This window comes from Palaemon carinicauda, chromosome 42, assembly GCF_036898095.1.
Source record: "Palaemon carinicauda isolate YSFRI2023 chromosome 42, ASM3689809v2, whole genome shotgun sequence".
Classification (NCBI taxonomy): Eukaryota; Metazoa; Arthropoda; class Malacostraca; order Decapoda; family Palaemonidae; genus Palaemon; species Palaemon carinicauda.
In genome coordinates, this window is record NC_090766.1 from 42,638,763 (window position 1) to 42,927,120 (window position 288,358).

At 40.4% G+C, this 288,358-nt stretch overlaps 3 protein-coding genes, 1 long non-coding RNA gene and 1 pseudogene across 8 annotated transcripts in view; 1 reads left to right on the forward strand and 4 right to left on the reverse strand.

Moving 5' to 3' along the window:
- Positions 1 to 19,486: 19,486 nt before the first annotated feature.
- LOC137633315 (uncharacterized) lies at positions 19,487 to 59,177 on the reverse strand. Its single transcript, XR_011042171.1, has 4 exons — positions 59,040 to 59,177; positions 44,731 to 44,835; positions 34,608 to 34,878; positions 19,487 to 20,269 (listed from the first exon to the last, which is right to left on the reverse strand). It is a non-coding gene; the product is annotated as an uncharacterized lncRNA (long non-coding RNA).
- Positions 59,178 to 66,658: 7,481 nt separating this feature from the next.
- LOC137633314 (cytoplasmic 60S subunit biogenesis factor ZNF622) lies at positions 66,659 to 129,304 on the reverse strand. 2 transcript variants are annotated; one of them, XM_068365544.1, is made up of 10 exons: positions 129,016 to 129,304; positions 115,529 to 115,658; positions 109,732 to 109,802; positions 104,081 to 104,201; positions 103,875 to 103,966; positions 96,266 to 96,436; positions 83,779 to 83,953; positions 77,738 to 77,855; positions 72,344 to 72,466; positions 66,659 to 67,042 (listed from the first exon to the last, which is right to left on the reverse strand). In XM_068365544.1, the coding sequence occupies exons 1-10, from the start codon at positions 129,199 to 129,201 to the stop codon at positions 66,931 to 66,933; spliced, it is 1,299 nt and encodes a 432-aa protein (XP_068221645.1). In that variant the 5' UTR covers positions 129,202 to 129,304; the 3' UTR covers positions 66,659 to 66,930. The 2 variants fall into 2 exon arrangements, with proteins under 2 accessions (XP_068221645.1, XP_068221646.1); XM_068365545.1 differs by having other exon boundaries at positions 129,022 to 129,303.
- A 5,113-nt stretch (positions 129,305 to 134,417) lies between these two features.
- Positions 134,418 to 186,241, forward strand: eIF5 (eukaryotic translation initiation factor 5). 4 transcript variants are annotated; one of them, XM_068365064.1, is made up of 15 exons: positions 134,418 to 134,526; positions 134,790 to 134,949; positions 169,932 to 170,037; positions 170,584 to 170,699; positions 171,664 to 171,859; positions 173,196 to 173,366; positions 173,551 to 173,704; positions 174,643 to 174,824; positions 175,608 to 175,710; positions 175,920 to 176,077; positions 177,668 to 177,814; positions 180,007 to 180,156; positions 180,885 to 181,022; positions 182,298 to 182,483; positions 184,249 to 186,241. In XM_068365064.1, exons 7-15 carry the CDS (start codon positions 173,551 to 173,553, stop codon positions 184,402 to 184,404), a joined length of 1,374 nt encoding a protein of 457 aa, XP_068221165.1. In that variant the 5' UTR covers positions 134,418 to 134,526; positions 134,790 to 134,949; positions 169,932 to 170,037; positions 170,584 to 170,699; positions 171,664 to 171,859; positions 173,196 to 173,366; the 3' UTR covers positions 184,405 to 186,241. The 4 variants fall into 4 exon arrangements, with proteins under 4 accessions (XP_068221165.1, XP_068221166.1, XP_068221168.1 ...); XM_068365065.1 differs by lacking the exons at positions 134,418 to 134,526; positions 134,790 to 134,949 and adding an exon at positions 135,034 to 135,068; XM_068365067.1 differs by lacking the exons at positions 134,418 to 134,526; positions 134,790 to 134,949 and adding an exon at positions 135,282 to 135,300.
- Positions 137,657 to 139,301, reverse strand: LOC137633205 (uncharacterized; annotated as a pseudogene).
- Positions 186,242 to 211,784: 25,543 nt separating the features above from the next.
- Positions 211,785 to 288,358, reverse strand: part of LOC137632800 (zinc finger protein 64-like) — a 102,916-nt gene continuing 26,342 nt past the window's right edge. Inside the window, exons 4-16 of the mRNA XM_068364896.1 lie at positions 282,234 to 282,588; positions 281,293 to 281,438; positions 277,461 to 277,592; positions 271,669 to 271,780; positions 270,669 to 270,858; positions 269,218 to 269,285; positions 258,928 to 259,068; positions 242,585 to 242,704; positions 237,856 to 237,987; positions 227,251 to 227,449; positions 217,352 to 217,439; positions 214,846 to 214,974; positions 211,785 to 213,078 (exon numbers count right to left, since the gene is read on the reverse strand). Coding sequence (XP_068220997.1) covers positions 212,542 to 213,078; positions 214,846 to 214,974; positions 217,352 to 217,439; positions 227,251 to 227,449; positions 237,856 to 237,987; positions 242,585 to 242,704; positions 258,928 to 259,068; positions 269,218 to 269,285; positions 270,669 to 270,858; positions 271,669 to 271,780; positions 277,461 to 277,592; positions 281,293 to 281,438; positions 282,234 to 282,588 — 2,349 coding nt within the window. The 3' untranslated portion in view covers positions 211,785 to 212,541. The remainder of the gene's footprint in view (positions 213,079 to 214,845; positions 214,975 to 217,351; positions 217,440 to 227,250; positions 227,450 to 237,855; positions 237,988 to 242,584; positions 242,705 to 258,927; positions 259,069 to 269,217; positions 269,286 to 270,668; positions 270,859 to 271,668; positions 271,781 to 277,460; positions 277,593 to 281,292; positions 281,439 to 282,233; positions 282,589 to 288,358) is intronic.

Genomic DNA, 288,358 nt, shown 5'->3' on the forward strand with positions numbered 1-288,358 from the left:
GCTGTCAAAAGACATCAAAGTCCATCTCAATTACTAGCAAACTGCACTTATATACAAAGTGATAAAAGATTTCAAAATCCAAAGCAATAGCAAATGACAGTTGTACACTAAGTACAGCAGAAATGCTGATGTAAATTCCTTGAACAAATAGAGTACTAGTAAAAATAAGAGTGACCAGGATACTGAAAATAGCTAGTGACACCAACAATCAAAGGACTGGACAGTGCTACACTGATTTAGATCAACAAAAGGGCAGATCTAATGATATCCACAGTAAGCAATATGAAGTAGAGGATAAAAGACAATGAGCCAAACAAATAATTAACAGCCTCCTTGTGCACAAAAGTCAGCTACAACCAGAGCTATGGAACTCAAAAGAGAAATATGGATCAACACTCACTGTATCAATAGCAGTTCATAAAAACATTGATACAGGTATAATAATTCCATAAAAGCACTATGGAACTGAATTCCCTCCTTAAAATGATTGCACAAGGGAAATGTTGCAAACCAAACGATGAAAATGACTACTGCCTCTTACTGATAGCTGAAGATGAAGTCCACATATCTCAGGACAAGCTAATAAAATAAAATGCTGAAAGTACAGTAATCAATTGCCTTTGTGCTATGTTGCATTCTGAGTTGCACTGAAAGCAGTATTCTTTTCATCAAGATACTGAACAAAACAGAATAGATAATTTCTTTGGCTTCTTTAATGGAGAAACTTCCTCCCAAGGGAATATGAAAATAATTACAAAAAGAGCAATAATAAAGAACTGTTTTTCACCAAGTCTTTAAAACAGTAAGATCTCAGGAAAAACTGTAAGGTCTCCTTACTATAACAAAAGTGGCCAATATTTAGGCATACAGCTCCAGAGAGTAGTACTCAAAACAAATACTGACAGAAAGAAAAGTATGTCACAACCAGCTATCGAATCCATCATCCAAACAAAGATCAATGAGAAACAATTGACTCAAAGCATTTGAAATGAACAATTAAAGAAGATCTTCCAAATACCATGATACCTAGACCAAGCATCATACAGAAGCTGTTTTTATTAAAGAGCAAACAGGATGCATTTAGCTTCTTCCTTATATCCTTCTTGGGAAAACTGAATCTTTTAGATCCTCAGGAAAAGATACTCAAATCAGACTTAAAATTGCAACGAGTATACATATTCCTTAGGGAAGATAGAATGAAATCTATAATAGATTTATCAAAAGCAAGCGTCAAACCACCCTTTGGAACAGGGAAAAGTTAATCTACAAGTTTTTTGTGCAAATGAAGCTAAAATTTGGCTGTATTCAAATCCATCATCAACATATCACACAAGACCTGAGTGGAATAGATTTTGGACAAGCACTAATTAAATTCTTCGAGTCAGGGAGAAAGTAATCTCGAAACATCCACAGACTACGAAAAAATCTAGAATGAATTCAATGCTTGAGTATAACATTGGAAAAGGATTGACAATGACAAGTAATTTTCATATCTTTCATCCAAAAAGAAAAAAACAGAATATTTCTGGATCACCAAAGACAATATGGCTTCAAATGAGCTTCTGAACAGTTAAATTGATAAATAAGAATTTCCATGGCAGAACTCAGATTCAATGTGAAAATCTAAACTATACAATATTTCCCAAAGCAGTTATCTAAAAGATCTCAATGGACAAATAAACTTATCAGTCTACAACTAGAGACTTTCAGACAATAATATAACTCTAAAATATGTACAGTAACTTCTCCAATGTCATTCAGTACTGAGCTTTCAATGTCTCTCAGCTTAACTGAAACCTTGGATGCACTGACATCCTTTACCATTAAGCTATAGCCAATATGAAAAAGCTTCATCCGGAAAAGTCTAGTAGACTAAAATCAAAACTCAACAAAATTCCTTACATTTCAAAAAGAAAATTGTCTCAAGATCTGATAATTTTTAAAAGGAACAGCCAAATTATTCAGTACTCTTCCCTAGTGCAAATTATCTCCTGATATGTATTGTACATTAGTTCAAGTACTGTATAACACACCTAAAATCTCTCATACAAAGTAGAAATCTTAAACTGCTCGATCAAAGACTTTTGAACAGCTTATGATGGAGATGGAATCTGTCGTCAAAACAAGATATTACTGTAGTTTTTGTAACAAAGATGACAGATGACTTCTGCAAGTTTAAAGATTGCTCATAAATGGCAGAGGCAAGGGACAATAACAGTGCCCTTGAGACTGACAACATATACATATGGTCATCAGCCAAGGCCCCTCTCCACCCAAGCTAAGACCAGTGAGGGCTACCTAATTGCTGCTGACGACTCAGTGAGTAGACCTATAGGCTTCCTCCAAGATTCAGCGAGTCTCAAACCTTAGTCCGAACATTTACGACTCCCGAATATTGATACAGTATTTCTATTTCATAAAAATATTCCAGTGACTTTTTTTGTAATAATATGTTCATCAAAATTGAATATCATTTTAAAATGCAATAGTTTTCAAACATGAAAATCCAGGTAAAACCTATTACTGTAAGTGAGCATCCCAGGATAACAAGAAGGTAATGAATATCCATCATCAAGTTTCATGCAATATTCCTAAATAAAAACTTTCAGCATCAAGCTTTCAGTTTTGACAAACTCTCTGTACAGTACATTCTTTTTTTCATAAAACAATAAGATTTTATGATTTTTATGTACATAATTTTTTATATAAAATATGGGAAAGTAAGAAAATTAAACTAATCTTTGTTTGACACATATTAGCACTTATGAAAGTCTGTTAACCATCAACTTTCTTAGCTTAGAAACCAGCTGAAATGTGTAAAAGCAATTACTAAGATTTCCACTAAAATAGTGTAAGAAACAATGAGATTATCTAACATGCTTCATGATAACAGTTTGAACAGTTTTCGTTCAAAAATCTTGACCTTTCAGAACTCCAAAAGTCTAACTATCTACCATGTCACTTCAACCCAATTTAGAAGGTAGCCGACACAAAATAGAAACAAAAGAGGATTTTTTTCTCATCATTCCTCTTTGCCCGACGAGGCACTCAGCCGAGTTTGGTTGGTACTGCTAGGGTGCCACAGCCCACCCTCTCCTGTTTTCCACCACAAATGAAGCTTCATTTGCTGGCTCACCTACTGCCACTACCTCAGTGGTCACCAAGAGGACCCAAGGTAGCACAACAAAGGAACAGTAGATTCTCCAAAAACACCAGTGCTTAATCAAGAAAAGCAATTGTCAATCTTAATAGATTGGGTGTAACAAAATCTACATAAAATGATAGCTTTACAGATCTAAGCTTCAAATATAAGTGTGCGCTTTGACCAATACTGAAGTAGAGCCAAACAGGACTACCTAAAGCCAAAGAATATGGAAGACCAAAATAAAAAAGAAGCTATGCCTTCTGCCTGTGATTCAAGCCTAAAATTACGAATGAGAGACACATCCAAATCAAGTCCTGTTAACAAAATAGCTCAATACAGTATGTATTAATGACCACAGCATATCAAGTATGCATGACATAGTTGGCAATATATTAGGGCAATGTTCAACTCTCTAGAACACAACTAAACTTGTTCTACTAAATACCATCACTTTGGCACAAGAATCTGACAAGGCCATTAGCTCTACCTTTTGGTACAGGAAATAACAAAATATGTAAAAATTATTTAAATAATGATAGGTTACCGCACCAAATTTGGGCAAAAAATGACGCAGCAATGTGCATGTTGCACTTCTCCTCGGTCAATGAAGCCTTTGAGGAACATAACACGCATCTAATCTTGGAACATGTAAAAGGTGATGCCGGTCCCCTCTCTAAAAAGCTATTAGCATCGCAAATATAAAGAAAAATACTGAAACTCTTCCAAGTCCATCATGGGACAAGTTACAAACGTAAACTTAAAAAGCCCTACAATTAATGACTGCATTCACATTCAGTGACATTTAATGATTATTAAGATGAAAAGATTTAATTACAATTTACTTTACTACTAATCTCACAAAAAAAATCTAACATTCCCGGCTTCTAAAGAATAATTCAGTTTACACTAAATTGTTCTTCTTCAAATCAAATCAATAAAGAGATACATTTCAAGATATAGAGATATATTCCCATATAATCTAAGATGTAATCATAAATACAGGGACAGACGATTACCAGATACAGTAATGTCATATTTAAAATTAATGAAATTTTGGCAAATTAAGCATCTAACACAGCAGAAAGTATTCTGTTTAACAAATTTTGAGCTTTCAAAGCCTGTGGAAGATCTACGACTTTCTTAAGCTTTCTGAGGATTCTATTTTTATAAAATTGACTTATCAAGTAACACAGTTACTATAAGAATTACATTACACAAAACTGAATTGCCTGTAAAAAAAATATCTGATGAAGACAAAACTTTTCACATCCAGGGTAAAATCATCTAAACACTGCACTCATGTTTGGAACAATACTCCAGGTACAGTAATCTTTTCCATCAGCTATAATGGAATTAGGAATCTTTTTGAATGGCAAATCTATGTTCAACTGTAGTGTCCAAAGACATCTCAGGTCACTTTAAGAACTCAAAAACTTTAAATTCATTTGTTCTTTAGTCATGATTCTAAAATAAACTGAATGGAACTTTAAAAATCTGATTATTCATTAAGCTACAATGAATCAGTATTTTCCTCAAGAACTCTAGTGACAGGTTATTTTTGGTTCTGTGGCATTGAGTAACTCCCTTAATAAGATGAAAAAATAACAGCAGTTTCATATTTCTAGACTAAAATATCAAATGTTCAAGATACCTATTTAGTAAACATTAACCGATTGGAAGATAGTAACCCAGTGACACACTGCTTCCATTAAACAAGAAGTTATCACATAATTTCAAGCCTCACCATTGAGAATCCTACGTCACCAAACTCATCACAGGAGACAGAGACTGTTGTAGCTTCTATATACGGCTTCTGGTGGCAAGGAAGCAGTGCCAGCAAACTTCTATCTTCTGTGAAATCAGCCCCTGATGATGGGCCTAAAGGCCTTTATTTTTTTCGGAATAGTACTACAGGTATCTACATCTGGAAGAGATTAAAGAATACAGTATTGTCACAAGGTTACAGAATACACTCATGTTTCAACGTTACAAGACGAACTTCGTTTTGACATAGGTCTGGACATATGAGGAATCCTATTTATAATTCTTAACCCAACACAAAAATAATAAGGAAAAAATACAATAATTTAGCTATTAATATATTGTTCTCTTGCCTAAATTTCAGGACAGTTATCAAGCTACAAAACTTTTAAAACTAGGATTAAATATTGTTATACTGTAATGCCTTCTTAATTACATAACCTGCTTTATTATCTCCTCAACTAGATACTGTCAATCTATCTAAGGTTTGACTCACTATACAGTATCTACTTAGAAAACAAAGTTCAATTTCTTTTGATCTCATTACCTGCATCTCACTAAAAGAAATGGGCTTAAAATCCCTTATAAACTCTCAAAAATAGATTTACCTATAATCACTTCTAACTTACAAATTATTTTGTTCATTTCTAACCACCATAATATCAATGGCTGTAAATATTTGCTCGGGAATTTCAAACTTATGTGCAACCAGGCTACCTGAATAAATCCCAAAATTATTAACCTAATGCATTACAAATGCACTTAAACTTTTAAAAATAAGAATAAAAATACTTATTCTGCAAGTATTAACAACTCAACCCTGCCCTTGATCTCAACTAACACAGCAATGGTACTTCCTCAACTGTATTCAGAAATCCATTTGAAGCTGGAATATCATATCCAGACTTATGTCAAAAGAAGTTTTACAAAACTTTTCAAAAATATAGAAGTTCTCTTTAACAGTTCTTAAAATCACAGTTAGTACACGATTTAACCTCTAACATGAACTAAGTTGTATCATACTGCAGTAGTGGCCAAGGCTATCTAATTCAAAAATATGAATTACAATTATACAGAAAATATATTCACGCTTTACAAAATAAGTGTTATCTATTAAACATTCTCATGAAGTCCTAAGATTATTCTTGTGTATATACAAAAGACTGTTAAGGTCATTAAAATCTAAACTTAACATTTGGAACAAGACTGAAAAATTTCCTTAAACTGTTACGATACAAATCTATCAAATAAAATAAGAGATTAAACTCCTTTCTGTCCAAAGATAATACAAAAGTTAATTACTGTATATAATCAAAGTTAAAAAACAAAAGTGATCTATTTTATAAAATGATATAGCATTTCATAAATACAAACCAACTTTAAATTGATACTTTATCACTGGGTTAGACAGAAACTAAATTTGCTATTGTGTGGTACAGCAATTAGCCGACACCAAATCTCCCTGAAGAAAGGAAAGCGTACTTTCGAAGATAATTCATTTTTATGGAGTAAAACCTTGAAAAGAATGGCATTTTTAAGCATAAGTCCTTTCAGTGATGACATTTTTAAAATTTAAGTAGCCCTTCTAGGCAAATTATCCAAAGGGAATAATGTTCCCCTTTAGAAGTTGAATCTTAAAGGGAGCACACTTAAGTCGAAACCAAAATCATAATACTTTATCAGGCCAACTGGCAAACTGATTAGAGTATATAAGAACTTTGTTCAAAACAGCACTACAGAAACAATCCCATTGTTCAACGCACTACTGCATACAAGGGAACATCATATTTTGAAATTACAAATCCAATGATGAAGAATTTTGTACAGTACCTATAGATGTAGAAATCCCTCCCTTAAGATAACCCTTTATATCCTACTTAAGGCAATATGCAAGAATACATCATTCTAGGAAGACATACTTGGAACCACCTACACAGAAAACTCTTTTTGAATTTTAAAGGATTTCTGATACTGTCCTACATAGACTCTCCATCCATGTTTCCATTGAGCCACTGCTGATGATCTATTTAATATTATTGCAGCCTTTCCACTATGAACTAATTGTCAAAGACCTAAATAGACCTCTGAATTCTGACTATCCTTTCCATTCAGATCTTCCCGGACAGTACCATCCGGCTCATAATACTAGGTATGCAGCTAATTCTAAAAATCAGGCCTTCTCTCATGAGGCTCAATACTTCACAATATTTTAAGTTTTATTCCAGCAGTGACCAAGTTGTGGAATGATCTTCCTAATTGGGTATTTGAATCGGTAGAACTTGTAGCCAATGTTTTTATGCTAAACAGGCTGACATGTCTCTTTTTATAGTTTATTTACGAACGATCTATTTTAATACTGTTACTGTTCTTAAAATATGTTATTCTAATTGTTCATCACTTCACTTGTAGTTTGTTTATCTCCTTTCCTTACTGGGCTATTTGTCCCTGATAGAGCCCTTGGGCTTATTGCATCCTGCTTTTCCAACTACGTTTGTAGCTTAGCAATAATAATCATAATAATATCAACTCTACAACAGCATGAGTAAAAAGTGTCAAAGTCTATACAACAGTGAGGATCTTGTCGCCTCCAGAAAGAGACTTAGCGCTGAATGTGGGAGACTGCGGCAGGGTTTTCTGCACTTTCCCTTTACCAGTAACTCCTAAGCCCAAACTTCCTTGAATACTGCTAACAGGTCCAGATAGTTTATGTGAATGACACTCCTTATCTGACCACATCCTGAACTGGTATGACATTGGCAATTTGTGAGGTCAGATTAAAAACCAGAGAAAAAAACATTGTAACATCAATGTAAAAAAAAACTCTGGAAAACTGTACTCACAAATTGCCAATGTCACACAAGTCCTGAGATGCATTTAAAGGTACGGAATGCAAATACCTTTATGTGTAACATATATAAATGTTATAGTAATCTATTCAAAGTTCTATAGAATTTGTCTTCTTTGATAACTTATTCTCTGGTTACACATTGTTCCTTTGCCTATATGTACATCAAATAGCCTGGCCTATTCTTTATACATTTTCCTTTCCTCATACAACTGCCAACACTAAGATAATCTAAAAATTCTTCACTGAATGGATTACATACTGCACTGTAATTGTTCAATGGCTACTTTCCTCTTGGTAAGGGTAGAAGAGCTATGGTAGGAGGCTCTTCTAAGAGGACACTCCAAAATTAAACGCTTGTTCTCTAGTCTTGGGTAATGCCACAGTCATGGGTTTGAGTTCTTTTGCTTGAGGGTACACTCAGGCACAATATTCTATCGGATTTCTTATTTCCTTTCCTCATGCTTATTTTCCCTGTTGGAGCCCTTGGACTTATAGCATCCTACTTTTCCAACTAGGGTTGTAGCTTAACAAGTAATAATAATAATAATATGTTATTTTCATTAGTAAAATAAATTTTTGAATATACTTACCCGGTGATCATATAGCTGTCAGCTCTGCTGCCCGACAGAAAAACCTACGGGCGGAATACGCCAGCGATCGCTATACAGGTGGGGGTGTACATCAACAGCGCCATCTGTCGAGCAGGTACTCAAGTACTCGATGTCAACACAGAACCAATTTTCTCCTCGGTCCACTGGGTCTCTATTGGGGAGGAAGGGTGGGTCCTTTAATTTATGATCACCGGGTAAGTATATTCAAAAATTTATTTTACTAATGAAAATAACATTTTTCAATATTAAACTTACCCGGTGATCATATAGCTGATTCACACCCAGGGGGGTGGGTAGAGACCAGCATATATGTTAACATTAAGAGCTAAGTATTCCGTATTTCATTTTAGCAGTTATTCAAAATAACAAACATAAAATTAATAAGTACCTGGTAAGGAAGTCGACTTGAACAATTACTCTGCCTTTTTAAGTACGTCTTCCTTACTGAGCCTCGCGATCCTCACAGGATGCTGAGCGACTCCTAGGAGCTGAAGTATGAAGGGTTGCAACCTATACTAAAGGACCTCATCAAAACCTCTAATCTAGGCGCTTCTCAAGAAAGAATTTGACCACCCGCCAAATCAACCAGGATGCGAAAGGCTTCTTAGCCTTCCGGACAACCCAAAAACAACAATAAAAAGCATTTCAAGAGAAAGATTAAAAAGGTTATGGGATTAGGGGAATGTAGTGGTTGAGCCCTCACCCACTACTGCACTCGCTGCTACGAATGGTCCCAGGGTGTAGCAGTTCTCGTAAAGAGACTGGACATCTTTAAGGTAAAATGATGCGAACACTGACTTGCTTCTCCAATAGGTTGCATCCATTACACTCTGCAGAGATCTGTTTTGTTTGAAGACCACTGAAGTTGCGACAGCTCTAACTTCATGTGTCCTTACCTTCAGCAAAGCATGGTCCTCCTCATTCAGATGGGAATGAGCTTCTCGAATTAAAAGTCTGATATAATAAGAAACTGCATTCTTCGACATTGGTAAAGAAGGTTTCTTAATAGCGCACCATAAAGCTTCTGATTGTCCACGTAATGGCTTAGTCCGTTTCAAATAGTACTTAAGAGCTCTTACCGGGCATAGTACTCTTTCTTGTTCATTTCCAACCAAATTAGCAAGGCTTGGAATATCGAACGATTTGGGCCAAGGACGAGAAGGAAGTTCGTTTTTGGCTAAAAAACCAAGCTGTAAGGAACATGTAGCCGTTTCAGATGTAAATCCAATGTTCCTGCTGAAGGCGTGTATCTCACTGACTCTTTTAGCTGTTGCTAAGCAGACGAGGAAAAGAGTTTTCAAAGTGAGATCTTTTAAAGAGGCTGATTGAAGTGGTTCGAACCTTGCTGACATAAGGAACCTTAGTACCACGTCTAAGTTCCAACCTGGTGTGGCCAACCGACGCTCCTTCGAGGTCTCAAAAGACTTAAGGAGGTCCTGTAGATCTTTGTTGTTGGAAAGATCTAAGCCTCTGTGACGGAAGACTGCTGCCAACATGCTCCTGTAACCCTTGATCGTGGGAGCTGAAAGGGATCTTTCCTTCCTTAGATATAAAAGGAAGTCAGCTATCTGAGTTACAGAGGTACTGGTTGAGGATACTGATTTAGACTTGCACCAGCTTCGGAAGACTTCCCACTTCGACTGGTAGACTTTGAGAGTGGATGTCCTCCTAGCTCTAGCAATCGCTCTGGCTGCCTCCTTCGAAAAGCCTCTAGCTCTCGAGAGTCTTTTGATAGTCTGAAGGCAGTCAGACGAAGAGCGTGGAGGCTTGGGTGTACCTTCTTTACATGTGGCTGACGCAGAAGGTCCACTCTTAGAGGAAGTGTTCTGGGAACGTCTACTAGCCATTGCAGTACCTCGGTGAACCATTCTCTCGCGGGCCAGAGGGGAGCAACCAACGTCAACCTTGTCCCTTCGTGAGAGGCGAACTTCTGCAGTACTCTGTTGACAATCTTGAACGGGGGGAACGCATAAAGGTCTAGATGGGACCAATCCAGAAGAAAGGCATCTATGTGAACTGCTGCTGGGTCCGGAATCGGTGAACAATAAATTGGGAGCCTCTTGGTCATCGAGGTTGCGAACAGATCTATGGTGGGCTGGCCCCACAATGCCCATAGTCTGTTGCATACATTCTTGTGAAGGGTCCACTCTGTTGGGATGATTTGACCCTTCCGGCTGAGGCGGTCTGCCATGACATTCATGTCGCCTTGAATGAACCTCGTTACTAGGGATATGTTTCGATCTCTTGACCAGGTGAGGAGGTCCCTTGCGATCTCGTACAACGTCATCGAATGAGTCCCTCCTTGCTTGGAGATGTACGCCAGGGCTGTGGTGTTGTCGGAGTTCACCTCCACCACCTTGCCTAGAAGGAGGGACTTGAAGCTTTTCAAGGCCAGATGAACTGCCAGTAGCTCCTTGCAGTTGATGTGCAACACGCTTTGAACCGCATTCCACGTGCCCGAGCATTCCCGACCGTCCAATGTCGCACCCCAGCCCGTGTCCGATGCGTCCGAGAAGAGAAGGTGGTCGGGGGTCTGAACAGCCAGTGGCAGACCCTCCCTGAGGAGAATGTTGTTCTTCCACCAAGTCAGTGACGACTTCATCTTCTCGGAAATAGGAACCGAGACCGCTTCTAGCGTCTTGTCCTTTCTCCAGTGATCAGCTAAGTGAAATTGAAGGGGGCGGAGGTGGAGTCTCCCTAACGCGATGAACTGGTCCAGTGATGAAAGCGTCCCTATCAGACTCATCCACTGTCTGACTGAACATCGGTCCTTCTTCAGCATGGACTGGATGCATTCTTGGGCTTGACTGATTCTGGGGGCCGACGGAAAAGCCCGAAAAGCTTGACTCTGAATCTCCATTCCTAGGTATACTATACTTTGGGATGGGACGAGTTGGGACTTTTCTATATTGACCAGGAGACCCAATTCCTTGGTCAGATCTAGAGTCCACTGTAGATTCTCCAGACAGCGACGACTTGACGCAGCTCTTAAAAGCCAGTCGTCCAAATAGAGGGAGGCTCTGATGTTTGCTAAATGCAGGAATTTGGCAATATTCCTCATCAGTTTGGTAAAAACTAGAGGTGCCGTGCTTAGGCCAAAGCACAGGGCTTGGAACTGGTATACAACCTTCCCGAAAACGAACCTTAGAAAAGGTTGGGAATCTGGGTGGATGGGGACGTGAAAGTAAGCGTCCTTTAGGTCTAACGAGACCATCCAGTCTTCCTTCCTGACCGATGCTAGAACCGACTTTGTCGTCTCCATGGTGAACGTCTGCTTTGTGACAAAGACATTCAGAGAACTGACGTCTAGCACCGGTCTCCACCCTCCTGTCTTCTTCTGCACTAAGAAGAGGCGGTTGTAGAAGCCCGGGGATTGATGGTCCCGGACTATGACTACCGCTCCCTTTTGTAGTAAGAGAGACACCTCTTGCTGTAAAGCTAGTCTCTTGTCCTCCTCTCTGTACCTGGGAGAGAGGTCGATGGGAGTTGTTGCTAGAGGGGGCTTGCGCAAGAATGGAATCTTGTACCCCTCCCTGAGTAACTTCACAGACTGTGCGTCTGCGCCCCTGTTCTCCCAGGCCTGCCAGTAGTTCTTGAGCCTGGCTCCCACTGCTGTCTGAAGAAGGTGGTAGTCAGACTCTGCCTCTAGAGGACTTGGAACCCTTCTTCTTGCTCCCACGTTGACTTCCGGCACGAGCACCTCCTCTGCTGGAGGCTCTGCCACGAAAGGGCGGAATGAACCTTGACGCTGGAGTGTTCATCCTGGGTCTAGGTACGGAGGGCAAAGGGGTGGCTTTGCGTGCGGATGACGCCACCAGGTCATGGGTGTCTTTCTGGATCAAGGAGGCAGCAATCTCCTTGATCAACTCTACAGGGAAGAGACACTTCGAGAGTGGAGCAAACATAAGCTCCGACTTTTGACATGGGGTGACTCCAGCTGACAAGAAGGAGCAAAGGTGATCTCGCTTCTTGAGAACCCCAGACACGAAAGAAGCCGCAAGCTCACTAGAACCATCCCGTATGGCTTTGTCCATGCAGGACATGATGAGCATGGAAGTTTCCTTATCAGAAGGGGAGGTCTTCCTGCTCAACGCTCCCAAACACCAGTCCAAGAAGTTAAAGACTTCGAATGCGCGGAAAACTCCCTTCATAAGATGGTCCATATCCGAAGGAGTCCAGCAAATCTTGGAGCGTCTCATAGCCAGCCTGCGGGGAGAGTCTACCAGACTTGAGAAGTCGCCCTGGGCAGAGGCAGGAACTCCCAAGCCGAGAACTTCTCCCGTGGCATACCAGACGCTAGATCTGGAAGCAAGCTTGACCGGGGGAAACATGAAGGATGTCTTCCCAAGTTGCTTCTTGGACTGCAACCACTCTCCCAGTACCCTTAAAGCTCTCTTGGACGAGCGAGCGAGTACGAGCTTCGTAAAGGCAGGTGCTGCTGACTGCATGCCTAAAGCGAACTCAGAGGGAGGCGAGCGTGGTGCTGCAGACACAAACTGATCCGGATATAAATCCTTGAACAGCGCAAGCACTTTCCTAAAGTCTAAGGAGGGAGGCGTGGTCTTGGGTTCTTCGATGTCCGAGTGTTGGTCGTCAAGATGTGCAGCTTCGTCATCATCAGAGATACCATCGTCTGAATGTTGAGGAGGAAGAGGCAACGGAGTGGGCTGGACGGCTGAGTCCGGCAGCACGGGTGCATGCGTGGCTGCACTGGACCCAACATCATGCCACTGTTGGTCAGTCTGAGAACTGGCAACAACCAAAGCTGAGTGGGTGCGCAAAGCGTCTACTCCCGACTGTGGAAGGATAGCGGAGACCACCGTGGGTTGCGGAGGCTGACGCACCGCGTCAAAACACGGCAGCCTAACTCCACCCTCCTGTTGTTGTGGTAGCTCACGCACGGCAACGGAGGGTTCCGTGCGTCTGTGAACGTCAGCATGCGTCTGGCAGGGTCGACTGCGCATGGGTGGAGGAGCTCTCACAGCTGGAGTGTGGGAGCAGGCAGCCTCAGCGTCTGCTGGGCGCACAACCGTGGCAGGTTGTAGGCTAACGGGTGCAGCGGCAACCTTCTCCGCACGAAACTCCTGCATAACAGCAGCTAACTGAGTCTGCATAGACTGCAGCAAAGACCACTTAGGGTCTACAAAAGCGGCAACAGACGGAGTTACTGTCCGTTGTGACTGAGGGTCTAAAACAGCGGGTGCGGCAACAGACGGAGTTACTGCCTGTTGCGGTACCACTTTGCCTCTCTTAGGAGGTGTGCAGTCGTCGGAGGACTGCAGCGAGTCCGAACTGACCCAGTGGCTACACCTGGGCCGTTGGACTAGCTCGGAAGGGACCTTACGTTTAAGAGGCCGTAAGACCTTGGTCCATCGTTTCTGTCGAGAAACCTCTTCCGCAGACGAGGAATGAACGGGCTCACTCGTCTTCTTGTGGGTGGGACGATCTAGGTAAGATACGTCCGAAACCACGGAGGGTACGTCTGTCCGCTGATTAAAGCCTGTCGAACCCTTTGGTCGTACGACATTGCTTCTCCCCTGAGCTTGGGAGCTTGCAAGAGGTCCCGGACTGGGAGGACGACAGGCACGAACAGACGCACCCTCATGCGTAACACTGACACTTTTCACTGCACTGACACTCACTTCACTTCCCACTGCACTTTTACCTTTCAACTCTCTGACGTCAGCCATGAGTTGATTGCGGTCATTCGCCAATAACTCGACTCTCTCACCTAGAGCCTGGATGGCACGCATCATATCTGCCATTGAAGGTTGATGAGAGCTAGCAGGGGGGTCGGGTGCAACCACTACAGGGGAAGGAATAGGTTGAGGGGCATGGGGAGAGGAAAAATCAATTGAGCGAGACGAACTCCTCCTGATCCTATCCTTCTCTAGCCTACGTGCATATTTCAGGAATTCTTGAAACCCGAATTCCGAAAGCCCAGCGCATTCCTCACATCGATCTTCCAATTGACAGGCTTTACCCCTACAATTGGAACAAACGGTGTGCGGATCGATAGAGGCCTTCGGAAGACGCCTTGAACAGTCCCTAGCGCTACATTTCCTGTACTTGGGGACTTGAGAAGGGTCAGACATCTTGAATTAGTCAAAGGGGGGAATTCAAAATCTATCCAAGTCGTCAACAAATAATCCAAAATCCAAAAAAGAATGCAAGGAAGTATTGAAGATAACTTCTGCACAGCGATAGCTAATAACCAGAAATGAATACTTCACCAAATAACGTGAAAATCAATCCAGAAAACAAGAGCGTATTCAGTAGGTCTTGCCGGTGGCACGACAGAGAGAAAATTGGTTCTGTGTTGACATCGAGTACTTGAGTACCTGCTCGACAGATGGCGCTGTTGATGTACACCCCCACCTGTATAGCGATCGCTGGCGTATTCCGCCCGTAGGTTTTTCTGTCGGGCAGCAGAGCTGACAGCTATATGATCACCGGGTAAGTTTAATATTGAAAAAATAATCCACAGATAAAGGTTTGTTTTTCATAAGAACACATATATATACTCCTTACAGGAGCCACATCCACAATGAAAACTACAAGGACTCTTACGAATGAAAGAGATCTTGGCCACTGCTGCAGCAGTACAATATCAAACCCTACAGTAACTGTTAACAGGCAGGATACATTTACAGGATCTTAGCATACTAGGACAAGTCCTTTTCCTATCACATATGAAAAATAGAATAAGCGGCACTCAAAATAATTGGAGAATTATTAGAAAAATAGTGACCTATTCTGCTACAATTATTCTCGAGTGAAATACAAACCAGATCATTTGTCTTTGGATTAAATTTATCATGAGATAAAATTGCTTTGACTATCAAATTATTCTTTCTCAGTTAAAAATCTTTTGCTGTGACTAAAATGCAATAATGAAAACAGAAGCTTTCTACAATATATCAACTGAAATTTGTTTTTAAACATGACAAATTCGTAGATAATTTGTATTTTTCCTAACTATACAAACCTTAGCTATTTAATATGGGTTATTACTTCGGCGTAGCTGAAATGACGAGCCATTAGAATTTTAACGAGGGTTTACTACCCCACCACTAGTTAGCAGGGGTAGGGAGGGGTAGCTTGCTACCCCCCCCCCCCCTCACACACACCTGTGAATACTTCACTTTGCTTAGAGGTAGGACTTCACAGGGGACAGGGCTGGCAGGCAAGTTTGATTAAATAGCTAAGGCTTGTATAGTTAGGAAAAATACAAATTATCTACGAATTTGTCATTTGTTCCGTAACTGAAATACAAACCAGGCTATTTAATATGGTGACTCACCCCTTAAGAAGGGTGGTAAGTCCTTGCCATACTGGCTTTGGCTTTGCCCGGGTACTCAATATTTGAGTGTGTAAGTACTCAAGAAATAAGGAGTCCCTGCGCCTTGCTAGCATTGCTGTGTAACTGCTGCGGCCTACACAAGCTGTGTGTGAAGGTGAGAAGTGTGACTCATCCTAGGAAGTTGACCTGGAGTTCTTCAGATGGAATTCATAGCTAGGACTCTCCCAATACCAACTCGTCAGGGTATGGGGATGTGACAGTATTAACCTTAATACTAGGAACACAAGGAAGCATGGTTTACCTGCAGTGGTTTGAGGTCAGCTGTGCAGAGAACCCTGGATGCTGCTTTCTCCAAGGGAGGAGAGGATGAAGAAAAGAATAAGGGCCAGACAAACCTTTTCATTCATGCAGACTAAAACTGGGTAACAATGCCCTCAACTTTCTGCTACTTGTCCATTAAGGAGCCTAAGGTTAGACCAGCTGTTGTGCAGCCACCACAGGGCAGATAGAGAACGTATCAAGTCTCCTGTGTGTCACGTCTTGCAGGTAGTGGGCTGTGAAGGTCGTCTAACGCTTCCACACCCCAGCTTGCAGGACCTGCGTCACTGAATAGTTCTTCTTGAAGGCCAGGGACGTAGCTATGCCCCTAACATCATGTGCTCTAGGGCGATGTGACGGAGGGGGGGGTCAGGATTCAAGGCTAGGTGTATTACCTTGCGAATCCAGGCCGAGATGGAATTCCTAGTGACCCTCCTCTTCGTTTTCCCAGTGCTCACAAACAAGGCTTACACCTGGGGACGAACTGCAGCTGTTCTTTTAACATACAACCTCAGACTCCTTACTGGGCACAGTAGGAGATGGTCTGGGTCATCTGTTACAGAATGAAGACTCGAAACCTGGAAAGAGTCGAACTGAGGGTCCGGCACTTCCGGATTCTGAGTCTTGGCAACAAACTCAGGGACGAACCTGAACGTTACCTCCCCCCATCCCCTTGAATGGGCGATGTCGTATGAGAGACCATGAAATTCGCTGACTCGTTTGGCCGAAGCCAAAGCTAGCAGAAACACCGTCTTCCAAAAAAGGTGGCGATCTGAAGCCTGGCGCAATGGTTCGTAGGGAGGTCTCTTCAGAGACCTGAGAACTCGAACCACGTTCCATGGAGGAGGTCTCACTTCCGACTGAGGGCAGGTAAGTTCATAACTCCGTATGAGTAGAGAAAGTTCCAGTGAGGAAGAAATGTCCACTCCTTTGAGCCTGAAGGCTAGACTTAAGGCTGAGCGATAGCCTTTCACTGCCGAGACTGAAAGGCGCATTTCTTCCCGCAAATACACGAAGAACTCCGCTATTGCTGGAATAGTGGCATCGGGTGGAGAGATACCCCTTCCACGACACCAACCACAGAAAACTCGCCACTTCGCCTGGTAGACCCCTGCGGATGACCTGCGCAGGTGTCCAGACATCCTATTCGCAACTTGCTGCGAAAATCCTCTCTCAGCGAGGAGGTGCTGGATAGTCTCCAGGCGTGAAGTTGAAGCGAAGCTACGGTGTTGTGGAAGACGTTGGCGTGTGGTTGTTTGAGTAGCTCGTGACGTGCAGGGAGTTCTCTCGGGAGCTCCGTAAGGAGTTGCAGAAGGTCCGGAAACCATTCTGCGTGATGCCATAGCGGAGCTATCAGGGTCATCGATAGATTGACCGATATTCTGGTCTTGTTGAGCACCCTCCTCATCAGACAGAACGGGGGAAAGGCATAAACGTCGATGTTGTCCCACTGTTCTTGGAAGGCATCTTGCCAGCGAGCCTTGGGGTCCGGGACTGGGGAACAGTACAGCGGGAGCTTGAAGTTCAGCGCTGTAGCGAACAGATCCACAGTCGGGGAACCCCACAAAGTCAGGACTTTGTTGGCTACTTGACGATCCAGACCATTCGGTACTCACTATCTGCGTCGCTCTGCTCAGACTGTCGGCGAGCACATTCCTCTTGCCTGGAATGAAGCGAGCCAATAGTGTAACCGAGTGGACTTCGGACCATCTCAGTATCTCTACTGCAAGATGGGATAGCTGTTGTGAAAAGGTACCTCCCTGCTTGTTGATATAAGCCACCACTGTGGTGTTGTCGCTCATCAACACCACAGAGTGGCCCGCCAGGACTTCGTCGACTTCTGAAGTGCCAGGAACACGGCCTTCATTTCTGGCAGGTTTATGTGAAGGTACTTTCCTGATTCTGACCACAGGCCTGAGGTCCTGTGGTTCAGAACGTGGGGCCCCCACCCTTTCTTTGATGCGTCCGAAAACAACATCAAATCCGGGGGAAGGACGAGAAGATCCACTCCCTTTCGTAGGATCTCGTCTGCCACCCACCACTGAAGGTCCGTCTGTTCCGTAGGACCCATAGGGATCAGAGTGTCCGGGGAATCGTGTCCTTGATTCCACCGAGACTTGAGTCGCCACTGGAGAGATCTCATTCTGAGGCAACCATTGGGAACCAGATGGGTCAGGGAAGAGAGATGGCCGAGGAGACGTAACCACGCTTGGGCTGGAAGCTCTTCTCGTTTGAGGAAAGGCCTTGCGACCTTCCTCAGCCTTGCTATCCTGTCATCTGATGGGAAGACTTTGTTGAGATTGGTGTCTATGACCATGCCTAGATATACCAGTTTCTGAGAGGGCTGCAGAGAGGACTTCTCGAGATTTACCATGATCCCTAGATCCTAGCAAAGTTCGAGAAGCTTGTCTCGGTGGCAAAGAAGGGTTGCCTCCGAGTCTACTAGGATCAGCCAGTCGTCCAGGTAACGGAAGAGACGGATACCGATCCAGTGAGCCCAAGATGATATCGGGGTGAACACTTAAGGAGCTGTGGAGAGACCGAAGCACAGCACCTTGAACTGGTAGATCTTGTTGTCTAGGCAAAATCTTAAGTACTTCCTTGAAGACGGGTGGACTGGGATCTGGAAGTACGCGTCCTTCAGGTCCAGTGTACACATGAAGTCTTGTGGTCTTACTGCAAATCTGACCGTGTCTGCCGTCTCCATGCTGAACGGTGTCTGTTTGACAAGCCCGTTCAGGGTAGAGAGGTCGATGACTGGTCTCCAGCCTCCAGACGCTTTCTTTACAAGAAAGAATCGACTGTAGAAGCCTGGGGACCCGTCTGCCACCTCTTGGAGAGCGTCCTTCTTCAACATGGTCTCGACTTCTGCCCGGAGGGCCTGCCCCCTTACCGATCCCATGGTAAGGGAGCTCAATGACACTGGCTTCGCTGTCAGGGGAGGTAGAGATGTTGTGAACGGGACGCGATATCCCTGGCCGATCACGGAAATCGTCCAGGTATCTGCCCCGAGTTGCTGCCACCTTGTCGCGCAACTTTGTAGGCATCCCCCCACTGGTGGACATGCAGGGGGACTACCAATCCTAGCGCTTACGGCCTTGGCCGCTCCCTCTAGAATTTTTACCTCCCCTGGAGGACTTCCTGCCCTTCCTGTCCTTGACAGGAAAGAGCTAGACACCTTTGGCTTTGCTGCTGTCGTCTTCTTCGCATTCTTAGCTGGACGGGGCTGTTGGGTTGCTGGAGGTTTGTAGGGCCTCGATGTCAGAGCCCTATGGAGGAGGGAATCCTGGTTGGACTTCCTCCACCTCTCAGCAGCAAGCTCCACGTCCTTAGGCTCAAACAAACTCTTACCGAGTACAGAAGAATGTCTGAGCCTGCTCACGTCGGAAGTATTCACAGGTGTGTGTGTGTGTGGGGGGGGGGGGTAGCAAGCTACTCCTCCCTTCCCCCCGCTAACTAGCGGTGGGGTAGTAAACCCTCGTTAAAATTCTAATGGCTCGTCATTTCAGCTACGCCGAATAGCGTGGTTTGTATTTTAGTTACGGAACAAATTAAAGTTTCCCTAAAATGTAAATGTGTCCTGCCTATTAACAATATTATCAAAACACAGATGGTCCTCAACTTACAAACCTTTGGATATACGAACACAAATCCAACTGAAGTCATAAATCTGAGATATTGTATAAAAAGTTCGTAATGAAATTCAGTAATAAATATTATACAATTTGATAGAGTACGCAAAACGACACTTGCAACATGAAACGGGACTAATTGTGGAGACTTTTGCAGCTTAAAATTGTAGGCGTGTGAGTTGAGTGAAATTATAACGAAATTCGACTTATAAACAGCTACTTAGCACCTATTCAGTTTATAAGTTGAGGACTCATAAAATAGTATAATACCGTATGAAGAACATAATGCCAAATAATTTCTAATACAAAGAGCAAAAAATAAGGTAAATCACATTGAACTTTAGATGCTCTTTGTTAACTAAACAGTTAAACACCTAATAGTTTTTAAACTATACGACCTATTAGACTTTATGAACTAACACAATAATACTTTTTTACCACTACACTATTTTAGTTCTCTTAAGACCAATAACACAATGTTAAATGAAAGAGGTAAGTACAGTACATAAATTTTAAAAAACACAAATTGGTCCACTGGTTCAACTGGGCCACTCAGATGTGTTGTCTGAGTAAATCTAACTTCGTTGGAGTCTTCAGCGACAAGAGGGAGACAGTCCGTACGTGGGAATCGACATCCTGAACGAAGGACTTCTGTAAAGGAAAATAAGGTTCTTTAGAAATGTTATTAGCTGTCAGCAAGTTCAGTACAGTCAACAACACACACTCAAATAGCTAATCACTTTATCATAATAAAAACTATACTTTAATAAAATGAAGCATAATGATTTAAAAAAAAAATTGCACTGAAGATCCTAATTAAAATGTTTCATTATAACCAGTTTCACTGTTACTTGGAGAATGCATTATTATATACTTACAGGTGAAATATATTATTTCATAATTTTATAATACTGTACATTTTTCATCAAAAACAAAATTATTCAAGTTAGCTTATTTTGAGGAGGCAAAAACCTCTAATCACTGTATCATATTCATAGTATCACAGTAGTACAAACTTGAACTACAATCTATAAACTACTGTATTCGCCTAATAGGGTATAAATCATATAAGAAATAAATTTAACGATTTAAATAGAAGTAGTTATTAGTTAAGTATATTCCGTAAAACACACACACGAGAAAGAGAGAGAGAGAGAGAGAGAGAGAGAGAGAGAGAGAGAGAGAGAGAGAGAGAGAGAGAGAGAGAGAGAGAGAGAGAGAGAGAGAGAGAGAGAGAGAGAGTCCCCTTAAAAACAAATCAAGAAAACAAAATAAGATGAAAATGGTACTAAAGCTGATTAGATGAAATTTCAATCTTTTCAAATTTTGTGATACAAGAAATCAAAGAATTTTTAATCAGACAACAATTACGGTATTATAATTACACAGAAAATTTGGCTTTAAGAGGAATCCGACGCAAAATTTAATTTGCGAAAGTGTATTTGCGGCAACGTCATTGCGACACTTTTTCAACTTTAGCATAATTGCGTTAAATGTCGATGAAATGGCCGTTAAGTCATCAATGCAATACACAATGGCAAAACTGGTGACGGATGTACCCAGGACTGAGTGTGACTTATTTTGAGGACTTAAGGTTGAAATCATCTTGCTTGAATTGTGTATCAAGTATTGTGCAGGGGAAAATTCATAATTTCTATCGTATATCAAAATCAATTAGGGAAGATAAACTACAAATCTCAAAAATATAATTTGTATTTTTCCTAGCTATACAAACATGAGTCATTTTAAAAGGGAGTCTTCCTTAGGTGGGAGGAAGTCCCAATGGCAGGAAAAGACTGTCTGTTTGACCCTCGGCCCAGAGCCTGGCCCTGATACGAGGTAGGGGCATACCTAAATACTCAAGTTACGTTATCCCTGCTCAGCAAAGAAAGTAATATGCTTTGAAACAGACAATCACATGTATTATAAAATCGTAGCTATATTCTATAAGGTTCGATTCAAAGAAATGTCCTCACCTGCTTGAGTGTCTACCAGTGCTAATACTCCCAAGCCCACAAGAGTTAGGATGGGGCAAAAGGTTACTTACATTTGGCATTAAGTACTAATAAGTAACAGATGAGTTCACACAAGGATAATTGTGCTGCAGAAGCATAGTTTCTACATTGACTACTGGACAGCCACTACAGGGCCTATAGTAGAGGTGTCCTGGGTCTTGTAGGTGCCTGGTGGTTCTTGTGGAAAGCAATGTTTGTGACATGACCACGGATGTCATGAGCCCTGGAAGACGCTTCTCCCAAAGGGGTTTATAAACCTCACAATAGTCTCTAGCAGTCAAAGAGAAATGGTACTTTCTGTTACTCTTTTCTCCTTTCATCAAATCTTGACAAATAGATTAGAGACACCGGAAACACAAAGTATAGATTTTATCAAACAGAGAATCACTGCCCCCACAGGGCATAGTAGTTAATCCACTACATCATCAGTTTCCTCCTCGAGCGATGAAAGATAGAGTCAAATCACTTGTCACAAAAACGTGGATTTTAGGTTTTACAGGAAGCTATGGTTGTGGCTAGCCCATGAATATTGTGAGCCGTTGGAGTTGCCACAGTAATCATGTCTCCAAAGGATTTGAAAGCTCTATTAATAGCCTCTCTATCAGTGTCTACCGAGTGGTTATTGCAAAATGCTAAGGTTGTGGCAACAACACGAAAGTTATGGGCTTTGGTAGGGGCCCCATACGATGCTTCTTAAGATATAAGCCCTCGTAACCACTTCTCAAAACCAGAAAGGGATTGTGATCTCAGACCCTCCCTTCTTGTTTGACTTGTGCTAACAAACATGATATGGAAGGTCAGGCAGTAAAAAAAAACAGTCCTCTTAAGGTATAAGCAAACTACCCTAACGGGACAAAGTAGTGAACATGATATTTTGATTATAAAATAAATTTTTGAATATACTTACCCGGTGAATATATAATAGCTGACGTCTCCGGCGGCTCGACAGAAAAACACAAAAACTCGCGAGCGATCGCTATGAAGGTTGCGGGTGTGCCCACCAGCGCCAACTATCGGCCAGATACCGCATATACATGTAAACAGCTCCAGTTCTTCTCATCCCGCTGGGTCTCTATCGGGGAGGAAGGGGGGGCCTTTAATTTATATATTCACCGGGTAAGTATATTCAAAAATTTATTTTATAATCAAAATATCATTTTTAAATATCTAACTTAGCCGGTGAATATATAATAGCTGATTCACACCCATGGTGGTGGGTAGAGACCAGTATTAATACAGTTTACAGCATATATGCTTAGAGTTTTTGACAGTTATATCATAACAAAACCCAAATATATATAGGTACCTGGTAAGGAAGTTGACTTAGACGATTACTCTGCCTTGTTAGTCTGTCTTCCTCACGAAGCCCAGCCATCCTCTTAGGATGCTGAAAGACTCCCAGGAGCTGAAGTATCAAGGGCGGCAACCCATACAACAGGACCTCATCAAACCCCTAATCTGGGCGCTCTCAAGAAATGACATTTGACCACCCGCCAAATCAACCAGGATGCGAAAGGCTTCTTAGCCTTCCGTACAACCCAAAAACAAGATTAAAAACATTTCAAGAGACAGATTAAAAGGATATTGGAATTAAGGGAATGTAGTGGTAGAACCCTCACCCACTACTGCACTCGCTGCAACGAATGGACCCAGTGTGTAGCAGTCCTCAATAAAGAGTCTGGACATCTTTTAAGTAAAATGACGCGAATACCGACTTGCTTCTCCAAAAGGTCGCGTCCATAATACTTCGCAGAGATCTATTTTGCTTAAAGGCCACGGAATTTGCTATAGCTCTTACTTCGTGCGTCTTAACTTTAAGCAAGCATCGGTCTTTTTCATTCAAGTGAGAATGAGCCTCTCAGATTAAAAATCTGATAAAATATGACAAAGCATTCTTTGACATAGGTAATGATGGTTTCTTAACTGAGCACCATAAGGCCTCAGATCCACCTCGTAAGGACTTAGTACGAGCTAAGTAGAACTTAAGAGCTCTAACTGGACACAGTACTCTTTCAAGTTCGTTGCCTACTATCTCTGACAGGCAAGGTATATCAAAAGACTTAGGCCAAGGACGAGAAGGCAGTTCATTTTTGGCTAGGAAACCAAGTTGAAGTGAACATGTGGCTTTCTCTGTGGAAAAGCCGATGTTCTTACTGAAGGCATGAATTTCACTGACCCTTTTAGCCGAAGCCAAGCACACTAGGAAAAGCGTCTTGAGGGTGAGATCCTTCAGGGAGGCTGAATGTAATGGCTCAAACCTGTCTGACATCAGGAACCTTAGGACCACGTCTAAGTTCCATCCAGGAGTTGCCATACGACGTTCCTTAGAGGTCTCGAAAGACTTAAGGAGATCTTGGAGATCTTTATTGTTGGAAAGACTCTCGGAGTCTGTGTTACGCTTTTGTTAGGCGGCGAGCAGTTATCCGATGACTGCATAGGGTCAGAGCTGTCCTAATGGCTGTAACCAGGACGCTGGACCTGTCCTGAAAGGACTGACTTTCGCTTAAGGGCTTCGAAACCTTGTGACAGGTTTCTTATGCGAAAAGCCTTCGGATGACGAGGAGAAACAACGTCTCTCTCGTCTTATGGTAGGGGAGATCTTGGTAAGATACACCCGATACCATAGAGGGATAAATGTCTGTTCGTTGATCAAGGCCTCTCGAACCCATAAGTCGTTTGACATTACTTCTCCCCTGGGCTTGGGAGCATGCAAGAGGTCCCGGACTAGGTGAACGACAGGCACGAACAGACGAACCCTCGGACGCAACACTGTAACACTTTGCGCATATCACTTTATCACTTCGATTTTCTGTTTTGCACTTATTTCACTGAAATCGAAACTTTTACTGATTTCTACCTGAAACACGCAATTCTACCCTTCATTAAAAGGTAGTAATTGCGAAATCAGTCGTATAATGCAAGCTCATTAATACCAGCAAAAAACAGAAAACATATTTTAAGATAAAAAAAATCAGTGGCTGGGAAAGAGACTAAACACTAGTTCATATAAACTACGTTTTCAATCTCTCACCGCACATAGCCTGGGGACGAGAATAAAAAAACTAAAAACGTTTTATCGTTCCTCCCCGTACAGAGACTAGGGACGAGAGTAACTCGAGAACAACGTTACCCGCTTGAACGGAACGTTTTCTCTCCTCTCTCTCCCTCCGTCTCTATCTCTCTCTCTCTTTCTCTCTTGATTTCGCACCTAAGAGAAGAGCCCAATTATATTTCGTCAAAAAAACATGTTATTTGACTAAAGGAAACAACTGAAAGGTTTTTCAAATAAAAAGTTCCTTTAAAATAGAATTTAAAACATTTAAGCTAAGAAAGAATGAACAAAACGTCAGAATCGATTTACTCTTACTGCAAAGTGAAACCGTGATACACTCTCTCTCTATCGTAACGATAGAGCGCATGTTGAACGTCCTGAACGTCAACAACTGCGTAGCATAAATAAACTAAACGTTAGTTCATCTTTGAAAACAGTACGAAGACTATCAAAGAAATTCTTTCATAAAATATTACATTTAAAAAGTTTTAAATCCTTAGCTCTTTAAAAGCTAATTACGATATAAAGGGCTCAACGTTGATTAACTTCGGTTTCCAAGTTAGGACCGCCTACTCTCAGGAAAGGTCGCATATAAACAAAACATTAAAATTTATTTTTATATGTTTATAATAAATGGAAAGTTAATCGAAGAGGCCTAATAAAGGCGGAGAGATATAAAATATATAGAGGAAAATCTATAAATAATTTATAACGTGATAAGATAATTACTAAAAGCCTAAACACACTTCCGTCTAAGGGAAGGGTCGGCCATTTAAAAGTGAAAGAGAGTCCATACTCTCTTTGTCACCATAATTAAATCTATCCAAAATGAGTTCAAGATTTAAGATGAAGATAAAACACCTGCATTGCGAAAGCTCAAAACTAGAATATAGTACTTCACCAAATAGATGTGAAGAACTCCAGTTTAGCAACAGCGAGTAAAGTACGTCTTGTCGACACGTCGACAGAGAGAAAATTGAGTCTTTGTTTACATGAGAGCTGGGTATCTGGTCGACAGATGGCGCTGTTGGGCACACCCGCAACCTGTGTAGCGATCGCTGGCGAGTTTTTCCGTAGAGTTGTCTGTCGAGCAACAGAGTTGCAGCTATATAATCACCGGCTAAGTTAAATATTGAAAAATGTTATTTTCCTTAGTAAAATAAATTTTTGAATATACTTACCCGATGATCATATAGCTGCAACTCTGTTGCCCGACAGAAAATCCTACGGTCGGGATACGCCAGCGATCGCTATACAGGTGGGGGTGTACATCAACAGCGCCATCTGTCAAGTAGGTACTCAAGTACTCGATGTCAACAAAGAACCAATTTTCTCCTCTGTCCACTGGGTCCCTATTGGGGAGGAAGGGTGGGTCCTTTAATTTATGATCATCGGGTAAGTATATTCAAAAATTTATTTTACTAAGGAAAATAACATTTTTCAATATTAAACTTACCCGATGATCATATAGCTGATTCACACCCAGGGGGGTGGGTAGAGACCAGCATTACATGTTGACATTATTATGAGCTAAGTATTCCGTATTTCATTTTAGCAGTTATTCAAAATAACAAGCATAAAATAAATAAGTACCTGGTAAGGAAGACGACTTGAACAATTACTCTGCCTTTTTAAGTACGTCTTCCTTACTGAGCCTCGTGATCCTCATAGGATGCTGAGCGACTCCTAGGAGCTGAAGTATGAAGGGTTGCAACCCATACTAAAGGTCCTCATCAAAACCTCTAATCTAGGCGCTTCTCAAGAAATGATTTTGACCACCCGCCAAATCAAGTAGGATGCGAAAGGCTTCTTAGCCTTCCGGACAACCCAAAAATATTTCAAGAGAAAGATTAAAAAGGTTCTGGAATTAGGGAATTGTAGTGGTGGAGCCCCCACCACTACTGCACTCGTTGCTACGAATGGTCCCAGAGTGTAGCAGTTCTCGTAAAGAGACTGGACATTCTTAAGATAAAAGACGCGAACACTGATTTGCTTTTCCAATAGGTTGCGTCGAATATACTTTGCAGAGATCTATTTTGTTTAAAGGCCACGGAAGTTGTGACAGCTCTAACTTCGTGTGTCCTTACCTTCAGCCAAGCTTGGTCTTCCTCATTCAGAAGGGAATGAGCTTCTCGTATTAACAGTCTGATAAAATAGGATAAAGAATTCTCTGACATAGGCAAAGATGGATTCTTAACTGAACACCATAAAGCTTCAGACGGGCCTCGTAAAGGTTTTTAAAATAGAACTTAAGAGCTCTTACAGGACATAATACTCTTTCTAGTTCATTTCCAACCATACGATAAGTTTGGAATATCGAACGATATTGGTCAAGGCCGAGAAGGCAGCTCGTGTCTGGCTAGAAAACCAAGTTGTAGAACATGTAGCCGTTTCGGATGAGAATCCGATGTTCTTGCTGAAGGCATGAATCTCACTGACTCTTTTAGCTGTGGTTAAGCATATCAGGAAAAGAGTCTTAAAGGTGAGATCTTTCAGGGAGGCTGATTGAAGTGGTTCGAACCTGTCTGACATAAGGAATCTTAGAACCACGTCTAAATTCCAACCAGGTGTAACCAAACGACGCTCCTTCGTGGTCTCAAAAGACTTAAGGAGGTCCTGTAGATCTTTATTGTTGGAAAGATCTAAGCCTCTGTGACGGAGGACTGATGCCAACATGCTTCTGTAACCCTTGATAGTGGGAGCTGAAAGAGATCGTTCTTTCCTCAGATATAAGAGGAAGTCAGCTATTTGAGTTACAGAGGTACTGGTCGAGGATACGGATACTGACTTGCACCAGTTTCGGAAGATTTCCCACTTCGATTGGTAGACTCTAAGGGTGGATGTTCTCCTTGCTCTAGCAATCGCTCTGGTTGCCTCCTTCGAAAAACCTCTAGTTCTCGAGAGTCTTTCGATATTCTGAAGGCAGTCAGACGAAGAGCGTGGAGGCCTTGGAGTACCTTCTTTACGCGTGGCAGACGTAGCAGGTCCACCCTTAGGGGAAGTGTTCTGGGAACGTCTACTAGCCATCGAAGTACCTCGGTTAGTTATTCTCTCGCGGGCCAGAGGGAAGCAACTAGCGTCAACTTTGTCCCTTCGTGAGAGGCGAACTTCTGCAGTACCTTGTTGACAATCTAGAACGGAGGGAATGCATATAGATCTAGATGTGACCAATCTAGTAGAAAGGCATCTATATGAACTACTGCTGGGTCCGGGATAGGTGAGCAAAGTATTGGGAGCCTCTTGGTCATCGAGGTTGCGAAGAGATCTATGGTTGGCTGGCCCCAGGTGGCCCAAAGTCTCTTGCATACATCCTTGTGGAGGGTCCAAGATGTTGGAATTATTTGTCCCTTCCTACTGAGACAATCTGCTATGACATTCAAGTTGCCTTGGATGAACCTCGTTACTAGTGAAAAGTCAAGACCTGTTGAAAAGGAGAGGAGGTCTCTTGCGAACTCGTACCATGTCAGAGAGTAGGTCCCTCCTTGCTTGGAGATGTACGTCAAAGCAGGGTGTTGACCGTGTTCACCTCCACCACTTTGCCTTGAAGGAGAGACCTGAAGCTTTTCCAGGTCAGACGTACTGCCAGAAGCTTCTTGCAGTTGAAATGCATTGTCCTTTGACTCGAGTTCCATAATCCCGAGCATTCCCTACCGCCTAATGTCGCACCCCAGCCTACGTCCGATGCGTCCGAGAAGAGAACGTGGTTGGGAGTCTGAACAGTCAGGGGAAGACCCTTTCAAAGGTTGATAAAGTCCTTTCACCAAGTCAGACCAGACTTTATCTTTCCGGAAACCGGGATCGAGACCGCTTCTAGCGTCTTGTCCTTTTCCTGTGAAAAGCTAGATGATATAGAAGAGGACGGAGGTGTAGTCTTCCAAGTGACACAAATTGAACCACGGATGACAGTGTCCTAACCAGACTCATCCACAGCCTGACAGGGCAGTGTTCCTTCTTCAGCATCTCCTGGATGGATAGCAGGGCTGGGGGTTGATCGTCTTGTTCAGCAATGTCCTCATCAGAGGGTTCCTCATCCGAAACTGATGAGGAAACGGCAACGGAGTGGGCAACGTCTGACTCGCTGAATCCGGTCGCACTGGTGGATGCGTGACGGAGCCGGACACAAGATCATGGTACTGCTGCACAGTCTGTGAACTGTCAACCATGGGGACGCGAGGAAGTACAGCGTCAACCCGAAACTGTCTAGACTGTCTGGGTTGTGCAGTCAACCCCCTACAGGGTTGCTGAGGTTGCCGCACTGCGTCACAACAAGTCACCTCTGCTGGTTGTTGAACGTCTTCCTAGTGACACTGAACGTCCACAACCACCTCCGAGAGTCGCTTAACGTCAACGTGCGACTGGCAACCCACACTGGGTCGCACCGGTGGAGGAACCATCTCAACTGGCGGACGTGAGTAGGATACCTCAGCGTCAACAGGGCGTACAACCAACCGGTAGGAAGGTTGTTGGCTAGAAGGTTCTTCTCCGTAAAAAATCCTCTAACAAGGACACAAGCTTGGACTGCATGTCTTGCAACAAAGCCCATTAGGGTCTATGGGAGCAGGTGTGGCAACAGACGGGGTTAGCGACTGAAGCGGAACCATTTACCATCCCTGGAAGCCTTGTTATGCTTTAATTAAAGTCCATAGGAGGCTAAGCAGCTTAAGGCTCCTCTCCAAATGACAGAGTCCTCAAAGGAATATCAGAAGGAGGGAGAACAGCACTTTGTCATCTACAGGAACCATGTCCGAGAAAAGCTAGGTTATCTCAGTGAGGGTCTCACTGGTGCAAAAGCAGCAGACCAGAAGGCAACGTTATGTAACTGCTTGACAGTCTGTGAACTGTCAAAAACTGAACTGTCAACCACAACAGGTGCGTGAGGACATACAGCACTGGTGCATTAGTAGCAGACCAGAAGGCAACGTCATGTAACTGCTTGACAGTCTGTGAGCTGGCAACAACCAAAGCTGTGTGGGGAAGCCTCAACTCCTGACTGACTAGTCTGCTGCGGGCGAGTGGCGGTAACCACAGTGGGTTGCGGAGGCTGACACACCGTGTCAAAACACGGCAGCTTGTGGTAGCTCACGCACGGCAACGGAGTGCTCCGTGTGTCTGTGGGAGTCAGCATGCGTCTGGCAGGGTCGACTGCGCATGGGTGGAGGAGCTCTCACAACAAGAGTGTGGGAGCAGGCAGCCATGCTGGGCGCACAACCGTGGCAGGTTGTAGGCAAACGGGTGCATCGTCAACCTTCTCCGCAGTCGGAGTGTGGGAGCAGGCAACAACCAAAGCGGAGTGGTGGTGCGTGGTGGGGACTGCCGTGGGTTGCGGAAACTAACGCATCGCGTCAAAACACGGCAGCTTGACTCCACCTTCCCACTGCTGATGCGGTAGCTCACGCATGTTAACGGAGGGTGCCGCACGTCGGCTAACGTTAACATGCGTCTGGCAGGGTCGATTGCGCATCGGAGGTGGAGCTCTCCGCAGCCGGAGTGTGGGAGCAGGCAGCCTCAGCGTGAGCTGGGCGCACAACCGTGGCAGGTTGTAGGCTAACGAGAGCAGTGTCAACCTTCTCCGCACGAAACTCCTGCATAACCGCAGCTAACTGAGTCTGCATAGACTGCAGTAAAGACCACTTAGGGTCTACAAAAAACGGCAACAGACGGAGCTACTGTCCGTTGTGACTGAGGGTCTAAAACAGCTGGTGCGGCAACAGACGGAGTTACTGCCTGTTGCGGTACCACCTTGCCTCTCTTGGGAGGTGTGCAGTCGTCGGATGACTGCAGCGAGTCTGAACTGACCCAGTGGCTACACCTAGGCCGTTGGACTTGCGCGAAAGGGACCGACTTGCACTTAAAAAGCTGCAAGATGTGGTCCATGGTTTCTTACGAGAAACCTCTTCCGCAGACGAGGAATAAATGGGCTCTCTCGTCTTTGTGTGGGTGGGGCGATCTCACGTCGGCTAACGTGGGTAGATACGCCCGAAACCATGGAGGGAAAAACGTCTGTTCGTCGATCAAGGCCTGTGGAACCCATAAGTCGTTCGACATTACTTCTCCCCTGGGCTTGGGAGCTTGTAAGAGGTCCCGGACTAGGTGAACAACTGGCACGAACAGACGAACCCTCGCACGCAACACTGTAACACTTTGCGCATATCACTTTATCACTTTAGATTTTCTGTTTGCACTTATTTCACTGAAATCGAAACTTTAACTGATTTCTACCTGAAACACGCAATCCTATCCTTCATTAAAAGGTAGTAATTGCGAAAACAGTTTTACAATGCAACAGAAAAACATAAAAAAAAAAGATAAAGAATTCAGTGGCTGGAAAAGAGACTAAACACTAGATCAAATAAACTACGTTTACAATCTCTCACCGCATAAAGCCTGGGAACAAGAATAAAACCCTAGAAACGTTTTACCTTCTTCCCCTACAGCGACTAGGGAGAAGAGTAAAAAACGAGAACAACGTTACCCGCTTGAACGAAACGTTTATTCTCCTCTCTCTCCCTCCGTCTCTATCTCTCTCTCTCTTCTCTCTTGATTTAGCACCTGAGAGAAGAGCCCAATTATATATCGTTAAAACATGTTATTTGCTAAAGGAAAAAACTGAAAGGTTTCCCAAATAAAAAGTTCCTTTATTTAGAATTTAAACCATTTAAGCTAAGAAAGAATGAACGAAACGCTAGAATCGGTTTACTCTTACTGCAACGTGAAACCGTGATAAACTCTCTCTCTATCGTAACGATAGAGCGCAAGTTGAACGTTCTGAACGTCAACAACTGCGGAGACTAAAAAAAAACTAAACGTTAGTTCATCTTTGAAAACAGTACGAGACTATCAAAGAAATTCTTTCATAAAACATTAAAATAAAAAAAAAGTATTAAATTCTTAAAAGGTTAAATACGATATAACGGGCTCAATGTTAATTAACTTCGGTTCCAAGTAAGGACCGCCTACTATTAGGAAAGGTCGCATATAAACAAACATAAAAATTAATTTTTTATAAGTTTATAATAAATGGAAAGTTAATCGAAGAGGCCTATAAAGGCGGAGAGATATAAAATAAATAGATCTATAACTTGTTAAGCAAAATTACCAAAAACCTAAACACACTTCCGTCTAAGGGAAGGGTCGGCCATTTAAAAGTGAAAGAGAGTCCATACTCTCTTCGTCACCATAATTAAATCTATCCAAAACGAGTTCAAGTTTTGAAATGAAGATAAAACCCCTGCATAGCGAAAGCTCAAAACTGGAATAGTGTACTTCACCAAATCGTTGTGAAAACAAATCCAGTTAGGGACGGCGTATTTAGTAGGTTTTGCCATTGGCACGACAGAGAGAAAATTGGTTCTTGTTGACATCGAGTACTTGAGTACCTACTTGACAGATGGCGCTGTGGATGTACACCCCCACCTGTATAGCGATCGCTGGCGTATTCCGCCCGTAGGTTTTTTCTGTCGGGCAGCGGAGCTGACAGCTATATGATCATCGGGTAAGTTTGATATTGAAAAATATTAAGTTGTCTTTTCCTACTGAGAATACAGACTCCAACCCCCAGTCACAGATGCAAAGCCACCATAATAGACCCCCACCCCCAACAAAGCATAAATTATCACCCGTTTTTATTATTCATAATGCGTTCATGATATGAAATTATTCAGACAATCTATAACCAAGCAGGTCTGTCAATCCCTAGATTGTTCAGGTATGGATGGAAAATCAACTGTTGAATAAGAAAACGAATAAATTTTTGAACACACTAATACATTTGCCTCCGGTGCAAGTACTGTAGATCGGCGTCAAATACATGCCTGAACCCTAAGCCAAGAAGATTAAGGCAAATGCAGTAGTTTTAAGGCAATGCAGACACTAAGAATAGACACTGGTGCACTGTGGTAATTATTAAGGAAAGATCAAGGCCCTATGTAGAAGGCTGTGGATCGTCAACAGAGGATTCGACTGTTGTTGTTGTTATTGTTGTTGTTTGATATGCACTTTAATAAGAAACTGGTCAAGAGTTCGTTGAACAGTGTTCTTTTTTCAAGGTTTATGCGATAGGGAGCAAAATCATATCAACAATACTCTGTTTACTACATGTGAGTATTATCGTGATACTGACGAGACCTTGAAAACAGCTGACAAAAAAAAAGCAAAATAAAAACAATCTGTAATTGATGTTATTATACATCTTGAATTGTTAATAGAAAAGTACGAAAAATTATTAAACGAAGTTCAGATAACATAGAAAACCATGATTATTTAGACATCTTTCAGTTCATATATGTTAGGCTCTTGGCTAAAGCTACGGATCAGCTGACGAAATTGAATGACGTCTTAATCCCTGACTACAATCGAACATAGATTTAAGCAAATAAAAGTTTATGTTGTGTAGTGTTTATCTGATACTTTCTAAAGAAACACAGATTTCTGTTAAATCGGTTCTATGTGTGTATAGTAAAGTACCTTTGAGATAGAGAGAGAGAGAGAGAGAGAGAGAGAGAGAGAGAGAGAGAGAGAGAGAGAGAGAGAGAGAGAGAGAGAGAGAGAGAATGTAGTGATATACCTAATAATAACAACTTTAAAAGAAAGGTATGAAAACCATATAAAGTTAATTGTAAATAAATAAGCATGACATTAAAAGGAAAAAATGTAACGATCTGCTATCTAACTACCAAAATGAAAGAAAAATAAATTGCTATTATGTTTGATACGTGTAGTAGCATTGTGCGTTCCTACATACTAGAAAGTACATGTACTGTTCATTGTTTTTTTTTCAAGTTGAATAAGAACTTGTTGATATAACATTAATTGTAAATAAATGATTATTAGATTAAAAGGAAAAATATGTAACGATCTGTTATTTATTTACCGAAAGGAAAGAAAAATAAATCGCTAATGTGTTTGAGATACATACGTTGTAGCATTGTGCGTTCGTACAAACAATAGTTTTGTTTATTGTGTTTTTAACTTAAAAATGTACTTAATGATATAAAATTCATTGTAAGTAAATAATCATGAGATTAAAATAAAAAATTATATGAGAGAGAGAGCCTTACCTTACCTTATTCTATGTTTGGGTTCCCCCAGGTCCCTCAGTGTGAGGCACCTCGTATATCCACCAGAGAGTTGCTAATGCATCTTCCGGTGTATTTTGCATCTTCCAGTCTTGGATGGTCTGGGATGCATCTTAGGTATATATCGAGCTTATTCTTAAACACATCTACGCTCAGAGAGAGAGAGAGAGAGAGAGAGAGAGAGAGAGAGAGAGAGAGAGAGAGGGGGGGGGGAGGCGACAGCTGACAGTGGTGAGGAGAGTGATGCATCATATTGTGAATGTAGATGGATAATAACTTATTTTAGCATAAAATAAATACAAGTAGAGTTAGAATGCGTGTTTTTGTTGTTTCTGTGATCTGCAAACACATCAATGTGTTTGTTTTGAGTTTCATAGTAACAAAATCCCAAAATAGACAGACTCCCAATGTCCAGGAATGTAACATCCCCTATTACCATTATTTCTTTTGGAGAAATTATGTTCAGTTAACACATCTCCATGAACATAACCTTCGTGTTAACGGGGAGTTAACTGTATCTATTCATTGTTAAAATTTGGTGAAAATCCAATGTGCCAATTTCTTTTGACATAATCTTTAAAATTGTGAAAAAATGCAAATTCGGATCTAAAATCTTGATCTGGTACTGCATCATCTCTAATAGTTAATGGAATTGTCAATGTGGTGAAAATTCTGTCAAAATCCATTGAGTAGTTTTGACGTAGTCCTGTCCACTGACACACAGTCAAATAAATAAATAAATAAACTGACTTGATTTTATAACCTCCTCAAATGACAAGGGTTTGTCAGTATTTGCGTAGGAACAAACTGATAACAATATTATGATTCCAGTTATATCAATGCCTTACCGTCACATGCTCAGTACTGTATCCAGATGACAAAGACTTGGGTACATGCTAACGTCGCCTATGCCTCATTCTTTGTTTCCTTCTACTCTTAGAGTATTTGCATCTTGTCAATTTTTCATATAGAAAATCACAGCCAGCAGATCACAAGTGCAAGGGAAGGAATAAGGGGCAGCCCAACCCCAGATCTACGAGGTCCAAAATTCAGGTCTCAAGTTGGAGCCAGAAGTAATTCTATTTCTATCCTTCCTACATTCAATTTCAGCTGATCAGCCTGGAATAAAATATCAGATTAGGGGTATTTCAATCTCTTGCCAACTCAAAGGGTAATACAATAGTCTTACATCTACAAAATCTATTACCTGTTCTATTTAATGGTCTACAAAATATCTGCTGCTGTGCTGCACTTCAAGATGAATGTAGGTAAAGTAATTTTTCTCTAAAATTCAAATCATATTACAAAAAATAATTTGATGACATCCCTCAATAAGTTCTACTTGAGACTAACACATCTGTATTATCTAAATCCCTTAAATATCTGATTGATTTTTACATGCGGGTTGTCTCAAGATTTTTTGATATATAAATACTTTAACCCTACAATTGGATACAACTTGTGCCAGGCAATGGTTGCTGATGATTCAGTAGGTAGACCTATAGGCTCCCTAAATCTCCAATCCTTAGCTCACAAGGATGGTGAAGTTGCAGACACTACAAGAAACTATTGAGCTTGAGCGTGTCTCGAACCCCAGTCCAACAGATAGTCAGGCAGCGATGTATCCAGTAAACTACTTCAATCTAAAATGCTACCTTTAGAATCCTCATAAGAAAACAATTAAAATTGAAATGGTATGTCAAGGGGGAAGGCAAAAGAGATGAGAAGTAACTGCTATTATTCTGAGACTGTTATATAGATCATAATCTAACACAAGCGTGAGAGCCTTCGATTAAAAGTTCATCTTTGCGAATATGGCGCTGATTACTTTCTTGAATAATGTTATTTTTATTAGTAAAATAAATTTTTGAATATACTTACCCGATAATCATGTAGCTGTCAACTCCGTTGCCCGACAGAATTCTATGGAGGGATACGCCAGCTATCACAATACTAGAAGGGGGTGTACTTACCAGCGCCACCTGTGGCCAGGTACTAAAGTACTTCTTGTTGACACCTCCTCAATTATTCCTCGGTCCACTGGTTCTCTATGGGGAGGAAGGGAGGGTCGATTAAATCATGATTATCGGGTAAGTATATTCAAAAATTTATTTTACTAATAAAAATAACATTTTTCAATATTAAACTTACCCGATAATCATGTAGCTGATTCACACCCAGGGGGGTGGGTGAAAACCAGTGTACAAGATTAAAGGATAGCTAAGTATCCCATATTTCATATAACAGTTATCTCAAATAACAATGAAATAATAAGTACCTGGTAAGGAAGTCGAATTGAACCGTTACTCTGCCTCTTTTTTAAGTTCGTCTTCCTTACTGAGCGCAGCGTTCCTCTTGGAGGCTGAATCAACCCAAAGGTGCTAAAGTATATAGGGTTGCAACCCCTACTAAAGGACCTCTACAAAACCTCTAACCCAGGCGCTTCTCAAGAATGAATAGACCACCCGCCAAATCAAAAGGATGCGGAAGGCTTCTTAGCCTACCGTAACAACCATAAAAACAACAATAAAAGCATTCAAGAGAAAGGTTAAAAAAGGTTATGGGATTAAGGGAATGTAGTGGCTGAGCCCTCACCTACTACTGCACTCGCTGCTACGAATGGTCCCAGGGTGTAGCAGTTCTCGTAAAGAGACTGGACATCTTTAAGATAAAATGATGCAAACACTGACTTGCTCCTCCAATAGGTTGCATCCATTATGCTCTGCAGAGAACGGTTTTTATTAAAGGCCATCGAAGTAGCTACGGCTCTTACTTCGTGGGTCCTTACCTTCAGCAATGCAAGGTCTTCCTCCTTTAAGTGAGAATGGGCTTCTCTAATCAGAAGCCTTATATAATACGAAACCCCGTTCTTGGACATGGGCCTCGAAGGTTTCTTGATGGCACACCATAAGGCTTCTGACTGTCCTCGAATAGGTTTAGACCTCTTAAGATAATATTTGAGAGCTCTGACAGGGCAAAGAACTCTCTCTAGTTCGTTACCTACCATGTTGGAGAGGCTAGGTATTTCAAACGATCTAGGCCAAGGACGTGAAGGAAGTTCGTTCTTTGCTAGGAATCCGAGCTGAAAAGAACATGTTGCAGATTCGGTCGTGAAACCAATGTTCTTGCTGAAGGCATGAACCTCACTGACTCTCTTAGCTGTTGCAAGGCAGACGAGAAAAAGAGTCTTGAGGGTAAGGTCCTTGAAGGAAGCTGACTGGAGAGGTTCGAACCTAGGTGACATAAGGAACCTTAAGACTACGTCTAGGTTCCAGCCTGGAGTGGAAAGACGACGCTCTTTAGACGTCTCAAAAGACTTAAGAATGTCTTGAAGGTCCTTGTTGGAAGAAAGGTCCAAACCTCTGTGGCGGAGAACTGAAGCCAACATACTCCTATACCCTTTAATCGTAGGGGCTGAAAGGGATCTCTCATTCCTAAGATGTAGAAGGAAGTCAGCTATTTGGGTCACAGAGGTATTGGTAGAGGATATTGAATTGGCTCTACACCAGCTTCGGAAGACTTCCCACTTAGATTGGTAGACTCTACGAGTGGAAACCCTTCTTGCTCTGGCAATCGCACTGGCTGCCTCCTTCGAAAAGCCTCTAGCTCTAGCGAATCTTTCGACAGTCTGAAGGCAGTCAGCCGAAGAGCGTGGAGGTTTGGGTGCAACCTGTCTACGTGAGGTTGACGTAGAAGGTCCACTCTTAGAGGTAGAGTCCTGGGGATGTCGACTAGCCATTGAAGTACCTCTGTGAACCATTCTCTTGCAGGCCAAAGGGGAGCAACCAGCGTCAGCCGTGTCCCTTCGTGCGAGATGAATTTCTGCAGAACTTTGTTTATTATCTTGAACGGTGGGAATGCGTAAAGGTCGAGATGGGACCAGTTCAGTAGAAAAGCATCCACATGAACTGCTGCAGGGTCTGGAACAGGGGAACAGTACAGCGGAAGTCTCTTGGTTATGGAGGTGGCAAACAGATCTATGGTAGGTTGACCCCACAAGGTCCAAAGTCTGTTGCACACACTCTTGTGGAGGGTCCATTCCGTGGGAATGACCTGATTCCTTCTGCTTAGGCGATCTGCTGAGACGTTCATATTGCCCTGAATGAACCTCGTGACCAGAGTGAGGTTTAGACCTCTTGACCAAATGAGGAGGTCCCTTGCGATCTCGTATAGGCTCCTCGAATGGGTCCCTCCTTGCTTGGAGATGTAAGCCAAGGCTGTGGTGTTGTCTGAGTTCACCTCCACCACTTTGCCTAGCAGGAGGGACTTGAAGTTCAACAGGGCTAAATGAACTGCTAGAAGCTCCTTGCAGTTGATGTGGAGTAATCCCTGTTCCTCGTTCCACGTTCCCGAGCATTCCCGTCCGTTCAAGGTCGCACCCCAGCCCGAGTCCGATGCATCTGAGAAGAGATGAAGATTGGGGGTCTGAATAGCCAACGATAGGCCCTCCCTGAGAAGGAGATTGTTCTTCCACCACAGGAGAGTGGTCTTCATCTCTTGGGTGATTGGGATAGAGACTGCTTCGAGAGTCGAACCCTTGTCCCAATGAGCTGCAAGATGGAATTGAAGAGGGCGGAGGTGGAGTCTCCCTAGCTCGACGAACAGGGCCAGTGATGAAAGGGTCCCTGTGAGACTCATCCACTGTCTCACCGAGCAACTGCTCCTCTCCAGCATGCTCATGATGCACTCTAGGGCTTGGCTTATCCTGGGGGCCGATGGAAAAGCCCGAAAATCCTGACTCCGAATCTCCATTCCCAGGTACACAATGGATTGGGAGGGAATGAGCTGAGACTTTTCTATGTTGACTAACAGACCCAGTTCTCTGATTAAGTCCAAAGTCCAGTTGAGATTCTCCAGACAGCGACGACTCGTGGAGGCTCTCAACAGCCAGTCGTCTAAGTAGAGGGAGGCTCTGATGTCCGATAAGTGTAGGAATCTTGCTATATTCCTCATCAGATGAGTGAACACCATAGGAGCTGTGCTTAGGCCAAAACACAGGGCTTGGAATTGGTAGACAACCTTTCCAAAAACGAATCTCAGGAAAGGTTGGGAGTCTGGATGAATAGGAACGTGAAAGTAGGCATCTTTCAAGTCCAACGAGACCATCCAGTCCTCCTGCCTGACCGCTGCTAGGACCGACTTCGTCGTCTCCATCGTGAACGTCTGCTTGGTGACATACGCGTTGAGCGCGCTGACGTCCAGCACCGGTCTCCAACCTCCTGTCTTCTTGGCCACAAGAAAGAGACGGTTGTAGAAGCCCGGGGATTGATGGTCCCGGACTATAACCACTGCCTTCTTCTGCACAAGTAGCGACACCTCCTGGTGCAATGCTAGCCTCTTGTCCTCTTCTTTGTAGTTGGGAGAGAGGTTGATGGGAGATGTGGTCAGAGGTGGTTTGAGGCAGAATGGAATCCTGTAACCGTCCCTCAGCCAACTGACAGACTGGGCGTCTGCACCTCTCTTCTCCCATGCTCGCCAGAAGATCTTGAGTCTGGCTCCTACTGCTGTCTGGAGATGCGGAGAGTCAGTTTTTTCCTTTAGATGTCTTGGAGCCTTTCCTAGACTTGCTCCTGTAAGAGTCTGGACGGGAGCTTCCTCGGCTGGGGGCTCTACCACGAAAGGGCGGTATGAACCTCGTAGCAGGGGTATCAGCCACTGGGGAGCGATAAGTCTTGGGGACTGAGGTAGCAACCTTAGACTTACGAGCCGATGAGGCTACAAGATCGTGTGTGTCCTTTTGTATCAGGGCAGCAGACAAGTCCTTAACCAGCTCTTCGGGGAAGAGGAACTTCGAGAGCGGAGCAAAAAGGAGTTGTGACCTTTGACAAGGTGTAATGCTGGAGGAAAGGAAGGTACACAGCTGTTCCCTTTTCTTCAAAACCCCTGATACAAACATCGACGCAAGCTCACCAGATCCATCCCTAATGGCCTTATCCATGCAGGACATTAATAGCATGGCAGAATCCTTGTCCGCAGGAGAGGTCTTCTTGCTGAGGGCCCCCAGGCACCAGTCTAGAAAGTTGAACATCTCAAATGCTCTAAATACTCCCTTCAGTAAGTGATCAAGGTCTGAGAAGGTCCAGCAAACCTTAGAGCGCCTCATTGCAGTTCTCCGAGGCGAGTCTACCAGACTTGAGAAGTCAGCCTGGGCAGAGGCAGGTACTCCCAAGCCTGGTGCTTCTCCTGTGGCATACCAAACGCTCGCTTTCGAAGTGAGCTTAGTCGGAGGGAACATGAAAGAAGTTTTGCCAAGGTGTTGCTTAGTCTGCAGCCACTCCCCTAAGATCCTTAACGCTCTCTTAGAGGACCTTGCTAGGACTAGCTTAGTATAGGTGGACTTAGCTTGCTGTATGCCCAGCGAAAACTCAGATGGCGGAGAGCGGGGAATAGCAGAGACAAAGTGGTCTGGGTAAACCTCCCTAAGCAGAGCCAAGACCTTACGAAAGTCAATAGACTGTGGAGAAGGCTTGGATTCATCCACGTCTGACGAGGGATCCAGGTGTGCCGCCTCATCATCAGACGCCTCATCACCAGAGTGTAGCGAAGAGATCGGACAAGAATGCTGAACAGCAGAGTCAGAACGAGTAGGAACAATATTAGTGGTTTCCTCTTCAAGTAACTGTTGAGGGAAAACCTGAGGCTCAGACTGCAAAGGCTGAATAAAAGACGAAGCAGAAGGAAGGCGCATGGGTGGAGGAGGCTGACTCCTAGCATGAGTGGTTGAACCCAAGGGTTGCGCTTGCTGAGCGGTTGGCGGAAGCGGAGTAGCAAGTTCCTGTTCCTGTGGTGTGAGCGGAGCGCGATGAGGTAGAGGCTGCGCAGAACAAGGTAAATGTCTCGCAAGCTGAGGCTCCTGAGGCGCAAGGCTAAGTTGTAGTGGTGCTTGCCTTGTGGAGGGTTGAGCTCGCTGCAGCGAGAGCTGAGGAGACTGACTCATGGACGGGAGAGGTTGTTGTACCTCAACCGAGTGTTGCACCACTGGTGGAGCAGCAAGTGGAGGCGGAGGAAGAGAGGTATAATCCTCCTGATCCCATTGTAAAGGTTGCCTTAAAGAAGGCGGAGGCTGAACACCACTGGGAACAGCAAACTCAGAACGTGGCTCAACATCGTACGCCTGGCAGGTGGTACTGCGATCAGGCGGAGCGAGCGCAGGCGGAGCGAGCGCAGGCGGAGCGAGCGCAGGCGGAGGGAGTGTAGGCGGAGGCGGAGGCGCAACACTCTCAGCCCGACACTCACGCATCAAGTCCGAAAGCTGTGCTTGCATAGACTGTAGTAGAGTCCACTTGGGGTCGGCAGAAACTACAGTAGGCTGAGGTAAAGCCTTAACAGTCGAGCTCTGTTGTGGCAGAACCTTACTCCTCTTGGGCGGAGTGCAGTCGACAGATGACTGCGGCGAGTCAGAGCTGAGCCAATGACTGCAACCTGGCTGAGCACTCGCGGACTGGACTCTGCGTTTAAGTGGTCTCGAGACCTGAGACCAACGTTTCTTCCCTGACAGTTGATCAGCGGACGAGAAAAAGACGGGCTCAATCGTCTGCAGGTGGGAGTGACGGTCTTTGGAAGACACGCCCGCAACCACCGAGGATACTTCTGTGCGCCTAACAAGGCCTGCCGAACCCTTATGCCCTTCGACATTGCTTCTCCCCTGGGCTTGGGAGCTTGCAAGAGGTCCCGGACTGGGAGGACGACTGGCTCGCACAGAAGTATCCTCACGCACCACACTGGCACTGACACTAGCACTTGGCACTGCACTGACACTAGCACTCGTCACAGCACTGGCACTAATTCCACCCACTGCACTCTTGACCTTAAGTTCCTTGACTTCGGCCATCAGAGACTTATGATCACTTACCACTGACTCTACTTTATCACCTAAGGCCTGAATAGCACGCAAAACAACAGACATATCAGGCGGAGGGCAAACAGTAGGTTCGGGGGTAGCCACTACAGGGGTAGGAAAAGGTAGGGGATCATGAGGTGAGGAAAAAAGTGAAGAGTGAGAAGAACTCCTCCTAACTCTACCTCTCTCTAACTTAGTTGAATATTTCAAAAGACGGACAAATTCCAGTTCCGAAAGTCCGGCGCATTCCTCACATCGATTTTCTAACTGACAGGGCCTGTCCCTACAGTCAGAACAAGCGGTGTGAGGATCTACCGAGGCCTTCGGAATACGCCTATTGCAAGACCTACATCGTCTATGGGAGGGGGCTTGCGAAATGTCAGACATCTTGAATCCAAAGAGTTAGCCAAAGGGGGTTCCAAAATCAAGCAAAAGATCGTTAACCGTTAATCAGGACTATATAAAAGCTATCTAGCTAATATAAGAAGGTTTCCAGTAAAGCGACAGCCGAAATCTGAGAGAATACTTCACCAATTAGCCGTGAAAATACTCGAAGATCATAAGCGTATCCCAGAACGTCTTGCCGGAAGCACGACAGAGGAATAATTGAGGAGGTGTCAACAAGAAGTACTTTAGTACCTGGCCACAGGTGGCGCTGGTAAGTACACCCCCTTCTAGTATTGTGATAGCTGGCGTATCCCTCCATAGAATTCTGTCGGGCAACGGAGTTGACAGCTACATGATTATCGGGTAAGTTTAATATTGAAAATTCACTATTATTATTACTATTATTATCATCACTTGCTAAACTACAATACTAGTTAGAAACTCAGGGTGTTATAAGGCCAAGGGGTCCACGGTGAAAATAGCCCAGTAAGGAAACAAAGACACAGATAGAATAGTGTCCCTGAGTGTACCCTAAGACAGAGAACTCTCACCCCAGACAGAGGAACACCATGGTACAGAGGCTATGGCACTACCCAAGAGTAGGGAACATTATTTTGATTTTGGAATGTCCTTCTCCTAGAATAGCTGCTTACCATAGCAAAAGAGTCTCTTCTACCCTTACCATGAGGAAATTGGTCAATGAACAATTACAGTGCAGAAGTTAACCCCTTGAGTGAAGAACCTTTCAGCTATCATAGTGTTGTCAGGTGTATGAGGAAAGAGGAAAATGCGTAAAGAATAGGCCAGACTATTCGGTGTATGTGTAGGCAAAGAAAAAATGAGCCATAATTAGAAAGGAATACAGGGAAAGTACCCTATAACTCTCTGGAGGTAGTATCTCACCAAACCGTTTTTTAGCATTGTTGGAATTTTCTCATTCTTGAATTGGTGAAATCACTTGAGCAAACTTTCCCAAAGAATATATCTTTCCTGATTACGTTATGTCATCAAGTGTAATAAACTAAACTAAGATCAAAGTCCACCTTAAGACTTTAGAGATATTTCACTCATTCACCTAATAAAGTAAAATTATTACATAATTTTGGAGTAAAAGAACTTTGGGAGTTCTGCAGCGAATGTTTTTATGTTGAACAGACTGATATAGGTCTCTCATAGTTTATGTATGACAGATCTATTTTAGCATTGATGCTGACCATAAGGTATTTTATATTGATTGTTGATTATTTCTCATGTAGTTTATTCATTTCCTTTCCTCACTTGGCGATTTATTCCTGTAGGAGCCATTGGGCTTGTAGCACCCTGCTTTTCCAACTAGGGTTTTAGCTTAACTAATCAGAATAACAATAATAATCATATTTCAAACAATCTCTGAAGACAAATTAGCAAACATGATAAAGGCAGTAGAAATATTATCAATATTTCCAGATTCCAAAGATGAAACTTAACAGCCTTTAAGTACAAACTTCTCCCTTGTGATAAAATATATATGTATCCATTAACATTGCCTTCCACATTTAATGCAGACTTTTACCTTTGTTTCCTTTGCCAGGGTGGTAATAAAATAACCTGCATTTATTCAGCTGTTTGTCTGTCTGTTAGCAGGTATACGGCAAAACTACTTTCGGGATCCTCACCAACTTTAACAACGGATAAGTATTAAGCTCCAGGAGAACCCATTAGATTATGGAGGTGATCCAGATCAAGATAGCAACTCTTGTTATTATTGTTAATAATATATGTTAAAATCATTCATGGTCAACATGCTAACAAGGGAAAGCTCGGTCCGTAGACTCGAGTCAAATTGACACTCTTCATTAATGGAGGTCTGAAATGACTGACTGCTCTTTCTACTACTTCTTCCAAATGCATTTAGAATGTTTGTCATCTAAAACTTTACAGCAAAGTTTAACCATAACACCTAACACAACTAACCAGTTGGGAAACAAAATACTAGGCTTAAAATATAGGTCTCTCAACTTACAAACTAAATTGGTTTCAAGAAGCTGTTTGTTAGTTGAATTTTGTTACATTTTGGCCTAGGGTAGGCTTAACCTGAACCCTATGACCATAATTTCCAGCTACAAAAGTCAACAAATATTCAGGTTTTACATGAAATAAATATCATGTTATTATAAATGCCAATTTGCTTACTGTATTCAATGATATAGTATTGATTTATTACTGTATTTTTTCATCTTATCTTTGTTATTTTCAATTGGATTTGTGCTTTTATCTCCGAATGTTTGTGAGTTGAGGACCTTCTGTACCGCACTTCAAAAGATCACTAGACCGCTCTACGGTGTCCCACACATCTTACAATGCATAATCAGTGTACGATGAAACAATGGTTTTAAGGCATCACATTGTACATTATCTCATCAATTAACCCTTTTACCCCCAGGCTATTTGGAAATTTCCAACCCTTAACCCCCAGGGGGTTATTTTTTTCCCAGCACATTTTGCAGTATATTTTTTTTAAATTGCTCTAACAGCCTTAATTTTTGTCCTAGCGAGGTCAGGTTGGTCTCATTCTCTTGAAAAATGCCTGAATTTTCTCAAAAAAATGATCAAAAATAGCATTTTTTTGCAAGGACGTACCAGTACGTCCATGGGGGTAAAGGGATGGCTTTTGTGAAACGTACCAGTACGTCCTTTGGGGGTAAAAGGGTTAAAACCTTTTTTTTTTTCAAAGTAAAATAATTCTAGTTAGTTCAATGACTTACCTTTACATGCTCCAAATGCATGGTAACCAGACTCAAGTCACTACCGATGGATGGCATGATGCACTGTACTGTATCTCGATCAATTTGTGTTCAACGTTGATCCTCCTGAAACGGCATAAAAATATCAGAGGAAAAGTTCAATTGTTTGACTTCTCAAAAGGAAATATCAGAATAATACCTATACCTCTGAATAGGGTAATAAAAATCCTATTACTTTTCAATAAACGTCTAAAGACCTTGAGCAAAATTTTTCAGAGTACAACAAGGTACAGTATTACTTTCAGAATACAATCATTGCCTGATTAACACATTTGAAGCCCAATGTCAATTCAATAAAAAATATTTATACTATAAAGCTTTAATTAAATATGACAAATTTGGAAGTAATTTGTATTTTTCCTAGCAATGCAACCCTGGAGCTCTTTACTATGGAGTATTATTTTGGCGAAGCTGAAACCAGCCGATAAGATTTTTTGTCAGCGTGTAACTACCCACCACTACATAGCGGGGACAGGGAGCAGGGTAGGTTAACCCTCCCGCTCACACCAGCACTAGCGACTAACCGTCACTTTTGTAATTTCGGCAGGGCTTTCAGGGTGTTGTTGCTGGCAGGTCAGTATGTGTAAAGAGTTCTAGGTTTGTATTGCTTGGAAATATGTTATTTTTATTAGTAAAATAAATTTTTGAATATACTTACCCGATAATCATGTAGCTGTCAACTCCGTTGCCCGACAGAATTCTATGGAGGGATACGCCAGCTATCACAATACTAGAAGGGGGTGTACTTACCAGCGCCACCTGTGGCCAGGTACTCAAGTACTTCTTGTTGACACCTCCTCAATTATTCCTCGGTCCACTGGTTCTCTATGGGGAGGAAGGGAGGGTCGATTAAATCATGATTATCGGGTAAGTATATTCAAAAATTTATTTTACTAATAAAAATAACATTTTTCAATATTAAACTTACCCGATAATCATGTAGCTGATTCACACCCAGGGGGGTGGGTGAAAACCAGTGTACAAGATTAAAGGATAGCTAAGTATCCCGTATTTCATATAATCAGTTATCCACAATAACAATGAAATAATAAGTACCTGGTAAGGAAGTCGACTTGAACCGTTACTCTGCCTTTAATAAGATCGTCTTCCTTACTGAGCGCAGCGTTCCTCTTGGGAGGCTGAATCAACTCAAAGGTGCTAAAGTATACAGGGCTGCAACCCATACTAAAGGACCTCATCACAACCTTTAACCTCGGCGCTTCTCAAGAAAGAATTGACCACCCGCCAAATCAACAAGGATGTGGAAGGCTTCTTAGCCGACCGTACAACCCATAAAAAGTATTCAAGAGAAAGGTTAAAAGGTTATGGGATTATGGGAATGTAGTGGCTGAGCCCTCGCCTACTACTGCATTCGTTGCTACGAATGGTCCCAGGGTGTAGCAGTACTCGTAAAGAGACTGGACATCTTTGAGATAGAATGATGCGAACACTGACTTGCTTCTCCAATAGGTTGCATCCATAACACTCTGCAGAGAATGGCTCTGTTTGAAGGCCACTGAAGTAGCCACAGCTCCCACTTCATGTGTCCTTACCTTCAGCAAAGCAAGGTCTTCTTCCTTCAGATGAGAATGTGTTTCTCTAATCAGAAGCCTGAATAGTAAGAAACTGAGTTCTTAGAACTTGGAAAAGAAGGTTTCTTGATAGCACACTATAAGGCTTCTGATTGTCCTTGTAAAGGTTAAGACCTTTTTAGATCGTACCTAAGAGCTCTAACTGGGCAAAGTACTCTCTTCAGATCATTCCCCACCAAGTTGGACAGGCTTGGGATCTCGAACGACTTAGGCCAAGGACGTGAAGGAAGCTCGTTTAGCAAAAACCGAGCTGCAAGGAACATGTAGCCGTTTCAGATGTGAAAACAATGATCCTGCTGAAGGCGTGGATCTCACTTACTCTTTTAGCTGTTGTCAAGCACACGAGGAAAAGAGTTTTTAATGTGAGGTCCTAAAAAGAGGCTGATTGGAGAGGTTCAAATCTTGATGACATAAGGAACCTTAGGACCACGTCTAGATTCCAGCCTGGAGTGGACAACCGACGTTCCTTTGAGGTCTCAAAAGACCTAGGGAGGTCCTGTAGATCTTTGTTGGTGGAAAGATCCAAGCCTCTGTGGCGGAAAACCGCTGCCAACATACTTCTGTAACCCTTGATCGTAGGAGCTGAAAGGGATCTTACTTTCCTTAGATATAACAGGAAGTCAGCAATCTGGGTTACAGTGGTACTGGTTGAGGAAACTGCATTGGTCTTGTACCAGCTACGGAAGACTTCCCCTTGAGACTGATAGATTCTGAGAGTGGATGTTCTCCTTGCTTTGGCAATCGCTCTGGCTGCCTCCTTCGAAAAGCCCCTAGCTCTTGAGAGTCTTTCGAAAGTCTGAAGGCAGTCAGACGAAGAGCGTGGAGGATTGGGTGTACCTTCTTTACGTGAGGTAGACTTAGAAGGTTCACTCCTAGAGGAAGAGTCCTGGGAATGTCGACCAGCCATTGCAGTACCTCTAAGAACCATTCTCTCGCAGGCCAGAGCGGAGCCAACCAACGTCAGCCGTGTCCCTTTGTGAGAGGAGAACTTCTGAAGTACCCTGTTGACAATCTTGAACGGCGGGAATGCATACAGGTCGAGATGGAACCAATCCAGCAGAAAAGCATCCACGTGAACTGCTGCTGGGTCTGGAATCGGAGAACAATACAACAGGAGTCTCTAGGTTATCGAGGTAGTGAACAGATCTATGGTTGGCTGACCCCACAGGGCCCAAAGTCTGCTGCAAACATTCTTGAGAAGGGTCCACTCTGTGGGGATGACCTGACCCTTCCGGCTGAGGTGATCTGCCATGACATTCATACCGCCCTGAATGAACCTCGTTACCAGTTAGCTTTCGATCTTTAGACCAGATGAGTAGGTCCCTTGCGATCTAGAACAACTTCCACGAAAGAGTCCCTCCCTGCTTGAAGATGTAAGCCAGGGCTGTGGTGTTGTCAGAGTCCACCTCCACCACTTTGTTAAGCTGGAGGGACTTGAAGTTTATCAAGGCCAGAATAACCGCCAACAACTCCTTGCAATTGATGTGAAGTGTCCTTTGCTCCTGATTCCATGTTCCCGAGCATTCTTGTCCGTCCAAAGTCGCACCCCAGCCCGTGTCTGATGCGTCCGAGAGGAGACGGCGGTCGTGTTTCTGAACAGCCAAAGGTAGACTTCCTTGAGAAGAAAGCTGTTCTTACACCACGCGAGAGAAGACCTCCTCTCTTCGGAAACAGGAACTGAGACCGTCTGTAGCGTCATGTCCTTTATCCAGTGAGCAGCTAGATGATACTGAAGGGGGGGGAGGTGGAGTCTCCCTAACACGATGAACAGGGCCAGCGATGAAAGTGTCCCTGTTAGACTCATCCACTACCTGACTGAGCATCGGTTCCTTCTCAGCATGCTCTGGATGCATTCTAGGGCTTGGAAGATCCTTGGGGCCGACGGAAAAGTCCGAAAAGCTCGACTCTGAAGATCCATACCCAAGGAGACAATGGTCTGGGATGGGACGAGCTGAGACTCCTCAAAATTGACCAGGAGGCCCAGTTCCTTGGTCAGATCCATAGTCCATTTGAAAATCTCCAGACAGCGACGACTTGTGGGAGCTCTTAAAAGCCAGTCGTCTGACGGAGCCGGACACAAGATCATGGTACTGCTGCACAGTCTGTGAACTGTCAATCATGGGCAAGCGAGGAAGTACAGTGACAACCCGAATCTGTCTAGACTGTCTGGGTCGTACAGACAAACTCCTTATCGGGTTGCTGAGGTTGCCGCACTGCGTCACAACAAGTCACTTCTGTTGGTTGTTGAACGTCTTCCCCGTGACACATTGACTCCGTAAACAAAAAATCCTCTAACAAGGACTAAGCTTGGACTGCATGTCTTGTAACACAGCTCAAGGTCTATGGGAGCAGGTGTGGTAACAGACGGGATTAGCGACTGAAGTGGAACCATTACCTTCCCTGGAAGCATGTTATGCTTAAATAAAAGTCCATAGGAGGCTATGCAGCTAAAGGCTCCCTCCAAATGACAGAGTCCTCAAGGGAATATCAGAAGGAGGGAGAAAAGAACTTTCTCATCTACAGGGACCATATCCTAGAAAAGCTAAGTTCTCTCAGTGAGGGTTCACTGGTGCAAAAGCAGCAGACTAGAAGGCAACGTTATGAAACTGCTTGACAGTCTAGTGAGTTGGCAACAACCAAAGATGTGTGACTGAGAAGCATGCGGTAAGGTATGCAGAGCATGTTGTATGCAGAGTATGCTGTATGCAGAGCATGCTGTATGTAGAGCATGTTGTATGCAGAGCATGCTGAATGCAGAGCATGCTGTATGCAGAGCATGTTGTATGCAGAGCATGCTGAATGCAGAGCATGCTGTATGCAGAGCATGTTGTATGCAGAGCATGCTGTATGCAGAGCATGCTGTATGTAGAGCATGTTGTATGCAGAGCATGCTGAATGCAGAGCATGCTGTATGCAGAGCATGTAGTATGCAGAGCATGCTGTAAGCAGAGCATGTAAGGTAAGCAGAGCGTGTGCATGGCGTTTAACATTTCTCAGAAATTCCATGACCAGTGCTAGAGTGCTTTATGCATGCTTGCATGGGGTTTTAATATCAACATAATATATACCTTACATTCATAACTCATGATTCATATTTTTGCCATATTTTGCGATATTGTTAAAAATATATTGCCAGGAATACAAATATATTTTTATAAGTAATACAAATAACCTCCATTATCATAAGGTTTGAAAATGGAGGTAAGGTATGCTGAACAGCAGAGTCAGAACGAGCTGGAACAACAATAGTTGTGGTTTCCTCTTCAAGACTCTGTTGAGGGAACACCTGAGGCTCAGTCTGCAAAGGCTGATCAAAGGAAGTAGCAGAAGGTAGGCGCATGGGTGGAGGAGGCTGACTCCTGGCATGAGTGGCTGAACTCAAGGGTTGCGCTTGCTGAGTGGTTGGCGGATGCGCAGTAGCAAGTTCCTGAGGAACGAGTTGAGGTTCCTGCGGTGTGAGCTGAGAGCGAAAAGGTAGTGGCTGCGCAGAACGCAGTAAAAATCTCGCAAGTTGAGGCTCCTGAGGCGCAAGGCTAAGGTGTTGAGGTGCTTGCCTTGAGGAGGGTTGAGCTCGCTGCAGCGAGAGCTGAGGAGACTGACTCATGGACGGGAGAGGTTGTTGTACCTCAACCGAGTGTTGCATCACTGGTGGAGCAGCAAGTGGAGGCGGAGGAAGAGAGGTATAATCCTCCTGATCCCATTGTAAAGGTTGCCTTAAGGAAGGCGGAGGCTGAACACCACTGGGAACAGCAAACTCAGAACGTGGCTCAACATCGTACGCCTGGCAGGTGGTACTGCGATCAGGCGGAGCGAGCGCAGGCGGAGGGAGTGTAGGCGGAGGCGCAACACTCTCAGCCCGACACTCACGCATCAAGTCCGAAAGCTGTGCTTGCATGGACTGTAGTAGAGTCCACTTGGGGTCGGCAGAAACTACAGTAGGCTGAGGTAAAGCCTTAACAGTCGAGCTCTGTTGTGGCAGAACCTTACTCCTCTTAGGCGGAGTGCATTCAACTGATGACTGAGGAGAGTCAGAGCTAACCCAATGACTGCATCCGGGTTGTTGAACTCTAACTTCGTACGTCTGGCATAGGTCTGGACTTTACGTTTAAGAGGTCTTGAGACCTGAGACCAGCGTTTTCTCCCCTAAATTTCTTCTGCAGACGAGCAAAATAAGGGCTCAATCGTCTGCGGGTGGGAGTGACGGTCTCGGTAAGACACGCCCACAACCACCGAGGATACTTCTGTGCGCCGATCAAGGCCTGCTGAACCCTTCTGCCCTTCGACATTGCTTCTCCCCTGGGCTTGGGAGCTTGCAAGAGGTCCCGGACTGGGAGGACGACTGGCGCGCACAGAAGTACCCTCACGCACAACACTGACACACTTTGCGCTAATCACTTATCACTTTGATTTTCTGTTTGCACTTATTTCACTGAACTCGAAACTTTAAGTGGTTTGTACCTGAAACACGCAATTCTATCCTTTCTCAAAAGTTAGTAATTGCGAAAACAGAATTACAATGTAACAGAAAAATCTAATGAAAGATAAATAATTCAGTGGCTGGAAAGAGACTAAACACTAGATCACTCTAGAAACGTTTACCTTCTTCCCCTAAAGAGACTAGGGAGAAGAGCAAAAACGATAACAACGTTACTCGCTTGAATGAAACGTTTATCCTCCTCTTTCTCCCTCCGTCTCTATCTCTCTCTCTCTCTCTCTCTCTTGACTTAGAACCTGAGAGAAGAGCCCAATCATATATATCGTTAAAACATATTATTGTTAAAGGAAAAAACTGAAATATTTCCCAAAATGAAAAGTTCCTTTATTAGGATTAAAACCATTAAGTTAAGAAAGAATGAACAAAACGCTAGACACGGTTACTCTTACTGCAACGTGAAACCGTGAAAATTCTTTCTCTATCGTAACGATAGAGCGCAAGTTGAACGTTCTGAACGTCAACAACTGCAGAGACAAAACAAAACGTTAGTTCAACTTTGAAAACAGTACGAGACTATCAAAGAAATTCTTTCAAAGACATTAAAATAGCATAATATGTTAACAGGTAAAACAAAATGACGGGCTCAATGTTAATTAACTTCGGTACCAAGAAAAGACCGCCTACTATTAGGAAGGTCGAATATAAACAAATATAAAAATTAATTTTAATAAGTTTATAATAAAAGGAAGTTAATCGAAGAGGCCTATAAGAGGCGGAGAGATATAAAATAAATCTATAACTTTTGTTAAGCAAAATTAAGAAAGAAAGTCTATACTCTCTTAGACACCAACACTTCCGTCTAAGGGAAGGGTCGGCCATTTAAAGGTGAAAGAGAGTTCATACTCTCTTCGTCACCATAATTAATCAAATTAATTCCAAAAGCTAACTAAGCTAATATAAAAGTTTCCAGTAAAGCGACAGCCGAAATCAAAGAGAAATACTTCACCAAAGTCGTGAAAATACTCCAAGAACATAAGCGTATCCCAGAACGTCTTGCCGGAAGCACGACAGAGGAATAATTGAGGAGGTGTCAACAAGAAGTACTTGAGTACCTGGCCACAGGTGGCGCTGGTAAGTACACCCCCTTCTAGTATTGTGATAGCTGGCGTATCCCTCCATAGAATTCTGTCGGGCAACGGAGTTGACAGCTACATGATTATCGGGTAAGTTTAATATTGAAAAAATACAAATTACTTCCAAATTTGTCCTTTATTCCTGTGCAAAATACAAACCTTCCACTCATTACTCTGGAGACTCAGCTTTAGGTGGAAGTCCAAAACCAACTGGCTGGCAACTGTCCCGGGATGGCCTCTGTATAGTTGAGGGATTCTGCACCACGTTATCCTCGTAGGAGAACGGCCTGGGCAATCATTGCTGGAGAGTAAGGAATTAACCTCTTGGAACATACATCGTAGCTATTCAAGCCGTGCCCTCTACTAATATGTATTTCTTTCCACCTCCCCCTGACAGGAGGACAAGGACATAACAAATATATACTGTAAATGTATATGCGGTTGTCCAAAGAGCATGAAACTCACCCACAGAAGAACAAGGTCAGTTGTGCAGAGTTCCCCAAATGCTGCACCCCAAGAGAGGGAAAGATGAAGTAGGAAGTGGCCAGTCACTGCCACATTCATCCTCGACTTACTTCACGGGTAATCCTCCGCCCTCGAACCACTGGTACTTTTCCCGCAAGGAATTTTTAATGTTTAGATCACGTTATGAGCAGCCACCACAGGACCTATTGAGAATGTGTCTAGGCTCCTCTCCATTATGTCTTGCAGGTAGCAGAAGGTGAATGTTGTTTGATGTTTCCACCTACCTGCTTGTAGTACCAGCTGAACAGAAAATTTATTTCGGAATGCCAGGGAAGTACTTACTCCCCTGACATCATGGGCAGGGGGACGTCTACCTGACGTTGAGGTATTTGAGGCCAGTGCCCTTTTCTATTACTCGCCTGATCCAAGAGGAGATTGAGTTCTTCATGATTCTCCTCTTGGTCTTCCCCATGCTGATGAACAGCTTGTTGATCTGGGGTCGAGCTCTTCTCATCCTTTTGAGATATAACCTCATCTTTCTTATGGGGCATAGTTACAGTTGATCAGTATCGTCTGTTACTGTTCAGAGACTCCCAATCCGGAAGGGCCCAAATCTAGGATTCGCTAAGGACAGATTTTTAGTCTTTGCAACAAACTCAGGGACAAAACCGAGTGTGACCTACCAACCATCCCCTGGAATGGGTGATGACTTAAAAAAGACAATGTAGCTCGCTGACTCTACCTGCATAAGTCAGAGCAAAAAGAAAACCATCTTTGAGGTCAAGTCCTTATCCAATGCTTGACGCAGAGGGTCATAAGGAGCTCCTTTCTGTGAATGTAAGACCCTGACAATGTTCCAAGGAGGTGGTCTAACTTTCGAATGAGGGCAGGAATGCTGGAAGTTCTGTATGAGGAGTGACAATTCCGTCGAGGAAGAAATGTTAACTTGACACAGTTCAAAGACAATGTTAAAGGCTGAACAAAAGCCTTTCACCACCGACACTGAGTGAGTTCCCACCCCCAGCACTGAGTGGAGAGCTACCTCATCAATAACCTCCACCACAAAAGATAGACCACTTTGCCTGATACACCATACACGACGACTCCTGGAGGTATCTTGCCATGTGCATAGCAACCGGCTTCAAAAACCCTCTCTTGCGAATAGTTGCTGGATAGCCTCAAGGTGTGAAGACCTAACCATGGTATCGCTTGGTGGAAAATCTTCACGTGAGGTAGTCTGAGTAGCTCAAAAAGTAGAGGGAACTCTCTTGGTACCTGTGAACAGATATAGAGGGTCCGGAAACCATTCTCTATGTTGTCACAGCAGATCCCATGGTCTTTGCTAGATTTTGCGATGCCCTTACCCTGTTCAATACCCTCCTTACTAGGCAGAAGGAGGGGAATGCATACAAGGGTGTTGAAAAGCATCCAGCTTAAACGCTTATGGTTCCGGTACTGGTAAGTGGTACACCTAAAGTTCCCGACATCACGGATCCAACTATCTGAGTCCTCTTGTTCAGATTGTTCGCAAGTACATTCTTCTTGCCCCAGATAAAGTGGGCTGTTGAGGCTACCAAATTTTCTTCCATCCACCTTAGGATTTTCACAGCTAGCAGATATAGATATTGAGTAAAGGTCTCTCCTTGTTTGTTTGAGTGGGACACTACTGTAGTGTTGACATTCATCAGCATTACATAATGCCCTGAAAGGAGCTGATGAAAGTACCTGAGGGTCAGGTAGGCTGCCCTTATTTCCAGGAGGTTTTGTGGCACTGCCTTTCGGATTTGGACAAAGTCTGGATGATGTCCGGTGTAACAGACAAGTCCCCCTTCTTTTAATGTGTCTGTGAAGAGCAACAGATCTAGGGGAGGAGAGAGAGGATCTGCTCCTCTGAGGAGTTTGGTGTCTGATATCCACCAACTCAGGTCTCTCTTCTGTCCGGGGCCCACTGGAACTAGGGTACTCGGTGGGTCTCTGTGTAAAGACCAGAAGATCATCAGCTGTCACTATAGGGACCGTATGTGGAGACGGCCATGGGGAACTAACTTCTCGAGAGATGTTACATGTCCCAGCCATTTTGCCACTGGTGCTAGCAATTGGCCTTTCGATAGAAAGCTCCGCCAGTACTTGATCCCCTAACAGAAAGACCTTCCTTACTGTGGTCTCGAACAAAGGTGGAACAGTCTGAAGATGGTCAGTCTGTGAAGGGGAAGCTATATGCCATACCTCTTTGCAAGGGTGAGCTTTGGCAAGGCGAATGCTGGTAAGGTGCCCTAGCTTGCACACCTCTTCTTATTTGTCCTGCTGGGAGCGTGTACTCCCGAGGTGATAGTTGGAAAAGCGAGCCTTTCTCAGCTCTTACAGGTAATTGTTACCTGTGTGCACTTTAGAAGAGTGTGTCCATGATCATAGGGCAAAAACTGGTAGAGCATGCTCGTTCCAGTTTCCCCAACTGCAAGGTGAGAGTTGGAACTGTGCACCTTTCCCAGTTCTCAAAGGCAACAGATCTAACCGTGCGTGCCTTTCTCAGCTCGCCCAGGTATCACGATGTAGAACTCGCTTTTGTTCTAGACCTTGCTTCTTGTGTGTGAGGGTCTTGATGGAAAGACTCGCCCTAAAGAGAACACTACGTGTAGCAGAAGTGAGACGCCTCTCTTAGTCAGGTAGATGAGCTCGTCTGCCCACCTTACTCGGTGAATGGATATGCAACACTGCGCAAGATTTCCTTACAAAACTAGAGTCTGTGTTCATACCCAAGTAGGATAGACCAGGGTATTTTCGTACGACCTGTCTCCCGAAGCAGCCTCGTGAGTAGCGTTATGCACTCCTACAGGAGGAGGCATTCCTTCATAAAGGCTATTACGACTGCGGGGAACAGATTGTTCCTGCAGTTTACCTGTGACGAAAAATTCCCCCCACCCACCACAATCATCGGAAACTGGGAAGGGCTCTGGACTACCTGGTCAACCAATATCCAGTAGGATGGTCAACCATAACCTAAGGGTTAGCAAGTTCCATTGAGTGGAACAAGCGACCTTGACCCTCAAGCGAAGTCAATTCTCCTCGGTTCCTCTCACGGGGTCTAGAGATTGCATAGCAAGTAACATCTCAAGGTGACGTCAAGACATGCAACCAGTTACACACACCTGCTAAGAAGGGGCGGAGGATCTTGCTCCAACTGCCACCAATCCAATGAGAGTTGGCCAAATAAATATGTCATAATCGGTAAACCAGGGTAGACAGTACTCCCTGAGGAAGATGTTATTACAGCGAATCTCCTTAGCGATTGTTTTCGGGCAAGAGACCAGTAAGTAACGATCAATCGCACACAACTACTTCTGAAAGGCAAGATTGAGACGTGTCTTCAATCTTTTCTTGGACAGGTAATGTATACATAAGTCCATCTACAGACACTTAACACAGACCAGGGATTCGGACGAAAATACGGGCATAACCCAAATTATTAGTTGTGTCCAGAACTTGGTTGGAAAACGTTGATAAATGTTTATAACCGAAACATCCTTCTTCCAATGAACGACAAAAACATTCGTATTTCTTCGTCTCTGATCAGTAAAACTGGTATAAGTTTCAAATGTTCACTTTCAGTAAACAGATTTGCTTATGTGAACTTTCAGAATTTTCAAAACCAAGACCCCCAATAAAAGTTAGAAAGGAACTACCTGGGATGAAGGGAGACAGCCTATCCAGTATGTCAGGTTACGGAAAGGAAGAAGAGCAATGCAGTACATAAGTTGGTTTCTAGTATGGTATATAGCCATTAACACTAAAGATTTATTAGAACAGAGTTCTAATTGCAAGATGGTCTACAGTACTCACTGGCAAAAAAATTGCTTGCCTGCATATGCACATGTCCATCTGCGGCCCCATGTGTAACCTCTTTGCCTGCGGGTAAACATTTGACAAGTCTGAGCCCGCTTGCAGGAATAATGTATGTGCAATCAATGGCAACATTATTGCCCAAGGAATTTTTAGTATTTTTAAGATGTGAGCATATGCACCCAGGAAAACAAAACATACAGCTAGTGTAGCAATCATAGCTCCGTTGGTTTGCCTGCCCGCGTTGTAAGCCGGGCTTACTAACGTTCGTAAACATAATGAGAAACTTACAACATTCGTCTGGCCACCTTGTGTATGGGGCTTACTATCATTCATAAACTTAATGAGAAGCTGAAAATGTTTGCCTGTTTGCATTGTGGGCAGGGCTTGCTATCATTCGTAAATATAAGCAGAAGCTAATACCTATCCTTGAGAATAAAGGCTTAAAGTAATAACCTTGTAAGGGTATACAGTACTGCATATCCCAAGCTCGTTGTGCAGTGCTCTGAAGAGCTCTCGATTTCGTCGGGCAACAAAGCCCGAGAAAATAACCCAGAAGGATTATATTTCCCGAAACTTGGCGTCTAACGAGAATTCTTTGTGTCCAAGGGCACACTGACGCATACGGCTGACTCAAGCCATCGGTAGTAAACTGTGTTGGTGGCAATAACCCTTAGATTTTGCCATGGCGAGAGCGCATGCACCACAGGGGTTCATTTCAGCATTTTATAGAGTTTAAACGAACACCTGTAGTTGTGTAAAATTTCTCAGGGACGAGAGTTACCCGTACAGAAGCGAAGTCTTGCATGAAGGTTTTGTTATCCCAGAATGCCAAGAACACAAACACTCGGCAGGTTCGTATAGGCTTGCCAGCGAGTGCTGGCGAGCGTTCGCGAACGCTGGCGATCATCCACAAACACTTGTAAGCGCTCGTGAACACCATTTGATACTGGCAAACACTGGCGAGCGTCTGCAAAGCGCTGCAAGCGCCGGTGAGATTCAGTAAAGGAGAATTGAAACCCGCCAGCGTTGAATCTCCTTTACGGTTAAAAAAAAGTAGCGTACGCTACTATAGCGCTAGCGAGGAGGGTTTCACAAACCCGACATTTGTACTAAGGCGAGGCAAGGGTCTTACAAACCTACCATGGGTATTAAGGCGAGGCAAGTGTCTCACACGAGGCAAGGGTCTCGCAAACTCTCGCCTCTCCTCTTAGTACTCCTACCCGCCAAAAAGGATTGTTGAGTAGCCTTATGTCATCCCCTTGGAAAAGAACAAAAAACGCTGTGCTAGACTTGAAGATAAGCCTGTTTCTTCCTTGTTAGGCGCAGGTCCCGAAGAGCTTGGCCTCACAAAGCTCCAAGAGCTTTGTTGTGATCAAAAGGCACGAAATAGCAATGACCCTGAAGAGTTAAGGCCTACAAGACTCATCGATGGGAGAGGAGGCAGATAGACCTTTTATTGGCCTAGAGTGATAATGACTGAGGACTATGAAGGGCGAAGTAGGAGACGATGAATGGAGAAGTATTGAATTAGAAGCTCAAGATAGAAACCACTGGCGAAATCTAACCGAGGCCCTTTGCGTCAATAGGCGTAAGAGGAGATGACGATCACACCACCTCTTTCTCTCTCTTACATAAATAGAGATTAGTTGTGTCACAGATAAAGGGGGGTAGAAAGACTGATCCCTTCATCTCTACCTACAGTGTGCACACATAGTCCGAAAGGAGACTGAGCACTGGTAAAGCAAGGGCGTAAAATCCTGTACCGTATACCAAGACACCTTCCCAGTCTGGTTTGGTTCTTGGTACCATACCATCCATCCCACGTGTGAGCTGTCGGAGTCTCCTGCAAGCCCTTCGTCAATCTCTTTTCCTAGGCTTCTTCAATGATATCTTCTTCTTAAAGTAGCAGTCTAAACAATCTAAAGAAGACGAGGCAGAGAAGGAGAAAGACCTAGAAGAGGAGTAATAGTGAACACACTTCTTATTGCCAGCCTTGTTTGAGGTCAAGGCCTGCAGGAGTCGGAGAGACACCAAAGGGGCAGCTTCAGAAGGCCTAGCAGGGTAAAAAACCACAGCGTTGCCCAAAGAAAACCAACTTCTATGGGTTCAGGTTGTCATTGTATAACCATACATAGCCAGGGTATAAAAGTGAACAGTCAAGATCCACAAGACTATAGGCACAAGAAGGATTATATTAATGACAGATTTGCACATTAAACCTGTCACACACAGTTGCGTATTTACCCAGAAAAAGTGCATATTTTTGTACTTGTAGTTTATCCAGATTTACCTGAACATAGCAGCCTGTCTACCGACTTAAGGGAGCATTTATTCTTGAGAGCAAGCAAATAATTAAACCGGGCAAAATTTTAGGCAGCAACAGTATATACACGTATAGCACTGGGAGCCTTTGTATATCAGCGGCCAGTTCCTCCAGCGAGCATTAAGTATGGACACCAACTAACTTAAACTACAGGCCATGTCTCTGCCTACTTACCTAATGGGGGGCTAACGACCCCCTGCGACAGCTCCCCCCCCCCCCCCTACACTGCCGTACTCATAGGCAGCCGTAATCATACATACACCCCCAGCACTGTTTGTGGTCGAAGTGAAAAGTGACAGTCAAGCTGACTTGGAATTATAATCACCCATATCAAATCTAAATTCATAACGGCATTTCCAGCTTTACTGAAGTCATACTCCAATTAAAGAACAATGATTTATATTCATGTGGGAACATAAGAAGTGGGTAAAGTTGTATTAAGTGTACTCATATTGAACTGTACTGATAACAGTTGACCTTACCTATTTTACTCTAAAGTAGGCTGTATCCCTGTGTTGTTTTCCCAGGCAATGTTCATTCTTGTTCAATTCTTTGGTACAATCTTTCAAAGTTATTGTTCTTTTTTCAAAACACCTTATTAAGTATCCAAACCAAAGCTCGGCTGATCGCTCAGACAGCAGACGTCGAGTCACACTTTTGAGTTTGCTCGACCTCTGCAACGGCCCCCCAATCACATGCATTTGGACGAAACTTGAACAAGGAAACTCATTATAACCTTCTTAAAACTAATTCTTCCTCTATAAATCCATGCTTGAAGATACAATTACGCGATAGATAAAAGATATAACACTTAAATATTAGAAATTTTAGCAGTATGACTAACATACGCCCTATCACTGGGATTGATCAGTACCCTACAGTTTGAGAGAGAGAGAGAGAGAGAGAGAGAGAGAGAGAGAGAGAGAGAGAGAGAGAGAGACTAATTAGTAGGCGTAGCTGGCCATGGACTTTCAAACTAATGAAAAGTGAGACAATGGTAGTTTCTTGAAGCAAAATAATTGTACATATTTGTCATAATGATTGTATTTGTTTGTATTCAAAAGAATGATATATGTGTATTCATACAGTATGTGTATACAGAATTATATCAAAGCATTTATTTTTTTACATTAGAAAAATAAAGAATGAATGTCAAGTTGTTGACTGAAATATATTTTCCTAGTAACAACTTCAATTGTAGGTGATTGGGGTGTCCCTAACTGGAACTCAAACCACATAGCTACAATTATACACCATCCTATTGTTAATTGAAGAGTTAAAGCCAAATCTGGAAACAATCTCATTTCATAACCTCATGGGAAATGTCTTTTCATGAAAATCCTTCGCCAATAAATGACCCCTAAAGAAATTCAATGGTTTACTATCAATCATGGAAATCTACTGCATCCACAAGATATTCAAATTTCCAGTATTTTGAGTAATAAGACATCAACGAGAATATAATAGAAACAATAAAAACTTGTGAAGTGTGCCCATCCTTACCCATTAAAGCCTTCATTGTTTGCAGGATCACAAGTTAGAAGACAAGACTTAATTCCTTCATCCTCTACAGTTTACACCGTCAGGGACATCCTAAAAATTCTCCATACCAGAAATAATTTCTCCAGGTATTTTGCAACACAAGAAACCTGCAACTTACTAAAGGCTCTAATGTGTATACCTTGTATCCTCTATAATTATATATTCTGTATTTACTTTTAATCATGGTATTTGTGAAACCACAAACAGTAAAATTTAGTTTTTTAATGATGAAATTGTGTTCTGATTTAATTTTGTGCTCTGAAAGATATATCAATAAAATTATAATTGTAATAAATTCCATAGCAAAGGAAAGCAATAAAATGTAATTAAGTAATTCTCAGTCATTATAAATCTCATGGAAGACCGAATTATTCATGAGTATTTAGATAGTGTTTTACAATCACCAGGCATATGGGATTTCCCATACTAGATGCTCCTAAACACCTCTATAAATTCCCAAATTTATGCAGAAATACCCAAAAAGTTGTCCCCCTGGTTAAGGAATTGCTTCAACTAATCAGAGACCTCCCCATAGTCTGCATTCTTTAGCCTTTTCATCAGCTGAAATTCTATGCTTTTGCTTAGGGTACACTTAAACATTCTTTCAATAGATTAATTGAAATATAATATGAGTTCAGAATATATACGCATGAATATAATTTAATATTTAATTGATATACGAGTGAAATATATAAGCAAGTTACCCATGGATCAGAGGGGTTAAGAAAATGAAAATGATACAACTTTTAATTTAAAGAAAACTTATTAAGGGTAACTATAATATATTTAACCGCCGTGAAAAAGTTTTTATTTTTATTTTTTTTTCTTCATAAAGTTATCCTAGCAAAATTTTTAATTAATTGCCCATAGGAATATTACTTCCATTACTTATATAACTGTACGATATAAAATGAGTAATATTAACTTGAGAATAACAGAAATGTCACCGTAAAATGTAAATATATACATGTAGTATTTTAAAATCTAGGATTTATAGTTTGGCTATAGACTCCATATAAACCAGTATGAGCCTATGTTTGTGCAACTATGTTCACAAATATTTATCTTTTAAATGAAGGAGAATGTTAGTTAATTACCCTTCTAATAGTTTTAACGAGTTAAAAAAGAAGTTGAACAACGTAACTATATCTTTTGCGATGTGCTTGTTGTCAAGTTTGGTAAATTTGTATTGTACCGTACTGGAACACCAAATGGAATTGGGAATACATAACATTGTACATTAAAAGTAGCTGCTTAATGTCACGTTTGAATTAGTTCAAAGATCTAAAAGTTATGCGCATACTTATTCAGATGGAACATTTTGGTGTAGGTCTACCGTAAACTTTTGAAAATAGACTGATACAGTATTAGAGTGTCATTATTACTAGTTTATAAGCCATAACCCTAGTTGAAAAAGCAATAGACTATAAGGCCAGGGGCTCCAGCATGGAAAATAGCCTAGTGAGGAAAGGAAATAAGTTAACAAATAAAATGGTGTGCCTGAGTGTACCCTCATACAAGAGAACTCTTACCCAAGACAATGGAAGAAGACCATGGTACAGAGGCTATGGCACTACCCAAGACTGGATAACAATGGTTTTATTTTGGAATGCTCTTCTCCCAGAAGAGCTGTTTAACACAGATGATGCCAATATAACAATTCCCTAGAGACTGACCATATATGCATATGATCAGCGCCCAAGCCCCCTCTCCACCCAAGCCCCCTCTCCACCCAAGCTTGGACCAAGGAGGGCCAGGCAGATTTTTTGTTCCTTATTATAGAAAGTTAATTTTATCTGTAAACAAGTTTATGATATAGTAATAAACTTTGTTACACCACCATACTTCTCTGTATGATGACGGCATTTCTAATAAAGTTTTTGACGTTAATACAAACTGATGTTATCTATTAAGAGGTTTTCTCTTTTTGGCCAGATTAATTTGCAAATCAGAATGATTGACAATAGTTCAATCTATGCATAGGTAAAAGTTAGACCGTAATTGGTGTGGGTTTTTATACACTCAAAAATTAACCGAGTTTGAAGTCTGTGATAACGATGTCCAAGCTTACGGCTAATTGTGTGAATTGCACATTTTGCAAAACCGTGACCTTACCCTTCCAAAATTTAATAATTTTCAGCTTTTTACATAATAGCTAATGCCTGCAAGTTCCATTACTCTACGATTACAATTGTGCCAGGAAGCTGCTCACACACACACACACACACATTGGCGTACGTAATAAAGGGTAAAAACAATAAAAAAGTCTTTTAGTGAACACGATAATTTTTTTCAAACAAAGTTAAGTTTTAAAGAAATGAAGAAAGTATATGTATTTCGTTCGACAGCTTTAATTATAGAATAAAAAAATAATAGCATCTTGATTTATGACCATATAATATTAATTGTATTCCGGGTACTTAGGAAAAAAAAAAAAAAAAGTGTCATTGATAACTGCTTCATATAAAGATATATCATGTCTCATAATATGAACCCATTGAACACCAGCGTTGCAATAACACGCATGAGGTCACTGACTGTGTCATGATGATCAACGCCGACAAATGCAGCCTCGTTATCAACAAAATCTTGCCAAATGGCCCTTTATGTCAGTTATGGTGAAACACTTCTCTTGCATAACAACTGGATTTACTTTTATCATGAAAAGTCCTCACAATTATCACACTTCCTACCTGAAATAATTTACTTATTATCCTTTTGGTGGCGAAAGTTTGATTCAATTGGAGCCGCCCGTTGAGATACTACCGCTAGAGAGTTATGGGGTCCTTTTGACTGGCCAGACAGTACTACATAGGACCCTTCTCTCTGGTTACGGTTCTTTCCCTTTGCCTACACAGACACCGAATAGTCTGGCCTATCCTTTACAGATTCTCCTCAGTCCTCATACACCTGACAACACTGTGATTACTAGACAATTCTTCTTCACCCAAGGGGTTAACTACTGCACTGTAATTGTTCAGTGGCTACTTTCCTCTTGGTAAGGGTAGAAGAGACTCTTTAGCTATGGTAAGCAGCTCTTCTAGGAGGACACTCCAAAATCAAACCATTGTTCTCTATTCTTGGGTAGTGCCATAGCCTCTGTACCATGGTCTTACACTGCCTTGGGTTAGAGTTCTCTTGCTTGAGGGTACACTTGGGCACACTTTTCTATTTAGTTTCTCTTCCTCTTGTTCTGTTAAAGTTTTTATAGTTTAAATGGGAAATATTTATTTTAATATTGTTACTATTCCTAAAATGTTCTATTTTTCCTTATTTCCTTTCCTCACTGGGCTATTTTCCCTGTTGGGGCCCCTGGGCTTATAGCATCCTGCTTTTCCAACTAGGGTTGTAGCTTAGCATTTAATAATAATAATAATAATAATAATAATAATACAGTCTATTTCAACACTATTATTAGACAGTAATCCTTCACTTACATTGGGGGCTCTGACTCTTTTGATTAATTTCACTAGCCCCACTATCCCTTTCAGTAGCTTCATAGATTTCTCACTTTTGTAATATTTTGGCAACACTTATATTTTTCATAGTCTTGGAATATTTCTTGTTTAGGCCACAACTGTTTAATCCACTAGCTAACCTGTGAGTTAGTATTTAATCACTCATGTCGAATTGCCACTGAGGAGAGCAGAAGGCACAGCCTTAAGTCAATTCCTGGCACTGATGTACATATGCACACCCGTTTAGTGACACAGGATTCACCCCCGTCACTCAAGGATAGCATGGCAACCAGGTCGATGCCCAGGAGGATCAATTGAGTTAGAGTTCTTTGGCATCAAGAGATTGAAGACCACTGACGCTGATATGGTTTGTTATTGGTAAAGAATAAGACTATTCAATTTCAAAAATTAAAAGAATTGTTAAATTTAAAATAAAATCAAAGATGTCCTTATGACATTTAAATAGCTTTCAAAATACTGAAACAAATCTAAAAATACTGGCAAGGATGAACCTGCCATCCTCACCTCAAAGAGATATCTATATCTTACAGTGCTAAAAGTAGGGCATTAGATCAACAAGTGCCTTATTATCAAGGGTACCAAAGTCATTGCAATATAATTGGTATTGAACAGTCATCAGAAACTCATTTCAACCAAGTGTGACCAATGCGGGTACAATAAAAACTAGTCTTCCTCTTTCAGGGCATCATGCTATACTGTACCTCCAAAGGGATATAACATTTGTGATTTCTCTCATCTTAATTCCAGCTAAATTATCCTAATGCTGTTGACAACTATAAAACAAATTCTTAAAGCTATGTAACAAATCATTACAGTGGATGGGACACCTTCTTGGTAGCAACTCAGCTGCAGCCCTCTTTGCCAGTAAATTTGCCTTCTAATTTCCAGACAAGCCTACATGTGCAGAAACCCAGTAAAATTGAATTGTCATGCCTCTCAGGCCAATAATGAAAAGCCACTCTAAAATCTTTAAAACTAAAGGGTTATTGGAATAGAAGCTTCTAAAGATTGTGGGATACTCCTTACATCACTAAAATTGTAAAATTACCCTCCTCCTCTAATGCTATTTTCACAACGGCACTTATTATGCCATACAGTTTGGCAATAAATACATAAGATACTAGAGGAAATGCAACCCTACAGTTAAAAGCTCTACTATGTACAGTACTCTAAATCTGACGCCAGAATCAGATTTGGAGCCATCAGTAAATACAGTACATAAAAGTCAAATTCCTGATCTTCAATATGTTCCATAATTTCAACATGCATAATATTACTGATGGCATTAAATACTTCATCATAACTATAATAGGATACCATTTATCACCTTGAAGTTTCAATTTAATTCCATTATTTTTCGACAACACTTGAATGCTGAATGCTATACAGTGTATAGCTGCTCATAATTAGTCTCTATTGGAATTTGGGTATCATGAAGGATTTGCAGTTTCCGTGTGTTATCCAAATTACTCTGTTTTTGAAAATTAGTAGAATGGTCCTCCTTAATTCCTAAGTCATCAACGAAATTTTCCTTAATTAAACTAGCAGAGGCGGTCAACAGTGCTGGGGGGAGTCAGCATATTGAAGGGAGCGGGGTCATTATGAGAACAGTCCAAAGGAAAGAGTTCTGCTTGGTTTTGTTTTTTGCTTAGTTTACCTGTTTGAGAATATTGAGAAAGTATCGTACATTGGATAGGAAATTTGTATTCTCCACTATCAACAAAGCGAGAGTATACTTCCCAGATGGTCCACTCCATACCCTACCCGTGAGATAGCACCAAAACAGATATAGAAGCACAGGTATAAGTTAAACCCACCTGTTAGAACTGAAAACATAGAATCATCCTTCCCATGCAATAATGGGCTTCCAGCCAAAAGGCAAGAGTCCTACCTCAAGGATTGGGTCTCCTCGGATTCTGATGACCCAACACTTGAGGATGGTTCTGCCAAAAGAGGTCCAAACCATCTTTGGGATGGCTGATCATCCACTACTCTTACATATAGCTGTGAATGCAAATACCCTCCAACCATGATCCCTTCTCCCATTCAACTAAGCAGGTAGTAATAACGAGCGTGGAAATATCCTCGCCATTTAAAAAACTATATATAAAAATATATAAATAAATAAACATATAAACAAAGAGTATATAAAAAGATGAGGGAAATATTACAGTGTTAGGACAGCAAGACGAAATGTTTATAAAATTAGGAGGATTTTGAAGTAATATTGAGAAGCATAAATTGATGAAAAAGAGAAATTTAAATTTGAACTGGGGGAACAATTTCCCCAAGTTCCAGAGAAAAAAAAAATAAGAGATCCACCAAAGAGAGGCTTTAACATCAAGAAACTCTTCCTTGAGCCAAAGATCTGCCCTCATCCCCAACAAGACAGAGATGGACTGGTCGAGAGGTCAAGCCAGAACTCTTTCTTCCATTAAGCTATGACCTCCAGAAACAAGACAACAACCACCCCCAAGGAAATTTACAAATTACTTTAAACATTTGTGATTTTGAACCTGGAGATTATAATATTTCAAAGAGTTTAGTAATAAGGTATTACCACATTAATTGGGTTTATATGTCTAAAGCCTCTTTCTCTTGAATATAGTTTGTTTCTATAAAAAAAAAAAAAAAAAAAAAAAAAAAAAAAAAAAAAAAAAACTGTACTCAAATCTGTGTAACATCCATTTTTTTCAAGTTTTACTATAATGAATATGCATAAAACTGATACATTATAAATATCAGTACTTCCTGTTATCTAGTTGCCTTTCTACCATTACAATGTAATTGAGCAGAGCACATGTAAAATATAGGTCATCTAGAATAAGGTAAAATCATGTCTCCAAAAATATGGATAAAATATTATTTGGATGTTTAATCCTTGTAACTGGAAAGCCACACAAAATTTTATAATGCAATTTGATAATAATCTTGAAATTTTGAAGAGATTTCAATATTAATTCATAACAACCCTAAATAAAACATTGTTCTAATTCTTATATTTTTTTTAGGTAGATGAGAAAAAAGACATAGTCCAAAGTGTAATTACTTTGGCTTTACATAATGATGGGAACAACAGATTATATGAGCTAAACTATTTTATTATCTTTAACCAATATTTAAAATACATTAGAATTAACTATTGTATCAAGAATATAGTTACATTTATATGTAAGAAAAAAAGAAAAACCAAACACGATGAAAGTAAAATGGCAGAAACAAAACAAAACTAGTAGATTAACAATACATGATAGATATCTTTTACCCATAAACCAAGAATATGAATATATTTAGGTTACATTTTGTTGAATTTACCAATACATTCGTACAAACATGTGAGAGTAAATAACCACTACACGGGATTCTGTTGACGGAAATGATGCTGTAATTTATTAGCTTTCACTCCAAGTCTCATGTTGTGATGACTTCGTATTTTCTGCATGAACTTAAGATCCTTTGATTTCCTGTAATAAAAATTTTTGAATAAATTAAAAGTTCAGGATTACGATAAAAAAAAGTTCAGAAAACCTACAATGTACATCTGTTACTGTTGCAAAAATAAATTACTTTGATCAGATTTAATAAATTGTTATTATAAAAAAGATAAACAAGCACATTTATTCAGAATGAATGTCGATCGTCAAATAATTTGTTTTGAAACTAAACTCCTTCAACTCTTGTAATCTGTAATGAGTAGATAAGACTTCGAATCTTTGTAATGAACAGCTATACAGTTATTTTGTCCCTGAAATATTAACATGTATCATTAACTGAAAGCTACTATCTATTGACCAAAGTATTTTATTTGTGGAAAGAGAAAGGACTTAAAGTAAAAATAAAACCATTGTATTTGTAACTCAAGAAAATTATCAAAGATTACGGTAATTTGTGTTTGCATGAATGAAACTTCATCACAACAAAATTTGTTGGCCAGTTACTAAACATACGAAGGTTTACAGTTTTCATTTTGAAAATACAGTAACAATTTCAGTGATTCATAAAATGATTTTTTTTCAAATTTCTCAGCTAGTCATTCAGCGGATCAGGCTTCTTGCCCTTTCTATTTTGCGAATACCTGTAGTCAGGATATGTTTGCTACATACTTTTTGCTGAAATGTTATCAATAGCAATGTAATAGAATGTTATATACTGTATATCTTTACTGCATGCATCAAGAAGTGCAGTGCAGAATTAAACACTATACAGATAACCTGCTTATCCGGACAATTTCTGGACCACGAGATGGATTTTGTGATAAAATTGTAAATTATAATTTTATAAAAGCTCCTGATAAATGTTTTATTATATATAAAGTCCTGTACATTACAAATTTGTTCCTATATGATTACAAATCATAATCCTTGACTTCTGTGAAGTTGAAACAGTCATTACAAATTTCCATGAATATACAGTAGTAGTTAAAACTACCGGCAGGTGGAGAGTAATTCTTCCCAACTAGTTACTACCTAGCCCCTCCCTATCAACTCAATTACAAGTGATACACACATACTCTAGCTGCCTTTCAAACCTGGCAGTAATCATCTTTTCCTTTATCTTTTCGGTTTAAATTGAGAAATACATAGACACGAGTTATGTTCCGGGTAAACATGGTAGAAGTATCGCAGGTTTATACCGAAACCTGCTGATTTTTGCAGTCATCCCCTTGTGATGAGTGCAAGTCGTTTGCAAAAAAAAAGTCTAGGAATGCTGAGACAATAAGTATTAGCTTTATTCCCATAATAGCCCACTGCCTTTTGCGTAATTCCACCAGGACCTGGTTTTCAGCATGGGAAAGACATTGGTGAATATCATTTATGATCAATGATGTTATGTAACCTCTATTTGGAAGAATAGCTGGGTGCTTTATGTATTAAGGAAATTTCAGCTGCCTGAATTTTTTCTCTAATGTGCACAACACCAATTTATGAGTTAATGAAAGGGGTCAAGGTCACTGAGTCAATGAAGGGGTTTAAGTCCCAGATAATACCTGATTTCTAGCACCGTAAGCCCCCATAGTGTCTGAATCTATAAATGTTTCAATTCTTATGGAAAATGTTGTTCTTGTACATATTTAATGATGATTACTTTGTTTTTGTCAAGTGAAGTCCCACTTATTGATTTTGTCTTCAGAAAGGGGAAGAATCCAAGAAGTTTACTGTACTTGTAGTAGAAGTGTCAGATTCTTGGTGTTTCACTGATATAGCAAAATATTCTACTGGATTATACTTGCAAACTTCATGGGGGGTGTCTGTTGGCTAGACAGATTTGTCTGTGGATAAGATGTCTGACTCTTGAAACCAGGTTGGTATCCACTAGCTGGGTAACATCACTCTGAGCTAATGTTACTCCTCTTTCTTCTGGAGTGCTTCCTTTGTCTTTTTCACTGAAGATCATTCCAAACATCTTGATGACTACAGCTGGGGTCATACATCCTCGAACACACTTCACTTCCTGGAATATCCTATTGCAAGTGATTTCTTTGTTTTCACTAATGGGGACTGTGAGTAGTCCATTGTTCTTAACTGATATGACCCTTAGTGGCTAAAGTGCTGCGAGAAAATGGTTCCCAATAAGAAGTCGAATAGTCAAATCTTCAGAAAGGGTTTGTACTTTGAAAATTTATTGGTCACCTTTCTCAGATGAGGTATGACTGACAGAAAATCCTCTCTTAGAATCTGGTTATAAGAGACTGAAATTTCTCCTTATACAAATGTCTTAGGCAAACACTTCAGCATTTCCATGGCTGTCTCTCACCGCTAGATATTGGATGAAAAGAGGACTGTTTGTAGTCTGCTCCATACAGTTTATAAAACTTAAGGAGTCGGCTGGCCAATGCTGTTTTTTAAAGACAGGACTTTGACATTCATACCATTTAATAAGGTTACTTGGGACATGTCCAAACATCTCTGATCTTCAGTTTTGTGACGCCAGTGCGATTTATCCCAAAAATAAGCGTTTTTAAAATTTTATCTCCTCTATTGATACTTGATATTAAAACCTATGATTACTACCATATTTATCATTATTATTATTACTTGCTAAGCTACAACCCTAGTTGAAAAAGCAGAATGCTATAAGCCCAAGGGCTCCAACAGGGAAAATAGCCCAGTGAGGAAAGGAAAAAAAGAAAAAAGAAAATATCTAAGAAGAGTGACATCAAAATAAATATTTCCTATATAAACTATAAAAACTTCAACAAAACAAGAGGAAGAGAAATAAGATAGAATAGTGTGCCCGAGTGTACCCTCAAGCAAGAGAACTCTAACCTAAGACAGTGGAAAACCATGGTACAGAGGCTATGGCACTGCCGAGACTAGAGAACAATGGTTTGATTTTGGATTGTCCTTCTCCTAAAAGAGCTGCTTACCATAGCTAAACAGTCTCTTCTACCCTTACCAAGAGGAAAGTGGCCACTGAACAATTATAGTGCAGTAGTTAACCCCTTGGGTGAAGAAGAATTGTTTGGTAATCTCAGTGTTGTCAGGTGTATGAGGACAGAGGAGAATATGTAAAGAATAGGCCAGACCATTTGGTATATGAGTAGGCACAGGTAAAATGAACCGTAACCAGAGAGAATAATCCAATGAAGTACTATCTGGTCAGTCAAAGGACCCCATAACTCTCTAGAGGTAGTATCTAAATGGGTTCCCCCTTATATAGTCCTCCCACCTGATGAAGAGTTTTTTTCTAGAAGTCGTTTTTATGCTATATATGATTTTTTTTTTCATTATTGTTATAAATAAAGAAAAAAATACAACAAAGATTAGATTAAAAGGCATTATTTCACTGTTCTTTATGTGTTTCTGAGTTATATACCAAATTTCAATGCTATAGCTTTAAAACTAAGGGAGAAGATGGAATTTGAAGCTCAATACGTATAGTTTTGAGATACGGCGGTTCAATGTTTTTCTTTGCATTTTCCAAAACAATATTAAATCATGATTATTATCAATTCTATATTCTTTTTTTGGTATTAATAAACTAAAAATACATTATTCATCATAATCTAATCATAAATCGAGATCCCTTTGCCCAATATCTTGCTTCCTTAGGCCCCATGCCTTTTCGTATTCTGTCTCTCCTTTACTATGCGCTAATATCACCGATATTATGCAAAGATTAGAGCGAATTTTCTTTTATATGTTAGCAAGATGTTTTGGCTGTCTTTTCCTCTTTGGCATAAGGAAATTCTTGCCATACCAAAGAAAAACACATGTAAAACAAAGGGAATGTGAGAGGCAAACTCAAACGTGTACTCTCTCATCCAAGATTTCAGCTAGCACTGAATTGAAGTGACTGAGGAATGCCTACAGATGTCATTGCTTACAATTTGTTGGATATCAAAACGTAGTAATTATCAAAATTCATGATAAAAGAAGAAATACTGCATTTTCTTGTTTTGATTAATGTTTTTGGCTTATTGAGTTAGTTTTATTAATTACCCCATAACTATGAAAGGAAGGGGTATTTCGACGAAATATTTCACATACGCATTCTCCATTATCATATGAAGCTCCTTGAATTTTTTCAGGATTTTGAGTTTTTCTTCCTATAGCCTACCCCTATGTATTGGCTTCCCAGCGGGCAACCTGAAGTGTGGTTGCTACTAAGTCTGCATTCAGGACTTCATTTATAAAACAAGCAGTGAATCCATTGTTACAGAGCAGTAGGTTTCAGTTTCTTTGTTATCACCCTACCGTACTTTCACTGGCAATACGACTTGTAACACTGCTAGCTTGCAATTCAGTTGTAGTGCAAGTCTCAGATGAATCTTTATCAGTGTCTTGTTGCTTGCAATCAATGACCCTTGCATCGCTTTCCTTCCTTGGCTGAAAATTATTTGCTTACAAACATGCTGAATGTCTCGTCTAATATTAACTGCCATGTCTTTTCTTCGTACACCCCTTTAAAATATGATTACATATAGGTATGGCAGGCAAACCAAAGCCCTTTGTTCTTCATTGGTCTATTTTGTCTTCTTTTCTTTGCAAATTCAGAACATGACATCCTATACATATGGAACAATTCCTTTTAACTGATATATTAATACCCATTTGACAATAATTGTTGCAAAGGAATTACAGTAGTAGCTTTCTTCTTAGAAAATTGGAAAAGCTTAACTGATTTAGTTTTGCAGTTTTCTGCTTTCCTTGCTTGTCTGCTGAAAGCAGGATTGCTTGCTGATTCCACAACATTCTGTACAAACTTATCCATTTAGCTATCAAATATGAATTCTCCTTGTTATTCCTGGGGCATATTGAATTTCAATATCAGAATTTTTTTGTGGCTCAATATTTAAAAGAATGCAAGTTGTATGACAAAATTACTATGATTAATTCTGCTGTTTCACAAACTTAGCAATCAACTACAGTTATCTATATCGTGGAGAAGGGTGGATTTCAATCTAAAAACAGATCTGAATTCAACAAGAATATGTACAGCAGTCAGAATTAATTTTTTCTCCATGCTGAATTAGAATATGTTTAAATACATTATCTATACTTGCTTATAATGAATTCCTTTTGTTTTTAAACACATCTATATTTTATCTTCAGAATCCCTTCGCAGCAATAAAAAAATTAAGAGCAAGACTCCTTATTTATAAAATAGCTGCATGGAATTACACGCTCAAGTTCCCGGTGAAAACTTTTCAAAATAAAATTAATTGTGCTTCATTGCTGCACAAACTAAGATGTTTTGACATTACAGCTGCTAATGATAATGTAAATAAATTTAATGTTATAAACAATAATAAAATTACTTACTTGACAACATCAGCTTGGGTAGCACCATTCCAACCAAGAGCTCGATATTGAGACAACAGGTTTGTGAATGACCGACCGGGTGTTTTCTGTATTGCTACAGTCCGTTCAGGCTTCAATCTTTGACTGTAAAAAAAAAAAAAAATAGAGTGAACATAACAATTTGATGCAACTACTTACCATAAACACTCCAAATTAAGAGCATATTACGACAAAGCAATACTGTATAGTATAAACTATTAACAATGACTTCACCTTTTCAGTTGGTTTGTATGGTACGAGTAACAATTAAATTAAATGAGACATTAAGACTCGTGCCACCAGTAACATTACAATTATGACTAAAAACAAATGCTATTCCTAATCACTGATAGGAACTCTAGATATGTCAGCATAATTTTAAAAAATAAAAGAATAATGATGATGCAGTAATCTAAAACAGACATTATGAGAAAGGCCTTACTTCGACAATATTAGACCAAATCAACAAGTTTTATCTTATTAAAATTGACAGCTCAATATCATTTTCACATCAATATTTCAGTATAGTAATTAAAAAAATACTATCAAATAAAGACATCTCTCACTCCTACTTTGATAACACCATCTGGAAATATAGAAAACTTCTTTAACATTTTCTATGTCCAATACAGCCCTTTTCTAACCTGGGTACCTTCAATCCATATTTAGGCTTAGCCTGATGCAAAAATGGATTTAATACAGTAAATGGCTTTTTAGTAATTTTTATTGAAAAATTTGGGAAATTCTTAAGAATCAATAACTTATTCAATAGGTACCTTTGAAAAAATTAAAACATGCAATACTGTACAATATTTTCTCACACAAACTTAATATATTAAGTCAGCCATACACACAGAGGGCTGGCCATATGGTTTGCCCCGCTGGACAGGAGCACCGGTCCGGTGCTCCTGTACGGTGAAAACTGCCCACACACACTACAGACTTGCCTGCTCAGTTCAAGAAGACTACATGATTTACGTTTTGGATACTTGTGTATCATATTTAGTACACTACATCTCATGTCAGCCGAGAAAGCCAAATCCGCCAAAATTGTGACCAACCATAGCAGTAAACTCCCCAGTAAACAGCTTACCCTCATGGGCCTAGGTGGGACTCAATATGCCACCATGTGAATGCAAAGCAAACACATTACCACAGTACTAGCCTGGAGGCTAGTACAGTATCCTAAACATGCAATAACCCTACAGCATTGGGTTTGCAATTAAATAATGACATTTTGCTCATTCATACAAATGAAACTGAAATCTTTGTAAGACAAGATTACACATTCAAACTTATAAATAGAAATGCAATATTTGACATTACTCAATTTAAGCATAAAAGTAGGAAATTCAATGAAGAATATTTTATAAGTGTTTTCCCTCTCTTTAAAAACGTTATAAACATGAACTATTAATAAAAGAGGCACATTAACTGAATTATGAATGGGATTATCACGTGGTGGGGGTGGATCTCTGTGTGCTAATGCCAAGCTAGATTACAATGTACACTATACTGTACAATGTTTATGGTAGAAAACTTATATGGCGCCCTTGATAGATTATCAAATTCCAGGACAAATGATACCATAAGTCACTTTCTGGTTAAGAGCTACTGAATGACTAAGGCTTGAACCAACTCTGATGTGGATTCTGAAACCGTTAGGTCTAAGTATTTTAGAAACTTTAACTCGGCATAGATCTCATTCTCGTCCTCATATTGATCAACACATTCATAAAATTGATGGTAAACCACATCGAGCAATGAATCTGCACTAAAAAGCCTTTTCCAGGATTCAAGCCACTGTCGACCATTATTTTCAATTTTACAGATAAAGAGATTACCTTCGTAAACCAGTTTTTATTTACAAGGATTGACCAGAACATCTAAATGAAATTTCTGTGATAAACCCAAGCCAAGCGAGTAAAGTGACTCAACCTTTGCAGTAGGTCAAGTGTACTGTCCAGCCTTGGAAGTGCCTAGTACAGTATGGTCCCGAATTAAGCGTGTTCGAATTACACGATTCCCCTTTTCCGCGATCGCTATTTTTCAAAAATAAATTTTCTGTATCTGCGAGGCTGTTCAAAGTTTGCGAGTCAAGCACTACAAAATGTATCAAATCTATTGTCTTTTTAAGCATATTGGTAGCCCTAAATACGGTGATTTATAATAAATGTTACAAAACAATATCAACATTACATTTCATTAACATAATTTCATAATGAATAGCCTATTTAAGGATAAAATTCCACATCAACAATGAAATCAACTGTTAACTGTGCGAGTCCAGCTGACAAAATGTAAACAGAAATGTGGTTACGTTCTCGGCAATCTTTATCTTTCTCCAACCTTACGATAATTGTAATGGTAGTGTTAATGACGGTATATTAAAGCATTATTTTTGTTTAGTACAGTATATTTAAAAGCCTTATTTTCCCTCTGGGCGTTCAAGGTTTTCACGAGTAGACTGGGTTCGTTTATCGGCAGTGAATAGCCTAAACTTCGGTAACGAGTCGTCAATATTTTGTCATATTTTAAACAGTATACATTTGATTTGCAAACATTGGTTTTGTAGAGTAGACGGTAAAATAAAATCTAGCGAGCGAGAGAGAGAGAGAGAGAGAGATTTGATGGCAGAAATCTCTCTCTCTCTCTCTCTCTCTCTCTCTCTCTCTCTCTCTCTCTCTCTCTCTCTCTCTCTCTCTCTCTCTCTCTCGCTAGATTTTATTTTACCGTCTACTCTACAAAACCAATGTTTGCAAATCAAATGTATACTGTTTAAAATATGACAAAATATTGACGACTCGTTACCGAAGTTTAGGCTATTCACTGCCGATAAACGGTAACAAACCCTTTAATGCAAACTAACTGTATCCTTTGATATTCCTCTATATTTATCACGAATTCCTTCTATACCTCCTCAGACACTCTTATTTCAAATATCTAAATTATTCTTATCACAACTAACACCATCTAGTCATTTTCATTCCATTATATCTATTATTCCTCTGGATCTTATTCCCTTTCCTTATTCTGTTTATTCGATGGGATTCGTTTTTCCCTTTACCGTCTTTCAGAATCTATTTTTAGCCACTGGCAACCAAATCCCCCCTTCCCCCGTCTCCTACCATCTCCCCTGCGAGTCCACCCAGCCTATCTCATCACTCCCCCCACCTTCATCCTCCCCTGTTCTAGGTCTGTAACCTTCTGCGTCATAATCTCTCTCTCTCTCTCTCTCTCTCTCTCTCTCTCTCTCTCTCTCTCTCTCTCTCTCGTTATACAATACTTACAAATATATGAAGAAACCAAAATCGGTTTTCTTGAAGTGTCAATTAAATACAAAACGAAAAAATTATACCGTGTATACATCCATTTCAATCATAGCTTAAAATACGGTAACCGATTTCGTCCGCAAACCACTATTTTTTAGGAAACACCATTCTATTCCAGAAAATTTTTAATCTTTAAATGTCAATTGCGCTATAATAAAACATGTACTTATGTTGTTAAATTTCGGGTGTGTTTTAAAAATCGAGTATTGCTAACTTATTTTTGTTTTACTTTTGGCTGTGATCACATCAGCTGATGTCTAGCTTCCGCGCGAATACAATAACAAAGAATTGTTTACACCATTTCTTAACTTATTCAAACCATCTATACAGTTAATATTACATAAACACCAATGTGTTATAACCTATCATATTTATTGTTTAGTACTTTAAAACCATCTCTCTCTCTCTCTCTCTCTCTCTCTCTCTCTCTCTCTCTCTCTCTCTCTCACATCGAACGTTATAGCGGTAACCTAATTGTTCGGTGACTTTAAAAATAGGCCTAGTACTTTCTTCTTTTACCTTTTTTGCATATGGATCCATAATTGAGGTGGGTACAAGTTGACTTATAACTGAAGTTAGGAAAAGTATTTTGGATATGGAAAGGACAATTATCTTTCGTAACAGTTTAGAATTATCGTAAGTTATCACTCTGTCATTAGCGGCAGTTTGCTATTGTGGATTAAACGCATAAGGAAAAAAAAATTTCCAGCTTTGCTACGAATTTAGGAATTTATATGGATACGGTAAGTAAAATATTTGTAATAACATAATGTTTACTAAATGTTTGTAATATCATTAGTTATGACTTAGATCATGTGTGTTTAATGCATTCGTTTGTTTATTATGATCGAAGATGGGGCGTAAACAAATGGAAGGTTTCCGTTTCAGGCGGCATCATAAAGAAAAACATTTCATAAATGGCATTCATTTCATTTATTTGAAAGTTCTAATAAAAAATAATTAGAACATTGGTAATAACAAATTCAACATATAATCTATACTTGGTAAAATTGCTGTCAATTCAAAAACACAGATGTATAAATGCGTCTGTTTCTTCGTTGTGATCAGAGATAAACGTAAACAAAACATTGGTTGTCGTTTTCTATTGTGCTTTTTAGCGTGTTTAGGAAACGCATGATATAAAATCGCCTTTATTTTGATAATTCTGGATTTTCAATCATACAGCAAGCTAGTCTATAGAGTGATGGTTTTGCTATTCACCAGTTGTATTATACAATAGATATGACAAACATTAAAATTTGTCTGTATTTTGGGTTGTGTTATAACGGGAAATATATGGTTGTAATTTTAACCATTTTTCAAGTTATTAGAACTTTAAAGTATATTAAATGTTTTATTTATTTACAAGAACAATTTGATATTATAAAGAAATACAGTATAGTACAAAGAAAGTATTGGAAATGGGTAGTAAACACATTTGAATAGGCAAATTGCTGGTTGCCATGGCCGCAATGGAATTATTTCTGTTAGTTGTGTGTTTCGAAATTCGCGATTTTCCATTTACATGAGGTCATTAATCGACCAAATTCTCGCATAATTCGGGACCCTACTGTATCCTTATATAGTCACTAATTAGGTACCATTCTTTATTCTGGTCGTAAGAAGTTGACTTTGGAATAAACCCCCATATCAACAACTTGATAGTTTGTATGCACGTACGAACCAAAAATTTTGAATATTTCCCCAAAAGTTAGGGTAAAATTAATTATCTTTTGAGTGAAATCAGTCAAGTGCTCTTACGCTATGTTACACGTGGTCACTTGTAAGTTTTCTGTATTTTTTACTAGAACATACGGCACATAGAAATGAAAACAAGCACTAAAATTAGCAACAAAATTTACCCAAATAGGTGGTGCAACCTTTATGACAGCAATCATATGCTCTTCAATGTATGTTATGTCAATTAAGGGCCCATATATTACGAGAAAAAGTTTTGATTACTGAAATATTGTTCAATGTTTTGTTACTAAAATTAGATAGTGCAGAAACTTAGATAAACAAAACCTGAAGGAGTAAGTCTTACCGATAATATTTCATCAGAGTTCTATGACCTACAACAGCACCAGAAGGTAGGACCAACTGAAAGTCATCACCAGACAAAATATTCATCACAACTTCATCATCTCGACTTGTCCCTTGGCCTGAAACAGTAAGCAGCAATGATTAGTTCTTGAAAAAATTCATACTACAGTTCAATCTAAAAGTTTCAATGCAATAATCTTATATTTTTTATACTACTGTACTTCAAGTAGAAATACTTTCCTAATTTCTTTTTTACCATAATTTGTTAAAAAAAACCCTTAGTCAAGACTATAAAAATAGCAGCAGGAAGGGCATCCAATGGCCATCATTCAGATGAGTAGATCGATCTATTGGAAGATTATGGTTATTAAAGAAAACGAGAAAGCAGATTGAGAATTCAAGATCTGTAGATACTGTACATAAATAGAATGAACTGATGAAATATTGTAACACGAAATCTGAGAACTGGTGACTTTAGAAGAGTAAATGCACATAATGGCTACATGGCTAGTGTAAAGTTTTCATCATTAAGGAATCTTCTTTTCCGCAGTTACCCCTACATTAAGGAGTCAGTTGCCTGATGAGCCCTCTCCAGTGCCTTTCACCAAACCTATTCTTTCCATATCATCCTTCACTTTATCTCACCATCTAATTCTCTGCCTCCCTCTTCACCTTCTCCCCCTAAAAAGTTCCTCACAAGCCATCCTCAATCCCTACTCACCATTCATCCTCAACATGTGCCCACACCATCTCAGTCGTGACACTCTGATCACCTCTGTAATCTTCACTATGCCTGGCATTTTTCTAATTTCATCTTTTTCCAATCTTTCAAGTAGTGATATTCCCATTATCCACCTCAGCATTCTCATCTCTCTTTTCTCAAGCTTTGCTTCCCCTTTTTGTCTTAGAGCTCATGTTTCCGATCCATACATTAACACTGGTCTTAGTTGATCATAACACTGAACAAATAATTTCAATATAAGACAGACACAGCCCATCTTAATACAGAAAGAGAAGATACAGTACAGTATATATATAAATGACTACACAAATTGTCTTGACATGAAAAATCTGGAAGTAATTAGTATTTTTCCGAACTATACAAAACAGTTTTTTTACTTGGGAGATATGATTCAACTTTGAGCTGGTTTAGCCATAAGAACTTTCATGCGAAGTGTCAACGACCCTTCGCGCTAGTTATATTAGAAGGAGGTATACCAACTACACCAGTAACATACTCGCCCAGTGTCTACTCTTCACTTTTGATTACAGGCAAGACTTCTAGGGGGAAGGTGATGGTGGGACAAATATGAGTAAAGAATTCGGATTTGTATGATTAGGAAAAGTACATATTACTGTACTTCCAAATTTTTCATTTGTCCTTGTTCCTTCATAAATACAAATCATTCTTCACCAAGGAGACTCACCTCAGTGTGGTTAGAAACCCTATTCCTACTGGCTGGAAAATTTTGCTATCGGATACCATTCCGAGTTCGATAAAGTATAAAAAGAATACCCTGACACCTCGGGAAGAGTATCCCGACACCTCGGGATCCCTTAGCCTGTCAATACCAGAGGGCTGCACACACGAGACTCGCAGAGACTCGTGATGCCTGGAGAGCATGGTGGAAAGCGTTTCGGAAAAGTATTCAGACACAATCACCAGATGGCTCTGAAGAGCCCAGCTCCGGAGAGCTAGCGAGAAGTGGTGACAACTCATACACCTGCTTACAAGAGACTCAGGGTGTGGATCACTCAAGTGAGGATGACCTGTTGAGAGCATCCGCTGAAGGACCTTGAAGGGATGGTAGTGCTGTGTGAACCTGGCACATATACATCCCTGGGTGTGAGAACCAACCTACAAAACCTCAGGTGAAAGAGAAACTTCTGAGGATGTGTCTGTTAGAGGCAGAAGACCGATTTGGACTCCCCAAGCAGGAAGGGGGAAGGGTCGAGGACAATCCCTGTGGAGGTAAATGTGCGCTCCTGCTTTACTCCTAGCATCTACACCTCCAAGAGCTATTCCTTAATGGGGAAAAATAAAAGAACCAAGGATGGATACAATCGACACAAAGCGTCAAAAGAGCTAGATTCCCTTCAAGGGGAGGCCATTACTGCTTACGCAATGGGGTCTTCCTGACCAGCAGCTCGTCTGGGGGTTAAAAGGTTGTTGCTCTTATCCAATTGGCTCCGGAATTAGTTGAACAGGAAAAGGCAGTTGAGAGAGTACAAGCCACAGAAGAAAAAAGTCGGGTTTTCTGCGACTTCGAGGATGCCCCAGAAGGAGAAGAATCCCTTTTAGACTTCTTCCTATGCATATTTTACACCTTTAACTGGAAGGATGGTCAATCCTGAAACTTTTCATAAGGAGAAGCCTCCATGCAGGAATGTCACTGCATGCAGGACAAAGTAAGTGATAACCTTCTCCCAAGCCAAAATAAACGTACCACAAGAGCGGCCCGATATGCCAGGACAAATCTATATGATTGCAGTTCCTCTAGAACAGGCACAACTGCAAAGGGAAAGAAAACAAAGTTATTACGGCCAGTGAATTAAGGAAAGGTAAACCAGGAGAAAGCAACGTGAATGTTGAACTCAACCACACCCAAATATAAAAGTGAAGAGTAGCCTCTTGGTGAGTGTGTGAGTGGGGTGGCTGTTGTCCACTAACTAGTAGAGGGTTATTGACACTTGGAGGGTTATTGACACCTTGCATGAAAGATTTACGGCTAAACCAGCTCAAAATTGAATCATATCTCCTAGGTAAAGAATGAAAGTTTGTATTTGTGATGGAACAAACAATCTTGTAAAAACTGAAGTAAGGAAAAAATTCCACTATATGAGAGCAATACTCCATGTACATACAGTAAAGGTTGATAAAAAGCTTTTGTACTGAAGTAAAAATAAAATAAGTTGGTTAATAGCTCATGAAAATATCAGTTACTTTTCTGGAAGAGTTAATAATTAGCTCAATGTGAGATTAAAATAATTAATTTCATTTGGATGAGAGAATACTATACAAAAAAATATGTAAAGCCTATTTTTAAAGCCATTGAACTTTGATAAGTAAGAAAAAAGTATATAGACAACTTGGAAGCAAAAGGAAGAAAAATAATACATCAAATAATAGGCAAAAACCATCAACATTTGATGCACTGCCAGGGTGAAAATACTTGTGGAAGCATCTGTAAACAATCTAAGAAAGGTGATCAAGACAGAAAAGAGACTGGGAGCTGACAGGAATTCAAGTAAGATGATGCTATACAGTGTTGACTGTGCAATGGTAAATGAAACTATGACGATGGAGCAATGAAAGAAAGAAAGTGGTTAATTCATACGAATACTTGGGGAATCTATTCAAAAACCGGTGGTAAGATAATAAAAGAGGAGAGTGAATAATAAGTAAAGTAAGAAAGATAAGATGACTGCAAGAGATTGGAAAGAGATTTTAATAATCTATGGAAGCTAAAGTATGAATACATGAAGGGATTGTCGAGTGAAATCCCCTTTACGGAAGTCAATTAATGGACTAAGAAATAGGGAGAGACATAAAGCTTGTAAAAAATGGTAGCTTATGTGAAGGGAAGGATCAAGAGTATTTTAAAGCATTTTGGTCATGTGGAAAGAATGGACAAGAATAGGTTGGTGAAGAGTTTATAATTCATGAGTACTAGGAGGTAGAAAGGGGGAAATGCTTAGAAAGTTATTGGTATATGGCATGAAAGATGCATTGAAGAGTCTTGGAGATCCAGTTACAGCAAGAGAAGAAAGATACAGGTGCATAAAGTGAATAATGAAATAAAAAACGGAGCCATGCCTGATTGGTTTTTACTGAGGAGAACACCCTTTTACTGTAGTGTTTAGCTAGCTGAATTTGATCAGCATCACGAAACACGAATGAACAAAGCCCATTGACGAATTTGATTTTGTCTTTTATAGATAGCTGAGCCCTGGCTGTAATCAAGATTGCTAAAAGGTTTGCTCCTGACTTCTTCCTTGGCCTGTGAAAATTTTGAGAACAATCACCACTGATGGCTGTACCAAGATGCAATCTGGTGCTGCATTTATATTTTACTTATCTCTTTCCTAAGAAACATAGTATGAAACTATCTCCTTTGGCCCAAGATAAAAGGCTGAAAACTGATTACTGAACTTAAAGGGCCTTGGTAGAGCAATTGGGAGGGAATATCTTGCTGGTGTGAAGAAAAATTCTGTGGACAAGACATAAAAAGAGGCTACTGGAACATCTCATTACCTTTCTGCCTCCCTCCAAACATGAGGTACAAATGGCTTGACTAAACAATCCTCCATAGGTATTTTACGGTGGCAAAAGTCTGGGCGAATTCCCCATTTCCATTAGGTCTGACTAAATGGATCTAATAATTAATTGATGCAGGTAGATAATACAAGAAATTCTAAGATCCTTCAAAGCTGTCAATAAAAACAAACTTGAGAGAATCTTTAATAGCACATCTCACTTACAAACGCATTGGATAGGAAATAGGACACACAAACTAACTGAAGCTCTTCCAAGGTAAGCAAATAGACAATCAACCTTGGAAATGTAGGGAGGCATGATATGTAGGTTGCGGGATTCCTTTTTATAAAACCTCATTCCAGAGTCTGGAAGGAAAAATGCTTCTAGACTCTCATAGATCCTTGAGGAGCATTCACTAGCTGAATGACTTCACTTTTGCCAAGACCTCAGCTTATGCCTTGACCATCAAGAGGAAATAAAAAAGGATGATCCTCTTCGTTTCTGCCTACGTCAAAAGTGCAGAACACATTCTTTACCCTCTATTTTCTGTCAAGACTGAATATGCCAAATCATATAGAGGTCTCATCAAATGTGGCTGCTTATTGCTGGCATAGAGAGGTATCATGGTAACTATTGATGTTGGGAACCTTAGACAAGTGTACTTCTTAATCACCTTTGTCAAATCTGACTTCCCTGGTTAGCATGATGTAATTCTTCAGACTTGAGGTGCTGGGAAACATGAAGGACCTAACAAGAGGCTGTCAGGGACTCCATGATGACTAGAGAAGGATCGTACACTCTCCTAAAGTTCCTTAGGCAGCTCAGTTGAGCACAGATGTGATAAGCCTCTTGCAAAGGAAGAAGACAATATGTCCTTAACTGAAAATTTCTTGACAAGAACCTGAGCTAGTAAATGACCCATTAAAAATCCATATTAAAGAATTAAAGACAAACCTGTAACTGACCAAACATTGGGGATAAATGTAAGCTGTTAATAAGATGACACACACGAAGCGAGATGGTTTATGTATGTACAGTATAGTACGATAAGGAGGAACAGACTTTTTAATTCTAATAGGAATGAAGTGTTTGGAGGATTATACACACAAGAATAGACTACTGTATAAGGATTTCTGGGTTTGGTTATGATGGCTGGATGACAGGAAAGGAAGCAAAGGAAAGAATATAGTTAAGATTATCCATATGAATCATATGGCAAGGATGCAATTCAGTAACATATATTGAGTAGAACAATGGTGCCACAAAAGATGATTAAGACTGAGAGAAATATTAAGAGGAGCAAACTGGAAAGAGAAGGAAACAGATTATTAAGTTGTTGAAGCAGGTATTGAAATAGCAATAGGAAAACATAGGAAAAGCCAAAATGAACATAAAGGAGATTGGTGGAAAAAAAACAGAAAAGTGTGATGGTAATGTAAGATCTTTGCTAGTCAAAGCTGCATTGACATAGAGGAGATTTTAAAAGTTATGGCCATACAATGCTAATTACTCTACAAATGTCAATGTTGATAGGGAACACTTTGTCATAAGCAAGTCTTTTCACTTCTGTTCTTGCAACATTAGATGGACAAATTAAGTAGTTTTCAAAACTCAGAGTTTATTCTCAATATGCAATTGACTAAGCAATATCAAAGTTTTCCCCTCCAACTCTGTACAAGACAGGAAATATGATAAAACTGTTGTGGCCGGGATTTCAGGTTCCTCTAATGACCTGACCAACCCCTCTATACACAAATAGCAATGTTTACACACTCAACACTAACCTGCATCTGGGTATGTGGAAGAATAATCGTAATAGTCTTCAAACTCCAGCAATTTATCTCCATCTATATTCAAATAGCAGTGGCCTTTATCCTTCATGTGTTTCTGGACAGCATCCAAGGTAGGACAACGGTTTCCAATCCAGTTACAAGCTATGCATTCATATCCACACCCAATCTATCAGGATACAATTTTTCATTAATGTCAATATGAGGGGAACAAAAAACTATGCGTACATTACAAGATAGCTGAAAAGCAGTGTTGGGAAACTATATATCTACCAAGGCACTTCCCCCAATTTTGGGGGGTAGCCAATATCAAAATATAGAACAAAAGGGGAATTTTCATCTCTTCACTCCTCTCAGACTGACGAAGGATTCAGCCGAGTTTGGCTGGTACTGCTAGGGTGCCACACGCCACTCTCCACCGTTATCCACCACAAATGAAGCATCATATGCTGAATCCCCTACTGCTGCTACCTCAGCGGTCACCAAGGCAAACAGCGGAAGCAGCATGGCTACCGGAACTGTGTCACAATTGCTCGCAATTCATTCCTATTTCTAGCACACTTTTGCCTCTCTCACATCTATCCTCCTATCACCTAAAGTTTTCTTCACTCCATCTATCCACCCAAACCTTGGCCTTCCTCTTGTACTTCCCCCATCAACTCTTGCATTCATCACTCTAGCATTATTATCATTATTACTTACTAAGCTACAACCTTAGTTGGAAAAGCAGTATGCTATAAGCCCAGGGGCTCCAACAGGGAAAATAGCTCAGTGCGGAAAGGAAAAAAGGAAAAATGTTATTTTCATTAGTAAAATAAATTTTTGAATATACTTACCCGATAATCATGTAGCTGTCAACTCTGTTGCCCGACAGAAATCTACGGTCGGGATACGCCAGCGATCGCTATACAGGTGGGGGTGTACACAACAGCGCCATCTGTGGTCAGGTACTCCAGTACTTCTTGTCAACACCACCTCAATTTTTTCCTCGGTCCACTGGTTCTCTATGGGGAGGAAGGGTGGGTCAATTAAATCATGATTATCGGGTAAGTATATTCAAAAATTTATTTTACTAATGAAAATAACATTTTTCAATATTAATCTTACCCGATAATCATGTAGCTGATTCACACCCAGGGTGGTGGGTGGAGACCAGCATACATGTTAACAAAGAAGCTAAGTATCCCGTATTTTATTTTATTAGTTATTCAAAAATAACATAAAATAAATAAGTACCTGGTAAGGAAGACGACTTGAACCATTACTCTGCCTTTATTAAGTACGTCTTCCTTACTGAGCGTAGCGGTCCTCTTAGGATGCTGAACGACTCTTAGGTGCTGAAGTATAAAGGGCTGCAACCCATACTAAAGGACCTCATCACAACCTTTAACCTCGGCGCTTCTCAAGAAAGAATTGACCACCCGCAAAATCAACAAGGATGTGGAAGGCTTCTTAGCCGACCGTACAACCCATAAAAAGTATTCAAGAGAAAGGTTAAAAAGGTTATGGGATTATGGGAATGTAGTGGCTGAGCCCCCGCCTACTACTGCATTCGTTGCTACGAATGGTCCCAGGGTGTAGCAGTTCTCGTAAAGAGACTGGACATCTTTGAGATAGAATGATGCGAACACTGACTTGCTTCTCCAATAGGTTGCATCCATAACACTCTGCAGAGAACGGTTCTGTTTGAAGGCCACTGAAGTAGCCACAGCTCTCACTTCATGTGTCCTTACCTTCAGCAAAGCAAGGTCTTCTTCCTTCAGATGAGAATGTGCTTCCCTAATCAGGAGCCTGAATTAGTAAGAAACTGAGTTCTTAGACCTTGGAAGAGAAGGCTTCTTGATAGCACACCATAAGGCTTCTGATTGTCCTCGTAAAGGTTATGACCTTTTTAGATAGAACCTAAGAGCTCTAACTGGGCAAAGTACTCTCTCCAGTTCGTTCCCCACCAAGTTGGACAGGCTTGGGATCTCGAACGACTTAGGCCAAGGACGTGAAGGAAGCTCGTTTTAGCAAAAACCCGAGCTGCAAGGAACATGTAGCCGTTTCAGATGTGAAAACTATGTTCCTGCTGAAGGCGTGGATCTCACTTACTCTTTTAGCTGTTGTCAAGCACACGAGGAAAAGAGTTTTTAATGTGAGGTCCTTAAAAGAGGCTGATTGGAGAGGTTCAAATCTTGATGACATAAGGAACCTTAGGACCACGTCTAGATTCCAGCCTGGAGTGGACAACCGACGTTCCTTTGAGATCTCAAAAGACCTAAGGAGGTCCTGTAGATCTTTGTTGGTGGAAAGATCCAAGCCTCTGTGGCGGAAAACCGCTGCCAACATACTTCTGTAACCCTTGATCGTAGGAGCTGAAAGGGATCTTACGTTCCTTAGATGTAACAGGAAGTCAGCAATCTGGGTTACAGTGGTACTGGTTGAGGAAACTGCATTGGCCTTGTACCAGCTTCGGAAGACTTCCCCTTTAGACTGATAGACTCTGAGAGTGGATGTCCTCCTTGCTCTGGCAATCGCTCTGGCTGCCTCCTTCGAAAAGCCCCTAGCTCTTGAGAGTCTTTCGAAAGTCTGAAGGCAGTCAGACGAAGAGCGTGGAGGTTTGGGTGTACCTTCTTTACGTGAGGTAGACGTAGAAGGTCCACTCCTAGAGGAAGAGTCCTGGGAATGTCGACCAGCCATTGCAGTACCTCTATGAACCATTCTCTCGCGGGCCAGAGCGGAGCCAACCAACGTCAGCCGTGTCCCTTTGCGAGAGGCGAACTTCTGAAGTACCCTGTTGACAATCTTGAACGGCGGGAATGCATACAGGTCGAGATGGGACCAATCCAGCAGAAAAGCATCCACGTGAACTGCTGCTGGGTCTGGAATCGGAGAACAATACAACGGGAGCCTCTAGGTTATCGAGGTAGCGAACAGATCTATGGTTGGCTGACCCCACAGGGCCCAAAGTCTGCTGCAAACATTCTTGTGAAGGGTCCACTCTGTGGGGATGACCTGACCCTTCCGGCTGAGGCGATCTGCCATGACATTCATATCGCCCTGAATGAACCTCGTTACCAGCGTGAGCTTTCGATCTTTTGACCAGATGAGGAGGTCCCTTGCGATCTAGAACAACTTCCACGAATGAGTCCCTCCCTGCTTGGAGATGTAAGCCAAGGCTGTGGTGTTGTCAGAGTCCACCTCCACCACCTTGTTAAGCTGGAGGGACTTGAAGTTTATCAAGGCCAGATGAACCGCCAACAGCTCCTTGCAATTGATGTGAAGTGTCCTTTGCTCCTGATTCCATGTTCCCGAGCATTCCTGTCCGTCCAAAGTCGCACCCCAGCCCGTGTCTGATGCGTCCGAGAAGAGACGGCGGTCGGGTCTCTGAACAGCCAAAGGTAGACTTCCTTGAGAAGAAAGCTGTTCTTTCACCACGTGAGAGTAGACCTCCTCTCTTCGGAAACAGGAACTGAGACCGTCTCTAGCGTCATGTCCTTTATCCAGTGAGCAGCTAGATGATACTGAAGGGGGCGGAGGTGGCGTCTCCCTAACTCGATGAACAGGGCCAGCGATGAAAGTGTCCCTGTTAGACTCATCCACTACCTGACTGAGCATCGGTTCCTTCTCAGCATGCTCTGGATGCATTCTAGGGCTTGGTAGATCCTTGGGGCCGACGGAAAAGCCCGAAAAGCTCGACTCTGAAGCTCCATACCCAGGTAGACAATGGTCTGGGATGGGACGAGCTGGGACTCCTCAAAATTGACCAGGAGGCCCAGTTCCTTGGTCAGATCCATAGTCCATCTGAGAATCTCCAGACAGCGACGACTTGTGGGAGCTCTTAAAAGCCAGTCGTCTGACGGAGCCAGACACAAGATCATGGTACTGCTGCACAGTCTGTGAACTGTCAACCATGGGGAAGCGAGGAAGTACAGCGACAACCCGAAACTGTCTAGACTGTCTGGGTCGTACAGACAACTCCTTATCGGGTTGCTGAGGTTGCCGCACTGCGTCACAACAAGTCACTTCTGCTGGTTGTAGAACGTCTTCCCAGTGACACACTGACTCCGTAAACAAAAAATCCTCTAACAAGGACTAAGCTTGGACTGCATGTCTTGCAACAAAGCTCAAGGTCTATGGGAGCAGGTGTGGTAACAGACGGGGTTAGCGACTGAAGCGGAACCATTACCCTCCCTGGAAGCATGTTATGCTTAAATAAAAGTCCATAGGAGGCTAAGCAGCTTAAGGCTCCTCTCCAAATGACAGAGTCCTCAAGGGAATATCAGAAGGAGGGAGAATAGCACTTTCTCATCTACAGGAACCATATCCGAGAAAAGCTAAGTTCTCTCAGTGAGGGTTTCACTGGTGCAAAAGCAGCAGACCAGAAGGCAACGTTATGAAACTGCTAGACAGTCTTGTGAGTTGGCAACAACCAAAGATGTGTGACTGAGGAGCATGCGGTAAGGTATGCAGAGCATGCTGTATGCAGAGCATGCTGTATGTAGAGCATGCTGTAAGGTATGCAGAGCATGTTGCATGGCGTGCGGCTTATGCTGCATGGGATGAGGCTCATGCTGCATGGGATGAGGCTCATGCTGCATGGTATGAGGCTCATGCTGCATGGGATGAGGCTCACGCTGCAAGGGATGAGGCTCATGCCGCATGTGTTGAGGAGGATGCCGCATAGTATGAGGCTCCTGCCTCATGGGTTGAGGAGGTTGCCGCATAGCATGAGGCTCCTGCCTCATGGTTTGAGGAGGATGCCGCATAGCATGAGGCTCCTCATAGCATGAGGCTCCTGCCTCATGGGTTGAGGAGGATGCCGCATAGCATGAGGCTCCTGCCTCATGGGTTGAGGAGGATGCCGCATAGCATGAGGCTCCTGCCTCATGGGTAGAGGAGGTTGCCGCATAGCATGAGGCTCCTGCCTCATGGGTTGAGGAGGATGCCGCATAGCATGAGGCTCCTCATAGCATGAGGCTCCTGCCTCATGGGTTGAGGAGGATGCCGCATAGCATGAGGCTCCTGCCTCATGGGTTGAGGAGGATGCCGCATAGCATGAGGCTCCTGCCTCATGGTTTGAGGAGGATGCCGCATAGCATGAGGCTCCTGCCTCATGGGTAGAGGAGGTTGCCGCATAGCATGAGGCTCCTGCCTCATGGGTTGAGGAGGATGCCGCATAGCATGAGGCTCCTCATAGCATGAGGCTCCTGCCTCATGGGTAGAGGAGGTTGCCGCATAGCATGAGGCTCCTGCCTCATGGGTTGAGGAGGTTGCCTCATAGTGCTGGAACCCGGCAACTCCCGATGCGGCAACTCACGCATGAAAGCAGGAGGCGCAGCAAGAACATGCGTCTGACAGGGTGGACTGCGCATCGGAGGTGGAGCTCTCACAGGTGGAGGGTGGGAGCAGGCAGCCGCAGTATCTGCTGAGCGCACAACCTCGGCGGGTTGTAGGTTAACAGGCTACATTGTCAACCTTCCAGCATGATACTCCTGTATGAAGGAGCAAGCTGAGACTGTATAGTCTGCAGCATGGACCACTAGGGTCTATGAAAGACAACAACAAACGGAGCTACTGTCCGTTGAGACTGAGGGTCTAAAACAGCTGGTGCGGCAACAGACGGAGTTACTGCCTGTTGCGGTACCACCTTGCCTCTCTGGGAGGTGTGCAGTTGTCGTACTGCAGCAAGTCCGAACTGACCCAGTGCTAATGGCTACACCTAGGAGTTGGACTTGCGCGGAAGGGACCGACTTGCACTTAAAAGCTGCAAGATTTGGTCCATGGTTTCTGCGAGAAACCTCTTCCGCAGACGAGGAATAAATGGGCTCTCTCGTCTTTGTGTGGGTGGGGTGATCACGTCGGCTACGTGAGTTGGTTACACCCGAAACCACGGAGGGAAACGTCTTTTCGTCGATCAAGGCCTGATGAACCCATAAGTCCTTCGACGTTACTTCTCCCCTGGGCTTGGGAGCTTGTAAGAGGTCCCAGACTAGGCGAACAACTGGCACGAACAGACGAACCCTCGAACGCAACACTGTAACACTTTGCGCTTATCACTTTATCACTTTAGATTTTCTGTTTGCACTTATTTCACTGAACTCGAAACTTTAAGTCGTTTGTACCTGAAACACGCAATTCTATCCTTCATTAAAAGTTAGTATTTGCGAAAACAGTATTACAATGTAACAGAAAAACATAATGAAAGATAAATAATTCAGTGGCTGGAAAAGAGACTAAACACTAGATCAAATAAACTACGTTTAAAATCTCTCACCGCATAAAGCCTGGGAACAAGAATAAAACTCTAGAAACGTTTACCTTCTTCCCCTAAAGAGACTAGGGAGAAGAGCAAAAACGATAACAACGTTACCCGCTTGAACGAAACGTTTATCCTCCTCTCTCTCCCTCCGTCTCTATCTCTCTCTCTCTCTCTCTTGACTTAGAACCTGAGAGATGAGCCCAATTATATATATCGTTAAAACATATTATTGTTAAAGGAAAAAAACTGAAAGATTTCCCAAATAAAAAGTTCCTTTATTAGAATTAAAACCATTTAAGCTAAGAAAGAATGAACAAAACGCTAGAATCGGTTTACTCTTACTGCAACGTGAAACCGTGAATACTCTCTCTCTATCGTAACGATAGAGCGCAAGTTGAACGTTCTGAACGTCAACAACTGCAGAGACAAAACAAAACGTTAGTTCAACTTTGAAAACAGTACGAGACTATCAAAGAAATTCTTTCAAAAACATTAAAAATAGCATAAAATGTTAACAGGTAAAAACGAAATGACGGGCTCAATGTTAATTAACTTCGGTTCCAAGAAAAGACCGCCTACTATTAGGAAAGGTCACATACAAACAAACATAAAAATTAATTTTAATAAGTTTATAATAAAAGGAAGTTAATCGAAGAGGCCTGTAAAAGGCGGAGAGATATAAAATAAATCTATAACTTTGTTAAGCAAAATAAAGAAAGAGAGTCTATACTCTCTTCGACACCAACACTTCCGTCTAAGGGAAGGGTCGGCCATTTAAAACTGAAAGAGAGTTCATACTCTCTTCGTCACCAAAATTAAATCAAATTAATTCCAAAAACTTGCTAAGCTAATGTTAAAGCTTCCTGAATAGCGAAGGCTAAACTCTAGAGCAAATACATCACCAAATCGTGAACAATAACTCCAGAATCAACAGCGTATCCATGTAGGTCTTGCCGGCGGCACGACAGAGGAAAAATTGAGGTGGTGTTGACAAGAAGTACTGGAGTACCTGACCACAGATGGCGCTGTTGTGTACACCCCCACCTGTATAGCGATCGCTGGCGTATCCCGACCGTAGATTTCTGTCGGGCAACAGAGTTGACAGCTACATGATTATCGGGTAAGATTAATATTGAAAATAAAATATTCTAAGAAGAGTAACAACAATAAATATCTCCTATATAAACTATAAAAACTTTAACAAAACAAGAGGAGGAGAAATAAGATAGGAGTGTGTGCTCGAGTGTACCCTCAAGCAAGAGAACTCTAACCCAAGACAGTGAAAGGCCATGGTACAGAGGCTATGGCACTACCCAAGACTAGAGAACAGTGGTTTGATTTTGGAGTGTCCTTCTCCTAGAAGAGCTGCTTACCATAGCTAAAGAGTCTCTTCTACCCTTACCAAGAGGAAAGTGGCACTGAACAATTACAGTGCAGTAACCCCTTGGGTGATGAAGAATTGTTTGGTAATCTGTGTTGTCAGGTGTATGAGGATAGAGGAGAATATGTAAAGAATATGCCAGACTATTCAGTGTGTATGTAGGCAAAGGGAAAATGAACCGTAACCAGAGAGGAGGATCCAATGTAGTACTGTCTGGCCAGTCAAAAGACCCCATAACTCTCTAGCGGTAGTATCTCAACCATTTTCCATTCTCCCTACATGGCCAAACACCTCAACACATTCATATCCAGTCTAGCTGCTAGATCATTTGTTACACCCATTTTCACCCTCACTACTACATTCTTAACCCTATCTACTTGAGATACCCCAGCCATACTCCTCGGACACTTCATCTCGAACACATTCAATTTCCCTCTCTCCGTCACTTTCATTCCCCACAACTCTGATCCACACATTACAGTTAGTACAGTCACTTTCTTATACTGTACAGCACTCTCTTTACATTCATTCCTTACCCTCTATTTTTTACCACTCCTTTCACTGCCCCCAACGCTTTACATCCTCCATTCACTCTATAATGTACATCTGCTTCCACTCCACCATTTGCATAACAACAGACCCCAAGTACTTACACTGATCTACTTCCTCAAGTTAACTTTCCATTCAACAGGACATTCAACCTACCACCATCCTTCCTTCTCCTACAGTTCATAACCTTAGTCTCACCCACATTAACTCACTACTTCCTTCTCTCACACACCCTTCTAAACTTTATCACTAATCGACCCAGCTTCTCCTCTGAGTCCGCAACTAATGAAGCAAACAACAACTGATTTAACTTCCACTCATGATTAATTTCAATCCTTGAACAAACAGTCGAGCATTCACCTCTCTGACAACTCCATCAACTAAAGCAATTAAATCCCATCAATCAAATATTCAAGATATCTGAATTAAATGTTTTCTGCATAACCATGATTTTGTATATCAAACTCATCATAGTAAATGAAGTAACATGTTATATTGAAGTTCTTTACATAGGAGATAGATTCAGCGTAACCTGGTGTTCAAGTTATAAAAAGTTTAAGCGAGGTGAAGACCAAACCATTGGCAGAAGCAGGGACAGAGGGATTAGTGGGAGACACTCCCGCCACCAACTGCACACTCACTAGCTTAACCAATTTTTATTGCATACAGGACTTACTGGGGAAAGGTGATGGTAAAGAACTACAGGTTTGTATAGTTAAAAAAAATACAAATTATTCCCAAATTTGTCATTTGTTCTGAAACAAAACAGAAACGCTCGTTCTTTACATAGGAGACTCACCCACAGGTGAGTGGAAGTCCATTCAACTGGCTGAAAACTTGCTCAAGATTGCCACATTTGAGTTTAAGGAAGCATAGGATGTGGATCCTGACACCTCCTGAACCTGTTGGTCTTATAAAAACAGAGGTCAACAGCCTCTGCAATGATGGTAAGTGAGTGAGGGACCAGTTTGTGACTATATCTAGGTTTTTGTATAACCTTTAGTTTCACATTAGACTCATCGAAACTGCAAAGAGCTAAGAAAGTTAAATCACTGGCTGAGTAGCCACCAAAAGAACTAGAGAGAATGTGTCCAGGGACTTGTGTCACATCTTGTAGGTAGTAGACGATGGAGGTTCTCCGATGTTTCTATATGCCAGCTTGTAACACCTGCGACAAAGAGAAGTTCATTTTGAACGCCAGGGACATGCTTATGCCTCTAACGTCATGAGCTCTAGGTCGTCACTCACGGGCATGGTGAATGATCTATCTGATCCAAGATGAAATTGTGTTTTTCGTAACATTCCTACTGACCCTGCCTGTGCTGACAAGCAGCTGATTGTTGTGTGGGCAAGCTTGTCTTATACGCTTGAGGTAGTGCCTTAGCACCCTTACAGAACATAGTAATACAGTAGTTGATCCGGGATATCGGGTACTTCCTGTACACTTGAATTCTGGAAGGGCCTGAACCCAGGGTCCACTGCAGCTGGATTTTGAGTCTTAGCAATAAAATCAGGAACAAAACTGGGCGATGTTGTAGGAGAGACCATGCAACTCGCTCACCCTCTTTGCAGAGGCTAAGGTGAGAAGGAAGACCATTTTCAGGGTCAACTCACCATCTGAAGCTCGACTTGATAGTTCCTAGGGAGCTCCTTTCAGGGAACAGAGGACTTTGATCATGTTCCATGGGGGGTGTCTCACTTCCAGCTGAGGGCAAGATAACTCAAAGCTCCGTATAAGCATTACTAATCCTGTTGAAGAGGAAATAAGGACTCTGCCCCATTAAAATGTTATTTTGGGGTAATTTCAAACTTAATCTATTTTCTTGTTTCTCAACTGATTTTCATCATCTAAAATGCATTTTAAAAATAATTTTCTCAGCAAAAACTTTACAGAGCAGATTTTCCTAATCAATTCTCATTTTTGTATATTCATTTTTTTTTCAAACATATTGGCAACAATAGTAAAGATTGCCATTTTTCATAAATAAGTTTTTGTAACTCTCCAAAACCCTTCTTTAAATTTTTAGAGCACAAAATTTCCTTTCTTTTCATATAAAAGGGATTTTGACGAAGGAAAAATCTATTTCTGGGCGAGGGACCTGTGTCGCCCAGTGAACCTTAGAAATGGTGCTATAAGGAGCATTTCATGGAGCGACACAGGTTAAGCCCAGAAATGGTAAATATTGGTCAATAAACAAAACCAATCACTTTAAATTTTTCTCTGAAAATTTAACATTTTGAGAAATAGGCTGTCAAAGTAGTTTTTTTTAGAAATCGTCAGATTAATTCTTTATTAGGGATTAGTTTGGGATTTTAGCGGTAATTATACCATGCTACTACTTGTTTTGAGTTTAAATCCAACACTCCACTGAAGTCGAGTGAACTACTTCTCGGGCGGGTAAACCGACTTCCCACCTAAACAGGAAATCCCTTACTTGCTGGGATCCTATATGCCATGAAGATGTAATGGAGTCCGAAGAGCTAAAGTGCACTAGCAACAAATCCTGAGTACACTTACGAAAAAGTCAAGGAGGTGTTCTCTCGAGTAAGGAACACCACTCATGATTACTAGGGTGTCTTAACGAAGCACGCTCCTTTCGTTGAGAAGGCTCAGCGTGCATGCTCACCAGGGGGAGCACGCGAGCAAGGTTGTTACCCTTGAGAGGGAAAATCTGCATACCCTCAAGGTCAAGAGGAACTGCGGAGTAAGAAAAGGTTTGGGGCAAAGAGTCGGCGAGAAAGGACTCCCCTCTGTACAGAAGGGGAAAGACCTAGGCTGATCCCAGCAGGAGATGATGAGGAGGACTGTTGCTGTGCGCCACACTTCAACACCTCCAGAAGCCAATCATTCAAAAAAAAAACCATAAGTCCCAAGGATGGCCACGCCTCACGAAAAGCATCAAGAGAAGACTTCTCACGGGATGAAGGCACCCTTACTGCTCCAGGGAAAGCAACGGTATCTCCCGGGCTCGAAAGTTGTCCGGGTGTCATAGACACATCCCTCTTACTCATTCGTCCTCTGGAGAAGATGAAAAAAGCAGAGGCAGGAGGAGGGTCCCCGCGGAAGAAAAATTAAGTCTTGGTTTCTTGGCCTTTGAGGCAGAGCTGGAGGGTAAAGAATCGGTTTTTTATTTCTTCCTCCTCCTTCGGCAGAAGCGTTTCCACTGGGAGGATGGCCACTCCTGACACTCATCACAGGGAGAATACTCTTTGCAGGAGTGTCCTCTGCCTGATGGGCAAAGCTAATGAGGATCCCCCTCTAAGGAAGACCGGAACAGGCCACAAGCATGCCCAGTCGTGAAAAGACAAAGTCGCATGCTGCTTTCTCGGGAAACAGTGCAGTCATACCTGAAATGAGAAAAAGAAAACAAAAGTTAGAACAGCCAGTGAACAGAAAACTTTGAGGCCGCAGAGTAAATCAACTCTCTACGAAGGCCAAATTAAAAGTGGTCGAGGTAGTGAATGTGTGGGCAGGTTTTATCTAGGAGGATTAATACTACTGGAGATGCCCTGACTCAGAATTCTTTCCTGAACCTGTGAGGGCAGGGTTTGGCCAGATTCACCCCTTCAGACTGTCAAATCTCGATCCCAAGTTAATCCTCCGACAGCGTACTGGTACTTAGTCTGTTTTACTCAAACCTTTGTTTATAGCCGATAACTATTTTCTTGTGCTATTTTATTAGCGATGGTCCTTTCCTGTGATGCTTTATCAAAAAAAAAAAAAATAATGTTAAACTTGTTGCTCAACTTATTGGTGAATCAGTTACAAACTCCTTGGAATAATGAACTACAGTAAAATCGTTGACCTTTATAGCCGTCTAGGGATGACATTGAACACAGCTTGTGATAATCTCACAACTGTTGTTATTGATTTTTGCCTAAAGGCAGGCAACTGATTTTTTTCGTACAACCAAGAGCAGCACAGGAAGGAGCCATCGCTAATGAAAGCACAATAAGGATTACCGTCTCTAAACAAAGGTCTGAATAGAACTGACTACAAATTCCAATACAGTGACAGAGATTAACTTGAAGGATCGTGAACTGACAGTTTGAAGGGGAAAAACCTGGCATCCCTTAATCCGGGTCAGGGCATCTCCAGTTATTTTTCCTCCAAGGGTTTTATAATCTGAACACCAGCTCGGGCTCATTCAATCTCCTACGTGGAGAATGAGAGTTTGTAGTTCTTGTTGGAACAAATGGTCATCACAATTTAAAAATTTAAGATTAAACAGAAATATAAAATGTCCAACAATAAATTTACTGTCATGGCTCTTATATTGACCAGTAACAAAAAAATGTAAAAATACCTTTTCTCCGAGATGAGTTATCAAGCCAGCTACATCACTGCAGTACTCCAAATCAGGTATAAAGAATGAGTGTTCAATGCTCATGTGCTCCAATTTTTTCTTTAATGAAGCAGAATGATGAGAACAGAAGAGGCAATCCTTCAGTTCTATGGCATCACCTTCCCATTCAACCTGTTAGAAATATCAAAGGTTCACATTTAGTTCTAATCACACACAGTATTACTAACCTCATTAGCATTCTTCTTAGGAAGGCTACTAAATTACTAAATTCATACAGATTTTGATTATCAACAAAGAAGAGCCATGGAGATAAAAAACATCGGAACAAGAACAAATTGGGGTTTGAACGATATTTTCTATTCTTATTTGCCCAAAAAGCTTAAACGCTGATTTTTGAGGTTGAATAGGCAATAGCGACTTGGTAGAACTTGTTTGGCTGTAACATGTATGGCCAGCAGCAGAATGCCACCAAGGACAAAGGTTTTACAGTATAGTATTCATTTATGGCCTAGTTCTCACCTAGTGCATATTCCCAAACCAACACTACAATTTTCTTTTTATTTAAATCTTAATCTTTTGGCATTTTTTTCCTATAGGGTACACTCATACAAAATGAGGCCTAAGAAGGTTTGTGGTAGGGATAAATCATATATTTAAGTGAGAGCTACGACAGAACTTCAAAGTTAGAAAATGGTGTGCATGCATCTGATATCAATCAAGTATAGTATGCTAATATCGACAGTTTTCCACCGTACTAAAAAATAGAGGCCATCGAGGAGCTGATACAGCCAAAGGAGTGACATCTCTATCGATACTTGGACCTAAGATAATCAAGGAGGACAAGTTTTTATTAACCTAATACTTTTATATAAGGCTTATTTCCAAAACATAAAACCACCTATTCCTAACCACCTTCCACCTGAGCCATCAACTGCCTTAATTAAGAACATCAATGTTTATTAACTAAATAATGGGTGGTGAAAGAGGTCTGTTGTCTCCAGACCCCAGCCCTGAGAACCTGCACCACAGAGAAGTTCTTCTTGAAATCTAAGGAGGCAGCAATGCCTTTAATGTTGTGAGCCTTTCACCAAGGTCTTCCCACCAAGGAAGATTCCAAGGAATGGGAAATTACTTCTCTGAACCAAAATGAAAAGGTGCTTTGAGAAATCTTTTTACTCCACGCACTATTGAACATACTAACAACATTCAATTACGTAGTGTGTCAGATAATTAAAGAAATTTAATATTTTGAGCTAATCATATATATAAATGGATATTTTTTTTTTGCTATAATGAAACAAGTTACTGCAGTTATGTTGTATTATTTATGTATACCTTAATCAATTATAATTTCTGTTTCATAAAAAAAAATTACAAAGCTTAAAAATAATTAAATATCTTGAACTATTCATATATATAAATGGATATTTTTTTTTGCTATAATGAAACAAGTTACTGCAGTTTTGTTGTCTATTACTTATGTATACCTTAATCAATTATAATTTCTATTTCATAAAAAAAAAATTACAAAGCTTAAAAATAATTAGTATTTCTCTTAACTATACAAAACCAGAGTCCTTTATTCATAAGAGATTGATAACAGCGAAGGCTGGAATACTGCAATTAAAACTTTTAACGAGGTGCAAATAACCAGCAAGTAATTATCTTGTCAGCAGCACAGGGGCAGGCAACCGTTCCCCCTCTAGTTCACCGTAACCTCAGTCGGATTGCAGCCGAGACTTACGTTGGGGGTTGGTGATGGCGGGAAAGTTTGAATAAAAGACTCAGGTTTGTATAGTTAGGTAATAAAATTATCTTTAAAATTTTTTACTGGTTCCAACAAATACAAACCATTATCCTTTACTTATAGGAGACTCATCCTTAGGCGGGGAGGAAGACCCCGTTATAACTGGCTGGAAAACTAACCCATGAATAAAACAGACTTAGCATTGGGCTGAGCTACGGCCGGAACACTGTGTTGCGACTCAAGCCCTAAGTTGAGAACAAAGCCGAGGTCAATTAGAAAGTAGGTTTACTTGGTCACAAAACATTTCCTCTCGTAAAGGACTGTGGGAAAAAAAATTCATAAGTGAAACCCACTCGAATGCTGAAAGCTAAATGAGATTACCAATCTTTAGATTAAGTGCAACTGGCAAGGTTTCCGAGGCTGTACCCCAAGAGAAGGGGGGAAAAAGAAAAGAAAAATAAGGCCAGTCACTCTCCACTTTCATTCCAGACTTAGTGGTAACTTTTACTCTTGATATACAGATACTGGTCCCGTAAGGACCCAAGGAAGCTGAACCACCTGCTGAGCAGTGACTACAGGTCCAAGGGTGAAGGTATTGATGGACCTGTGTGTCACATCCCGCAGATAATGGGTGGTGAAGGAGGTCTGTTGTCTCCAGACCCCAGCCCTGAGAACCTGCACCACAGAGAAGTTCTCCTTGAAATCTAAGGAGGCAGCAATGTCTTTAATGTTGTGAGCCTTTCATCAAGGTCTTCCCACCAAGGAAGATTCCAAGGAACGGGAAATTACTTCTCTGAACCAAAATGAAAAGGTGTTTTGAGAAGTCTTTTTACTCCTTGTACTGATGAACAAATTCCACAGGTGGGGCCTGAACAGCCTAGTACACTTTAGGTAGTCCTCAACAGCATAACCTGACACAGTAGGAGTTGATCAGGATCCTCGGTTATCCCATGCATGCTTAAAATAAGAAAAGATAAAAACTTTGAGTCTGATGTCAACAGATTTTGGGTCTTGGCTACAAAATCAGGGACAAAACCTAGAGAAACCTCCCTCCACCCCATTGAATGGGTGACGTTGAAGCTCCTTCACACACTTGGCAGAAACTAAACTCAGGGGAAACACCGTATTTAGGGTCCGGTCCTCGCCCGAAGCGTCTCAATGGTTCATAGGAGCCTTCTTCAATGAGGCTAGAATTTTGGTCACATACCAAACAGGAGGGCTAACTTCAACTGGGGGCACGACTGCTCAAAGCTTCGTATGAGCAACGAGATTTCCTTTGAAAAAGAAATGACTACTCCATTAAGTCTAAACACTTGGCTCAAGGGTAGTAATAGCCTTTTACTGCAGAAACCAAGTAGAGTTTCTCCTTACAGAGGTAGTACAAGAAGTTCGTGATCATTGGAAGAGAGGCCTTGATTGTTGTTGTTGTTGTTGTTGTTGTTGTTGTTGTTGTTGTTGTTGTTGTTGTTGTTGTTGTTGTTGTTGTTGTTGTTGTTGTTGTTGTTGTTGTTGTTGTTGTTGTTACTTGCTAAGCTACAACCCTAGTTGGAAAGCAGGATGCTATAAGTCCAGAGGCCCCAACAGGGAGAATAGCCAAGTGAGGAAAGGAAATAAGGAAAATAAAATATTTTAAGAACAATAACAACATTAAAATAAATATTTCCTATCTAAAGTATAAAAACTTTAACAAAACATGAGGAAGAGAAATTAGAGAGAATAATGTGCCCGAGTGTACCCTCAAGCAAGAGAACTCTAATCCAAGAGACAGTGGAAGACCATGGTACAGAGGCTATGGCACTACCAAAGACTAGATAACAATGGTTTGATTTTGGAGTGTCCTACTCCTAGAGCTGCTTACCATAGCTAAAGAGTCTCTTCTACCCTTACCATGAGGAAAGTGGCCACTGAACAATTACAGTGCAGTAGTTAACCCCTTGGGTGAAGAAAAATTGTTTAATAATCTCAGTTTAATAATCTCAGTGTTGTCAGGTTTATGAGGACAGAGGAGTATCTGTAAAGAACAGGCCAGACTATTCGGTTTATGTGTAGGCAAAGGGAAAGAACCGTAACCAGAGAGAAATATCCAATGTAGTACTGTCTGGCCTTTCTCCACTTCTTCATAGCTGGAGTAGAGAAAAACCCTTCCCACGATACCAACTACAGTAGATGGCCCACTTGGCCTGACAGACTGCTCTCAAGGATTATTGGAGGTATCCAAACATCTGGAAAGCAGTCTCCTTCAAAGTATCTTCTCTGCGAGAGGACATGCTGGATAACTTCCCTGCGTGAAGCTGCAGGGAAATTATTGTGCTGTGAAAGAACCTGGCATGGCACTGCTGCAGAAGATATGAAAGGTGTGGGAGTTCTCTTGGGACCTCTGAGAATAGCTGCAGAAGATCCAGGTATCATTCATGGTGAGGCCTCATCGGAGCTATCAAGGTCATCAAAGATCGGTCGTTTCTCTAACTCTGCTGACTAAACTCCCCTATACAACTTTATTTTATTGTAGGTAGTAGGTTGGCAAGGGCACCACCCACACGTTGCGATACTACCGCTAGAGTTATTGGGTCCTTTGACTAGTTAGACAGTACTGCATGGGATCCTTCTCTGGTTATGGCTCATTTTGCCTTAGCCTACACATACACCAAATAGTCTGGCCTATTCATAAAACTCTCCTCCTTCCTTATACACCTGACAACAATGAGATAACCAAACAATTCTTCTTAGCTCATGGTGTTAATTAGGTACTGCAGTGTAATTGCTCAGTGGCTACTTTCCACTTGGTAAGGGTAGAAGAGACTCTTTAGCTATGGTAAGCAGCTCTTCTAGTAGAACACTCCAAAATCAAACCATTTTTCTCTGATCTTGGGTAGTGCCATACCCTCTGTACCATGGCCTTCCACTGTCTTGGATTAGAGTTCTTTTGCTTTGGGGGTACACTTGGGCATGCTGTTCTATCTTATTTCTCTTTTTTTTTTTTAAGTTTTTATAGTTTATATGTGAAGGATCTAATTTAATGTTATTACTGTTCTTGAAACATCTTATTTTGATTGTTTATTCGTATCATGCAGTTTATCTATTTCCTTGTTTCCTTACCTCACTCGGCTATTTTTTCCTGTTGGGGCACTTGGGCTTATAGCATCTTGCTTTCCCAACTAGGGTTATAGCCGAGCTTGTAATAATAATAATAATACTAATAATAATAATAATAATAATAATAATAATAATAATAATAATAATAATAATAATTAGGATGCCAGGTGTTTTTAGGGGCATTTTTCCAAGAAAAAAAAGTCCACCTTATGACATGGGATATACAGTACAGAACTTCCTTGATAACGGATGGATAGGGATCTAAAACTATGCATCTTTCAAATCCAACATGATCATAAAGTCTTTTAGTCTGACAGTTTGTCTGACCATTACTGCGGTCTCCATCTTGAACGGAGTTTGATGGACAAAATCGTTCAAGGCCGAGAGGTCTATGACTGGTCTACAGTCTCCCTCTGCTACTTGTCCATCGAGGAGCTTGAAGTGTTTAGACCACTTGTTGTGCAGCCACCACACAACCAATGGAACACGTATCCATGTACTTGTTGGTTACGTCTTGCAGGTAGAGGGCGGTAAAGGTCGTCTTGCGATTATTGCCCAAGGAATTTTTGAGCGTTAACTAGCTGTAGTAGATTTTAAGATGTAAGCATATACGACCACAAAACAAAACATACAGTTAGTGTAGCAATCATTCCTCCATTGGTTTGCTTACCCTCCTTGTGGGTGGGACTTGACAACGTTCATACACTGACAAAGTTGTCTGGTCGCCTTGTGGGTGGGGTTTGTAATGTTCGTAAATGTAATGAGATCCTGACATTTGTTGCTATTGTTCGTTCCCTCGGGACAAAAGGCTTAAGAAAATAACCCTGTAAGGGTAAAGAAATAAAATGCCTCACAAGCCTATCGTGTTAAAACTAGAATTCGTTGTGCCCAGGAGCGCAATGACGGCATGCGGCTGACTCAAGCAATCAGTAGAAGCCATGTTTGTGGTAATAACCTTTAAGTTTTGTCTTGGAGAGAGCGCATGTACCCCAGGAGTTCTTACGGCCATTATGAAGTCTTAACAAATGCCTGTAGGAGTTATGTAAAAGTTCTCAGGGACGAGAGTTTCCCATAAAGGATGTAGTCTTATATGTAAGGGTTTGTTAGTCCAGGACTCCACTATCACATACACTAGGCAAGTTGCCTCGGACTTTTGCTTCACCCCCAGGGGGAGTAGCGTCGTCCTCAGCGAAAGGCACAAGCTGGTCACAAAAAATCTCTCATCCACAATACAAAAGTCCTCCTGGATGAGGACCTTGCCTTGAACTTTGTTTTCCCCCAGCCCAAGCTGTCAGCAATTCTCCTTGTAAGCAGGAAAGTTGCTAAACAGCTGATGAAGGGAAGCTTTCCTCGGAACGGAGAGCAGCCCAACACCAGGGGAGGTTAACACTCCCTCGGAAGGGGAAGTTTTCCAACCCCCTGGAGGCACACCTCCTGGCAGCACTCTCAGCTTCCCATCAAAAAGCCTTGTTCAAGTTGAAGGTCGATACCGAGGGCTACACTGAGAAATGTACCCGAGGCTAGTTTCTGGGTTCACCCCTTAGGGATCCCCCAACTAGAGCACCCAAAGGAACCCAGTATACCACTGCCCTCGCTTCCATGTTTGAGCATGAGGAACGATGGAGAGCCGAAGAGTGAAACCGAGACTGTACCACTATGGTCAGGGACCTCGTCCCATACTGAAAAGATCGTAACCAGCGAGCTGATCAGGAGCTGCCACAGATAGATAGCTTCCTTCAGAGCAAGACTTAGACGGGGAAGGAGCAGCCAATTCTACTGGAACCAATGGATCTGCTCTTACTACGTTGGCAGATTTAGCCGAATAAAGAAGAACGGCATCGCTATCTAAGGAAATATAAGTTATGATAAAAACTCCCTTGGGAGGATCGTCTAACCTGTGGACAAGAAGGGTGTCCCAAGAGAGAACAGAAACATAATATAGACTGCACACTCCCTTCGCCGGCCATCATAGACGTGAGAAGGAGAGCGGCGGAGTAAGAACTGTAAACAAATCATCAACTTAATTACTAAAAAAACCTTCAGGAGCGCCACCTAACCCACGAACGGGAAAGCTGTCACACCCCCCCAAAAAAAAATCTGCCGGCCATTCCCTTAAGAGGGAGACCGGCGTAGTAAGGCAGGAGTATCAACACAATGATGACTTCCTTGCGGCAGAGACCGAGTCCGTACTACACTGTCACACAAACAGCAACTGTAATAAAAGGTTAAATACTGTACATAAATAAATATACAAGTATGTTTTCACATATATAAAATGAAAACATAAGTTCAAGAATAAGAAAAACAGAATCAACTGTTAAAGAATCAAATGGCAAGTCTTTGTGGAAGGGAGCAGCAGTATGACATGACATTCCTCTACCAAGCCAGAAAGGAAAGTGGGTGCTCAGCCCAGGTGTGTGAGTGAGCGGGGTAGTCAGCTAACTAGCGGTTGGGGTGGTTATCCCTCGCTAAAATTATGGCTCATCTTTCAGCTTCACCAAAAGTATATCCCTATAAATAACGTAGGGCTTGTATTTGTGTCAGAACAATTCATTTTAGCCAGCCAGTGAGAATGTGGAAAAGGACGTGCCTTCAACTACGGCTGAGATAAAAGTGAAGATGGTTTAAGTGAGCAGAAGAGCGATGCTTCTCTCCGCTACTACCGTTAACAACCAGAACGGTTGTTGACACCTCGTTAAAAGTTTTTATAGCCGAATGCCAGCTTACACTGATTTCTTTTACATAAAGATGGTATACAATAACACCTACCTCTTCATATTCACTACTGTCATCACTATCTTCATCCACAAATTTACTACTATGGGAGGCAGTTTTACTTCCTTTCTTTGATTTGTTTGGACCTGTTCAATGAAAATATATTAGGTAGTGCCCTATTACCAATAATTGGACTACTGTACAGTAATATCTCAAGAAATATCAAAAGCACATGAAATTATCAATACACTGGTACAGACCGTCAAGCACAGCAACCTTCTCCATATGCTGTTTGCACTTCATGTGATTATAATAGGATACTTGATTGTCCAAAGAGCAACTGCACACTTTGCAATAAAATCTGGCTTCTTCATTGTGTTCCTGCAAAAAGAAAAAAAAATATTAATAGCACTAAGATCAATACAGGAAATATTTTCTACCTTTTCAAAAAAATATGCATACTGTGGCGATAGAAATATGACAAATTTGGAAGCAATTTGTATTTTTCCTAGCATACAAACCTGGAACTATTTATTGGGGTATTACTTTCAGCATAGCTGAAAGAGAGCCAAGATAATTTTAGTGATAGATAGATAGATAGATAGATAGATAGATAGATAGATAGATAGATAGATACATACATATACCAAGGCACTTTCCCCAATTTTGGGGGGTAGCCGGCATCAAACAAATGAAACAAAAAAGGGGACGTCTCCTCTTTATGTTCCTACCAGCCTGACAAGGGACTCAACTGAGTTCGGCTGGTACGGCTAGGGTGGCACAGCCCACCCTCCCACATTATCCACCACAGATGAAGCTTCATAAAGCTGAATCCCCTACTGCTGCTACCTCCGCGGTCATCTAAGGCACCAGAGGAAGCAGCAAGGCCTACCGGAACTGCGTCAAAATCACTCGCCTTTCATTCCTATTTCTAGCACGCTCTCTTGCCTCTCTCACATCTATCCTCCTATCACCCAGAGCTTCCTTCACTCCATCCATCCACCCAACATTGGCCTTCCTCTTGTACTTCTCCCATCAACTTTGCATTCATCACCTTCTTTAGCAGACAGCCATTTTCCATTCTCTCAACATGGCCAAACCACCTCAACACATTCATATCCACTCTAGCTGCTAACTCATTTCTTACACCCGTTCTCAACCTCATTACTTCGTTCCTAACCCTATCTACTCGAGATACACCAGCCATACTCCTTAGACACTTCATCTCAAACACATTCAATTTCTGTCTCTCCGTCACTTTCATTCCCCACAACTCCGATCCATACATCACAGTTGGTAGAGTCACTTTCTCATACAGAACTCCCTTTACATTCATGCCCAACCCTCTATTTTTTACTACTCCCTTAGCTGCCCCCAACACTTTGCATCCTCCATTCACTCTCTGGCGTACATCTGCTTCCACTCCACCATTTGCTGCAACAACAGACCCCAAGTACTTAAACTGATCCACCTCCTCAAGTATCTCTCCATTCAACATAACATTCAACCTTGCACCACCTTCCCTTCTCGTACATCTCATAACCTTACTCTTACCCACATTAACTCTCAACTTCCTTCTCTCACATACCCTTCCAAATTATGTCACTAATCAGCCAAGCTTCTCTTCCGCGTCTGCAACCAGTACAGTATCATCCGCAAACAACAACTGATTTACCTTCCATTCATGGTCATTCTCATCTACCAGTTTCAATCCTCGTCCTCCGATTCGGGGGGGCCCGGCAGAACACGTCAAGGATTGTATCCCTCCCATCAGGAGGGTAGTACAGAATGATGGATTCCCCTTTCCATCAAGTTTCCTTATGAAGCCCAATATATACCTGCATAAAGGAATAGTCTGACACTCTCTGATCATTGGTGGATGTTTTATGGCTAGCTGGTTGAGGCAGCACGCCGTCCAAGTGGTTAGAATTTTCATCTTTCGTCTCGTCCAGCTCCACTCACACCCATAGGAGACTGGGTTGGGTCAGGTTTGTCAACGACAGTCTGAACTGGGGCCCGAAGCCTAGAGGGGAGGTCCAGTGCCGTAAGCAATGATGAGACAGGTACCAAACCAAGAGCGCCCTTCTGGTGATCTTGGACCTCAAATACTTTCGAAGCCCAGTTCTTCGGAAGAGTTTTCGTATCCTTCTGCTCCCAGGGATTAGCCACAAAGGAGGTGAGAAGACTAACAGTCTTCTTCTGATGAGCCCCCGCCAGTTGCGAAGCCTGCGGAGGGACCATGGGAGCAGCCACTAGCTCTGGGGTGTAGCACATGGTTTGGCACTCACGATCTCAACCAGCTGTCGCCGATAGTTGTCTATTATAAACGAAACCTCCCTAGAAGACATTGAACCCCTGTTCATCCTTGGGTGAAAGGTATTTCCTGAAGAAGGCATCTCCAGCCTTAGTCTCCTTCACCTCTTCATCACTTGAACCAGGACGATACCAAGTTTTTTCCACTGGAGATAAGGTTTATCGTGACCAGCTTCAGCGTCAAGATACCACAGGCATCAAGACGAGTGAAAAACAGTCAAAAGAGACTCGGAGAGTGGAGGAGGGGCATGCTTAGAAGTAATCCTATGCCTAGGGTCCGAAGGTGGGTTGGAACTTTTAATAGATCCTGACACTGAGAAGGGGATTTCAACAGGTTGAATGTCATCCCCTGATGATCTGGCTGGAGCAGGGCCTGTGATAGCTAGCTTAACAGCCCTAACGAGCTCCTCAAGCCATAAGGCACCCTTCACCAGGAAGAAATGGTTGCAAGAGCTGTTGGCGAGCAGTGTTCGTAAGAGTGTTGATCACTAGAACCAACTTTTCTTGGTGCGGGCATTGTGGTACAAGTGGTGAGCAGGAGCAGGATATCGCTTGCCAGACCCACATGGCCAAGGTTGCCAAGCATGCACCAGTGTGCTAGTCTCAGCTCTGATGGTAGGTGCCACTTATTAGCAAGCTTCAGCTCAAAAGAGCCGTTGCAGGCGGTTGGCGAGTTGTCTTTTGTGTGCCGAAAGCAGGACACGCTCAAAAAGCGGCGAGAAAGGCAAGGTTGGCTTGTCTGTGAATGTGTGCTGCCAATGATCGCGAACAACAAAACTAGCCTGAGCTGCCCTTTAGGGGGGGAGTGCATGCAAGGCAAGACCCCGGAGGATCTAGCACAGACTCGCAGAGACTCATTGTGCTCCAGCGAAACAACAAAAGGGGAATGCGACGGATGGAAGCTGGCAGCTATAATCACCAAAGAGCTAGAGTGAGGCAGTGACGAGTCGCATACCTGCTTATAAGGAACTTATGGGGGGACCACTCAAGTGAGGAAGACTTCTCACACTGAGAAGAAGGGCGACAAACCTCGTAAGGTGAAGGAATGTGAGGTTTCTCCTGCCGAGCGAGCTCAGCGGGCAGAACAAGTTTCGCTTGCACACTCATCCAGGGGGGATCGGAGCATGGCTTGAACTCTGAGGAGAATCTGCCAGCAACTCCTCCGATAGAAGAGGAGCGGTGGAGGAAGCATCAGTTCGGGGCAAGATTCTTGCTGAAAGGATCTCCCTTCCAGAGATTCCTGGAAAAGGTTATGACCAAGCCCTGCGGAGGCAGCTGTGCTATCGTGCAAGGCTCCAAGCTTCAGCATCTACAAAAGCCATTCCTTCATGGGGGAACATGAAAGCCCAAAGGAAGGCCATAAATGATGCAAAGCATCAAGAGAGCTTGACTACCTATGGGTGGTAGGCCCTGCCGCTTTGCTTGGGGAAGCGACCGGGTCCTCCAAACCTAAATGTTGTCCAGGGGATCTTGGTCAATCGCCCTCCAGAGGCCAAAAAAGCATCGTCAGCAGGAATGATACGACGCGCCTAAGAAAAAAGTCGGGACTTCTTCGACCTCGAGGATAACCACTAGAACAAAGAGTCCTTTTCAGACTTCTTCCATTGCCTATAATACAGCTCCCAATGGGAGCATGACCACTTCCAACACTCATCGCAAGGAGAAGCCTACATGTATGAGTGTTGTCTGCATGACGGGGAAAGGTGGTGAAGATCCATCTGAAAGCAAGGGTACCACGCAATACCACGACAAATCCACAGTCGCATTCCTCAGCAAACCAAATATACCTATAAGAAAAAGAAAGAGTTTAGTTTAAGAAGTTTAATTAAGGTTAATGGGAGAGTGAGATAGCACGTATTCAGATTCTGAGCCAAAAACAAAAGTGACGTAATACAATCAGTGTGTGAGAGGGGTGGCTGGTCTATCCACCATACCCCTGCTAACTAGAGGAGAATCTTTGACACCTCGTGTAAAATTTTATTATTATCATTATTATTATTACTAGCCAAGCCACAACCCTACTTGGAAAAGCAAGATGCTATAAACCCAAGGGCTCCAATGGGGAAAAATAGCCCAGTGAGGAAAGGAAATAAGGAAATAAATAAAGGATGAGAACAAGTTAACAATAACTTATTCTAAAACACTCCAAACGTCAAAACGGATATGTCCTATATAAACTATTAACAACATAAAAAACAGATATGTCATAAATAAACAATAAAAAGACTCATGTCCGCCTGGTCAACATGAAAACATTTGCTCCAACTTTGAACTTTTGAAGTTCTACTGATTCAACTACCCGATTAGGAAGATCATTCCACAACTTGGTAACAGCTGGAATAAAACTTCTAGAATACTGTGTAGTATTAAGCCTCATGATGGAGAAGGCCTGGCTATTAGAATTAACTGCCTGCCTAGTATTACTAACAGGATAGAATTGTCCAGGGAGATCTGAATGTAAAGGATGGTCAGAGTTATGAAAAATCTTATGCAACATGCATAATGAACTAATTGAACGACGGTGCCAAAGATTAATATCTAGATCAGGAATAAGAAATTTAATAGACCGTAAGTTTCTGTCCAATAAATTAAAATGAGAATCAGCAGATGAAGACCAGACAGGAGAACAATACTCAAAACAAGGTGGAACGAAAGAATTAAAACACTTCTTCAGAATAGATTGATCACCAAAAATCTTAAAAAACTTCCTCAATAAGCCTATTTTTTGTGCAATTGAAGAAGACACAGACCTAATGTGTTTCTCAAAATTAAATTTGTTGTCGAGAATCACACCTAAAATTTTTAAAGTCATACAAATTTAAAGAAACATTATCAATACTGAGATCCAGATGTTGAGGAGCCACCGTCCTTGACCTACTTACAATCATACTTTGAGTTTTGTTAGGATTCAACTTCATACCCCATAATTTGCACCATGCACTAATTTTAGCTAAATCTCTATTAAGGGATTCACCAACCCCAGATCTACATTCAGGGGATGGAATTGATGCAAAGAGAGTAGCATCATCTGCATATGAAACAACTTGTTTTCTAGACCAAACCACATGTCATGTGTATACAGTATGAAAAGTAATGGGCCAAGAACACTACCCTGTGGAACACCGGATATCACATTCCTATACTCTCTATGGTGCCCATCAACAACAACTCTTTGAGATCTATTACTTAAAAAATAAATAATACATACTAAGAAATGACCCACCCACTCCCAACTGTTTGAGTTTGAAAACAAGGGCCTCATGATTAACATGGTCAAAGGCAGCACTAAAATCAAGGCCAATCATACGAACTTCCTGACCACAATCAAGGGATTTCTGTACAGCATTGGAGATTGTATGAAGGGCATCACATGCTCCAAGGCCTTTACGAAAACCAAATTGCAAACTAGGGAATAGATGATTACCTTCAGCAAATCTATTAAGACGTTTTGCCCGAAGACGCTCAGATTCCAACAGTGCTGAAGACATATATATACAGTACATAGTAAAGAGCAAATGGTTTGTATTCGTGTAAGAAAAAATATTTTTAACCATATGGCACTGATATGTAAAATAATCTTAGGAATTGTAAAACCTACTTCAAAATCATCACCATCTACTGCCATCTGTTGGTTTTCCTGGAGAGCAAGATTTTTTCTGTTGTTTGATTCTGAAAAAGAAATAAAAAACATTAACTAATTTTCTTGGTTACCTCACAAAGGCATAAACAATAAAAAAATATATTAAAATCAACCTCTTTCTTTCACTCAAAATCAATGTGACTGACACCCCCCCCCCCCTTACACACACTATAACATAGTCAGACCTATTTTAGTGAGGGTTAGGTAACACAGACAGGTCCAAAAAGCAAAAATTCACTATTGCCTGTTACTCTAGGGTGGGTTAACTACCCCTTGCCTAGGAGCAGATGACCAAGAGGATGATTAACACACTAAACACTACCTTAACACTGTTTTCATTTGGTTTCTATCACACTTTATAATCTAATTTACTTCACCGAGTAGTCATCATACCCTTACTGTACTGCATAACAAAACACTCTTGTTCCTATCTAGTAATACTGTAATATAACACTCGTTGATACTGTAGTGTATATCACTATATGTACAGTAATATTACTACAGTACAGCTTAACTGTACTGTAAGTGTTCGGTGTTTTCGTTCAGATCAATCAACATTACTTCTATTGACCGGCCTCATGCGCACCTATCCTGAACCTGAGCGCCGCTCCTGCGGGACTACTATGCCCGTCTCTGAGACAGACCCCCACCAACTGTGTCTGTCTTGCTGAGGCCAGCGTTGTGATTGGGACAACACTTGTTCCAAATGTCAGGAGGGGGTCTGCCTCCAAGTGGGAGAGGTTTGAGCGTAGGAAAAAGGAGGAGTCCAATCGAGATTCTTCCCCTTCGCAATCTTCCTTGAAGTCAAAGAAATTTTGGATTTTTCTTTAATCCCCCAATCTCTACCCAATGCTGCTCCAGAGCGGTTTATCAACTGTCACCTTGTGAGCAAGCACAGTCTCCTCGCAAGCACGCACAGGTAGTCCAGCTACCTAAGAGAGCTGGGAAAAGCGTGCAAGCCAACTCGCAGTTCCAGCTCTCACTTTGCAAATGCATATCTCCAGCTGGGCAAAAGGGCAGGGCCGCAAGCTCTACCATCCTTCATCTCGCCAGCAAGCTCTGCCATCCTTCATCTCGCTAGTGCGCGTAAGTGAATCTCACCCCACCAGTCAGGATTGACCAAGATGCGCATGCCAGCAAACGTGTTCATTCCACTCACCACCAGAGGACACAGGTAGCAATCACCTTACCTGAAGAGTCACAGAGAGAACAGACTGATAGCACTCTCTGGGTCAGAGAGCAGGCGCTAGACTATGATCACAAGCCAAGGTCTTCTCGTCCTCTCCCGCTCTAAGGCACACCACCTAAGCCCCAGAAACACGAGAGAGGAGCACTCCTGAAAACCTCGAGCGCGAGAGATGCTTCGTGGTTCAAAGACCTAGTGCAGGCAGTTAGGCAAGCGGTTGGAGTTCCAACCAACATCCACATAAGGTTTCTTCTCCGGAGGATTCCAAACATACCGTTAGAATCCTCGCAGGGGAGTGACCCCACCGCGGACCCTAGGCGATCTAGCCTAGCTAGACACCCTCCACCTCCCTTCCCTCCCAGGTCTTCAAGGTATGAGGATTACCTCAAGACCAAGGATCCGACCACTCAAGATCCTGCCTGAGAGAGACTTTCCATGATTTCGATCGTGACAAAGAAGAAAAGGGACCGTAAGCCCATCACTTCCCCGCCGGGGGATACGATCCATCCGTGGACAAATAGGGGATCCAGGTCTCCTAGGGAGATCTCCTTGACGGAGAACTTCAGGTTCTCCCCTATAGATTTGAGCCAGGTAGGATCTTCTGCTTTGAGGGCAGAGGTTCCTCCTACCCCTAAAACTCCAGAGGATACACAACCTCAAGAGGCAGCAAGGAAGGAGAATTCCTATTTGTAAGATGAATTTGATATTTGTCCCAGAGAGAGGGAGGGTGCAAAGATGGTGCCTAAGAACTAGCATTCTATGGATGAACAGGTCTCGAGAATTGGGTCCGGCCGCTTCCGTAATACCGGGACATAGCGGACTACCTCCTAGAGCACACTCTTCTTCGAGAAGAGGCCAAGATGATGACCTCCTCCTTCCCAGGCCACCTATGTGTGCTAGCTTGGAGGGGGAGAAACCATTTGACAACAGGTCCAAACAATCAGATTGAGTGCTGCCAGCTTCTGCCAGCCCTAAAATTTATCCCCGGGAGCAGAAACATGCTGATCACATTTTTCTGCAGATGCTTGCTTGCATCAGAAAAGTGAACAACCTGGGAGAACTAGATCAGATCCCAGCTGAGGGAAAAGGCACGGTACTGGCTCAGTTTTTGGACATGCCAAAGCCCACCAGAACCAAGGTAGCTTTGCCCTGGTCGAGGGGGGGTTAAGGCAGTGAAGAAGAGAGCATAAACGCAGGTTGCAGGTAAATCGAAGTCTCCCAGAGCGGTGAACTCCTCTAGGTTACTTCCTCCACTATATGTATGTCAGAGGAAGTACAATTGAGGTGGTGGAAGAAAATCCTTCTCCCCTTTCATCTGAGCCAGCCATCATGTCATTGACCCAAGGCTCTTCTTTGGCAAAACTGGCAACTTTGCCGGTTTAGGCCTCTGCAGCTGACACCGCCAACATAGAACGGGTAGCTAAGTGCTGCTTGCACTCCATTTCATGGATAAATCATTGGTTGGGCACGGTCAGATACCTCGTTACGAACGAGGACTTCTCTACACCCAAGAGGAGGGAGGCACTGTTTGCCTTCCTACTCTCTGGTACAAAGACTGGAATTTTTGACCGAGATCATGGTCAATCAATGGGTCAATTGGGCTCTTAGACGGTGAAATGCCGTCATCTCAAAATTTCAGAGACAGTGCCATGGAGAGAGATACCAAGACTTCGTAACACCCCAATGGACAGCCCTTCTCTGTTTAACGGGACAACCTCGAGACAGTCTCCTCCAGCGGGTTGTTACCTCTCGCCCCTACCACTCAACAGACACAGTCACCAACAAAGCCCAAAAACCAGAAGAAAGGTGCAACCAAGAAGAAGGCAGTGCAAAGTCAGGAACCTAGACGTCCCTTTCACCCCAGAGGGGGTAGAAAGGGCAGAGGGAATAGAAAGCCCCAGTGAGGACGTTCCCACTAAGGAGGGGAATCCCCTACCCTGTCCACCAGTGGGGGGATGCCTATAGAGCATACGGCAGAGGTGGATGCATTACGGAGCAGACACTTAGTCGATTTCCATATTGAGGAAGGGTTACAACGTCCCTTTCACCATCTTTCCAACAATGACCGAGTCCTACACGAAGGGATCCGGCCCATGTTAGAAAAGGAAGCTATCCAAGAGGTCCCAAAAGGGCCCCCAGGCTTCTACAGTCGCTTATATCTTGTAGAAAAGGTATCTGGAGGCTGGAGACCAGTCATCTACCTCTCAGCCTTGAACAAGTTTGTCCAACAGACACAATTCAAGATGGAGACAGCACAAATGCTCAGACATGTGGTCAGACCTGACAACTTCATGATATCATTGGATCTAAAAGATGCATACTTCCAGATCTCAATACTGTACATCCTTCAACGAGGATGTACCTATGATTCACAGTAGCAAGACAGATATATCAATTCAAAGTGCTGTGCTTTGGCCAGTTCACAGCACCGTAGGTGATCACAAGAGTATTCACTCTAATGTCCACCTGGGAACATAAGAACAACATTCATCTCCTTTGTTATCAAGATGATTAACTGATTCTTGCAAACTCAAGGGAGTCCCTTCTTCTTTACCGAGACAAACTTCTCGCCTTTTGTAAGGATCTGGGGATCTTGTTAAAACAAAAGAAGTCACATCTGCAACTGGTCCAAGACATGGTATATCTAGGAATGAGAATCAGGGCCCCACTAGGCAAGATCTTTCCGTCCAAGGATCAGATAGAGGCTGTGAGAGATTGCCCAGCGGTTCTCTAACAAGACGAATTGCCAGTATAATAGTGACAAAGGCTACTGGGGCACCTAACATCTCTCAAGATGTTAGTAACACAGCTGTCTCCACATTCTGTCTCTACAGTAGTAGCTGAAGACCCATTGGTCTCAGCACAAAGACCCACCATGCACCCTAGTGCCACTGGGACTCTAGCAGAAGAGAGACCGAGTTGGCGTGTGTTGCACACCTACCTCCTCAAGGGAGTTAATCTTCTCTCTCCTCCCCTGGATTTGTTGCTGTTCATGGACTCATCAAAAGAAGGGTGGAGGGCTCACCTGTCACACCTTACGGTACCCAGGCTCCGGTACGAATCTTAAGAACAGTGCCACATAAACTTCCTGGAAATGAGGGAAGCCTACCTGGCCCTCAAGCACTTCCATCGGCTTCTTTCAGGGCATTCTGTAGTGCTGATGAGTGATAACAATACAGATGTGTCCCACATAAACTAACAAGGAGGTACCTTTTCACACCCCCTATGGCAAAGAGCTGTGGAAATCCTCAAATGGACGGAAGAAAATTCACTAGCCTTAACAGAGTCCGATGACACAAGCGAAGGTCACGAACCAGGAGGAGCGTAGCGTGACTGAAGAGCGTCGTTGGAGTGACCAGCTCTTGGTGAAGGAGGAACCTTCGAAGCAGATTGTTCAGTAGCGGAAGACAACAAGCCAAAAAGACGTCCCATTACCGAAGGCGGAGGAGCACAGGCACAACGAGGACGACGGCCATGAGGGCGAGCCTCCGCAGGGGAGGGCAGAGCAGCAGGCTGGTCACCATAAGACTCTGAAGGGGAATCTCTAAGGGTGATCTCTCTCGCAAAGAGAGAGAGGTGATCACCCGCAGGAGAGACATGCATGGGACTTTGCTCCAACCCCTGAAGAATGATCGGTGAGGGAGGGGAGTCCTCGGCGGCAGCAGGAACGGAAGATGAGAAAGGAACGGAGTCCAGCCGGGCCATGAGCAAAGTGAGTTAGTCACAGGTGAGTGAGAGGGGTAGCTACTAGCCGCCCCCCCCCCCCCTACCTAGAGGGTAGGTGGTTAATCCTTGCTAAAGTTCTAATGGCTCGTCTTTCAGCTTCAACGAAAGTAATACCCCTATAAATAGCGTTGGTTTTTATTCCAATTACGGAACAATGTCTTTTTGTTTTGAAAAGCATGAAGGACACTCATCAAAAGGGAATGACTGCAACCAATCATGCCCCCTACAAGATAAACACACAGGAATTCAAAGAATAAATAAGTTTACCACATCTTACCATTCAGTGCACTTTTGCAACCCCCCAACCTTATAACTTTCAAAAGAAACTTACACGATGACACAGATTAAGCAGCAAAGATAAGACACGAAGCGCTACAGGTAGGTAGCTCCTCTCACCCACCTGTCATTCTTTATCATAACTACCTCATCAAAAATATCTCCTATTTTACAGGATGAGAAGTTTGTTTTTGTGTCAAAAATAGAATAATCATAGACAAACAAGAGCTGAGCATATGATTCTCATAAGTTATTCTTCTCAATAAATATATAGCACTGAAGTAAAAGGGTACAATTAAAAATTTACAACTGTAAGGATGACTAGATAATGTAGCATGCAGTCTATTATCAACTGAAAATTCATATGACTTGGTGACTACATTCTGTGCAAGAAAGGGAATTTTTGCTATAAAGATTCAGAAGAAAGCTTTCCATCTCTGTATTAAATTCAACCTTACAAAGTAACCCAAAACGGCCATCGTCAATTTGGAACAGCCTTTATATCGTAACTGAAACTTAAGGTTTATATATATGTAGAAATATAACAAGATATGAGATGGAACTCACCTTCAGTGAAAACAGCTACTTTCTCATTGTGTTTCTTCGAAAGCATATGGTTATCAAATGACATCTGATTTGCAAATGACTTCCCACAGGGTCTGCAATATTTCTTCTTTTCATCCTTACTTTGGGCGAGCTGAAAGACAAAATACCAAATTTTTTAAGTAATTGTTGATCATTGTCATTATTACTAAGCTACAACCCTAGTTGGAAAAGCAGGATGCTTTAAGTCCAAGGGCTCCAACAGGAAAAATAGCTCAGTGAGGAAAGGAAACAAGGACATAAAGAAACTACAAGAGAAGTAATGAACAATGGAAATGAAAGGATTTAAGAACAGTAACAAAATTAAAATAGATCTTTCATATATAAACTATAAAAAGTTCAAAAAAAAACAAGAAGAGGAATAAGAATAGTGTGCCCGAGTGTATCCTCAAGCAGTAGGAATAATGGCCTTCAAACAAATACATTTATAAGTTCTATATGTGAAAAGATACATATGTATCACTGGGTATATTGAAATGTTTTACAATAGGAAATGAAACATATCTGAAAAGAGATTGATATGACAAACTTGGAATAATTTGTATTTTTCCCAACTACTGTAAACAAACCTGAAGCGCTTTATGTAGGAGTATTATTTTGGCAATAGCCGAAAATGACAAATTCGTAGATAATTTGTATTTTTCCTAATGATACAAACCTTTAACTATTCATTAGGGCTTATTACTTTTAGTGAAGCTGAAAGGACAAGCCATTAAAATTTTAGCAAGGGTTAACTAGCAATTCCACTAGTTAGTGGAGAAAGGGGGGGGGTTAGCTTGCTACTGCTCCCACTCACACACTGGTGATTTAGCACACTTTGCATGGAGATAGGACTTCAAGGAGGATAGGGCTGACCAGTATGTTTGTATATAACTAAAGGTTTGTATCCTTAGGAATAATACAAATTATCTACGAATTTGTCATTTACTGTATTCCGTAAGTGAAATACAAACCTACTCTATTTATGAGAGGTGACTCACCCATTAGGAGGGTGGATGTCCCTGCCAAACTGGCTTTTGGCTTTACCCGGGGGTCCTTATTTTGAATAGGTTTGTACCAAAAATAAGGAGTCCCTGCACCTCGCTAAACCTTGCTAAGCAAGGTCAACAGCCTACGCAAGCTGTGTGTTGAGTTGTTTAGAAGTATGACTGTCCAGGTGAAAGTTATTCTAAGTCTTTTTGGAAAACTGTTGTAACCAGGACTTTCCCAATACCACCTCGCAAGGGTATGGGGATGCAATAGTTTAGCTTAATACTGTAATAGGAACACAAGGAAGCATGGTTTACCTGCAGTGGTTTGAGGTCAGCTTATGCAGAGAACCCAGAATGCTGCTTTCCCCAAGAGAGAGGAGGATGAAGAAAAGAATAAGAGCCAGTCTAACCTTTTCATTCATGCAGACTAAAACTGGCAACAGTCCCCTAAATCTTCTGCTACTTGTACAATAAGGAGCTTGAGGTATTATACCAGCTGGTCACATCTTGCAAGTAGTGGGCTGTGAATGTATTTTGACGTTTCTACACCCCAGCCTGTAGAGCTGTGTCACAGAAGTTTCTTTTGAATGCTAAAGACGTAGCTTCGACCCTGACATCGTGGGCCCTGGGGCAACGGGAAGTAGGAGGGTCCAGATTCAGGACATGGTCTATGACCTTGCGAATCCAGGCAAAGATGGTGTTCTTAGGAACCATCCTCTTGTTCCTTCCTGTGCTGACGAAAAGTGCAGACACACGGGGACAGGCTGCGGCTGTTCTCTTGAGGTACAGCCTCAAACTCCTCACTGAGCAGAGTAAGAGACGATCAGGGTCATCAGTTACTGAGCGGAGACTCAAAATCCGGAAGGAGTCAAATCGGGGATCCGCCACTCCCGGATTCTGAGTCTTGGCAATATTGTATGAGAGACCATGAAGTTCACTAACTTACTTGGCCGAAGTTAAAGCTAGTAGGAACGCTGTCTTCCAAGTGAGGTGGCGATCAGTTGCGAGGTCTCTTTAGAGACCTGAGAAGTCGAACCACGTTCCATGGGGGAGGTCTCACTTCAGACTGAGGACAGGTAAGTTCGAAACTCCATATGAGTAAGGAAAGTTCTAGCAATGAGGAAATATCCATTTCGTTGAGTCTAAGGGCTGGGCTTAAGGCTAAGCCATGGCCTTTAACTGCCGAGACTGGAAGGTGTATTTCCTCATGCAAATACACGAGGAACTCCGCTATTGCTGGAATATTGGCATCGAGAGGAGAGATACCCCTTCCACGACACCAACCACAGAAGACCTTCTCTTTACCTAGTAGACTGCTGATGATGATTTCCACAGGTATCCAGACATCCTGCTCGCAAATTTTTGCAAAAATCCTCTTTCAAAGAGGAGATGCAGGATAGTCTCAAGGCGGGAAGTCGAAGTCAAGCTACGGCTTTCTGGAAGATGTGGGCACATGGTTGCTTAAGTAGATCGTGTCGTGGAGGGAGTTCTCTTAGAGACTTCGTCAGGAGGTGCAGAAGGTACGGAAACCATTCCACATGATGTCATAGCGGAGCTATGAGAGTCACTGAGAGGTTGACCGATGTTCTGGCCGTGTTGAGAACCCTCCTCATCAGACAGAACGGGGGAAATGCGAAAACGTCGATGTTGTCCCACAGTTGTTGGAATGCATCTTGCCAGAGAGCCTTGGGGTCTGGGACTGGGGAGCACTACAACGGAAGCCTGTAGTTCAGGGCCGTTGCGAAGAGATCCACAGTCGGAGAACCCCACAAAGTCAGGACTTCGTTGGCTACTAGATGATTCAAAGACCACTCGGTACTCACTACCTGAGATGCTCTGCTCTGGTTGATGGCGAGAACATTCTTCTTGGCTCGAATGAGGCATGCCTATAGTGGTATCGAGTGAATCTCGGCCCATCTCAGTATCTCTACTGCTAGATGGGATAGATGCTGCAAAAAAGTACAGTACCTCCTTGTTTGTTGATGTAAGCCACTACTGTCATGTTGTCGCTCATCACCACCACTGAGTGACCCGCCAGGAACTGGTGGAATTGTTGAAATGCCAGAAAAACACCCTTCATCTCAATGAGATTTATGTGGAAGCACTCTTCTGAATCTGACAAGAGGCCTGAGGTTGTGTGGTGCAGCATGTGCCCCCCCCCCCTTTTTATTTGAAGCATCTGAGAACAGCATTAAAACTGGGGGGGAGGGCAAGAAGATCCACTACCTTTCGTAGGTTCTCGTCTGACACTCACCATTCGAGGTCTGTCTGTTCAGCTGATCCCATGGGTATTAAGATGTCCAGGGAGTCAAAGGCCTGATTCCACCGGGACTTGAGTCGCCACTGGAGAGATCGAATCCTGAGGCAACCGTTGGGAACTAGTCGGGCCAGAGATGAAAGGTGTCCGAGAAGACGTAACCATGTCTGGGCTGGAAGTTCTTCCCGTCTGAGAAAGGGTCTTGCAACCTTTCTCAGCCTAATTATCCTCTCTCGTCTGCCAGCCATCATTCGAGATCCGTCCTTTCCTTTGATCCCATGGGAATCAGAGTGTTCGGGGAATCAAAAGCCCGATTTCAATTGGACTTCAGATGCCACTGGAGAGATCGAATCCTGAAGCGACCAATGGGAACTGGACTGGGTTGGGAGATCTTCTCGTTTGAGGAAAGACCTTATGACTTTCCTCAGCCTAGCTAGCGTGTCTGATGGGAAGGCTTCATGATGTTTGTTGTCTAATACCATGCCTAGGTATACCGGTCTTTGAGTGGAAAGCAGGGAAAACTCCTCGAGATTACCATGATCCCTAGATCTTGGCAAAGTCTCAGAATTTTGTCTCGGTGCTGAAGAAGGGTTGCCACCGAGTCTTCTAGGATTAGGCCAGTTGTCCAGGTAACGAAGGAGACAGATGCCGAATCTGTGAGCCCAAGATGACACAAGGCAAACACTCTTGTGAAGACCTGAGGTGTTGAGGAAAGGCCGAAACACAGCACCTTGAACTGGTATGTCTTGTTGTCGATGTTGAGACTCAGATACTTCCTTGAAGACGGATGGATTAGGATCTGGAAGTATGCATCCTTTAGATCCTGTATACACATGAAGTTTTGTGGTCTTATCACTAAAGAGACCGAGTCTGCCGTTTCCATGCTGAACGAAGTCTGTTCGACAAACAGACGAGTGACGGGTCTCCAGCCTCCAGACGCCTTTTCCACCAGAAAGAATCGACTGAAGAAGCCTGGGGAACCGTCAAGGACCTCCTGGATAGGACCCTTCTCCAACCAGGTTTGGACCTCAGCCTGAAGGAGCTGCCCTTTGCTGATCCCATCACAAAGGAGCTCACAAGCACTGGATTTTTCGTCATTGGAGGGAGAGATGAAAAGAACGGGACACAATCCCCTGAATGAATCACGGAGATCATCCAAGGTTTGGCCTTGAGCTGCATCCACCTGGTCCAGCAGTGTTATAGGCATCCCCCTACGGGTGGGAAAGCTGGGAGATGACCTCCCCCGGTTTTTACCGCCACCTCTCTAATGTTTTCCTCCACGATTGGACTTGTTGCCTTTCCCTTCCTTGACAGGAGAGGGTTTCTAAGACACCTTTGTTTTCGAAACCACTGTTGTTTTAATAGTTGATGGTTTCGTATGGCTGGTCTTTGGAGGGGCTCGAGGTCTTTAGGGCCAAACTGTAAGGGCCCTATCCTTATTATTATTATTACTAGCCAAGCTACAACCCTAGTTGGAAAAGCACCATGCTATAAGCCCAAGGGCTCCAATAGGGAAAAATAGCCCAGCGAGGAAAGGAAATAAGGAAATAAATAAATGATGAGAACAAATTAACAATAAATCATCCTAGAAACAGTAGCAAGTGTTGGACTTCCTCTACCTCTCCACAGCCTGCTCGACATCCCTTGGCACGAAGAGGAGGAACCCCTCCATGGAGAAGTTTCTGAGCCTAGCAATCTCTGTGTTAGGGACCTGCTGGTGAAAACTCTCGGTCACCACATCCCATCGGGCAAAAGCTTGGTGTGACGGAGAATGTTGAGACAAGATCGGAGACAGAGGCGAAGGTCAGTAACCAGGGGAGACAGACGTACAGTTTCTTCCAAAGAAGACTGAGGCGGCGAAGAGGTGAAAGGACTCTTTTTGCCGACCGACGATGTACAAGCATGGGATCAGCAGACTGATCAACAGCAAGCCTCCGAAGAAGATTCTCTTTGTGAAAATGGAGTTTTTATGATAAAACAAAGTTTTATGAATACTTACCTGGCAGTTATATATATATAGCTGATATCTCTAAAGCGGCAGAATTTTTCAAAATGAGGCAACCGCCTTGTGGTGGTTGGGAGGTAGGTGGTTACACCCCTCACAGGGTGGTACAAGGAATCATTCCCGTGTTCAAGACTTCAGTTCATCTCTGCCGGCTGGATCGAAATGTCCACCATTGAGAGTTTTTCGAAGCATTTTCCCTTCTTCGCATTTTTTGGACTTCGTTTGGTGAAGTACACTGATTTAGGGATTTGGCAATTGTGTTTTGTTATCATTATTGTACTATTTACTTTGTTTATCATGAGTGAAAACTTAATTTTCGTGTTTGTGCGAGTTATGTATGCAAGGTGAGGTTACCGAAAGTGTCAGTTGACCCTCACAGTTTGTATGCAGTGGTTTTGTTTGTGTGAAATTCTATACTGGAAAGGAAAACACTTGTCAGAGAGACGTGCTTCAGACTTTGCTCTCCCCCCGAAGGATGTTCGTCAGGGCAAGGACCATAGACCTCGGCAGCGGAAGATAGAGCAGAAGACGCAGTCGCAGTAGTTGACAGGGCAGCAGACAAGCTCTCCGAAAAAACATCGTCGACAACCTACAAAGGGTCAACAGGCGATTTACGAGAGGTTGAACTAGTCGACAGCTATACGCGATGGCTAGCCGATCTACGAGCTGACGGGATGGTGGGAAATTCTCGCGCTGAAGGTCGATGGTGAACCTGAAGAGCAGGTGAACACCAAGCAGAAGCCTAACGAGACGGAAAACGCTGCCGGTGAACTGTAGATGGAGCTCAGGCGGAGAAATGTTTTCTTGTGAGGCGACACATACTCAGGAGGAGATCGAGAACGATCCCTTGCAGGCAGTGAACGAACCGAAGTTCATTGAGGAGAGGCCGATGAGGGAAGCGAAGTTCAGGAACCAAAGGAGGCAGAATGGGCAGGTTCCTCCGAAGAGGAAGACTGCGGAGGCAAGGATGTGAGGCGTCTCTTCGCCGACGGAGCAGGAGCACCCTCAAGGCACAGAGGAGGACGAACACGGCGTTGACTTCTGCCATCAACCCAACGTCGAACAGCAACCGATGAATCAGCAAGCTGACCGTCAGCAGGTCTCTGAAGAGAAGTCTCTATGAAAGCCCTTTCACTAGGAAGGGGACCCTCGCAGGTGAGACAAGAGATGATGAAGGGAAGTTTTCCCTCAGAAGGGAGAAACAGAGCCTAACATCTGAGGAGGAAAACACTCCTTTGGCAGGGAAAGAAATCCAACCCCTGGAGGCGAACCTCCAGGCAGCGCTCTTTGCTTCCCATCAACAAGCCTTGTTCAAGTTGAAGGTCTACATCGAACGTTGCCAGATAAAACGTAACCACAGCTAGTTCTTGAAGTTAACGTGATGATCAGTAGCTATCGCAGGCACAAGAGAACAGGAAAGTGATGGTACAGTAACAGCAGATTCCCCAGGGACGAATGGCACTGCTTTTCTATGTCGGCTATCATAGCCAAACGAAGAAGAACGGGGAGTAGTTTGCTACCGCTCCCGTTCACACACCGGTAATTTAGCTCACTTTGCTTGGAGGTAAGACTTCAAGAGGGATAGGGGTGGCGGGTAAGTTTGTATAAATAGCTAAAGGTTTGTATCGTCAGGAAAAATAGAAGTTATCTAGACGAGCCAGAGATGAAAGGTGTCCGAGAAGACGTAACCACGTTTGGGCTGGAAGTTTTTCCCGTCTGAGAAAGGGTCTTGCAACCTTTCTCAGCATCATTATCCTGTCACATGATGGGAAGGCTTTGTACAGATTGGTGTCTACTATAATGCCTAGGTATACCAGTCTCTGCGTAGGAAGCAGGGCAGACTTCTCGAGGTTTACCATGATCCCCAGATCTTGACAAAGCCTCAGAAGTTTGTCTTGGTGTTGAAGAAGGGTTGCAACCGAGTCCGCTAGGATTAGCTAGTCGTCTAGGTAACGAAGGAGGCAGATGCCAATCTGGTGTGCCCAAAATGATACAAGGTTGAACACTCTGGTGAAGACTTGAGGTGCTGTGAAAAGACCGAAGCACAGCACCTTGAACTGGTATTTCCAGTTATCTAGGCTGAATCTTAAGTACTTCCTTGAAGACGGATGGATTGGGATCTGGAAGTATGCGTCCTTTAGGTCCAATGTGCACATGAAGTCCTGTGGTCTTACCACTTGTCTGACTGTGTCTGCCATCTCCATGCTAAACAGAGTTTGCTTGACAAACTTGTTCAGAGCTGAGAGTTTGATGACGGATCTCCAGCCTCCAGACGCCTTTTTCACAAGAAAGAGTTGACTGAAGAAGCCAGGGGACTCGTCGAGGATCTATTGGAGACTGCCCTTCTTCAACAGGGCGAGGACTTCTGCCCGGAGGGCTAGCACCTTTGCTGATCCAATTGCAAAGGAGTCTATTGACACTGGATTCCTAATCAGGTAATGGAGAAATGTTGTGAATGGGACGCGATACCCTGAAAGGATCACGGAGATTCTCCACGCCTCGGCCCCGAGTTGCTTCCACCTGTCTCAGCATCTTTATAGGCATCCCCCCACTGGTGGACAAGCGGGGCAATGACTTTCCTAGCGTTTGCGGCCTCGGCCGCTCCCTCTAAGAAATTTTCCACCCCTGGAGGACTTAGTGCCTTTCCCGTCTTTGGTCGGAAAGGGCTTTTCTGACACCTGAATTCGCTGTAGTCTTGTTCATCATGACCTTCATTGGACGGGACTCATGAGGAGCTGGTGGTTTATAGGGCTTGAATGTCAAAGCCCCATGGAGGATGGAATCCTGGTGAGACTTCCTCCATCTCTCAGCAGCATGTTCCACGTCCCTCTGCTCAACCAGAGAGGATCCCTCTAAAGAGGAGTTCCTAAACCTAGCAATATCAGCATTTGGGAACTGCTGATGGAATCTCTCAGACACCGCATCGCAACGTTCCAGAATGGTATTTGCCCATAAGTTCGAAACTTGATGGGCGAGAAACTCGGTGCGTGTGCCTTGGAGAAATCCTCGGTTCAAACCAGGATTCCCAGGGTACCCAACCACAGATCAAGCCATAAGGTAGACTGCATAGCATACTTCGTGACCTTCTTCTGGTTGAGGATCTCTGATGCCGAGAACGAGACCTGGCGGCTGGAGAACCTCTCTAGAGACTCCCTTGGTGAGCTCTTCCAGAGTGATAAAGTGGAAGAACGGGACATGGCTCATTCAAGATCTCAAAATACCTCCTCTGCTGGACACGAGGAGGTGGGAGAAGCTTGGCGGTAGAGTCGAAACGTTGGGAGGAGTAGAGCTCGGAGAGCTGATGGGCGATCTTAGCCCGGGCACCCTTTAGCCTTTGAGACAAGGGCAAGGCTGCACTGGTCTTAGAGGGCTTCGGAGTGCCAAAGACACGGTCTAAGACTGCCTCTGGGTCAATAAACCCGTTGACTACCCTAATGAGAGTCAGAACTTACCAGAATGCATGTTCTGACTCTCTGCTCCCCCTCCGAAGTGGGACTAGCAGCAAAATCTCCTTCCAACCCAGAGAGCTCCTCTCGGGGTGGGTCGCGGGCATCCCTAGAGTGATTAGTGGTTCCAGTAGGGCTAGAATTCCTTGAAGAGGACTTTGGGAGGGTCTTTTAGTCCTTAGATTCCTTCCAAGGAAGGAGGCAGGACTCAAGCATTGAAGGCCAGATGGGATTGTCCCTCCTGACTTCCGTCAGTGGTGAAGAACTCTCCGAGCGAGGAGAAACTTCCTCTGAAGGTTGAAGGGAGGAAATTTGGGCCTCGCGCATCTCCCTCGGCAGAAGTGAGGTAGGAGAGTGTCCGGCAGAATCACGTCTGAGACGCCTCGTTTCCTCTTCAAGGGAGAAGAAGCCAAGGTTCCTTGCTGGTGCCATTGGAAGGGAGGTCAGTAACGAGCGAGATGCCATGGCAGGCCCGAAGGCTTGCACTACTACTCTGGCCATGGAAATGAACCAAGGCTGCTTGCTGACTGACGCACTGTCAGAAAGATCCCTTGAAGGGAAAGGGACCGAAGGTTCCCCCTGTGAAGAGTCTCAACCAATGTTTGCGGTGGTGGGTCCACCTTTGAAGATTGAATCTTTGGGATCCGGAACCCTTCTGTGGAGCCTCCTTTCCCTTTCCCCGGTGGTTGCGCTGTAATGCGTTTGTGGGGAGGGGAATGGGGCGATATTGACCTGTCATAATTTCTATTGTGAACTTCCTTGAGTCTTGAAGCACATAGTACCTGCTCTGAGGTTTAGCACGTGCGCAGGAGACCACTTGCACACAGGAGAGTGATGGCGCGCAGTACGGCATTGCACAGGAGAGTGCTGGTGCGCATGTGAGCACTGGCACGCAGAAGAGCACTGGTGCGCAGGAGAGCGCGGGCGTGCAGGAGAACGGAGCTGCGCATGAAAGCGCTGTCGTGTAGGAGAGGGCTGTTGCGCTGGCAAGCTGGCACACATTGGTCCTCAGACCAGCGAAAATGCGCTGGAGAGTGCCAACGATCAGGAGATCATTGGTGCATTGGGAGCCGCTGATGAACAGACGAGTACTGAGGCACAGAAGAGCAGTGAAGCGCTGGAACGTGCTGACAAGCGATGATGCTCTGGAAAGCATTGAAGTGCTCGAGGGCGCTGACATGATGGTGGTGAGCGCTGGTGCACTGAAGGGTGCTGGCGCACTGGAGAACGTTGCCCCACAGCTCAATGCTTATGAGGTGCACGAGCCAGCAGATGATGAATAGGAGACAGGAACGGTGAAGGCAGGTCGGCATGAAGGTTGAACTGGAACAGGGATGTGCTCTTTGGAAGGGCAAACATCCACCGATGGGGATTCCCAACGATTCACAAAAGAATCATGGACCAAAGTCCGAGGACTAGTGGCAGCGTCACCAGGAGAAGGTCCACGAACAGGCGAAGGTCGAGGGCCGGAAGACGAATGAAGCGGAGGCTCCTCTGCAGGAGAAGGCTGAAGAGCCGAAGAGGCGCCTTTTCACCGATAGTGAAGGGCCACCTCTATGGCAAAGACAACCTCTAAGGGCCGGGAGATAAGCAAGCTGACCTGTAGAAGCAGCAGTCCTTTGCAGAGGAGTCTCTAAGAGTGAACTCCCCCGAGGAGGAGAAACACTCGCAAGAGAGACAGAAGAAAGACTAAGTTCCTCCCTCGAAAGATGAACAGGAACGGGGGGAAAAGTCGGCCGCAACAGCTGGAGGATCTGAAGGTGCAGGGGCGTTGGTAGCGGCCACAGAAGACCCCTCAGGCACTACAACGTCGACGCACGACAGAGGATCGAACTCCGAAGTTGACGATGGCTGTGCACCAGCACCATGAATGATGAAGCGCAGCAAAGAGTCCTTGGTGGGCGGACCCTGAAGCCCCAAGGTCGACTACACCTGTAAAAAAGGAGACAGACAAGGTCTCACCCAGGGGGAGAGGTAGGGGGCTGCTTCGCAAGGGGTAGCAACACCATCTCTCGAGGACCGGGGTTGGCCGTAAATTAAAGGGTCTACACTACTACTCAACAGTCTTCTGGAAGAGACCAAATGAGCAGGAGCTTAGGAGGTAGGTCGGAAAGCGGAAAAAGAGGGTTTTCCCCCTTTCCAAGAAACCTTCGAGGGAAAAATATCCCACTTTGACTTCTTCCTCTGCCGTCACCCAAACCTTTCCCACTGGGAGGCAGACCATCCCGACACTCACTACACCTGTTACCACTATCACACCGTTGACCTCTGAAGGCGGACAAAGGGTGTGGCGATCAGTGTCCACGGCCGACATGAAGGTTCTGCTGGACCAACCTTCAAGCCCAAGGCAAGTACGCATGGTCTCAGAAGTAAACACATACACACACACTAATAAATGAAAAAGCACAAACAAAAGCATTAATGGCAGTCGAAAATAGGCGAAGGATGAAGAACGGCAACAACCGTACATCATCCAAGCCAAAAGCAAAGTGAGCTAAATCACCGGTGAGTGAGCTGCCGCTAACTAGCAGAATGGGTAGTTAACCCTCACTAAAATTTCAATGGCTCCTCCTTTCAGCTTAGCTAAAAGTGATAGCCCCCTAATAAATAGCGTAGGTTTGTATTCCAATTACGGAACAAATATGGTTTTTCCGTTCAAATCGCCTATAAACACACCAGAATATTTCTTATTTTCTTCATTCAGGTTAATTTACTATGTTATAATTTTATTAAAGAAAGCCAGTTTATATCTGTGTATTTATAAACTATTTACAAATTGATAACCAAAACTATTTAAGATTAATCAAAAAGTAATAAATGCAACAGATAAATAGTATTAAAGGTTACCAGGCCTGCTGCTAGCATAGAAAATAAGATTCCTTCTTAACCATGGCCGTCGTCACCAGACACCTACACTTAATTACGTATATTTACGTGTATGTTTGTCCTTTAAACTAACACTAATTGTTCACTTACTGGTCTTTGTTTGGTCATGGCTCACTCACAATATGTAAAGAATAGGCAGACTATTCGGTGTATGTGCAGGCAAAAGGAAAATGAACCGTAACCAGAGAGAAGGATCTAATGTAGTACTGTCTGGCCAGTCAAAAGATGCCATAACTCTCCAGTGGTATTCAAATTATAAAGATTTTGTTTTGCTTTATTGTGGTAACATCGAAAGAATAATAGAGTACTGCCAAGATCACAGTGTTATTAAATGTGAAAGGGACACTATTTGCCCCACCTGTGATTCTAAGTGCCGACTTGAAATTAACAAAAAAGCATTTTGGTGTGACAGAAGGCGTGTTGTATTGAAAAACAAGAAGAAAGTGGAAAAAAGGATGCAGTTTTTACGTATACCTTTTTAAGGGAACTTGGTTTTAAGTCTCATTTGGATATAGAATCTAATTTGTTACTTGTATATAATTATATTAGTGTTAAATTTAGTTATACATTTGTTAAAAATGAATTAAGAATTTCTCACAAAACTATAAATGATTGGTGCTCTTGCATTCGTGAGGTTATCGTGCATTGGGTATTGAGTCGGATAGGTAAAGCTCATCTTTACCCTCCAACCTAGGTACACAAAGGGTTTTAGGCTGCCTTATATTCAAGGATAGGACTACTAAACTCAATTTTTTTTAAAGCGCCGCATTTGCACCGACTCGCAGCATTGCCCTTTTAGCTTGGAAGAGTTTCCTGATCACTGATTGGTTAGAATTATCTTGTCCAACCAATCAGCGATCAGGAAACTTTTCCGAGCTAAAAGGGCACTCCTGTGAGTCGGTGCAAATCTGCCTCACTAAAAAGTGGTGTGTTTAGTCTAGCTGGAGGCCTTTTATATTGCTAATTCTACAAGTGTCATTATTCATATATTAAAACGGACTCTAATTCTTTCCCAACGTATCTTTATCTCAACCATCTACAATAATACCACATTCTTAACCATGGAAATATGCTAGGACATTGTATTTAGCAATATATTATTGCAAGTTCTGATTTTAATACTTTTCTTTCCCTCTCTCGGGTATTAAGCAGATAATAAACCTCGGGGTGTATGTATGACAGCGGCCACCTGTATGTATCATTATGACTATTATAATACGGCAGTGTAAGGGGCGTCGCAGGTAAGTAGGTAAGGAGATGGCTTGTAGGTTAGGTTAGGGGGGAAAGTTTAGGTTAGTTGATGTCCATTTTTAATAAACATGTGAGGAACTGGCCGCTGATATACAAAGGCTCCTCATCCTCTAAATTTAGAATAATAGATTTGGGGTGTATGTATTAGAGCGGCCACCTGTATGTATTATGTCTAACTTAGAAAACGGCAGTGTAAAGGGGGTCGCAGGGGGGCATTAGCCCCCACCCTGTTAGGTAAGGTTGTGAGAACATGGCTTGTAGGGTACGTTAGGTTAGGGGGGGAAGTTTAGGTTAGTCGATGTTTATTTTAATCAATGCGTGAGGACCTGGCCGCTGATATACAAAGGCTCCATAGATTTCACAACCCATTTGATAATTCTTCGGTGCTTTTGCTTACCAAAGATAGATTGTTTTGCTTTTAAAATACAAGACAAAATAATATAAATGAAAAGATAAATTTTATATACAAAATACATTGCAAGATGACTATAGGTGTTCTTGTAATGTATATGATGCCTCGACCCTAAACCTGAACACAAAGGTATCAAAAACGTAATGGAGTAATAATAAGCTATTTGAAAACTTTGTTTCAAGCAAACTTCTGGATAAAACTAGGGAATATGGATGAATCTTACCCATACCTGAGCAATTTGAGTCTCTGCCTGCAAGGCCCGATCTTTGAAGGTTTGTTCCGAGACTGGAGGCAGATCAGCAACCTTTCTCATTAAATTGTAGCGATGCCAGTCAGATCGAAAGTGTTCCCTTTGTCCTTCCGCAGTCTGATATGCAACATGACAGCTTAAGCACGTAAATGCCGACATCTTGGAAATAAAACGATGTAGATTAATATATAGTGGGCTCAAAATCTTCGATATTTGTCAGGGTCGTGTGTTATGATGACACTATGGTGCAGGGTTGCCAGATTATTTCGACTGGATTATCGTACATGAGCCTTAGAATTGTCGTTTTTCAACCAAAATTATCATACACAGTTTCAACATAATTATTAAAGAGTTACATGATTGACTTATTTCAAAATATTTTAGTATAATTGTTTAATTAAACACATATGTATATACCTAAGGTATGTATCGCACATCGTACTGGACCTAAAATAACCGTACATGTAGGATAATTATCGTATGAATGGCACCCCTGCTATGGTGCAACATATACTGTCTAGCGAGGGACGAGATTTATCTATGTAACGGCTCCTCTATTAAAGCTAGAACTGGTCGTCCAAAATATCTGAGAAATGCTACACATCTTACAGCCAAAGAATTGTTTAGGCACAAAAATAGTTACAGATGGTTTCAAGATGTTGGAGTAAAGATTTATAAGTACTGTAGGCTCTAGAGTGTTCAAATATGCAGTTCCTAGACCATATAACAAGCTCTCACTAGACATCTGAAAGACTAAAGATATTGAGGCTTTCAAGAAGAAACTAAAAACTTTCTTGTTTTATACGAGGTTTGATAATATGGATTTGACAATTAACACAGAATATGTTGTATGATTCTATAAATACCTAAGAATGTATAAGAAAAACAGGTCTTACAGGTCACAGGTCCTGTAATCCATAGGGTTCCCCTGTGGGATGGGACCAGAAAAGCAGTCATTATTATTATTATTATTATTATTATTATTATTATTATTATTATTATTATTATTATTATTATTATTATTATTATTATTATTATTATGATTATTATTATTATTATTATTATTACTTGCTAAGCTACAACCCTAGATGGAAAAGCAGGATGCTATAAACCCAGGGGCCCCAACAATGAAAATAACTCAGTGAGGAAAGGAAAAATGAAAAATTGAATATTTTAAGAATAGCAACATCAAAATGAATATTTCCTAAGTAAATTATAAAAACTTTAACAAATCAAGAAAGAGAGAAATTAGATAAAATAGCGTACCCGAGTGTACCCTCAAGCAAGAAAACTTTAACCCAAGGCAGTGGAAGACCATGGTACAAAGGTTATGGCACTACCTAAGACTAGAAAACAATGGTTTGATTTCGGAGTGTCCTTCTCCTAGAAGAGCTGCTTACAATAGCTAAAAGTGTCTCTTTTACCCTTACCAAGAGGGAAGTGGCCACTGAACAATTACAGTGCAGTAGTTAATCCCTTGGGTGAAGAAAAACTGTTTGGTAATCTCAGTGTTTTCAGGTGTATGAGGAGAGAGGAGAATCTGTAAAGAATAGGCCAGACTATTCGGTGTGCGTGTGTGTAGGCAAAGGGAAAGTGAATCGTAACCAGAGATAAAGATCCAATGTAGAACTGTCTGGCCAGTCAAAGGACCTCATAACTCTCTGATTAGGTTGGTTTTGCTTGATATCACTGCTGAATTGTTAACAAATAGATTGCAAAGAATAGTTCTTTGTGGGCATTACAGCAATTATGAGAATATACCCCTAGTTGGAAAAGCAGGACGCTATAAGGCCAAGGTATCCAACAGGAAAAAATAGCCCAGTGAGGAAAGGAAACAAAGAAATAAAAAAACTACATCAGAAGCAATGAATAAAGAATAAAAAATATTATAAGATCAGTAATATCGTTATAATAGATCTGTCATAACTATGGAGAGAGACTTATGTCAGCCTGTTCAACATAAAAACATTGCTGCAAGTTTGAACTTTTCAAGTTCCAATGATTCGATTACCTGATTAGGAAGATCGTTCCACAATCTGGTCAGAGCTGGAATAAAACTCCTAGAATACAGTGTAGTATTTGGTCTTATGATGGAGAAGGCATGACTGTTTAAATTACAGCATATCCCGTATGTGAAACCTATTTGATCTCACCTGGTGTGAAGCTAGAGATTTGGGAGCCGTGAGGTCTGAGCTAGTAAAGAGGGCACCCTCTCCCTTACCTTGGTGAAACGGAAATTTTCAATGTATCCTTGCATACTTTTACTTTAAAGGCTCCTTTCTCTTGGAGGTCCAGGAGGCACTCTAAAAAAGCAACCCCCTCCGCCCCCCTTAGCTATGCCACTATATCCCTTCATCAGTTGCCCAGAATATTGGCATATTAAAAAAGCTTTCCAAGATTTGCCCAGAAATTTCTCTCCTGAAGAAATTTTATAATTCTTAGCTCTCACCTTATATTGGTGTAGGCTACACAAATATCAATATCTACTAAATTCCTTATCCCTGATTTGGATATTAGTATATTGCATCGTCATTCAATCAGCAAGAAACTTTTCACAATTCTGTCCATGCTTTGTATTCAGATCTTTCCAAACTGTATTGTCCACTATATACAGTAATATAAGGTATGTAGTTAATCGTAATATTCTTGCCTATGCATTCTGGCTCAATGCTGTAAAACATTCTATAAGTATCTTTCTGAGTTTAAACAAATTTTAGAAGGGTCTATCTCACCGAATAGTTACCTTCGCCAAAATCGAAGAATTTGCAAAGGCTATAGATTCACCCTTGGCTGTTTGTTAGTTTATTTGTGTATTTATTAAGCTAAGAAAATATTTGCCATTTATTTAACATTACGATTATTTTCAAAGTATTACTACATACTTGTACTTTGATGCGCTTTACCCAAAATATTACAGATTCATCCTTGGGTCATACCCAACATGACTACAATGTTTGGTCAAAATTGGTACAATGTTTATATATATATATATATATATATATATATATATATATATATATATATATATATATATATATATATATATATATATATATATAAACATTGTACCAATTTTGACCAAACATTGTAGTCATGTTGGGTATGACCCAAGGATGAATCTGTAATATTTTGGGTAAAGCGCATCAAAGTACAAGTATGTAGTAATACTTTGAAAATAATCGTAATGTTAAATAAATGGCAAATATTTTCTTAGCTTAATTTTTTTTCTTTTTGAACATTATGCAAAAACTACAGAAGCAATTTCAACAAAACTTGGTGGACATGCGAGGTATGACCCATGACAAATCAATTATATTTTTTAAGAAAATACATCGAAGTACAACTATAATATTAAGTTAAGAGCAAAATAAGACTGCTTGGTGTGGCGAAGGCACACTCTCTACTGAATCTCTAGTTCAAAGTTAGTGCAAAGGCTTTTCTGTTGATCAGGTTGATGAAAATCTTGTTTCGTGGTTTATCCATTACACATATATTCAATACAAGTGGTTGTCAGGATGCCTGAAAACTTTAAATCAATCAATCAATACAAGTGGAAATCTTAAATATACCTTATTTATCATCTTCACATGTTGTACACAGATTCTATCGAAAAGACAGATGAAGTGCAACTTGTATAATTATTGAATCAATTGTTACATTAGGGTGCAATAGTAAGTCAAACCATGTTGGCCGCTATGTGCAGGTCACAGCGGTCTAGACTGGCTACCCAAACGTACATAAACTAAAAAGGCTGGCCTATTCTTTACAGATTCTCCTCTGTCCTCATACACTTTACAACACTGAGATTACCAAACGATTCTTCTTCGCTCAAAGGGTCAACTTACTTCACTTTACTTTAAGGGCTGCTTATATATCCGGTCCTATAAAGCAGGGGAACCCTATTCTCTACAGGATCTCTGCAATGGTAAGGGTAGAAGAGGCTCTTTAGCTATGGTAAGCAGCTCTTCTAGGAGAAGGACACTCCAAAGTCAAACCATTATTCTCTAGTCTTCGGTAGTGCCATATAGCCTCTCTAACATGATCTTCCACTATCTTCCAGTAGAGTTCTCTTGTTTGAGGATACACTGGGGTATGCTATTCTATCTTGTTTTTCTCCATCTTGCTTTTATGAAGTTTTGATAGTTTATACATAAAATCTAATTTAATGTTGTTTCTGTCCGTAAAATATTTATCATTTCTCTTGCAGTTTGTTTATATCCTTATTTCCATTCCTCACTTGGCTATTTTTTTTGTTGGAGCCCTTGGGCTTATAGCATCCTGCTTTTCCAAATAGGTTTGTAATAATAATAATAATAATAATAATAATAATAATAATAAATATCGAAGAACGCATACGAAAACATGTATTGTAGGTGGCGCAACTGGGATTTCCATGTGTGATAAGACCAGGAAAAAAACTCCTTAAACAAGAAAAATTAAAATAAAAGGTTAGACTGTAAGAATTAACTACGTACCCTATATTACGTAGTGGATGTCATAGTTTGGGATAATAGCAAGGCAAAGGATGTCTAGAATTATGAAAAAGTCCCATACAAGGTAGGAGAACAATATTAAACATATGTGAATAAGAATATTTTCGAGTGGAGAGGATACAATGTCCTTGACCTACTTACAATCATACTTTGAGTTTTATCAGGTTTTAAATGAATCCTTTATAGATTACTCTTTAAATTACATTTACTTAAAATCCCAGAGAATATGAACGAATATACAATGTCTTTTGGTTGAAAATATTTACGAGTATCTTACAGGCATAGTCTTCTCTGCTACATTTTAGTCGACATTTTATTATTTCTTATTTTCTTCCTTGTTGGGTGAAAGATATCATAATTTTTGGACTAAAAACCCATTCAAAGTTGGGCGGTGTCTGACTTGTCCAGCATCATACTACAGATGCTTTATAAAATGAAATATATAATTTTATATCGAGGAAAAAGTAATAAAATATGTGGGCGTCGGGAGACCGATAGAGTCTAGAAAGGTGAACGAGTCAGCTGATTCTGCGTAGACTGCCAAAAGAAAAGAAAATGCAGAATTAATCATTGTCGTCATGTGACGTGGAATGTGAATGTCTTTAAATTAGTTGTAAATTGTCATATTTGTAAAATTTAATTTAGATTAAACGATATTAAATTGTTACGTCATTCTCTTACAGCATTTTTGTTACGACATTGTAATTACATATTCAGCACGAGGAGAATTTCGAGAAGCTAAACATCTTTTCAAAATAAAATTTCATTTAAATAGCTTCAAACAGATTTATTTTCAATCAGACTAAATTAAACGGAATCAATAATAGTAATTATTTGATTACTCTTAAAGTTAGATGAAATTAATATAATTGCGAAGATGTATTCACTTTACGAAAGTCCGCAAAGGCGAAAGGCGAAAATTATTAGTTAGTTACCCTACAGTAATCCGCCCTTATTTAATCATCAAATTACCTATTTGGTAATTACCGTGGTAAGTTCCAATGACTATCAACCTTTCTGTTTTATATCGAATTAACAAACGAAACAAAAGATTCCCTAAAAACACGTTGAAAGAAAATGATTGTTATGCGTCATAAAATGGCGCATGCTCAGACCTTTATGGATTTCACAACGTGAGACATTTGACGAAAAAATATGAAATTTCTCATTTATTTCTAAACTTACACACTTCTAAAAAATCGAATTGCATTTGCTGCCATGCCGCTGTTTGATATAACATTAAATATGTTCCAGGTACAAACCATTTAAAGGTTTAATTAAGAGTCTTTGGAGTTCGTCAGTCGCCATACTGTTGGTGAACTACCTACCGGACGGGCGTCGGCAACTTCAATTCTTAAAAACCTGCCATCATCAGCCTTAGAAGGCACTTTCATGATTTTATTCAGCTGGCATAGTGAGTATGCTCTTCCCAGGAAGCTTTTTATTTCTAATCAAACGGTTTGGGTTAATGGATTAGCTCGTAATTTAAGCTTACATCCGAAGGAATCCCAAGGACATATGGTTACCTGCTTAGTGAGTATGATCTTCCAAGGAAGCTTTTTAAGCTTTTTATTTCTAATCTAATGGTTTTGTTTCTTATCTAATTGTTTTGGTTGATGGATTAGCTCGCAATTTAAGCTTACAACTGAAGGAATCCCAAGGACATATGGTTACCTGTGATCGACTTCGACGGGGTAACATAGCGTTCGACTGATCGATTATGCCCCCATGGCCATGTGGGTCCGGTGATGGCCTTGTGCTTTAGGTAATTCACGTGATTTAATAGACAATTAGTGAAATTCCTGTTATAATATGTACAGATTTAGCCTTATCTCTAGTAGTAATCGATTTATTTTAATGTAATTGTTCTTAGAATTTTTCTAATTTTCCTCTTCCCTTCCTCACTGAGCTATTTTCCCTGTTGGGGCCCTTGGGCTTATAGCATTCTGCTTTTCCAATTAGGGTTGTAGCTTAGCAAATAATAATAATAATAATAATGAGCACGCTAGGCAGACGGTATCTCGGACTCGTAAATCAGGGGTCTGCAAAGCTTATGTTGACTTGTAAACAGCTGCTATTAAACCTATGGGACATTTAGTTTTAAATGCTGTTTTGTAGGTTAGGCATTGGTATCTTGTGTCAGATTCTTGGATAGTCTGGTCTATACGGCAACTGTTTACTGTGCATCACTCGATAAACTCCAGTAAATGTGGGAATATCTTGTCGTATGTCATTTTCGAAGGTTTTTTTTTTTTTTTGGTAATTTTGTAGTGAATTACATGGCAATGTAACCTAGGAAAAAAACTACTGTTTCTTATAGAAAAAATTACGCTCTCGTCAAAAATGACGATCGTTTCCGTCGCAAATGAATAGTTTCAGAAATATATATACATCTATATCCTACGATAATTGGGGACCCCAGTGGGAACTCGGGGTTTTGGGTGGGGAAAACATACTGGGGAAACGATATAAAATATTTTCCTATAGTAAATAACGTGAATTAACCGAATTTGATGTTCATTTCAATCGGAAACAAACAGATCAACCAATTCGGATAACTTTGAGTTGCACGGTGTCACTTCTCTTACAAACGAACGATAACATTAGCAACGTTACCAATAACTACCACCGGCACGCTGACATTACTAAAGATAGTTATGATAGATATTTCCGTATGTATTTTAAATAATTTCTCCATATAAGTTTTACTCAATATATAAAAAGTACAAAAAGGTCGCAGAACCTAACAAACCCACCTAACCTAGCCTAGTAGTATGACAGGTCACAAAATAACATTTGATCTACATCGGATGTTGGCAGCATTGGTTACTGTATTTTTTCATGACACAATCTTTGTAACGGCGCCTCCAAAGTTTATCCAGATATACAGTTTTGTATTTTCCTCCGGTTATTATTATTTCAAGAAGGTAATGTATAGAGAAGAGAAGGCTTGTTTTACGTTTATATATCGATTCCCCAGTATGTTTTCCCCACCCAAAACCCCGAGTTCCCATTGGGGGTCCCCCATTATTGGAGGATATAGATGTATATATATTTCTGAAACTATTAATTTGCGACGGGAACGAGTGTCATTTTCGAAGAGAGCGTAATTTTTTCTAAAAGAAAAATTAGTTGTTTTCCTAGGTTACATTACAATGAAACCGAAAGGTGATGCTTCTGTCTTAAGTTTTGTTCAGACATAAGGGTCTCTATGTTGGTTGTGTGTGTTCAGTGTAAACTTATATAATGTAATTAAAGCGCATTTTATTTGTTAATAGTGATAAGGTGGGATAGAAAACCATGTTTGAACAAATGCTACAACAGAGCCTTTGTAGTTTGTTTGGATCGCCAGATGATAGTCATGAATGAAAATAATTGGTCGATTTTTCACTGTAAATATAACCGAAGGAAATATTAATGTATTCACTAGGTCACATTCCCTAGCCAGATTTGTAAAAGGCCACAGAACTTAACAAACTTATCGGAGCCTCTGCCGTTTATGGGGACAGCCCTTCGACCGGCCGAAAATCGAGGTAAAAAGTCCGAAATCGGCTCTTTTTTTTTTTACGGGAATGATTTGTTAGATAATGTAGATTGACGGGACAGTATTAAATTGTAAAACTGAATGTTTATTGAAATCGAGTAAAAAAAGTCCGAAATCGGCTCTTTTTACGGGAATGATTACATGACGGGTCCTTAAAAACTACAAACTTAACGAAGGGGTAAATATGTAGATTGACGGGACAGTATTAAATTGTAAAACCGAATGATATTATGACGTGTCCTTAAAAACTACAACCTTAACGAAGGGGTAAATATGTTTATTGACGGGACAGTATTAAATTGTAAAACCGAATGATATTATGACGTGTCCTTAGAAACTACAAACTTAACGAAGGGGTAAATATGTAGATTGACGGGACAGTATTAAATTGTAAAACCGAAGGTTCATGGATGTCGGAAATGTGCGAGAAAAATGGACAACTAACCCAAAATTCCCCTCCTAACCTGTCCTACAAGCCATGTCCTTACCTTCATCGTGAACTAAAATGGGGGGGCTACGCCCCCCTGCGACCCCCCAAACACTGTTGCTAACATACAAACCCCACAAACCAAACCTAACCAATCCTAGTAGTTCCCAGGTCACTACCCCTACCCGGGGGCAAGCCCCCGGACCCCCTTCGTAAGTCTCTCACCTACAGAAAAGAAGCTTTGGGCAGCACTCAAAATTATATCTAATCCACATGATCATATTCTAGGTTATTCAGGCTTACCTTAAATTTCGTAATCGCTAAAACCAAAATCCTCCGGTTCTTGGTCCTTCAACCTCTTCTGGGGTGGAGGATTATGAGGAGGACTTGAACTTTTGCGACTAGTGGAAGGTCGGGCGTCGTTAGCTGAAGAACGGCTGCTGGATGGACGAACGTTACTTGGAGGAGGACTTGACCTTTTGCGACTAGTGGAAGGTCGGGCGTCGTTAGCTGAAGAACGGCTGCTGGATGGACGAACGTTACTTGGCCGAACGTTAGAGGGAATCGGCAAGTAGAGAGGACTGGCTTTGAGCGGGTACACGCGCTTGATGAGCTGTACAAATGCCCTGAACGGACATACGGAGTTTTCTATATATCGCTTCCTGATACAGTACTCCGCGAAATAGCTTTCGTACAACGATTTCTGGGTACCGAATCTTGGTAGCACGCTCCTTTTGAGAACCCGCCATTGCGATTCTATAGTGTTCGTATGTACGGTCGGGTCATTAGGATCAACGAAGTTAACACTGGTTTACAGTAAAATGTTTAAAATCATGGTCTTTGACTTTGCCATATCCTTTCCAGCAATCGGAAATGATAGTGGTCCCGGGAAGAACGTGCTCTTTGAGCGCCGAGATCAACGTTTCCGCGTTACGTTTCTTAACCACTTTGAAAAAGGTCTCGCGTGTTTCCCGGTCAATGCCCCCAAAGACCCAGGTTCCTTCGACTTCATGCCCGATGTTATACTTCCTCTTGCCGAACTTGCTCTCGTCCACTTCCACAATGTGCCCTGGTCCACCAATTTTCTTATTGTCCAAAATCAACACTTGTTCACACACTCCTCGGCAAAAGTTGTACCAGTCAACGAGAGTGTGAGAACCAAGGTGTTGGGTCTTCAATTCAACACAGTATTGAGGATAACGATGAACCCAACAACACGTGAGGAGAATATCACGTTCTTCGAGGTGTGAGCCCTCAAAGAATGATTTATGCCGCATTGTGAACTTTCGGCGACACTTGCGGTTCCTACACCTCCAGAAATAATTGGATTTTCCATTGCCCACATTGCAGCCATCACGCATGAGGGCCACATCACCTGTTTTACACTTTTTACATGTACCTCTAAAATCCCCTAAGAGGCCTTCTCGAAATAAATAGTGAAAGAATTCGGGGGTAACACGAGTGAAATCATGTAGCTGTAAAACTCCGAGAGTCTTAATTGCATCAAGCTGATCAATACTGGAGATAAACTCGAAAATATCACTCACAGAGAAACTATACGGAACAGGTCTATCCATCACGGCGGTTAGAGCTGGAAAGGGTCGGCTGTAGGTCAATCTCGGGTCATGGGGGGGGGGATTAAAAATTTGAAATCACGCGGCCCACGAAAGGGTTAGTTCGGTTGCTTTGTTTGACACTGGCTTTATCTGACGAAATATCTAAACTAGATGCTGGATAACCTAACCTTTGTTTGTATATAAAACAAAATAGTATTCAGCATAATTTTGGGACGATTTCGAAAGAAATAACAATCTTAACAAGAGATTAAAATGGAAATTGTTGAAATTAGCGAAAACATACGTACGAACATCGAAAACTGTTCATGCTTGCGCGACCAGCTGATATGCGAATCGAGCGCCGCCAAACGGGTGTTATTATAATCAGGCAGGAAACAATGATTGCGGGAAATTTTACGACCGAGTAAGTTGGCCGTGGCTTCAGCGTACGACGCATTGTAACGGCCTTTTTCTAACATAACATTTCATGATAAATATCCAAGCAGTATCAAATGTCACTAAACATGACGTGTCCTTATAAACTACATACTTAACTAAGGGGTAAATATGTAGATTGACGGGACAGTATTAATTTGTAAAACCGAACGTTTCTTAGACTGGGATGACACGGGCTCTGTCTATCGGGAAAGTTGGAAACTAAGCAGGAGCTACCCGTGACTTGCGTACGGACCATGCTGAACTTAGAAAATATTGCCGTGGTAAAGGTAAATTGTGTTATTAGTCAAAACGATAAATTAACATCATATTATGGTAAGTTAGAAAATTGTAAAGAACATCAACCCCATAATGAAATACGATTTGGCTAGTAATAAGAAAGATATCCCTGTCCCCATAAACGGCAGACACCCCAACTTATCTAACCCAGCCTAGATCCTGGGTCACAACTCAGACCTCCTTCCCAGGTCACCCCTAGCCAGATTTGGGAGCCTTTGTATATCAGCGGCCAGTGCCTCACACGATTAAAAATGAACATCTAATCTAAACTGGGGTGTATGTATGATAGTGGCCACCTGTATGTATTGTCTAACTTAGAATACAGCAGTGAAACGGGGGTCGCAAGGGGACGTTAGCTCCCCCGATAGGTAAGGAGACAGCTTGTAGGTTAGGTTAGGGGGGAAGGTATCGGTTAATTAATGTCTTTTTAATGAACGCATGAGGAACTGGCCACTGATATACAAAGGCTCCCCTAAATTTTAACCTACAGTCCGTGTCCTTACCTACTTGCCTAACGGAGGCCAACGCCCCCTGCGACCCCCCCTTACACTGCCGTATTGTATGTTAGACAATTATATATACAGGTGGCCGCTATCATTTTATACACTCCCAGATTTGTAAAAGGCCACAGAACCTAACCTACCAGTTCCCAGGTCACAATCCCTAGCTGGGGCAAGCCCCTGGACCCCCTTCTCAGGTCACAACCCCTAGCCAGATTTGTTAAAGACCACAACCAAACAGATGTACCTAACTTAACCTGCTAGTTCCCAGGTCACAACTCGTACCCCCTTCCTAGGTCACAACCTCTAGCCAGATTTGTAAAAAGCCACAGATCCTAACCTACTACAGTAGTTCCCGGGGTCACAACCCTTGGCTGGGGTAAGCCCCCGGACCCCATTCCCAGGTTACAGCCCCTTGCCAGATTTGTAAAGGCCACAGAACCTAAAAAAACCTCCTAACCTAACTTAATAGTTCCCAGGTCACAACCCCTAGACGCATTCCCCGTTCCGAGGTCACAAACTAAAAAAAATTAATCCTAACAGTATGATAAAGTGAATTATAAATAAATCTTTCCTACACAATAAAAGGGATTTGCAGTATCTAAATTATATCTTGACCACATCGTAATAAAAATGTTATTAGAGATTACCTTTATGTGAATTTGTTACAACAATTGCGGTTCCTGCACCTCCAATTATAAAAGATTGTCCCCAAAGCATTAAGCTGATAGATATGAGTAATAAATTCGACCACATCACTCAAAGAAAAACTATACGCCTTACGATTGGTGATCACAGAATTTAGCGATGGAAAGGCCGACCTCGATCAGGTCAATCTTGGGTTGCGGGTTGGGTTACAAAATTTGAAATCGCCTGGCCAACATTAGCAGGCTTACAATTGCACGGAAAAGAAAGGGTAGTTCGGGTGGGCTGATTGACTCTGGCTCAATTCTAAACATCTTGACTGGATGTTGCCTACCTTAACCTTTGGTTGTATACATAACAAATTAAGTGTTTGGCATAATTCCAAGACGTGTTTCAATGAACTACAATCTTAACAAGTTGGTAAGGTTGTAGATTGTTGGGATTAGCAAAAACATAAGTCCTAACATCACTAAATGTTCAATCTTGCGCCACCCAACGGGAGTCATTTTAGTCAGGCAGGAAGCGATGCTTGGGGGAAATTGTTCGATAGAGTAACTAGGCCGTAGCTTCAGCAACGGATGCATTATAATGACTTTTACCCTACCTAACATTTCATGATTATTACAGCAGTATTAAATGCAGCTGTACAGGATGTGTCCCAACCAATTAAAAACTTAACAGAGTGGTAAGAATGTATATGGATGGGACAGTATTAATAGGACAAACGAACTCTTCATAACCAGGGACAATAAGGGCTCGATCTATCGTGAAATTTTGAAACTCGGCAGGAGCTATCCGTGACTTGTGTGCGGACCATGCTGAAAATATTGCCATGGTAAAGGTAAATCCTAATATGTGAAATGTTAAAATAACTTTATATTCTGGTGTCACCATAATAAAGAACATTTTCCCCTTAAAAAAGGATTTGATAAGTAATAAGAAAGATGTAGCCTGTCAGAGTGTAAAGTATTTTAAGTACTAGGCCATGGAGCGGCACTGAAATGTGATCTGCTCATCAGAGTATATGAACAAGGGGATAGTTAAATCTCTTGCAAATTTTTGGTAAACAAAAGCTGTAGTGTATTGTTTCATTGCTATTACTGGGTTTGGATTACGGTACCTTTTTTATGATTTTTTTTTATATGACTTGGAAATGAATTTTAAAAAATAATTATATAAAATTAGACGTTTATAGTGTACTGTGTATTTTTTGGTGTTTCAAGTTACTTTACTAATGTATTAATAACTAAGCCCAATGCAGTCCCATAGCTTTTCAGATAAGTAGTTAGCAAAAAATATGGTCCATGTAAGTGACTTGAAATTGTTTCATAATTAGTTGTAATTCATATCTCATCCTTAGGATGGGTTATTGATCTGCAGTGGCTAGGTTCGCTTGCAAATATCATTGCTTCTCTGTCTGGTGTTTTTTTTTTTTGAATGAAGAATGGATATGTAGTCATGCACTGGATGCCAATCATGCAAGTTGTTTTTGGACTACTGTACCTATAAATACACGAGAAATGCCTCTTCATTCCGAGAGGGAAATAGCCACTTGTCTGGTAGGTTCCCAAATCTAAAGATATATCTACCAAACCGAAACTAGATCTTTCAATTTGTTGGCATCGCATTTGAAGATATTGGAAATAGATAGGTAAGAAAGTCTCTCGTAACTGAAAATTTCTTCGATTGAAGATTGCATATGGCTGCTAATTCCGTAACGGAAAATTGAAAGTCAGACTCTGGTCCAGGAACATCACCTGTCTATGATTTTATGAACTTTCTTGGAGCTTACTCTGCTAGGGAGGTACATCAGAACTAGAATTAGTCAAATAAAGAAAGTTTAAAATAAAATGGGAATTTTAATAGGATATCAGGTTATTAGTAGTTGCCTACTGTATGTTATGGTGTTCAGAACTGTGGGTTTGAAGAGATCTGTATACATGTCCCCGTATAGTCTAGCATAATATAGTACGACTTTCCAAGACCTAATTTTGAAGAAACTTACGTATTGCTTGGACGGCTACATAATTAGACAAACTACAATACAGTATGTCCGTTTTGTGTTGAAATAGGGTTTTATAAAACTGTTTTAATTCTGTCCATAGTAGTCTCATAGTATCATGAAATGAAAACGATTCCAACATTCATGATATCCATTGTTTACCATTCATAAGATGATCTAGGCTACTATTTGTGCTTTCCTAATCAGCTGATTAAGACAAACTAACAAAGGATGATTTTCCCTTAAACCTGATTTTTTATACAGGTGTTACAAAGCAGATTTATAATATTACTATGTAAATCTATATCGCTGACTCATATCGAGAATATTTTAGTGTGTATACCTTGTTAAAAGTTTAACACTTTAGTCTAGGTAGGCCCGCTTGTGGTAGAGGAAATATTAGATAAATGGACTTCTCCAGGGCTCAAAGATTAATTAAAAAGATATTGTCTAGTATAAAACATTAGGGGCTTTGGTGCCATTTCATTTTAATTATAGTATAGTATAGTATTAGATAAGAAATTTGGAATGATGTAATTAACTATATCTTTTCATAACTACTATTTTGAACCCCATAACCTACATTCAGTGACAGCTAATATCCTAAAATCTTATTTTTGTTAAAAAAAATCCCTTTTATTAATGCCCTTCTGGTTTTTAACTTATGAAGGTGGTGTCCTGAATTTGATTTCCCATAATTAGTACTGGTAGACATTTCCAATCTCCAGTTGAGAAAGATTTTTATCGGCATGCAGTTGTTTCTTTGCCATTCTTTCACCTCTATATCTACAAATGCTAGCGCTGTCACTGACATTAAGAATTTCACGTTAATGTTTAATTAAACGAGATGTTTGTTGGAATAATTCCGAACTAATGCCTACAGTATTCCCTTTTTTGGATGGAATGAGAAGGGCTTCTGGCGTGTGTACTGTACAGTTGTTTTGTAGAGTTTAATTGTAATTTTGAGATCGGGTCAAACTATTAAATTCATCTGAAAAACAAAGTATCGGGAGGGGGATTTGTTCTGAAAGTTCGAAGGGTTGTGGCTTTTCTTGTTACTTGGTTTGGGTTTAAATCCAACCCTCCACTGAAGTCGAGTGAACTACTTCTCGGGCGGGTCCATGTTAATCATCTAACGAAACATTTTCATTATAACTTATACGATTCTTTGATTGTAGCATCTTCCAAATCATATGATCTTGTGAAAAGTAATATCTTTAGTTTCTTCTTGAATTCAATTGCTCCCTTTAGGTCCTTCATTTCAGTTGGCAGTTTATTATAATGTCTAGGCGCACAGTAGCTAAAAGCTACTTTGCACAAACCCTCCTAATTTGGTAAGGGTAGATTCAGGAATCAGCAGGTAATGACCAGAATAAAATTATAACTTTGTCATCATTTTGAAAAAAAAAAAATATATGACAAATACAAACCATGTCAAATATTTTGATCAGTTCAAATCTATAAAATTGCCAGTTTCCTCTTAGAGTCTTTTCTTCATAGGGAATATTACACTAATGAAGACTAAATCTTGTAAGGCATCATGGATATTTTGAGTTGCACCCAAAATCTCCTCGACCTTATGGTTTCCGGGTAAAAATATTAGTAAATAGTCTAGATACATGTAGAAATAAAGTGCTCCCATGTAGAATATCAACCCCCTCCTTGGAAATTACAGGAAATATCTTTTTGTGAATATTTTATTGGTATAAAAAGTGGATTTGTATATAGTAGTGCTTTTAATCGAAGAGGTGGACTTCCTCTAGTATCCTCTACATTTACTGCCAAACTATAGGGGATACTAACCACCGCTATTGAGAAATTAGCGTTGAAAGAGAGGGCAATTTTACCATTTGTAGTGATGCAGGAAGTGTCCTACAAGCTTTAAAAGTTTTTGATTCTAATACGGTAACCTTTTAGTTTTAAAGATTTTAGAGTGGCTTTTTATTATTGGAATGTGGGGTACAGTATATCAGTTCGATTTTGTGGGGTTCCAGCACACGTAGGTGTTAGGAAATGAGAAGGCAGATTTACTGGCAAAGAGTAATGCAGCAGAGTTTCTACCAAGAAGGTATCCCATTCTTTGTAATGACTTTTAACTAGCATCAAGAATTTGGTGTATAATAATTGGCAGCAACGTTCTGATGATTTATAATTTAGCTCAAAATGATTAATGTTATATATCCCTTTGGAGAAATAACATGATGCCCCGAAAGTGGGAGACTGCTCTTTTGTCATTTCCGCATTGGTTGCACTCAGTTGACACACTAGTTTCTGCTAAATGGCTAACACCAACCATATTGCGATGTCTGTTTTGGTACCCTTGATGAGATATTTGTTGATTGAATGCCCTTCTTGTAGTACTGAAAGAAATAGACTTCTGTTTGAGGTGAGGATGCCAGGTTCATCCTTGCCAAGATTCTCGGACATGTCGTACCATAGTAGTGGATTTTTAAATTTATTTCAGAAGCAGGTCTTCTGAAAGCTTTCTAGCTGTTATAAAGAATGTTTTTGCTTTTATTGTTTTAAACTGAGTTACAATTTTATTTATTTGAAATAAACAATATCCTTGTCAATGACCTTAGATGTCAGGATGCTAGATAACTTGTAATCTATCATTCAATCAATCTGCCATCACTTGGTCTTTGAAATATGAAATTTCTAGCTACACCTTCATTTTGATGTTTTCTTATGAGGGCCAGCTGACTAATGCCTTTTTTTCAAGGACAGGACTTTGACATTCATACTACTTAACGTGACTTAGGACAACTCCAAACTCCATAGGATTTTTGCCTCTGACCTTCAGTTTTGCGATACCAGGGCTATTAATCCTGAAAATTAATGCTTTTCAAATTTTATCGCCTCCCTTGATAATTAATATTAAGATCTGGGATTACTGCCCAATGTAGGCCTGATGTGTATCTCCAATCAAATGAGCTTTTTTTTTCTTAGTAATTTTTTTGCCAGATATGAATTTTTTCATTATGGTAAAAAAATGAACCCTAAAAATCGGGGAGAAAAAAATGAACCAAAAATTGGAAAAAGGGCAACATTTGATTGCTTTATTCTCTTAAGTTAGATACCAAATTTATATGCTATTTCTTTAAAACTAGGGAGAAGATAGGATTTGAAGGTCAATAAGTATAGTTTTGAGATACGGGCGTTCAAAGTTTTCCTTTGTATTATTACAAAGACAATATTGATAAATCATGATTATTATGAATATTGTTCCTTTTTTGATGTTAATGAACCAAAACAGTTATTTATCATAATTTAATTATAAATGAAGATCCCTTTGCTCAATATCTTGCTTCTTTTGGCGAGACGATGGATCCTTCTTCATCTTTCCTTCTGTAATTTTGCCGATATTACCCACATATGAACTCTTATTAGAGCGAATTTTCTTCTTTATGTTAGCGAGATGTTGAAATTTCTTTTCCTATTTTGTATGATGAGATTCTTGCCAAAAGCGAGAAAAACAAGACGTAAAAACGAGTGAACGTCAGAGGTCAAACTCAAACGTGTACTCTCAATGAGGTTTGTTCTAGGGTGTAATTACCATGTAATACGTCCTATTATGACTCATGGAATCTATATAGATGCCATTGCTCACGGTTTGTTTTATATTAGAATGTAATTATAGAAATTTGCGATAAGATATACGGCATTTTCTTGTAGGGAACAATATTCTTGATTTATTGAGTTACTTTTACGAATTAACCTGTAGCGATGAAAGTAAGAGGAATTTTGACAAAATGTTTCGTATAAGCATTCTCCATTGTCATACGAAGCTCAGTGAATTTTTTCAGGATTTTGTATCTGTATTGGGATACCGGCCAGGCCCCTTAATGTACAGTTAGCACCACAGTTTTAGTACTTTCATTGTTGACGACGACATTTTGCATCTCGCGTTGTGACCAGGACCTTCATCTTGGTGATATAAACAAAAATAGATTATTTAAATTGCTCTAGCGACCTGAATATTTGAGCTATGGCAAGCATCTCTTCTGGGAGGACACGCCCAAAGTAACACCATAGTTCTCTAGTCTTGGGTAGTGCCATAGCATCTGTACCATGGTCTTCCACTTTCTTGGATCATAGTTCTTTTGTATGAGTGGACACTCGGGCACACTATTTTATACCTTTCTTTATTTCCTTTCCTCGCTGTGCTATTTTCCCGTATTAGAGCCCTTGGGATTATAGCATCCTGTTTTTTAAACTAAGATTGTAGCTTAGCTAGTAATGAAGATAATATAGCATTCAATTAGGTTCTTTTTTTAGCAAAGATTATATTTTGATAGAATAATCAGAATCCCAAGGAAATATGTCAAAAGTGATAAATTTTGAGTTATGCTGTGTGAAAATTGTGCAGCCTTAAATATTCGCTAAAATGATTAAAAAGAGATAGGATTGAGACGTTTGTTGCTTTTTTTTTTTCTTTTTCCTGTACGAATAAGGTTTACAGTATTTCTATTTTACCCCGAGATGCAGATTATGAAAGAAATATCATAAAAATTGACGCCAAAACCTTAATTGCTAGAAAATATTTTTTTCTTTTAGTTCTTCAGGACCATGTCTGCAGTGGCATAACTAAGGCTCAAACACTAGCATGGGCCTATTTCACACAAAGTCTCAATTCTTTATTTTGAATAAAAAAAAAACCTATTTGGATAACCTCGGGGACATAACAGCTGTTGCCAAAGAGCTATTAAAATTTGACTAGCGCACAAACTCATCAGTAGTCTTCATGTTGAAACAAATGGAAGTGATGGTATAATAAGAATGTTTGCAGAAGAGAAACATCTTACTGAAACTAGAGCATCAAAAAACTATAAAAAATGATCAAGATAATCTGTTCCAGAGTGAAGTTAGCTGATAAGCCACATACTTCATTTAGGCAATAATGGGCTGGTTCTAATAAGAGAAAATAATTTTTCCTTACACTAATGTACTCCATCATCCTTTTTATAGAAGGTTACTATTCAGCTATGTTGTGAGCTAGAAAGCTCCTATTAAAAGAATCAACTTTTTATAGTTGGGAAAATTGCTTCTAAAATGTGTCATATTCAACATAGTCCATCAGTTTTGACTAAACTTGGTACTTCCAACTGGTCCATCGGTTTTGACTAGACTTGGTACTTCCAACTGGTCCATCGGTTTTGACTAGACTTGGTACTTCCAACTGGTCCATCGGTTTTGACTAGACTTGGTACTTCCAACTGGTCCATCGGTTTTGACTAGACTTGGTACTTCCAACTGGTCCATCGGTTTTCACTAGACTTGGTACTTCCAACTGGTCCATCGGTTTTGACTAGACTTGGTACTTCCAACTGGTCCATCGGTTTTGACTAGACTTGGTACTTCCAACTGGTCCATCGGTTTTGACTAGACTTGGTACTTCCAACTGGTCCATCGGTTTTGACTAGACTTGGTACTTCCAACTGGTCCATCGGTTTTGACTAGACTTGGTACTTCCAACTGGTCCATCGGTTTTGACTAGACTTGGTACTTCCAACTGGTCCATCGGTTTTGACTAGACTTGGTACTTCCAACTGGTCCATCGGTTTTGACTAGACTTGGTACCTCCAACTGGTCCATCGGTTTTGACTAGACTTGGTACTTCCAACTGGTCCATCGGTTTTGACTAGACTTGGTACTTCCAACTGGTCCATCGGTTTTCACTAGACTTGGTACTTCCAACTGGTCCATCGGTTTTGACTAGACTTGGTACTTCCAACTGGTCCATCGGTTTTCACTAGACTTGGTACTTCCAACTGGTCCATCGGTTTTCACTAGACTTGGTACTTCCAACTGGTCCATCGGTTTTGACTAGACTTGGTACTTCCAACTGGTCCATCGGTTTTCACTAGACTTGGTACTTCCAACTGGTCCATCGGTTTTGACTAGACTTGGTACTTCCAACTGGTCCATCGGTTTTGACTAGACTTGGTACTTCCAACTGGCATTTTGCCACATATACATCAGGAAGTTTGTGGAATCATTGTTCACATTTGGTAGTAATCAGCCGAATCCCTCTCAAACTTCTTTGTAGAATGAACATGTATGTGTATAGGATAAAGTATGAGGAAGTGTTTTGCAGAAAATAGGCCTTAGATTTTGATGTAGGTATCTGGTTTTTACAAAATAGTATTTGAAATTTGTATAGGAATTATAAAAGTCACTTTACAAGGCGAAAATCCAACCTGCATTGAAAATTGTGTTTTGTCAGGTCGTGCGGATTTTATTAATGACGGGTTGGGTATTATAGTAGTGTTTATAAAACTACCATTGTTTTAAAATACCAAGTGAAGGGCAAACCCTGTTTCAGTGATGACATTAGATGCTGGAGGTTTATTATCTTTGGAAATGTAATATCAGATTTGATTTGAAATAATGCACATTAGATTTGACTTCAAATAACCTTACGGTGCTAAGATTTGTTGTGCAGGCATCCTTTCATCTGAAAAGGAATAGAATTTGATCTTTTAAAGAAACCCTATCTTGTACAGCCCTGGAACATGAATGGTATCCTACCTTCAAATCTGCACTCTGTTGTAAACTTAATAGTTCCTCTTTTGTGTAAACTAGATGGGTGTCACTCGCTGTATAAATGAAAGGCAACCCTTTTCTGGAAGGCAAACTTACCTACTATAGCTTTTTGTTCCTGTGAAATTAAAACCTCTTTACTGGACCAGATGCTTATGGAGGTTTAGATCCATATGGTTTATATATATATACAAATTTTTTTTTCTTAAAGAGCTGGTTTCTTAGCTTTGAAGCTGTTGTCAAGATCATGATCGTTTTGCAATCTTAGTTATGTTACTCAGTTAGGTACCTCTAGTCGCTAATTGGCCATTTTCCATAAATCCCAAACCTAAATTTATTGATGTCTAAGAGCAAATAGTCTTAAATAAATACGCTATGCAGAAGAAACTTTATCCATGTTTCTGTTTATAGTTTCGGTTATGCAAAGGCCTTGGAGATAGTGATGTGCTACTTACATTTTTCAACATACAGAAATGTCTTTATGATGGTGTGTGGAAGTTTTTATGATTAGCCTTGATTAAAGAGCTGCTATTGACTGTTAATCAGAAGGCCCTTGTTTTCAAAAACATTTTGGAGTAGTTGGGTCTCATTTTAATTACATACATGTACCAAGGCACTTCCCCCCAATTTTGGTGGGTAGCCGACATCCAACAAATGAAACAAAAAAGGGATCTTTCCTCTCTACGTTCCTCCCTGCCTGACAATGGACTCAAGGAATGTAGATAGGAAAGGTCCCCTTATTTTAGTAATTTTTATAAAAGGTTGCAGAGTTAATAATGGCATCATAGTGAGTGTAGTAATGTAATATCCAATGTAATGTTCGATATGTTTCATACGATATACTCAAGATATGTTTTTTGTTCAGAAGACAGATGATGCATCTGTTTTCATCACTTCCATCTCCTGAATGTAGACCTATGAGTGTTAATCACTTGAGAGATCTTAGACAAAACTAGTGCACGATGTTAAGGTTGATGAAGTAGAATCCTAAAAGTATGATTGTAAGTAGGTCAAGGACAATGCTGTTTTAACATCCAAATCTTTTCATTGATAATGTCTCTTACCATTTACTTTTGAAATTTTTTTTTTTTCTATTTCACAAAAAAGGACATATTGGGAGTGTTTAAGGAGGCCGGCAGGCTATTGCCATTTTTTTAAGGACAGGACTTTGACATTCATACCACTTGATAAGGTGACTTGGGATGATAAGTTGACTTGGGATATCACCAAACTGCATAGGATTTTTGCCTCTGACCTTCGGTTTTGCGACGCTAGGGCGATTTATCCTTGAAATGGGTGTTTTTCATTTTCTATCTCCTTCTTTGATTATCAATATTAAAACCTGGGATTAATACCCTTTATAGACTTGATGTTGACCTCCAATAAAATAGCAAATTTTTTTTTCTGAGTCATTTTTTTGCTTGATAAGAATTTTTACATTATGGTAAAAAATAAACCCTATAAATCAGGGGAAAAAACTAAGAAAAAATATGAAAAAAAAATTGTTTTATGTCTTTCTAATGTATATACCAAATTTCAATGCTATATCTTAAAAACTAGGGAGAAGTTAGAATTTCAAGGTCAATAAGTATATTTTGAGATAAGAGCATTCAAAGTTTTCCTTTGTATTTTTAAAAAAAAATATTAAGTCATTATGTATTTTATGTTCTCTTTTGGATATTAACCCTTTTACCCCCAGGCTATTTGGAACTTTCCAACCCTTTACCCCCAGGATACCCCCAGGGTTTTTTTTTTTTTCCAAGCATATTTTGCAATATAATTTATTTAAATTGCTCTAACGGCCTTAATTTTCGTCATTGAGAGGTCAGATTGGTCTCATTCTCTTGGAAAATGCCTGAAATTTCTGAAAAAATTATCAAAAATATGCAAAAAAAATATACTGTAAATAGCAGTTTTTTGCAAGGACGTACCGGTATGTCCATGGGGGTAAAGGGATGGGTTTTGTGAAACGTACCAGTACGTTCTTTGGGGGTAAAAGGGTTAATAAATAAAACTATTTTATTTTTTCATAATTTAATCATAAATGAAGATCCCTTTGCTCAATATTTTGCTTCTTTCGACTCCATGTCTCTCCTTCACTAACTTCGCTAATATTGCCGACATTACCCTCCTCTGAACTCTTATTAGAGCAAATTTTCTTCTTCCTTATGTTAGCGAGATGTTGAAATTATCTTTTCCTCTTTTGCATGGTGAAATTCTTGCCGAAACCGAGGAAAACAGACGTAAAAACGAGTGAATATCAAAGGTCAAACTCAAAGTGTACCAAGAGGTTTGTGCTACCACTGAAGCCCGAAGGGTGTTATTATCCTTATAATACCTCGTCTTGTGACTCTGGGAATCTGTACAGATGTCATTGCTCACTATTTGTTCTATATTGAAATGCAATTAGTTATCAAAATCTATGATAACAGAAATAACTGCATTTTCTTGTTTTTTGTTTGAGTTACTTTTACTGATTACCCTGTAACTATGTAAGCAAGAGGAACTTTGACAAAATATTCCGTATACGCATTCCCCATTGCCATAGAGGAAGCAGATTGAATTTTGTCAGGATTTTGGTTTTCGTTCTATACCCCTATATATTGGTATACCGGTCAGGTCCCTTAAGATTTTTCGGTGATCAATCTATCCCTGTAGGAACCCTCGTGGCTAAAGCTTTCTGCTTTTCCAACAAGCGTTTTAGCTCGTGTAGTACTGTGATAACGATGATATTCGCTAATTTTCTCAAACTTTTAGTAAATATCCGAGAAATGTAGTTTCCTACTACGGTATTACAATGGTTACCAAAATTTTGTAGAGATTGTATGCTGTTGGTTGCAGTTCTTATTACCTGTAAATAACACTTGAGATACTACCGCTAGAGTGTTATTAGGTCCTTTGACTGGCCAGACAATAATACATTGGGTCCTTCTCTGGTTACGGTTCATTTTCCTCTTTGCGTGCACATACACAGAATATTTTCCTATTTGCCTAAACATCACAGAATATTTTCCTATTTGCCTACACATACACAGAATATTCTGGCCTATTCTTTACATATTCTCCTCTGTTCTTGTACACCTGACAACACTGAGCTTACCTAACAATTCTTCTTCCTCTTGGTAAGGGTAGAAGAGGCTCTAGCTATGGTAAGCAGCTCTTCTAGGAGAAGGACACTCCAAAATCAAACCATTCTTCTCTAGTCTTGGGTAGTGCCATAGCCTCTTTACCATGGTCTTCCACTGTCTTGGGTTAGAGTTCTCTTGCTTGAGGGGACAACCTGGCACATTATTCTATATTTCTATTCCTCTCGTTATTTTGAAGTTTTTATAGTTTATATACGAGAGATTTATTGTACCATCATTGTTCTTTAATATTCTAAGTTTTTCCTTATTTCCTTTCCTCACTGGGCTATTTTCCCTGTTGGAGCCCTCGGGCTTATAGCATCCTGCTTTTCCAACTAGGGTTTTAGCTTAGCAAATAATAGTAATTATAATAATAGTCTTGGGTAGAGTATGTGCCACTGTCTTGGGTTAGTTCTCTTTCTTGAGGGTACAGTCGAGCACACTATTCTATCTTATTTCTCCTCCTCTTGTTTTGTGTAAGTTTGTATAGTTTACATAGGAGATATTTATTTTGTAGTTGTTACTCTTAAAATATTTTCTTTTCTTTTTTCCTTTCCTCACTGTGCTATTTTCCCTGTTGAAGATCCTGGGCATAGCATCCTGCTTTTCCAACCATGGTTGTAGCTTAGCAAGTACTGTAATAATAATGTTAATGGTTGTAATAAAGGGTGACTTCATTGATAAAGATCCATTATTTTAAATACTCTTATGTAGGCTGGATTCAAGATAACTAAATTCTATAATTTAGAAGTTAACATTACAGCACATTATATCAATATCTTAATCCCAACATTACTGCAGACATCTAATCTGTAAAAAGGAGAAAGTTATGAGCAGTTATACTGCAGACATCTAGTCTGTAAAGAGGAGAAAGTTATGAGCAGTTATACTGCAGACATCTAGTCTGTAAAGAGGAGAAAGTTATGAGCAGTTATACTGCAGACATCTAGTCTGTAAAGAGGAGAAAGTTATGAGCAGTTATAGTGCAGACATCTAGTCTGTAAAGAGGAGAAAGTTATGAGCAGTTATACTGCAGACATCTAGTCTGTAAAGAGGAGAAAGTTATGAGCAGTTATACTGCAGACATCTAGTCTGTAAAGAGGAGAAAGTTATGAGCAGTTATACTGCAGACATCTAGTCTGTAAAGAGGAGAAAGTTATGAGCAGTTATACTGCAGACATCTAGTCTGTAAAGAGGAGAAAGTTATGAGCAGTTATACTGCAGACATCTAGTCTGTAAAGAGGAGAAAGTTATGAGCAGTTATACTGCAGACATCTAGTCTGTAAAGAGGAGAAAGTTATGAGCAGTTATAGTGCAGACATCTAGTCTGTAAAGAGGAGAAAGTTATGAGCAGTTATACTGCAGACATCTAGTCTGTAAAGAGGAGAAAGTTATGAGCAGTTATACTGTAATTGGGAGAAGAATAGGCTTTAGGTGAACCAATTGAAAAAGGGTATCAATACAAACCTTAGCAATGTTGAAGAGTAAATTACTGTCTGACCTTCGCGTGCGTTGATATATAATTTTATTTTGTTCCAACACGGAGTACCTACCTCGAACTACTTTCTTAGGAATATCTGGGATTCTCCTCCCAACTGACCAGAATTTCTATTTTTTTCTATATTGTTATCAATAATGTACTTCTTCAGAATTAAAGATAAAAATCTAAGAATTGGTTAAATATTGAGACTTTAAATGAGGTTAACCATGATTCATGGTGTTGGTTTCCAAAAATGAGAATCTCCTTGAATTACTAAGCATTCATTCTTGTACAAAATTAGGAGAGGATACTTTTAAGTCAGTAGCATGAAAACAATCCTGAGATGGATTAAATATCGTTAGTAATTTATCTTAAATATTATTAGTACTTTAATTTATCTTTATTTAAGGATATTTTAAGATGGGTGGATGAGAGAGAGCAGAAATGAGAGGTTCTTCCCTTTGAGGTCCACTGAAAAATAAAATTGAAAGAATTCTATTAGTCTTCCAACTTAGTTAATGATAATCCAGTAAATTGTTAGTATTAACTAAAGTGTTGAAAGGAACTACAAGTAATAAATATTTAAATCATAATTATTTCATTGGTTAAGAATGGAAAACTTACTATTAAAACACTTTTTCAAGAATTATGAGATATCTAGTTTTTGTCTTGACTTATTTAGAGGCTTGCAATTTATGCAAATAATTCTTGTTTTCTGATCTATTCAGAACTAAAAATATTACTTTTATTTGGTTTATTTTTATCTGAAAATGAAGTTGACATGATTATTCAATGAAGTAACAAGTGAATGTAATTATTCACGGAACACCGAAGTAACAAGCGAACAATGTGATTATCAACTGAAGTAACAAGTGAACAATGATTACTCACTGAAGTAACAAGTGATCTATGATTATTCACTGAAAATATAAGCTAACTATGTGATTATTCACTGAAGTAACAAGCGAACAATGTGATGATTAACTGAAGTAACAAGCGAATAATGTCATTTCACTGAAATAACAGTGAACAGTGTAACAAGCTATCAGTGTGATTATTCACTGAAGTAACAAGCGAACAATGCGATTATTCACTGAAATAACAAGCGAACAATGCGATTATTCACTGAAGTAACAAGCGAACAATGCGATTATTCACAAGTAACAAGCGGACAATGCGATTATTCACTGAGGTAACAAGCGAACAATGCGATTATTCACTGAAGTAATGAGCGAACAAAGCGATTATTTGGTATCAAGCGAACAGAGCGATTATTCACTGAAGTAACAAGCAAACAATGCGATTATTCACTGAAGTAACAAGTGAATGATGCGATCATTCACTGAAGTAACAAGTGAACAATGTGATTATTCACTGAAGTAACAAGTGAACAATGCGATCATTCATTGAAGTAACAGGCGAACAATGCGATCATTCATTGAAGTAACAGGCGAACAATGCGATTATTCACTGAAGTAACAAGCGAACAATGCGATTATTCACTGAAGTAACAAGCGAACAATGCGATTATTCACTGAAGTAACAAGCGAGCAATGCGATTATTCACTGAAGTAACAAGCGAGCAATGTGATTATTCACTGAAGTAACAAGCGAACAATGTGATTATTCACTGAAGTAACAAGCAAACAATGCGATTATTCACTGAAGTAACAAGTGAGCAATGTCATTATTCACTGAAGTAACTGTGAATAATGATTATTCTCTGAAGTAAAAAACTAAAAATGTGATTATTCACTGAAGTAGCAAGCAAACAATGTGTTTATTCACTGAAGTAACAAGTGAACCATGTAATTATTCACTGAAGTAACAAGCAAACAGCGTAATTTTTCACTGAAGTAACAAGCAAACACCGTAATTATTCACTGAACAAACGAACTATGCGATTAATCACTGAACAAGCGAACTATGCGATTATTCACTGAAGAAACAGGCAAACCATGTGATTATTCACGGAAGTAACAAGCGAGTAATGTGATTCGCAAAAACAACTAGCAAACATATGTATTTGCTGAAGTAACAAGTGAATAATGTGTTTTCATTGTAGTAGAAAGCAAATGTGTTTATTTATTTTTAAGTAACAATGACTAGATTGATTATTATTTATATAAATATTAATGCTATGATCTTTTTAAGTTACAGAAGGACTGAACACAATTAGCAGAATATAGTTTAGGAAGAAAAGCAGACATATGCTCAAAGTAATGAAAATTTTCTTAGAAATAACGGTGGGTTATGTCTTGGTTATAAAGATTTTTGATATTTTCAAATGTCATTCATTCCATTCATTCATAGTTACCTTCATGTACAACTATCAAGAATGTGGTGAGTAGGTGGTAGAATTCCTGTGGGGAAACTGCGTGGGTGTGAGTAGGCTGGGCTGGATGGAGCAGTATTGATGTCTTGTGAGAAGCCCGAGTTGCCAGATACCATTAATATTTCTGACTTTATACCTTAATTTTATTAAATATGATTTGAAAAAAAAGTGTTGTTTGGCAATCTTAATTGTCATTATATGTGGTAACCACATTATCTATTAAGATTATATTTGATTAAAGAAAGCCTGTTGCATTTACAGTTACCATAGTAACCACCAGCTAGTTTGAGGAGTGGCTGTCTGGCTCACTGCTCTTGTTCACTCTCATCCTCTCTTTGTCTGCAGACTTGCTCACCAGTGTTAGCTTGCAGGAGGATCAATACTATGTTCTGCGTAAAAAGTACGGGAAACTTACTTTTAGTGTAAAACCTTTCCTCTTACATATAATTACGTAAGCAAATTTCAAAGATGCTGGTTTTTAAACATTAAATCAGGTGAAGGTAGTGTTGTAAAAATTCACCTTATTTGAATGATTTGTGTAATATGAAATCAGTAGTGCAAAGAAAAACTTTAAATATATATAAAAGGGGTAATAATTTTATATAGTCAAAAAGAGCAAGAGAGACGAGCTAGACAGACGGAGAGAGAAAGAGAGAGAGCACAAGCGAGCGGGAGGGGGAGAAAGAGAGGATGGGGGATTAGTTGAGCCATAGGAAGCCTAGGAGCTGGTGCCTTCATGCTACCAGGTATAATTCTTGTATCTTGCATGGAGAGTTATCTTTCTTTTGATAAGAAGTGGTGCTATAATATTTGGCTGTCAAAATTGGGTTACTTATGAAGTGTCGTCTTTCTAGGAGCAAATAGTTTATTTTTAAAAAAATTTTTTGCTGTGTCATTCAGCAAAGGTGACGTTTTATGCCAGTGTAGTGAATGTTTGCCCCATCATGGGGTATTGGTAGCGCCCTGATTTTCTCAAGATTAATCTTGAGGTGTGAACCTCTTTACATGGTTTTGTGGGCTGTTTTGTCTACTACTGGTAGAGTACCTGTACCATATGTCTATGGTAGGTAATTTTATATTATGTCATTGCCATTCGTATATCTAATATATATAAATATTTATATGTATAATTATATAAATCTTTTTCCATTGAAAATTGGGTTACTTGCTTGCTTACTCTTTTAGTGTATATTAACATTTATTTCATTTTTTAAATTTTTTACCAAAATGTTCACTTCAGTATATCATAATTATGCTCTTGAGTATTATGTTGACGGTTACTTTATAGATTTTGTTGAATTTTTTCTACTTATGATAATTTGTTACCAAGACATTTTCAGTGATATCGGGGTGAAAAAATGGTCCTTCTCTTGCCCCACTGGCAGCTGTACATTTCAAATCAATACAGAGGAAGCTGAATAATCATAGTTTGTGGGGCTGTAGAATTGTTATATATTCTAGGAATTATTTTGATGACTATCGAGGATTTTAATCAATGTTCTGGAAGCCGAGGGAAGAAAATTAATTTTGTACCGGTTAAAAAAAAAATTCTAGAGCTATGGTAGATATAATTTTTTTTTCATTGCTGTAAGTACAGTGAGGCCATGCGTTAGGTAATTAATTCGAAGCTTTAATAACTAAGATAAAAAATGCTTTCATGGTTTATGATAGTCTGGAAATTCAAAGGTACCAGTTGGTAGTAAAATTGGCCATTGTTTAGATATACTGTACATAATTTTGTGTCTTGCTCATTATTATTATTTGTTCTGACATGAATACAAACCCTTGTTCTTTATTTAGTAGATAGAAATTAGCCTAAACTGAAACACAGCTGTAACAACTTGTAATGAGGTGTAGACAACCGTTCTGGTTGTTACCAGTGGTAGCGGGAAAGCATCCCCCTGCTCACAATAACCCCTCTTTGATTTTAGTTGTGGCCGAGAACATTCTCTTACATTCTCCTGGGACTGGCTGTCTATAAAGACTTCAATAATGATTTTTTTTTTTTCGGCCGTGAGTGTTGACTTTAAGGTTGCCGACACTAGTATGTCCTGGCATAGCAGGCAGCTCTTGCGACACGTTCATGGATTCCTACCAGCTCTGCCCATTGTGCAGAGGCAAAGGACACTCCTGCATGGAGGCATCTCCTTACACAGAGTGTCAGGAGTGGTCTTCCCTGTGGGAGCAGTAATGTATGAGGAGGAAGATGTCCAAATAGGATTTTTTGCCCTCTGGGAATACATTGTTTAGTCTCTCATCCTTTGGACTTTCGTCCTCTGTAGCAGATAATCTCCTATTGGATGATCTGCTGAGTAGCCCTCTGATGAGTGTTGCTGAAGTGCACTCACCCCTCTGGTTGACAAGAACGAGGTCAGGCTTGCCTTCCTGTCAGGGGTAGTGCTCAGGTGATCATTCCCCTTGCTCACCCACCCCTGGGGTGAGTTTCCATGCTGGGTAAGATGGGATTACATGTTCTCATAGGGTTAGCATCACCCTAGCGCATTCATCCTTCTGGATGAGCTCACATTATTATTATTATTACTTGCTAAGCTACAACCCTAGTTGGAAAAGCAAAATGTTATAAACCCAGAGGCCCCAACAGGGAAAATAGCCCAGTGAGGAAAGGAAACAAGAAAAAGTGAAATATTTTAAGAATAACATCAAAATACATATATAAACTATAAAAAAAATTAATAAAACAAGAGGAAGAGAAACGAGATAGAATAGTATGCCTGAGTGTACCCTCAAGCAAGAGAACTCTAACCCAAGACAGTGGAAGACCATGGTACAGAGGCTATGGCACTACCTAAGACTAGAGAACAATGGTTTGATTTTGGAGTGTCCTTCTCTTAGAAGAGCTGCTTACCATAGCTAAAGAGTCTCTTCTACCCTTACCAAGAGGAAAGTAGCCATTGGACAATTACAGTGCAGTAGTTAACCCCTTTGGTGAAGAAGAATTGTTTGGTAATCTCAGTGTTGTCAGGTGTATGAAGTCAGGGGAGAATCTGTAAAGAATAGGCCAGACTATTCGGTGTATGTGTAGGCAAAGGGAAAGTGAACTGCAACTAGAGAGAAGGATCCAATGCAGTACTGTCTGGCCAGTCAAAGGACCACATAACTCTCTAGTGGTAGTATCTCAACGGGTGGCTGAGCAGGACAAGCAAGAGGAGTTACATGCAGACAAGTGTCTCTCCAGCCCCCTCATCCTTAATGGCAAGACCACGAGCTAAGCTTCCTTAACATGAGGTTGGACTTGACCATCTTCTCCCTTTTAAGCACGCCAAGCTTTACGGAACCATCAGCAGGTGCCATCACCAGCGTGAGTGGCTGCTTTCACCTTGGAGTTCATTTCCCCAGATGGCTCTTAGGCACCTGTTCGCCATAGCTTTGTGGATGACTTGTAATGATATTCGAGCAGGCAGGTGGTTTTCATAGCGTGGTACCTTGCGCACACAAGCTACTGTGCACGCTTGCCTGGTGCCATTACCATTGCTATCACCTTGCTGGGTAGTGAGGTCTGCTCACTATCTTGCATGCCCACTTGTGCCTTGTATGCGCCCTCAACCCACTAAACAGTCGACATGCTCAGGAAGGGTGCTTTGAATAGCCACGTGCTTCCTGCTTCTCACCCCCTTCCCCCTTTTAGGCCAAACTCTCCCACAAGAAGTAAGGCTTCTAATCACGAACAACTGATGCACCACTTACTGCCATAATGTGTCCAACACAGTCACGTGTTCCTATGCAGACCTTGTAGTTTATTCGTGAGCCTACAGCGGTCTTGAAAGAGGCTCCTATTAGAAGAAATTTTAAAGCAACCTCTGCAAGTATGCCTGCCTTATAAGACACCACTATGTTTTCAAACTTTCTAGAGATATTTGTAGGTCCTGGGAAAGCTCTTCATCCATGCCTCTGAGGTGCCTTTTGACACAAGGCTCGGTGTCTCAAGGAAATAAGGTTGCTCGTGCTCACTGGCCTGCATCTATTTTCCTTTGGGGGCCAACTCCTTCGGCTCCAGTGCACTTTCGGAGCACGTTTTTAAACCAAATTCTGCTGAATTGGAACCTTTTTAGGAGAACCTCGGTATGTATCCTGTAAAAGTGAACCCGAGGCACCGTATGAGGAGGCAGGAGACTGCCTCCGGAAGACCCTTTTCACCCCAGGATACACAAGGGATTGAGATCTCCTAGGGGATTTTTACAGTCCTACAGGCTTTTGGCAATTGAGGTTGTTAAGAAAGCTTCTTCCTCCAAGGCCTTACAACTGGAGACCATCCTGGTTTAAGCTCCTACTAATTTTGTTAAGATAAGGGGCAGGAGTAGGATGCCAACATCCTTGCCTTCTTCACTGGTAAGGCCCTGGAGAAGAAAGACACGAACATGCATCCCAAGAACTGGTCCCCCAAGCTTTTGGAGGATCCAAGTTTTTAGTAGCATGTTCAATGTGCTGCAACTTCTCTCTTAACTTGTGAGGCAGGAGTCAACCCTCCTGGGACTTGTTCCTGTTGCACAACCCGATTACGACAACAACCCATCTCAGACTCGACTGGAATCGGGTTTTGAGGTGGATGACGACAGAATCAGACGGTTCTGGAGGTGATCTTGCAGCTTCATCTATCCTAAAGGAACCTGACATGAAGAAGGCAAGTCAGTCTAATTTCATGCAAGTCCTAGCATGCATGTCAGGTTAACACCTTTGGCTATTCCCCTCCTAAAGGGAGACACACCATTAGACATTTTATGCCTTGCTCATAAGGCCAATAGATCAAGGTTAAATCTTCCATGGCCAAAACTTGCTGCTAGATCTCTTGTGAAAGTTGACTCAAATATTTTCATGTGGAAGGACTCCCTGAGGGCTGGCTGTTCTATGGAAATACTTCCTCCTCCTCATGTGAGGCATGGGAAGTAATATACAGTAATGTCATAAATGATGACCCTTCTCCTCTGCCCCTAGATATGGTAGTTTCAGGCCTGGCCCAGTCTCTGATTGCGGAGAAGCTGTCGGCTCAGTCGGTACTTTCTTACTAGTTTAAGGTCTTATGAAGTTTCTAACTCGCAATGCAGCCAACCAGTGGGGTCTGGAAGAGGCGTGACACTGTCATCTCTAGATTCTAGAGGTTTTTGCCAAGGAGGAAGAATGTTTTTCTCTGAAACTCCTCTGTATGAGCAAGGTCCTTGTTTTCTTCTCAAGGATATCGAGGTAGTGACCGAGAAGTGGAGGAGGGCGGATCAAAATTCCTTCCTAGGTCGTTAACATTTCTTCTTCCTCCCAAATTGTCACTTATAAAGGTTTCTCCAGTACCAAGGCAAGCTCATAAGAACATCATATTTGGCCAAAGGCAAAATGAGCCCAGAGAGGTTATCAACATGGGCAGCCCTTTCATGGCCAAAGAACCAGAGTACGAGGGTGAGACATCGAGAACATGGTCGATTTCCCTACGGGGGAAGAAGCATCTAGTAAATTTGTTAAAGATGAGTGTAGTAGTCTTCATCAAAGAAATATGTCATCCACAATCTATATGCAATTCTGCAGTAAGCGTTCTATTTTCCCCGCATAACCTGTCCCCTCCTCAGCCATCAATTAAGAATTTGTGTTATTTGTTTCTTTCGAAAATCTTACCTGTTCTTGTTTATAGGATCTCGTCAATATATTAACCGACTGCCAGATAATATTTCAATTAAAGTTAATAACGACATCAGACCAAGTGCAAGCGTAAGAAATCTTTGTGTAATTATTGAAAGATTCTTCCACTTTTGATAATAGGGACGGCTTCCTTCCTACAGTACCACTAGAGAGGCGGTTTCCTTAGATTCAGATGGTGGAGATGACATTGCCACGGGGCCAAACCCTGGATAGTAACAGTCCTTTGAATCAGCTGCCATGCTCAGGCAGACCATAATACGTAAAGATTATGATCTCGTTGGACCTAAAGGATGCATGCTTTCAGATCCCGGTTCATTCATCTTCAAAGAAATATCTCTGGTTTGTGTTTGACAACAAGGAAGTAACTGGTTTGTGTTGCACAACAAGGAAGTAACTGGTTTGTGTTGCACAACAAGGAAGTAACTGGTTTGTGTTGCACAACAAGGAAGTAACTCTGGTTTGTGTTTGACAACAAGGAAGTAACTGGTTTGTGTTTCACATCAAGGAAGTAACTCTGGTTTGTGTTTCACATCAAGGAAGTAACTCTGGTTTGTGTTTGACAACAAGGAAGTAACTTTGGTTTGTGTTTCACAACAAGGAAGTAACTGGTTTGTGTTCTACAGAAAGGTATACCAGTTCAGGATACTGTGCTTTTGCCTGTTGACATCCCCACAAGTGTTCACCTTAGTCCCAGCCTGGTTCCACACCGCCGGCATTAGTCTGCTTCACCAGCTAAACAACCGGCAGATCCTGGCAGAGTCGATGTAAGCCCTTTTCTTTCATCAAGACAAACTTTTCTGGCTTTACGTCAATCTCAGGATTGTGGTAAACAAGGGATGAAGAGAAATACCGGTCATGCGAGCCTTTCCTATCAGCATAAACTTTCATCCAATGAAACTCGCTGCCAGCCCATCGGTGTTACAGAATGTAAGGTCAACTGGCCTTGTTAGAGCACATGTCAAATGGTCGTCTTTGAATGCGCTCCCCACAATGGCAACTGAAGATGTTTGATCTCGGGACACGAGTCCTCACGGGATGTTCATTCTGATGGGGACAAAGCAAAACAAAAACCTGTGTTGAAGTCTCAACAACTTTCTCAGTTGTAGACCTCCTTTCTTCTCTTCCGTATTTAATACTCTTCACTGATGCATCAAAAGAAAGTTGGCGGGTCACTTGTTACAGCACATGGCCTTTTGACAGTCATCTGAATCATAGTGTCTTTGCCATATAAACCTCCTGGAGTTGAAAGCAACATTCCTTGCTCAACAATGCCATCCTCTTCAGCAGGTGGTAGTGTTGATGAGCGATAACAACTGTACTGTAGTAGCTTACTTTAACAAGGTCACTATACTAACTATCCTTAGAAATCCTGCGTTGGACAGAGGAAATGTGATCTCCGTGTCAGCCAGGTTCATGCTGGGCAAGAACATCTTAGAATACAATCTGAGCTGGAAGACACTGATAGTTTGATCCGAGCGGTCTTTGGAGTCCTCGGATAGTGAACAAGTACCCGTGTGGTTCATTCCAGGATGCCTTCCATTACAGTGGTACCTCTACATACTAATTTAATCCGTTCCACAACCGACTTCGGATGTAGAAAATGTTTGGATGTAGAAACGAATTTTCCCATAAGAATACATTGAAATAGGATTAATCCGTGGTTGAGCCCAAAAACCTATGATAACTCCTTAATAGATTACTACACATAATTACACATGACAATATGCACTCTAAATTAGATAATAGACATGTAAAAAAGAATAATGATCAAGAAATAATAAATAAGAAACAGGTTTTTAGCGTCACTTTACCTTAGAAAGTCCAGCGCAGGTGTTGTTGGTCTTGCTACGCAGAGAGGAGACGGACGGGCGGTGAGGAGGTAGAGAGGTTGACTACGATAAACGTACACTACCGTAACTTATTCTAACTTACACTAAGTGAACTTTAACCTAACTTAGCTTATTTATTTTTTTTATTTTCATATTTTATATATTTTTTTTTACATTTTCTTTTTTTCTTTTTGATGATTAATTTTAATCACTTTCACTCTCCACTTAAAATTGATTGAATTTTTTTCTCTTCACTCTTTGCCGTTTTCTTTGAACCACTTCCATCCTCTTCATCACGAGTTCGCTTTGTAGTTTTTTAAAGAAGCTATCGATAGAAAGTTGTTTGGTACAGCTTTTCAGAATGTTTCGAAAACAAGTTAGGGAAACATCATCAAACTGCGCAACTACACGACAAACCTGCAATTTCTTTGGATGGTATTTGTCGATGGAGTCGACCACGTCTTGATATTTTCCTAACACCTCTTTTATTTGCGCCGAGCCTATTGCAAGTTCACTCACACGGACGTGGCCACGCTCATGCTTTTCAATAATTCATTGCTTTACTTCTAAAGAAAGCATTTCCTTATTCCTTTTCTCACCACTACCACTACCACTTGCAAAACTAAGCCTTTTAGGATCCATGATTTACGTAAAATACCGTAAAAGTATGAACGTAAAAAATCACGATTAAAACACAGTTAATAGCAGAACGTACAGGGCACAACCACACGAAGCCGACGAGAACAGAGGAATGTCCCAAGCCTCGCTAATTGAGGGTCCCTCCGATGTAGAAATGCTGCCTTCCATCGGCGGAAATAAGAAATACATCCGGCGCTATGAGTACCATCTATGTGCACGGGTATTCTTTACCTCGGGTGTCGAAAAAAAATTGGGGTGTAGAGTAGGAACGTGTTCGAATTGTACTTCGCGTGTCGAAAAATTCGAATGCAACCGGTACGACGAAAATTGCTTACTTCGTATGTTGAAATAAAATTCGGGTGTAGAGTGGAAAAATTGCTCGAATTTTACTTCGGATGTTGGAAAATTCGGATGTAGATACGTTCGTGTGTAGAGGTTCCACTGTATCTGTCTGACAACATGCATCAACCCCCTCAGCCGTTATGCCTCTTGAAATAAGTCCTCGACAGTCTCAGTGTGCGACCATCTTATCTATAACTGATAGCTCTGCCATAGCTATGGGCAGAATGGTACCCAGTCCTTTTACTGGTGCTGGTGGAGGTTTTGAGGGAGTTCACCCCTCACTTTCTAACCTATCGTGTTAACTGCATATCAAGATTTACCACAAGACAGTCTTGTCCCAACGACTTCACGTCTGAAGGTTATCCATTATCGCCTCACTGAGAGAGGGTTTTCGCAAACAGTGGCAAATCAGTTGTCTGGGACCTCAGGAGGAAATCTTCCTTGGTCTATCCAGGCCATGATATTACTGTACTGTGCTCAGTGTTTGCCATTAAAGGCTATCACTCGCCCTTGAGTTAGGTCTTTAAACTGAAAGGAGTATGGAACTGTGAGCATGCTTGCCCGGCGGAAGTTAGACCACTTACGTGGAATGTGATGCAAGTCTTGCGTTTCATATGAGCCACAAGTTGAGCCTCTGATAGAGACTTGACTCTTAAGACAGTCTTTTTGCTCTCCTTTCCCTGAGCTAAGAGAGGCAGGGAGCTGTATGGTCTTTCTTTCGACAAAAACCTGTTCAAGGGAATGGGGCCAGTACTTGTTCAACTTAGTCCTTGAGTTTGTTGGGAAGACTCAAAGTCCGGCATTCTGCGACCCCAGATTTAATGTATATAACTGTGGATTTAGTGTCTTTGAGAAGTAGCCGATGAACCTGAATGGCTGTTTTTGTGTCCTCTGAGAGCACTGAGGTACTATCGGAAACACACAAAGGGAGCTCGCCCTCATACTAAACATAGTTTGTATAGGCACAATTGAAATAAAAATCACTGCAGGTAAGCCCCATATAACTGTTAAACTATTATATCTGGTGGTATTTTGGTTACATCCCCATTTTATTTATGTGTAAGTTGAGGTCTTGGTAAACCTAGGTGTATATTTGGAAACCTATTACCTATCGATGATAGACAGTGAAACTTTATTCTCCATTCCCTTCCACATTGGCCCTACGTCATAGCTGTGCCACAAGTTACGAGGCATCAGGATGCTTATCTCACGCATTGTCATGCCGAGATATAGCAATTCCGGGTACTAAAGTTCCACCCAGTTGAAAAGAGGTCTTCTATTCACCATTGGTTGAGTTTCCTATGTAAAGAATGAAGTCTTGTATGCAGAACAAATGACAAATTTTGAAGTAATCTGTATTTTTCTTAACTATACAAACCTGAGTTCTTCATACAAATTTTAGCTGCCATCGTCTAACTCAGAAAGTCCCGTCTGTAATCAAAGTAGGGTGGTTGTGCATGAGGTTGTGGTGGTTGCTTCCACAGCTAACAACCAGAATGGTTGTTGACACCTCGTTAAAAGTTTTTATAGCAGTCTTCCAGCTAACGCAAATTTGTATCTGCTATGTAAAGAACTTGTGTTTGTGTAGTTAGGCAAAAAACAAATTACATTAAAATTTGATGTTTGCCAGTACTGTACTTTGAAAAAAATTTATACAGAACTGTATTTGATTTCAAAAGAATCTTGAACGAGGTTCTTGGTTATTCCATTTATTAAGAATTTTGTTTTTTTATATATATATACATAAGTTGATAACTTTAAATCTTGTGATAGCCCATTGGAAGCATCCCTGCCTGGTAATCTGTTGGAAGGGGTTTTGAGACCCGATCAAGCTTTACAGTTTCTTGTATTTGCAACCTCACCATTCTTGAGCTAGGGATTGGGGCTTTTGGGAATCCTGTAGGTCTACCTGGTAAATCATCAACAGCCATTGCTTAGTCCTCCCTGCTCCTAGCTTGGATTGGGGCTGGTCACTGATTATATATGTGGTCATTCTATAGGACGTTGTTTTGTGCCTTGCCCGTGCCACTCATGAGGGACATTTAAATCTTTAAAGGAAAACATTTTAGTTTGAAAGGGAATAAACTTGGGAAGATGATGTATCTTTTTGTGAATTTGTAGTTGGTCGGGATAATAAGAAAATTATTTTTCAAGAAAATGAATGCTAAAATGCTTAAGGATATATATTTTTTTTTTTTATTAAAATACTTCGAGATATTGATTTTCCCCCTTTAACACATACTATACATTAAAAACTCATTCTTAGTCTTAAATGGCCCCAGGGGTTCCAGCCCTGTGTAAGCTTGAATGCCATATCCAATTCCATTACTAAAGCAGTTAGGTTACAATGCTCTACCCATATCAGTGGGCTTGTTACCGCCAAGATGTTAGTATCTGGATTTTTTTCAAGTGTTATTTTATTTAGTTCTTAAAATACTAACCTTTTCAGGTAGCTGGGTCATTTACAGCAATAGATATATTGCCCAATTTTACTGTATGGGGTAATTTACGTCCAATTTTAGTGGCATATTAATTTAGGATGCTGAAATATTGGGGTGTCGACAGGATTCTGTCGACAGAGTTTGTCAATATTGCTCTCCAAAATTATGTCTAGTATAGGTTTGTATAGATATTTTGAGAGATTTTTATGCTTACTGGACAGTTTATGAACCTAACTCGATATCTCGTGTAATTGTTTTAAAGACTTGCAACTTCACATGAACTTTCAAAACATAAGACTATGTAGTAATACCTGGTAAGATATCCCATGTTAATACAGTATCATGTGTTTATTCTTATTAAGCAAATTCTAAAGTTTAATTGTATAACACTTATAAATTGAAATTAGTTGTCATCTCTAGAGAATTTAACTGCTATCGCACAGGCATGCAATTATGAAACTGCCTCTCAATCCAAAGAGAAAGACAAATTACTTAGTAGATTGTACCTCTTATTGATGTGGAAGTGGTCTTCATCCCTAGAACAGTATCTTTAACATGGTTTTAAATGGTTTAATACAAAGTATGATAATCAAACCAGTCATCCAAGAACGTTAAAGTGGTAATAGCCTCGCCTTTATCATCTGGCTTATCTTATGATAAGCACAATTACTATCACAAGTACAGTACTAGGAACTTTCTTCGGTGCCGTGATGACAAGTTTGTCTCTACATAATGCCAAACAAATTAAAAGCAAGAGCACTGTACATTACCTCGTATGGAAGTACATATTTTATACATACATACATATATATACCAAGGCACTTCCCCCAATTTTGGGGGGTAGCCGACATCAAACAAATGAAACAAAAAAAGGGACGTCTTCTCTCTATGTTCCTCCCAATGCAAAAAACCAGTGCCACCAAATAGCTGAATGCTGGAGCTATTACCAGGTAAACACTTGCATGTAGAATAAGATGTTTTCAAAATGTTTAAACCTTTTTAGGAACTTAATTTTACTGTTTATTATGATATATGGTTTTGCAATATAGCAGATGTTATTTTTTTTTTTTTTTAGTGGCTTATTAACATTTTACTGATAGACATTGCTCAAATTGGAAGGTAAATTGTGAAAATAAGGTATATCTTATACACATACATTACATACTGTTTTATGTGTGGTTTAATTCAGTATACACTATTTCTATCTTTTCTAACCGATAAAAGTATACAGAAAGCAACGTACAAAATGTGAATATGTATTCTCATTTCAAATGAAAAAGAAGATACCTGTTCCCGCCATGATCAAGGTTATAGAGTTTCTTGATTTTCTACCAAAGTGTTTGCATTGAAAGTAGATGTTTCTTTGGTCTCCTGGGTGCGCAGGCTCGGTAAATAATTTGTTTATGGGTTTCAAAAGTAGTCCACGTGAACACTTGCTCGTTGACTTGCTAATGGCATATGTTTGTCAGACCTGCTTAACTTTTTAGTATTTACACTAGAAAAATTTGAAATTTTGTTAATTTTAATTTTATATAATGTATTGAAAGTTAATCACATATCATTCAAGAGCTTTCATTATATCGATCTTCCCAGTATCAGGTACTATCAAAGCTCTTAATATAGGTAAAAGAGTTCCGCAGAAATCAAACCACGTGTAATCAGAGTTCAGAATTGTTGGGTAGTATCAGTATGTAGAATATTTGCATCTCTGTTTTGATGCTTTAGATTTTTCATAACTCTGACTATCCTTTATATTCAGATCTCCCTGGACAATTCTATCCTGTTTGTAATACTAGGCAGGCAGTTAATTCTAATAGCCAGGCCTTCTCCATCATGAGGCTCAATACTACGCAGTACTCTAGAAGTTTTATTCCAGCTATTACCAAGTTGTGGAATGATCTTCCTAATTGGGTAGTTGAATCAGTAGAACTTCAAAAGTTCAAAGTTGGAGCAAATGCTTTCATGTTGACCAGGCTGACATGAGTCTTTTTATAGTTTATATATGACATATCTGTTTTTGACGTTAATTGTTTATGTAGGGCATATTTTTTTTGACGTTGTTACTGTTTTTAGAATGATTTATTGTTAATTTATTCTCATTTATTTCCTTATTTCACTGAGCTATTTTTCCCTATTGGAGCCCTTGGGCTTATCGCATCTTGCTTTTCCAAGTAGGGTTGTAGCTTGGCTAGTAATAATAATAATCATAATGCTACTTTCCTGGAGACATGATCATGTCCTCCAAGGAAAGGGCTTTTCAAAGCTTTCTAGACCGTCCCACCTTTAAACTAGCAGTTTACGACACTTAAGTCTAATCCTTGAAGGGGAACGGGAAGTAAAGTTGCATTTCCAATTCTCTAAGTACTGTAGGTTGAAAAAATTTTACTAGTGCAATTACTACCATTACTCTGGATTTAACTCAGTGTTGTTGACCAATTATGGTAATTATTCATTGCTTCTTGAGTTAACAGAAGTACAAGGGTTTTATTATGATAATTATTTGTTTTTACTGTTATTGTTAGAATATTAAGATCTTTTTAACTTATTTATTACCATTTCTCTTTCATTGATAATGAGCTTTAATCTAATATAAGGTATTTTCTTTATCCTCAGAGGGACAAATATCCCCCAAGAATTGTTTATCAGAAGTAGAGCCGTTGGAAGGCCTACTGATACAGTCTATGTGTGCGTGCGCTCCAGACTCTCCCCTTGATATTAGGTAAGTGTGTTTTTCTATAATGTACAAAAATGTAATTATACAAATAATACATTTTTACTTCAATGAGATTACCCGGGATTCATTTTTTGTTAACTTAAAGAAGAGCTCAACTGACATCTACCTTCCCCATAAGTAACAATTTTGCCATAAAGAATTGGCTAGTATGTTTTTGAAGTGAGGCCCTCTTTTGAGCATTGTAAATTGAAAGAAATGGCTGATTTGACACATTTAATTTTGTTGGAAACTTTCCATATTTTTCTGATAATTCAATCTACATTAATTTGCATAGTAGGCATCTAAGCAAATCATTCTCCATTTTATGGGAGATATATAAAATAATTCTTTCCAGTTTATTTAGAAAGCAAACCGTATAGTAACATGATTTTTAGTCGCAACATTCCTCCGGGCTACCGGGAGGGTGAATGTGCTATAAAGAAGATAATCTACAAGATTTTCAGCACTGAAGACTGATACCACCCTTGAATTGGAGGAATATTACAATGTCTGTCATACCTTCTTGTATTTTGATTTATTTCTTTATTTCAGAAATAGGCAGTTTAATAGCAACCGGCATCGTAAACTTCAGCCATTCAGGACTTCGTGACTTGAAAAAGCCCCCCACCTCAAAAATACGACATCATCCCATTGCTTACTGGCACTCGGTAAGGCACTAATAGGCCCTTGTGCTCTTGTTTTTCTTTTCCCTCTTCCAGTGTAGTTTGTTAATTCCTACATGATGCAATTGAGAAGTAATTTAGAAAGCAGAATCTATTACTGTTGCTGTAAATGGACGAGATGTTCACAGAGAACTCGTCAATCATTATTCAAATTGTTACCTATACAATATTGGACTAAAGCATCTGCTTTATATAGTGTTTTCATGCTTTGCACTTCCAATAAAAGATCTTATCCCCTTGCCTTCCAGTTTTGAGTAGATGCATTTTCATCCCTGCTTTGATATCTAATCCATGTGACTTTCAAGTGGTGCAACAGTAACATGCTGAACAAATAAATATTCAGATGACAAAAAGCATCTTAGATTATTGTACTTGAAAAGTTTTTTTTTATTTTTGACAACTTAGAAAAAATAATTGGTCCTTATTCTGATACTCCTGATTTTCTTGGCTATGGTTAAAAGAGCCATAATCCTTTACCCGAGTTTACGTAGTCAAGCCAAGAAAATTTCTTTCAAGTGACTAAAGATAAATATAGTAGAAAAATTATTCCTTGGAATAATAAAGGGACAACCAATGATTCTGATAGATACTTTACTAAGAATAGAAAACGATTCTCTAAAATTCACTTAACTTGTAAGGAGCAAAAATTCTAAGTTTGCCAATAAAAGAGTGGAGCAAATTTCTATGGATATTATCCACCCTCCATAGCTGAAGCCCCCCCCCTCCCTCCACCTGGAAACTGTTTTATGGACGGAAAGAGTCAATCTTTAGATCATTTAACACAAAAGGCAAGTAAAGTTGAACATATCTTATATAAGTTATAAGGTCTTTGAAGGTCTTTTCTTGGAAGTTGAATGTAAATTTAATTCATTGTAAAAAGCTGCCAAAGTTAATAATTTGCAGCAGACTTATTCTATATGGTCTAAATTGAATATTTTTTTTTTTCCAGCTGTGTCTTTGTATTAATTTGATTTAGTAGCTGCTGTCCAATTGTGGACACCAAGAACCCACTTATGCTGTACCAAACAACAGAAGAAAGGCAGACCGATCTTTTGGAGCACTGTTACGCTCCTCCCAGTCAGAACCTGAAATTTATTCTATGAATGTGGCTCTGTTTGTTGCCTCCATACTGCTGCTCTGGAAAGGTAAGTCCTAAAGTGTGCCAATCGTTGTAGATCTGTAATAGCAGTAGGAAAATAAAACATTAGAAAAAATTGTCATCTGAAGCATCAGTCGCAAAATGTCCAAAACATTGGGAATGTTGGTTGTTCTGAATATGCAGTAATCATATTATAAGCTTATGAATTTATTTATTATTTATTATTATTATTTATTATTAACTGCAGTATCTTCAGTAATAATAGTTGAGGGAATTTTGTTCATCACAATGCTGGTGTTCGAATTTGTATGTGTTAAATCTAAAAGACTGTACTTTAAATGAATACCATTAGTATTATAAGTTCACATCATTATGGAATGGTATGCATGTAATAGAGGTCTGAATTTGGGTACAAATTGTATTTCTCAAATACAAAAATTTTGCAATGGCATTTTTGGGACTTTGGACTGCCAGATAGTAAAAATTACTATTATAAAAAGCTAGTCACCGAAATGGAATTAAGAAAGGAATTACCTATTTCTGGCCCCATGCAAAATTGCTCTTGAATTTTTTTCTTAGTTTACATGCACTGCTAAGCTGGAACATTTCTTGGTGTATTGGTAATTTTGATTTAGGTCATGACAAGTGCAATACTGTATTTCACAAAAAAAAAAAAAAAAAAAAAAAACAATAGACTTGTTTGCAACACAAACTTATATTTGATGTATCTAAATTTACCCACAATTTCTTGTATTAATGTAAAATATTCTTCGGTAGATTTTGGTCCTTTCAGTAAGAGGCAACTTGTAAGGTAGGGAGGGGTGCTAGTGCAAGGGGAGTGATGGTATTTTTTCTAATCCATATATTTTACTGAATAAAGTCAACATTTAACTGAAATTATTACAGAATACACATTTTTACATTTTAAAGGAAATGCTTGAATTTAAAAGGGGGTAAGGAAGTGTAAGAGAAAAGGAATAGGAATAAGTAATAAAATGATAAATAATAATTAGGAACAGAAGGAAGATTACGCAATCTGAATCGCTCGCCAATTCCAGAACTTTACTGCATTAAATAAACAGATTTTTTAAGTCAAGAGAATGTCATAGTTAAGTTGTTATCAATAGATTTTAATTAAACATAGAATAGTTTGTGTTTTTTCTTCTGCAAAATCATATTCTAGATCTTAGATGGTACCTGAATTATGTCAATGTTTCCTGAATTATAGCTATGAATATACTCACTACTCTATTTTACAGTAAGAGTGCAATAAATAAATTTTTAAATGTTATATTGACGTGAATGTTTTATGTATTTTTAATTAATTTGATCTGATATAGTTCTTGCTATGATTATTATATTTTATAAATTGCATTTTACAGAACTTGCAGTGGATTTACTATCCTCATGAGAGCATTGTCAGGCAACCCCTAGTAGCTGATTTTTGTTACTAACTGCATTTGACATTGTACACGGTACTTGAAATCATAGTTTCCACCTCTTCTATATTTACCTAAGATCTGTTTTCATCAAGATCTCAGTAAACCGCCAAGGTATGTGAAACTGTATTTGCTTTTGAAGTAATTATGCTCTTTGCACTGAATTCATTCTAAGAATTATAATGGGATTTAAAGTAGAAATGTGTTAAGGTATATAGATATTAATTATGAAATGGGTGATTAGTCCGTATCTCCAGAACCCTACAAAGTCTAACCTCTACAATTGTGAAATTTGCAGATGTCGTACAACGTGAACCGAAGTGTTATGGATGCCTTCTACCGGTATAAAATGCCGAAGCTTATCGCAAAGGTAGAAGGAAAAGGCAATGGCATCAAGACCGTCATTGTTAACATGGTTGATGTTGCCAAGGCTCTTGGACGACCTCCAACGTGTAAGTAGGAGCAGTAATGTATTTGATGAGAACATTTAGTATTACAGTACTGTACAGTATTGTAATTGTGTTGTAGTACCACCTGGGTTTGCTAGTTTAATTCATTCAGCGAGTGATCTCGTAATCCAAAATGCTGTTTGATGCACGAGTGATATTTTTGTATGAATAGTAGGGGTTGAGAACAATTCCTGAGGAGCACCAGATATTAAATCCTTATAGTCACAATGGTGCCCATCAACAGCAACTTGGCAATCTATTGCATTAATTTCAGTAATTATGAGGAGTGACCTACGTACTCCTGTCATTATGCATAAGATTTTTCATAATTCTGATCATCCTTTACATTCAGATCTTCCTGGACAGTTCCATCCTGTTTGTAAAACTAGGCATTCAGTTAATTCTAATAGTCAGGCCTACTCCATCATGAGGCTCAATACTACACAATATTCTAGAAGTTTTATCCCAGCTGTGGTGAAGTTGTGCAATGATCTTCCTAATCGGGTAGTTGTATCGATAGAACTTTAAAAAGTTCAAACTTACAGCAAATGGTTTGATGTTGAACAACCTTACATTAGTCTTTTTATAGTTTATTTGTGAAATATCTGTTTCGATGTTACTGGTTTTAAAATGATACTTGATTTATTTCCTTTCATTACTGGGCTGTTTTCCCCTGTTGGAGCCCTTGGGCTTAAAGCATCTTGCTTTTCTAACTAGGGTTATAGCTTAGCTAGTAATAATAGTAATATCAGTTAATTTTTTATTAATCTCCCCCAAAAATGTGAAGTCCTGTATTTTAGAAACAAGTCCTCTATTTTAGAAACAGGATAGTAGAGCTTAAGGAAAGCTAAATTTTGTTACAGTTATTAGAATCAAGAAGTACTGTAGAGGAAAAATCATTTTTGTAACTTCCCTACTAAAATCTTTGTTTTTCTTTTCAGATCCTTGCAAGTATTTTGGATGTGAATTGGGAGCACAGACCCAGTTTGACTTCAAAAATGACCGCTACATTGTGAATGGATCTCATGATGCACCAAAATTGCAGGATCTTCTCGATGGTTTCATCAAGCGCTTTGTTCTCTGTCCAGAATGTGAAAATCCAGAGACCGTTTTGCATCCAAATGTAAGGGTTAATCTATTGTTCTTATGAATTTGTACAGGTGAAGACTGCCATTGAAGGATCCTGTTGTTAATGTAGGGTTTATGCCAGAACTGTTTTATATACTCTTGAATCTTAGAGAATGTTTATGCAGGATTTGGGCAAATTGTGAGTGAAAGTGGACAACTACTAGAAGGTAAAATGTGGCCACCAAAAGAGCAGTCCTAAAATGTGACCACCAGAAGAGTAATCATGGCGGCGGTGTATTGAACTGTGTAAAATTTTTCCTAACATTGGAGGTTGCATCTTAATCAGTGTATTACTGTGATTTACTTTTTTGAAGAAAGGGCCCTACAGTTGTTTTTTTTTTTTTTTTTTTTTTTTTTTTTTTACAGCCACGTATTACCCCTGGTGATCCTGGCCTTGTCAAAATTGCTGTCAGGGGCACACATTGTATTGTGAGCAATGATGTCACGTGTTAACCTAATTCCGATGACGTTTTGTAACATAGCTAACAAAGAAATGTAGATAGATTATGAAAGACCACCAGAGGGTTTAAGTCCTCATGATAACGTAATAGTCATCACTGAAACCAATATTTTCATCCACAAAATATCCATGGGATATAAGCTTCCAAACTGGTCGTGTTTGCATCGGAAACTAAGTAACTGAAGTAGGTTAACTTCTTGAGTGGTGTAAATTTGAAGTCAGGGATATTAATTGCTATTGATGTGAAAATAATTTTCATGCCTTCCTTCCTTCCTAAGATATATGTTTTACATGTTTATTTTTTTCTACAAAATTCAGGAAAAGAAGGCTACCATAAAGCAGAGTTGTAAAGCTTGTGGTTACCAAGGAATGTTGGATATGAGGCACAAGCTGACAACCTTTATTCTTAAGAATCCTCCAGGTGAGTACTATTTATGATAAACAAATTAAGATAGATTTATATCAATGTGTTTTAGTGGCGATCAATAGAATCTGGTAACTAACATTTAACCATTAGCTCTATTTGACCCATATTTTATTATACTGTACATTGGTAACTAATTCAGTTATTTTAAAAACTGAATTCTTTGACAATTAGTTTACACTGTTGTTGTTTGTAAAATTTTTCAGATCTCAAGCCCAACCAGCAGGGTAATTCTTGTACCAAGAGGAAAGATCGCACAAAGAAGGCAGAAAATGGATCGCATAATGCAAGTCTGAGACCAAACTCCCCTCGGGCTGATAAATCAGACGCTTCAGATAATGACACGATTGGTGATTTTGATGACGTAAGTTATTACCCTTATTTTTGTTAAAATTTTCAGTAATTACATATTTGTTTCAATATTCAATATAAGATTTATGAAGTTTTATAAGCCTCAAAGGTAAAGTAACTTATAAATGGTAAAGGATTCTGTAATTGAGAAAAGAAAAGTTATAAAAATCTTACTTTGTAAAGGGTATGTAAAATTAAGCAAACCATTCTATACAAAATTTATACTCCACCTCTTAGAGGTAAGAAGTAGGTTGCTATTGAAACAATTCGATAACTGTAAATGTCCGTTTCTTTTACCAGAGTTGTGAAAAAATACAATTATTGCAGCTAAAATAAAGATCTTATTCATGGCACATACATTTTAAAAATAGAAATAGATATGCAATCTTGACTTATCCATTTGTCTCATCAAATTTGGGAAATCAGTGACGCAATTTTAGAAAGGTATTAGTATATGGTAAAAACTTACCAAGATAAAGAAATATACTTTGCTTGCAGTTGTTTTTGCAATTTGATTAAGAAAGGGGAACAAACATGACATCGTCTATATAATTTACATCAAAAACTGATTTCAACTAGGTATTTAACCATTGCTAAAATTGTGTGAAAAATGGAATGAGATGCAAATAGACCAAGGTTTAAAACTATTGCCATCTAAATCGCTTCAAGAGTTAATCATAATGTAATAGTGGGTGGAGCTTCTTATTGGTATGGTCAGCCAGGCATATATATTTTTTTTTTTATAAATAAATAAATAAATAAATAATGCCTTCTTTTGTCACCCAAGGTTTTTTTTTTTTTTTCAACAATTATTCTTCATCCCACTTGTTTGAGCAAACAGTGTATCATATTTTTGAAAGTGTTTCTTAGTTAAATTTGCTTCAATACAGTATCTTTTGTACTTACTGATTTGGATATATTTAAAACAATAATTTTTTGTTGTATTAATATTATTTATCATATTTCAATGTCCTTCAAAGAATTTTCAAAGATAAGAACCCGAGAGTTATGAATTAAAAATTATTCAAATCGGTAGGAAATTGTGAACAAATAAAATTACTTCTATCATGTATGACTATGAGTAAGAATTCTTGATGGTTAGTAGGCCAACTCACTAGTAATAAGCAAGGTTGGGTATGGGGGGGGGGGGGGGGCATTGAGCTTAATTATATTGAACTCGAAAACTTTGTTCAAGATCAACCCTTGCAAATCGTCTAGCTCTGTATCTATAGGAGGTAATAGTAACTCAATTATTTTGATATACATTGTAAAGTATTTATTTTTTTTATTAGTCTTGAAATTTGGTGGGTAAAATATGCCATGAAGTTGTTTAAAAATATTTTACAATATAAAGAGATGTACGTTAATTTGTTGCTTGTAGTTTTATATTGAGGAATAGGTCATCATCATATAATTTCAATCTATTTGATCTGTTTTATCCCCATTAAACTTGAAGTCTTAGCTTGTTTAACGTCATATGCTTTCTCAAAGTTTCCTCATGCAAATCAATTTCCATTTGCCAATGTCAAGTGAACATTAAACAGTACTACTGGCCAATACCTAGCTGCATGTATTTGATATTTTCTTTTTTATACTATTTTAGGATGACAATTGGTGTATTGATACAAGTGAGCGAGCAGTGAAGGAGAGACAGGAAACCTTGACATCGGGCGTGAAAAATCTTACCGTTTCCAATGACATCGAGAAGACCCAAAGTGAACGTCTAGAAGTATTTTTCGAGTATTGCAAGGTGAGAGGAATTTGATTAATGTTGCTATTAGTATTTGGTACTCTCTGGTTGAATCCTCATAAGCTGACTGTATGCAACGTTGGAAATAGATTTTGATCATAGCAGATCTTCAAATATTTTTCTTGTAATTTGTTTTTACTACAATGGACATGTTTTGATGATTGTCTTGTAATGTTACATTGTAGTAGTACATGTTATTTGTGGTGGGTGACTGTATACTACATTTTTTTTTTCTTAAACTTTTAATTCCATAAGATGTATTCTGTCAGGTTTTTTTTTCCTTTCTCCAGCCCCATTTGAGTTTGTCAGAAGTCTTTATATCCCCAAAATACTTGATCCTTTCATAAAAAGGGGTAAACATAAATAATGCTTTTCAAAAGTCTCCTTGCTGTTCTGTCAACCAGAACAGTACCACAGATCAGAGAAAGTTTTTGATGTGAAAATAATGCTGTACAGTAATGAAGTTTCCTTTTCAATACAACTAGTTTTTTGTAAATAATTTTAAACATATCTTAAAATATTTTTATTTTTTAAAAAGGCCATTGATACACTGTATTTGGAAAGGTTTTGTACTTGTAGATATTTTGTTTCAAATTAGCCCATTTATGAATTTGAGTGTACGATTCAAATTAATTACACATCATGTATTCTTTTAGTTTTGATAATATTGTACTTAGCAAAGCAAACCATGCCAAAACTGTCCCTGCCAAAGGGGCAAAACTTATTGGAACAATGCTGGTAGCTCACTCCTAGAGGTGGCGCCTGTTTGTCTTTTGCGATTGTCAGCAAGAGGTACAATGTGATAAGGGGACTTTTCTTTTAATGGGATGTACAGTACAATTATGTTTACCCAATGCCCAAGTAGAGCATACGGTATATTGGTGATAAAAAAAGAAACTGTGAAGATAACGCAACATGGTGCAGGAAGAGCTCTATCAGTCCTTAACAAAGGATTTTAGTCCCAGGCTACGATTTTGACAATTACCAGACAAAAAATTAGTAAAGGAGGTTATAAAAATTATAGTAATGAAAAAAAAAAATCATGTATTGATGATTTGGTATAACTCCAGTACCTATAACTTGGGTGGAAGATCACACACAATAATATATACTGCTTAGCCTATGCATGCGGGCTATGATCGACTGTCTAAGAGTCCCCGCCCGTATACAATTTCTGGCCAATCTGTGCATGCACATGCTTGACAGGATAAAGTAAGAAGACTATTTGAATTGCTAAAGGAATGATACTATTCTCCCTACACTAAAGTGTTACTGCTAGTAACAAGTGGGATTGTTCTGAAATAAAAGTGATTTGCCCAAGTAAATATGCGATGCAGTCGACAGGCTTATGCTAGAAGCAGAATGCGTGAATGTATACGTTTATCAAGGCGCAAACATGATGCCTTTTAAAATGCAATTAGTTCTTTTAATGGAAGAATTTCTTGGCTATGAATGTTACAATTATCAAAACCCTATAGCATTAAAGAATGTTAGCAAGCACTTGCTTTTACAGCAAATTTTCATAACTGCCTACATAAGATGTCAATTGAAAGAAAAGCTGGCAAAAAATCTTAATGATGAAAGAAGCGATTCAGCAATTTAGGGCATAAACATAGTGCGTGAGGAAAATATCGATCGAGTATTTATAACAACTGTCCAGTCTTCACTAGCATAAATGAGAATTGTCACAATTCCCTCCCACATTTCAACTTGGCCCAACATGTACGACTTGAAGTTTTTTTGTTTAAAAAAAAAAAATGTTTAACCCATTTTATTTCCTCTTCATCTCGCATCGTTTCATTTTCCTAATATTGCCTTGTGTTATTGATCCTCTGCCACCTTCCAATTTGATGTGATTCATGTCAAGTGTGGTATAAAGGTACAGTTTAGAATACGACTTCTAGAGAAACAGTAGTTTGCTTTTGAATCGTTTTGACTGCTATGTGATAAGGTTCGGGTGCAGGAAACACTAACCATTATTATTATGGTTTTATTTAATGTTCTGGTGTAGGAATTGCTTCCCACTATTATTATTATTTTTACTGTATAGCATTTTGGTGTAGGAATCTCTCCCTTTTATATTTATCGTTTGTATATTTTGCCAGTTGACCAGCTGTCACATGAAGAAAATGTGTTGAGAAAATAGGGAACATACAATAAAATTTACAATGGTTTTTCTTTTATCTTTCTAGGCTAAAAAAGAAGCTGGCCTCCTAAAGCCTGGTGCGGAGGTATCCTTGTTCAAAGACATTGCCTCGGAAGCAGAGCGGCTCGAAATTAAGGAGAATAAAGCTGTGATGGTTTTGGTGGAAGTTCTATTGGATGATAATATAATTAAGCAGGTATGATTATAAAAGTTTACCGTTGGAAATATTACCATCTTTTACAGATATATAATTTGTTGAGAAAGTGTAGGAACTTCATTTACCTTCGAAATAAACCTGATTCAATCTGCCTTTTGGTAATCTGTATTGCATTATTTACTGTAGTGAGTAGAGCACACAATATATTTTTGGAATGCTATCATATCCAAAGTTCTGAAATGAATAAGTAAAATTTACTGCAGGGCAAGATTATGAAGGAATTAGTTAAAGATATGAGAAAGCAAAGCTAACTAAATAAAAATCATAAGAGTGAGAAAATAATTAAGTTAATAACAAGTAGAGCAACATAATTAAATATATCAATAAAAGATATCAGGCATTGCAGGTACACAAGAATAGGGTTAAGAGGGCAAGTGGGCCGCCTTAAAATCATGTTATTTTGTGGGGTTACAACCATTTTTATTTTCTTTATGTGAACTTTTTAAGACCACACCTTTGTATGGCATTCACCATCAGATAATTGCATCTCTTAATTTATGCTTTCTGATCCCTTGTTTATTTTTATTGTATTCTTATCTGTGATTATTTTATCATTATAGTTTCTTTTATCAGTACTTTACAGTTTATTTGATATTATGTAACAACTTTCAAGTTAACCTAGTAGTTAGAATTAAAGGACTTTGGAACGACTGTATGACTTTGACGTAGGAACTAAACAGTCACTTAGATTTTGTCTTATCTTTCAGATTCCTCAGTACCGTATCCTCTTGCTGCATTTCACTCATGGAAATCCCAAGTCTCAGAAGTACTTCATTGGAGCTGTGGAAAAATTGATAGAACTGAAGAAGTCTGTACTGCTCCCAAGGGTTCCAGTTATATTGAAGGTAATTTTATATCGGATTTCTGTATTCTCAAATCAGTAATAGTCACTTTGTATGTTAATCCTTATGATGTACCTAGGTTTTTCATTCTATAAAAAGTTATGACAAATTTTTAATAATTTTTCAGTTGGATCATAGGTGTAGATAAAGGAATGAAATAACAAGGTTTCACTCTTTATTCAACTCGACAATATAGTAAGCAGTATCTTGAAAAGTTATGAACGAGGTTAGAAATGAAAGTTTAATTGAATATAAAATTTAATAAAATTTTACAAAACTAGTCGACCCATAAAATGACTAGCAATAAGAATTTACTAAAATCTGTTAAAATATTTTATCAAAGTTGAACTTGGTGAGAACAGCTATTTGCATCCACTTGTGATACTATTTAGTAATTTTCTATGAGAATTCCATTATTAAGCAATTTACTGATGAGATGTAAGTTGGGGAAAAAAGTTCATTTCAGACTTAGAAAAATTTGATCATGTACATAAAATTTTGAATTAGAATATTGATTATTTATGGCCTCAATGCATCTATAAACGTCTGTGATGTACAAAGTAATTTTAGCAGAAAGATAAAAGCTATAGAAAATATTCATAATATAGAATATTACACATTAACCAAATGTATACAAGTGCTAAAGCAGTTGAGGAAATATATGAACAGAAAGACCTAGTGGTGGCTTGATACCTGATAACGTTTTCCAAAGCAGGAATTGTTTAGTACACAGCTTCAGCTTCTTTTATATCCTGTAATGAATGTTGGTGTCATGATGAAAGATTTGGGGCAGGAATAATGATTTTTAGTTATAGCCGTCACAATTCAGACTTATACTAATTTTGACTTAAAATGATGATTGAGAAATCAGTTTTGTGTTGATTGTTAATTTAAGATTTTTTTTTTTTTAATGACTTGAAAGCTCTTAGCTTGGTTTTGAATCTAGTAGTGAGCAAATTTGTTTTTGAGGTTGGTTTAGAATCTGGCTGAGCAGTAATAAAATCACAAGAGTGTCTTACATTGTCTTGGATTTGTGTTCATTAATTTTTACAATTACAATTATTTGTGTGAATGCTCTTATACTTCTTGTGTAACTGTAGGGTTTTATCGTGAACATATTTGAGTGCTGAATGGCCTCAGACTTCAGAACTGGGTTATGTAGCCCATGTTAAATAAAATTCAATCCAGCTATTTATACTAGTCTCGCAGTTGTATTGTGTGTGTAAAGAAATTCAATTGACATGAACTTTTTTAAATAGATTTCTCCAAATGTTTCAGGCAATGTATGACAGTGATGTTATTGAAGAGGAAGTGCTCTTGGATTGGGGAAAGAAAGTCTCCAAGAAATACGTCAGTAAAGAGACTGCCTCTGAAATACATGAAAAGGCTCAACCATTTTTGAAGTGGCTGCAGGAGGCTGAAGTAGAGGAAACGACTGAAGAGGAGGAAGATTCTGATATAGAGGTAGGTTTTACTTTTGCTCAGTAGGAATGTCAGCTTGTGCTTTTAACTTTAAATATTGGCGGTAAATGAATGCTGAACTAATATAACTTAGTGCCTACTTTTTGTCACAAAATTATCTCTTGATTAAAGAGTTGCTTTGAAAGAGGGGTTGCAAAATATTATGACAAGAAGATAATTCATATACTTTGTAAAATTAAGGAAGTGATATTGCACTTCATTTCTCTTGACTTCAGAGATTAGGAAATTTTTATCTTTCTTCTTTTACCCTTGCTTAATCACTTCTATAATAATGTTACTAATGTAAAATATCTTTTTATGTGCTAGTGTTGATCATCTTGTCTTAGTACTGGATTTTTTTTTTAATATATTTTGCTTTGGAAGGAACCTTGGTATCTAAACTTACAGAGGAATAATGTTGGAATTCTCCATGGTAAATTTTGTTACATAGGAATATTAGAATTTTCCCTCTCCATAATAAATGTGGTTAATGGTTTAACATAAATTTACTTTTTGTTTAGTAAGCATTCATCCATTTCTAATTTACCTCGTCAGATCAAGTGCTAAACCTCTTTACTCTACTAAAACTGTCAAAACCAGGTAGTAGGTTAGCCAAGGCACCAGCCACCCGTTGAGATGCTACCGCTAGAGAATTATATGGTCCTTTGATTGGCCAGACAATACTACATTGGATCCCTCTCTCTGGTTACGGCTCATTTGACACACACACAATAGTTGGCCTATTCTTTACACATTCTCTTCTTTCCTCATACACGTGACAACACGGAAATTACCAAACAATTCTTCTCTCAGGGGGTTGGCTACTATACTGTGGTTGTTCAGCGGCTACTTTCCCTTGGTAAGAGTAGAAGAGACTTTAGCTATGTTAGCAGCTCTTCTAGGAGGACACTCCAAAATCAAACCATTATTCTCTTGTCATGGCTAGTGCCATAGCCTCTGTACCATGGCCTTCCACTGTCTTGGGTTAGAGATCTCTTGCTTGAGGGTACACTCGGGCACACTATTCTGTCTTGTTTCTCATCCTCTTGTTATTTAGAAGTGTTATCCTCTTAATATTTTCAGGCTTTTATAGTTTATATTTGAAATATTTATTTAAATATCATTTGTTCTTAAACTTCTCTAGTAGTTTTTCCTTATTTCCTTTCCTCACTGGGTTTCTTATTCACATGCTCGTAAGGTCTGCGAAATTTTTTAATTCCAAGTCTATGAATTTGCTCTCAAGTAATTTTTTCTGTTGTATTGGTTTTCTGACATTCTTTTCCCAAGCAGTAAAGTTTAGTTATGGCCAGAATTTGATGATTGCCAATAATCCCATGTGATAACTTTTTTTTTTTTTTTTTCTTTTTTAATATGAATATTATTTTGAATATTCTAAATAGATAACATTTATTCTCGAGGTTACGTATACATTCGGCCTGAGATGTTCGGGTTATAGTTAGAGTATTATAAAGAGGCTTATGGGCTTTAATGTACTGTGGTAAATGGTGTATTTGCTACTGCCATACTACCTTCAACCTTGAGGACATGTGATAACTGATCAACACGTATTAAAGCTGCCAAAGATTTTTGAGTGTCGAGTGTCCCCTTCCTCATAATTTTATTTTTATACCATTTTCTAAGTAATTCCAGGTTTTTTTTTTCACTCCACTCCGTTAATTTTATTTGTATACCATTTTCTTATTAATTCCCAGGTTATAGCAATTTATCTTATACTGCAAGTTACAGGTATTTTCTTTCTTTATCACAGATCGAGTACGATGAGAAAGCAAGAGGTCAGACTCTGAAAGAACAAGAGACCAAAAATGAAGATGGAACTATTACAGGAACTCCAAAGATTGTTGCTCCAGATGAAGCTGATGAAGAGGAGGACGATGACAGTGATGTGGATATAGACAATTTGTAAATTAATCTTAAAAGGAAATCATAACATTTCATTTATTGGCAAGTTGGCTGTTGAGTATTTGATCGGAAGGTAGAATAAAGGGAAATAGTGGCATAATCTCAAACGTACTTTGTCCATCTTGATTTATTGAGTGTACTGGAATAAATTTCTATGCAGCAGTGGTGGCAAAGAATTTTTGTTTGCTGAAACTTTACTTATTTTTTCTTTTACTTTGCAAAAGAGAGTATTGTGCCCCTATTTGAATTTCCAGGCAAAAAATTATGGTCATGCAATTTTATCTTCAAAAGAGCTTGGCAAAACATTCTTTTGGGGCACTACCGTTTTAGTGCTTTTGTTTATTGGTTTGTTTTCAGGGGTTATAAATTTCTTGGTAATTTTTTTTTAAGTAAGGAATATATAAGCATATGCTTTTTCCATAGTCAGTTTAAAAATATGTAGTCACTTTGCCATGTAATGATCATGTTGCATGTGAAATTTTAATACATTATAGGATGGAGTTAGTTCGTTATTTGTATCTTCATGGAATTGAATTGCAAAGGTCTTGCAATTTTCTCACTTATTTCTCAAATTTTATCGCGGCAGTTTTAGCCTGTGTCAAGCTGCATTAGGAAGCTAAAGTATTTGCATTGCTGAACTCGAGGCTGAAGCTTTAAAAGTGGTTGTCTGTCTAGTTTAAGGGGTCAGATTGCCTATGATGGTCATCCAAATTATGGAGATTCATAGCAAGCCTTTAAATATATGGCAGTTTTTCATATTGGTGTTTGGGCCCTTTTTCAGGTAGTCAGCTTTTGAAATATGATTTTATACATTACTCTGTCAACAGAACTGAAAATATCCAGCTTGTGGGTTCTTGTGTAATCTTTTATCTTGGTGGAATTTTTTTTTTCTTTTTTTTTTTTTGCGTTTTCAAATAATGTAGCTGCATAAGTGGCATTGGGTGATATTGGGAGTGTTGACATAAAATGTTCTAAAGAATAGGGAAAAAGTATCTCTCTACCACTGGAATTGGTAGGTAGACAGTATTATCCCCAACTTTTCATTTTATTTTCAACACCTTTTTTTGTGGTGTGGCGGCTTTTAATTTTCCAACGGAGACTAGTTTAGGACTGTGATCTTAGAAGAAGTGGGTTAAGGAGAAATGGCTTGTTTTGAGAATTGTATTATTGCAAGGACTCAAAGTAAATGCTTTTGATCACATAGAAAAACTCAGCCATATCCTCTTTATCCATTTCATGTAATAGAATGGCGTATATTGAAGTTAAAGTCATGATATAAGAGTACACATTCCTAGTGTCAACCCATACTAAGAGTGACTTGGGAGTAGTGCCATTCTTTAGATTCACTGGACATTGCAATGAAGGCACTCTCTCAGGAAAGCAGCATTAGTGTCAGAAATTCTCACAATTTTTTCCAGCTCTGCTGTACCTGGGTTAGGATTAACATATTTTGACATAAGAGGCAGCTTGGTGGGGTGACACTAGGATGTTAGTGTGTTGGCCTTCTCATTTTCCATAAAGCCATTAAATGTTGATTAATGTGGAATTCTATTTTTAAAAAAAATCTTGCCAAATCCTATATAATTTTAAACTGGCTGAATGTAATTTTTTTTGTAAATAGATCCCAAATGAGAAAGAAGTGGAATAAGAGATTCTGTAATGTTTTTTTGGTTGAAAGGTTGTGTTTATTATTCTCCCTTTAGGCAGGGAGTACAGTGCACGATGTATTCTATTCCACAGGTTTGCCATCTTACGACATGTATTAGGCGGCTGCCGCAGGTTTTTCTTACTTTTTTTTTTTTTTTTGAAATGTAAAGCTCTTGAATAATCGTTGCAGCATCCAGAGTAGTATTTATTATCCTCTAGAGTGTGGGTTTTCATGTGTATTTAATTTCCTTCAGTCAAAACAATAGGTAGTTTGGCTTTGTTTGTATAAGATTAGAGGTAAGTAAGTAATGACTTGAGGTATCAAATGAAATCAACATAATTTTGTCAACAGAATAATTTCTCTATTCTTGGACACGTATAGACTTACTACTGATTCCTGGCAATATGCATGTTAGCAGCACCTTTTACTTTAACTGTTCCCCAATTACTACAATTTCATTTCTCGGCATCAAGAAAAATATTTCTTGCAATCAATTTGAAGTCACTATGGCAAGTGGTGTTGGTTGGGGACCTTCAAGGAGCAACTATATATTGTACTAAAGACCGACTTGCAGGTTTTAGGGAATTCTTTAGACCAGAATCAAATGCTTCAATTTTTACTCTGAATACCTATTCACACCTAAAAGTTATTTTTCCTGTCAAGATATACAGACGAAGAAAAAAGAAACCTACAGAATTGGGAGAGGACCGTTTCACAGTTTCTTGTTACCCGTACAATAAACACTTGGCTTTTGCTGCCGTCACCGAGCTCTTGCTGCTCAGCTGCCATTGTTTGGACGCAATCTTTAAGATCTTTACCTTTTTTTGATGAAAAACAATGTTCGGTCGTGTGCACTTAGCCCATGTTATACAATACAGTACTGTATACCAAATTTCAATGCTATAGCTTTAAAACTATGGGAGAAGATAGAATTTGATAGTCAACGTATAGTTTTGAGATACATTCAAAGTTTTTCTTTGCACTTTTACAAAGGCAATATGATTATTATGAATTTTATACAGTACCTGTATTCTGTTTTGGGTATTAATACACCAAAACTGTTGCTATCATTATTTTAAACATAAGACTTACCCGGTAGTTATATATAAAGCTTACGTCCTTGACGTCACGGCAGATAATACAAAACTCGCGCCAATCACCGATTGGATAGCCAGGTGTAACACCCCTGCGCCCTAGCGAGGTACCTAGGAACCATTCCAGGAACCCTCATATATTCCCTGCCGTCGCTAGCGGCGACACGTGGATATTCTGCTCGTCAGTTTGCTGATATTTACTGATTTACTTTGGTGATGTACAAAACTTTGGTTGTTGACTCCCGCTTGTTGGATTTTGCTATTGGATATTCTTGGATACGATTGGATTTAGAAATTTTTGACCCTTGTTTGTTGATTTCTCTCAAAACTTTTTCAAAATGGCCACCCCCTCATAACTTTCAGGATGTGGGTGTAAGACTCGAATGGTAAAGATTGTGATTTGGGTGATCGTTGTGATGAGTGTGTTCTTTAGTCAGAGCATGAATGGATCGAGTTTGATCGCTATAGGCGTAAACTTCAAAGGGATAGATTAAGACGAAGTTCTTCAAAAGACCTTTCCTCTAACCATGTCACTGGCCCTATTCCTTCCCCTGCAGTGGTAGATTCTGATCCCGCTACTGTAACTGCTAATGAGCCTACGCTTAAGGACATGTTTGTAGCAATTCAAGTGCTGGGCGCTAAAGCGGAATCGCTTGCGGCGGACAGAACGCAGCTTATGTCCGATGAAAAGCAGTTAAAGGGTGAAAGTACAAAAAGTGCAGTGAAGTTGTTTAGTGCTGTGGAGGGTACACCTGCTCACGTCTCGTTCTTAGAGTCTTAGACCTCTTCCAAGCTTCCCAACCCCTGGGAGAAGGAATGTCGAACGGCAAAAGGAGACAAGAGGCTTTAAAACATGAGCAGACGTCCCCTCTAACGTGCCTGTTGACGTTTCCCAGGACGTTCGCCCTCACCATAGGAAAGGTGAGGTTAAGTTGTTTTCGTTGTCTTCGGATGACGCAATACCTAAAAGAGGCTGGCGGCTAACTTTCAGACCTCTTAAGAGGACCTTTGATAAGGCCTACCAACGTCCTACTAGCACATCGCGGCCTGGCTGTAGCCATTGGGATAGTCCAGAACGTTTTATATCTTCATTTGAGAGCTCTCCTTCTAAACGTCCTGCTAGGACGTCAGACTGCCAAGGATCCTGCTAAGCAGTTGTCAGAACCAGGCTTAATCTCGGTTCATGCTCCCCCACACCTGTCAGACTGGTTTTCACCAACCAGACATTCTGAACGCTTTATGAGCGGTGAGGAGAAGGTTGTGTCGTCACCGATATCACAACGAATGGATCCTAATTTGAATATGCTACAAGACACGCAACAAAGGCTCTCTTCTTTCCTGCAAAATTACCAAGCCCCGATCAGTAAGAGATTAGCAGTCCTGGATCCTGAACTTCAGGAAACCTCTATTCTGGACGCCAGGTGGTGTAAGACTATCAGTCAAGAGGCTCTGAATGACGATCTCATTTTTGTCTCTCCCTTGAAAGGTCTTAACACTATTCCTCTTAAGGAAAGTGAACTTGTTCGTGTGCACAAACGTCAGACATACCATCGTAGCGACAAGCGTCAAACAGACAGAAGTGACAGTTATTGTCAGGCTCGAGACAGCGAGCGGTCTGCTCAACGCGACGTGAAACGTCCCGTAGGACGTGTTCCCGAACGTATCATTAAGCGTGCGGTGGTTCATGATCTCGAACGTCCTATACGAGGCGCCGAGCTTCCTGCTAGCTATAGCATCGAACGTCCTTTAGGACGTGATCCTGAGCGATCAACTAAGAACGAAGTTGAGTTCTCAGCCAGCTCTTAACGTCGAACGCTCTTTAATCCGAGGCGCTGAACGTCCTCTTAAGCGCAAAGGTGAACTACATTCAGGACGTGAGCTCGAACGTCCTACAAAACGAGAAGTCGTCGAACGTGCTAGTTCACAGGACGTCAACCGCCCTTCAAGACTCTATATTGAACGTCCTCCAGGATGTGTCGCCGAGTGATAAGCAGCCAAACAGGTCGTCGAGCGACAAGCGGTACACGGCGCTGAGCGCCAGTCAGGAAGCGATGTCAAGCGTTTTTCAGAACGCGACCCTGAGCGACCTACTTCTTCCCATGTTACTGGTGATTAAGAAGTGTGTCTTGATTATGATGATGAGTCCTACGCTCTTCAGGATGACACTGATTTTAACAGAGATCATATTTTGGAACACGTTAGTTCCGATCGCGTTTGGATGAGCGTCGAGCGACACGTCCGCTTGGCGACAGACGTCATGATCCAGTTTCTGTTGCTGTCGAAAGTCAGGATCTTCATGTGAAGGACACGGTTCTCAACACTGTTGCTCCAGTTGGAGCTTTACCAGAGAAGGACATTGAGGGTCGGCTTTCTCCTGTTGAGTTTGAGGAGGTTTCAGAAGATGAAGATACATTCATTTGTCCTTCAGTAGATTTGAAAAACCTTATGAAAGTTTTCACTGAGGAATTCTCAGACTTTTTTGTACCCGTTGCTCCACGTTCTCCACCTTACGAATTTTCTCTTGGAGAGGCTTCAAAGAAGTCTCGGTTTACCAAGATGGTCTTGTCACGATCATCTAAGAGGGGTCTAAGACTGATGGGTGACTGGATGCAGTCCAAGAAAGACCTAGGGAAAGTGGCTTTCGCATTTCCTCCAGCTAGACTAGCATCTAGGTCTAGTATCTGGTACGAGACAGGAGAAGTTCTCGCCTTGGGGATACCTGCCTCTGCCCAGGCAGATTTCTTGAGTCTTGTAGACGCTCCTTGTCGGTCGGCCATGAGGAAGACCAAGATTTTCTGGTCAACCTCGGAGCTGGATCATCTGCTTAAGGTCATATTTAGAGCCTTCAAAGTTTTTTAACTTCCTGGACTGGACGTTAGGAGCCTTGGGTAAAAAAGTGGCTGCTTTTAAAGAAGGTGATACAGTACCTCTAACTTAGTCCACTTAATGTCCTGTATGGATAAGGCATTGCGTGGCGGATCCAATGAGTTGGCAGCACTTTTCTGCTGGGACTCTCAAGAAAAGGGCTCAGATGTGCTAATTTCTGTCACTGGGGGTTACACCCTTCAAGAAATCTGAGTTATATGCTCCTCTTTCTCCCTTGCTGTTCCCACAAGAGCTCATAAAGGAAATATCATCTGCTTTAAACACAAAAGGCCACTCAAGACCTGGTCTCTAAGACAGCCAGAAAGGTCCTCCCACCTTTTTCCAGCCGCAAACCTAAGAAAGAAACAACTTTTCCTAAGTTCTCCCAGCCCTTTCGAGGGAGGTCTTCCAACAGGGGTAGCTCCAGACCCAATACAAGAAGAAATAAGAGGAGAGGCTTCAGATCAGGGCAAAGCAGTTTCTGACTGCTTTCGCCTTCAGGCAGTAGGAGCCAGACTACTCAACTACTGGCAAGCGTGGGAGAAGAGAGGAGCAGACCAATGGTCAATACAGATCTTGAAGGAGGGTTACAAAATCCCCTTTATAGGGAATCCTCCTTCAAGTGTGTCTAATGTTGGAGAAGGGGGCCATAGAAAGAGTACAGGATATACGTTCTCCAGGCTTTTACAACCGCCTGTTCCTGGTACCCAAGAACTCTGGGGGGATGGCGTCCAGTCCTGAACGTAAGTGCATTGAACAAGTTCGTCCAGAAGACAAAGTTCTCAATGGAGACTTCGAAATCAGTTCTTGCTGCAGTAAGGAAAGGCGACTGGATGGTCTCATTAGACCTCCAGGACGCCCATTTTCACATCCCAATTCATCCGAACTTCATGCATTATTAAGATTCGTATTCAAGGGGGAAGTTTTTCAATTTCGAGCCCTATGTTTCGGCCTCAGCACAGCCCCGCAAATACTTTATTTACGAAACTCATGCTCAACGTAGCAAAGATCCTCCACTCAAGGGGCATCAGAGCCTCCCTGTATCTCTAGGATTGGCTTCTCAGAGCTTACTCATAAGATCACTGCCTGAAGGATCTCCAGACAACTTTGAGCCTTACGAAAGAACTGGGCCTTCTTGTCAACAAGGAAAAGTCTCTCTTGATTCCATCACAAGAGATTCTTTAAAAGCATGTGTTCAGAGAGGAAGTGGATGAGTCTAGTAGGAACCCTCTCCTCCTTAGAACAATTTGTTCCCCAAGGAAGACTGAACCTTCGTCCTCTCCAATTCCACTTCAATCACCATTGGAACAAGGAGAAGGACCTAGAGACAATGAGCATTCCAATTACAGAATCCATCAAAAACTGCCTCCGGTGGTGGGACGAACCAGACAAGTTCCAAGAAGGTCTCGACTTACTCAAAAGAACCCAGGCCTTGTGTTATGTTCCGATGCCTCGGACTCGGGGTGGGGAGCTACTCTGGACAAGTTGGAAGCTTCGGGGCTGTGGTCAGAGACCCAGAAGAACTTTCATATGAATCAGAAAGAATTGTTGGCAGTCCTGTTAGCCCTCAAAAGTTTTGAAGGGTCAGTTCTAAACAAAGGGGTACAAGTCGATGCCGACAACACGACGGCATTGGCTTACATTACTAAACAAGGGGGAACTCGATATCTCTTTACGAAACAGCGAAGAATCTCCTTTTGTGGGCAAAGGAGAGGAATGTGGTCCTGATGACAAGGTTCATCCAAGGAGAGAAGAACGTAATGGCAGACAGCCTCAGCAGAAGAGGTCAGATCCTGTCCACAGAGTGGACGTTCCCTCAACAAGTATGCAATCGTCTGTGGCGACTTTGGGGTCGACCATGCAGAGACCTCTTCGCAACATAAAAAACAAAGAGGTTAGAGGCGTATTGCTCTCCAGTACCGGATCCAGAAGCAGTCCACTTAGATGCGTTTCTGTTGGATTGGACCAATCTAGACACATACGCTTTTCCACCATACAAGATCCTGTACAAAGTGGTACAAAAGTTTGTAGCAACCGAAGGGACCACAATGACCCTAGTGGCCCCCTTTTGGCCCTCAAGAGAATGGTTCACAGAGGTACTGGAATAGATGGTAGACACTCCAAGAAGCCTTCCATTTACTCAAACAACCTCACTTGGAAAGATTCCATCAAAATCTCCAAAGTCTTCAGCTGACTGCCTTCAGACTATCGAAAAACTCACTAGAGCTAGAGGTTTTTCGAAGGAGGCAGCTCAAGCCATTGCAAGAGCAAGAAGAACATCAACTATCAGGGTTTATCAGTCCAAGTGGGAGGTTTTTAGAGTGGTGTAGAGTCAACTCTCTTTCCTCATCCAGTACCTCTGTAGCTCAAATTGCGGACTTCCTGCTCCACCTTCGAAGAAAGCGCAACTTTTCTTCCTCGACTAGTAGGGGATACAGGAGTATGTTAGCGACTGTATTCAGGGACAGAAACCTGGACCTTTCAAACAATAAGGATCTGCAAGAACTTCTTAAATCCTTTGATACGACAAAGCAACGGCACCAAGATTCACCAGCTTGGAATCTGGATATTGTTTTAAAGTTTCTTATGAGTGACAGATTTGAGCCCTTAAATTCAATTTCCTTGAAGGATCTTACTATGAAGACTTTGTTTTTGGTTAGTCTCGCAACAGCCAAAAGAGTTGGCAAAATCCATGCGTTTAGGAAAAACGTTGGTTTTCGAGATGGTAAGGCTGTCTGTTCCTTACAGTTAGGCTTTCTCGCCAAAAATGAACGCCCTTCTCAACCTTAGCCCAAGGCTTTTGAAATTCCGAATCTTTCGGATTTAGTTGGCGAGGAGTTGGAAAGAGTCCTGTGCCCAGTAAGAGCTCCGAGGTTTTACCTGGACAGAACAAAAGACTTACGAGGCAATTCGGAAGCTCTATGGTGCTCAGTCAAAAAGCCCACGTTGCAGATGTCAAAAAATGCCTTGCCATTTTTTATCAGGCTCTTGATTAAAGAAGCTTATGCACATTGTAATGAATCAGACCTTGGGCTTCTAAAGGTTAAGACTCACGAAGTCAGAGCTGTAGCAACGTCAGCAGCATTCAGACAGAATAGATCGTTGCAAAGCATAATGGACACAACCATTTGCAGGAGCAAATCTGTGTTCGCTTCACATTATCTGAAAAGTGTTCAGACTCGTTACAAGGACTGCTACACTCTGGGTCCATTCGTAGCAGCGAGTGCAGTAGTGGGTGAAGGATCCACCACTACATTCCCATAATCCCAATAACGTTTTCTTCTCTTGGAACTTTTGTTTTTATGGTTGTTTGTGGAGATTGTGTCAGTCTTCCAAAATCATTGATTTTAGTCAGGTGGTCAATTTTGTTCCTTGAAGAGTGCCCGGAACTGGTTATTAGAGGAGGTTCTGTCACAATGAGGTATATACACCAGTTTGACAGTCCCTATGAGATCTTCAGCCCCCTGGGGGGATCGCTGGATCTCATAAGGCTAGCAGACATAATGAGGCAGAGGATCATTTGAAGTCGGCTTCCTTATCAGGTACGAACCCTTAAGTTTGTTTTGATTAACTCTTAAGCAGAATTCCAACTATATTGGGTATCTCTAACCCTCCTCCAAAGGTGTTAATCAGCTATATATATAACTACCAGGTAAGTCTTATGTTTGAAAATAGTATTTTTATCATAAAATAAATTTTTGAACATACATACCCGGTAGCTCTGCCTCTCTCTCTCCTCTCACTCTATCCTCTTTTTTCTCCCTTCTCTTTTTCCTCCCCTTACCTTCTCTCTTCTCTTCCCTCACTCACTCCAGTCTCTCTCTTCTCTCACTCACTCCTCCTCCTCCTCTCTATTCTCTCTCTCATCTCTTCTCTTTTTCCTCCCCTCACCCTCTCTCTCTCTTCTCTCACTCTCTCCTCCTCCCTCTTTTCTTTTCTTTTTTTTCTCTCCCTTCTCTTTTTTCCTCTCCTCACCCTCTCTCTTCTCTTCCCTCTCTCTCTCTCTCTCTCTCTCTCTCTCTCTCTTCTCTCTCTCTCTCTCTTCTCTCTCTCTCTCTCTTCTCTCTCTCTCTCTCTCTCTCTCTCTCTCTCTCTCTCTCTCTCTTTCTCCTTCTCACTCTCTTCTCTTCCCTTCTCTCACTCTCCTCTTTCCATCTCTCTCTCTTCTCTTCCCCTTCTCTCACTCTCCTCTTTCCATCTCTCTCTCTTCTCTTCCCTTCTCTCAGTCTCCTCCCTCTCTTCTCTTCTCTTCCCTTCCCTTCTCTCACTCTCTTCTCTTCCCTTCTCTCCTCTTGTCTTTTTTCTTTCCTTCCCCCCCTCTCTCTCTTCTTTCTTCTCTTCCCTTCTCTCTTTTTTTCTCTATCTCCTTTTCTTCTCTTTCCTTCTCTCACTCTCTTTTTCTCTATCTCCTTGTCTCTTCTCTACCCTTCCCTCTCTCTCTTTCCTCCTCCTCATTCTCTCCTCTTGTCTTTTTCTCTTTCCTCCTCCTCATTCTCTCCTCTTGTCTTTTTCTCTTTCCTCCTCCTCACTCTCTCCTCTTGTCTTTTTTTTTTCTCTCTCTCTCTCTCTCTCTCTCTCTCTCTCTCTCTCTCTCTCTCTCTCTCTCTCTCTCAGCAGCCCCACATCTACATTCAGGAGATGGAATTGATGCAAAGAGAGTAGCATCACCAGCATATGCAACAAGCTTGTTTTCTAGACCAAACCACATGTCATGTGTATATAGTATGAAAAGTAATGGGCCAAGAACTCTACCCTGAGGAATGTCACATATCACATTCCTAAACTCACTATGGTGCCCATCAATAACTTTCATCAATCTATTACATGAAAATTCAATATTGATGCAAATAAATGACCCCCCCCCACTCCCAACTGTTTGAGTTTGAGAACAAGGGCCTCAGGATTAACACGGTCAAAGGTAGCACTAAAATAAAGGCTAATCATACATACATCCTATACTTCCTGACCACAATTAATGAATTCCTGACCACAATTAATGAATTCCTGTACAGCATTGAAGATTGTAGGAAGGGCTTCATATCCTCCAAGGCCTTTATGAAAACCAAATTGCAAGCTAGAGAACAGATAATCATCTTTAGCAAACCTATTAAGATGTTCACAAACTTCATAGTATGTGAGTTATGGAAATTGGGCAGTAATCAGTTACACCTGAGGTACCACAAACATTTACATATAGGAGTAACATTACCAATTCTCCAAGTAATAAAAGCTCCTCCTCTCGCTAACTTGCACAAAATAAGAAAACTGCAGTCATCATAAAAAAAACAAAGGAAAAACACCATTTGTGTCGATACCTCCATAAACATCAAGGTTCATCAAGAAAGCTATACTTCATCCCATCAAAAAGCTAAACTAGTTGGTTTAGCCTCAGGGAAGCGGGAATGAGTTAGTTCGAGTTTCTCAATACTCTGCTTACTGTCAAACAAATCAACCAAATGGGTTGCCTTTTCCTTTCAACAGTGAGTGACAAAGCGATCTGGTTTAAGTAAAGGAGAACTGTTGCATCTACACCAAAGAGTGAAGATGTAAGGGTATTCCACCAAGCTACTTTCATCCTATTTTCAACTGCAGTCGCACACCCTCCCTCCTGACTTATAGAAGACCCCAAATACTGTACCTTAAAAGTTCTACCCGTTTTATGACCGAACCTCTACTTTCATGCATAACTATCCTGTCCATATGTACCTTACTGCTCATCATACCGTCAGTCTTATGCACATTTACTCTTAAGCCACCCCTCTCTAAAGTCTCTTGCCACTCTGCAACCCTTCTCTGTAAGTCTTCCTCATTTTCAGCGGTAATCACCAAATCATCTGCACTTAGCAACACCCACAACTCTTCATTTCTGATTTCTTCACTTCACAATCGATGACCACTAAAGGGGGGGGGGGGGGTTATTCCTAACCTACCAACGAACTGCCAATGCCTATTTGCAGTTAACTACACCTCAAGTAAACCACTTTCTGCCCAATCTATTTGGAGTCGACTAACACAAGTAACTTGCTGTACTGCCCGATATTGCTTTTATTTGGTTTCTATCACATTATAAGTATTAGGGTTATGAATTAACACATTTCAGTAAGTGTACAGTAGATGTACACATGAGTCAGAGGCACACTTGTCTGTGTGATATATATACAGTAACATAAAAAAACTGGTATTCCTATATAACACTTGCTGATACTGTATAGTGTATATTACTGTAATATAATTACAGCAGTATCACTACAGTACAGATTAATTAGCTTAGGTAACAGGTAACACTCATAAGTGACTACTGTTTTTGGCAGGTTGATTCGCATCATTCCAACTCGCTATACACTAGCCTATTTACATTACAACTGTAAAAAACAGTATTTCATATACAGAACTAAATATAGTACAGTAATAACTCCTATATACAATAAATACACTTACCCAAAAATCAAAAGAAAAAATATCAGTACAACACTACAGTGATGCCTCGCAACACGAAATAAGTGATTTTTTTCTGTAACGAGTCGGCTTTTACATGTAAATAGCCTAATTTGTTCCAGACCCTTGAAAAAGACAACATTAAATGATTATAAAAATGATAATTGGCCCTAAAGTACTGTATTTTGATAATTTAATAATAAATTAACATTATTCTGAAAAAGAGGTGTTTAATTAGAGCAAACTGTAAAAATAAAGTAACAAAAATGTGGAACCTTACCTTTGGAGTGGGGCGATGTCCGAGAGCGAATTGCGGGGCGGTAGAGGAGGATGAAAACGGCGGAAAATGTAAACACTTAGTTTTAGGACACGAAGCTACAAATGGCAGGAAATATTAACACTTAACGATAAACTTAAAATAAAATTTATTGATTTTTTTCCTTTTTCTATTTTTTTTTTTACTTTACGCTTTCTATTTTGTAAATTTAATTACACTACATCTTCATCACTGCCACTTTTCTTTCGTTTTTCAGCTGGCGCTTGGTCTGCTTCTATCAAAGGCCTCTTACTAAGATAATCGTCCAAAGAAGCTTTTTTCTGCCTGCTTCTTAAGATTTTCCTGAAATAAATCGGGAAAAACTTCATTACAGTACTCAAGCGCACGACCTGTGAGAATTTTTACTGGGTGTCTCTTTTCTACAAGAGTCACCATCTAGACCCTCTAATTTCTGCCGTTGTCAGAGGGTCATCCTCCTAACCCCCTCTGTACTCTTCCTGAACGACGTTCACTCGCATGGCCTCCAACTCCTTCAGGTCATCCGTCTTAAGTTCCTCTTGGTGCTCCTGGATAAGCTCATCAATGTCGGCCTCATCAACTTCCAGACCCATGGACTTCCCGAGTGTAACGATCTTGGCAAATTCAGATTGAGCATCAGGTTCAGGATCGTCAACATTTTCGGAATCGTCTTCAGTTTGGTCTGCATGGAAGACTTGGAAATAATGTGCGGAAACGGCATCAGGCCACAGCTTCTTCCAAGCAGAGTTCCAGGTGTGCCTCGAAACCTCCTGCCAAGTTTGATCGATCATTTTGAGGCATATAACAATATCAAAATGCTCCTTCCAATATCGACGAAGGGTGAGGTTTGTGCTCTCAATGATTTCGAAACATCTCTTGAAGAGATATTTCGTGTAGAGTTTCTTAAAGTTGAAAATTACTTGCTGGTCCATGGGCTGGAGAAAAGGGGTGGTGTTCAATGGAAGATAAGAGAATCTTGATGAAGGAATATTGTGCTGCAATATCTTCATGGAGATGGAGGGGAAGAAGGGTGAGCAGGGGCATTGTCCAGTACCAGCAGGCAATTCAGAGGGAGGCGCTTCTCTTCCAAATACTTTTTCACAGTCGGGCCAAAACAAATATTTATCCACTCGATAAACAATTGTCTTGTTTCCCAGGCTTTTCTATTAGCCCTCCACAGCACGTTTAGATGTTCCTTAGTGACTTTGTGGGTCTTGAAGGCTCGAGGAGTATCGGAGTGATACACCAGCAGGGGTTTCACCTTGCAATCCCCACTGGCATTTGCACAGTGCAAAAGGGTAAGCCTATCCTTCATAGGCTTATGCCCAGGTAGCCTCTTTTCTTCTGCCGTGATGTACGTTCGACGAGGCATTTTTTCCAATAAAGCACAGTCTCGTCGCAATTGAAGACTTGCTGGGGACTGTAGCCTTCCCGGACAGTCAACTCGTCGAATGTTTTAACAAAGGCTTCGGCCGCTTTCGTGTCTGAGCTTGCAGCCTCCCCATGACGCACCACCGAATGAATGCTTGTGCGTCTCTTAAACTTTACAAACCACCCACGAAAAGCCTTGAACTCTGGGGGTTCCTGCTTCAATGTTCCTTCTCCACCGTCGGTTTCGGCTTGAGCATGCATGAGATCACCGAAAATGGCACTGGCTTTCTGGCAGATTATCACTTCGGTGATATTGTCTCCAGCCATTTCTTTATCCTTTATCCAGACAAGCAACAGTCTCTCCATCTCATCATGGAGGCGGCTCCTCTTGCTGAAGAAAACCGTCATGCCCTTAGAAGGTGTTGCTGCTTTGATAGCTTCCTTCTGCTTCAGTATCGTTCCTATCGTAGATGGATTTTGGCCATATTCCTTCGCGAGTACACTTAACCGCATGCCAGCCTTGTATTTCTTGATTATTTCCATCTTCATCTCCACGGAAAGCATCATCCTCTTCTTTCCCTTAACATCAGCAACTTTCTCTGGACCCATGGCCAATGATGTATCGTAGGATCACACACGATAACAGTACATACAGTAAAATTGTTACAAAAGCGAAATCACAAACACTAAGTCAATGCGTACGATACCGCTGCCGGAATGAAATGACATAGGAACACCAGTGCATAGATGCACGATGGGATACAGTACAATAGATGTCGACCAATAGGAGAGCAGGATCTCATGGTGATAACTAGCATCCAAGTAGGGAGATAACCAATGGGAACGCAGGAGGATGGTAGTGAGTTTACGGGCTGGCGGCGCGCAAATTTTAAAATCCGTCTGGGATACAGTTGGGCTCCCGCTCCGTACCGACTTTCGTTGTTCGAAACATTTTTCGTGATCCGAGTCATAAAATTCTTCACATCTCCTTTCGTGAAGTGAAAATTCCGTAAGCCGATTCTTTCGTAGCTAGAGGTTTGACTGTACTACCCATAAGTCTGAAGCATGATGAAACTCTTGAGCCATCAACTGTCTGGCATGTAAGGTAGCATAATGTACATATCACATTTTATATTAACATTACTATAAACCACTGGACATGTACAGATTTTTTATACATTACAACATGATCCTGCATAAAAAGGAATGAAGCAGGAGATGCACCCAAGAGAAGAGACTATGAAACTGTGGCCAAGCCAACAAAAGACGGGATGTTGTACTGAGTGGAGAGAGAAATACTGTAGTGCGAAACATGCTGTTAAGTGTTATTTGGACAACACTAACATAGGAGGAATGTTCCTAATTTGTTTTCTGGGGATAGGATTTTAAATTGTCCTTTTTCAATGCTATGTTATTTGTTGTTACTAGTTAGTAACATAGGCTCGAGGATAATTGGAACCAAGTCAGACAAAAGACTTCAAGGATAGGATTCTTGATATTAGAAGTGCAACTACATCTCTTAATTATTGTAAGAATCTTTTTTTTTTTTTTTTTTGAAAGATTCTTAGCTGAAGCTCAATGACCTAAGTAAGTTTTTGCTTAGTATTGTCTTTAGCGAAACATCTTTCTCTCTCATCAAGATTGCTGGGCTTTAAGGTAAGCTACTACTGTAGATGAGGGGTACGTGGTATAAAGGAGAATTTTCTTCTGATTGCATAATTTTCATAAAGTTATAGTATTAGTTTTTTCTTTTGATAATACATGGTGTTGTGGGGTCGCATTTGTGATGTCAAAAGAAGAAAGGGATTTACTTTTGTTTAGGAGACTATCTATCTATCTATATACCAAGGCACTTCCCCCAATTTTGGGGGGTAGCCGACACCAACAATGAAACAAAACAAAAAGGGGACCTCTACTCTCTATGTTCCTTCAGCCTAATCAGGGACCCAACCGAGTTCAGCTGGTACTGCTAGGGTGCCACAGCCCAACCTCCCACATTTCCACCACAGATGAAGCTTCATAATGCTGACTCCCCTACTGCTGCTACCTCCGCGGTCATCTAAGGCCCCGGAGGAAGCAGCAGGGCCTACTGGAACTGCGTCACAATCGCTCGCCATTCATTCCTATTTCTAGCACGCTCTCTTGCCTCTCTCACATCTATCCTCCTATCACCCAGAGCTTTCTTTACACCATCCATCCACCCAAACCTTGGCCTTCCTCTTGTACTTCTCCCATCAACTCTTGCATTCATCACCTTCTTTAGCAGACAACCATTTTCCATTCTCTCAACATGGCCAAACCACCTCAACACATTCATATCCACTCTAGCCGCTAACTCATTTCTTACACCAGTTCTCTCCCTCACCACTTCGTTCCTAACCCTATCTACTCGAGATACACCAGCCATACTCCTCAGACACTTCATCTCAAACACATTCAATTCCTGTCTCTCCATCACTTTCATTCCCCACGACTCCGATCCATACATCACAGTTGGTACAATCACTTTCTCATATAGAACTCTCTTTACATTCATGCCCAACCCTCTATTTTTTACTACTCCCTTAACTGCCCCCAACACTTTGCAACCTTCATTCACTCTCTGACGTACATCTGCTTCCACTCCACCATTTGCTGCAACAATAGACCCCAAGTACTTAAACTGATCCACCTCCTTAAGTAACTCTCCATTCAACATGACATTCAACCTTGCACCACCTTCCCTTCTCGTACATCTCATAACCTTACTCTTACCCACATTAACTCTCAACTTCCTTCTCTCACACACCCTTCCAAATTCTGTCACTAGTCGGTCAAGCTTCTCTTCTGTGTCTGCTACCAGTACAGTATCATCCGCAAACAACAACTGATTTACCTCCCATTCATGGTCATTCTCGCTTACCAGTTTTAATCCTCGTCCAAGCACTCGAGCATTCACCTCTCTCACCACTCCATCAACATACAAGTTAAACAACCACGGCGACATCACACATCCCTGTCTCAGCCCCACTCTCACCGGAAACCAATCACTCACTTCATTTCCTATTCTAACACATGCTTTACTACCTTTGTATAAACTTTTCACTGCTTGCAACAACCTTCCACCAACTCCATATAACCTCATCACATCCCACATTGCTTCCCTATCAACTCTATCATATGCTTTCTCCAGATCCATAAACGCAACATACACCTCCTTACCTTTTGCTAAATATTTCTCGCATATCTGCCTAACTGTAAAAATCTGATTCATACAACCCCTACCTCTTCTAAAACCACCCTGTACTTCCAAGATTGCATTCTCTGTTTTATCCTTAATCCTATTAATCAGTACTCTACCATACACTTTTCCAACTACACTCAACAAACTAATACCTCTTGAATTACAACACTCATGCACATCTCCCTTACCCTTATATAGTGGTACAATACATGCACAAACCCAATCTACTGGTACCATTGACAACACAAAACACATATTAAACAATCTCACCAACCATTCAAGTACAGTCACACCCCCTTCCTTCAACATCTCAGCTTTCACACCGTCCATACCAGATGCTTTTCCTACTCTCGTTTCATCTAGTGCTCTCCTCACTTCCTCTATTGTTATCTCTCTCTCATTCTCACCTCCCATCACTGGCACCTCAACACCTGGAACAGCAATTATATCTGCCTCCCTATTATCCTCAACATTCAGCAAACTTTCAAAATATTCCGCCCACCTTTTCCTTGCCTCCTCTCCTTTTAACAACCTTCCATTTCCATCTTTCACTGTCTCTTCAATTCTTGCGCCAGCCTTCCTTACTCTCTTCACTTCTTTCCAAAACTTCTTCTTATTCTCTTCATATGACTGACCCAATCCCTGACCCCACCTCAGGTCAGCTGCCCTCTTTGCCTCACGTACCTTGCGCTTTACTTCCACCTTTTTCTCTCTATATTTTTCATACTTCTCTATACTATTACTCTGCAGCCATTCTTCAAAAGCCCTCTTTTTCTCTTCCACTTTCACCTTCACTCCTTCATTCCACCATTCACTGCCCTTCCTCATGCTGCCTCCAACAACCTTCTTGCCACATACATCACTTGCAATCCCAACAAAATTTTCTTTTACTAACTTCCATTCCTCCTCTAAATTACCAGTTTCTCTTACTCTCACCTCATCATATGCCATTTTCAACCTTTCCTGATATTTACTTTTTACCCCCGGTTTTATTAGCTCTTCAATCCTCACTACCTCCCTTTTACATCCACCTACTCTATTCCCCCACTCTTTTGCTACAACTAATTTTCCTTCCACCAAAAAATGATCAGACATACCGTTAGCCATACCCCTAAACACGTGCACGTCTTTCAATCTTCCAAACATTCTTTTAGTTACCAACACATAATCCATTAATGCCCTTTCTACTACTCTTCCATTTGCCACTCTTACCCACGTATACTTATTCTTATCTTTCTTTTTAAAGAAACTAGCACCTATTACCATCTCTTGTTCAACACACATGTCTACCAGTCTCTCACCACTCTCATTTTCACCTGGTACGCCATACTTACCAATGACACCTTCTACCTCTCCAGCGCCCACTCTAGCATTTAAGTCACCCATAACAACTACATAATTCCTTCTACCCAGTCCTTCTACACACCTAGTTAAATCATTCCAGAACTCATTCCGATCTTCTTCACTTTTCTCACTACCTGGCCCATACGCACTGACAAACGCCCAACATTCCCTACCCAACCTAACCCTTACCCACATTAACCTAGATGATATCTCCTTCCATTCCACTACTTTACCTGTCATCCATTCACTCAGCAATAACGCCACACCCTCTCTCGCTCTTCCCCTTTCAATCCCAGACACTCTACCAGACATTTCACCAAACATCACTTCACCCTTTCCTTTCATCTTTGTCTCACACAAGGCCAATACATCCATCCTTCTACTTCTAAACATACTTCCAATCTCACATCTTTTACTCTCTATCGTACTACATCCACGCACATTTAAACACCCCAAAACTAGAGTGCGGGGAGCAGTCACTCTCCCCCCAGCTCCATCTCCTTGTCGATGTCTCGCAGGAATTTTTTACAGGAGAGGGGGTTCCCAGCCCCCTCGTCCCGTCCCTTTTAGTCGCCTCTTACGACACGCAGGGATAACGTTGGCGCTATTAGGAGACTAAAAATACAAAACTTCAGTGGCATATCCAAGCTAAGGTTATTGCCATTAACCACTATATTACCTCAATACAAAACTAGAGGGCCAAGCTTATTGAAAGGGAAAAAAGGAGGGAAGTTTTTAATTTTTTTGGTAAACATCAATACAAAACTAGGCTTCAAGAAAAGAGCATTATGAACATCAGGTCGTATAGAAATAATAAATTTTATTATTAAAAGTCAGTTTTTAACACAAAAGATTATTATATACATTATATAACTCAGGCTCAAGTAAAAAGCTGAAAATAAATACATTATTATCACTCGCATTAAGACTTGTGTATCACTTTACTAACTTAAGCTCACAACATACAGTAGATTATTTGTCGCTCACTGTTAAATATCAAGAAAAATAATTCTCAGCTATACATAAATGAATATAAGGTTCTGTACTACTTCAACTTCATTAACCAATGCAAGCTAACCTCACCTTATGCAAAATATATCATCATGATTAGCTAATTTTGATCGGTCCCAACAATTATTGCCAGATTATCTATTGCTGAATTGTTGTTTGTGCATGTATCTCATAAAATGACAATTTTCACCATCATAATCTTGTGTTAATCACTTGTTTTTCATGAATAAAATCACATTCAAAATGAAGTTTTATACTTGCCAGAATCATACAATCACAGCTTCAAAGAAGATGAATACATCACCAAATAAATTCCTCCATATCTCTGAATAATTTTTATTCGCTGTAATGATTTTTCTACTTTACATTAACTTTCGCTTGTCGCTTTCTGGATACAACTTAAACAGTTGTGTTTCTATTTCTTTAGGTCATAAATAGTTGCTGTTCCAACTCCAAATCCTATTCCAGACAGTTCATGCTTACAATGCTTTCAAGTTTTATGAACAATCAAAATTTTTCTGAGACAAATGCTCTCACTTTTCACTATTAGTTATAAGCGTATCTCATGCTTTATCGTCATTTTGAATATAATCTGAACCATGGAGCACACAAACAGGCCGCAATCATAATAAGGAGCAAAGAGTATACTAAGGCCACAGCTGACAGTGAAGTGATACCATGCAGACAAAGGGTTAGGCACGTGATAAATGGCTATACTTGTTTGAACCTTCTCAGCACTGGAATTTTCTGTTAGTCATCACTTTAAAAACTTTCTGATTTTGGAGCTCTTCAGTTTTAGAAATTTCAGATTAAGGATTCTCAACCTCTATACAGTAATACCTCTTGATACAAAAAATTCATTGATACGAAAAGATACTAAGATTTTTTTCCCCTCATGATACAAAACGAGATCTGGCCAGCCACCGAAAAATAATTTTAAAACTCGCACGCCACAAAACTGTAAACTTGCCACCATTGTCCTACTCTCCCATTGGTTATCTCCCTACCTTGATGCTAATTACCGCTGTAAGATACTGCTCTTCTATTTATATCAATAAGTACATTTTTTTAAAGTTAAAAAACACAATGAACAGTACTGAATTGTGAGTATGTACAGTATGCATATATGCACAATGCTACTAAGCATATCAAACACATTAGCAATATATTTTTTCTTCATTTCGGTAAATAAATATCAGATCGTAATATTTTTTTCCTTTTAATGTCATGATTATTTATTTACAATTAATTCTATATCAATAAGTACATTTTTAATAAAAAAAAAAAAACGATGAACAGTACCGTATAGTGTATGTACAGTATGTATGTACACATAATGCTACTACACACAACAAAACATTAGCGATATATTTTTCTTTCATTTTGGTAAATAAATAACAGTTAAACTATTTACTGAGCAACTTAAGTTTATTCATTATACAAAGTACACGTACATATTAATATCAAGGAAGCTTGCTGGTATTATAAAAAAAGAAAAAAAATAGCTTGAAAATACATGTGAAATAAAAACCAGGTAGGTTATTTATTTTTGTATCACCAATGAATATTAATTGTGACATTGAACAATAAATTAGCTAAGGTGAAAAATATACAGAAGTTGAAGAAAATGGTTTGGTTATGCACGATAGAAAAAGTACCTCTCTACAATAAGGGTAACATTAATAAAGTACAGTACATACGGTACCGTATATTCCGTATATGTACAGTATTCTACTGTACGTATTGTATTATTTTCCATTTCTTATTGCATTATATTCTAATAACTACTTCATTTACAGGTATTTACAGTTAGGTTAGGTATATTAAATGATTCAAATGTATTTGGCTATATTTCAATGTGTTTATATTATAAAATTTAATGTGGTGTTTTTGTAGGGCTTGGAACGATTTACATTTAACTGCCCTCATTATACGAAAAAATCATGTACGGGAGCCATTCCTGAACAAATTAATTTTGTATCTAGAGGTAATACTGTACGTCAAGTTGGGTCTAACTGGATTTTGGCTTGTGATTAGTGTTGTCTCTCTTACATTCAATACATCAATTCCTTTTCGATGTTATCTCTTAAACTTTTATACATAACTCGGATGTCTGTGTCACTAGTGATAACTATACACATTTATACCTTGACACCAACCTTGCATTTTTGCCTTTATAATCTATGTGCACAGCTTCGGGGTTGGCTTATAGCCATGTAATATTTCTTTAATACTGCCAAATAGTGGAAATAATATTCAATCTTCTGACTAGGTAGATAGCAGGATGTAAGAAGTAAGATATTCATTCAAGTTATAATATTCGTAAAATGATAGCAGCTGCTTTTTGAATATAGAAGAAAAGACAGAAGAGGTGAAAAAGCTGAAACAAATAGAGTTTTTCAAACAAAACCACAACTTAAAATACTGCTAATTGTTCCATAAAATCCTGATCTTCAATATAATTTTTACTAGCCAAGCTACAATTCTACTTGGAAAAGCAGGACGCTGTAAGCCTAATAGCTACTATCAGGAAACCAGCCTAGCACAAAGGAGATAGAAAATGACAAATTCAAAGATTTTTATACCTGTCCTAAATAAACAATCCTTGAGCGCTTTATTAGGGAATGTACTTTCAGTAAAGCTAGAAGACTAACCATAAGACTTTTAGCGAGGTATAATTACCTCATTGCTAGTTAGTTGGGGGTAGGGGGCAGTACTGGCTACTCATATGTTGTCTTGTCACTTTTGATTGCAGGCAGGACTTGCCGAGGGACAGTTAATGGCGAGCCAAATTTCTATAAAGAGCTCAAGTTTGTATCATTGAGAAAAATACAAATTACTTTAAATTTGTCATTTGTTCTATCCCTAAATACAAACCCTTTCGCTCTTTATTAGGATAGACTCACCCTTAAGGTGGGTGGAAGTCCTAACCAACTGGCTGGTTTTTTACCAGGGGTTCCCCACCATGCTATGCACGCATACAGAGGAAAACTCTGGCACCTTGTTAAAACTTTGCGCAATAGCAATTACGTAACAAAACAAATTTCATTCAAATAGCATATTTCAATCTAACTACCTCTTAAATATGGTACTTGGAGTAATCTTTATTTATATTGAAAATTATCGGAAAAGGATCTCTACACTTTAGCAGCCTGAGCAATCTGTGCGATTGTGTGATACTAGCAATCTGACTTGTCAAGGTAAGCATTCTCATAAGTCGCAGGATTCTTTGAACCAACCATAGATGTTACTCAATACCATCTCTCCAGGGGATATGGTGATGCAACAAGCATATATTTCTATACCAGGTTACACAAGCAAAATGGTTATTACCCGCAGACAGAGGAGGCAAGCTTGCAGAGTACCCTAGGTGCTGTTCCCATGAGAGGGGAAGATGAAAGAAAGAAAGAGCCAGTCATTCTTATCATTTACCCAAACTTAATCCCGGGTAACCTCTGCCCTTTACTATCTACTACTTCTCGATCAAGGAGCTTTTAGTGTATAAAACACTTGTTGTGCAACCACCACAGGACTAATGGAGAACGTCTCCATGTTCCTGTGGGTCACGTCTTGCAGGTAGTAGGCTGTGAGTCGTTTGACGCTTCCACACACCCGCTTGAAGGACCTGCATCACAGAGTACCATAGTTCTTCTTAAACGCTAGGGACGTACTAATGCCTCTAATGTCGTGAGCTTTATATATTCTTGGTGTGGAGAAGGATCAGGATTTAAGGCCTGGTCTATGACCTTGTGAATCCATTCCGAGATCATGTTCTTAGTGATCCTTCTCTTGACCTTCCCCATGCTGACGAACAGTGCTTTCACTCAGGGGTGAGCTCCTGCAATTCTTTTGAGGTAGCACCTCAAGGCCCTCACTGGACAAAATAGCAGTCGATCTGGGTCATCAGTTTCATTACGTGGACTCTCAATCCGGAAGGGCCCGAATGTAGGACCTGCTACTCCCGAATGTCGATTCTTGGCAATAAACTCAAGGATGAAATCGAGCATTTCCTCTCCCCATCCCCTTGAATGGGAGACGTCGTAGGAAAAGCAATGAAGTTCATTTACTCTCTTGGTCGAGGACAAAGCAAGAAGGAAAACCGTGTTCAGAGTCAGGTAAAAATCTGAAATCTGGCATAATGGTTTGTAAGGAGCTCCTTTCAGAGACTGAAAGACAAAAACCATGTTCCATGAAGGAGTTCTAACTTTCGACTACGGACAGCTAAGCTCGAATCTCCAAATGAGGGGAGACAACTCCAATGAAGAGGCAATATTAACTCCTTTCAATCTACAGGCGAAGATCAAGGGTATGTGATGACCTTACAATGCAGCAGATGGCCCTCCTCACCCTTCTTTTGATGCATCTGAAAAGAGCATCAATTCTGGGGGAAGATAGAGAAGGTCGACTCCTAGGAGGAGGTTGTTGTCGGGCAAACACCATCTCAGGTTGGTCCTCTGCTAGGGTTCCATGGGGACCAATAAGTCCAATTAATCCTCAAGCTGTACCCAACTGGACTTCAGCTGCCACTGAAGGGGTCGTTGGCTGTTACGTACCAAATGTTCCAGGGACGATGGGTGACCTATGAGAAATAACCAATATTGTGCCAGGAGTGCGTCTCGTTGTAAGAACTCTAGATCCTGTCCTCAGAAAGGAAGACTTTCTGCAGGTTGGTGACTATGATCCTCCCTGGTATACCAGTCTTTGTGATGATAGCAAGGAGGATTTCTCAGGATTTACCACAATCCTTAGATCATGACAAAACTCGAGGAGTCTGTCTCTGTGTTGAAGAAGGATCGTCACCGTGTTTGCTAGGATCAGCCAGTTCTTCAGGTATCTCAAAAGATGAATGCTAATCCTGTGGGCCCAGGTTGACACTAGGGAGAAAACTCTTTTGAAAACCTGAGGTGCTATCGACAGGCTTACCTTATTGCCTTATTTTTTGTTTGGGTTCCCCCAGGTCCCTCAGTGTGAGGCACCTCGTATATCCACCAGAGACCCGGTGTATTTTGCATCTTCCAGTCTTGGATGGTCTGGGATGCATCTTAGCTATTTATCGAGCTTATTCTTAAACACATCTACGCTCCCTCCTGATATGTTTCTTAGATGAGCTGGCAGCGCATTAAATAGCCGCTGCATTATCGATGCTGGTGCATAGTGGATTAATGTCCTGTGCGCCTTCCTTAGCTTTCCTGGTATATTTTTTGGCACTATTAATCTACCTTGGCTTGCTCTTTCTGATATTTTTAGCTCCATGATGTTTTCAGTAATTCCTTCTATTTGCTTCCATGCTTGTATTATCATGTAGCGTTCTCTTCTCCTTTCTAGACTGTATAGTTTTAAAAATTTCAGTCTTTCCCAGTAGTCAAGGTCCTTAACTTCTTCTATTCTAGCAGTATAAGACCTTTGTACACTCTCTATTTGCGCAATATCCTTTTGGTAGTGTGGGTACCATATCACATTGCAGTACTCAAGTGTACTACGTACATAAGTTTTGTAAAGCATAATCATGTGTTCAGCTTTTCTTGTTTTAAAGTGTCTGAATAACATTCCCATTTTTGCTTTACATTTAGCCAACAGTGTTGCTATTTGGTCATTGCATAACATATTCCTATTTAACATTACACCAAGGTCTTTAATTGCTTCCTTGTTTGTGATTGTCTCGTTATTAGGTCCCTTGTATGCATATACCATTCCTTCTCTGTTTCCATAATTCATTGATTTGAAGTACTTCCTTGATGAAGTCCTATAGCCTAAGAGTTGTCCAGTGTTAAAGGGAAGAGATCATAAGAAAAAGTTTCTCTGTCCTTGAGGAAAATCCTGGCACTATGCCATCTCCTGACTGCAATACTCACACCAGAGAAAAAAGCAAAATTGGCGGGACAACACAGGTGTGTGCGTGAGCAGAGTAGCCAGTACTACCCCCTACCACTCACCCGCTAACTAGCAGTGGGGTAGTTATACCTCCCTAAAAGTCTTATGGCTAGTCTTCCAGCTTTGCCAAAAGTATGTTCCCCAATAAAGAGCAAAAAGGTTTGTATATAGTGATGGAACAAATTATATATAAACAATGTATTAGAAATAAAGAAAAACATACAGTAATACTAATATCAGTAACAACATAAAAATAAATCAGTCATATATAAACTATGAAATGAGACTTATGGCAACAGAAATGCATTTGCAACAAGTTTGAACTTCTAAAGTACCACCAATTCAACCACCAGATTAGGAAGATCATTCCACAATTTGGTCAAGTCAGGAATAAGACTTCTATAATACTGTAGTATTGAATCTTACGGTGGAGAAAGCAAGATTGTTGGAAGTAACTGGATACCTAGTACTATGTACAGGATGGTACAGTCTGGGAAGATCTGAACGCAAAGGATGGTCAAAACTATGGAAATCTTATGCAACTTGCATGGAGAACCAACTGAACAATGGTACCAGAGATAAATATCCAAATCTGCAATGAGAAATTTAATAAACTCAATTTTTTCCCAAAAAATTAAGATGAGTCAACAGCTGAAGACTAGACAGGAGACCAATACTAAAACCAACGTAGAATGAAATAATTCAAAAATTTCCTCACCCACAAGCAAATCATTGTGTTTGAATGCTGGTGATAGGAAGGCATTAATTAATCATTTCATAGTATATGAAAGAAAAATTAATGCTGATCATAATTTAGAATGTTAGAGATGCTCTAGATAGTTTAGCTATCTCCACGAAAAATTTTTTATGGAAAGAGATATTGCTTCATTAACCAGTGCATGATTTATGTGAATTCCAACAAATGACCATTGATAGAGATCAAACAGATGTTGTTAGTTTGGCCATGAAAACTGAATTTACAGAAGTTGAAGAAGAGAATATTCATGAAGTCTTAAGATTCTCATGTTCAAGATCTTACAATAAAAACATGATAAAATCAATGCAGTTCAAGAAAATAAAAGGAAAATGAGAGTTCATAGAAAAATTTCCCAAAGTGGAACCGTGCACGAATTTAGGATGAAATAGCTATGAGAATTATTTGTCTCAATTAAAAAGGAATCAATCTTGTTGGTTATTTTGAAAGGGATTGTAAATCTAAATATAATCTACAGTATACGAGTGGTTATAAGGAACTTATGAGAAAAAATTACTCGAGTCTTTGCAATCAAACATCCTTTTGTTTATAAGCATCTACCATCAAACACTTCAACAATCCCATTTATTGTAAAGAAGCAAAAGTAGAAGGAATGACTATGGTACAAAACGAGGAAATTTTACGAGTGTCGCTACCTCAGCTCATCAAAATTGATAATTGCAATACTTAACTTGGGAGTAGAAGTCTCCAGAAGCTCAGATATCTTTACTAAACACAAAATAAAGGTTCAGAACACAAGAACGCGTGTTGATATCACGGTACTATAGAAGGCATGATGGGAGAAGCGTGGGTAGTGGTAGTGGCTGGAGGGGGGTGGGTCAGTAGCCGTAGTAGTGGGCAGTATTTGGATGTAGAACAGTACCTCGTAGTAACGAGGGATGTTGAGGAAGGAGAAGACTAATTGGTAAGGGACCTCTGATAGTGGTTTTAACACGCCCCAGTTACTATACCGACACCCTATAAGGGTGAGCGAGCTGGATATATTCCTGGCATTCCATGCAACTTTTTTCTCTGGTATATTTAGCAGTATTTATATCTTAGAAATGGTGCTATAAGGAGCATTTCACTGGGCGACACAGGTCCCTCGCCCAGAAATAGATTTTTCCTTCGTCAAAATCCCTTTTTTAGAAGATCTTGCTCTTGTGTTTTGTCATCAAAACCACATTTCTGACTCTTGACTCCACTCTGTTATTTCACCCAGTTAGGCTTGTGGTAGCCTATTGGGAACATCCATGCCTGGCAATCTGCTGGACTGGGGTTTGTGACCAGCTCTAGCTAGATAGTTTCTTGTAGTGTCTGCTACCTCCCCATCTTTGTGAGCTACGAGGGAGGTGTTTTGGGAAGCCTGTAAGTCTACTTGTTGAGTCATCAGCAGCCATTACATAGCACTCCTTGGTCCTAGCTTGGATGGCGAGAGGATTGGGTGTTGATCATATGTAAATATGGTCAGTCTCTAGGTCACTGTTGAGGTCCCTTGCCTTTGCCATTCATCAGCGACATTTAAACTTTTAAAACTTGCTTCACCAATTCCTTTCTGCCTTTTCTCAAGATATGTTCATATGTAAAACTTTCAATATTATTCATCTACTGTAACTTAATTTTAGAAATGAAATAGTTTTAACTTTATTTCTGTTTTATAGATTCTGTCTTATTTCTCTTCCACTTGTTTGGTAAAGTTTTCATAGTTTATATAGGAAATATTTATTTTAATGTTAATGTTCTTAAGATATTTAATTTCTCCTTGTTTCCTTTCCTCACTGGGCTATTTTCCCTGTTGGACCCCTGGGCTTATAGCATCCTGCTTTTCCAACTAGGGTTGTAGCTTAGCAAGTAATAATAATAATAATAATGATGAAGCAGGATTGGGCTAGACAAATGGCAAGATCAACGTTGTTTGGAATCACTGTGGAACCTTCAAAACCTTTTTTTAAATGAAAGGTGATTTTATCAACTTTAGAAATTTTGTAGTGAATATTTTCATTATAATGACATCCCTTTTGTAAGGTACAATAAAAATGTGCTTGCACTTAAGTGAAAATAGTAACTAGAACTTGAGGTCAACGCCTTTCTTCTTTGCTTAATGTAATGAGAGATTTAAACATTTGAAAAATATAGATGAAATCCATAATTTCATGGAAATATGATAGGTCACAGCCTTGGTCTGTATCAAAAATTTTTTTAAGTAAAAAAACTAAATATCCATAAAAAATCACACTGTCTTTGGAAGTTTTGAAGAAACACCAACATGCCGCTGGTAATCATTCACCAAAGCTTCTATTTCTGGTTTGTGTTCAACTAAAACAGTCTGCGGAACCTGGTGCAAAGATGAACAATGCAAGTACTCTGTTGATGCTTCTCCTGTGGTGTGAGTGTCTTTCTGACAAACATAAGTACCTGGATTCTGAGTGAGTTTTTCACCAGCAGACAGATCATACAGATGATGAGAATTATCAACCTTACCTGCTGCCAACTGATAGTCTTGATGAATATTGGAGGCAACCTTATCATCCACATTAATAGTATAACTTTCCTCTGTATTTGAGGCCTTAGAATCAGACGTTAGCAAATTGCCTGTTATAACCTGCACAGATTCTGTCTGTTGATCTTCAGCTTCTCCAATTCCATTTCCTTCTTCGATACGCACAGGATTCGAGAATACTGTGGATATACCGTCAATTGTGATGACGTAAGAATTGTACTCGTTAACGCTGTTCTCATTTTCTTTCGTATCCGTATTCCCAGAAACCTGAAAAAGTAAATTATTGGTGAAATTAATTATCAAACATTGCTAGAAACTTTTGAATTTTCAGGAAGATATTCAGGTCTACTTTAATAAAATATCAATTTTTCAATATAAAGTATATTACTCTGAAAAAAAAAGCACACTACTGTATTACAGTACTGGTATATATAATACAATAGAGTACCATATGCTAAAAATTTTCAAATTCCATAGGAAATCAAATCCCATAAACCTCTCCAATATCTTAAATTCTATTCCCTACAAATACATTAAATCAATATTTAAACAAAATTATACTATTATACTCCAAAAACCATACTTCAATGGCTGTTCCAATCACGCTAAAAACACATTCCCTATTTTAAAGGAAGAAATATTTATATATATGTAAGAACAACAAGGGATTTCTGTACAGCATTGGCTCAAAGGCCTTTGCAAATACAAAACACCAAAATAGGGAAACAGATGATTGCCTATAAGCATTGCTATTTAGAAGTTTTGCCAAACATGTTAAAAAAATCAATACAGTACAGTAGCACAGTAGTAACGTACTGGCCTCACAATTACGTGGACTGCTGATCAAGTCCCGCCTTAGCCGGTGAGTTTAAGCTGTTTTAAAGCACCCCTTTGGGTGTTTGGGTTTGCATGACTGATGCTCTGATATGCATCTCTTCAGATGAAATTAGAATTAAAAAAGACCCTTTTAACATGGGACATACAGAAACTGGTGGGTAATGGAATAGCGTTACCAATTCTCTAAGAAGTGCAAAATGAACCTCTTCATGGTAACTTACAAACAACGGACAACTTACGATGCACTCCTTCAATGGCACTCCTCTTTGACCTGGAATGGTTGTGTGAGGCCTTTTTTTATTTGAGAAAACTTTGGATTGAAGATCTCATTGTGGGGGTATAGGTATCCCAAGGTTGTTGGGTATCCTAGAACCACCCTGTATTCATGAATGTAAACAAAGGGCTACTTGGTAACTGTATAACCTTGTAGTGCCAAACTTGGCTAGGTGTCACAGAATAAGTTGACTTCATGACAATATCATGGGTGAGGCATGTTGCAAAACTGCTGTTGCAAAAGAGTTTGGAGTTTTTTTTACAAAGCATCAGTCAGCAATTTGCCGGTTATGTTGTGTTTTACATCTGAGATGACATGCCCTACAATTACTTCCTAGTCTTGGCTACTGATGCTATTTGATAAAGTGTAAATACCTCCACATAAGACCCATCTGTGAAACCACCCAATGTAGCCCATTCCTCTACTGTCCTCCAGAAAGATGGAAAAAGAGATTTACAGGGATTTGAATGCTAAGGTTCCATTTTGCCAATTGGACAAGATTTGCGACTGGCACTGTTACCATACAATTAAACAGATGCAGAAGATGACAGTAATTGCTCCTTAGCTAAAATTCAAAATCAAAAATACCATGGGGGACATTCCATACTTGCCTTTGAGTGGTTTACACCCACCAAATAAAATAAGAACATAATCTTGGTAAATTCTTATTTATTTGGCCCATTGAAACCATTGAAAAAACCCTTTCTACAGACTGGCTTATAATTTTCACTAATACTGACACTAGTTAACTACATTGTAATAAATAATACTGTAATCATAATGTAAAAAATAAACGAGAATCCTTTTACAATTCCAAAGTGAACGATTTGTTTATCAATAAATTTTGAGACAAAAAACTAAGAAACTAAACGAAACTTCTTTCATTGTTTGAAAATGTCTGTTTATGGTATCAATTAACTTACGGATTCTGGACTGGGTAAGACAGAAGACATTGATGATTCCGGGACAGGCTGAACTTCAGTGAAAGACTCAACGCCTGATGACTCCTTACAAGCCTCGGCCGGCTGATCCACTCTTGCTAGGGGGTCTTCCTACAAAAAAAAAATAAATATTAATTCATTCAAATATAATAGCTTACCATTACATAAAACCAACTTTCAAAAAAATTATTTTAGAAATACCAGTTAAAAATTTAATTACAAAAATTAATTTCTATTCAAACTTATTACTTTACATAAGCTCTAACATACAACAGCATATACAAACACATTTCACAGAAGAAATCTTTCATTCCACCTGGCAGTCAATGCATTCAGGCTTTAAGTAATCTATAGTGACGAAGTGGCTCAATGTCTTCATAATTTAGACCAGCTATTGAGTTGTAAGGGGAGCAACTCCTGTGAAGTAGTGAATTTTTGTATTACACTAGTTTCAACATAAAACTATAACTCTTCATTAGCATTAAAGTCAGTTTGGTGGGTCATTAATACTTTTAAAAGTAGATTGGTCAGTTTGATAAGTTGAAATTCAACCTCACAAAACAGGGCCGAAAAAATATTGGGAAATACTAAAATTAGTTATTTACTGAAATAAGTGCTAAAATATATTACAAATGAAAAACTTCTATACATTAAAAACATTCCAATTCTATTCATTTGCACTGTTTGAAAATAAAATCAGAAATCTCTTTCTGAAAGTTATACAGTACACACATGCATGTTAGAAATATTTAGTCATTCTACTGAGAAAAAGCTTCTGAAGTTTATATTAAAAATCTAAGAATTAGTCTGGTATAATATATATACAATCTTATAAATAATATTTAACTGTTTTGTCTCTGCCCTGATGATATAAAAAACAAGGGGTTGGATTGCTTTAACTTATTGTTAAATAAATTTTTCTATTGAGTTTTACACATTGTCTTTATAAAGTGCTTATTCAGTGGCACCATGAGGGTTGTTGAAGCCCAGGGGCAAAGTCCATTATGGCGCCCCCAAAAAAGGGATTTCGACGAAGGAAAAATCTATTTCTGGGCGAGGAACCTGTGTTGCCCAGTGAAATGCTCCTTAAATTACCTTTTCTAAGGCATAAATATTGCTAAATATACCAGAGAAAAAAGGAATGCATGGAATGCCAGGAATTAACCCAGCTCGCTCACTCAATGAGTGTCGGTATAGTTACTGGGACGTGATAGAACAACGACCCTAGGTCCCTCACCAGTTAGATCTCTCCTTCATCAACATCCCCTGGAACAACGAGGTGCTGACCTACACCCGACTGCTGCCTCTACTACGACTATCCTCCCCTCACCCCTACACCTCCCCACCCCCTACCTTCATTTCTCCTTAGCACCAGCGAAGGTTCGAGTGTACTAATCTTGCCAGGAAATGTTTAACTTTTTTCACACAGATTGTGTTGAAAACAAAACATTCTAATTTACATGATAAATTCAATACTCTATAATGAAGCAAAATTTACTAACTTGAATAGTTTATTCTATAAACAACTGATATAATTGATTTATTATTAGTCCAAATTAATAAATTCCAAAATGCTGATATGGTGAATAAATTGTAGACTGTTGTAAAGCATCATAATAAGCAGTATCTCTTAATAACCAAAGACAATTGGCAAATTAGATAAATATGACTGAAAAGGAGACAACATTAGTAAATCCAGAGGACTAAGAAACTAAAAATATTTACAATTTGTTGCCAATAGAGAAGTTAACCCTTTTACCCCCAAGCTATTTGGAACTTTTCAACCCTTAACCCCCAGGCATTTTTTTGTTTCAAGCACATTTTGCAATATATATTTTTCAAATTGCTCTAACAGCCTCAATTTTTGTCATAGAGAGGTCAGGTTGGTCTAATTCTTTTGGAAAGTGCCTGAAGTTTCTCATAAAGCTATCAAAAATATGCAAATAAACGTAAATAGCAGCTTTTTGCAAAGACGTACCAGTATGTCCATGGGGGTAAAGGGATGAGTTTTGTGAAACGTACAAGTACGTCCATTGGGGGTAAAAGGGTTAATAAGCCTCAACTTGTCAGTTAACATGAAATGCTGATGAAATTATTCCTAATTTAGCACCATCTGCTTTTTTATTGCCAATAATTCCATTATAGGACAGAATCTAGCATATATGTAATACAAGGTGGTTATGATGTGTATTGCACCTGAGATCTTCTATAGCACTTCTCAAATCAGAATATATGACATATTTAGCTTAGTTCATCTTCTATAGTTTTTATAATGGTAATTTCAACAAAAGAAGACGTCCTCAATAGCAGTTTTAATTGAAGTGAAGTACAATTAGAAAAATAAATCTATAATACTTTTAATTGCTTGTTTATCCTTGCATCCAGACAGGAACAGATTATACTTTTATTTGTATAAAATTTTTTTAAAGGTTTCAATCTTTACCTCGAGAAATGAAAATACTATTACCTTTGGTTACTGTGTACCCACCTTAACTACTACACTAAAGACCTCTTTCTCCTCCTTGCCCGATAAAGTTTGTGCCAGCTTGTGTTTTTGATGCTGCCGCATGTGCGATCTGCAAATAAAATTTCCAATAAAATCCAATTTATTTTCTAAAAAGGTAATACAGTATAATATTCACATTATCATCATACATACATACATATACCAAGGCACTTCCACCAATTTTGGGGGGTAGCCGACATCAACAAATGAAACAAAAACAAAAAAGGGGACCTCTACTCTCTACGTTCCTCCCAGCCTCACATTATCAACCTTTAGAATTTTCCAAAATAGACAAGATATAAAGATATACCCTTAATAACCACAATATTAAAAATTGAAAAGAAAAAAAATGTATAGTACCTGAAACAATATATCAATAACTGTTGGAATAATCTATGAAATACATCTGAATCATATACTTTTAAGGTATATTATTGAAAGGAAAAAACTTTTAAACATAATTATGAAAATATATAAAATTTTCCTACTAGCATTAATACATCTTCCTTCTCGAGGCTTTCTTAGATACTGTATATAATAATCTATATATTGTATAAACTTTTCGTGAAAAATGTTATTTTCATTAGTAAAATAAATTTTTGAATATACTTACCCGATAATCATGTAGCTGTCAACTCCGTTGCCCGACAGAATTCTACGGAAGGGATACGCCAGCGATCGCTATACAAGAGGGGGGCGCACTCACAAGCGCCACCTGTGGCCAGGTACTGCAGTACTTCTTGTTGACACCACCTCAATTTTTCCTCGGTCCACTGGTTCTATGGGGAGGAAGGGTGGGTCAATTAAATCATGATTATCGGGTAAGTATATTCAAAAATTTATTTTACTAATGAAAATAACATTTTTCAATATTAAACTTACCCGATAATCATGTAGCTGATTCACACCAGGGAGGTGGGTGAAAACCAGTGTACATGTATATCAAGAAGCTAAGTATCCCGTATTTCATATTATCAGTTATTCAAAATAACAATGAAATTACAAGTACCTGGTAAGGAAGTCGACTTGAGCCATTACTCTGCCTTAAATAAGTTCGTCTTCCTTACTGAGCGCAGCGTTCCTCTTAGGAGGCTGAACAACTCTAAGGTGCTGAAGTATCAAGGGCTGCAACCCATACTAAAGGACCTCATCACAACCTTTAACCTTGGCGCTTCTCAAGAAAGAATTGACCACCCGCCAAATCAACAAGGATGTGGAAGGCTTCTTAGCCGACCGTACAACCCATAAAAAGTATTCAAGAGAAAGGTTAAAAGGTTATGGGATTATGGGAATGTAGTGGCTGAGCCCTCGCCTACTACTGCATTCGTTGCTACGAATGGTCCCAGGGTGTAGCAGTACTCGTAAAGAGACTGGACATCTTTGAGATAGAATGATGCGAACACTGACTTGCTTCTCCAATAGGTTGCATCCATAACACTCTGCAGAGAATGGTTCTGTTTGAAGGCCACTGAAGTAGCCACAGCTCCCACTTCATGTGTCCTTACCTTCAGCAAAGCAAGGTCTTCTTCCTTCAGATGAGAATGTGCTTCCCTAATCAGAAGCCTGAATAGTAAGAAACTGAGTTCTTAGAACTTGGAAAAGAAGGTTTCTTGATAGCACACTATAAGGCTTCTGATTGTCCTTGTAAAGGTTAAGACCTTTTTAGATAGTACCTAAGAGCTCTAACTGGGCAAAGTACTCTCTCCAGTTCATTCCCCACCAAGTTGGACAGGCTTGGGATCTCGAACGACTTAGGCCAAGGACGTGAAGGAAGCTCGTTTAGCAAAAACCGAGCTGCAAGGAACATGTAGCCGTTTCAGATGTGAAAACAATGATCCTGCTGAAGGCGTGGATCTCACTTACTCTTTTAGCTGTTGTCAAGCACACGAGGAAAAGAGTTTTTAATGTGAGGTCCTAAAAAGAGGCTGATTGGAGAGGTTCAAATCTTGATGACATAAGGAACCTTAGGACCACGTCTAGATTCCAGCCTGGAGTGGACAACCGACGTTCCTTTGAGATCTCAAAAGACCTAGGGAGGTCCTGTAGATCTTTGTTGGTGGAAAGATCCAAGCCTCTGTGGCGGAAAACCGCTGCCAACATACTTCTGTAACCCTTGATCGTAGGAGCTGAAAGGGATCTTACTTTCCTTAGATATAACAGGAAGTCAGCAATCTGGGTTACAGTGGTACTGGTTGAGGAAACTGCATTGGTCTTGTACCAGCTACGGAAGACTTCCCCTTGAGACTGATAGATTCTGAGAGTGGATGTTCTCCTTGCTCTGGCAATCGCTCTGGCTGCCTCCTTCGAAAAGCCCCTAGCTCTTGAGAGTCTTTCGAAAGTCTGAAGGCAGTCAGACGAAGAGCGTGGAGGTTTGGGTGTACCTTCTTTACGTGAGGTTGACGTAGAAGGTTCACTCCTAGAGGAAGAGTCCTGGGAATGTCGACCAGCCATTGCAGTACCTCTATGAACCATTCTCTCGCGGGCCAGAGCGGAGCCAATCCACGTCAGCCGTGTCCCTTTGCGAGAGGAGAACTTCTGAAGTACCCTGTTGACAATCTTGAACGGCGGGAATGCATACAGGTCGAGATGGGACCAATCCAGCAGAAAAGCATCCACGTGAACTGCTGCTGGGTCTGGAATCGGAGAACAATACAACAGGAGTCTCTAGGTTATCGAGGTAGCGAACAGATCTATGGTTGGCTGACCCCACAGGGCCCAAAGTCTGCTGCAAACACTCTTGTGAAGGGTCCACTCTGTGGGGATGACCTGACCCTTCCGGCTGAGGCGATCTGCCATGACATTCATACTGCCCTGAATGAACCTCGTTACCAGCGTGAGCTTTCGATCTTATGACCAGATGAGGAGGTCCCTTGCGATCTAGAACAACTTCCACGAAAGAGTCCCTCCCTGCTTGAAGATGTAAGCCAGGGCTGTGGTGTTGTCAGAGTCCACCTCCACCACCTTGTTAAGCTGGAGGGACTTGAAGTTTATCAAGGCCAGAAGAACCGCCAACAACTCCTTGCAATTGATGTGAAGTGTCCTTTGCTCCTGATTCCATGTTCCCGAGCATTCCTGTCCGTCCAAAGTCGCACCCCAGCCCGTGTCTGATGCGTCCGAGAGGAGACGGCGGTCGGGTTTCTGAACAGCCAAATGTAGACTTCCTTGAGAAGAAAGCTGTTCTTACACCACGCGAGAGAAGACCTCCTCTCTTCGGAAACAGGAACTGAGACCGTCTCTAGCGTCATGTCCTTTATCCAGTGAGCAGCTAGATGATACTGAAGGGGGGGGAGGTGGAGTCTCCCTAACACGATGAACAGGGCCAGCGATGAAAGTGTCCCTGTTAGACTCATCCACTACCTGACTGAGCATCGGTTCCTTCTCAGCATGCTCTGGATGCATTCTAGGGCTTGGAAGATCCTTGGGGCCGACGGAAAAGCCCGAAAAGCTCGACTCTGAAGATCCATACCCAGGTAGACAATGGTCTGGGATGGGACGAGCTGAGACTCCTCAAAATTGACCAGGAGGCCCAGTTCCTTGGTCAGATCCATAGTCCATCTGAGAATCTCCAGACAGCGACGACTTGTGGGAGCTCTTAAAAGCCAGTCGTCTGACGGAGCCGGACACAAGATCATGGTACTGCTGCACAGTCTGTGAACTGTCAACCATGGGGAAGCGAGGAAGTACAGTGACAACCCGAAGCTGTCTAGACTGTCTGGGTCGTACAGACAACTCCTTATCGGGTTGCTGAGGTTGCCGCACTGCGTCACAACAAGTCACTTCTGCTGGTTGTTGAACGTCTTCCCAGTGACACACTGACTCCGTAAACAAAAAATCCTCTAACAAGGACTAAGCTTGGACTGCATGTCTTGCAACACAGCTCAAGGTCTAAGGGAGCAGGTGTGGTAACAGACGGGGTTAGCGACTGAAGTGGAACCATTACCTTCCCTGGAAGCATGTTATGCTTAAATAAAAGTCCATAGGAGGCTACGCAGCTAAAGGCTCCTCTCCAAATGACAGAGTCCTCAAGGGAATATCAGAAGGAGGGAGAAAAGCACTTTCTCATCTACAGGGACCATATCCGAGAAAAGTTAAGTTCTCTCAGTGAGGGTTTCACTGGTGCAAAAGCAGCAGACTAGAAGGCAACGTTATGAAACTGCTTGACAGTCTAGTGAGTTGGCAACAACCAAAGATGTGTGACTGAGAAGCATGCGGTAAGGTATGCAGAGCATGCTGTATGCAGAGCATGCTGTATGCAGAGCATGCTGTATGTAGAGCATGCTGTAAGAGAAGCAGAGCATGTTGCATGGCGTGTAACATTTCTCAGAAATTCCATGACCAGTGCTAGATTGAGTAATATCGCATTACTGTCCATTGAAAGTGCACGTGCCGAGGGAATTGATTTAGACTGTTTTGTTGATGAATTTGATAGCCGGCATGATAATCGTAGAATTAAGCTGCACTAAATATACGATCTATAATCTACTTCACCTCAGGACAGGGAAACTCGCCCTGTTGGCAACACTGCATACTTCATGCATGCTTGCATGGGGTTTTAATATCAACATAATATTTACATTACATTCATAACTCATGAATCATTTTTGTTTTGAAGATATTTTGCCATATTTGCGATTTGTTAAAAATATATTGCAAGGAATACATATATATTTTTTATTTAAGTAATACGAATAACCTCCATTATCATAATGTTTGTGTAGGCATACATGTATATGATTACAAATGCAAGTTATGAAAGTAATGAGGTGTTATTATTGTCATTTGTTATTTCAAAGTTGAATGGGAAGAGGCTCAAGTTGAGGAGAAAGTGGCAGATGCATGCGTTGAGGTGGCTGACTCATAGCATGAGGTTCCTGCCTCAAGAGTTGCGCTTGCCTCAAGGGTTGAGGTGGCTGCGCAGAGAGAGGCTCTTGACTCACGAGTTGAGGTTCTTAAGGTGTGAGCTGCGAGAGTTGAGGTAGCGGCTGCGCAGAACGCAGTTCCTGTCTCACGAGTTGAGGTTCCTGAGGAGCTAGCCTCAAGAGTTGAGGCTCTCGCCTTGAGGAAAGTTGAGGTAGCAGCTGCGAGAGCTGAGGTGGCTGCCTCAAGGATGGTAGAGGTTGTCGTACCTCAAAAGGTTGTAGCCTCAAAGATGGTCTAACTGCAAGAAAATCTTGCCTCAAGGCATAAGACTCCTGCTCCCATTGTTGAGGTTGCCTTAAGGAAGGTTAAGGTTGCTGCACAACGCTGGTAACTGGCAACTCCGAACGCGGTAAGGTAGCTTGAGGAACCTCAACTTCGTACGCCTGGCAGACTGGACTGCGGTGAGGCGGAGCGCTCGCAGGAGGAGGTGTAACCTTCTCAGCCTGAAACTCACGCATTAAGACCGCAAGCTGCGACTGCATGGACTGCAGCAAAGTCATCTTGGGATCGACAGACGATAAGGTCTGTTGAGGCAAAGCCTTAACAGAAGATGAGGTCTGTTGAGGCATCGCCTTACCTCTCTTAGGAGGTGTGCAGTCACCTGATGACTGCGGAGAGTCAGAGCTAACCCAATGACTGCATCCGGGTTGTTGAACTCTAGAGGTCTGGACTTTACGTTTAAGAGGTCTTGAGACCTGAGTCCAGCGTTTTCTCCCCGAAATTTCTTCTGCAGACGAGCAAAATAAGGGCTCAATCGTCTGCGGGTGGGAGTGACGGTCTCTGTAAGACACGCCCGCAACCACCGAGGATACTTCTGTGCGCCGATCAAGGCCTGCCGAACCCTTTTGCCCTTCGACATTGCTTCTCCCCTGGGCTTGGGAGCTTGCAAGAGGTCCCGGACTGGGAGGACGACTGGCACGCACAGAAGTACCCTCACGCACAACACTGACACACTTTGCGCTAATCACTTATCACTTTTGATTTTCTGTTTGCACTTATTTCACTGAACTCGAAACTTTAAGCGGTTTGTACCTGAAACACACAATTCTATCCTTCCTTAAAAGTTAGTAATTGCGAAAACAGAATTACAATGTAACAGAAAAATCTAATGAAAGATAAATAATTCAGTGGCTGGAAAGAGACTAAACACTAGATCAAATAAACTACGTTTAAAATCTCTCACCGCATAAAGCTTGAGAACAAGAATAAAACTCTAGAAACGTTTACCTTCTTCCCCTAAAGAGACTAGGGAGAAGAGCCAAAACGAAAACAACGTTACTCGCTTGAACGAAACGTTTATCCAGCTCTCTCTCCCTCCTTCTCTATCTCTCTCTCTCTCTCTCTCTTGACTTAGAACCTGAGAGAAGAGCCCAATCATATATATCGTTAAAACATATTATTGTTAAAGGAAAAAAACTGAAATATTTCCCAAATAAAAAGTTCCTTTATTAGAATTAAAACCATTAAGCTAAGAAAGAATGAACAAAACGCTAGAAACGGTTACTCTTACTGCAACGTGACACCGTGAAAATTCTCTCTCTATCGTAACGATAGAGCGCAAGTTGAACGTTCTGAACGTCAACAACTGCAGAGACAAAACAAAACGTTAGTTCCACTTTGAAAAGTACGAGACTATCAAAGAAATTCTTTCAAAAACATTAAAATAGCATAATATGTTAACAGGTAAAACCGAAATGACGGGCTCAATGTTAATTAACTTCGGTACAAGAAAAGACCGCCTACTATTAGGAAAGGTCGAATATAAACAAATATAAAAATTAATAATAATAAGTTTATAAAAAAGGAAGTTAATCGAAGAGGCCTATAAAAGGCGGAGAGATATAAAATAAATCTATAACTATTGTTAAGCAAAATTAAGAAAGAGAGTCTATACTCTCTTAGACACCAACACTTCCGTCTAAGGGAAGGGTCGGCCATTAAAAGGTGAAAGAGAGTTCATACTCTCTTCGTCACCATAATTAATCAAATTAACTCCAAAAGCTAGCTAAGCTAATAATAAAACTTCCTGAATAGCGAAAGCTGAAATCTTAGAGCAATACTTCACCAAAAACCGTGAACAAGACTCCAAAATTATAAGCGTATCCATGAACGTCTTGCCGGAAGCACGACAGAGGAAAAATTGAGGTGGTGTCAACAAGAAGTACTGCAGTACCTGGCCACAGGTGGCGCTTGTGAGTGCGCCCCCCTCTTGTATAGCGATCGCTGGCGTATCCCTTCCGTAGAATTCTGTCGGGCAACGGAGTTGACAGCTACATGATTATCGGGTAAGTTTAATATTGAAAAACTTATAAATAAAGCATCTTATCCTTGCTCCTAGTTGAATCTATATTTAAAATTTTGCACCAATTTCTGCATAAAGACAACAACTGCCTCTGAGTAATCAAAGACCCTGAAAAGGGATTTTCTAAGTTTGGAGGTCATATAATAAAACAAGGAACAGAGTATATTTTCAAGCAAAATTGAAATATTATAGGAAGATAACTGAAAAAGATCATGTGATATGTCTTGATATAGTCAGGAAGAATATACTATTTTTTTTTCTTGATATTTTAACAGTTTAGTAATGAGCTTCTGACTTCTGTAATCTACCTTGATAACAATACTGTCAAAATGGAAGTGATTGTATCATTATGAACTTTATTTCTGTATGAAGACCTTAGCAGGAATACATAATTTACCTTGGATTTTGCATTCATAGATTAATTCTAAAAAATTCTTTAATATTGTATTTGAATCAAAAGCCAATACCATTTTAGTATTCTTTTTTATTTTGATGAAATTTCAAGAGTAATCATTAACTAAAAATCAGATGGGAAACAAGCAAGATACCATGGTATGAAATCGATCTTCAATTAGCAAAACTGTATGTACTATGAAGACCTTGGACACCACTTGAATTGCTCTTCAAATGACCTCATTCCTGAACCTCTTATAACATGATTGAAGATAACCTTTAACTTCTGTAGAAAATTACATTGCACCGCACTTGTATCACACGCTCGTACACTGTAACGGTATTTCTGTTTTCGTATATTGTCGTTATCGCTCTCCCCTCGCACTGATAACTTGTTACTGCCTGCATGTGCTTGTATCAATCTGTTTGAATTTTTGTGAAATTTCAGTGAAACTGCTGTTATAAAAGCTCATTGTTTGTTGAAATAAAGTTAGGTGCAATTATGCTGTCTTTCAGTTATCAACTAACTGGTGCATCCACTCATTGGTGACCACCGGAGTGTTCATCTCCCTCCTGCTTTCCCCTGCACTGCTGTGTCTAATTGTTTGATGATGCCGCTGCCAGACACTGACTCTACTATCAACATCACGCCCCTGAAACTACCGTCTTTCACCAGCGGAGAAGCGTTCGCCTGGTTCCAGCTTGCTGAAGTCCAGTTTCGCATCAAGGGCGTGACTCGATCAAGCAACAAAGCAGATTACGTTCTCGTGGTGATCCCCAAGGACATTTTCCCGGATATCCCCGATTGGCTGTGCGAACAAGAAGACCCGCCAATAACATAAAATACCCTCAATTCATACCTGATGGAGGTACGACAGAGCGCTCAGTAGCACACGCTCCTACTAGAGTATCTAGAGCATGTTGTTGGTTTTTATAAACCTGATATTTGTCTAGGATGTCAGGTGGGAAAGCGAGTTAGTGTTCGACCGCAGGTACGCACTGGGGCTGGAGAGCTTGAAGTGACCAAGATGGATTTCCCACAAGAGAGGGAAGGTATGCACATTTGCGTTTCTGTCCTAAGGTATGCTAAGAAGGGCAACAAACTCAGAGGGAAAACAGGCAAGCTTCTCACGTGGTGAGACATGTTGCTTACCAGAACCTAAGCCTCACCCTGACGGGAAGCAGTTGCTTTCTTGGGAGAGACTCCAGTACAGCGCTCTTTAGGAAGAGCCTCGTGGGAAAAAGTGTTAAGCTCTGGGGAATGGAACCAAGATGGCAAAACTTTCTCTTCTCAAATCTGGATGGAGATGAGACAATGGCATCTTTAGCAGGAGCAGAAACCCCTCCTGACTAGTCCCACTAGCCAACACCTTTACCAGCCTGATATTGGAGGGGGGAGCCTTTAAGACTCTTGGGTGGTCACAAGAGACACAAAGCGTTCAACTGATCATCAGACTCCCCTCACAAGGAAGGCTGCCCCATTTCTCTAAGGGAAATGGGAAGGTTTGCCTGCATCGAAGGTGGCCCTGAGATTAATGAACCATCGGTCTTGTACAACCGCCCTTCTGAGGAATTTGATCGGGATGAGACAGCGGCGAGAGTACTGGGGAAAAGGAAGAGAAGTCAAGAATATTTTGCCTCCGAGGAAGGCCCTGAAGGTGAAGAATCCCTTTTGAACTTAATTCTTTCTCCTCCTGCTATACACATCCCACTGGGAGGATGGCCACTCCCGGCACTTCACAGGGAGAGGCCTGGCTGCAGAAGTGTCCTCTGTATGCCAGGTACAAAAGGTGAGGATCAGTCTCCTTTCTGGACATAAAGGTGCCACACTTATGGCTTGACACCCCTAGGCACACCTGCATAATCCAGCATCCTTGCCACAGCAAATGTTTCCAAACACACTTTAAAGAAAGAGGGGAAAATTAGTACAAGCTAGTACACCAGAGGTGAGAATGTCCATTCACACCTACAGGTGAAATCAAAATGGTTTGACAAGTGAGTCAGCAGTGGGGGCAGTGCTTTTCCACTGCTGACAGGTAACTACCAGTCAGACAGTTTACACCTCATTTTAAATTTTAACGGATGTGTACTCCAGCTTTTGCTGTAAATCCATTCTATGGTAAAGGACGATGGTTTGTGTGTGCCAGAACAAACTGTATTTATAACACAGCTTTATAGGAACAACTGCATTTACAGCATTATCTTCATATGGACGACTGTATTTACAGAATTTAATAAATAAAAAAAAATAACAAAACAACATTACCTCCAAGAATCTTCTCTTACAAATCCACTTCCACATTCACTGCACCTGAATCTGCGGTAGCAGGTAGGCTTGTTTGTACGACGTCCCGGCGTGTTGTTATTCCCGGCATTTCTGACCCTGGAGTTTACTCCGGTGTTTACTCGCTTAAGGTTTGCTATGCCACACCCGTGCTTATTCCTCACATGATACCGGAGATTGCCTAAGAAAACAAAGATTGTAGCGAATACTTTATCTCTTACTGCTTGACATAATATACTGTATCATAGTAGTTATACTGTAGCTTCATTATAAAATCAAATGTGTTTATAAAGGGTTTGGAACGAATTAACCCTTTTACCCCCAAAGGACGTACTGGTACGTTTCACAAAAGCCATCCCTTTACCCCCATGGACGTACCGGTACGTCCTCGCAAAAAAATGCTATAAAAATTTTTATTTCATATTTTTGATAATTTTTTGAGAAAATTCAGGCATTTTCCAAGAGAATGAGACCAACCTGACCTCTCTATGACAAAAATTAAGGCTGTTAGAGCAATTTAAAAAAAATATACTGCAAAATTTGCTGGGAAAAAAATAACCCCTTGGGGGTTAAGGGTTGGAAATTTTCAAATAGCCTGGGGGTAAAAGGGTTAAGTGATTTACATGTAAAATGTGACTCGTAACACAAAATTTTCACAAAACGAAAGCCACTCCAGAACGAACTAATTTCATGTTGTGAGTCATGACTGTACTGTCCTTCAAAATTTAAGATATTCAAATGCCTGTTTGGTAGTCAGACGTTGACATTGCAGTCAATTTAATGTTAATACTTTAAATACTAAAAATTCTTAAAGAATTTTCTAAATAAATACACAAAGATAAAAAAATTCCACAAACAATCAGCAAATACACTACTGTATCAACAAATTTTTCATAAATATGACAAATTTGGAGAAAATTTGTATTTTTCCCTAACTAATAAAACCTGGAGTTATTCATGTGGATTATCTTTCGACAAAGCTATAAGGTAGCCATTTGACTAAAAGTGTGATTTGGCAACCCTGCCTAACCACTGAGTGGGTCGGCCGGGGCTGGCTGGGGGTACCCACCAACCAATATCTACTCCCACAGCTGTAAACTACAGTACATCACTTTTGTATTGCAGACAGGACTTCGGAGGGACAGATGATGGCGGGCCATTTTATATAAATAACTCCAGGTTTGTATTAGTTAGGGAAAAATACGTATCTCCAAATTTGTAATTTGTTTCCATAATAACAAACCTTATGTTATTTATGTAAATGACTCACTCTTAGGAGGGTAGAAGTCTGATTACAGGCATGAACATTGACCCGGGTTTACCTAGTACAGTATTTGACTACTCGAGGGAAACATTGCCACCTCGCGCATCAATACAAAGCGAGTATGATAGCGGCCTGAGTAACTCTATTCGTTGTGAGAAATAGCATATGAATGTCTGGGTTAGATTACATGTATTCAGAGTTATGTAAATAGGAATTACCCAAAGACATTTCCCAATGCCTACCTTGCGGGAAGCAGTCGGGATATGGACAAGTACAGTATTTTAAATTTCTGACTATACTAGGCTGCACAAAGGAAGTGATTCTTACCCCTGGATTTTGAGTCTTTGCAACAAACTCAGGGACGAAGCCGAGTGTCACTTACCCCTATCTCCTCGAATGGGCGATGTCATATGAGACCATGAAGTTCACTTACTCTCTTTGCAGAAGCTAAAGCGAATAGGAACACCGTCTTCAAAGTGAGATTTCGATCAGTTGCATGGCGTAATGGTTCATAAGGAGGTCCTTTCAGGGATCTTAAAACTCAATCCACATTCCAAGGAGAAGGTCTGATCTCCGACTAGGGGCAAGTGATCTCATAACTCCGTATGAGTAAAGAAAGCTCCAACGAATAAGAAATATCTACCTCTTTCAGTTTAAAGGCAAGGCTTAAAGGGACCGTCTGCTTTGCCATGCATTTTTTTTTTTTGGATAATTCAAAACACACAATTTCTAAATATCTTTTAGACATATATAATACCTTCATCATATAAAAATTTAAAGTCATTTGATCAAAAACTTTTTCATTTATTAGCAAAAATCATGATTTGAAAATTTTTTTTGGAACATTTTCCTCAAATAATATGACACCAATTGTATTAAAAATCATACCATAAAAACTTCTTTATAAATCAAATAATTCTGTGACAGATTTTCGATTTTCCTTTTTCTTTTTTTTCCTTAATTTTCTTTGTCTACATGTAAAATAATAAAAAAATAAAAAGGAAAATCATAATTCTGTTACACAAAAGTGTGCGATTTTTATTCTTTTCAATGATATCTTTCATTCTATACTTGAACAATATAAAAGTGAGTAAAAGTGAAGAGAACACTAGATGAAACAAGAGTAGGAAAAACACCTGGTATGGATAGGGTCAAGACTGAGATGTTAATGGGAGGGGGTGTGACTGTACTGGAATGGTTGGTGAGATTGTTTAACATATGTTATGTTGTTAATGGTGCTAGTAAATTGGGTGTGGGTGTGTATTGTTCCGCTATACAAAGGTAATGGAGATATGCACGAGCGTTTAATTCTAGGGGTATTAATTTGTTGAGTGTATGTGTGGTAAGAAAAGTGTATGGTAGTGTTAGTTAATAGGATTAAGGATAAAACAGAGGATGCAATCCAAGTGCAGGGTGGCTTTTGACAAGGTAGGGAATGTATGGATCACATTTTTATAGTTAGATATGCGATAAATATATAGCAAAAAGTAAGGAGGTGTATTTTGCATTTATGGATCTGGAGAAATCTTATGATAAGAGTTAATACGGAAGCAATATAGAATGTGATGACGTTACATGGAATTGGTGGAAGATTGTTGCAAGCAGTGAAGAGTTGATGCAAAACAGTAAAGCGCATCTTACTGAAAATGGGGCAGAGACAAGGATGTGTGATGCTGCCATGGTTGATCAATTTGTTTGTTGAAGGAGTTATAAGAGAAGCAAATGCTCGAGTGTTTGGTTAAGAATTGAAACTGTTAGCTCGGAGTGATCATGAGTGGGAGGTGAATCAGCAGTTATTTGCGGATGATACCGCATTGGTTGCAGACTTGGAGGAGAAGCTGTGTCAATTAGTGACAGAGTTTGGTAGGGTGTGTGAGAGAAGGAAGTTGTGAGTTAATGTGGTTAAGAGTAAAGTTATGATATGCACAAGAAGGGAGGGTGGTGCCAGATTGAATGACATGTTGAGTGAAAAGTTACTTGAGGAAGTACAGTAGATCAGTTTAAGTACTTGGGTTCTGTTGTTGCTGCAAATGGTGGCGTGGACGCAGATGTATGGCAGAGTGAATGAAGGATGTAAAGTGTTGAGGGCAATGAAGGGCTTAGTACAGAATACTGTAGAGGGTTAGGGATGAATGTAAAGAGAATTCTCCATGAGAAAGTGATTGAACCAACAGTGATGTATGGATCGGAGTTGCGAGAGAATGAAAATAATGGAGAGACAGAAATTGAATGTGTTTAATATGAAGTGCTTGAGGAGTATGGCTGGTGTATCTCGATTGGATAGGGTTAGGAACAAAGTAGTGAAGGTGAGAACGAGTGTGGGATTGAATAAGCAGCTAGACAGGATATGAATGTGTTGAGGTGTTTGGCCATGTAGAGGGAATGGAAAATGGTCATTTGTTGAAGAACGTGATGAATGCAAGAGTTGATGGGAGAAGTGCAAGAGGAAGGCCAAGGTTTGGGTGGAGTGAAGAAAGCCCTAGGTGACAGGAGGATATATAGGAGAGAGGCAAAAGAACGTGCTATAAATAGAAATGAAAGGCAAGCAATTGTGATGCAGTTGCAATAGGCCCTGTTGCTACCTCGGGTCACCTTAGTGACAGCCGAGGTAGTGGCAGTAGGGGTGTCAGCATGTGAAGCTTCATTTGTGGTGGAAGACAAGGGAGAGTGGGCTGTGGCACCCTAGCAGTACCACTCGGCTGAGTCCCTCGTCAGGCAAAGAGGAATAATGAGAAAAATCCCCCTTTTTTTTATGTCAGCTACCTTCCAAATTGGGGGAAGTGCCATGGTAGGTAGATAGATGTTTCATGCCTTCTCTGATGTGTTTTGTATTTCATAAAGCATAAAATGGCTTACATTATTCCTCTCTTCATCTGAATACAGAACAATATTTAGATGGAACTACTTCTCCTGTTGTTCTAATAAATTAACCCCTTCGCTATGATGACGTTGTTTGACGTTAAAACATGTCCGGTGATACAGACGATGACGTCCCAGATGAGTCATTTACAAATATAATCCATATGGCAGTTAGAATTACTTGTAAAGTTAAAATTACTTGTACAACCTAAAAAGAGTACAGCACATGGTCGTACATCACACAGTTCACAATCAGGAAATTTCACTAAAAACTCTCCTCCCCTTCCTGATATTAGCCCCTCCTCCCACTTCCTTTAGCACTAGTCTTTAGTCCCAATTGTATAAGAACTATTTTAGTGTTTTTAGGGTATCGTGAAGAATCACACAACTCTCTCTAGTCAATGGCAATATTCCCCACCTGAGGAATTACTCAAACTCACCCTGACACCACCCCACCTTAGAGACGTAGGGATCCTGATATCTCACACCACCACCAACTGAAACACCTGCAATTCTAGTCCTTAGCCATGGTTATGTAAGGTCTATTTCAATTTACTTCTATGTTGGAATACGTGTTCAAATCACACAGAAAGCATTCTGTCATCAGTTCTCCCCTTCTGCCTAGCACCCACAGTGCCACCAAAACACCTGTAATGCAAGTTGTTGAAAGCTCTGTTTGGATGAATTCTCTCACTCTTACATCTAAAATCATGCCAAATTATCTTCGATACCATATATAAGTTCATGAAAATTTTTCAATCCATACATATATCCTCCCCTTATCTATTATAAATTTCAGATTTCCTAAATCCTTTATTTGTATTTAACAATTTCCTCAATATCGTATCATTCATCACATTCGTAATCCTGATAACTGTAAACACGATGACACACGACGAGATTTCTTTTATTATCTTATTTCTTTTTTTCTCAACTACCATTTAACAGTCAGAGTGGATATGAATGTGTTGAGGTGGTTTGGCCATGTTGATAGAATAGAAAATGGCTGTCTGCTAAAGGTGATGATGAATGCAAGAGTTGATGGGAGAAGTACAGGAGGAGGGCCAAGGCTTGGGTGGATGGATGGAGTGAAGAAAGCTCTGGGTGATAGGAGGATAGATGTGAGAGAGGCAAGAGAGTGTGCTAGAAATAGGAATGAATGGCGAGCGATTGTGACGCAGTTCCGGTAGGCCCTGCTGCTCCCTCCGGTGCCTTAAATGACCGTGGAGGTAGCAGCAGTAGGGGATTCAGCATTATGAAGCTTCATCTGTGGTGGATAACGGGGGAGGGTGGGCTTCGGCACCCTAGCAGTACCAGACGAACTCGGTTGAGTCCCTTGTCAGGCTGGGAGGAACATAGAGAGGAGAGATCCCCCCCTTATTTTTTTTTCTTTCGTTTGATGTCGGCTACCCCCCAAAACTGGGAGAAGTGCCTTGGTATATGTATGTATGTATCATTTCTACAAAATAATATAATTTTCATGTTAGATATATATTTCACATTAGTATTATTCATTGTTTTCAAGAGTTAAAGTTAGTCTAATGTCATTATCTCAATTTGTTGACATTCTACACAGTATTTGTCATGTTCTTACATGTACCTTCTCTATTTCCAAGACTGAGAAATCCCCAGAAGCGGAATCAGGTACTTCATAATGTCAGTCACACCCAAGGTGCAATGACAGAAGAACATATGAACCTTTTGTCTAATGAACTAATTTTTATACAGTACAGTATTATGTCTATCTCTCTCAGGGGACAGAAATATATTTCTTTTGTCATCAAAAGATAAATGTATTTTGTTTATAGTATACCTTATAATTATACATTATAGAACACTTCTTGTGTCTAAGGATACAAATGGATATTTTCATTACATTTCTGTGTAACGTCAAGTCCATTATTACTGACGAGTAGTTTTATATCTTTCGAAGGCTATTTATCGTGGAATTATTACAAAATAAGTCACTTAAATGAATACTGTATAAAGCTTTTTTTTTTTTTTACACACAAAATCACATTACCTAGAGAAAATGATCTAAAACAACTTTCTGAAAAATTATTCTATAATCACTTTACAATGAATGGAAAGAATATTTTGGTTGTTTAGAGTGAAATAGAATAGAAAATACAGTAAAGGAAACTTTTGAAAATTTATTGTGTAATCAGCAGTAATCAGATTATTTTGTAGAATGCGGTGTAAAGAGGCAAAACCTGATGAATGGGAGCTAGGAGTGTTGGTGAAAATGGGAAAAAAGGAGACCAGGCATCACACTTCCGTCAGTTATCATGAAAATATATATTATGCTCATTCTAAAGAGACTACAGAGAAAGATGGATGAAAAGCTGAGAGATGAACGAGCAGGATTAAGACAAGGTAAAGTTGTACAGACTAAATTTTCACTTTTAGATATGTGGTACAGTAATGTGTAGAATATGGAAATCCACTTATGATGGCATTTTTGGATTATGAAAAAGCCTTTGATAGTATGTACTGACCAATTTTGTGGAGAGTCCTGCATTATAATGGAGTTCCTCTTAAATATACAAACTTGATTAAGCATGTTTATGAGCATAGCAAGTGCAAAGTTAATGTTAGCGGAGTCCTATCAAATGAATTTCCAGTGAATAGTGAAGTACTTCAAAGGAATGTGTTGTCACCTATGTTGTTTAGTCTTTTCATGGATTTTGTAATGCATAGAACAGTTGGGGATGGTGGAGAAGGATTGGACTGGATTGGTAACAAAAAATTAGCTGATCTAGAGGATGCTGATGATGCTGTCCTTATTAGCAGAATACTGTACCCCAGGACTTGCAAAGCTTGCTTACCAGAATGCATGAAATACTGCATGAGATTGGGCTCAAGATAAATAAAAGAAAGACAGAGATTATGAGAATGGAATATGCAATAGAAGATGAAATACCATTGGAAGGAGAAACGATTAATGAGGTAATCATTCAAATATTTAGGAACTATGGTATCTAACACTGGAGCTTTAAAATTGGAGTTTAATGAAAGTTGAAAAAAGCAAATCAGACAATGGCTGGGTTAAGTAAAATTTGGAAATCAAATTGCCTGAGATAACATATAAAAATCAAGCTATTTATCAATTTAGTGAGAACGGTGTTACTGTACGGACATGAATCGTAGTATGACAATGGAACAATATCTAACATATTTTGTAGATTTGAGAACAAAGCCCTCAAAGGAATATTGGGAGATAAATGGCAGGACAGGATTAGAAACAAAACTATAAGAGAGATTACTCAAGTGCTATATGTGGATGAGATCATGGTGAGTGGTAGATAGAGATGGTCTGGGCATGCTCTTTGCAGTCCACAAGAGAGATTAGTTCACCAAAAGTTTAACTGAGTTCTATGAGGCACCAGAAGAGTAGGAAGACCCAGGCCTATATGGCTGAGGACTCTGAAGCAGGAAGTAGGAGATGATGAATAGATAAGTATTGAATCAAAAGCTAAAGATAGAGATGACTGGCAAAATTTAACGGAGGCCCTTTGCATCAATAGAGGTAGGAGACGGTGAGGGTGATGATGATGATGATGAGAGATTCATACACAAGACTCCTTAAAAATCTTAAAACTAAATCCAGTGTTCAATACAATACTTGACTAACGATATCGGATGTTAATAATTCTAATATTATATGTTAAGAAATGAATCGAGCTGATCTATAAACCTTGACGGTTGAAATCGAACACTACTTCTCAAAAAACAGAAAAGTTAGGCACTACACTACACTGTCCAAAATAGCTCTGCTGCCACACAAATCACATTTCATTCGATACCGATACTGATATAACTTATCCATAAAATCTATTTTTGAAGCCAGAATCAGAATTTTTGAGGGCCTCCAAAAAGACTAAAATCATTTTACTCTGAAGATACATAGGAGGGTCTCCCATAGTGTCACCTGAGGCAAAAACGGAGCTTTGAGTATCACTCGAGCAGTTTTAAAATTCACTGAATTTGTTAATCTCTGATCAAATCATAGCTATTGGAGGAAAAACAAATCAGTCTAGACAGTTCCATTTCTCGGGATTTGAGAGAATTTTCAATCAAGGGTGATAGCTAGAGAATTTTAAATGCAAATGTCGTTAAAGGAATCTGGTCAGTTGAAGATCTGTTAGGAGGGGAGGGAACTTAATTTCCCAGACTTTCAAACAATCTTATTTTGACTTTTATTACAGTTTGCTTTACCTCTCATAATTTTCAGTAAGCACTAACTTAGCCTGATAGTGTTAAGAGACTCAACAACCCCAGCTTTATACTTGGGAGTTGTTATTGGTTCAAAGATAATAACATCATCTGCATAAGTTCCAAGATTGTTTTTAAAGTCAAGCCAGATCTTATTTATTACAAAAAAATATGTGGAGGAACATTAGCAATTACATTCCTAAAGTCACCATGATACCCATCAACAACTACTAGAACTTTATTTGGTAAAAGTTTATGAAACTAAAACATTACCCATCTACTCTTATCTGACTAAATTTGAAAACCAGGACCTCATGATTAATGTGATCACAGGCAGAGCAAAAGTTCAGCCCAATCATACAAATTTTATGGCTAGAATCTAGGAATTTCTGTATAACACTAGAAATTATAAGAAAATAAACATTAAGATCTTTGCATATGCCAAACTGCAAACTAAGGAAAGGAAGTTTACTTTTAGCATATGCAATCGGACATTTTATTTACAGACATTCATCTTTATAAAACCAAGTTTTGTTTGTTCCAATATATGGCATGTCCTCCTGGCATACCCTCTGACTTTGGCATTACTGTCACGACTTTTAATCACCTTTCCCTGAATGATCTCTTTCACATTTGCAGTGCACAAACTATTATTATTATTACTAGCTTAGCTACAACCCTAGTTGGAAAAGCAGGATGTTATAGAGACAAGGGCACCAACAAGGAAAATAGCCCAGTAAGGAAAGGAAATAAGGAAACAATAGTGTGCCTGAATGTACCTTCAAGCAAGAGAACTCTAATCCAAGACAGCGGAAGACCATGGTACAGATGCTAGGGAATAAACCAAGACTAGAGAACAATGGTTTGATTTTGGAGTGGCCTTCTCCTATAAATTAGCTTATTAAGAAAGCCTTTGAGATTTTTGGTGATCAATCTATTCTGAAGAAGTGTTTTAATTCTTTCACTCTACCTTGTTTTGAGTATTGTTCTCCTGTCTGGTCTTCAGCTGCTAATTCTCATCTCAATTTGTTGGACAGGAACTTACGGTCTAATAAATTTCTTATTCCTGATCTAGATATTAATCTCTGGCACTGTCATTCAATTAGTTCATTATGCATGTTGCATAAGATTTTTTATAATTCTGACCATTCTTTACATTCAGATCTTCCCGGACAGTTCCATCCTGTTCGTAATACTAGACATGCAGTTAATTCTAATAGTCAGGCCTTCTCCATCATGAGGTTCAATACTACACAGTATTCTAGAAGCTTTATTCCAGTTGTAACCAAGTTGTTGAAAGAGCTTCCTAATCAGGTAGTTGAATCAGTGGATCTTTAAAAGTTCAAACTTCCAGCAAATGTTTTTATGCTGAACAGGATGACATAAGTCTTTTCATAGTTTATATATGAAATATGTTTTAATGTTGTTATTGTTTTTAAAATATTTTATTTTAATTGTTCATTACTTCTTATATCGTTTATTCATTTCCTTATTTCCTTTCCTCACTGGACTATTTTTCCCTGTTGTAACCTTTGGGCTTATAGCATCTTGCTTTTCCAAATAGGGTTGCAGTTTATCTATTAATAAAAATAATTATAATAATAATAATAAGAGCAGGTTACCATAGCTACTTGCTCTAATCCAAGATCATGGAAAACCACGGTATATGCTATGGCATTGACCAAGACGAGAACAATGGCTTGATTTTGGAGTGTCCTTCTCCTAGGAGAGCGGCTTACCATAGCTAAAGTCTCTCCTACCCTTACCAAGTGGAAAGTAGCCACTGAACGATTACAGTACAGAAGTTAACCCCTTGGGTAAAGTGGGTAAAGAAAAGTTTTTTGGTTATCCTAGTATTGTCAAGTGTATAAAGAAAGAAGAGAAAGTTTAAAGAATATGCCAGACTATTCGGTATATGTGTTGGCAAAGGAAATTAGTCGTAACCAGTGAGGGATCCAATGTAGTACTATCTGGCCAGTCAAAGGATGCAATCCCTCTCTAATGATAGTATCTCAATGGGTGCCTAGTACCTTGGCTAAACTAATCAGTACCTAAATAAAATCCTTAACTTTCTTCTCCACAATCATTATAATCCTAACTCATCCTTTAAGGTATTCATCACACTAATATCATATTGTATTATCTGCTCTTTCATCTGGGAGCATTTTATTTTGACTTAGTTTCATTTTACCATACCACATTCAGAGAAGTATTAATTACAGAGCAATACAGTTTGAGATCAAGCTTACCTGTTGTTTTACACGTAAACGAACAGTAACGGCACTGGAATGGTTTCTCCTGGGAATGAACAAGCATATGCTGCCGTAACCCTGTGGTGCTGGTGCTGACATGTTCACACATTTCACAATGCAGTAGTACACCTGAACGAAAACAGAGAAATGTACAGTAGTACAGTACTGCATAGCTGCATGAGAGGAATTTTAGTACAGTAAATAAATTTATTCAAATAATTAAATGTTATGAGGTGCTTCTTTTACAATAATGGATGAGAAAATAGGAAACAAGCTAACACAAAAGTCCTTGTTAAATCACCCAACTGTATTCTACATTTCTAAAATATACTTTGATTGTAAATTAACTGATGGCACTACTGATAGTGTTACTGTCAATAAAATATAAGTATTCTCACATGTATAAAATGCCCTTTTTCATACTCTAAATAGTTGCTAAAAAAAGTATAAGAAAAACACATGAAAAACAAAAATGGAATTTTAATATCAAAATTATTCCCATATTCACCTGAGGTTCATATGCCTTCCTTCTCAAAGCTGTGCAAATAATATCTATCTTACATATCAACAAATTCCACATTTCCTTTCACTGGTATAATCTTGCCCCTCGTTGAGTATTGTGTTTATATGGTGGTGTATCGCAATGAGAGCACTTGTGTATTGCAAACTCTAAGTCAAAAACTAGTTCAACAGTTTATTGACATCATTAGTTAGTGGGGAGTTGGAATAATATGAACCTCCAGTGAGCAGAGAAATAATTAACTTCATTAATAAAATTTGTATTATTTCTGAATCTCACCTTAGGTTCATATGGCTGACTCATGATTTGATGGAGATGATATAGTGAAAGAAAGAGCTAGTAAATCTTATACCCTAGCCTACATAATTACTGTACAATAATTAGCTGAGACTTACAATCAATAAAAGTAACATTTTAAAATTAATGTCTTTTTCTTAATTATATTAAATCTTACAGAGGGGTCAGCGTGATAATTACTGGCTGGTGGCAGTACACTGAACAGTCACTTTGACTACGTCTGGGACTTCTGAGTGAGGTGAAGGCGACTGAGGTTTGTATAGTTAGGAAAAATTCAAATAACTTTTAAAATTTGTCCTTAGTTCCTACACGAATACAAACCTTCGTCCTTCAAATCCTTTAAAGGAAGACATCCTTAAGTGGGATTGTTAACCTCAGACCTGATAAGATGCTGAGAATAGCATTCCAGACACCTTGTGAACCAGGGTCGATAGTCAGGTTCACAGCCCAGGAAACATATGGTGTTGCAAAAGGAAATCTTTCTTACACAAGTAAGTCTGTCAAGTAAGGCATATAAAATAATTTGATGGGTTTGCCTGTACATAGCCATCTTCCCCCTTGTTAGGAGGATGCAGGAATGAAAATTTCTATTTAACAGCAACAAAAAAGCTGCTTCCCTGTATCTAATTTCATCCAGCTACATAAGATTCCAACTGCTATATCCCCAAGGGAGGGAAATAAAAGAAAAAAAGTAGCAGACTTAAACACACTCACTCTTAATTAGTTATGTGGTAACTGTTATCTTAGACATAATGCTTTTGGTCCTGTGAAGAAGCTAGGGTCACTACACCACTTGCTGAGCAGCAATCACAGGTATGAGTGAAAACATGTCTAAGGACCAATCTAAGAACATTCCCCCAAGGTATGCGAAGTAAAGGTGATCTGACATTTCCAAACTTTAGCGTCAGAAAATTGAGCAACCGAGAAATTTTTCTTGAAGGCCACAGTAGCACCAACCAACTCCTCTTATCTCATGGGCATGCACCTTAACTTGTTCTGATGTGCAGGAGGATCTAGGGTGTAATGCTCTGTTGATGATAGTTTCTCCCAGAAGAAAGGAGATTGTAATTTTGGTGACACACTTTTTAACCCTGCCAGTGCTCAAGAACAGGTTCTGTAACCTGGGCCTGACAGTCTGGGTTCTTTAAAGCACCACCTTACAGCCCTTACAGGCAACAAAAGTAACTCATAAGGATCATTGGTTACTTCTCTCAGTGATGAAACTGTGTAGGTGAATACTTGTAATTATGGATCAATGGACTTTGAGATTTTGCGACAGAATCAGGAATAAAAGATGAAAAAACCTGCCTCTAGTGCCTAGAATGAAAGAATTAATAGGAGAATACATGTAGTTCATTTACTTAACGGGTCACAGCCAGCTCTCCTCAAAGACCGCAACACCTTGCTTACATACCCCGCTAAGTAGAAGAGAGACTATAGCTATAGTCTTCTAGGAGGACATCCCAAAATCAAACCAGTTTTCTCTAAGTCTTGGGTAGTACCATAGCCTCTGTACCATGATCTTCCACTGTCTTAGGTTAGAGTTCTCACGCTTGAATGTACACTCGGGCACACTATTCCATCTTATTTCTATTAATCTGGCTTTGTTAAAGTTTTTATAGTTTATATAGGCAATCCCTTATTTTAAAGTTGCTGTTCTTCAAATATTTTATTTTCCTTCTTTCCTTTCCTCACTGGGCTATTTTCCCTGTTGGAGCCTCTGGGCTTATAGCATCCTGCTTTTCCAACTAGGGTTGTAGCTTAGCAAGTAATAATAATAATAATAGGGGTAGAATTTCCCAGGGAAATCAGGTTTACTCCATACCCCTGGTAAATGCCATTCTGCTTGAGGCTATTTCAGAGCTACTAGAGTCAGTTTTAGTTTACAGTATAGGATGAAAACCCAGATATCACCCTTCGAAGGAGGCAAAAGGGAGGAAAAGCATAAATGTCAAGGCTGTTCTACGGATGCTGAAAAATGTACTTGAGTAGTGTTGCTGGGTCTAGCACTGATAGGCAGTAGACTGGCAGCTTTTTATTTTAGGCTTGTTACGAACATGTCTATTGTCGGGAACACCATGAGCTTAGTCGCTACTTGGGGATGTAAAAACTTTTTTTTATCCAAATATCTGACCCTTGCAAACCAACTTGACCGCTATGACATTCCTTTTGCTAGGAATAAAGTGGGCTGAGAGGCCTACTGCATTACAAATTGCCCATTTGTGTACCAACACACCTGTTTGACAGAGTCTGTCATAGTTTGCCACCTTTCTTGTTGACATACTGTATGTCACTACGAGTGTGATGTCATTTGTCAATGCAACCGAGCGACCAACTAGATGAAACTTGAGTACTGAAGGGCTAGGTAGCTGCCTTCAACTCCAGAACATTGAGATTAAGAGACTTGTCTTTGTAGGATCATTGTCCTGATGTAAGATGGTCCATGAGATGGGGCACACACCCTTTCTTTGACGCATCTGTTAAAAGAGCATCTGGAGAGGGTCACTCTAAGGGGGATCCTCGAAACACATTCTCCTCATCTAACCACTAAAGTAGGTTGAATTTGGTGTCGTGCTCAACCAGTACCAGGGTCAGAGGGGAATCTGTGGTTTGCAACCAGTGTCTCTTTAGACCCCATGGCAACAATAATAGATGGAGAATCTGTGGTTTGCAACCAGTGTCTCTTTAGACCCCATGGCAACAATAATAGATGGAGAATCTGTGGTTTGCAACCAGTGTCTCTTTAGACCCCATGGCAACAATAATAGATGGAGAATCTGTGGTTTGCAACCAGTGTCTCTTTAGACCCCATGGCAACAATAATAGATGGAGACAACCAGGAGGAACAAGTTTCTCTAACGATGTCAAAAGATCTAGTAGCTGTTACTATTGTTGTTCTGATAACTATGTCTGGTGAACAAAAGGATGACCTAATTTCCTGAATCAGGTTACTTTATCTTGAGATGGATAAACTTTCCCTGTCACCGGATCTATGTCCATACCCAGATATATTCTTCATTGCTAAGGAGAAAGCCTGGATTTCTTTAAATTTGTCACAAACAAGAGGAGTCTGTCCCGATGATGAGGAAGCACAGGCTACGAGTCTCTCACTATTAGCCAGTCGTCTAGATACCAAATCAGACAAATTACGTTGGCATGAGCCAATGCCGACACCAACGTAAACACACCTCGAGTGAATGCTTGGGGGTTGTGGACACCTGGAAGCAAAGAACTTTGAACTGAAGACTTTTTCTAGGATAAAGCGTAGATATTTTCTAGAAAATTTATTTATGAAGATTTGGAAGCATGCAACACTGAGTTCCAGGGAGATCATAAAGTCGTTCTTCATCACTGCATTTCTGATCTTGCTGGATGTTTTCACCCTGAACTGAGCTTGGCGGATGAACCTGTTCGGGGCTGAGAGGTCTACTACAGGTATCCAACCCCATGAAGCATCCAGAACCACACCATAAGAGAGGGGGAAGGCAAACAGAGTGAGGGAGAGAGAACAATTTTAAATACTTTTATGTTTGAGGCTGGAAAAATAGGCTTTGCATGGAAACGAGGTGAATCCCCTGGAAAGATTTACTGTAATCAAACCCACATCAAACCAATGGCCAGTAATTAAAAACATCATCTTTAATTACCTCATATATTCCTATAATTACTACCTTTACAAGGAACCTTGCATGTAATTAGTTCTTAAATTAATGGAACTCTGGTAAGATTCACTGATATCAAACTCTCATCAAAACAATGGGCAGTAAGTAAAAACATCATCTTTACTTAGTTTATATATATTCATGTAATTACTACCTATATTAGGAACCTTTCATGTAGTTAAGTTCCTAAATTATTGGAGCAAACAAAAGTATAAAATCAACATTATAAAATCATAGAAAAACATACTTGCATGAGACTTTTCATGATCCTTCAGGTGCTTTCGACTGTTGCCCTGGAAATCACACTTGGGACAACCAAACTTTATCCCCTGGAAGTGATTCAGCTTCATGTGGACTGTCAAATTTGCTGAAAAGAGAATAAACTGGTGTTTTATGTATAATATAACTAAAGTTATATATACTGTATATATATATATATATATATATATATATATATATATATATATATATATATATATATATATATATATATGTTTATATGTTTATATATATATATATATATATATATATATATATATATATATATATATATATATATATATATTATTTATATATATATATATATATATATATATATATATATATATATATACATATATATATATATATATATATATATATATATATATATATATATATATATATATATATATATAGTAACCCATAACCATGCATATCAGATGCAATCACAGATTTTGTTCAGAATCCGGAAAGTGTTAGTTCAACATCATTAGGGTTAGAACCCTAACAACTCAACTGTAACTCCAAACCCTACACTGTTTTTCATCAGTTGATTTGATTTTGCTATCACTATGCTATAAATATAAAAATTTCTGCATCTAAATATTATAGTAATTGTAGAAGTATTCTATAATCTAATAAGATTCTTCACATTTTACCGACCAAAAATCTAAAGGTCTTCTTTTCAAATTTTCAGTCAGCTGATTGCCCTAACCCTAGCAAGTGTCTACGTATATCAATTCATGTACACAACAGCCAAATTGGGGATTTCTTACTCTATTTGTTCTTGATATGTAAAATATTCTTAGAGTAATTACCTTACACTGTATTTTATTTTCCTTACTTTTAACAATGACCATTTAAAGTTTTTTTATTTATTCATTGCACATTCTTATACGTATGTATTTTTGTTGCGAGGCCGTCAAGCTAAAATAGTTTCTATTCATTATTACGCTATTGAACTAAAAATTCTACCAATAAAGAATAGACAAAATATTCAAAGCACAATCTTTCTAAGATGTAAAGAAAATGTTAATCCTATCATAGCAAGCATCTTGATTTAATAGTTATTGGTTGACGTAAAATTCAACATAAAAGAAAGTTATGGAGGAATAGGGTAATTGTAGTTTTAAGGGTACTCAAAAAATGTACGTGATTTGAAAGAAGAGTAGAGATCATATAGATAAAATATAAAAGAAATGTAGTTATTTCATTAGGACTGAAATTCACAGATGCGGTAAAAGAATCACAAGATAATTTCTGATTCCAAGAAGATGGGAAGAGGGAATAACAACAGTGAGTGGTGGGTAGAGGAAAGAAGTTGACAGAAAATACTACAAATATATAATTTGTATTTTTCCAAGCTATACAAATTGTTGTCATTTATATGGGGTTGCTGGGCAATTGCTGTGCATAACACACTACACTTGTTCCAAGCGCTTACCCACAGCACTTTTCTGCACAAGACTTGAGGGGCGGTTCAGTCGGGTGTTTATTCCTATGCAGATACAAACTTCTGAGTCATTTATATGGGGAGTTTTCCTTAAAAGGGAGGACGTCTCGGTGAAGCTACGAGGTCTGCCCTTCTCTCTCAAGATACAATTACTATAGTAATAGCAAAAGATCAGAGCAAACTATTTGTGAACAGTGTAGCCAGCTCATAACAAAGCTGGGCCTTCTGTTCCATTCTAGAGAGCTTTGCCAGGGAGAAGTGATATGAACATCGTGTTGCATATCATCAATATATTCTAATATATCAACCAGTATACAATTCAAGATATTCTTACCTATATTAGGGTAGATTCCAAGTGAAGGCTTCAAGTCCAATCAAGATCACCATCTGCCTTAGTACTCATAATCTACCCTTATAATGCAGGGAATAACAAAGCCCGGGATAACAGCAGTTACCTGTTCCATAAGAACTTAAAATTACGACTATTTATTGTGAAACAACAATAGGGCTTATAGAAAAGATGTCTAAAGACCTGTGTGTGCAATCTCTGAGGTAATGATTCGTAAAAGGGGTTTGTCTCTTCCAAACTCCGGCTTTTAGATCTTGTGCTACAGAACAGTTCTTGTGGAATGCTAGGGTGTCGCTAAGCTCTGGTATATCATTAGCTCGAGGGGTGGCCCTTGGTGATGCTTCCCGTGAGGACTTAAAAGCTCGCATAATAGTTTCTCTCAACCGGAAAGAAATAATATTTCTGGAAACTTTGTTTTTGGAGCAGCCAGGGCTCACAAGTAAGTTGGAGATTTTAGGCCTAACATAATGTGTTCTCTTTAAATATTCACACACTGCCCTTACATGACATAGTACACAATATAGTATCATGTCATCCGGATCATCTGTTACCTCTTTGAGAGATAAGAATGTGAATGAGTCAAATTTGAAATCGTTATCAGCCGGATTTTGGGTTTTGGCCATAGATTCTGGAACAAAGGACAAAGATAGTTCTCCCCACTCTCTGGAATGTGCAACAAGATGAGACAGGCTATGCAATTCACTCAAACTCTTGGCTGAAGCCAAAGCAAGGAGAAAGATGATAAGTTCTCTGTCTCAGGCTTTATGCAGAGGTTTGTATGGGGCTTTCTTCAAGGCCCATAAGATCTGTGACTGTAGCCTATGAGGGCTCCTGACACGATGAACTTGGAGGAGAGATAACGCTCGCAGCCAAACCCAACTTACACTTCTCATTGCTAACAGAAGGCATAGGGGGAACAATCTCTCTTGGATCAGTTTGTATGATGAGGACGATATCTCTCCTACTGGGAGGATGAACACTCCCTACACTACTGACATGGTGATTCCACAGCCACTCACTACACTACTCACATAGTGACTTCACAGAACACCTTTAACCTCTACATGAAGGACAAACCGGGTGTGGATCCACTTCTACAGGAGTTATAAATGTACCACAGGGGCAACCATCTCGGCCAGGGCACGAATGGATCAAATTCGACATACTGTCGAAAGGCACACACTTATAACTAACAAATAATGAAAACACGGAAGTGACAAAGAATGTCAAAGACACAAAAGACACAAGCACTAAACGCTATAAGGTTATCAAGTAGGCGGTTGTCTGATCGCAGAGAAGGAGGGCTCTTTTGACCTTCCTTGCCAAGAGCTGGGGGTAAGCCCTTGGTACAAGCGTAGTGCATCATGCATAGCTGTTGCCCAGCAATGCAGCATGATGTAATCAAACTGATTTCTTTTTATATTGTCTGGCTGTAGAAGAAAAAAACTGGAAGTAAGCGCATATAAACGACTGTGAAATTTGTATCCGTGTAGGAATAAACTATTTTTGAGTTGCATTTGCAAGTTTGAAGGAGACGATTATTAACAGAGATGCAAGAGTATAAAGATGTTTGTCAAGAGGAGAGGAAAAAAAAAAGGCCATTAATAATATGGGATGAGCAAGGACTCTAGGAAAAGTAAGCGGGTAGGAAGTAAAATACATAAAAGGGTTAACTCATAAATGCATCTCAAAATAAAATATGCACATAAAGAGGTGGTCTGAGGAGAATACAATTCTGTGACAATTTAATAGTTATTTCCTGGATGTGGAAAATGGAAGAGACTAGGGTGAATGATGCAAGATTTAAAAGAACACTTAGGATTGAGAAGTCTCGTGGAAGTAAACTGAGGATTTAAGTTTGGAAATGAAGTTGAAAAATGAAAGATACATGACGCTGACAGGATTACGATTGAAATGCTGCGATACTTTAGTGAAAATGAATAGCTGTTAAAGGTGTACAAGGTTTGCCTGGATGACGTTCAAGTTCTACAAAAATGGGTGATGGGAATAATTGTTCCTTTGTGGAATGGTAAAAGCATCACAGGAAGCTACATATATGATAGAAAAATAAAATTACTTAGTACATTATACAGTATGGCCAAATTTTGAAAGAGAAATACAGAAATACAAATTTAAAAGTAATTTGTATTTTTCCTGATACAAACTTTGAGCTCTTTATTAGAGAATATACTTTCGGCAAAGCTGGAAGACTAGCCTGCTAATGAGGGGGAGGAGGGGGTGAAGGGTGATAGTACAGGCTACCCTGTCACCACACAAACACATACTGTTGTTATTTCGTCACTTTTAATGGCAGGGAGGAATTGCAGGGGGACAGGTGATGGCAGGCCAAATTTATAAAATGAGCTCAAGGTTTGTATCGTTAAGAAAAATGCAAATTACTTTAAATTTGTCATTTGTTCCGACAATAAATACAAACCCTTTCGCTCTTTATTAAGGAAGACTCACCCATAAGGTGGGTGGAAGTCCTTACCCTCTGGCTGGTTTTAGACCCAGGGTTTCCCTCCTTTGTGGTCCGCATGTATAAGGGAGAAAACCCGACATCTCACTAAATCCTACATGCAATAGCACATTCTAGTGACCAGAGCAATTAGCATGATATGATACTAGCAGTGTGACAAGTCTAGGTAAGAAGTCTTAGAAACATAGGAATCTTTGAACCAACCCTAGATGTTACCCAATCCCACCTCGCCATGGAGTTTGGGGATGCAACAAATATATATTTCTATACCAGGTTACACAAGGGAAATGGTTATTGCCTGCAGACAGAGGAGGCCAGCTTGCAGAGTACTATAGGTGCTGTTCCCAAGAGAGGGGAAGGTGAAAGAAAGAGCCAGTCACTCTCATCATTCATCCCAGACTTAATCCTGGCTAACCTCTGCCCTCCACCATCTGCTACTTGTCCATCAAGGAGCCTGAGGTGTCTAAACCACTTGTTGTGCAGCCAACACAGGACCAATAGAGAAGGTCTCCCTGTTTCTGTGGGTCATATCTTGCAAATTATAGGTGGTGAAGGCTGTTTGACACTTCCACACCCGCTTACACTGTAGTTCTTCTTCAACGTCAGGGACGTACTAATGCCCCTACCGTCATGAGCTCTGGGTCGTCTCGTCTCCAGAGGGATCAGGATTCAACGCTCAGTCTATAACCTTGCGAATCTATGCGGAGATTTTGTTTTTGGTGATCCTTTTCTTGACCTTTCCTGTGCTGACAAAGAGTGCTACCACTCAGGGGTGAGCTCCTGCGGTTCTCTTAAGGTAGTACAGTACCTCAACTCCTCATTGGACAAAGTAGCAGTTTCTGGATCATCAGTTACATTGTGAAGACTCCCAATCTGGAAGGTGCCTAATCTAGGATATGCTACTCCCGGATTTTGAGTCTTGGCGATAAACTCATGGACAAAGCCGAGCATTACCTTTCCTAATCCCCTTGAATGGGAAACATCGTAGGAAAGACCATGGCGTTCGCCAATTCTCTTGGCCGAGGCCAACGCAAGCAGGAACACCGTCTTCTAGGTCAGGTGAAGATGTGATGCCTGGCATAATGGTTTGTAGGAGCACCCTTTAGACACCGAAGAATGTGAATCACGTTCCAAGGAGGTGGTCTAACTTCTGACTGAGGAAAGGTAAGCTTGAAAGTCCGTAAGAGGAGAGGCAATACTAACGAAGAGGAAATGTTAAATCCTTTCAGTCTAAAGGCAAGGCTCAAGGCTGAGCAATAGCCTTTCACTGCCGAGACCAAGAAAAGTTATTCCTCCCTAAGGTACACAAGGAACTCGGCTATTGCTGAAATAGTGGCATCGAAGGGACAGATACTCATTTCACAACACCAATCACAGAAGACAGCCCACTTAGCCTGGTAAACAGTAGTTGTAGATTTCTGTAAGCATCTGGACATCCTTCTTGCAACTTGTGGAAGATGTTAACATGCGGTTGTCTGAGAAAGTCGTGTCATGAAGGGAGTTCTCTCAGGACTTCCGTTGGCCGCTGAAGAAGGTCCAGGAATCATTATGCAAGATGCCATAGCAGAGCTATGAGGGTCATTGCTAGGTTTGACGATGATCTTGCCTTGTTAAGCACTCTTCTCATCAGGCAGAACGGGAAAAGGCGTAGACGTCGTTGTTGTCCCACCATTGTTGAATTATATCCTGCCAGAGGGCCTGGGGATCCGGGACTGGAGAACACTAGAGGGGGAATCTGTTGTTCAGTGACATTGCGAACAAGTCCACTGTTGGGGAACCCCACAAAGTCAGACTTTGTTGTCTATCACTCACTGAATCACTCCTGGACCTAAAAGGAGATCTCCCTGGATTGCGGAGGACGTTTTGGGTGATCCTCCTATCTGCGCTGTGCAACTAGGATGAAGAGCTCTGGGAGGTGAAGCGTAGCCTGCGCTCTGACAAAGAAGGTGCGATAGTCTAGACTCCCCAGGGGGACCGGCGAGAACTCCTAGACTCGGAAAAAGGAACAGGAAGAGGCAAGGCTGGAGAGCGTCGAACTAGCTTGAAGCAAGTAACACCTGCAGGGGAACCATGAGGCTAGGCTGGAGCGTGTCAAACTTGCATGGAGGCGAGCAACATCTGAAGGCAAACCACACTCTGAGGGGCTGGAAAAAGGCTGGGGCGAAGGTGAACGCCATCTATCTCAAAGTCCCACATGGTGGAGACCACTCTGAGGAGGACTAAACCCGAGAATAGGAAAGGTGACTCCCAAGAGGAACAGGAACATGGTTCGGACTTTGGCCCCCTCTGCAGGCTGAGCGAACTTGGAACAAGGGGTGAGTGCTGTCATCTGCGGCAGTAACTGCAGCAGGCGAAGACAGAGAACTCAGGTCAGGGAATGCTGCGCCGGACACGGAACCAAGTTACTCCTCCGGTACAAAACCTTCATAGCCCTTCGAGGGAAGATCCAAATCTACCTCTGAAGAAGCAGGTGTGCACTTTCTCTCTGCTCCCAGCTGCAACAGGTTGAAGAGAACTCCCTTCAACAGAGGACCAACAACACTAAGGGAAGGCCAAATCCCCAATAAATTATCGACAGAGATAGACTCACCTGCGAAGGGTGGCATGGCTTTGCTAGGACAAGTGGCAACGTCCTTCGAACCTAAGGGTTGTCCTGGGGTTAAAGGGTCAACACTCCTACTTGATTTATCCAATGGGGGGAGGCTGAGCAACAAGCAGCTTCAGGAAGAGATCGAGGGGTGGAAGAAGTACAAGGTTTCTTCAATTTTGGGGATGACCGCGAAGAAGAATCCCTCATTTACTTCTTGCAGTGCCTTCTAAATCTCACCCACTGGGAGGATGACCACTCTCAACACTCTTCACAGGTGTCATCCTGATTACACAGTTGTCCTGGCCGTACCGGATACAACAAATGGGGGTCAATCTCGACCGCATTTGCGCTCTTCAGGTCCAGGACACGTCCGCATGTTGACCTGAAAAGAGAAAGCAGAAAAAGATAAGTCAGTATGGCAGTCAGTGTGGGCGGTAGAGAGATGACATCCACTCTCAACCGAGCCAAAATCAAAATTGATGAGACAAGATCGGTGTGTGAGCAGGATAGCTGGTACTAGCCCCCGCTAAAAGTCTTATGGTTAGTCTTCCAGCATCACCAAAACTATATTCCCTAATAAAGAGTGAAAGGGTTTGTATTTACTGTCGGAACAAATGGCAAGTTTAGTAAGGGAATAACAGTGAATACTTAGAAAAAACATGGTGTGATTCAAGAGCCTCTAGTAAATTGTAATTGTTTAGTGGTTACTTTCTACTTGGTAAGGTTAGAAGAGACTCTTTAGCTATGGTAAGCAGCTCTTCTAGGAGAAGGCCCTCACTCCAAAATCAAACCATTGTTCTCTATTGTTGGATAGTGCCACAGTCTCTGTACCATGGTCTTCTACTGTCTTAGGTAAGAGTTCTCTTGCTTAAAGGTACACTCAGGCACACAATTCGATCTGTTTCCTTATTTCCTTTCCATTTCTCTAGGGGCAATTTTCCAGGTTGGAGCACTTTGGCTTATAGCATCTTGCTTTTCAAACTAGGGTTGTAGCTTAGCTAGTAATAACAATACGTAATCAACAATAATGAAAGTTTGAAAGTTGAGGGAAAAAACTGAATGTGGTATACATAGACATATCAGAAAATTATGATAGAATTAATAAAAGCAGCAAAGTGAAGGGTTTCCAGTATGCATGGTATAGATGTGTGATTTGCTGAGAGAAACCAATACTGTATTAATGATCGTACTATAGTATGTGTGAGAGTTTGAAGTTTGTCTTCATCCATCTACCAAGGCACTTTCCCCAATTTTGGGGGGTTAGCCGACATAAAAACAAGAACAAAAGGGGACTTTTCTCCTCTTAGGTCCTCCCACCCTGACGAAGGATTCAGCCGAGTTTGGTTGGTACTATTAGGGTGTCACATCCCACCCTTCCCCGTTATCTACCACAAATGAAGCTTTATATCCCGAATCCCCTACTGCAGCTACCTCAGCGATCATCAAGGCAACTGGGGGAAGCAGCAGGGCCTATTGGAACTACGTCACAAATGTTCACCATTCATTCCTATTTCTAGCTTGCTCTTTTGCCTCTCTCACATCTATCATCATATCACCTCAAGCTTTCTTCACTCCATCCATCCACCCAAACCTTGACCTTTCTCTTGTCTCTTATATTTCTCCCATCAACTCATGCATTCATTATCTTCTTCAGCAGATGGCCATTTTCCATTCTCTTTAAATGGCCAAACCACCTCAACACATTTATATCCAATCTAACTGTTAATTAATTTCTTACACCCATTCTCACCCTCACTATTTCCTTCCTAACCCTATCTAATCAAGATACACTCTACTCTTCAGACACTTCATCTTGAACCCATTCAATTTCTGTCTCTCTTGTTACTTTTATTCCCCACAACTACGATCCATACATCACAGTTGGTACAATCACTTTCTTATACATAATTCTTTACAATCAATCCTATCCCTCTATTCTTTACATTCCTTGACTTCCCCTAAAAATTTACATCCTTCATTCACTCTCTAACGTACATCTGCTTCCCCTCCACCAATTGCAGCAATCACAGACCCTAAGTACAGTACTCAAACAGATCTACTTCCTCAAGTAACTCCATTCAACATGACACTCAACCTAGCCCCACTCTCCCTTCTAGTGCATCTCATAAACTTACTCTTACCCACATTAACTTTCAACTTTCTTCCCTCACACATTTTCAAAAACTCTGTCACTAATAGACCCAACTTCTCCTTCGAGTCTGCAATCAATACTGTATCATCCGCAAACAAGTGATTCACCTACCACTTATGATCCATCTCATCGCTCAGTTTCAATCTTCAACCAAGCACTCAAGCACTCACCTTTCTCACAACTCCATCAACAAACAAATTGAACAACCATAGTGACATCACACATCCCCGTCTCAGGCCCACTTTCAATGGAAACCACTTACTCACTCCATTTCCTAAAATGTTATTTTTATAATAAAATAAATTTTTGAATATACTTACCCGGTGATTACATAAGCTGCAACTCTGTTGCTCGACAGAAAACTCTACGTTAAAAATCCGCCAGCGATCGCTATGCAGGTAGGGGGTGTACTTCAACAGCGCCATCTGTCGTGCCGGTACTCAGTACTCAATGTAAACAAAGAACTCAATTTTCTCCTCGGTCCACTGCGTCTCTATTGGGGAGGAAGGGAGGGTCCTTTAATATATAATCACCGGGTAAGTATATTAAAAAATTTATTTTATTATAAAAATAACATTTTTCAATATTTAACTTAGCCGGTGATTATATAAGCTGATTCACACCCAGGGGGGTGGGTAGAGACCAGCAATAAATGTTTACATTATTATGAGCTAAGGATTTTTATTTCATTTTAGCAGTTATCAAAATAACAAACTTAAAATAAATAAGTACCTGGTAAGGAAGTCGACTTGAACAATTACTCTGCCTTTTTAAGTACGTCTTCCTTACGGAGCCTCGCGATCCTCTTAGGATGCTGAGCGACCCCTAGGAGCTGAAGTATCAAGGGTTGCAACCCATACAACAGGACCTCATCAAAACCTCTAATCTAGGCGCTTCTCAAGAAATGACTTTGACCACCCGCCAAATCAAGTAGGATGCGAAAGGCTTCTTAGCCTTCCGGACAACCCAAAAACAATAATAAAACATTTCAAGAGAAAGATTAAAAAGGTTATGGAATTAGGGAATTGTAGTGGTTGAGCCCTCACCCACTACTGCACTCGTTGCTACGAATGGTCCCAGAGTGTAGCAGTTCTCGTAAAGAGACTGGACATTCTTAAGATAAAAAGACGCGAACACTGACTTGCTTTTCCAATAGGTTGCGTCGAATATACTTTGCAGAGATCTATTTTGTTTAAAGGCCACGGAAGTTGCGACAGCTCTAACTTCGTGTGTCCTTACCTTCAGCAAAGCTTGGTCTTCCTCATTCAGATGGGAATGAGCTTCTCGTATTAACAGTCTGATAAAATAGGATAAAGCATTCTTTGACATAGGCAAAGATGGTTTCTTAACTGAACACCATGAAGCTTCAGACGGGCCCCGTAAAGGTTTTTAAATAGAACTTAAGAGCTCTTACAGGGCATAAGACTCTTTCTAGTTCATTTCCAACCATACGATAAGTTTGGAATATCGAACGATATTGGCCAAGGCCGAGAAGGCAGCTCGTTTTTGGCTAGAAAACCAAGTTGTAGAGAACATGTAGCCGTTTTGGATGAGAATCCGATGTTCTTGCTGAAGGCATGAATCTCACTGACTCTTTTAGCTGTGGCTAAGCATACCAGGAAAAGTGTCTTCAAGGTGAGATCTTTCAGGGAGGCTGATTGTAGCGGTTCGAACCTGTCTGACATAAGGAATCTTAGTACCACGTCTAAATTCCAACCAGGTGTAACCAAATGACGCTCCTTCGTGGTCTCAAAAGACTTAAGGAGGTCCTGTAGATCTTTATTGTTGGAAAGATCTAAGCCTCTGTGACGGAAGACTGATGCCAACATGCTTCTGTAACCCTTGATAGTGGGAGCTGAAAGAGATCGTTCTTTCCTCAGATATAAGAGGAAGTCAGCTATTTGAGTTACAGAGGTACTGGTCGAGGATACGGATACTGACTTGCACCAGTTTCGGAAGATTTCCCACTTCGATTGGTAGACTCTAAGGGTGGATGTTCTCCTTGCTCTAGCAATCGCTCTGGCTGCCTCCTTCGAAAAGCCTCTAGCTCTCGAGAGTCTTTCGATAGTCTGAAGGCAGTCAGACGAAGAGCGTGGAGGCCTTGGTGTACCTTCTTTACGTGTGGCTGACGTAGAAGGTCCACCCTTAGGGGAAGTGTTCTGGGAACGTCTACTAGCCATCGAAGTACCTCGGTGAACCATTCTCTCGCGGGCCAGAGGGAAGCAACTAGCGTCAACCTTGTCCCTTCGTGAGAGGCGAACTTCTGCAGTACCTTGTTGACAATCTTGAACGGAGGGAATGCATATAGATCTAGATGTGACCAATCTAGGAGAAAGGCATCTATATGAACTGCTGCTGGGTCCGGGATTGGTGAGCAAAAAATTGGGAGCTTCTTGGTCATCGAGGTTGCGAAGAGATCTATGGTTGGCTGGCCCCAGGTGGCCCAAAGTCTCTTGCATACATCCTTGTGGAGGGTCCATTCTGTTGGAATTATTTGTCCCTTCCGACTGAGACAATCTGCCATGACATTCAAGTTGAATTGGATGAACCTCGTTACTAGTGATATGTCTAGACCTTTTGACCAGGAGAGGAGGTCCCTTGCGATCTCGTACAACGTCAGAGAGTAGGTCCCTCCTTGCTTGGAGATGTACGCCAAAGCCGTGGTGTTGTCCGAGTTCACCTCCACCACTTTGCCTTGAAGGAGAGACCTGAAGCTTTTCCAGGCCAGACGTACTGCCAGTAGCTCCTTGCAGTTGAAATGCATTGTCCTTTGACTCGAGTTCCATATTCCCGAGCATTCCCGACCGTCTAATGTCGCACCCCAGCCTACGTCCGATGCGTCCGAGAAGAGAACGTGGTTGGGAGTCTGAACAGTCAGGGGAAGACCCTCTCTTAGGTTGATATAGTCCTTTCACCAAGTCAGACAAGACTTTATCTTTTCGGAAACCGGGATCGAGACCGCTTCTAGCGTCTTGTCCTTTTTCCAGTGAAAAGCTAGATGGTAAAGAAGAGGACGGAGGTGTAGTCTTCCTAGTGACACAAATTGATCTACGGATGACAGCGTCCCTACCAGACTCATCCACAGCCTGACTGAGCAGCGTTCCTTCTTCAGCATCTTCTGGATGGATAGCAGGGCTGGGGGCTGATCGTCTTGTTCAGCAACGTCCTCATCAGAGGGTTCCTCATCCGAAACTGATGAGGAAACGGCAACGGAGTGGGCAACGTCTGACTCGCTGAATCCGGTCGCACTGGTGGATGCGTGACGGAGCCGGACGCAATATCATGGAACTGCTGCACAGTCTGTGAACTGTCAACAACCATGGGTGCGCGAGGAAGCACAGCGTCAACCCGAAACTGTCTAGACCGTCTGGGTTGTGCAGTCAACACCCTACCGGGTTGCTGAGGTTGACGCACTGCGTCACAACAAGTCACCTCTGCTGGTTGTTGAACGTCCTGAACGACAACAACCACCTCCGAGCGTCGCTTAACGTCAACGTGCGGCTGGCAACCCACACTGGGTCGCCTCGGTGGAGGAACCACCTCAACTGGCAGACGCGAGTAGGTTACCTCAGCGTCAACAGGGCGCACAACCGACCGGTTGGAAGGTTGTTGGCCAGAAGGTTCCTCTCCGCATTTAAGTCCTCTATCAAGGACGCAAGCTTGGACTGCATGTCTTGCAGCAAAGCCCATTTAGGGTCTACGGGAGCAGGTGTGGCAACAGACGGGGTTAGCGACTGAGGCGGAACCGTTTACCATCCCTGAAAGCCTTGTTATGCGTGACATAATAGTACAGCAAAACTTCAAAGGCTCGACAACAGCTGAGAAGTTGACCTGTAAACAACTTGGAGCGTCTCCTGGCTAGGCGCCAGGGAGAGTCTACCAGAATTGAGAAGTCTATCTGGGCAGAGGCATGAACTACCAAGCCGAGAACTTCTCTCGTGTCATATCAGACTCTCGCTCTATAAACCAGTTTAAAAGAAGGGAAAGCAAAGGCTGTATCCCCCAAACTCCTCCTGGTGAAAAACCAGTCGCCTAGCCAACGTAACGCTCTCTAGGAGAGCGAGAGAGCACTAGCTTAAAAACAACGGCTTCGAAGTAGCTAGGCCTAGTGTAACCTCTGACGTTTAGGCGAACGAGGAGCAGCAGTTACAAGATCCGGACGAAGATCCTTAAAAAAATCATCATGATTTAATTAAAGTCCATAGGAGGCTAAGCAGCTTAAGGCTCCTCTCCATCTGACAGAGTCCTCAAGGGAATATCAGTAGGAGGGAGAACAGCAACTTCCTCATCTACAGGAACCTTGTCCGATAAAAGCTGAGTCTCTCACTGGTGCATTAGTAGCGGACCAGAACGCAACGTCATGTAACTGCTTGACAGTCTGTGAACTGTCAACAACTGAACTGTCAACCACAACAGGTGCGTGAGGACGTACAGCGTCCACTCGAGACTGCTTTGACTGCCTAGACTGAGCAATCAAAACAACTCTAGAATGCGGAGGTTGACGGACAGCGTCAAAACAAGTCAACTCCGATTGTTAGTGAACGTCTAGAACGTCAACAGGAGCATCAGCCAGTGGCCTAACGTCAACAGGAGCATCAGCCAGTGGCCTAACGTCCAAATGCGGCTGAAAAACCACACGAGACCGCATCGAGTGTGGTTCTAAACAACCTGACTGACGTGACTAAGCTACGCCAACAGTAAGCACAAAGGAACGTTAGGTTGGCTGAAAGCCAGGATATCGATGAGATAAACGGCTAGACTCAACGGACTAATCGGCAGAATAGTCTTCCATAAGGGAGGCAAGCATATACTGCATGTTTTGCCATACAACCCCTTAAGGATCAACGGAAATGGTTGTGGTAATAGACGAGGGTAACGTCTGTGACCGCAACACTTTGCCTACAAAAAAAGACTTTCGGAGTCTGTGTTACGCTTTTGTTAGGCGGCGAGCAGTTATCCGATGACTGCATAGGGTCAGAGCTGTCCTAATGGCTGTAACCAGGACGCTGGACCTGTCCTGAAAGGACTGACTTTCGCTTAAGGGCTTCGAAACCTTGTGACAGGTTTCTTATGCGAAAAGCCTACGGATGGCGAGGAGAAACAACGTCTCTCTCGTCTTATGGTAGGGGAGATCTTGGTAAGAAACACCCGATACCATAGAGGGAAAACGTCTGTTCGTTGGTCAAGGCCTCTCGAACCCATAAGTCTTTTGACATTACTTCTCCCCTGGGCTTGGGAGCTTGCAAGAGGTCCCGGACTAGGTGAACGACAGGCACGAACAGACGAACCCTCGGACGCAACACTGTAACACTTTGCGCCTCGGACGCAACACTGTAACACTTTGCGCATATCACTTTATCACTTCGATTTTCTGTTTTGCACTTATTTCTACCTGAAACACGCAATTCTACCCTTCATTAAAAGGTAGTAATTGCGAAATAAGTCGTATAACGCAAGCTCATAATACCAGCAAAAAACAGAAAACATATTTTAAGATAAAAAGAAAAATCAGTGGCTGGGAAAGAGACTAAACACTAGTTCATATAACTACGTTTTCAATCTCTCACCGCACATAGCCTGGGGACGAGAATAAAAACCTAAAAACGTTTTATCCTTCCTCCCCGTACAGAGACTAGGGACGAGAGTAACACGAGAACAACGTTACCCGCTTGAACGGAACGTTTTCTCTCCTCTCTCTCCCTCCGTCTCTATCTCTCTCTCTTTCTCTCTTGATTTCGCACCTAAGAGAAGAGCCCAATTATAAATCGTCAAAAAAAACATGTTATTTGACTAAAGGAAAAAAACTGAAAGGTTTTTCAAATAAAAAGTTCCTTTAAATTAGAATTTAAAACATTTAAGCTAAGAAAGAATGAACAAAACGTCAGAATCGATTTACTCTTACTGCAAAGTGAAACCGTGATACACTCTCTCTCTATCGTAACGATAGAGCGCATGTTGAACGTCCTGAACGTCAACAACTGCGTAGCATAAAAAACTAAACGTTAGTTCATCTTTGAAAACAGTACGAAGACTATCAAAGAAATTCTTTCATAAAATATTACATTTAAAAAGTTTTAAATCCTTTAAAAGCTAAAGACGATATAAAGGGCTCAATGTTGATTAACTTCGGTTTCCAAGTTAGGACCGCCTACTCTCAGGAAAGGTCTATATAAACAAAGCATTAATTTATTTTATATGTTTATAAAAAATGGAAAGTTAATCGAAGAGGCCTAATAAAGGCGGAGAGATATAAAATATATAGAGGAAAATCTATAACGTGATAAGATAATTACTAAAAGCCTAAACACACTTCCGTCTAAGGGAAGGGTCGGCCATTTAAAAGTGAAAGAAAGTCCATACTCTCTTTGTCACCATAATTAAATCTATCCAAAACGAGTTCAAGTTTTGAGATGAAGATAAAACACCTGCATAGCGAAAGCTCAAAACTAGAATAGTGTACTTCACCAATAGTTGTGAAAACAAATCCAGTTAGCAACAGCGAATTAGTAGGTCTTGCCGGTAGCCCGACAGAGAGAAAATTGAGTTCTTTGTTTACATTGAGTACTGAGTACCTGCACGACAGATGGCGCTGTTGAAGTACACCCCCTACCTGCATAGCGATCGCTGGCGGATCTTTAACGTAGAGTTTTCTGTCGAGCAACAGAGTTGCAGCTTATATAATCACCGGCTAAGTTAAATATTGAAAAACACGCTTTATTGCCCGTGTAGAAATTCTTCCCTGTTTGCAACAACCTTCCACCAATTCCATATAACCTCATCACATTCCACATCGCTTCCCTTTCAACTATATCATAGGTTTTCTCCAGACCCATAAAGGCAACATGCGCCTACATACTTCTAAATATTTCTTGCATATCTCCCTAACTGTAAAAATCTGATCCATACATTCCCTACCTCTTCTAAAACTCCCTTGTACTTCTAAGATTGCATCCTCTGTTTAATCTTTAATCCTTATAATTAACACTCTACCATACACTTTTCCAACCACACTCAGCATACTATTACCCCTTCAATTACAACACTGAACCATAGAAAATCCGTCATCCACTTTGGTGAGAAACATTAATCAAGATTTGAAAAAATAGAGAGGGATGCAGAACTCTTTTGAAAAATTAAAATAGAAAACCTGATCTATACTTAATTTGTTCTCTGTTCATTTTACAAAACAGTAATTATTCTATAAAAATAAACATCAAGAATCCAAGCAAGTACATGATGGTGTTAACACTATTCAAAACCATATTCTTATTAACTCTGACAAAATCATAAAATCAAAATATCTTACATTTTATAGTACACGCATAGTCGCAGATGATGCACTTGTACGGCTTGGCACCTGTGTGAAGTCGTTCGTGTCGCCGTAAATCTGAACTTGTTTTAAATGCGGCTGAGCACGATTCGTACATGCAACTAAATGGTGTATCTCCTGCAATTATAAAGTTTATAAATACACAAAAGATCACAAGGCAGAATTTTCACTACAATAATTCAAAAACAATAGAATTTAACTAAAACCTTAAAAATACTAACAAATAGAACTTTTCAGAGAAGACCATTAAGAGTGAAAAACATTACCAAACGAGATAGTTACTTGTGGATTAGTTTGTTAAAATTAAACACCAAATCACAAAAATGAAAGAAAATAATAGTCAGGAATCCTTATTAGCTAATGTAGTAAAGGGTAATGACTGTCACACACTGGATAGTCTATAGCCCGAAGGATGTTGAAAATGTGGATAAAATGAGATCCATGTGATGAAGACACAATCTACCAAAAGGTAAACTTCAAATGAAGCAGGTATAACCTGCTATGTTGCTACACTAGGTTCTAAAATCATGGGTTTGACTCTGGGAGTATTGCAATTCTTGAAACAAAAGTTGACAGGTAAAATCTTGTGAAAATTATCTGTAAATATATCAGATTCTATTGATACAAATCTCAACTTAATCATATTTCTCATGAGAAGAGATGAACAGTATATTGGGAGGAGAGTGATGGAAATGGAGGTACAGGGAACGAGAAGGAGAGGGAGACCAAAGCGAAGGTGGATGGACTGTATCAAGGATGACCTTCAATCAAAGGGATTAACCGGTGATGAAGTGTGGGACAGAGGTAGATGGAGAAAGCTGACCAGAAACATCGACTCCACATAGAAGTGGGAAAAGATGTAGACAAAGAAGAAGAAAAATAAATGGATACTGCATTTGATATGCATACATAGTAGCATTGTGCGTTCGTACATACCGCACAGTACAGTTCATTGTGATTTTTAACTTAAATATGTACTTGTTGATATAAAATTAATTTCAAATAAATAATCATTAGACTAAAAGGAAAAACATGTTACGACCAGTCATTTATTTACCAAAATGAAAGAAAAATATATCGCTAATGTATTTGCTATGCATACGTATTAGCATTTTGCATTCGTACATACAATAGTTTTGTTTATTGTGTTTTTTAAGTTAAAAATGTACCTACTGATATAAAATTCATTGTAAATAAATAATCATGAGAGAGAGACTATTGTTTATTGTGTATTTTAACTTAAAAATGTACCTCTTGATATAAAATTCATTGTAAATAAATAATAGAGAGAGAGAGAGAGAGAGAGAGAGAGAGAGAGAGAGAGAGAGAGAGAGAGAGAGAGAGAGAGAGAGAATGGTGATGAGAGTGATGCGTCAAAATGTGAATGTACATGAGTAATAACTCATTTTGCTATAAAATAAATAAAAGTAAACTAAGAATGTGTTTTTATTGTTTCTGTAACCTTCAAATACATCAATAAAGGGATTTTGACGTAGGAAAAATCTATTTCTGGGCGAGGGACCTGTGCCGCCCAGTGAATAAGCTCCATTTAGCACTTATTCTTAGGTAATTTACTGCTAAATATACCAGAGAAAAAATGTAAAGGAGTGCTAGGTTAACTAGCTCGCTCACCTATTGGTGTCGGTATAAAAATGGGCGTATAATCCAGAGGTCCCGCACTATTTAGATTCATCCACGACAAAGACCCCAATAGAGGAGAGCCGTTCAACCTCACTCGGCACCACCAACTCTGCATCCGCTCAGAACCCAACTCCTTAGCACCCAAAGTTTGGGGACTCCAAGGGAGAGGAGCTGGGAGGGTTCACTGGGCGGCACAGGTCCCTCGCCCAGAAATAGATTTTTCCTACGTCAAAATCCCTTTTCTGGGCTCGAACCTGTGCCGCCCAGTAAATATATACAAGAGAAATGTCACCAAACTTGCAAAATAAAGGAAAAAACATAAGTGTAAGGGAAATACAAGTTGCTTTAATCAGAGATGAGTGCCAAAAACAATTATAAGGGTATCTTAAAAGGAACATAAATCCACTTGGTAGAACAATTGACAAATAAGGTAAGGTATAATAATGCCGTGAGTGATGATATATACAGATACTCAGGAGTTAAAAATTTACAAATATAATAATAGTATTCAGGTGCGAAACCAACGAATACAAATAGGGTATAAATGAGGCAGGTAAGGGGGAGAGATAAAATGACAAGGAATTAACATGTGAGTTACCTGGGGGTAACTACGCTCCCTGCAGCTACTGTAGAAAATTTTAGGGCTTCCAAATGTTTAAGGTAGTGTTTCTTGAACACTGACGGTGATTTCCACCCTGTATACCTGGAAAGGTCCGTAAAATTCATGTGGTGAAAAAAGTTCACCGAAGTAGCAACCGCTCTGATATCATGTGCAAGAGGAAAAGAGTCAGGGCTAGCTTGTTTAATAAAATACAAAATTTGTTGCCTGATCCCTTTAATGGTAATGGTACCGCCTTGTTCTCTAACGAATAGAGGCCCCGAGGAGTTAGAGGAGGTCCGGGATAAATAAGACCTAAGAGTAGTAACAGGGCACAGAGACGGATCTTGCGTGAGGGGAACAATTTTCCAGGAGGACCATCTGTTCTGAGGGTCTTCGTTCTTAGCCAAAAAGAATTTGTTAGGTGAAAGAAGGACCTCTCCCGAAGGAAGGAACTCAAAATGACCCGGGTCTCTCGACAAGGCTGCCAGTTCAGAAATTCTTGCCCCGGAAGCCAAGTTCACCAGGAAAAGTGTTTTCCTGAGAAGGGGAATGTAATCACAAGAACTGTTAATGGTATCAGAAGCCAATTTGAGTACATCATTAAGGAACCAGGTAACCGGGGTAGGACGAGTAACCGGTTTCAGTCTGGCACAGGCTTTCGGAATTGAAGCTAACAAAGAGTCGGTTAAGTCTATGTTAAAACCCACTAGGAAGATCTTTTTCAAAGCAGATTTAATAGAGGTGATAGTATTGGCTGCCAGACCTGATTCTAATAAAGTTCTAAAGAAAGTGACTGTAAGGTTCAAGTTCATACAGTGCACGTCTGAGTCTATCAAAAATTTTGCCAACTTTTTAACTGCAGAATCATATTGGCGGATGGTGGAATCCCGTTTATCTGATTCTAGGAACAGGGTGTTTTGAGGATCGATATTGGCACCATGCATGGCCGCAAACTTCATGAAGTCCATAAAGTTAGGGCGCTCTGAATGTTTGAGAAAGCGTACACAACGCGTGTTTGTACTATCTGAGACAGAACCGGATTGGGTATCGGGTGAGGATATAGTCTCAACTCTCGCAGGAGAGGATACCAATTGCTCTTGGGCCAGTTGGGTGCGACCAAGGCTACTCGTCCCTTGAAGGATCTCAGTTTGTCTAGGACTTTCAGTAAAAGATTCACCGGGGGAAAGAGATAAATCCTTTCCCAGATGTCCCAATTCTGTGACATGGCGTCTGTGGCGTAAGCCTGAGGGTCTAGATTGGGAGCCACATATACTCTCAATTTGTGGTTGGACTCCGTGGCGAAGAGGTCCACTTGGAGACCGGGAACCCGAGAGAGAATCCACCGGAATGACTTTAGATCGAGTGACCATTCCGATTCTAGAGGGGAGGTCCGGGACAAGGCGTCTGCCACTACGTTCCGGACTCCCGCCAGGTGGACAGCTGAAAGATGCCAACGGTTCGAGGCTGCTAGGGAGAATATGGCTACTAGAACATGGTTCAGAGGCCCTGATTTTGACCCGCCTCTGTTGAGGCAGCGGACCACCACTTCGCTGTCGAGGACCAGACGAAGGTGTTGTCTCTTGGGAAGAGCGAGACGTTTCAGGGTTAAAAGAACTGCCATGGCCTCCAGCACATTGATGTGAAATTGGCGGAATAAGGGAGACCAAAGACCTTGAACTTTCCTGAGCTGAGAATAGCCGCCCCAACCTGATAGGGATGCGTCCGTGTGAATGATTAACTTCGGAGGCGGAAATCGAAGGGGAACTGACTTTGACAGATTGTTGGCCCTTGTCCAAGGAAGAAGTCTTTCCCGTAGAATGGGAGGAAGGCGGACTTTCCTGTCCCGGAGCTTCCGGTTCGCCCTCGAACGCCAGACACGATTGATATCCTTCAATTTTGCCTTCAGAAGTAGATCCGTCACTGAGGCAAATTGAAGGGACCCCAGAATCCTCTCTTGGAGTCGTCTGGAACTTACTTTGTCTTTGAGAAAGCGTTTGGTGTTCCTTGCAATCTCTAACCTCTTGGGTTTGGGAAGACACAGAGTATGAGATATAAGATCCCATTGCAGGCCGAGCCATTGGAACTTTGATTTCGGAAGAAGACGGGACTTCTTGAAGTTGATCTGGAAGCCTAGAGATTGAAGATATTGGATGACTCTGTGAGTGGCTTTTAGGCAATTTTGGGAGGTGTCTGACCAAATGAGCCAGTCGTCCAAATAGGCTACTACTTGAATCCCTTGATTTCTGAGTTCCTGAACAGCAACTTCTGCTAACTTTGTGAAGATCCTTGGGGCGATGTTGAGCCCAAAAGGCATCACCTTGAAGGAGTAATTTTTGTCCCCTAGGCGGAAGCCTAGATACGGACGGAGTGTCTCGCTATCGGGACGTGATAATAGGCGTCTGTAAGATCGATAGAGGTGGTGACGGCCCCACGGGGAAGTAAGGTCCGCACCTGCGAGACGGTAAGCATTCGAAACTTGTCGCATTGAATGGACAAGTTGAGAAGGGATAGGTCTAGAATCACTCTTCTCTTGTCCGAATCCTTCTTCGGGACACTGAACAGCCGACCCTGAAACTTCAGGTGTTTCGTTTCTTGTATGGCGTTCTTTTGTAACAGATCCTGGACAAATTCGACTAGGTCCGGAGTGGAATGTTGATGAAATTTGTTCGGAGGAGGAGGCCCTTGAATCCAACTCCACCCCAGTCCCTTGGAGATGATACTGAAAGCCCAGGGACTGAACCTCCATTTGTTGCGGAAGGCATAAAGCCTCCCCCCTACCTGCTGCACCTCAGTATTGGCTTGAGGAGTTGCCTCCACGTCCGCCTCGGAAGTTCTTTCCCTTGCGAAAGAATCTTCCTCTACCTCTGTTCTGGTTTGAACCACGGTGGTAGCCTCTACCTCTGTTATAACTCTGGGAAGAGCTATGAGCCTCATAAGACTGGTTAAAGGCAGGAGAGGTGGTGGAGGCACCGGAAAGCTGGCTCTTAGGGAACAGAACGGTGACATAGTCGTCCGAAGAAGGAGCCTGAGAGGTGGAAGGCTGTGCAGGAGCAGCAGGAGATGGAGGAAGAGGTTGTCGGAAAATGGACGAACTACTCTGCTGTTGCCTGAACTGGGTGGAGGTATACGGGCGGAGCTTCTTCCTACCCCGGGCTTGGTAATTTGCGGGGTCATATTTCCGTTTAGGAGTCAAACCCCAACGGGCTTTAAGGCTCTGATTGACTCTAGTGGCCTCTGCCAAGACTTCCTCCACAAGATCCTCAGGGAAGAGATTTGAACCCCAGCAGGAAGACCGGATAAGCTTATTAGGCTCGTGCCTAATAGTCGCCTCAGCCAGGACGTGTTTGCGACACCTACGTTTAGCAATAGCGAAGTCATAAAGATCGTAATATAATGACTGCAAAGTAGCCTTATTGAGAGACTTAAAGATACTCTCAGTATCATAAGTTAAGGCTATCGACTCCGTAGACGTGGCCAAGTTCAGAGTTCGGCCAACACGTAGGCGGGAATCATACTCCTGTTTAATGAGGGATTCCGGGAGACGGGGAAGCCGTTCACTAAACATAACTGAAGCACAGTCCGCTGATAGCTTGCCAGAAGTAAAAGTGGTATGGACATTGTCCCAACACTCAATACCTGAAGGAAGAAGGAGGGAGATCGGATCTACCTCTCGGATGGGAGGCAAGGGCTTCTCCTCCAGAGCATATTGGAAAGCGAGCTCTGCTACCTTATTGACGCATGGAGTCACGGTGTTTTTGTCCATTAAGAACATTGTGAAGGAACTCTTATAAGGCGTCAACATGGTGTTGGTGCAACCAATATCATTCAGGAACCTAGCCCAAACAGATTGGGCTTGTTCTTTTGGGAAGATGACAGTCTCTTTGGGGACCTTATCCAGCCGAACCAGAGCTTCCTCGGTAAGCCTGGCATAACCATGAAATGGAAATGCCAGACCAGGAGGAAAGAATTCAAAATCCTCTAGAGGACGAGTTCCAAGACCTTCCAACGTTAACATCCCGTCTGAGAATGGGGAATGAAGAGCCATGCGCCAAGGATTATTCTTGGTAAACGGCGGGAGCTTAGAGGCATCCGGGATGAGAGAGCTTTGGACTCGCTCCGGAGCACCTTGCTCTAATGCCCCAAGTCTCTGACCGATGTTAGAGAACATCGTGTCCATCTTGGCCTGCATTTCCGACACCAACTTAGCTTGCATCTCCGACACAATGCGAAGCATGGCTGATTCGGAAAGGCCCGGGCTAGGAGCAGAAGTGGCGGATTGTACTCCCGGGTCGTGAGACTTAGAGGAGGAGCCGGAAGCCTTAGATGACGGGTTTGTATTCAGCTTGGAACTATGGGAAGCCTTGTGGGGCTTACGAGCTTTAGGTAAGGTTCTAGATGTAGACTTATCTTTGGGGGGAACCGGGTGTGATCGATGAGACGAATCACGGTCCCCAGAAAAACCATGAAAAGAAGAGCGATCAGATGAAGAAGAAAGAGCGGGGCTGAGGATAGGAATCTCAGCGCCGGTAACACCTGCCTCACTTACCACCCTACCTGCATCCGGATCATCCAATAACATGGGTTCAACATCCAAGTTCATGGAAGCAACATTGTCTTCCAGATCTCCGGGGGCATCCAACGGATCTTGTTCTTGGTCAATGAATCCCGCTATGGTGGCGTCAATGTGGGCAATGATGGGAGCCGCAACATGCCTAGCCACAGCGGCTGAAGACTTGGCGTTAGGGTAGATCATGGCACAGTAGTCTTCAGATAGGACGTAAGGCTGTTTGGATTTCACGTTCCGGGCAAATCCCCCAACCCACACTTTCAGTGTGGCCCGAGCCGCAGACTTCTGCTCCGGGGATGCCTGAAATAATAGTGGGAATTATAAAAAGGAAGATTCCCAGTGGTCCTTCAAGACCATAGAAATCTTACTAAATAGTGTATGTATACCAAAAAAGGTAAAATAATTAGGAAGGCAACATAGCCAACGGGACTCACCGAATCAGATCCGAGGGTGGTGATGAGGTCAAAACAGACCATACAGTTATCAGGGTGCCAGACCACGATGTCCTCCAGCTGAACTCCGCAGAGGGCGTGAGACGGACATACGGTATGGCCACAAGGCTGATGAAGAACAGCCGCACAGGCCGTCGTCTGTCAATGCACCATCTATAAAAAGAATAGTATATGAGAAACTGTAATTCTCTTAAGTAGGGGCGGGTCCGGAGGACCCGGGACTAACATAAGTCTAACTTAAGACTAGAGCTTAACTGTAATATTCTTAAGTAGGGGCGGGTCCGGAGGACCCGGGCCTAAACATAAGTCTAACTTAAGACTAGAGTATAGCTATCCATTCCGGTCGAGCCGGGATCATAAAAGGATGCAACAAAGAATTAAGACACATGGTGTCTGATTTCCCGGAGCGAGGTTAAGCCCCGGGCCGGGAAATAAAAGTATATCCATAAACCAATATATATAGGAACTCCGGGATAGTGATCTGTCATATATAATCATATATAATCATAGGAACTGTTATAAATTAATAGGGGGGCGGAACTGTAGATAAGAACCGCCAACCGAACCCAGAGGATTTCGTATAACATAATAAAAGTGTGATAGGTGAATATAAAATAGGGTGCACCGGGATCCAACTCTGTTGACCGGTGGCCAACCCGTCTAGACAGAGACGAACCCGCCGGGACACCCGGAGGACAAAGTCCATAAACACTGAACTACCCCCTCTAAAAGGAGGGAAGGCAACGGTCCCCTAGGGGAGGGGGGAGAGAAGCCTAGCCGCCCACCTAGCGAGAGGGGGAGCTTGGGGGAGGATCACGTGATACGGAGCAGCAGGGCTACCAACTGACGATCCCCAACCAGACAGATCAAACGGAGTAATAAGCACAAATATTCATTATAATAGTAATAGCGATGAAAATTATATAAATATACACATAAAAAATTTAGGGCAAGGCATGCAATAATAAATAAATCACAAAGGACAACACCTGATGGCTTATAAAATAAAATTGCCGCCTAGTAACGAAGGTCGGCAAGCCATTACGATACGTAACTGATATCGGCCCTAAAAATGAACCACGAGGGTTCTAAACGCTAAATAATGAATAACCACAATAACAAATAAAAATTTAATTAATAATAAAAATAATACACTTAGTAACACCGCGAGTGAAACTAAAAGCTCTCAAAACAGGAGTACCAACTGTAAGCGGAATCAAGCAAGATCGATATGAACGAAGAGAATAAACTCCTATAATTTAAATATTAAACGATCTAGATTGCTCAAAACACAGCAAAACATAGCTTGGTACTTAACTTAGACGGTGTCTCCTGGGAAACCGATGAAGAAGCCATAATCCAAAGGAAAATAAGCAAAACACGAGAGCACAAAAAAGCGGGTTACCATAAAGGCGTGCTAAAAAGGAGTTGGGTTCTGAGCGGATGCAGAGTTGGTGGTGCCGAGTGAGGTTGAACGGCTCTCCTCTATTGGGGTCTTTGTCGTGGATGAATCTAAATAGTACGGGACCTCTGGATTATACGCCCAATTTTATACCGACACCAATAGGTGAGCGAGCTAGTTAACCTAGCACTCCTTTACATTTTTTCTCTGGTATATTTAGCAGTAAATTACCTAAGAATAAGTGCTAAATGGAGCTTATTCACTGGGCGGCACAGGTTCGAGCCCAGAAATGTGTTTATTTAGGTTTCATAGTAAATCCCAAAATAGACAGATTTTACCAATTTCCAGGAATGTAACACCACCTATCACCATTATTTCTTATGGAGAAATTACATTCCGTTAACACGACATCTCCATGAACGTAACCCTCATGTTAACGGGAAGTTGACTGTATATGTTGATGCCGTTGTAAAGGCAGCAACTGGGAGATGTCAAAAGATATTCCAAAGTTCTACTGTACTTTGAGTAAATGTCCCATAAATTCTTATTTTTGTTCTCTTTGGGTTTAGAAGTAAAGGTTCAGCAAGCATTCCCTATTCTTATAAAATTTCTTAATGTAGAGGACTCAACTTCATAATATCATCAATTATTCCATGATATCCTTTGGACATAGATCTTCAGGATGGACTTACTACTATACCTTCTATCTGAGGCAACAACGCAATAATTCCTCAAATTTCTCATAGAGTTAGGTAACAAAGTTTAATGTTCCTTCCCCTCTTAGTTCTTTGAGTAATGAGTGACTGACATTTCTTTCCATATCACCTTAATGTTTCCTTCGGATCGTTGTCTCTGGGTTTAAGTAATTTTCCCGTCACTATTCAAGCTATGTGAAAATTAAGGGTTTATTATGAATGAGTAATTGGCATCAACCCTTCAAGATTTAAGGAAAAAGCGAAATTAAATAAAAGAATTCTCATCTGTCATGAATTGCTTAGGCTACACTAGTAAAGAATTGACCAAGTGGAATTACATGAGCATGCATCAAGTTACTCCGACCAGAAGATATTCTTCTTTCCATTTGGAGTGTAAGGGATTTCGAAACACTAATGGGTTTAAAGTTAATCAAACTATTCTGTATTATAAATATGAAATGTTTCTGCAGTGTAAGAATATTATATATTTATGTATAATTGTTACCACATACACTGGAACCTTGAAATACGATTGCCCTAATATACGAATGTTTTGAGATACAACAGAAAACTTTTGAAAATATATGCTTTGATATACAACAAAATATTTGAGATACGATTTTGCGATGTGATAGGTCTATAGGCGACCGATAGATAGCGTTGCGTTCAGTCTGTTTGTTTGTTGTTGCTGCATCCTTAACAATTCGTTGTGTAGTTAGTTGTATTTCTACCTATTTTTCGTGTTATTTTGTCTATTTTATTATTTACCATGGGTCCCAAAGCTATAGACAAAGCAGGTGATAAGAAAAAACCCAAGAAAATTATCTTGAAAATGCAATAATGCTTCCAAAACAAAACAGAATATTTAGTGAGAGAGAAATGTCAAACTCCTTAGTTTAAAAACTTACCTGTATGGGTTCTGAGATGAACTGTCAACTGTGAACGATCTTTGGCACTGTATGTACAAAGCTGACACCTAAAATAAGAATAAGGATATTTAAACCGAAATCTAATCTATCATTGCCATACTTAACTTCAAATGGAATACTCTCAATTCACAACTAACTTGATAACCTCAGAATAAAAATAGAAATAAAAATTTTCTGTCTTGTCATGTACGTCCTCCATGGGGATGCTACACCACCACACAACTACAGTACTGTCGTACTATAAGGACTTCAAGGTAGTTTGCAATCCTGATCCATAGTAAATCCTAAACAAAGCTACCTAGGGCTTTATAGATCTCCTTGCAACCAATATAGTATGAGACAATTTCACTATTAGATTGTGCTCCTCAATCAAGATGCTTACCTAACATAAGTCGCAAAAACTTTACGATATCTTTCAATTAGAATTGCATGTTACCCAATGTGAAACCTATGTTCTGGTTTAGTTTCCATCAGTTATTTTTTGTAAATCCTTATTTATTGTTTTTTTCAGAAATTTTAGATCCAACAGATGCCGTCCAAATTTGTATCTTTTTAATGGCATTAAAGTATTCATAAGTCTTTGTCAGTGACAAAACTATTGCAAGGTCATCCAAAAAGAGGTTACTTTGAACTACTTGTAATTGACCCAGCCATGTTAATGCATGTCAACTGAAGCTGAACTAAAAGTCTATTCTTTAAGCCTCATTCAAACAAAAAATAAAATTCTTTAATAACTTTGGATAATCCTAAACAAATTAAAATATAACACACCATTAGCCATAACTATGTGGCAGAGGAATTCCAAAATATTAGCAATGACAAGAAGTTTGAAATGAAATTCTCAGCGAATCAAGAATGATGGTGTGGTCTGAATGGTTTCCGGAGCTTAATAGGGTCGATTTGATATACTGTGTTGGGGAGTTGGGCGTTGTGGCACGTGAGGCAGAATGGCTATATCATATTTCATTGTCAAGAAGCCCTTGCTTCAAAAGATAACAGCACCATGAATCTCAGATAAGATCTATTGCAATTATATATAATTTTTATAATAACAAAAACTAAAAAGTACAAGGCATAAGTAAAACCAAGAGGTTTTTGATCTCTTATTTGTTTATTTTTTGTTTCTTTTTCCAATCATTGCCATTTCTCTTTGAAGTATTTATTTTAATATTGTTACTGTTCTTAAAATATTTCATTTCGATTGTTCATTACTTCTCTTGTAGTTTATTTCCTTATCTCCTTTCCTTAGTGAGCTATTTTTTTCCTATTGGAACCCTTGGGCTTATAACATCCTGCTTCTCCAATTAGGGTTGTAGCTTAGCTACTACTACTGCTAATAATAATAAAAAAAAAAATAATATACAAGTATGCAATGCAAAGTATAGCAGTACCAAAAAAAACACAATAAATATCAATGAATAAAGACTAACCTGTAAGGTCGTTCGTTTGTGTGTGTCCGCATGTGTTTCCTCAGGCTACCCGAGTCAATAGATCGATACTGGCAGTTTGGGTGCTGACACCAGTATGGCTTAACATTAGTGTGAATTCTAGTGTGAACTTTCAGTTTATCACTTCGAGAAAAACACGTACCACAAACATCACAGCGGTAAGGTTTTTCACCTACAAAGATGGAAGGATTTTAATATAAAAAACCTTCTGACAAATGTGTTTACAGGTACCCTATATTGAAGAATGAATCATTACGGGTTACATGTACTTGTAATAATCAACTCAAACAATAGTCTAATTGACTTCAAAATCATCTAAAATAAATCCCTTCATTTCAAGTAAGATGTACCTAACTAATTTTACTGCAACAGAATCAAATAGGCTTATGAAACAAATTCTCAAGAGCTACATGCTGATAAAATATCCTTCCAGGGACCTTATATACATATTGCAGCTACTTATGTACCTTAAGTGTAGTTTAGCACAAATATAACAAACACATGCAAAGAAATTTATTTGCTAATATACACCTTTATATGCAGTCTTTGTTTGATACACTCCTTTAAGGATTACATCATGTATTGCATTCTAAATGAAGTAATTAGGGGTACCACAGGAGTTAGAAAACTATCAGATAAGATCCAAGAATGTAGACTGAGGTGGTATGGTCATATCATTAGTAGAGATGAACAGTATATTGGGAGTAGGGTGATGGAAATGGAGGTACAGGGAACGAGAAGGAGAGGGAGACCAAAGCGAAGGTGGATGGACTGTATCAAGGATGACCTTCGATCAAAGGGATTAACCAGTGATGAAGTGTGGGACAGAGGTAGATGGAGAAAGCTGGTCAGAGACAGCGACCCCAAATAAAAGTGGGAAAAGATGCAGACAAAGAAGAAGAACTGCATTCTAAATTTAATCAACTATTTATATTCCACAAGGGTTGTATCAAAAGTGCATAATTTTTCAAAATATACTTACCGGTATGCTTGCGAATGTGTCTATTAAGATCTTTGTTATGAGTCGTAGTGAAGCTGCAACCTTTGACAGGGCACTCCTTCTCTTTACGCACACCATCATACACAACTATCATCTGGGGAAAAAAAAATACATAAAAAAGCATGGCTATCAAAATCATAAAAGTGATCATATTTGTTAAAACACTACCTCAATATAAAATGTACCTATTGAAGGAGAATAAGAAAACAGGCTATCAATGATGATTTACAAAGGAAAATGGAATGAACTGCAATGTGGAAATTAAAGAATAAAATTCCTTTTGCATATCTTGAAAACATTTGAGGTCGAGGAGGAATGGCCCCTAAAATAATCTAAAAATACATTACTGATACTTTAGCTTCATGATAAGGAGGTTAACAACCCAAACAATATCTATAATTAAGCACTTTCTAGGAAGGCACCATGTAAATATGTATATCTAAAGAATGTGAAGCAAATATTGGTATATATTAAGGATACAGCCTGAGCTCTTTACTATTCATCTTAGAACAGGAGGAAACTACAAAAAATAAAACACTTGAAAAAAAAAAATGAAGAACCCTCCTTCAATATAAAACATTTCTGATTTTCCTTTTCCAAATACGTGAAGTATTGGAAGAGTAGAAGAGTTAATGACTGTCAAAGGCTTTCAGGGAGTGGGTGAGGATAATGACTTAGAATTGGTTGCAAACATGATTGAGCTGAGAGGAACTTGTAGTGTTAGTTTTCTCAGCCAACAACAAAACGAAGACAAAAAAATGACGAAAGTGAGGATGAGGAACAGGGCATCCCACTCGACAAGTTGCGTTGTTGGATGAATTGAAAAATACCACCTATAATATGGATCTGTCCATGGTTTGTGCCTCGAGGTTCATACATGCCGTAGATGAGGCTCTTCTCCGTACAAATACCACCTATAATATGGATCTGTCAATGGTTTGTGCCTCGAGGTTCATACATGATGTAGATGAAGCTCTTCCTCCGTACAAATACCACCTATAATATGGATCTGTTTATGGTTTGTGCCTCGAGGTTCATACATGCCGTAGATGAAGCTCTTCTCCGTACAAATACCACCTATAATATGGATCTGTTTATGGTTTGTGCCTCGAGGTTCATACATGCCGTAGATGAAGCTCTTCTCCGTACAAATACCACCTATTATATGGATCTGTCCATGGTTTGTGCCTCGAGGTTCATACATGCCGTAGATGAAGCTCTTCCTCCGTACAAATACCACCTATAATATGGATCTGTCCATGGTTTGTGCCTCGAGGTTCATACATGCCGTAGATGAAGCTCTTCCTCCGTACAAATACCACCTATAATATGGATCTGTCCATGGTTTGTGCCTCGAGGTTCATACATGCCGTAGATGAAGCTCTTCCTCCGTACAAATACCACCTATAATATGGATCTGTCCATGGTTTGTGCCTCGAGGTTCATACATGCCGTAGATGAAGCTCTTCCTCCGTACAAATACCACCTATAATATGGATCTGTCAATGGTTTGTGCCTCGAGGTTCATACATGCCGTAGATGAAGCTCTTCCTCCGTACAAATACCACCTATAATATGGATCTGTCTATGGTTTGTGCCTCGAGGTTCATACATGCCGTAGATGAAGCTCTTCCTCCGTACAAATACCACCTATAATATGGATCTGTCAATGGTTTGTGCCTCGAGGTTCATACATGCCGTAGATGAAGCTCTTCTCCGTACAGAAAAATAATGGAGAAAATGAAGCAGAAGAGAAAACTGTTGCTCATCACAATGTTCGTCAGTCCGTTAACCTTGGACCTACTCTACGATCTAAACGGAACTTCATTACAGCGATGATGATGCTGTAGGCAAACATTCCCACGCAAAGATGTAAGATTTTTAGTGAAGTAATTTTACAGCATTGGTATAATGATTACTGTAATATCTCACGTTTCATAAACTTCGTAGCAATCAACATAACCTTACGGCAGTAATTTAACAATTTTTTTTTTTTTAAAGCAGACAAGTCTACCAAAATCTAATCAAGAAGCGTGTAAACTTGGAAAAGCACACACTAAACTTTAAAAATCCACCTTAATGCTTGTAGCATCATTTTCTTATTTTCAAATGGTGAAATATTGTAATGCATATCATCAGAAAAAAATTATACCACAAATCACTGTCTTCACTCTTCAGAAATTCATACGCAATTCAGTTGATATTATTATTTTATGCAAAGTTTCTGAAAATTTTAATAAATTTCTAATTTCTAATGTAAGCTACTAATCAGGAATTTAGATGTTTCTGATAATAACTATTATCATAAATACAGTATATGTATCTTAAAGGATTTCACATTAGATACATTGGTCATAGCATTCTTCTGAGATTTAACAATACAAATATTAATAATATTAACATGATTATTAATAATGCTATTATCACTTCAGTACAATACATGTACGTGGAGTTAATGAAAATTAGATTGAAGCCAGTGAGGTTATTCATCTCCGAAATACAAGTGGGAAAACCTTACAAGTACATTAAGAAAAAGGGCAGGTAGGCTCGAAACTCAGTATAAAGAGAGAAGATGCTGATATTGAGGAAAAGTTAATTCCTTTCAGTATGAAGGCAAGGCTCAAAGACGAACGGTGGTCTTTCATCGCCGAGATCAAGATAAGCTTTCCTACCGAAGGTAAAACGAGGAACTCTGCTATTGCTGGAATAGTGGCAACGAAGGGAGAGATATCCCTTCCATGATACCAACTACAGTCCACTTGGCCTAGTAAACCAAAGCCAAAGATCTAAGCAGGTATCCAGACATACTTTTCGGAACTTGTTGCGGAAAGGACTCTCTGAAAGAGGAGGAGCGGGGAAGTTTCCAGGCATGAAGTTGCAATGAAGAAATGTCTTTATGAACGAGGTTCACCTGTGGCTTTTAGAGTAGATTGTGTCACGGAGACAGTTCTCTCGGGATCTCCGTTGGGAATTGCAGAAGAGTCAGCTGGGCGTGATGAGTCTATCGGGTGTGATAAGTCTATTGGGCAAGACGAGTCTTGCTGGAGAGATGGAACTGCCACTGACGCAGCCTGTTCCTAAGAGCAATTGGCGACCACCGTCTGCTGTCGCTGTCAGCAATTCTTCCTGCAAGCAGGAAGATTGGTGAGCAGTGGCTGGTGGAGAGACTCACTATTGGAAGGGGATTGGACGAGTCCAGCTCCCGCCGGAGGAATTGCCCCCAAGGGGAGACCAACAAGCAAAGGAACCTTTTCCCGCGGATGGGAAAAAATGATCAACTTCTACTTCCGCAGTCGGCCATTCTCCCCGTAAGCAGGAAGATTGCTGACCAGAGGTTGTTGGCGGGACTCTCCTGCGAAGGGAGAGTTCCAACTCCTGGAGGTGAACTTCCTGGCCAAACACTTGGTTTTCCATGCAACGAGTTCTAGCTCAAGTTGAAAGTCAACATCGGGTGTTGCCTGAGAAACACAGCCGAAGCTCGAATCTGAGTTCCCCATGAAGGGAGTTATCCCTTGTCCGTTAGGAATGCTATCCTCATCTCTAAGAGATTTAAATAACGATACTGTTTGAACTCTGACCAGGGCCCAGTCATTCGTCGTAAGCTCCTCTTGGTGCTTCTTGAGAAGCTTATTAATGGTGTTGTCATCGACGACAAGCCCCACAGACCTCCAGAGTGTAACAATTTCCTCAACGACAGGTTGCAGAACAGGTTCAGGATCTTTGGCAGTTTTGGTTTCGGCTTCAGCTAGGCCTGCGTCGAATCCCTTGAAGTCTCGTGCAGTGACGGCATCAGGTAACATCTTCTTTCGTGAAGAGTTCAAGGTGCACCTCGAAACCTCCTCCCAAACTTGATCAATGAATCGGAGGCACATCACAATATCAAAATGCTTCTTCCAAAATTCACTTAGGGTGAGGTGTGTACTATCGGTGATTTTGAAACATCTCCTGAAGTGATGTTTTGTATTGAGCTTCTTGAAGTTAAAATCACATGCTGGTCCATGGACTGGGTGAGATGGGTGGTGTGAGATACAATGTAAAGCACCTTGATAAAGGAATACTCAAGAAGAATATCTTCCTCAAGGCAGAAGCATAATCCCACACCAGCAGACATTTTAGAGGGAGGTGCTTCTTTTCCAAATATTTTTTTACAGTTGGACTGAAACAGAGGTTTACCCACTCAACAAACAACAGTCTCATTACCCAGGCTTTTGCATTAGCCCTCCACATCACCAGAAGCTCCTCCTTGAGCACTTTGGGACTTGAAGGCTTGAAGAGTCTCCAAATGATACACCAGTAGGGCCTAGACCTTACAATCCTCACTGGCATTTGAACAGACTGCAAGGATAAGGCTGTCCATCGTAGGCTTTTGCCCGGGCAGCTTCTTTTCTTACGCCGTGATGTACGTTCAACGAGGCATTTTCTTCCAAAAAAAGTCCAGTCTTGCCACATTTAAAGACTTGCTTGGGACTGTTGCCTTCCTCGAAAGTCAACTCGTCGAACGTCTTAACAAAGGCTTTGACCGCTTTCATGTCCTAGCTGGCAGCCTCCCCATGCCGCACCATCGTATGAGTGTCAGACTGTCTCTTGAACTTTTCAAACCACCTGCATTGGGCCTTGAACTCTAGGGGTGCCTGTTGCGATAACCCTTCCGTGTCATCTTCAGCCTAAGCTTGCACGAGATCCCTCAAAATGACGCTGGCCTTGTGGCAGATTATTGTCTCGGTGATCATGTCTCCAGCGATTTCCTTATCCTTAATCCAGAGGAGAAGCAGTTTCTCCACCTCATTATTGACATGGCTCCTCTTACTAGAAAAGACAGTCATGCCCTTGGAAGGTGTTGCTTTCTTGATGACTTTCTTCTGCATAAGGATCATAACTATTGTTGACAGATTTCAGCCATATTCCTTAGCGATTACACTTAGCCGCATGCCAGCCTCATATTTCTTGATTATCTCAAGCTTTGTCCCTATAGAAAGCATCCTCTTCTTTCCTTGAACATCAGCAATGTTCTTAGGACCACTGGCTAATACTGTAAGAGTTGAATAACGCAACAGGATAACTATAAGCATGAAAGCGAAATCACAAACACGAATTCAAATTGAACGATAGCGCTGCGGAACGAAATGGCCAAAGAATGCCGATACCTAGATGCATGATGGGAAAAATGCTGACCAATAGGAGAGCAGGATCTTAGGGCAGTAACTAACATCAGGGTAGGGAGATAACCAATGGGAGAGCAGAATGATGCCGCCCAGTATACAGTTTTGCAGCGAGCAAATCTTAAAACTATTTTCTTGGTGGCTGGGCGAATCTCGTTTCTTATAATGAGGGGGCTTTTTCATAATGTGAGGCGAAAAAATCTTCGTATCACTTTTCGTACCATGATTTTTTTGTATACAGACTTTCAAATCAAGAGGTATCACTGTAATTGGTTTATCATGAAATAAATGAGTAAATGCATTCAAAACCAGAGCTAGATATCATACATAACTATATGGATTATTTACAACTAAAATATAAATTGCAATAAAGACATAAAAGATATAATAAACCTTTGCACAGAATGAATCTGACAAAGTAATAAAAAAATAATTGATTCATAGTTAGCTTTAAACATCTTCAGACATGCATTAGCATTAATCTACTAAACATCAATTTCTCTATTCTAAATACTGTAGTCTATATTATGACTACTTCCCTGCCTACATACAAAACTAAACACATGGAAAATAAATTGAATTCTTTTCTTTTTGGCAATACTGTATTTGACTTACTGGAACCTCCTTTCCGCTTTCATTTTTCTTCATTGTAGTAACTGATGCCTGATTTTGTTCCCCACCAACACCACCTTTCGTGGATTTTCGTGAAGTTGTAGTAGATTTCACCACACTTCCAAAGGATACAACCTGTTTAGTAAGAGAATTTTCATGTGACTTAAAACTCCTCTTCAGTAAAACAGTTGCCTCCTATGATGCAGTATCTTTCATGACATCTGTTTCATTATTGGGCAACTTTAGGATATGTCAACTAATAGGGTAGTTTTCTTCAATTTTCTTTCTCATATGAAGATGGAAAGAGGTATGGCTTTAACAATTCAACTAAGATCAAGGATACAACTCCAGATAAGCATGACCTTAAACAGTAATGTCACTACTTTTAGGAGAAGTTTATTCTGTAAGTGTTAGTACGTAATTTTACTCCTAATTTCATCTAATCAATATCACTAATCCTGGCTGTTTCTTTCTTTTTGCAATTTTAGTCTTAATTCTATTTAACCGACACCATTTACCAAGGCTGTTTCTCTTTCAAAAGCCATCCCTGGAAGTTCTTCCTACTTAGAAATCTTCTCTTGGAAAAGACAGGTCACTTTTCAGGCATGCATCAAGGTGAATGGATGGTAGCACTTTGCAGTCTAATGTTTATTTTCTAAGTTGAAATTCTCCTCTTTCTACCTTTTAAAAGGTAATATTAATATCAACACCTAATCATGGCCCTTTGGAACCTATAGTAGAAAGTATACACATTCATATCTTTATTTCTCTTGTCATCATCAATGGTTCAGGATGTCATCTCTATACGACATAATGACTTAAGTTATGTTTCACCTAGTGTATGGTGGTCATCACGGCCCCATACAAACAATTTTACTTATAAAGGGCAATTTTTATGAGCCCATCAGTTTTATGTCAGTTGTAAAGTTATTGACCCCTGCCAATCTTCACACCACCATGAGGTTGAAACTGGATCCTGGGTCCCAATTATTTATTGCAATTTATCCCAACTAAACAGCAATTTTGGCTAAGGTAAATGATGGATTTATTGTGAAAAGAATTTTATTTAAGCTAAACTTAGTTTTTCAATGGAAACCAATCATTTATATCAAATATCTGAGCTACCCAACCATACCAATCACTTGTAGTTATGACTTAGATTAAAAGATATGAGGGATATTTTCCTATCTTGAATCATGGATACATTGAGTGATGGTTATCTAACCAGAAAAAAGGATTTAGACGAAGGAAAAATCTATTTTTGGGCTCAACCTGTGTCGCTCCGTGAAATGCTCCTTAAAGCACCATTTCAAAGGTATAAATACTGCTAAATATACCAGAAAAAAAAGTTGCATGGAATGCCAGGAATATACCCAGCTCGCTCACCCCTAAAGGGTGTTGGTATTAAAACTGGGGCGAGTGATACCACTACCAGAGGTCCCTTTCCAATTAGACTTCTCCCTCCTCAAAATCCCACGTTATTACGAGGTGTCGTTCACGACAGCTACTGGCCCCCGCTGCCCCCCAACCACCACCACTAACTATCCTTCTCCCATTATTCCTTGTTAGCACCCGTGAACGTTCGGATGTGTTTTTCGTAGCTCTATGTTATTTTGTGTTTTTTAAGATTCAGGAATAGTTACTGATTAAATTTAAAAGTTAAAAGCTAAATTATCAGGCAATATTAACATCAGTTAATAAACATCAATTTTCAGGAACAAGGGGCTAATGTAGTACATCTTAGTTAAACTCTGATGTTTAATTTATATTTCATAGTAGCTCCGACTTCAAGAGCATAAAACACACAAATTTTGGGGAGGGTGAAGTGAAAAAATTATACCCAAATTACGAATTAAATATACAGTAATGGATAAAAGTATATTATATAATGGATAAAAAGTAAATAAATGTAGGTAAAAATTTTGGACAAATAGAAATCTAAATTGTGTCTATAAAACCTATGTTTCTTAAAAAAGTTAAAATCCCAAGAACAGAAATCATCAGTGAAAAAAGGTTGATAAAACTTTTCTCACCAAACCTTAAGACTCTCTCTTTTAAAACTTTACAATTGATAAAAATATTTTTAATGGTTAAAATACTGTCACACCTGCTTCACAAGGTGTGAACATCAATTACCCAAATGTAAGTTTTGTGTGACCAATGCGCAATCTGGCTAAAATGACTTCTGTCTTCATTGCTCTTTGCAAGACCCAAGAAACAAGTGGTTTTATCTGTTTCAATTTATTAATATCAGATTTATAATTCCACTGATCTTGCCATTTTGTAGCTATGAACTCCTTTAAGCGGGTTATATAATCTTTTATGGGTATTGGAAAAGCTTGCTTGGTGAATTAATTGAAGATTTAGCTGTAGCATCCACTTTTTCAATACCCATAACCTAAACATGAGCAGGAATCCAACATGTTTCTATATTAACCCCGAGGAAGTAAAACTTATCAAGTAGCTCTTTATTTTTTTATACCAATTGATTCTCATGAGTGTAGCCCATTAGAGCTTCTATGGTACTTCTTGAATCACTATAAATCACAAACTTATGATTCACCCTATCTTCATAATCTCAATTGCTAATATTATGGCCGATAATTAGGAGGTAAATACCAATGCTTCACTTGGTAATGAGACCTGACTATTTATGTCTGGGGACACTGAGGCACAGCCAGCAACCATTGAAGATTTAAAGCTATCAGTATAAATAACATAAAGTTCTTTCCTTTGAATATGTTCCAAAGTATGTTGTTTATGGTGACTATGAGTACCGTATACAATACAGTAATTATATTTCCTTACTGAAGAAAACTGGCACAATTGATGAAGGTGGCAGAGGAGCATATGAACAGAGGAAATATACTGAAATGACTTCTAGATGACACTGGATAGAAATAAAACAGCGTTATCAAGGTAAACACTTCATAAACAGATACAAGTGGCATTAACGCAACATGAGGATGGTGACTAATAGCGGTATTAATCGCCAATTTAAAGTATCAATTACAATCTCCTTGCTAGCAAGGCTGTCATCTTGATCAATTCCTCAAAATCTGTCCTGTCAACTTCAGCACAGTATACAAATAAAAGCCATCAGTAGGACCATAATTCGTATTTCAAGACAATATTTTTTCTTTCATATCTTTTAGTATTGCTAATTATTCATAAATCTACAAACTAAATTTCTTAATGGGAAAAACTCCAGTTTAAAATAATTCCTATTTCAAGACGCATCGCTCAAAAGTAAATATCTTAATCATTCTAAAGACTGCAAATTGACCCTCACTTGATGGACACTCCCTTGCCCAAGGTATTTTGAAAACAACAAACATTCATAGTGCTTTCCTGGCTTAACTTAGATTTTGAATAATTTGTTAACCCTTTTACCCCAAAGGACGTACTGGCATGTTTCACAAAACTCACCCCTTTACCCCATGGACGTACCGGTACGTCCTTGCAAAAAACTGCTATTTACATGTTTTTTGCATATTTTCGATAATTTTTTGAGAAACTTCAGGCATTTTCCAAGAGAATGAGACCAACCTGACCTCTCTATGACGAAAATTAAGGCTGTTAGAGCAATTTAAAAAAAATATACTGCAAAATGTGCTTGAAAAAAAAATAACCCCTGGGGTTAAGGGTTGGAAAGTTCCAAATAGCCTGGGGGTAAAAGGGTTAAGATATATTTCTGTAAAAAAACTAGGTCAGAACTTTTCGTCATTCAAAGAATAAATTGATCACATTCCAAAAAATTTACTATTCATGTTACTTAACATTCCCATTAAGTATAAAAGAGAAAAAGTACAAGAACACAATATCAAAGGCTTACTTGCTGTTGCTGATGCTCATGGGCAGAAATCTGCATTTCTTGTGTCTGTTGGTGTGGCTGCACAGGTGCCGATGTATAGTGCAATTGTGGACCAGTTCCCTCTACGCCATTAACAACACTAGATATCAGGTGTTCGCTAACCAGGCCTAGAAAAAATATGTAATTCATAGAGGAAGTAGAACATAGCAAAATAAGAGAACTAATATCAAAGCCATCTTCGGCAAAGTAAATGCTGAGTAAGAAGAGAAAAGCATTAAGTAATTATCTAGTAATGACATTGTGACTTTAATATTTACTGTAAGTAATAAATTTTGTGGATTGAAATAGAATAGAATTTCAAACTGGTTACCTGGTTTGATATACTATATCAACTGCGATCAGAAAAATTTCATAAACAAAGAACAATAACCAAATATCTATGTATGTATATATATATATATATATATATATATATATATATATATATATATATATATATATATATATACAGTATATATATATATATATATATTATTTTTTTTATCAAGACTTGTTCACTCTGTATTTGGTGTTACATAGCTGTAATTATATACCCACAAATATTGCTTCATGACATATCTCCTTTATATTTTCTTATGTTTCACAGTATATATACATACATACATACATACATACATATATATATGTGTGTGTGTGTGTGTGTGTGTGTGTGTGTGTGTGTAGAAATCACGAAAGCTGACACGTGATGAATATAAAATGTATTATAGCCACGAAAGGAAAAATGAAAAGACTTGATTGGAGTTAGTACTTTCATCCACTAAGGACATCAACAGACTCAACAATGTATGTATGTATGTACGTACGTATGTATGTACGTATGTATGTATGTATGTATGTATGTATAAACATTTTCAAAATAATCATAAAATGATTGCAAAAAACATGTGAAACCAACACTTTACCTGAACTGACATTTTGTTGGGGTGCTGCCTGACTGGCTAGTTGAGTTGCAAGGAAGGTCGCAACATCTTCCTCTTCCGTATGCATAGTAGAGTTGTTTGAGTTATCAGTCCTAGCTGTGGCTACTTCCATGGGTCTAGGTGATGATGTATTTGCAGGTGGACCCAGAGTATTCCCTATGACATTTCTTTGACCAGTAGAATCTACTTCTTCCTCAATAGTTACTGTTGCTGTCAAAGCATCTGTTTCATTTGAATGAGACTGCCATCCTCCACCGACGCTTGGTAACTGAATTAAACTCGAGTTTGTAGTTTCACTGCTTGTCGTAACTGTTTCAACAATTGAAGTTACATTTTCCTGCGAAAAAAATTAAAAACTATGAAACATCAGTGTAACCAATTAGGCTACTTATAACTTGGGCCATTTCATAATCATAAAATTATTCCAGGCACTACCATGTTGCATCAGAAAACTTTAGTCAGCCAGTGCAATTTCACATGCACAGTGGCATCTTAGGGTCTCAGGAAGGTAACAGCATCATTTTTTGTGTTAACTGAGCAATGAACTGCATGAAATTAGAAGGAATACGACTCAGGAACTTACATTATAAATAATCAGGTTGAATCATAAATTAGTCTAAAAAGTTATAAATTTGAAAGTAATTTGTATTTTTGAAATTTAAAGTAATTTGTAGTTTTCCTAACTACAAATCTAAGTTCTTTACGCAGGAGATAGAAATTAGTGTAATCTGGAGCAGTACTAGAAAACTTTAAACGAGATGTCAACAACTGCTCAGTTTGTTACTAGTGTTACCAGGGAAGCACCCACACCCCACTCACTCACAACCACCCCACTTTGATTACAGTATAGACAGGACTTTTCACGGGTTGGTGAGGACAGGTAAAATTTGTGTAAAGATCTCAGGTTTGTAGAGTTAGGAAAAATACAAATTATTGAATAGTCAGCTCTCGTTTTAAACGAGCTTGGTTTTTATGATTTCGCTCTCTTGTGACACAGAGAACCATATTACGCCACTTCCCTCTCCATGCAGTACAACATCCCATCTCACTATGACTTGTAGTCATCATTTGGCCTCAGTCTTGCATCGTCTCTCTTTGCGCGTGCATCTCCCACTTCAGTTTTTTTTTAGCAATCACGTTATCGTGTAAAAAAGTGATTTATTTGTATACAGTAGTACACACTATATTCCCGGAGATTGTTTATATTTACGGGTTAATATACTATAAATATGTTACCCTACAGTACTGTGCAAGGAGTGGTCGTTGTATAAAATATGCACACTTAGTTAATCTTAAATTATATACATATTGTACAGTACAGTATTACAGCAACGCATAGTACTGTTTATTGTAAATGCAGGCTACGTGTGCGGTGAGTTGTCAAATAGCCAAGTCGTCCGAACGAAAACAGCAAACACTTCTAGTACAGTTAAGCTTTACTGTCACAATAGTACTGTATATATATTACAATAATATACACTACAATATCAACGAGTGTTATACAGTATTGCTAGATAGAAAAACCAGTGATTTGTAGTTTTTACTGTAAGTGTAACATGACTACTGGGTAAAATTATAGTTCCGGTCAGGGCAACAACCTACTGTAGTGTTGCATACTGTACTGTAGCCTTACGATGTCAAGTACATACTGTACATGTGTGCACGTATAATATACAGTTACTGATATCTCTTCCTTTAATTATAAAATACTTATACTGTGATAGATACCAAGCAAAACAATATCAGGCAGTACTTAGTGTGTTAATTGTCCAAGTGTAGGCAATAGGTAGTGAGTTGTTAGGTAGGGAGTTGTCCCACCCTAAGACAGATATTTGCGAAATCGCATTCTTCGCACCTGTCTCAGTTACCTAACCCTTACGAAGGAGGGGGGGCTGATTGTACTTCCAAATTTGTCGTTTGTTCTGACACGAATACAAACCATTGCTCTTTACATAGGAAACTTAACCTATGGTGGGTGGAAGTCCTCTTTTCAACTGGCTAAAACTTTAATAACCGGGAATGCTACATCTGAATGTGGTAGTGCGTGAGATGAGCATAACTATGTCAGAGGATCAACACTGTGTGTAGGGTGGGTAGTGAGTGGAGAATGCTAATGCAACAGTACCTAGGCAACATACAAAAAATGGGTTTGCGAATACATACACCGTGAGTTTACCAGCCCCATTTCCCACTCGTAAGGAGGATGGGAATGTAACCAAAATATCACTAGATATAATAGCTAACCAGCTACATGGGGCTTACCTGCAGTATAATTGAGATCAAACTGACATCAAAGATGGATGCTGTGACTCAGGAGAGGGGAAGATGAAGAAAAGAAAAGAGCCCATTCATTCTTTCCATTCATCTCACACTAAATCCGAAACCTTAATCCTCAACTGACTGCTAATAGTCCTGTGAGGGAGCAAAGGTATCTATATCACTTGCTGAGCAGCCACCAGAGGTCCTAGAGAGAAAGTATCTCGGGACCTGTGTGTTATATCTTGCAGGTAGTGGACAGTGGAAGGCCATGGTACAGAGGCTATGGCACTACCCAAGACTAGAGAACAATAATTTGATTTTGGAATGTCCTTCTCCTGGAAGAGCTGCTTACCATAGCTAAAGAGTCTCTTCTACCCTTACCAAGAAGAAAAAGGCCACTAAACAATTACAGTGTAGTAACCCCTTGGGTGAAAAAGCATTGTTTGGTAATCTCATGTTGTCAGGTGTATGAGGACAAAGGAGAATATGTAAAGAATAAGCCAGACTATTCGATGTGTGTGTAGGCAAAGGGAAAATGAACCATAACCAGAGAGAAGAATCCAATGTAGTACTGTCTGGCCAGTCAAAGGACCCCATAACTCTCTAGCGGTAGTATCTCAATGGGTGGCTGGTGCCCTGGCCAGCCTACTACCTATAATAATAATAATAATAATAATAATAATAATAATAATAATAATAGCGGTAGCATCTCAACGGGTGGCCGGTGCCCTGGTTAACCTAATATGCCTAAATACTATCATTAGTTATCACCTTGATCATTTGTGTTCAATAAGTTCGTTTGTTCGTTATGATCAACAACGGAGTGTACCGTAAACAAACGGAAGGTTTCCGTTTCAGGCGGCGTGTTTACGAAAAGCATTACAGTACAGTGATACCTCGGTACTCGACCATAATCCGTTCGAGATCCGTGTTCGACCTCCGATTTGTTCGAGTACCGAATTTTTTTTCCCCATAAGAAATAATGGTATATATTCTATTCCGTTCCCAAGCACTCGAACAGGCCCAAAATATTAATAAAACGTGTACCTAAACAACAATAATTATCTAAATGTGTATGAAATTGGTCAGAAAATCCTATAAAACAATTTTAAACCATTTACTGTACTAAAATAAAACAATTTTAAACCATTTTCTGTACTGTAGTGAACATACCTTTGAGCAGCGGTTCGATGGCATACAGGGATGGATGTGGAGAGGATGGAAGGGGGAGGTTACTGCTTGGAAGGAGAGTCCCCTTCCATGATGTGGCGGGGTAGTTCTCCTTCAGGAGTTGTTTCTCTCTCCAATGAAAGGGTGGGCAGATCTATTTCAGGGGTTTCTTCTCTTCTTTGTCTCTTCTTTGGAGGAGAAACAGGCTTTGATGTAGCAGCTTTCTTTTCTTTTGTGAAAAACTGGTCTATTGTTAATTGTTTCTTCCTCCTCTGCAGTATTCTTCGAAAATGATACATGACACTATCATTAAACATATGCACTGCCCGGTTTGCTACTGCAATTTCTGGGTGGTATTTTTCAGCAAAAGCCTGCACATCTGCCCACTTGGAACAAATTTCATTGATGAGAGAACTTGGAACATCCTCCCTTACCTCATCCTCTTCTGAAGATTCCTGCTCCACAATCAGATCCTGCTGCTGTTGTTGTTGCAGGTGCAACAATTCCTCCACAGTCAACTCGGTAGAATGGCTTTCTACAAGCTCATCAATATCATCCTTGTCGACCTCAAGCCCCAAACTCCTGCCCATGACAACAATTTCCTCAACGACATCAGTGTCATCAGAAATTACAGGGGTAGCAGTGCTTGGACCCGCCTCTGGTTGGAAACCTTCAAACTCCCTCTCTGTGACACATGATGGCCACAGCTTACGCCAGGCAGAGTTCAATGTCCTATAGGTCACACCTCGCCAAGCTTGGTCAATCATGTTAACAGAGTTGAGGATGCTGAAGTGTTCCTTCCAGAATTCCTTTAGGGTCAACTTCGTGTCACTGGTCACTTCAAAACACTTTCTGAAAAGGGCCTTGGTATAGAGTTTTTTGAAGTTTGAAATGACCTGTTGGTCCATGGGCTGGAGTATGGGAGTAGTATTGGGGGGCAAGAATTTGATTTTGATAAAGCTGTATTCTTCTTTCAAGTCATCCTCGAGACCTGGAGGATGTGCAGGAGCATTGTCCATAACCAGAAGACATTTCATTGGCAAGCTCTTTTCAATGAGGTAAGCCTTAACCTGGGGGGCAAACACTTCGTTTATCCACTCAGTAAAGAATTGTCTTGTGACCCAAGATTTAGTGTTCGAGCGCCACATAACTGGTAGTGCACTTTTACAAATATTATTTCGTTTGAACACCCGGGGGTTGTCCGAGTGGTACACTAACAAGGGTTTGATCTTGCAATCGCCACTTGCATTTGCACACAGCAACAATGTTAGCCTATCTTTCATTGGCTTGTGACCTGGCATCTTCGTCTCGTCCTTGGTAATGTACGTATTGGCTGGCATTTTCTTCCAAAATAACCCAGTCTCATCACAATTAAAGACTTGTTGTGCGATCAAATTTTGTTCATTTATGTACCGATCGAATTCCCCCACGTATTTATCGGCTGCAATTTGATCCGAACTAGCTGCCTCCCCATGCCTAGTAACACGATGAATACCTGTTCTATTACGAAACTTTTCAAACCAACCCCTGCTCGCTTTAAATGTAAATGAATCACTTTCACTGGTACTCGGACTTTTCTTCACTAATTCTTCATAGATATGCAACGCTTTTTCACAAATGAACGCTTCACTAACACTTTCCCCGGCCAACTGTTTTTCTTTAATAAATATTAAAAGTAACTTTTCCATCTCCTCAATCACTTGTGGCCTTTGCTTAGTTACCGCCGTAACTCCCGTTGCAACATTCGCCTTCTTAATCATTTCTTTATGCTTTAAAAACGTAGAAATGGTCGACTTCGCCATTCCGTATTCTACCGCTAAATCGGACACTCGTACACCATTCTCATATTTCGCTATAATTTCCTTCTTCAACTCGATCGTTGTTCGCACTGTTTTCCTCTTCTCCTTCCCCTTAACACTCATTACTTTCTTGGGACTCATTATGAAAGCTAAAAAAGCAATTAAAAGCACTGAAAATCACTAAATCACAACGAATGCTGATCGCGCGTTGTCTGAGTGACGCTCTCGAGAGAACTGATGCTTCCCGAACAAGCGAGAGTGGCCGAGATGGCGCGATCATCACAAAGCCCATGCGGTCGTCACGTGTTCGGCTGGTCGAGTACCGAATTTTTGGTCGAGCACCGCAGCAAAAATTTCTCGAAAATTTTGGTCGAACTCCGAATTGTTCGAGTATAGAGTCGTTCGACTACCGAGGTATCACTGTATATAAATCACATTCGCTTCGAAGTTCTAAGAAAAAGTAAAACAACATTGGTAATAAAATCATCATACTGTATACTCAATACTTGGTAAGATAGCTGTTGCTGCAAAAACTAACCTTAACATGTGTAAATGTGTTCAATTTTTTTGTTATGATCAGAGATGAACGTACACTAAACAATGGATTCCAATTTTTATTGTTTTCTAGTGTGTTTAGGAAACACATGATATAAAATCGCCTTTATTTCGTTAATTTAGGATTTTCACTGATACAACAAGGTAGGTGTCGGAGACCTCTGACAATCTGGTGAATGACGATCATGCGGCGGAGATCGACAAACTAGAGAGCGCGAGCGAAGAGCAGGCGAGCAAAGCGTTGGTGAGCGGCACGCTCACCAACACATAGGTGATCAGCGAGCCGGCTAGTGATGTGATGGCAAGCGATAAGCTGGAGATCAG

Coding starts and splice junctions, on each gene's coding strand:
- LOC137633314 (XM_068365544.1), bottom strand. CDS start 129,201: ATGTCGGCATTTACGTGCTTAAGCTGTCATGTTGCATATCAGACTGCG. Junction 115,659..129,015: donor CTCAAATTGCTCAGGTATGG/GTAAGATTCATC, acceptor TTTGTCTTTCAG/CTCGCCCAAAGTAAGGATGA. Junction 104,202..109,731: donor TAGATGGTGATGATTTTGAA/GTAGGTTTTACA, acceptor TTCTTTTTGCAG/GAACACAATGAAGAAGCCAG.
- eIF5 (XM_068365064.1), top strand. CDS start 173,551: ATGTCGTACAACGTGAACCGAAGTGTTATGGATGCCTTCTACCGGTAT. Junction 180,157..180,884: donor ATGATAATATAATTAAGCAG/GTATGATTATAA, acceptor CTTATCTTTCAG/ATTCCTCAGTACCGTATCCT. Junction 181,023..182,297: donor GGGTTCCAGTTATATTGAAG/GTAATTTTATAT, acceptor CAAATGTTTCAG/GCAATGTATGACAGTGATGT.